Source organism: Hippichthys cyanospilos, chromosome 9, assembly GCF_059441005.1.
Source record: "Hippichthys cyanospilos isolate Australia breed blue-spotted pipefish chromosome 9, RoL_Hcya_1.0, whole genome shotgun sequence".
NCBI classification, from domain to species: domain Eukaryota; kingdom Metazoa; phylum Chordata; class Actinopteri; order Syngnathiformes; family Syngnathidae; genus Hippichthys; species Hippichthys cyanospilos.
In genome coordinates this window covers 5,964,632-6,252,989 of record NC_142377.1, presented here as the reverse complement: position 1 = coordinate 6,252,989, position 288,358 = coordinate 5,964,632, and the positions used below count along the sequence as shown (strand labels likewise).

At 39.6% G+C, this 288,358-nt stretch overlaps 11 protein-coding genes, 1 long non-coding RNA gene and 1 pseudogene across 33 annotated transcripts in view; 7 read left to right on the top strand and 6 right to left on the bottom strand.

Annotated features, from left to right (window-relative positions):
• Positions 1–16,532, bottom strand: part of rap1gapb (RAP1 GTPase activating protein b) — a 108,919-nt gene extending 92,387 nt beyond the window's left edge. For 8 of the 9 annotated variants that reach the window (XM_088423227.1, XM_088423228.1, XM_088423230.1 and 5 more), the window contains exon 1: positions 6,718–6,877. In XM_088423227.1, coding sequence (XP_088279353.1) covers positions 6,718–6,761 — 44 coding nt within the window. In that variant the 5' untranslated portion in view covers positions 6,762–6,877. Of the gene's footprint in view, positions 1–6,717; positions 6,878–16,468 lie in introns of those variants that run through there. The other variant, XM_088423244.1, reaches the window with a different exon arrangement.
• An 18,894-nt stretch (positions 16,533–35,426) lies between these two features.
• LOC148418636 (5S ribosomal RNA) lies at positions 35,427–35,545 on the top strand (annotated as a pseudogene).
• A 31,647-nt stretch (positions 35,546–67,192) lies between these two features.
• Positions 67,193–92,892, bottom strand: slc2a1b (solute carrier family 2 member 1b). Its single transcript, XM_088422898.1, has 10 exons — positions 92,480–92,892; positions 81,154–81,249; positions 74,778–74,938; positions 72,630–72,870; positions 72,390–72,552; positions 72,090–72,277; positions 71,902–72,006; positions 70,986–71,087; positions 70,706–70,909; positions 67,193–70,453 (listed from the first exon to the last, which is right to left on the bottom strand). Exons 1-10 carry the CDS (start codon positions 92,492–92,494, stop codon positions 70,259–70,261), a joined length of 1,470 nt encoding a protein of 489 aa, XP_088279024.1. The 5' UTR covers positions 92,495–92,892; the 3' UTR covers positions 67,193–70,258.
• A 23,426-nt stretch (positions 92,893–116,318) lies between these two features.
• phc2b (polyhomeotic homolog 2b (Drosophila)) lies at positions 116,319–149,425 on the top strand. Of its 2 annotated transcripts, none has more exons than XM_088424617.1 (15): positions 116,319–116,462; positions 133,972–134,326; positions 135,315–135,476; positions 135,580–135,657; positions 136,477–136,638; positions 136,904–137,050; positions 140,029–140,323; positions 142,299–142,627; positions 143,037–143,250; positions 145,528–145,739; positions 146,813–146,942; positions 147,023–147,128; positions 147,300–147,414; positions 147,689–148,022; positions 148,247–149,425. In XM_088424617.1, exons 2-15 carry the CDS (start codon positions 134,030–134,032, stop codon positions 148,399–148,401), a joined length of 2,736 nt encoding a protein of 911 aa, XP_088280743.1. In that variant the 5' UTR covers positions 116,319–116,462; positions 133,972–134,029; the 3' UTR covers positions 148,402–149,425. The 2 variants fall into 2 exon arrangements, with proteins under 2 accessions (XP_088280743.1, XP_088280742.1); XM_088424616.1 differs by lacking the exon at positions 116,319–116,462 and adding an exon at positions 127,666–127,800.
• On the top strand, positions 138,167–138,835 carry LOC148418634 (uncharacterized). The gene has a single exon (XM_088422739.1). The coding sequence runs from the start codon at positions 138,167–138,169 to the stop codon at positions 138,833–138,835; it is 669 nt and encodes a 222-aa protein (XP_088278865.1).
• A 760-nt stretch (positions 149,426–150,185) lies between the features above and the next one.
• On the top strand, positions 150,186–163,686 carry LOC148418632 (uncharacterized). Its single transcript, XR_015866597.1, has 4 exons — positions 150,186–150,408; positions 154,864–154,974; positions 155,650–155,808; positions 163,583–163,686. It is a non-coding gene; the product is annotated as an uncharacterized LOC148418632 (long non-coding RNA).
• Positions 151,960–203,115, bottom strand: anks1ab (ankyrin repeat and sterile alpha motif domain containing 1Ab). Of its 6 annotated transcripts, none has more exons than XM_088423453.1 (14): positions 202,781–203,115; positions 196,623–196,689; positions 186,692–186,807; positions 172,793–172,891; positions 172,143–172,289; positions 166,749–166,856; positions 166,077–166,250; positions 164,525–164,662; positions 163,875–163,946; positions 163,719–163,802; positions 163,505–163,642; positions 160,832–161,008; positions 158,106–158,204; positions 151,960–156,472 (listed from the first exon to the last, which is right to left on the bottom strand). In XM_088423453.1, exons 1-14 carry the CDS (start codon positions 203,036–203,038, stop codon positions 156,353–156,355), a joined length of 1,797 nt encoding a protein of 598 aa, XP_088279579.1. In that variant the 5' UTR covers positions 203,039–203,115; the 3' UTR covers positions 151,960–156,352. The 6 variants fall into 6 exon arrangements, with proteins under 6 accessions (XP_088279579.1, XP_088279580.1, XP_088279581.1 ...); XM_088423452.1 differs by having other exon boundaries at positions 156,377–156,472; positions 157,923–158,204; XM_088423454.1 differs by lacking the exons at positions 196,623–196,689; positions 202,781–203,115 and adding an exon at positions 187,271–187,957 and having other exon boundaries at positions 186,692–186,967.
• Positions 203,116–216,639: 13,524 nt separating this feature from the next.
• snrpc (small nuclear ribonucleoprotein polypeptide C) lies at positions 216,640–219,401 on the bottom strand. The gene is made up of 6 exons (XM_088424299.1): positions 219,264–219,401; positions 218,509–218,551; positions 218,321–218,429; positions 218,175–218,234; positions 217,155–217,259; positions 216,640–217,069 (listed from the first exon to the last, which is right to left on the bottom strand). Exons 1-6 carry the CDS (start codon positions 219,269–219,271, stop codon positions 216,951–216,953), a joined length of 444 nt encoding a protein of 147 aa, XP_088280425.1. The 5' UTR covers positions 219,272–219,401; the 3' UTR covers positions 216,640–216,950.
• A 444-nt stretch (positions 219,402–219,845) lies between these two features.
• Positions 219,846–227,432, top strand: ilrun (inflammation and lipid regulator with UBA-like and NBR1-like domains). Its single transcript, XM_088424298.1, has 5 exons — positions 219,846–220,166; positions 222,372–222,526; positions 225,285–225,482; positions 225,778–226,031; positions 226,350–227,432. Exons 1-5 carry the CDS (start codon positions 220,009–220,011, stop codon positions 226,383–226,385), a joined length of 801 nt encoding a protein of 266 aa, XP_088280424.1. The 5' UTR covers positions 219,846–220,008; the 3' UTR covers positions 226,386–227,432.
• A 5,260-nt stretch (positions 227,433–232,692) lies between these two features.
• On the top strand, positions 232,693–247,719 carry spdef (SAM pointed domain containing ets transcription factor). Of its 3 annotated transcripts, XM_088423800.1 has the most exons (7): positions 232,693–232,956; positions 240,646–241,072; positions 242,907–243,104; positions 243,175–243,222; positions 244,747–244,881; positions 245,849–246,069; positions 246,417–247,719. In XM_088423800.1, exons 1-6 carry the CDS (start codon positions 232,945–232,947, stop codon positions 246,025–246,027), a joined length of 999 nt encoding a protein of 332 aa, XP_088279926.1. In that variant the 5' UTR covers positions 232,693–232,944; the 3' UTR covers positions 246,028–246,069; positions 246,417–247,719. The 3 variants fall into 3 exon arrangements, with proteins under 3 accessions (XP_088279926.1, XP_088279925.1, XP_088279927.1); XM_088423799.1 differs by having other exon boundaries at positions 245,849–247,719; XM_088423801.1 differs by lacking the exon at positions 232,693–232,956 and adding an exon at positions 239,156–239,266 and having other exon boundaries at positions 245,849–247,719.
• A 395-nt stretch (positions 247,720–248,114) lies between these two features.
• On the bottom strand, positions 248,115–269,138 carry pacsin1b (protein kinase C and casein kinase substrate in neurons 1b). 4 transcript variants are annotated; one of them, XM_088424283.1, is made up of 10 exons: positions 269,063–269,138; positions 258,108–258,217; positions 255,610–255,766; positions 255,295–255,530; positions 253,649–253,804; positions 253,245–253,420; positions 253,031–253,151; positions 252,831–252,955; positions 251,608–251,804; positions 248,115–251,427 (listed from the first exon to the last, which is right to left on the bottom strand). In XM_088424283.1, exons 2-10 carry the CDS (start codon positions 258,165–258,167, stop codon positions 251,318–251,320), a joined length of 1,338 nt encoding a protein of 445 aa, XP_088280409.1. In that variant the 5' UTR covers positions 258,168–258,217; positions 269,063–269,138; the 3' UTR covers positions 248,115–251,317. The 4 variants fall into 4 exon arrangements, with proteins under 4 accessions (XP_088280409.1, XP_088280411.1, XP_088280412.1 ...); XM_088424285.1 differs by lacking the exon at positions 269,063–269,138 and adding an exon at positions 264,572–264,588; XM_088424286.1 differs by lacking the exon at positions 269,063–269,138 and adding an exon at positions 261,500–261,846.
• Positions 269,139–269,842: 704 nt separating this feature from the next.
• rps10 (ribosomal protein S10) lies at positions 269,843–273,572 on the top strand. 3 transcript variants are annotated; one of them, XM_088423300.1, is made up of 6 exons: positions 269,843–269,935; positions 270,354–270,503; positions 270,575–270,749; positions 273,190–273,261; positions 273,355–273,410; positions 273,493–273,572. In XM_088423300.1, exons 1-6 carry the CDS (start codon positions 269,849–269,851, stop codon positions 273,532–273,534), a joined length of 582 nt encoding a protein of 193 aa, XP_088279426.1. In that variant the 5' UTR covers positions 269,843–269,848; the 3' UTR covers positions 273,535–273,572. The 3 variants fall into 3 exon arrangements, with proteins under 3 accessions (XP_088279426.1, XP_088279425.1, XP_088279427.1); XM_088423299.1 differs by having other exon boundaries at positions 273,184–273,261; XM_088423301.1 differs by having other exon boundaries at positions 269,915–270,011; positions 273,184–273,261.
• A 269-nt stretch (positions 273,573–273,841) lies between these two features.
• Positions 273,842–287,718, bottom strand: nudt3b (nudix (nucleoside diphosphate linked moiety X)-type motif 3b). The gene is made up of 5 exons (XM_088423303.1): positions 287,393–287,718; positions 286,225–286,335; positions 279,320–279,364; positions 279,139–279,223; positions 273,842–277,783 (listed from the first exon to the last, which is right to left on the bottom strand). The coding sequence occupies exons 1-5, from the start codon at positions 287,489–287,491 to the stop codon at positions 277,587–277,589; spliced, it is 537 nt and encodes a 178-aa protein (XP_088279429.1). The 5' UTR covers positions 287,492–287,718; the 3' UTR covers positions 273,842–277,586.
• Between the last annotated feature and the right edge of the window lie 640 nt (positions 287,719–288,358).

Below are 288,358 nucleotides of genomic sequence, written 5' to 3'. Positions count from 1 at the left end.
TTAAGTGTGCTCCTCACACATTTTGAAATCAGAGGCCACTAAAAACTGTTCAAAAATGTCATGTTCAGTTGAGATTTTGTCGTTATGGGTTTTGGGCTTTTGTTGCTGTGGGGTTTTGTTTACGTATCTAGTTCTTGTCATTTTCCCCCTCCCGTCTGCCTTTCCTGTCTGTGTCTTGTTAGTTTGATCTTGTCCACCTGCATGTTTACCTGCCCCCCGCGTGTCATCCAATCTGCTTTCCCTACCTCTTGTTCCCTTCCAGGTGTTGCGTGTTTCCCTGATTAGTCCTCTTATATTTAAGTCCCAGTTTTGGGTCAGTTATTTGTTGAGTCATTTCTATTTTCTTGCTGTTCTGCTGCCACCCTGCCATCCCCCTTGAGTTTATTTTGTTTTCTAGTTCTGTTGCTACATTGTCTGGTTTTGTTCCCTGTTTACTCCTGCCACATTTATTTATTATACCTTGTTCATTTGAGCCACGAAATTCTCCTCCTGCATTTTTTGGTCCACCTTTTCCAACACCCCTCACTATCATGCCACATAAATGTGACAAAAAAACGTGGTATTGAAAACAAACTTTAACAAAAAAAGTCGACAACTTGAAAATGTGGTATTTTAGCCTGAAGCTTTAAGTCATTATTAGCATTTAACAGGCCACATACAATGTGGCAGGCCCGATCTGGCCCCCGGGCATTGAGTTGGACACCTGTGGTCTTTGCCGATCCATCTGCTGAAGGCCAGATGCTACGCATAGTAGAGGAAAGACATGGAAAGGTCGCAAGGATAAAAATGATAGAAATAGAGATAGACAGATAGATATGAAGGAAAATACTGGTCCCAGCAATCCAATATTTGAATAACATATTCTTCACACAAACGAATTTCTACATTTTTTTTCTTTTTTGTGTGTTTCATTATGTTACTACCACAATGTTTACAGTGGGTTATAACACAATTAAGTATATTAATATGTAGGCACAAGTAATATTTTAAAATCAAATTTCCACAGATTATAGTCAGTTTCATGAAAAAAAATCAACGCCTTTCCGATTAAATTTGCTTGCACAAGCTCAAAATTACACAGAAAGTAACCCCCAAAAAAATCTAAAATTCGTATGTATCAATCAATATGACCTGATTAAATACTGAAATACAAAACATTATACATAAAGATACTAGAAAGTGAAGGGCAGAGACCAAAGGATATTGAAAAAGAGTACTTATTTACCTTAATGTTGCTGTATTATTATTATTATTATTATTATATTACCGTATTTTCCGCACTATAAGGCGCACCTGATTATAAAGCGCACCCTCAATTAATGACATATTCTAAAACTTTTTCCACATATAAAGCTCACTGGATTATAAGGCGCACCCTCAATGAATGACATATTTTAAAACTTTTTCAATCACAATATAGTAATACTCAAAGTAAAAACAATAATTACTCAAATAATAACTCTAAACTCTCAATAGCGTTATAACTCAATGTCAAAATGACTAACCTTGTTCAACTCACAAACAGGTAAAGCTTACTTTATCACTCCATTCCCCATCTACGAATCCCAATCTCAATTTTGATCCATATATAAGGCGCACCTGATTATAAGGCGCACCATCAGCTTTTTTTAAAAAAAAAACGGCTTTTGGGTGCGCCTTATAGTGCGGAAAATGCGGTACTCTGTCATCACCATAGTAGACAAATTATTAAATTTGCTTTGATGTGTGTAGTATAGTCGTTGGATTTGCATTATAGACAAATGTTTTGTTGTTTTTACTTTTATTGTTACTACTGTTCAGGATCCAGATCCACTATTCTGCATGACCAAGTGCAGAACAAAACAGGTGGTAAAAACATAATACTAATTATAAGAATAAACAAAATCTGCCTTGTTGCTAATACGTAACAGAGAAATTTCATCTGGGAAACAGTTTGTTTAGGCTCTCTATAATCCAATATCACCTCTCTGCCATGGGAAGTGCCAACTCCTCGCTTGAATGCTTAAATCCAGTGAACAATCACATGGCACAGGCAGTTGCACCCTCCACTGACACTGTCATACACAAATCACACGCTGTCTTTCCAGTGCTATAGTGTGTATCTATAACCTTGTATCTCTGTGCCTTTCTATGATTCAGTTGTCCGTATGTGTGGGATTACTTTTTGGCACCTTGTCATGCGTGTTTTCGAAAGCTTAGATGACACCGTACAAGACGGTGTAAGAAACTCCTGTTTATCTCTAACTTTGTGTGTTTGTGTGACATTTTGTGTACTGTAGGGGTTCTGCTTGTGTTTTTTGTTGATAGTGGAAACATCAGTTGGCCAATCGGTAACTACCCCGATGATGACATATGTGACACACAGTGTTTTGCTGCTAACACCACTGTAACAAGGAACTAGAGATGGCAAAAGCAGGTACATGTCGTTTAAAGTTGAACAGATAAAACTTTGCTTTTAATATGGTGTGCCTTATAATGTGGCCAGTCACTGGTATAAACCAGTTCTTCTAAAATAATGGGGTGTGATCCACGACACAGCACATATTAACCCAGAGAACTGGCTTTGCTTTTGCCATATGAAGTGTCAGTGCATATCACAATTGCAAAAATGTTTTTTAACTTTTTTCTTCAGTTTAAAAAGCGTAACATATTGGTGCTCCTGAATTTACGTAAACCATTATAAGGTAATTCTTTTTTTTTCAGCATCAAACTGTTCTGTTGGTCAAAAATGTTTCAACTTTAATCAGGAATTAAATTATTTTTTCTATTTCAGGCACTTTGATGCATTTGAAGTTTTTTAACTTGTAAGCTTTGTAAACCCTGTAAAAAGTAAAGTTAACATTTGTTTAAAGTTATTTTGTAATGTGGTTTTCTTTTAGGTATTTTTATACTTTTTTTTTGGATAATGACCTTATTGTTATGCACTGCGGTGAGTCGAGGTGCACACGTTCTCTTTCTTGGGGGGCTTTGAGAATAATTGAGAAGCACTGGCATATACATACATCTGCTTGATCTTATGGCCATGCAGCAAGAGTAAAACATGGTTGAAAATAACTTCCTTTAATATATATAGTTTGGCATCAGATTAGAAGTGTTACTGTACCTAATGATGTGGCCGCTCTTTCAACAAAGCATACAACGTTGGCATTGTCTCCTTGGAGAGAGGGCAGGTTTAAGTTGACATTACTTTGCATGAAATATTGTGTATTAATTCGTGATTTGACTGATCCATAGACAAAACATGCAGCAAGTGTAACTTTGCCTATAGTTTGTGTCATTTGTGATGTACCTAAAGATGTGACCTGTAATATGACAAAATGGCCAAGAAGCAATTTTGAATTAGACCTACAAGCTAATTTCTCATTATAAATGGCTATGCACAATCCCATTGACTTTACATAAACCCAAATCCCTACAGCTATTGGCGATGCTAAGATTTCTCTGCTCCTTAAGCCTGTTTGGTGTGTGTTTAATCACTCACAGCGAGAAAATAATCAAGATAACCTCAGCAGGCCACTGCGTGCTCTTCAATAGGTGTATGAAATTAGCTCAAAACATGCACTAAAGGACTTTATAATTAAGTCTTGAATGAACGAGTCAGAACCAAAAGTACTTCAATAATTATTACTGCACAATATAAAAATCTAAGTCCTAACTTAAGTGACTTAATTGTCGTGTTTTCGAAATTCCAGGGGGCCTTTTAGACTTGTTTCCAATTTAGATGAAGTGTACTCCAAGTACCGTATTTTCCGCACTATAAGGCACACCGGATTATAAAGCGCACCCTCAATTAATGGCATATTCTAAAACTTTTTCCATATATAAAGCTCACTGGATTATAAGGCGCACCCTCAATGAATGACATATTTTAAAACTTTTTCAATTACAATATAGTAATACTCAAAGTAATAACAATAATAGCTCAATAACTCTAAACTCTCAATAGCTTAATAACTCAATGTCAATATGACCAACCTTGTTCAACTGTAAACACACAAAAGAAACAGGTACTTTATCAGTTCATTCCCCATCTACGGATCCTAATCTCAATATTGATCCATATATAAGGCGCATCTGATTATAAGGCGCACCATCAGCTTTTTAAAAAAAGTAAGGCTTTTAGGTGCACCTTATAGTGCGGAAAATACGGTACTATAGCAACAGCAAGTTTTCCCGTGTTATATCTCCTAAAACATTCCATTTAGGTGACATATGGCAGGGGTCGGGGTCAGTATTTAACGTTTGGATTTGATGAGGCAATCACACCATCATTCAGGTAATCTTGCGTTTGCCAGTGTCTGTTTAAAATGACAACATGTGTACGTAAAGTGTTCCTTTAATTTGGAAATGCTACAAAGTATGTATACATTTCATGAACAAGTCCATTGAATTGAACCACTTGTCTGTAAATAGAAAAGAAAGAACCCATTATTAGTCATCAGAGAGGGCACTTAATTGACTGTCTACGTTGTTGTGCCTAGAGTGAAAGTTCACAGAGTTAACAAGCATATAAAACAAGCACCGGTAAGTGATACTTGGGGACCATTGCATTGAACCAGTAAATTGTTCATTAACTGCAACAAGTGACGAGGACACGGATAACTTCCTTTGTAAGTTGATGTCTTTAATTAAAAAATGGTAATGCTAACAAGTACAGCAAAGAGAGTCAATGACTTGCCACATTCACGAAACAAAGAGACAATCTCTCATAGCTCCTTGTTGAACAACAGGTGAATGGATGTTAATGAATATTCTCAGCATAATGTGGTGCTTCTCAATTATATTTTGCTAAGACCCCCTAAGGAAAGAGGAAAATTTTTGCACCCCCCCACTCAACGCGGTGAGTATAAATAAGATTTTTTTTGAATAAGTATACATACCCAAACCTGTATCCTTTTTAACATTAAAAAAAAGAGCAATATAAATCATCTTTCAACCTCTGTTATTTTTACAGAGTTTATATGGGTTACAGATTAGTTGAAAACAGAAAAAAGCAAGTGCATCAAAGTGCCTGAAACAAAAAAAAAATAGATGAAAATTCTCATTTTATTGCAATTACCCATCACGTGACAAAAACAAAGCCTTTTCCTAGGGTCCCCCCACACAATCACCTTGCGTCTCTCCCGGGGGCACCTGCCCCACTATTTGAGAAGCACTGGCATTATAGATAAACTAGAGATCGTAAAACATAAATTGGACCGATGCGGGCCGATTCTGAAGTATTTATGGGGAAAATGAGCAATATTGTAAATATCTGGTGTTTTCATTTTCGTGTATAGTCATTGGCCGAAACACTTCTTCCGGTTTACCCTTTACTGGGCACAGCGGCCGCTTTCAGTTGATAGTCCAAACAGGCAAAAGGGCCGAAAGCGTTTGTAACAGTCCTTGCTTTAATTCTAAGGTACCAATAAATTTCTCTAAAATCTTGAAAATTCTTGCCTTTCGGATTTGTACATCGAAAAATTGAAACTACTAAAGGCCGAAAGTGTCCGCTGTGCCCAGTAAAGGGTTAACTGACGCAAAACGGCATGTAGTTGTGATGCCCAGGCATTGACTGTGCTATCCTTTTTATCCATTAGTGGGTGTTGACTGATATGCCAGTTTGGATGGATGGATGTAAATGTGTCTTGTATTTTTTTTTTTTTCTTTTTTGCAAGGTTACCTTAATAAGCTGTCAAAGAAAACGTCTTTCCAGACAAAAAAAAGTCCACCGCTAGAAAGTATCTGTGTTATTTTCACCTACTTCCTCAGTCGGGATCCACCTGATTGACCGGTTTGGGGCATCCAAACTCGGATCTTTATTTATTCATATAAACAAAAGGGATGTAATCTGATCCACAGACTGGCTTCCTCCTTTATATAGCATGACTAATTAGTTATGAGGTTCTGTACACCGGCCTTGTCTAACACAGTCAGCAAAATGGACGCCCATCAGTGATGACTGAGAAACCATTTGTCAGTTTTAACGGAATGCCGAACTCCAGAAAATTGAATGACTGACTCAGATTTTTCATAATCTGACCAAGAAAATTCAGAATTTCAGAGATGACCCTGCCAAAATAGCATTCCACAGCGCTATGTTACAGATCCGCCTCCCGCAGGCAAGTCAGGAGGCTGCATGCAATATCCTCCTTGGCATCTCGACAAATAGGTTCACCGAGTAATCATAAGCTTGATTTAATACAATCAGCAAAAACAAAAAAGTTAGATGAATATGACTCCACTTCTGAACCAATAACCACGCAATGGCAAATATCATTCAGCCTGTATTTTCTTTAGTCAGTCACATTTCTCCTTAATTAACAATAAACCGCACTTCACTGTATTTTATAGCATTTAGTTTCTTTTTTTTCAGCTCAGCAAGTATGTTCTAGTGAGTCTTACAATTGAAGCTATTTTTATGTTCACAATGCTATAGTTACACATTCTCCCAAAATGAGTGCAGATAACTTATCTTCTTTATTTTCAGAAAAGTTGATCAGGAGTGAAATGCGCTAAACGGTAGGTTAAAGGCTGCATTATATCATGTTTCCCAAGCATTCATGAAATTCAAACAATTTGTCCACCCACTGTCCCTGTGTCATTTTGCCAGATAGAAAAAAAAAAAATAAGAAGAAGGCAAAATTTACTCCCGACCAATTTTTTTTTTTGCAACAGGTGAATGGATGCTAAAGCTAAACTTGAAAGCTAAGCCAAATTGGTGGATTTGTTCCTTACCCTCCGTAGGCTCCAAATGTGAAGCTTCTTCTCCTCTGAAACATCCTGCTGAGCAGCTAATTAAGTTCCTCAGGGCTGGTTTTCAAAATGTGTTTGCTGACTTTATGAATGCACGACAACAAATGACAGTCGTCATTTCCACCTTTGCTATCTTTGTAGCCCTCCTTTTGTTTCTTCACTTTCTTCTGTTCCCTCCTCCTTTATTGTCGCCCCCATTGGTTTTGTGTGTTTGTGTGTGTGTGTGTCCTCTGTAGTGACGTGGGAATACCTTATCCCTCCCACTGACTTCCTCATTGATAGGAGTTACGGATCACTGAAGGGCAGGACACATATTCATTGCTCTCCCTTGTGATTCTATTTGTGTGTGAACGTAGAGGTCATACAGCAAGCGCCAATGAATGGAGGGCCTATCGCAGCAGTTCTGACGTGCTGTCAGAGAGTAACCGGATATGCCATCATATCTTTCTGCATTGCTGCTGAAGACCACACCATTCCTCTCCAGAGCATTAGTTTTGTTGCTGTAGTTTTGGCGTTTTAAGCCTACTAAAACATAATTATTGGATAAAAATACAACAAAGTCAAACCATTACATTGGGCCGATTTCCTGTCCATACAATAAGAAGAAACTCGGGCGGACAGAACTGTGTTTGTAAGAAGTGGGCACCCTTGAGAGAGCAATGTTTTTCATCCCATAGCAAGGTGTGATCCCCACCGCACACGTTGAGCCGAGCACTGCAGAGGGGTGCTATCACAGATACTTTGAAGATGATAATCATCATCTGGGTAATGTATTGCTTTCTACAATGATTCACAGGGATCGTCCCACACTGCTGTCTTATATATGATTGAAACACAATGAGATGCATAACACACGTTCACAAAGTTTAGAATCTGTCTGCCCACAACTTGATCAAATCCATCAAAATGCATTGCAGTACCTTTGCCAAATCTAGTGCTAAAATCTACTTTCGGTCACCAAATTGCCAGATCCACTGGAAGCAATACACCTAGCAGCACAATGTGGCCTGCCAAATAGTGAGGCATGATAGCCTAGACTGCCCAAGCACAAAAATGAAGGGGTGATCATTTTAACATGGAGCACATGTATCTATCTTTGAAAATAGGGACCTAAATGTCTCTAAAAGTATGGTCAACATTGTTCTCACCAGTTGTCGGTTTTCTCTGGATACTCTGGTTTCCTCCCGTATTGTAGGTATGTTGGGCACTCTAAATGTTCTTTAAGTGTCTTTGTGAGTGTGGCTGGTTATATTTCTAAATGTAGTCTGAACACCAGTTCCGCATTTACCACACCTTCTCCTCGAAGACAGCTGGCATATGCTCCAGCACACCCGCAACACTCGTAAAAATAAGCGCAGAAGAAGACGGATGGATGGAACATCACTCTGCCTTTAATACTGAGTTGTTTATAGATGTCAGCATTGCCATAAGGCCATGCAGCATTTCGATATTTCCTTAACTGATATGCCTTTCTTTTTTAACCTGCTGATAAAGGTTTGCTGTGATTTGCATTAATATATTTAACAGTGTTTTAATTTTTTTTTCCATATTTCTTCACATTTGTTGATCCATCATGAGCTTAATATAATGCGATGAGAAGCTTGCCCATCAAAAAAATACTTGTAGGTAGTAAATAACTTAAATATGGACGCCCCATAGTCAGGTCACAGGAGTGTCACGTCAAAGTGTCATCTGCATAAACCAAAAAAAAAAAGTATTACTGTATATTAGCATACGGTGAAGTCTGGAACTCACTGACTTTGACAAGAAGACAAAAAACAGCACTCACTGGAACAGTTCCCTACATTTATGGGTTCTGTAGAATGACAGGTGTCCATCAACTAGATTCTCTCTTTCTCCCTTTTTGGGCTTTCCTTTTGTAGAAAACGCATCGGCAAGGCACAAGATCCCATTTTTTCCCCAATATTTTTCCATATTTATGCGGTGGATTGTAAAATGGCATCATTTACAAAAACCTTCTGTATCAACTTGTTTTCTTCCTCTTTGATCTGGTCTCCTGTTTCATTAGTTTCGTTAGTTTAGTTTTGTTAGTTTAATAAGTACCGTATTTTCCGCACTACAAGGCGCACCTAAAAGCCTTAATTTTTTTTTAAAAAGCTGACGGTGCGCCTTATATATGGATCAATATTGAGATTGGGATTCGTAGAGGGAAATGAAGTGATAAAGTAAGCTTTACCTGTTTCTTTTGTGTGTTTACAGTTGAACAATGTTGGTCATATTGACATTGACTTATTATGCTATTGAGAGTTTAGAGTTATTTTTTTGAGTTATTATTATTACTTTGAGTATTACTATATTGTGATTTAAAAAGTTTTAAAATATGTCATTAATTGAGGGTGCGCCTTATACTCTGGTGCGCCTTATATTTGGAAAAAGTTTTAGAATATGTCATTAATTGAGGGTGCGCCTTATAATTCAGTGCGCCTCATAGTGCGGAAAATATGGAACTCCAACTTTTTTCATGAGCTAACTCCAAACCAGTTATTGTCCCCTCTGGATCATTGATTCTTCTCAGTCCCACTTTGCATCAGCATCACCAACGGCTGGACGCCCCCATGACTCCCCAGTCAACCTTTTTTTTTTTTTTTTGTTATTCTATTAGCTACGACTGGACTCCGGCCCAACATGGGTTATAAATCAAATCACAAGCTTTAGAGGACAGGTTGCAGGAATGTGTCCCACAACACCAAGGTTCTCCCATTCCCTTACAAATTGATTTGGACATTGATTAAGTGTGACTGGATCATTTGTCTTTGACTTTCCAATCGTCAAGTCACCCTCTTTGTGAAAATTGGCCTCGATGTGCGTGATCTCCAAGGAACCTGCCTACAAGGCAAGAAGCTTATTCCGAATGCATCCCTTCTGTCGTCAAGGTTTGTTGTTGGTAACTCTGGTGGTTTTATTTGATGTTTTTTTTTTTTTTTTTTTTTTTAATGAGAACAGTGTGAATCCATAATGATGTCAAAAAGTACATATTTAGAGCTCAAAGTTTGGGGTCTCGTATTGACTGCATTTTTGCAGGTTTGTTGCAAGCCATTCTCTTGTAATTAATTGAAATGTGGAAAATTTGAAATAAACTTTAGTGGCAACGTACTAGTATTGTAATAAGCAAGTGCAACAAAGATGTAACACACAAGTTCAGAGAGTTTTAAGGTAATATAAGGGTTATATTTGTGCTCTTGTGTCAACCCATTACTATGTGTGCAAATGCTGTGGGGAGTCATCAGGCAATGATCAGTAGTGCAGTAAATACAACACAATGACAAGTGTGCCCATTTAATGTTGACCTATCGTGCAATAATTGCGATATAACTTTGAATATGCAATATGCAGAGTCCTTGAACACTTTTAAAGTTTCTGGTACTCTCGAATACTGATCAATGGCAGCTATTCAAATGAGAAGAGAGCTGAAGCAACAATGATCATTCCATTTATATTGTTACATGAGGAGATACAAAAGATAGCCACTATAACATTTTGAGTCAATTCTTTAGTGAAATCATGGCAAGAAGGTGGAAGCTATTGGAATATCTGCTGGTTTTAGTGTGCATACTTTGAAGGATGGGGAGGGTCCAAGAGATATTTGCCTGCCCTTGTCTTTGTTCTTCAAGTCTCGTAATGTGGGTAGCAGGGTGCCAATGATTTTGTTCAGCAGTTGGAATTATCTATGGCAACCCAACAACATATCATATATGTAGAGGGCAAGTTATACTGTTCTTTCATTGGAGGGTAAATATATGCAAATAAAGTCTTTAAATATTTTTATTTTTCATGGTTCAACATTTCAGTTACATTTGGTTAATGTATCAATGGCATTAGTGTGTTTTGGAAGGCCTTGGGTAATGTGACATGATGAAAACATACAGGTAAGATGAATAAAAATGTCCAAGGGATTTTTTTTTGCTTTGAAGGAGCACAGCCCTTCAAACAGTGAAAGATGTTGTGGATCTTTTCGTCATACCACACTCTCCATTAGCTTGGGTTAATATATGTCTTTAAAAAAAGTTGAATCTTATTTTCTGAGACTTTATGTGACTCCAAATCTGCTGTATGGTTTCATCTTGTGGATTAGTAGTCATATTATGTAAAAGATATGTGATGAAAATAAAGGTCTTGTAAATTAGATCCGAGGAGGAAAAAATCCCCTCCTGTCATTCATCCTGCCTTGAGGCACACTGCTGATAATGACACCAAAATGTCAGGTCTCTTCTGTTACCATGACTTCATTTCTTGTTGATGTATCAAATGTACCTTTCAGGCTATCTCTTTAAAAAAAAAGTGGGATAGTGGTGATTTACTTGAGCGAATGCAAAAGGGCACTGACGGTGTAATTAGTCTTCGTCTGCAGTGCTCCTGAGCCTTGACTTTGGAAAGCCTGGCCGGCGATGGAAGGAGGCGAAGGGTGACGGGAAATGGAGGGGTGCGCTAATGAGAGTCTGAGCACTGTGAAATGAGGTTCACTAACCCCCCCTGAAGCAGCGCCACATAACCACATTAGACTTTACACTAACAAGTTCCATCCACAGTGAGACAGGACTTGTTGACAGGAGGCTGCGCATGACCCAAATGCAGTACACCGCAGACCGCTTCAAACGCGTACATGCTTTTTGTGGACTGGCAAAATTCACAGAGAGAATTATCCCGACCAGGATCGTGACTTTACATGAGGGTTGCATGATTATGGCCAAAATAATAATTACGATTATTTTGGTCAATATTGAAATCACCTTTATTCATCACGATTATTCATCATGTTTGGTCACACATGTCTATTTATTACCCTTTTTGTTTAAACAAGCACTATATAAACTAGTTTTGATACTTTAAAATATTAATGATAAAAAAATAAAATAAATAAATACATAAGGTAAGTAATAAGACGAATTGACTCAGGACATGGCAAAAGCTTGACACACAGGGCAACAAAGCTAACTTACTTGAGTGCAAACCAATGAAAAAAATAAAGTCTACTTAGAACCAAGCACATTACTTTAAGGCTTAAAGTTAAAGTTTAAGCAAACTTTAATCAATAAGCAGTCAAAATGTCAATTCTAGTCATTTCAATCCTAATTTATTGTATTTTTATCGGATTTTTCAAAATGGGTCTCAACTGACAGCTTGATATACTGTACTAGGAATCAGGTGAGAAACTCAACACCATTTTACACTGGTAATTAGAATATTAAGGTGATTGAAAAACAGAGGCTTTTGTCATGCAAACAATTGGGTAACATTGCCATCTAAAGGCTTTTAAGATGGAATTGAAATGTGAAATCTTGGGGGTGTGCCGTGGGGCCACCTTCAGCGTCTTCCAAGCTTTTTTTTTTCGTTTGTTTTTTAAAGAAGACTCTTTATCTCTTCCCAGTATGCGCTATAGTTATTGACACTTAAATTGTATGTCTTTGTGGTTTATTTTTGCATGCTCTGTGATTGGCTGGCACTTGACCTCGAATACTGAGTTTTTTCATCCCCTCTTTATGACAATTTCCCGGATTTGCGACAAAAACAACTGTCATGACCCTAGAGGGTTGGCTGTATTTGTGTAGTTTTGCCTCTATCTGCTGGTGTTTTTGTGTAATTGCACTTATTTACTATTGCCGTCTAACTGCTTCCACGCAATGTGTGACTACAATGCTGGTCTGCTTTTGGTCGGCGTCTCCTCACAGAGATGGTGGTCTGCTATTGGTCGGCCTCACTTCTTTCAAAAATGGAGGAACGGTAAAGCTTAGTTAGATTGTGAGTGGTTACAAAACCGTACTTATAGTGCATTTTAATGCTTAATTCAAAGTTAAAAGGGTTAGCCATGGGTCCCAAGATTGCTAGTGATGTTAAAGAGAGAAGTAAGAAGATGAATTATATGGAAACGATGCTGGAGATAACCCTTATTAAGGAATATGGGCTTAACAAGCGGCACTCAAAGGTAAATAAATAATTTTAATATTTTTTTTATTTGTGATGTTTTCTGATTGTATACGTGTATATTATATATACGCAGCACTTACTAAACTATTTTGGTGCCAATTTTTAATATGTATGTACATTTTTCATGTTTTTACGTGGGGTTCTGAATGCATTAGCTATTTAACATAGGTTTGGTTTGCCCGTCATACGACGAATTTGCCTTACGACCCCAACTGCGGATTAATGTCGTAACCCCACTGTATATATGTGAGGTTTTATATATATATATATATATATATATATATATATATATATATATATATATATATATATATATATATATATATATATATATATAATAAATTTATTTATTTATTTATTTATTTATTTGGGTGTGAATCATAACCAGACTCTCGATAATGGACAAGCTCTGTGGGACCAATTAAAGAATGAAGTGGGCCGAATGTACTGTATGCATGTACCTGTAGGTCAAAGGGGTTATACTTTGCTCACCTCTATGCTACGTTCACTGCTATGTTTAAGCACCTGCTCTATGCGCAGCATATTTTCAGACGATGCAGTTTGCCTGCAGAGTAGCCATTCAGAGGGCTGGAGCAGCATGTTAATCTTCAAGCGCTGCAGCAGAACCTTCATCTGAAGTAACTTTAAATCGCCGCATGAGCCAATGGCATACTGTTACACTTCCTCCTTACTGGGAGCCGCCAAGTGGGACTTGTTAAATATGTAAGAGGCGTGCACACGGGCCCAAGTGCCAACGAGTTAGCAAGGACAACACTCTGGCGATCGGTGGTGTTTTCATTGCCATCTTTTTGAATCGTTCTGCTGGGTTTATTTCAAATTTGTATTAATTCATTTATTTATTTTTTGCCTCGCTTCAAAAGCCACCCGTGATCTTTTAATATGATCTCTTCTACAAGCCAATTTGTAAGGCTTCTCAACGTCATCTGTGGGAAGAAATTCAATTTACAGCTGTGGCTTTCATCAGTTGTGATTTAAATACTTTAGATGTGAAAGCAAATAAGGCTGCCAAGTCTTTTTTGATGAGACTTTATAATCAACTGTGACATCTATGAGAGCAGTCTACCCAGGTTTAATAACTATCTACTCTATTTGGCCTCTAGATTAGGCACACTAAGTTCAAAAATAAACATTAATATTAACAAAACTAGGCAGACATTTTGATACATCTCAGAAGTGCATTGATCTTAACAAAACGGCAAGGGAAAAATTCTTTCAGCAAGTTTGGCAAACATGTTTGCTTTCTAATCCTGCAAAGAAAGAAGGAGAATCGATTACAACCAAAATGAATAAAAAAAATCTATATTGATTTTTGGCCTCTGTCGAGCCTTGGCACTTATTGTGATTTTTTTTGTGTCCCTGCTGAAGCCTTTTACCAAGTTTCGTGAAAATGGATGCTATGCTATGCTATGCTATGCTATGCTAAATGGATGGGTCCAATTCTGTTAAGTCTGTTGAGACAAACAAAGGATTAATATCAATCAAATGCAGAACATTTCAAATTTAGGTGTTAAATATAACTTGAAAATGATTGGTGTCATGCTTGACTAAATTTAATAATGTAATCGTTGTGTATGAATAAACCTGTCCTAGAAATATTTCTGAAAATTGTCCTTTTAGATGTTGGAAACTCCTCCGGAAGGAATGACACACCTTCACCAGCTTACAAGCTATACAAATCCTCCTCTTCATTGACGTTATCACTGTGTAAGGATTCCAACCGAACAGGTAAAGGAACCTCTTTGGAAGTATTCCCATTATTTGAAAAAAAAACAAACAAACAACAAAGACAAACAAAAAAAAAAACCTGACAAACCCACGCCCTTGAGAAAACAGTCCACATGGCAGAGTCAATAAAAATTCATTACAGTGATGAGGCGGCTCATGGGAACAAGAACAAACTAATGGAGATGCTTTGAGGATCCGCGAGCCAGGAACTACTTACGATCCTCCCACGTTGCGGATTGACATGCACAAAGTCAGACGTCCAGCAGACAGACACTGCCAATGATGACTTCACAGCGGCGCGTGCGGGGGCGAGACGAGATGACGAGCACCAAGACTGTATCTCCGTTTTTATCGTCATGACTATGGACATTAGGCTGTCTCATGTTGTGCGCACGTTGCGCGCTCATAAAGGAAACCTGGATACACTGCCAACTTAGTACTCGTTCCAGTAGTACGTTCACAAGAAAATTATTTTCATTGCAATAGAATTGGATGTTTCTATGTGACATTAGAACAATATATGGAAAATGCTATGGATGTAAATCTCAGTGTAAATGAATGGTTACAATATCGTCAGTATTGTCGGCAGCAATGTATGTAATTTGATTTGATGTACAGTATGGAGTAATGAAGTAACAACTTCACAGGAATAAGCAACCTAGAGACAAATTACTAGATTACATATTGTTACAATTTGACACGATGAGGTGCGGAGATGAAATGTGTGGACCCAAACGGTCCAGGGGGGCAATAAAGTCATGGTTACGAGACACTGACCCGACAACTAATTGAAAACAAACTGGGAACTAAATGTACGCAACAGTAATGAAGTAGCATGAAGTAACATGCAAAAGCTGGACAGGGGGCAGGTAAACACAGACAGGTGGACACAATCACATTAACAAATACAGGCATAAGGGGAACAAAATTGGAACAAGACATGAACCAAAAAAAACTACAAAAAAACCCAAAACCAGATAAACATAAACCAACTCACAACAACTAACGACACAAACATGACACCTCTCTCATTTATACACAGTTGAAAATGACAATACTAGTCATCACCATTGCATTCCATTACATGCTAAAGATACAGGAATGAGCATGAACAGCAGCAAAAATAGTTGTTGAATATTGTATGTAAAAATGTTAATAAATGAAACAAATACCAGCCATACTATCATCAGTGGAAGGATAGCCAGTTCATGAGTAAGAACACAAATACAGGACAGTCTACATGCATATGCATGTGTTGCCTTTACATGGATTCAGATTATTGTTCATCAAAAATTATATGCAATTACACAGGTGTACAGTGATCCCTTGCTACTTCGCGCTTTGTTTTTCGTGCCCTTGGTCTTTCACATTTTTTTTTGGATAGAGACATGCTATGACGGTTTCTTGCATGCCAGACAGACGAGCTACTGTAATTATAAATGCATTTGCCACGGGCCCTCCTTGGATGTAGAACAACTGCAGTACACTTATTTACTCAAGTCTTGAGACTTCAAAGGAAAGGGGGAACTGTTCATTTACTGAACAATGTATAAGGTTTGATCATTTAAGATTTAAGTAAATATGCGTACTGCAGTAATATTTGTCTTAAATAATATGTATAGCATGAAGACTTTTCACATTAAAAAAGTAAATAAATGTTTTTTTCAAATTTGAAAAGTGGTGGTGCTACTTCGTGTGTTTTACTATTTGCGGGGGGATTCCAGTCCCCACTAACGGCAAAAAATGAGGGATCAATGGAATTGTTTTCTTTAACCACAAAGCATCAATTACTTATGAAAGGGGTATTAAGGATTTTAAATGTTAAATTTGCTATTTTCCACTTCAAGCAATACCTTGACGTGTACAAAGAGCCCTGACAGTCACAGCAACGATCACAATAAGACTACATGAGCTCTTACAGCTGTCAAATTTCCCGCTGATAGTTCCAAAGCCTTTATGTCATGCACACACCGGCCCTGCAGTTTAAGCTTCTGTGCACCCTGCACAAACATTATGCATAGAGCTTCACTGCATGTGCGCTAACCTGTAAGCAGGTAGTGAGAAGAGACTTGTTTCCAGCCCTGGAGAATCACCAACAGAGACTCCACCTAAATAGAAAAAAAACAAAGTTGTTATGAGCGCTGCTAAAATACCCCAAAACAAGGTAGGCCTGCTGAGGGCTAAGGCAAGAGTAAACATCGGAGAGGCATTTGATGAATGGAGAACTTCTCTCCACTACTGGAGTCACTTTATAAATATACGTGGAAAAATAAAATAATTCAGGTGTAATAAATAGCTATGACTGTAATATCCATGCATGATATGGGCACAATGTATTCTCTACAAGTTGTTTGTGACTTCCTCCAGTTTTGCTGGTTTCTTTAGTATTCAGCATTATCTTTATTACCTGGTATGGGTTCCAGGGACGCAAATACTGTTTTCCTTTGGTTTGTGCACATACATTTCTTTTACTCAAGTTACTCAAAACAATACCACCCAAACCAGTTTTACTGATGGATATGAAACTTGATATATGTGCAACACTTATTATTATGCAATTATCATGTTGACTGCTATTTTCAATTTGTCAACATGACTGGTATGATTTATAAAACAACATGAAAAGGGACCTAACACACTTTCCACAGTGGTATATTGAAACCGGTCGAGGACAAAAACAAAGTAGGTGACTATAGGTGTAAATGTGCCCTAAGTGGCTTTCATTTCTATTTTATCCGTTTTGCCACAGCCCACTTAAGAGTAGCGAGCTGCGGCTCACCAATACAGAAGAAGGGAGGCAACATAATAGGAGATTTTGTGACCAAGCCCTCGGAGCAATGCAGTGTGAGGACAGAGAGAGGGGAGAGAAAATACACACACAATCATTTAAAAGAAAAAAAAAAAGGCAAATAAAACAAGCCAGCGGGGCACACAAGTTCTCCTGAGGGGAAGGCAATCCGGAGTGAAGCCCATTAGGGGGAATAAAGGAAAGTCGTGGCAAAGGAGATGGAGAAGGCTTATTATTTCATGTAACCACTACTGAGTTGAAAAAGAAGAAGAGGAAGCGGAGCACCCCTCGGGGCCACATCCCGGGATTAATGACTCTGCAGACGGACTCGCTTTGATTTATCCGCATGAGAGCGATGCCAAGATGTCTAATGGTTATAATTGCTCCTGACCACCTGAAGACAAGGTCTGTCATATGTGAGCAAATCCCACCCTTAGTCAAAGCAAACACTTAAAAAATAATAATTATGGGAGAGGCGAACCTTTGTGCTCGACCCACAAGTTATTTTCCTAAAATCTCAATAATTCATAATTTGTGCGCTTTCTGATATACTGAGAGATGCAAATGAATGAAAATGCCATTAATCCTCCACCCAAATTTTTGAAATAGGAAGAAAGGAATAAAGGCAAGTGTATTATTCATTAAACAATTCAGTACTGAGGCAAGAAATGGGAAACGAAGAGGTAATCTGTCATTGCTGTATCTTTTTGCTTCTATTTAATGACCGATGTGTTGCAACAGTATGTATGCCATGGCCACCTTAGTCCAGTATAATACAGACGTACACAAAGGTTTCATAAGGGAATCAGTAAGCTGCAAAAAATAACTAATTTTTCATAAAAAAAAAAAACAAAACTATATGTCTGTGATTATCGTTATATTGTGAGCCACCATGAGCCTGTGGTCGAATAGACTCGATGCAATGTATTAGTCCATCAATGATGTTTTTACTGGCATTTTATTGTCTTATATAATATGAGTTTTATGGTACCAATATTTCTCACCAGGAAGTAAAACATCTTGTTTGGAGGCACGTTACCATGTGGCTGCCTCATCCCTTGTATAATGTCGTTCAATGCCACCCGGCTATCACACCAGAGCCACAATATGTTCAGTCTGTTAAATTTAAAACCGCATGGTGTAGAATTAAGAATGACCGTTTCCTAGCGTTACGAGAATAAAGCACACACAGTACGGTGTCTCAGAGAGACCATAGTCACACGAGGATTAACAACAGGCAACAACACGGTGCATGCAATGGGCAGTCTGCAATACAAGGAAGCCGTAGCTGCTCCTTAGGGTGTTCTTTCCAAGGTAAGTTCTTGTTGTATTGCAATGTCTTTGCACACATTTTGTTTTGTGTTTTGTCGGTGAACTCAAATGCAAGCTCAAACACTTATCATTCCTCATTCAACACATTTTTCTGTGCTCAAAATCTATTTTTGCCCGCTCAAAATTTTTTTCTGTGCCCAAAATCTATTTTTGCTTGCCCAAAATCTTTCTTTGTTTGCTCGCGATTGTGGCACAAATATAGTTCCATAAGTAAGAGGACTGGACAGACGCGGCTTTCAGCATTGGCCTCCATGTTGATCGAAAAGGATTTATTGTTGGAACTGAAATGCACAGATTAACAGTACAACTAAGTCATCTTGAGGAAAGAAAGAAGAATGGATTTTGTGTTGAAATGTCTTGGGGAACAGACATTTTGGCAAGCATTTTATTCTTTTTTTTTCATTTTTTATTTGTTTTGTAATTTGTAATGGTAAATAAAAAAAATGACAAAAATATTTTTTAAAAAAATGGAAAAAAATACATTCTCGCTCTTCTGCAATGTGTAAATAATGTGCATTGGCGCAGCTGTGTGATTGTACTCAAAGAGACTTGCCTGTACGCCTTTTACAAAATCTGGTTTTGTTGCTCAAAATCTTTCTTTGCTCACTCGCAATTGTGTCACAAATATAATTCCATAGTTTCTGGCGTATGTTTTAATTCGCTTTAAAAAAAAGGCTGAGAATGACGGCTTAACAGAAGCCGTGGAGACAGGGATTGTCACGGCCAAACGGCCAAGCTTGGTTGATGTGCAATGAGCTGCCTCCCATGCTGAGTATCCAATCCCAGAGTGCATACATGTCACGTTCAACGTGAGGCTGACCTTGAGCTGGCCTTGCTGTCTCTGATTCGTGATCTGATTAGCTATCACAACTATCTATCAACTGTATGTTCCTGTTCACTTTCATGCAGCCTGGCAACACAAGTTCAATTAATTCTAATTGGATATAACCTCTGACCTAAAATGACAACGCTGGAAGGAGCATAACCAAATGAACATAATATGACACAAAGAAATCAGAATATGGAAAATAATTTATATACAGGGGGCCCTCGACTTACGACGTGGGTCCATCCTTAAGACGCAGTGTAACACGGATTTTAGTGTAAGTCGGAACACCATACAAATAATAACTAAATAATAATAAATAATAAATACATTACTCTATACGTACTGTACTGTAAAGTATTGAACCATTGTTCTGCTACTTTTTGCCCCTGTTTCTTCAGATAAACTTAGTTCTTGCATTGCATTATATTTTATAGGGAACTCTTGTTTTGAAGGGCGGTGCAACCGGAAACAGCATGGCAGCCATTTTCGCCAGTGGTCATTCTGTTATGAGCTTTGCGGAGGTGCCTACGGTCAACAAGGATGGCAGCGGGGAGGCAGGGTCGATCTCAACCGTCACTTTTATTACATCAACAAAACCCCAAAACTCGAACGGTCTCTCTTGTTCTCTCAAGTTGTTGCGCAACTTGTTCGTTGGCGTTTCACCGTTTTTAGAGTGCTTAATAATATCTAGTTCCACTTCCATGGTGATGGCCAATTGTTTACTGTGTGCGTTTGTCACCTCGACACATCATAAGTCAAGAGAAAGAGAAACAAAAATCTGAATTGGGTCATTTCAGGCTGCATTTTGAACATTGCCTAATAAAACATTGCTGTTTACTTCCGGCTCATGGCATAAAGATGTAGTAAAGGTTGGCATTTATTTACTCCCGTATTGGCGGCGGAGGACCGGTGTAGGAGAGGTTTGAATTTCTTCCATTATCATCAAAGGTCTTCAATACATATTTGTCTGCTTGGGTCGGGCTTAGAAATAAATCAATTAAGGAAAATAACATGGCACCTTGAGGGTGTTTATATTGAGAAATCAACATTGCAACATGATTAAAAGCTTCAAAATTTGACTTTCCACGGTAGGGCCCCTTTAAGCTAAATTGATTCTCTGCAAGCTAAGCTAGGTTGTTGTTTGAAATACACACAAACACGTTTTCTTAAGAAATGGATAAAAAAAACAACTCTGACAAATATTATACAACTATTGATAACGCTCATGTAAAATGTGCTATATTTGATCAATACATGCTTGTTCTGGTTCATGCAGAAGTACTGATTGTCCATGGTGAACGAATTGCAGCAAAGTGTAAGCCATTCAATGCGCATCCTGCTGTGAAGGAGGCATGCTTCAAAGCCAACAGGCAGACGTGAGGGTGGCCGATGTGGGTCATCAGCTTCTGATAAACTGCCATTCAGCTCAGGAGAGCGCAAGGGGGTGGGGAGGCTGGGTTGTGTTTTTCTTGCAATGATGGATGGTGTAAACAAGCAAAACGTGAGGAGGGAAACGATGATATTTAATCTAAATTAAGAGCAAGAGGAAAACAGCTTTTATGGGATCAAAGGTGTGACTGCGTTCATTTATTCATCTTACCCTGCTGACTTAGCTTCTCATTTATTATGCTTTGTTGATTATTCTTCATTGTGTTGCCATCATCACAGATTTATGGAAAAAGGGCAAAAGCCAAAATGCTACATTCTTGGTGAGAAACTAACAGCATACTTTTTCAAACAAAATTCAGAGTTTTATAACAAAAAGTTAAGTTACAGTGTTGCAAAACAAAAGTCGCAATGTTAAATATCGTGAGGAAGAAAGCCATATTATTTCAAGGCAAACATCATTATGTTATTAAACTTAAGAGATACCGATATGAGAACAAAGTTGCAATGTTGAGAAGGTGATGGGGTCATGGAGAGATGGGTTTAATAAAAATTGAAAAAAACATTGTGAAAGCATAGAATAAAAATGGAAAGGTACACCAGAATAAAAAAAAAAGTAAACTGAAACTGGGACTTTTAGAAGTCACAACGAAGCTGCAGTTACTAGAAAACATTTGAAGAGTGACGTGACAGAAAAGAAAATGATGGTAATTTCCTGAATTGTCATAAAATAAGTGAGGAATGAGTGCAAGTTGTTTTCTCTTTTCTCTTAAAATGCCAAATGCTTATCGTGTTCACAAATGTGTAGTGTATTACTATTTTTCTATCATCTTGTCCGGTGCCAGACGTCCCGCACGCGCCTCAGCGTGAATGTTGGGGTAATCTTTAGAAAAGTGCACACACACTCATATGGCTGCAAATAGCAGCTCAGTGCACAAAAACACATCATGGGCAAGAAAAACGATAAGCACAGCGTGCTGAGCTCACCATGGGTATCTTGCGATGGCAATCATGGTAAGAAAAGGACATTTTTTTCAGTCAAACAGTGGAGATTCCCAGCGTTCTTAAAGGGCCCATATTTTAAACTTCGAAATATATGTATAGGAATTACATTTTGCACATTGCCGTTTTTAATTTTTATTAAATATGAGGTTTCTAGCCAGGAAGTGTAACGTCTTGTTACTTGAAGCCGCATCTATGACCATGTGGCTGCCTCGCCCCCATCATGACGTTGCTCAACGACGGCTGCCCACGAAATATCACCTTGATTGTTTACCCTCACAAGGGTTCCAGACGACCTCAGTGGAGTGAATGCACCCAAAACAGGCGTTTTACTGACATTAAAATATAAAACAGTGTCCAGAGGCTGCACTCATATGAGTTTCTCCTGTCAAATTGGTCGCGTGGAAAACTAGTATTCATAACAACAATTTCGCTTACAGGTGAATTATTGACTACTAATGTTGATTTTCCAGCTGTGTGCTCTGAAGCACACAATTTTACCAGTTTGGCAGTCACTACAGTAAAACGTTTTAAGCACTAAATGAAACTTTGCTGTTTACTTGGCCAACCGGATACGTGGATAAGGTTTGGTGTGTATTTACTCTTGCATGGGTGGCACGAGGGCTTGCCATTGTCAACAGGCCTCTCACATGTCATCTTAATCTGATCAGGTGGGGGCTGGCTACTGAGAATATAGATTAAGCAAGAATGCTTTGAAAGGCATCAACGAAAGGAAATAAGTCTTTGGAATTAACATTGGAACATGGTTCAAATCTCCAACAAGTTGAAATCTTAGAACTTAAAGAACTCCAGTCGAAAATGTTCTTGACATTATGTTCTATCAGCCCCAATAGTTTAAACATTGTATTCTGATTAATATTGCCTGTTTATAAATGATATCATAGTTGCTGAGGGATCAGGTAATGAACAATCACTGGCAACTCTGTTTCCAAATGTCACATGAACACATTCAGAAAACAGTTGAGCCATGATTGGTCGTAAGCTCATATGTAAATGACCACCTTCAGAAAATAGGTGGTCATCAGCTGAGCCCTGAGCAACTGCGATGCCATTTTCATTTGACATCAAGTAGGAAAATGACCTCCTAAGATAGATAACAAATGGTTTGATTTTGCATTTTATACAAGTTGTCACATTACAACTACCCGATTAGGTGGGCCGCTGCCCAGCTGCATAACCTGATCCCCCACTTAGCTATGTTCACATGGACGTCATGGCGATATAGCATTATAATCTTCGAAGTTTACTACAAAGTATAAATGAAGAAGCCTGGAACATGTTTCCTTTTGCATTCAAAATTAGACGGAACTGTCACGTTTTACAATAACATCTCCAAATAGCTGGAGGCATATGACTCAACAAAACACATTTGTCTGAGCCTCATTTTTAGAATCTCATTTCTTCCTACCTGTCATTGTCTTACATTCACACACGCACAGACATGATGATAAGTTGCAGTCTGACTATTATCATGATAACTGCAGTACCTCCGTGAGGTATTGTCAAATAAACATGACAGATTTCAAAGTGGGAGTCAGTCGGGAAAAAAATCACTTTCAGATTAATCTTTTCTTAGTCCATGCGACAAAGTCAGGGGTCATAAATGTCTCCAGTGTAATTTCCTCTCACTGCTCTTTTTAAAAATGAACTTAATAATGAATTCTTGCCCTCCTCTGAAGCTTTTTATTACATAGTAAAGTGACAAATTAGTTGCCATTGTTGTGCTTTTAAGCAAATGATTCACAAAATCCTAATTTTAATGCTCAAATAATCGTTCTGTGTAGAAAAATAAACTGACGAGGGATTCCAATTTTTGTGAGTGAGAGTTTTTCTTCCAAAGATAAATGTTGAATTATTAAAATTCCCAAGGGTTGCAGAAAGCATCGGCCATTGACTGCAATCTGTTCAAGCAAAAGCAATTAAAGTGTTACTTTGACATCATCTGGTGGAATCCTGGACTCAGTCCCTGTTCCAAAAAAAAGTGGACTGTCACTTTAAACGCACAAATAAGTCAATAAAAGGGAGGCTTGGCCACAAAATATTGTCTCACAATATTGCCTAGCAACAACTGACAAGGGAATGAACAAAAGTGGTGACATCTCCAGTATGTCTTGGAATTATGCACAAAAACATTTCTATTGAGTGAGTCCTTGAAGCTTGGAAGGTGCCCCTGAGCATCTGAAATAATCGATTGGATTAAAAGCCATTTTACACAGACAATAAAAAGAATTCCTGACTACCATGAAATTAAAGGGGGCGGGGCAAGCAAGGTGACCTAACGAACGACCACAGACATCCTTGCCCCAATGTCATCAGCATGAAGTGTTCCCCCTAGATAAGCTGACACAAACATGGATGTGGGACTGAAAAGAATTTATTGTGTTATCTGACTGATGTTCTCAGAGGACACAGTTACCCCTAAAATATTGATTTGTCCTCTTTGGAAGCGCTAATCAGTCACTTAAATTGTATATCAACCCCCCCAACCAAAAAAAAAAAAAAATACAAAATAACAACATGACTGAAAGGACGTGAAAGTAACAGGAACTAATGGGAGGTGTTTTATGGGAGTCGGTTAGGGTTCTTTCATACAAGTGAATGTTACCATGAATATGTTTTCCTTCAAGAGTGTAAAGGGGTGAGATTTACGTAATCAAGTGATTACACCCGCTGATAAATTTAAATAGTGTATCTAATAGCGTGGCGGCGACTATTTGTGCAAATGCATCAACTAATCCTTGTATAGGCACGTTGTCATTATTTCCACAATTTCAGCAAGTATAGGGCCTAATAATGTAAATGCTTTGCCTCTTTCCTCACTCTCTATGTCCACAATGAAAGTGGCTTCAACTCTGCTCCACAATGTTTAAGAGTCACATGAAACTCTGGCAGCAAAGCTTTCATTTAAAAAAAAAAAAAAAAAGCTGATGTTCAGCCACTCACAGCAATGCACTGAATAAATCTCCGTCAAGGTTATTTCACCAGCAAAAAACATTTTAGTGTATAAGCAGACGCTTAGCAATAATCTCACACAGCAGGTTAAGGCAGCTACTGTATCTCAAACGCCACAGGAAGTGACCCTCACCTAGCAATAAACAGAAAAGCACGCATATAGAACAACAATACATTAGCAATTGCTGCTTGGCTTTATCACTGCCCTAAGGGATGAGATGTGATAAGTTAACCCTCCACCCTTCCAAAAAAAAAAAAAAAAAAAAGCAAGGAAAACACAGATAAATGCCTAAACAAGTGGCCTCTAAGGCAACATTTGAAAACAACATGTTTTGACACAAATCTGTGAACTTCAATTAATGTTGGCTTAAATACGATGCAAATACAAAGAGCGGCTCACCACATCAGAGTCCACAAACACTGGATTTAAACGGCATGAGTGCACTTCGTGACTATCAATTATTGCTGAAGTGGAGCCACTAAAATGAGCTCCTATTGTGTTAGTTAATGGGAACACAGACAGGCGTCAGTCTGAAGCTTTTATGGTTCGAATCGGAGCTACCGCTTTTGTCCTCGTCAAAAATTGGAAAATGCATTAAAACAAATTAGAAGATAAGTGCATGTTGAAAAAACAAAAAAAGAATGAGTTAATTTGTGGAAATAAGGAAGAAAAATGAATACAAAATTTGTGGCTGATAAAGTACGCTAATAAAGTATGTATTTTACCCCCTGAAGTCATACACCTGCATCTCCATCAACAAAATCAAGGCAAATAATGCACTGGTAGCTCCATGAACCATGAATCTGAATCTGAATACATATGTGTGTGTGTGTGTGTGTTTATTTATGGAGATGCAGGTGTATAGCTTGTATAGCTATCTCAAGAATGCCTGGCACAACATACTCAAGGAGGAACTGTGGCACTGCATGAGGAGTTGAGGGTGACAGCAAAATCTCTTCTAATAGTACACAACATGTATGAGGCTTGCAGAACAGCAGTGAGGTGTGCTGTCAGTGTGATGGATGAGTTTAAGGTGTAGGTGGGACTGCGTCAGAGATCAGTTCTAAGCCCCTTCCTGTTTGCAGTAGAGATTGATTGGCAGTTAGATTTGGTTGGAATGGAATCCCCATGGAGCATGGAGTTTGAAGATGACATGCTCTGCAGTTTTGAAAGGATTTGAAGGGTAAGGTGGAGGCATGTAAGGAGAAGAATGATTATTAACAGTATGTGTGTGGAGCGAAGGAGGAAAAGTGAAGCTACAGAGAGCACAGAGGACTGCAAATAATTTGTGCAAACTGTCCAGAGCGAGCAATGGTTATTGTGGTAAGGTGGGGAAAGAAATGAATCCAAGCAAGGTGGAACAAGTGGAGGAAATTGTCAGGTTTGTTACATGATAGATGAGTGCGCTTGGATGGAGGCGAACGTTTCTTAAGACAGTGGTGAAGCCTGCCATTCTGTTTGGATTACAGACAGTGTCGATAAAGAGACAACTGAAAGCAGAGCTGGATGTTCAGGAATTAAGTTGTTTTCTTTGAGGGGTTAGATGTTTTGAGGATAACATTAGAAAGGGCAGTACAAAGCTTGACAGGGCAGAACAAAATGGTTTAGACACATGCAGAAGTGGGATAGGGAGTACATACGAGAAATGTGATGAGGATGGAGCTTCCACTCAAAAGTGCAACAGGACGTCTTGTTGCGTAGGCCGTTTGGAGTGAGTGATTCAAAAGTATAAAGTGTAAAGTAACTGGTTGAGGTGTCTGATTCTTCCCTTAGTTCTGACCACTCAGCAGCCAGCATCAGACTGCTATTGGCGATAAAGAACATCATTTCCCATTCATGACAAATTAGTGAGTGAAACCTGCTCAGAGCGAGTCAGTGAGTGAACATTCCGCTTTCTCAGAGATTCATTTGAGACTTACGAGCAAAGTGCTGCTAATACTGCTAATAACATAACATACATAACAATATAACATAACATACTAAAAGAAAGGTTGATAAATAGAACTGAAGAAAATAAAGCTTACTCTAAATTATATTAATTAGAATACAAAGTGTGACATTTTTGAAAAAGAATTGCAGGGGCTTAAGTGTTTAAAGATGTAAGGCGCCCAGATCTCTGTGTGCATTCCTACAATGGACATAAAAGAGAGCATGACTCATGTGTCCTGCAGGCTTGAAAGCGATGCACAGACGTCCACGTTGTCCAAAACTACGCTTGCTTTCGCTTATGACGTCAAACCGCATCACTCTGCTGTCTGATCTTGGCACGAAAGGATGTGGCCACTCTGACGTCCTCTGGCAGCTGAGATGAATACATGCATTTCAATTTGTGTTTTAATGCTCTTGAATGAGTTGGATAGTGGATAATTTTCTTTTTAATTTGTAATATACAAATATGGTAGTTCTCCATAAAAATTAGACCACTAAGTATTTTTTCTATCTACGATAGTTCTAAAGATGCGTAAAGAGACATTCAGCACTTCTGCCTCAAACAGGGGTCACAGTGAGTCTAATTTACTGTATATAGGAAATATGCATAATATTCCCACATGCCTTGAACTGCTCGGCTTGGTCAAGATCCACTTCCAAATTTAATGTGTGAACTACAACATGACCATACGTAAGGATTCTCATACAAAGACACTCCAAAATTTCTGAGGGTCTGAAACCCCCGCTCTCATGTGAAAACTAAAAGTTAGGTAGCGCTACATTGCATCTTCTTGGAGAACATTAGCATTAGCTAACAGCTAATATGAAAACTAGCTACACCACACGTCCTTGTCCATCAAGCAATGTAACAAGAATTGTCTGTAAAATCCTCTATTACTGATAAATTCATAGGAAAACCATTGCTGACTGAAGTACATAATGTATTTTACTACTACTACTACACATACCACATGTAGGTTCCATTCAATTATCAGAATGATCGATTTAGTTTCTGTACCTCAGTAATGTCAGTAGTTTTTGACTCATAGCCATCTCTAATGAAGTGTCCAGCCCAACTATAGACTACTATAAACCAACACAAAAATAATGATCTAGGTTGTCTCGCTTGTGGGTGTTAATAAAATGTCGGCGACTTTGTAGTTTTGTAGATTTGCCACCATGCCCAAGTATTAATCACTAGCTAGCTGCTTATCTACTTATCTATCTTATCTACTCAAATATTTATGTCGAGGAATTTGCTTGAATGATAAGCTGCTAGTCTTGTTGTTCAACAAAACATCTATTGTCTTAAGTAATATTTTGAAGAATGCCATCATTTTGCATCGGGGAAAACAAAACCAATGACACCAAGCTAAAATCATAAAAGCAGGTTCGAAATTAGCCGGTCATGGTTTCTATAACAACTAACTCTCATACTAGCTTAAACATTTTACAGTTTTTGCATGATTCGTCAAGGCAAACAAGATGTTTTATTACTGTATATAGGAAATATGCATAATATTCCCACATGCCTTGAACTGCTCGGCTTGGTCAAGATCCACTTCCAAATTATCAAAGACACACAACACATAGCAACACATTTGGAATTAGCTGTGTGGCACCAAACTTCACATTTGCGCTTTAGTAGCTTTGTAGTCAGGTGTGTAATATTTCAGACAAATCCTGAGAAATTACCCTGTCAAACAAGCCATATGTTTGCATCCAACCATGCATTAGTTTACAACGCTCCCAGCTGTCTTGCTGGGTTGCCAGTCAATTGCAGGGCACACAAAGACAAAGAAACATTCACTGTATTTTTGCAGCCAAAAAATGCAACATGTTTAAAGTTGCAGTCTCAGTGTAGTCACACATCAAAGGACGCAGGGGTGTCAAACTTATTTTTATCGTGGGCCACATTAAAGTTATACTTTCTGTCAGAGGTTTCGAATGACTGCAGTTCAAACCTGTTTGAAGTGTTTTCCTCACACACTTAGCTAGTTTTTGAAATCACAGACAGGGGAAAAACCGTTCATAAAAGAGATTGGGAAGAAAAAAATGTTGATTTTTCCCCCTAAATTTTGTGTAAAAAGAAACTTGAAGTCAAATCAGTATTCTGCGGGCCACATAAAATGAGGTGGTGGGCCGGATCTGGCCCCCGGGCTTTGAGTTTGACAACAGTGGTTTAGAACAAACTCATTTTTATCATTGTAGTTATAGTTCCTGTTGGAGGACCATTGTGACTGAGAGTCCAAATACATTTTACACATTTTGAAATCAGAGGCTGCTAAAAATGATGTCATGGTCTGGTTCTGGCCCCCGGGCCTTGAGTCTTACACCTGTGATTTAGAATGTCCAATATACCTACCACACATGTCTTTGGAATCTGGGAAGAAACCGGAGTGGTCAGACAAAGCGCATCCAGGAACGGGGAGAACAAGCAAACTCCACACAGGAAGGCCAGAGCGAACCTGTGACCTCTGCACTGCGAGGAAGACGTGCTATCTACTCTGTCTCAAATGATTATGAAAACAAGCCCAGCTGTACAATCAGTGATATGAGATGGCTCTGAGACAGAACTAAAATGTACGGGACATAAAACTGAGCCACATGTCACAATGTAACTCTGACGTGGACATTCATTCATTCACCCTAATAAGGGCAACAAACAAGCACCTGCACATTGTTAAAACAATTGGGAACAGTTTTAACTACAAAAAAAATGCAGCATATATATATATATATATATATATATATATATATATATATATATATATATATATATATATATATATATATATATATATATATATCACCTAAATTGTGTCTATTGTGCAGGTTTGAATTATTGGTATATCAATAAGAACAATTCCCACAGCAACAAATGCTAAAAATGTTGTCCGTTAAAATGTTTCAAAAGTAGAAAGCCATCCACGAGGTTGAAATGCTGTTGCTCATCAAACAGCCACTCAGAATTCTGTCCATTTTGTTTTGATTGTAGTGCAGATTTGTTCCTGCGGGGGAATGAAAAACGTCTGCACCCTTGATGAAAGTGTCCCGTTTCCAATTACATCTAAAGAAATGGATGGCTGATTGCCTCAATCCCTGCTTTTTGGTGCAGGTAAAAATGGAACTTGGTCGGCGTGACACAAGCTCCCAGGTTTCATAACCACCAGAGTGCACGTTGGCTTTCGTCAGTGTGGTCATTGATGTTGCCCCCCCTCCCACACACACATACACATGCACACCCACGCACACATTCCCCAAACTCTGGAGCACTCAGCTCTCTTGTGGTTTCCCAGGAAGCTTGATACAGGTGACAGTTTGCGTTTGTGTGACAAGTTGCTACACACAAGCTCACTTGATTGACACTGAAACGCTTGCAGCCTTGTGGGGATACATTTTGACTGTAGGAGATTTTATATCAAGTGCATTCCAGTACAACTTGAGTGGGTAATGATCCAACTAGTCTTGTATGCAAATTAACACTGAGTGGAATGTTCAAAAGCACACACATTGAGGGCATCCTTTTCACAGAGTATTAATTGAATTAAAAGGTAATTAATTAATTTTCCCCATGCCATTAAGAAAATCAATTAAACAAACGTGTGGGACCCTAAAGTCATCCTTTAGAGACCCCATATTTCATCATATTGCGTTCTGATATGCAATAATGCATTCCATATTTTCCAATATGAGATTAATAAAGTCTAACCATGCATCCATCTGTTAAATTAAAAAGTACAACAACTAAGTCAACCTTGGTGAATGCCACATTTATTTAATAGCTCTCTGATGAGCATTAATTATTTTTTTACATTCATTATTCTTACTTCTTGAATGATGTAATTAATCATTTAAAATGTTATGACCAAATCATAAACATATAGTCGCGTTGTGAGCATTTATACATTCACTAACTTTCCTTATTTTCCATCTGTTTCATCTAAATTAATAATTATGGGACCTAAAATTTAACTTTGGGGAACACCCCCTCGACCATTGCAGCTTTTTGAACAATTTTGTTTTCAATTTCGATGAATATAATTTCCAGACTGTATTACAATATTGGTAATCTACGTAGTAGCAAAAAAAAAAAAAAAAAAAAAAACCCTGCAAAATTACCAAATCATTCTTATATCCCTAAATTAGATCCAACACAAGGGGTCCTATTTTGGAAGAACAACTTTGGGGCTGTGTTGCTCCTGCCTTGGCCTCCTGGTGCAGCAGATTTCCCCGCCCTTGATGCAATAATAATTTTGTCCATGGAAGTAGAACAGGTATGTTTCTTTTTTCATTTTATTTTGCAAACATTCCCATTACGCTCGATCCTGTGTAAAGGCTGTGTCAAAAATATTGAACAAAAAGTGTGATAAGGATGATATCACTTCACCTAACCTGAAACAGAACACAACAAATACATAATGTTGTCATTTCTAATGATAATCATTTGAGAAACAAACAAAAAACCGCCTTGCACAAATAAAACAACAGAGGAAAAAAAACATACATTTGCATATTTTATATTATGTAAGTTAGTAATTACTGCTACAATAGCAGAGTATACAATCCCGTGGCCTTGTGCCACGCCAGACAACCTCAGGCTTGGAATATTAACATTTTCAAGTACACCCCCTCACCTCACCCGTGACTTTGTTTATTTACTTTTTAGAGGTCGTTATTCCTGGAAACATACAAGACAGGTGTTCATTTTTATTATTTTCTCTTGATTTTTACTTTTGTGTGGTCTCTTGGTCCCACCACAATGGGACCTATGGAAAGCGGTGTCAAGATGGGGGAGAATAATGAAGAGGGAATCATAGAAGGTATAGTAGTATGAGAATACAGTTTTGCTGAGTCATAAATTAAAGCGGTCTTTCTCAACCTTTTTTCATTGACGTACTCGTTGTGAAATATATATTTTTAGCCATGTACGCCTTAACCAGTATAAAGCATTTTTGAGTTAAGACAAAAACACTTAAAATCATGCCATCAGTGTCTGATTTATTAAACTTTAGAACCTTTCAAACTTCATTTGTATTGGTCCAAAAAGAAAAATCAATTTTAGTATTCTTTTGGATCATAAAAGAGGTATATTATCAAACAGAAATCACTTAATCGCTTAACACAAAAATAATCAACATAAAGTGTCAGGCCTGTCCTCAAAAATAAATAATTATAAATAAAAACAAAACAAAAAAAATTAAACTTTTGGGATCATAGTAGAGATCTGCTCGCAAAAATAAATCATTACGGATAACAGGTAATGAGAGGTGGCATGTGACATGTTGGGTCAAACCATTCTAATATGGGGGAGAGTCTGGGTTTTCAAAATAATGAAATTGAATAACCTACTGAACATAAAATGTGTTTTATGAACTTCTATTTTCCTGTAACATTAAATTACTTCAATAAAATTTTTAAAGGATTTTTGCATGTTGGTCTTATTTAAAATCTCAGGTATATCCCGGAGTTAACCCTATTTGAGAACCACTGAATTAGAACTTGCTCATCACCAAGAAAGTCAAGTTATAAGACAATATAGAGCCGAGGAGCATGAAGTATGGCTGTGAACTTGAGCCAAACCTCACCCTTCTACAAGTACAAACAGTTTGGGAACCACTGGTGGCATTCAAAGTGTGGAAAGGAACCTACGCAAGTTCATGAAGTATGTCAAAAGTCCATAGTACACACACAGTCACAAATCCACAATATTTCTAAAAACTTCCTCTATGGAACAAAAAATCTGCCAGAGAGATCGTAATAGGAATCCTCCAACTGGTTTAACAGCTACTGTAGATTTGCAGATGCAAATATTGCTGTTTTACATAATAAAATTTCGGTCTGCCATTACAGCCGAGATGCCGTTCCCAGTTAGAGTGTCTCAGAATTGAGAAATAGTCAGACCTGGACGGTAATGAATCAGTTGAGTCGTCTGAGTGGATATGACCAATTGATCTCACACAAGGAAAGATAGAGCAGATCCTACAGTTTGTTTAGACGTCAAGGAAACGAACAAGTCAGTACGACCTCACACTGAAGAAAGTTTTGAAGAGTTGAGAGGAGCCACTTTCCACATTTGAGTTACACCAAGACAGCCATACCTTAATCACATAAAGATTTGTTTTGGTCCAAAGGTGAGCCATTTGATGTGACATGATGATGGACTCCAGCATCGCTGTTGCAAATGCAACTTTTAGGCGTACCGATAGAACCAGCCTTTCTGGGACGAATTGTGTCAGAAAGAGGACTGCAGCCTAACATGTCCCTGGCATTTTGCGTAGCATGGGACTGATGCACCTTCACCGAATGACCTTCTTTAATCGAGGTCATTCCCAATAGCTCATAATAAATTGATATTGACTCCCTGGTTTTCTGAGTTTGGTCATGTGATGTTTGCAAGCAGAGCAAATATACCTGAGCTTTGAGCAACTAAGACGTTGACAGCAATTGTTTAAAAAGACGGATAAAAATGTGTGGGTTTTGATGCTCAACAGCAAGATTATTTTGAGTACAATTTTATTTCTTCATTTCGACTCCCATATTAGAGGACTCTACTCATGATCGCTTAACTCAAAACCAGACCAATTTTCTCCACACATCTGTGTTTGAACAACATTACCGTAATTTCCGAACTATAGAGCGCACCTGATTATAAGCCGCAACCCACTACATTTTAGAGGAAAAGCGATTTTGTACATACACAAGCCGCACCTGCATACAAGCCGCATGTGCCCACATTAAAACATGTAAACATATTTACAAAGAAAGACGGTACACAGAGAGAGTTTTCAAAGTTTTAATAATATAACTTAACAATAATAATATAACTTTCTTCCCAAACGGTGCCTGTGACAGGGCAGTAAAACGGTAGCAACATGGTAGCAACACGCTAGCAACATGGTAGCAACACGCTAGTAACACAGTATAACAGGTCTGGTAAAACAGGTCTGGTAAAAGAACATACTGGTAAAAATCACGGTAAGCCGTCTTCATCTTCCTCCTTTGAACTGAAGCCATCAAAGTCATCTTCCTCAGTGTCGGACTGAAACTGTTATATAGACGTCGTCACACACTCCCTCAGCCTCTCTCTCGCTGTCACTGTGCCCTCCTCTCCGTCACGCAGCAGACCGGCTTTTCGGAAGCCGTTGGTGATGGTGATTTTTTTGACGCTCCCCCACGCTGTCAGGATCCCCTTGTGAAAAAGTTGCCTTTCGCATGCGGCCAGTTTTAGTGAAAGATTTCTCGCCGCTAGTCATCCAATTCTCCCATTCAACACGGAGCGCCACTTTAAATGCACGATTCACACTAATGTCAAGCGGCTGCAAATACTTCGTTGTGCCCCCAGGAATCACAGCTGGAATGGAGTTTGTCCTGCGTCATATGCTTTTCTTTTTGCATCTTCCATGATGAGGGTATGTTCACGCTAATTTAATTTATGCACAAGACAGGAAGTTGCAGTCTTCCTCGACGCATATATTCCACCGGTCTTAATCTTACCTTTTCTACTCGAGCGCCCCTAGCGGCCGTTAGAAAAATTACATAAATTGGCCGCATCACTGAATAAGCCGCAGGGTTGAAAGTTTTGGAAAAAAGTAGCGGCTTATAGTCCGGAATTTACAGTAATTAGATTGCGAAATAAGTTGTGTGTGTAAAACGATTACATATTCTCAATTACCTCTAACGTCGCAAATATCCACAAGAGGATGCACGGAGGAGGGTTGGAGCTCCTGCATTCGCTTTCAATCAAGGACTGTTTTTTGCACGCTATACAAAGTAGAAATGACCCTTAAAAGTAATTTTGTCATTTCAATAAAACACACCATGATGTGTTTTAATTGGACAGTGATGATTTACATAACCACTAAGGTCAGGAAGTCAGGGATTGATTTATACTTGGGTTTCTCTAAAATTCACCAAAATTGCAGTAAAAACGGCGATTGACTTATACTCAAGATTGTCTTGTACTCGAAGCAATACACTTACTTTCCACACACAATAATAATCACATACAGTACTGTGTTTAGACAAGCTGGGGTCACGCAAAACATGTTACTGTCTTTTTTTTTTGACTGGACCTCCCCTTTAAGATAGCTAGGGGTTACCCTCACATATTCGATGTCTCAATCAAACATAAAAAAAAGAAAAGAAGCTCTTCGCACAGTGCCTCCTAATGACTGTACAGTATGTGTGATGCATTTATATAATGAAAGTAGTGCAGCAGATCATTAGTGCTTCACTAATCCACTGCACGCACGTTGAATTAAATTCTGCTGCAGGGCTTTGCTGGTCTCACAATTGGAAAGACACCTGCAATCTAAGTCACACTTGCAAGCATGTTCCTTTCCAACATGTGATAATGTTCTGTATAATATTGCTGCAGAATGGAATGAAAAAGGAGGAATTTCTAAGAAGGTGCTCTGTCAGTGTCGAGGTGACGACGCAAAGGATAATGGATTCCCGGGAATGAAACTGGTGGCGTGGCCAAAAAACAGCACGTTTGTGGTGAAGAAGAGCATGGAGCATTCATTAAAGAGCCTCAGCAGCACTATATGAGACATAATAAACCTGGCCTGAAGGCAAACTTGGAAACCTTTTTTTTTTTTTTTTTAACCAAAATCGATATTTGAAAAGGAGGCAAAATATGCTAAATGGTTTACTTTCCAAATAGGACCAAAGACAACTCTTAAAAACTGGTTCGTTGTAAAGTGGTTCACACCCCTATTTTGCCTCTTATAAAGCATGAAGTTTTGTTCTTGGTAACCGCTTACAGCCATACTACCCTGAAAACGCCTGATCTTGTCTGATCTTGGAAAGTTAGCAAGGTTGGGCCTGTTTAGTACTTGAATGGGAGACCGCCTGGAAATACTAGGTGCTGTAAGCTTTTACACATTTTCCAAATAGGACCAGAGACAACTCTTACAAATCGTTTCGTTGTAAAATGGTTCACATCCCTCCTTTGCCTCTTATTAAGCATGAAGTTTTACCTACACTACCCTGAGAATGCCCGATCTCATCTGATCTCTGAAACTAAGTAAGGTAGGGCCTGCTTAGTACTTGGATGGGAAATCGCCAGGGAATACCAGGTGCCTTCAGCTTTTACACCACTTCGAAAACACATTTTCCAAATAGTACCAGACACAACTATTGCAAATTGGTTTCTTGTAAAATGGTTCGCACCCCTCTTTTGCCTCTTATAAATTATGAATTTTTACTATAGAAATAGAAATAGTCGGGGAGAGGGAAGTCTGGGTTTCCTTACTGAAGCTCTTAGCGTCTTAACAAATAAATTCCACCAAGTTTATTTCAACCAGCGAAACTGAAAGTTTTTAGAATGCAGGTAAATACTGTATTTTCACACACCATACGTACATGAGCAGAGAAATCCACCAATTTTTATCCATCACAGCGGTTGGTCATTTTGCTATCAACTGAAAATGGCGTATCAGTTGCTCACGGCTGAGGTAAAGGCCAATCTATACCGAGCATGCCAACATCACAAAACTAATAGGTGAAATTTTGCATTGGCTTCCTCTTAAACATTGTTTGCCCTCGTTTTGTCTTTTTATTCTGATTAAAAACCTTGCTTTTTCAGGTTATTTTCAATGAGGTGCTTTTTTCTGTATCCTTTCTATTCAGCATTATTTATCAGCTCTTGGCCCAGTGCCATTCTCGTTTTACATTGTGCTTTAAATGGGTCTCCTCTAGCTTATTATTGCACTTTACCACAGCTCTGCAGCCAACATTAAATATTCATTCCATTCATATTCAGCCCCTCGTTTGCTCTCTTATTCCATCACAGAGCATTAGGCCATCACTTAGCAAACAACCCCGGAATTGACTGAAAAAAAAAAAAGTTAGGACGTCATGACACTAATAATCAGTGGGGGAGAGGGGCGAGGAGAAAACAATCAGAAAAGCAAACCTCAAATTTGCAAAGAGACAAAAGAGAAAATTGTACATGATGGTAGAAGGATGACAGGCTTAAAAAAGGGGGTGATTTGTGATGACAGTGAACCCCGCCACGTCTGGGGATGGAGCAGATGTGCACAACTAGTCGACAAACTGCAAGCCACAACCAGATGTGTCATTAGCATCAATTATGTGGTGGCGTGTGTCATTTAAGGGATGAGCAACTATCAATGTGATGCATGTAATTTTTGCTGTTGTGAGTCTTGTAAATCTTTCATTGCCTTCAGCTCTCTTAGAGAGTCTCAAAGCAGAGTATCAGAAAGAATCACTTAATTACAGTCAATATTAATTAACTTTAAAGTTTTAAATATTTGTTTTTATTCATTAAACATTTTTGTTTTCAAACATTCCCTCTTATCGTGTATATATATATATATATATATATATATATATATATATATATATATATATATATATATATATATATATATATATATATATATATATATATATATATATATATATATATATATATATATATATATAAATAATAATATACGAGTTTGAATACAATATACGTTTTAATAGACATATTGCCCCATCTTGTGGTCGGATCACACACACAATGCTTTAACTGATGTCACAGATATTATTGTGGAACCTTCAGAATGCACAATGAGCTTTATGTTGCTTTTCCTACACTCATTTCATGGATCACTGGGGTGGGAATGGGAATGTTTGCCCTATCTTTCTGATAGTGAGGCAAGTCATCAAAGTGAAACTCAATGTCATTTTAGGAAAGGCTTCTCTCCTCTGGATGTCACTTAATTCTTAATACCAGTCAGTGGCTCAATATTACAACAGGGTAATCTGTGTGCAGGACACTTGTACCACTATGGTGGTGTAACATCAGTTTTATGTCGTAAGAATTCAGCCAACATTCACTGTTGATAAGCAGATTACCCTATAAAACTTCAAAGATGAATTATTTGACAACATTCTATCATAAACATTGCGTCTGTGTGTATGTCTGTGCGCGTATATACACGCCTGCATGTGTGTGTTTGCATATGCATGCATATGTGTGTCGTGAGCATAGCAGAGGGTCATTTGCAGGTCACGATAACAGACTTCCATTGAGAGACATTCACATTACCCGACAGCACATGTCCAAACATTGTGTTAAGGCCCTCGTACACACATTAAAAAAAAAAATAAAATCCTTAGACACTGTCCTGCATATTGAGTCCATTATCACCCTCTCCAGCTCAGTTTTGGATCATTAAGCAGCAACTGATGTGTCTCGCGGCGCAAAGAAATGTCAAATCTGCTCCCCCTCAAACAAATGATGGACACTGAACAGCATCAAAATATTAAAATACATTTAAATTGGGGAATCAATTTTAAGTACAGTTAAGTTGCCCGAGACCAAAGTTACAGCAACTCAAGCAATAACGCGGATGGTCGTTACAGACCTGCGAATACAACATTTGGGTCACCTACCCACATAGCCAGCGTAGCGGTGAATCTCATTTTGAAAGCCAGCGGAAACGTATCAGTTTTTAAAGTTACAATTTTGATATTATTGCCCACCGTAGACAAAATATGACGTGAGATTGACGGGACATTACATTATGACGCAGCTCTCCATTAATTCCCGATAGAGCTTGTGCAAACAGCAGACCACTTTCATTGAAGCGAATCAAGCTGAAACATATTTCATTTGATGACCTATCTGTGCAAGCAGGGGATTGTGACATACAAAACAATGAAATTCTATTCCTTTATGATGGCAGATACCTGTTGCAATTCATGCAACAAAATCAGTTTGCGTTCAAATACACAGCCTCAGACTTCATATATGAGTTCAAAAACAAAAACAAAAAGATGAGGAAACGCTGTTGTAATATGATCCAGATTGCCACATTTTTATTTACAGAGATACCACTGCTCAGTTTGACTAACCCCAAGTTCAAGTCTACAGTAAACTGCAAGCGTGGTCGTGAACACATTATTGAAAGATCAATGTTTGGTCAGAGGTGTAGTTGACTTTACATGGTACGAGCAAAGCGAGCTGGAAGACAGCAGCTTTGACATTCAAGAAAGGTGATGGGGCCAGACTTCCTGGTGCGCCGCAAGGTCACATTAATTGCATGTGGCCTGCGGGGGGCCAGGCACACACACACACACACACGCACACACACGCACATACACGGTCAGGCCATGAAGACTGTGTCTCTGCTCATAGTGTCCCACACACCATATATATCTCACACATTATAATTAAAAAAGCATTTCAATAGAATCTGGGGATATAGAACTACGGACAAGTGGGGACTATCCCAGCTCCTGCTCCTCCCATGCACTGATCAAAGTGCCCTTTTGCAAGGCATTGAATATTGAGGGTGGAATAAAATCAATAGAAGTGCAAATTGAAAAGGGTAAACGTGTATTGGATTTCCACAGAGTGCCAGTCAAGCGGCCAATAATCGTCTGGATGAATAGATCATTTTTCGGTGGCACCAGCATAATGTACTCTGATTATTCACCCCAAAAGTTTATGGAAGAATGCTGCATATAGGAACTTCTATTAAGGCAATCATATATAGTTCCATACTTAACACATGGCGGGTTATATAGTACAGACGGAGTTCCTACACCATGCTTCTTTCTGTGGCTCAAAACCTATTATAGCTAAAAATGAAATAAAAAGACTGCTTGCTCACATTCTGCAGTTTTCAGTTCTGCAGTTTCAGTGTGAGCAGAGAAAGAGCATAGAAAGAACACAAAAGTTATGTTCCCTTACCTTGCAAAAAGAAGATGCTCAGCCCCGATGACCTGGAAGTGGTGAAACGAAAAGTACGACGGCGCTTTTAACAGTAGGGGGTAATGTGAATGTGTGGCGATGAGGAGAGGAGTGCGGGATAAGCACTAATGGGAACTGCAGCGTGGAAGAGAAAGGAGGAGGCGGAAGAGGGCGGATGCTCCTGCAGGTCGACTGCATGCCCAATTGCGATGCTCCAGTCTCTCCTCCCCCACTCCCTTTTTAAAAAACTGTCATGTGATCAGTGAACATGCAATGAGACCCACCTCTCTACATTTGTGCATTAATTACACAGCAAAATCCCGCGGGGAATTCTCGCTATGGATTACGGGCAGAATCGGGAAACGCGAAAACAGAATTTAGATTTAAAAGCCTGGCTTCTAGTCACTTCTTCATTTTTCAGTGTTTGTTTAGCATTAATGAATTATCCTCAAGAGGGGAATTGCCGCTGCTGTGTCTCATTTATTACCTCTGCTAAGCTTTACACATGATTTGTTTCGTCGGTCGGTCGCATTGAGGTCTTGCAGCTAGTTCATTCTTCAGTTTGACGTTAGTCGGTCAGTGTGCCTGCCTTTTGGACATCAAGTTGTCCATCACTTTGTCTGCCAATCAAAGCTGTTGGGCCATTCGTTTATTACCATTCATATGTAGTCTGCCATTACCAATCATTTAGTCAACAAGTGTGTCGGTTAAGTTGTTGGTCAATTGATGAGTCATTCAGCAGTCAGTCCTTCAGTGAGTAGATGCGTCACTTGGTTTTTCATTTGTTTTTACTTTTCTTTTGCTAATCGGTTGATTAATTGTTATAGATCAGCTTGCCAAGCGATTTGTCGATAGGACTCACGGTTAGTTCGTCAGCTGGTTAATCACTCAGTTAATTAGAGAGTTTATTTGTTACATAAGGAGTGCCACAGAAAACGATACTTGGCCCTCTTTTGTTTAGCATCTGCCTCCGTCTGCTTGGTGAAATTACTTGTATATGTACACACAGAGGTGGGCATTTTCCATTTTTCTGCTGGGCCATCATTTACAGTCCCGTCGGTACCTAGACCCCCTTTCATCATACTTGGCCCGTTGTTTTAGGAAACTTACCAAAACTGTAATTGTCGGTTTGTCAGCCAAATCTTACTGACACTTCTGTCATCCATGTCGCTGAAAATTTCGAAGCGTGAAATACAGAATAAAACTGAATATTACTGTGTGAAATTTTGTCATGAGTTTCAAAGTTTAAAAAAAAAACATAGAAATATAATGGAACGACATTTGTACCTTGGATTCTTAGCACGTTGTTTCTACATGTACAACAAACAAAAAAAAGCACCAAAAATGAAAATCAATATTTTCACCAAGTAGTCCAATTCTATTGGCGTCTATATGCATTTAGAAAGGTAACAAATCTACATAATTGCTGTAACCTGGAGGCGTGTCTCTCTGAGATTAAACAATGGACATCTTCCAACTGTCTGCCTTAAGCCTGATAAAATTCAATTGTTGACTGTTGGCCTCATTCATTTTTGACACCTGTTTCGAAACACCATACTGAGTCTTGAGAAATGTAGCCCGAGTGACTCAACAAAAGGTTTTCAATTTTTTATCTCCTTGTGGGTTAAGACCTTTTCCTTGCGTATAAAATCCATCGGCCAGCCAATACACGAAGCTAAGCAAATAATAGGCATGGGGTGTGAAGCATTGAGACCGATGTGAGCAGTCAGTTTTGAATATTGTGTTGACCAACATTTAACAAACACCTAAGAGTGAAACATCAGACCCTACCTCTAAATTGAGTCTTGGTGCAAGTTCATTGCTCAGTCAGTGAGATGGGGAGCTGCTTTGAAACCAAACTGGTCGTGTTTGGCAGTCGGCATCCACATGTTGTCTTGTACTGTCACCAGGTCAGAAATGAGATGTCAGTGTAGGAGAAGAAAGCTCAACTGTGTTGTGGCCCTGAGCAGTTCCGAAGGTTCAGCGCGTTGGACAAGGACACTGACACAGTGCGCCATCCGATCTGAAGTGCTACTCCCCCACTTTGTGCTTACTTTCCCTCGCAGTGCTTCTCCTCTATGTGACCTCTTTGTCTACCTCCCACAGACCATCCATTTTGTTTCTGTCATTCTGTGTCCATCAGCAATTTGACCAATATATCTCACCGGAATGTCTGCTGATGTGACATCTTCTCTATCCAGCTTATGGATGGAGAGAGTGAGAACATTTTCAGCCGCCTTTCACTCTGAGGGTAGGCTCCAATAATTCTGTGAACAGTATGACCATTATAGAAAATGGGTGGTTGTATGGATGATCCTGAACAGGTTGAGCTCTGTAGTATATGGATGCCTGAAGGGTTCTGCAAATAAAACAATATATCTCAGTCCTGTAATTGTCTGTGCACTTTTAAAGCTGAAGAAAAGAGAAATAACATTTATTACTCCCCCTAAGGGAAATCCGAATTTGCTGTATCTTTTGGTATGACATAAAGTTGGATTCAAACATCGGAATGCACATATCCCTTGAATAGTGGTAGTCGACATATTTCCGATACGAGTTTCCTCCTTTTTGCCTCTCAAACCTTTCAAGCTTCCGGTCTAAAAAGAAATCTATTGAGAATGAATATCCATTACCAAAAACCTTCATAACTTATAGTCACAATCCTCTCCAGAAAGCTTTTTAGCCTTTTAGACAGCAGGCAACTGGTCTTCACCTGGTTTCATCTTTAGGTGACATTATTTACAATGCCAAGCCTTTGGAATTGTGGAAATTTGGATCTGGATTCTTGAATACGTCTACCAACAATTCTTTTTCCAAGGGCTGACGGTTTTTGTGCGCGACAACATATAAGCAGGATATTATGGGATTGACAGCTATGCCTCTTACAGGCATATATAGGTGGAGATCACAAAGTTAAATCAATAGCCAGACAAAAGGTGAGTTGGCCCAGAAAAAAAATATATATATATTACTGCCCCCATTGAATCTGTCAAGCTCATCACAGATTTCAGTACTCATCACCTTCAGGCACTGCAGAGCCAATATAAAGAGGCTGTTATTTTGACATAGTGGTGTATAGTTTTTATATAGCCTTCTCTCTCTCTCTCTCTCTCTCTCTCTATATATATATATATATATATATATATATATATATATATATATATATATATATATATATATATATATATATATATATATATATATATATATATATATATATATGAAAGTGATGTTCTTTGGTGCATGTATAAAGCCTTGACTTCAAATGGCAGTTCGGTGGAACCTGTCCAAAGACACTTTTTAAATATGGTGTTCAGAAAGGCTGGACATATAGTCTTATGAAAAGACATGATTGAACAGTGATTTTCCAAACATAATGTATTGATGTCTTGAAAGCCAACCAAAACATCCAATGCACCAAACACCACCAGAAAAGGGTGAACATCTGCCTCCCTGCACGTCATCATCGTCTTTCATTTGCAATCAAAGTGGTCGAGGCTGCACACAAAAAATGAATAAATAAAAAAGGAGAGTAGAGATGGAAATCCTCTGTTGACTTACCTCCTCCGAAAAATGCATACTAAACAGCCTGCAGCTGCCGAACATCTCTTGTGTAATAGCAATTTTTAAATGCATTTTAATGAAGTGTGCAGTCAGTCTTTTTAACAAATAGCAGTGTTTGCACTCCAACCTCTGCTGTGGCCTTGCTTGGCTGTATTTGTTTTTGTTCCGTTCTGGGGTGTTTGTTATTTGTTCCGTTTTCTTCTGGGGTGGTATCGGCAGTTTTATTCCTCTCATGATCTGGGTTTCTTTTTATTTATTTTTTATTGTACTATTGTTTGTTGATTACGTATTCCAGTTTGTTGTTTATGTTTTATTGTTTATCTATGTATTTATTGCTCAAACATGGGATGTAGTCTGCTACTTGGGGAGTGAACGGAATAAGAATTTCATTGTGTAGTATACGACAATAAAAACTCTTGAATCTTTTGGCTTTTGTTTTTTCCTTTCATGTTCTGAGTTTGTTTCTTTTTTCTTGGTCTTTTTTAGTTTTTTTTTTCTTGTTTCTAGGTTTTGGTTGTCACTTTGTATACACCTTGTTTGTTTGTTTTTAAGAACACCTGCCTCCCTATATTTGGGTTCACAACCTCCACATCCATGCTTCAACCTGACAGATATATTGGGACTGTGATTCCTTAATGGAAAGTCAGTCGAGAAAATTCAGAAATGCTAAACCTTGTTTTGTAGTGTGAATTTATTTAGTTGCTGAGGCTTCCAAACTAGTATATGATCGGCGCCATTCTCAAGTTTGGTCAGTGGGTCACTGGTTGGTTGATTAATCATTTTGTCAGCATGTCAATAAATGCATTTGTTGAATCTTCAGTAATTCACTCATAGTTATTATGTGTTAGTTGTTTAGTACAGTCGGTCAATTTTTTGATTGTGCTAGCAGGTTGTTCGTAAATTGGTAAAGTAGTGGCAATGAGGAATTATTTCAGTTACTTTATCGGTTACTTGATTGGTTGCTTGATCAGTCAACCGGCATGTTAGTTCGTAAAATGGTTGAATGGTCATTCAGACGATTGTTGCGTTGGCTGGTCAATTCTTATGGTTAGTTGTTCTGTCATCGGTTGGTTAGCCAGCCAGTTACCTAGTGAAGACTGTTGAAGGTTATTTGGCTGGTAAGGCAATCCAAAAGTTAGCATTAAGCACCCTGTTAGTCAGGCAGTTGCTATGGCAATCAACTGTCAGTTTGCTTTTTCAGTCATTGTGTCAAACAGTGACCTCAATCTTACAGGTGGCCCTATTATTACTATAATCCCAACCTGACTTTGTGCATGAATGGCTTGAATTCAGTGCCAGCTCCCAATTATTCAAATAGGGCACTCATTTCAAACTCCAGTCCTCGAGGGCCGGCATCCTGCATGTTTCCGATTTTCAATGTTTCTCTCTCCAACACTCCTGAATCAAATGATTAGCTCACCGGCAAGCTTGAAGATTATCCTAATCATTTAAAATCAGGTGCGTTTGAGAGAAACATTCTAAAGACCTACATAATAACTATGAGCCACAATCACTTATTTCTCTGTCAATCAAATAGAGATTCCGGGTCTGGACAGATCATCTAATCATTATGCAGAAGCTAAAGTGTCCAGGCCAGCCCACAGCCCAATAGACCTCAGGGACACTAGCGTCAGAAGGCTTGGATGAAGCCCAGCATTTCTCCAATGATCATCTAGTTCCCCGCGATGGATAAACCTTCTCTACTATACACATCAAGTGCAGGAAACTCTCAGTGTCAATACACGAAGGAAGTCCTGTCAGTTCAGATTTAGTATATGATTCGGATCAAAAGAAGAGTGCATTCTGGCAAATGTTTGCTCAATGAAATATGTACAGCACTACATTTTTCACAATTTCGTTTTGGAGGGGATGCTGGGGGTTTCAGGGAAGCCGAGCTTCCTTTGCACTCAACACAGGGTCAGCAGAGGGAGTTCAAAAGGGGCAATGGCAACACAAAAATGCCTGTGCATATGCTTCAAATGAACATTGCTGTGTTACAGACTTGCAGATTAGATTACAGTCATCTACTTGACCATTACCTCACGGCATTAACCGTATTAGCTGTGTTTTTTTTCTTCAATTGACGTTCTTCTTTTACGCAAGACAAAAACAAAGATGACGGATTAAGTTGTCAAAATGTGGTCAGGTTTCCGATGGACACACATTTATTTGAAAGTATGCGTCCCCATAAAAAATTATGCATCAAGGATACAGGGATGCAGGCTAATGAGAGCACTCTACGTCTCCACTTAATTACCAATAAAATAGTACATGGAGGTGCATCAAAAGTGAGGAGTTAACAAAATGTACTGTATATATCGCTCAGTTTGACACAAATCTATCCACAATTTTAACCTTTTGCCTGCTGGGAAATAAAAACAGAGACCTTAAAGTGGGTATTTTTGGAGAAATCATAAAACTTTATTTTTTCCCACATGATCTATGGTTGTCATTTATGGGAACTTTACCCTCCAACATGTGGACCTTTTTGTCAGAGCAGGCTGGGTCACAAATATTTCAGAAGGGGTACATCTTGGAAAATAGGTTGAGAATCACTGATTAATTCATCAAGAACCAAGTTTCTTTGAGGCTTTTCCTTGCATAGATTGGCTCAAGAACCACACAATTTATACTATATTCCACGACCCAACCAGCCCTTCATGAATGTGCACTTGAACTATACTCAAGTAGTCATGCATATCCCAGTTGTGGGGGTGAGAGAGGTAACACAGAATAGCACTATGAAATTTTGATGGCAATGGGTTGAAGGAGCGAGGCTTTCAGCACATCATTGGAAATCTCCTGGCAACCAAGGACTATAGCTGCCTAAACCATGAATGATTCAGGAGAATTCCAGGCCTTTGCAAATTAAAAACTTCAAGCCACAACACATTCTGGGGTGAGGAACCTCAGTCAAGACATCTAGGGTTGGGCGATATTATCGATATATTGCAATACAAAGTGGCGCAATACGCATATTGCAATATGACATTCATTCTCCAATATATGGGTTTTGAAATGCCTTATTTTCGTAATACTTTATTTTTATATCAATCTGCTCCGCAGTGGCTTTTGTATCATGATTTGAGTCATGTTATGAATTGTTTTACATATAAATCATTCCAGGCGCTTCAAAAACACCACATTAAATGTTACAGTAGTGTTGCGTGTGACTGGAGAGCAAGATTGGTCGAGTGAGTGAGAGAGTGTGGAGGAAGTGCATGGATGGCAGGAAAGGAAGTTGTTGGGCCCGGTAGATTGCTGTGTTGTGTTTAGATGTAATGAAAGTGAAGGCTAATGTCGACCCTGTCTCCCCGCTGCCCATTTTGTCGGCTGCAGTCTCCAATCGGAGCCAACGTGTGAAGGCCGTCTGTCCTGGAGGGCAACTCCGGCCCTGGAAGAGGGACGGACAACAAAACATTACCTTTCCCTAAACCCTCGGCAGCGGAGGACGGCAAACAGCAGAAAAAGAAAACTTTCCTGTTCAAGTTGCCCTTAATAAGCTCTTGTATGTGTTCCTGAGAAGTGCAATAATATCTGAGCAGCCATATTAATGAACTGTAGAATCTATTGTTGCGTTTAATTCAAATGGGAATTTTGAGATTTCAAGTTTTATTTCGTTTTTTATTATTTTATATGCCAAGAGATTTTGGTGATGTATAGGGGGAAAAACATACAGAAGTGACCGTATACATCAGATTTCTCCTTGGTTTGTGTTGTATTTTTTTTCACCAACGCCAGTGACGTCGAAGATCTCTTTAGTTTACGGTTGAAGAGCACTGCCACCTGTTTATTCCTGCCACATGAGTTCCATCTGAAAGAGTTTTCCCAACTGCTGGAGACATATAAACAGAGTCAAGAACACTTTAAAAAAAAAAGTTTAATGTGTGCTCAGAGATGTCAATAATATTTGGCTTCTGATGCAAAAAAATAGAATTGTCTATCTGAATAATTTCCTTCTGCTTTAAATTATTATTTTTTATTATGTTTTAAATCATTTTAAAATATATGCCCAAGATTTTTGCAAAACATAACGCTGTATCGCAACATATTGCAATACACTTTTAATACCCAATTCCCAGCCCTAATACCATCTAATGGTATAATCATGAGGACCGTTGTTGAGATTTTGGCAGTCTGTGGATCCTTCCCTTTGAACAGATTTCCACATGGAAAAAACAATTACTTGCACTGTACCACCATGTTCTGAAGTTTGAGCTGGTCATCGGTAACACCCAAATCCTTTTTTGGCATTGGGTAAGTTTCCAACAAGGGATTTTACTGTTTGGATTTTGAACACAAAGTTATGCGTGTCAGAGTTTCTCTAGTACCCCTATGTTTTCAAGGATTATATATCTAGTTATATCACCATTATTCATCGTTTATTGTTTGGGATTTTTTCGATTACAGACTTTTACATACAATTGCAAGTAAAATAGAATTTTAAAAAGTTGACAATACACTGATTTGCACATTTTTTTTTTTGCTTGACATATGTATGCTCCATGTATTATATCCCTAAATACAACCCAAGAACGGATTACAAAATCTGTGTCGGCCTTAAAAGGATCATTCTAATGGTTTCGTTTGTCAGTTACCACAGAGGAATAACATGATTTTTAGCAGGGTTTAAAGACCGTTGAAGGCAGTGTCGACTTTTCTCAAAAAAATCAATTGTCATTTGCCTGCTCAGAGAGGACTGGAACTCTGGAAAACTCAATCTGGAAATCAAAGCCTGGCGTTGAGAGCCCCGGGAAGTATCAAATCATCTGGGTGCAAGCTGACTGTGGAGGATGACACTCCACTGCAACAATTTGACAGCTTTTGTACCTCCAAGACATTTATTTGTGGAGCAAGTAGTTGCTTTGTTATGCTGTATGGATTTTCAAGCATTGTAGCAAAGCTCTTCCACAATGCCACTCTTTAATGTCTTCTATAGTTATGGCTAATGGCCTTTTGTTTTCTAATGATCGCCATTTTTAGGCTTTGTCAACTATTTGTGCTGCGCGAAGCGACATGTCGCAGCTGCCTAATTGAATCCATTCATTATTCAGACTAAGCTCCACGTTGTGGAGAATATCAATGTCAGAAGCTGTGCTGTCACTTATGGATTCACAACTGTCACATGGAATGAATGTCAGCATACACAATGTAACATGGATCTCTATCCGATGGCAAATAAGTGAAACAATACATTATACAAATTCAGAAATAATGCAAACAAATTAAATGCACTGTCATTAGTCTTGGACAGATTTATCTTAGCAGAGCAGGAGTTTGTGCTGTTCTCTTGGCATAGACAAAGCCAAGAGTTATTGCCTTGTTTTTTGTTGTTGTTTTGTTTTGTTTTTACACTTTTGACAAAATTAAATCTCCACAATGCTACTTAGTTGTCATTTGTGCAAGATGAATGCGATCAAAAGTGCACTGTAGTGCTGGCTGATGCAATCACTAGGAATGGGAATAGACACAAATCTCACAAAATGTGATTTTTCACGAGATTGAGCCCACAAAAACGATTTTTTAAAAAAACGTGTAACATAAAATAATGCCTGATATAAATTTGACAGTTGTCAAACTGTTTCCCTTTTACTGAGCAGACCAACAAAATTAGCAATCTTGTGCAACCTATTTTGGAACCAAGAGCTACTTCTTTGGTACTGAATAATAAGAAGGACTACCAGTTAATGTAATGACACCGATCACGTTAATGATTTAGTGAATAACTGGAGTAAACATGAAAGCCAACAGTAATATGCAATGTTAATGTAATACATGTATAGTTTGTTGAATTCCTAGAAAATCACTCAATGTTCTACCACTTGTATGCAATTTGCAGAACAGGCCTGTTGGCTACTTGTGATCCTTGGGGGCTACCTGGTGCCCACACGTTGATCTAGTGTGCAAATGTAAATATAAAATAAGAGCCAGGCTTATTTTTCAGCAACAGCTGAGATCCGTTCTCATACGCAAACGTTTAACAAAATGTATACAGCTCTTGTTAGCTGTGGTGTAAAGTCATTTTTAAAAAATTGTATTTCTTGCAGTGTTGTCATGTATACCAGTAATCTGTCCCTCTGAATTTTGGTGGAGATGAAATGACATCAGAACCACGGAACACACATCTGAGTGTTGACCAGGTTTGATCAACTTTGGTCAAGAGTACAAACGGCTACAAACAGGCTATCAGCATTAAAGCATGCTGTCGACAGCCACCCATGTAGCGTACTTGAGCCCTGCAAGCTAATTCATGCTAGAAACTGCACTGGATGCTGTCAGCAGACACCATACATTTGCCAGCACAATTAAGTCTTGTTTTTTTTTTTTTTTTTTTCGTTTTTTTGGCACCCTAAATTGGCGATCTAATGTGAATTAAGGACAGGATTGTGCTGTTTGTATCAAGTTGCTACTTATGACTTTCCTGACAGATTTTGTGATAAAAGCCAGTGGGTGTTGGGATATTCATTCCTCAAAAAAAAAAAAAAAAAGGATCTTGTGTTGAGTGGCTCAGTGACGCAGCGGTTAGCACGTCCGCAAAGACACCAAGAAAGGCAATATCAGTGTGCAATACTACAGAATTACAGATTGTTATCGGCTGAACAGTACGTAGCCAATCATTTTTAATAGTACCGTCTGCAAACTTTTACAAGTGTTTTACTTATCCTCTGGCGATCTGTTGGTGCGATGCGAACTCATAGCGTCATTTAGCCAGTGAGACTAAATTAGGCAAATAATACAATAATATAATACAACCAACAAGGCTCTATCCGTAAGTCTTTCCTATTGAGCAGAGAATAACGCCGGTTTTTCCTAGTGAGTTGCTTATAAATAGACTGCCGCCATGAATCATTTCACTGTGTGACAGCGTGCCGAAAATATGGATGTAATTACTGCGATGCGCTTTTCAGCACGTGGAACGAAGCGCAGGATCATTAATTTTTGTGGCTTCAACAACCAAGGCACCTTTGAAGGTGACGTGCTGGAAATGACAAATTGGCCATTTTGTAGCAGCTATATCAAAAACATCTTTGATTTTTAACCTAATCTACTTCCCAAATCAAAGCTGATTATGCATTCTGTCTACGGTCTCATGAGATACTTTGTAAAAGATGTCAAATGCTGGCCCCGCGACCTGACCTCAGATAAGCGGAAGAAACTTGATCGATGGAAGACAATGTAAGGTCAAATTCTTACATTTTATTGACTCCATTAGATGTTTTAACAGAATGTTTTTTGTGTAGTAATGGAATTAATCATGTTTTTAGACGCTACTATCTCCTAAGTTCAACTTATTGGTCGATGTAAGGTTGAATCTCATGGAATAGCAAACAAAAACAATCAAAATTTTCTTGCTTTGTATTTTCACTTGTGACAGAAATTCACCCCCAAGCAGCAATAGCACTTTGTCCAAAATGTGGTACATGCATGTGTCCATCGTCAGACATAGACAATCCCCTGCATTTCTATTACTATAAATAGTTAACCGCACAGTTCTGCTAATCTTTCGGCTTGGACCGTACTGTATGGCTTTTTTGCATACACCGGTAGACACTCGAATATGCCAGTTTTTCATCTGACTAGCCAGCCTAGCTGTCAAGCCGTGGACTGAGAAAGTCAGTGTGAGGACAGCAGCAGTGGCGTCTTGAGGACTAAGCATTGTTTTTTCTGCCCAAATCACTAGTAACAATTAGAAAGCGCCTGTTTAACATGTCTCAAAATGGTATGCAACTCAATGGAAATGAATATGAAACATTTCATGCAAGGTGCATCATAAATGTAAGACCTGTATAACTTCAAACTTTCTTTAGGAAAAGTTATTTTTTGTTAATGATTTTGAAACATTATTTTTTGTTAATGATTTTGAAACAATATTGATTCAGTTGTATTGTGAAGCAAAGAGTTATTGCATCGTGAGCATGTGTCATTAGGGCGTATTCAAACCAGAAAAGTCATTCACTCCGCTTGTTTTGTCCGAATAAAACGCTTTTTTCTGGTTGTGTGGTGCACATTCACACTGCACAGTTAGCAAGCAAAATATATCTGGCGACCACAATGACGCGTTTGGCGACGGGTGCTCCCATTGGATATGAACGACGAGAGAGGCATCAAGAACACAAACTGGAACTGAAGAAAAACAAGAAATTGCAATGTGCTGAATTCTTATTGCTTTGCATTTTTGCTGTTACCATAGCTCAAAATAATTGTGAGCATCTCATTCAACATAAGTTTTCTGACGCACTGTTTTACTTTGGAACAATGTTGGGATATGTGTGCAGTAATCTGAAAAAGACAATGTGCTATGTGTTTCCCAACCCACAACGATTTTCCAGTGTGTTTTTGGTTTTACCTTTAAATCTTTGCTCTCTGGCAAAAATGGTCTTTGTGTAAGTGTGTTAGTGCGAGCATGTGCGCCCGTGTGTTAAGGGGGATTTATGTCTTTTTTTTACCGCAGGTGAAATAATGTTATCCTATGCTGGGATGTCAGAAAAATATAGATTTTACCATCAACAACACACGTGTTCAAAACACAAGGAGGCTCTGGATAAGAAAACGTCAATCTCTGCAAAGAAAAGTGAATTGAGCGTCACCTACAAAGCTGTTCCACAAAATATGTACAATCTCCAATATTTCACAGGATTTCTCCTGTCCACTTGATTGGCACCGTCTTTTTTTTTTTGTTGTCTTTCCACACGGCTGGATGATGCCTGTCTGTTGATCCATTGAGCCCCGGGATCGATACATCTCGGTTTAATCTGGGAATTGGGGTAATAAGCTGTTGTATTACTGCTGCACTATTGCCTGGAAGAAAAAGACACACAGACAAAACACACACACATACACAATCCATGATTGATCTGTTGACAAAAGGAACAGAAGAAAGATGAGTGTGTATTTTTGTAGACTGGCCAAAAGATGTGAACTGGTGATTACGGTCATGGATTTCGAAGCGATTATGGGGTCATCCTTCTAGTCTTGTGGTTATGCAAGGAAACTCCACTCAGACTGGATAAACATCGGTATGTAAACATGGCATCTGTGTGTAAGCATTTGGGCTAGCTCCCTCAAATGCCTTAATTGTGGACCGAGGTCACAAATTTAGTTGTCGGTGAGGAGCCATTCTTTAGTATTCAGACCATGCAACTAAACCCAATTAAAAAGCGGACAGAAAACCATAAGTGTGCACACACATATGCATGCGTATGTATGTTGGCTGCAATGTGTGAATGGACAAGATATTGTAGTCATAAATTTTGGTGACAGTAAGGATTCAGGTTTCTATTATTAAGGTGTTATTTTATGCAAGGTAATCTTGCAAATCAGTGGATTTAAAAGCTTTTGTGGAATATGACGAGGGTGTGCATCTGTGCATGACACAGCATAGAAATCCAGTGATTCTATTAAAAAAAAAAACTGAATGAATTGGTCTACAAATGGAATGTGTCTACTCGTATATGCAGTATAGTTCACATGAAAAAGTAATCGTCACAGGATGACATATTACTCATTGTCTAGATTCTTCATGGCAGAGGTGCTCGTGTGTGTGTGTGTGTGTGTGTGCATGTTTGTGTGTGTGAAAGCTAGCATTCATTATGTTTCTCCTCCTTTGCAGGATTGCGCTCTTCTTTCTGGTCACAGGCCGATCGCTAAGCCAGTCACTCAGTTGACTTCCTTCCAAGACTGCAGCCTCCTCATGGAATTGCAAAGATAATAATAAACAATTACAATAGGCCACCCAAGCAGATGTATGTTTGTTTGATTTCGGCCAATGTGCATGGATGAAAAACAGAATAAAGGTGAAGGTCCCGGAGGAGAGCCACACAGGAGACGGAGGATGATTCTATTCACCACACAGCAGCGGAAAATCAAAACAAAATGACCAGCAGTTTGATTTTAAAATAAAACAATGGAATACCTGTGATTGGTTGGCACAAATTCTGGATATTCTTTCGCTAAAGAATATGGATGGATGGATGGATGGATGGATGGATGGATGGATGGATGGATGGATGGATGGATGGATGGATGGATGGATGGAACACTATTAAGCGTAAGCTCATCACAGCAAGGTTTAAAATTTGTTTTTGAATTATTAATTACCTGAGAATCTTTCCATGTTACAACCCCGTAGAGTGCTGTATTTTTCTGTGTACAAGTCAACCTCATGTAGTCGACAAGTCAACCCCCCCCACCCATTTTTACTTCAATTTGGGTGAATTTTACAAAAACGTGACGATAGGTCGACCTCTGACTTTAGTGACACATAAAATGGCTGTTAAATTAAGGGTGGTGTGCCACGACAGTGGCGAGATCAGAGTGTGGATCAGTTGTTCTTCGCTGTGTTTCTCCCCCCGCCTGCTGACATCCACTCATGCGACTGTTCTTGCGTTTTTGTCTTGAACAAACAAGTCAAGTCATATTTTCCTTTTCATAATAGGTCAAAATCCTCTGGAAAAATTATTCATGCAGTCTCATTGTTGACAAGAAAGAGTCAATAAGACGGCGCTTGATGAAAGTGCATTTGAAAGTGCAAACATACTCAAACGGCTGCATACTATAACGAATTAGTGGTTTATATAATCATTTTAAGGATTGTAAAGGGCAATGCTTATTTTATATTCGAATTAACGCTATTAAAACACAGATATAGTACTTGGAGAAAATTGGTCGGGTTTTGACTTATGCAATTCTAAGTCGACCCCCAAATATGGGGGCTGAAAATAAGGGGGGGGGGGGGGGGGGGGGGGGACTCGACTTGTACACGGAGAAATATGGTACTTCACTTGTTTGGTCATTTTTCGCAGTAAAAATTTTGATTTTGTAGGTCTGACGAGGTTAACCTGTTCTTAATTAATCACAAAATAAGTGTCACAATCCTGTATTAACTCCCATTGATTACACAATTTTGATTGCACAATTCTTTAGCTTAGCCACGAATGGTTACAGTAAAGGTTGCTATCAAGCCAGTTAACAGGTCAATTCATAGGATTGCCTACACTGGGTCAAAGGTGCGCCCTGTGGTGAATTTTGCTTCAAGGATCATCCCGATGGTGCAGATAAAAACCAAGATAATTTTCACTTATTGTAACATCTTTTCATCAAAACATGACATGTTTAGCATACACCCCTAAGCTAAACAGGTGAGGCAGCTACCAGCAACAAGTGAACCGACAACAAATGTCAAAATAATGTAAAATAATGAATAAATAACAAGTGGTCTTCAAACATGTCGAGCAAACAATGTTAGTAAAAAGTAGTTAACTTCATCATCATGATTAATCAAAATTTTAAAAAGTAATCGTTTGAGAGCTCTGGAATTTAGTCTCTAATTAATTTGATAGCCCCATTACTTTTTATGTTAAATTAGTACATGTAAAAACACATTATGACACTTGCTTTTCCCTGCTCAGTGTCAGCAATTTTGAGAATGTACTTGACCAAAGCCAGAAAAGAGGTGAGGACATGGTCCTTATCGGAACCCTGAGCATGTGATATTATTTTCAGTCAACTCCAAAAAGTCCACTTTTAATAATATTGAAAGTACTTGAAAAATAATGGTGATCAAATTGATTATAGAAAAAATATTACTCATTTACTGCTTAGTGTCCCGCTCTGTTTAATTCTTGGCATTCCCTTTCATTACGTTGTCATTGCTGTATGTTTTTTATGAAGTACAATTTTACGGTGCCACTTTTCAAGGCAAAAACACATTCCAAAGATTTTTCAAATTTTATTTCTGAAATGTAAGGTTTTAAACATAGCTATAATTGTTCAAATTCAAGGTCAATGATAACATTCCAAAAGACATACAGAGAGCAAAGGGGCTCCATGAAGAGTACGGTACTTCCAAATAACTTTATAAAAGCACACCACAGCAGGGCGATCAAGACCTTGTAGACAGAAAGCCTCTTCATCAAAAAACAACGACAACAACAAACCTTCAGTCACAAAGCAGCTGTCATTTTGATCATCATCATTTTCCTGTCCACTGCATTACACCGCTTCACATTTGGATGGATTAGAGATGAGCAGAATAATGTATGTGAGGGATGTCTGCATCTGGGACAAATTGAGGTGACAGCTTTTTTGAAGAAATCATAGGATTTAAAAGAAAATTGAATTAAGGGAATTGGCAGGCACCACATGAATAACTGATACGTTCATGGCAGATGGGACAAAAAAAACATGAATGAAACTAAAGCTTGAAAACAACTGTCTTTCAATCAAGTGCATATCTTATTTTGGGGTGGGCAAGCAAATGGGCAAAAAAAAGTGTGTTTAAAAATGGGATTCTTAATATGTGGAAGAAAAATAAACATTACAATTGATGCTCAAGACACAATATCACTAAAAAGCATTTATTTTTTCAATGTGGAAAATGTGAGTGTTGAATTTGTTTAAATTTGGATTAAATCGCTGGATTAGAATGTGAACCAGGAATTTCCTTTCAGCAAAAGTGACCTGTTGCAAAGCCTGTTTCATCCTAACAACAAAGTATTTTCTTTCCATATAAAGATTTAATGTAGAAGAAAGATAAATGCAAAAGTCCAAATGACTTTTCAATACAAATGCCTCTTACTTTGTAACATAAACTTTTCTTTTTCAATACAGAGCAATCTTTAATTTGCAAAATAAGTGTTTCAAATCATATTTCACGTGTTCCAATTTGCTCATAATTTGAAGAGAATAATGTACATTACTTTCACCACATTAAATAAATAGATTTTTCTGATGCATAAATTAAACTAAAAATAAACTATAAACTAAAATGTGATGCACCCTCTGAAGTGCCTTCTCAAACCCAATTTGAGACCCACTAATACAAATAATTTGTGTCTAGCTCTTTTTGAGAGTCATCTCACATAACTGCCAGCAAGATTTGAAGACAATTTTTAATATTTTATTAAAATATATATATATATATATATATATATATATATATATATATATATATATATATATATATATATATTTATCAACATGCATTTGGTGTTTGTTAGTTTGTTTTATTTGGGCCTTTTTAATTTTTTTCCTCAAAACATCCATTGGTCTATGACGTTACATAAATGCCACTGGAGGATTAAAACCCTCAAGAGAAACAAAATAACAAGTTCCAGTGCTTTGACCCGATGCACACAAGGAGAAACTTTAGGAAGACCCCTGGGCGCACACAGCTTTTCCTTGTTCTATTTCTGAGAAATTAATTGTGACGTGACACATCAGCGGCGACAGCTGCAGACATTCAGGCCCGACCCCGTCTGGTCAACCCTGAGCTACAGAGTCAGAGCGAGTCCAATCTGTCACCTGTGAAAAAGTCTCCTGCTTGGCAAGAGGTGTGGCTGTCCACAAACCAGGCGCAGATGTCCCCCCATTACCCTCAAGGGGAGGCCTTCGCTAAATGCCGATGAGGAGCTAATTGTAATTAGTCTGCATGGGTGCTCACCTCGCTGGTGGACATGCAGATCTGGAATGTGTGTGCGTGTGGGGGGGAGTGGGGGGGCGTATGTGTGTGTGTTCCAGTTGCAAAGCAAACTTGACATTTGGAAGGAACAAGTGTTCCCTCAAGCGCCAGCTGATCCATTTTCTCCACACATGGTGTATGAGGTCAGTCAAATTTAGAGCCTTCTTTTTAGACCAAGGGCAGTGGGGTCGCTCTCTTATACTTGTATTCAGTAGAACCGCTCAATGAAATAAAAGTGGCTATTTGGCGTGCCAGCCATCTTTGGTTTTAAACAGTATGAGATTCCATTTAATGAAATGACCCACTGCAGTTTGACTCCTCTAGCAAAGTGGTTCGCCACAGTAACAGCCTCGTGTTGCTCATCATTCATCATCACTAACCCCCTCTGCCTGTCTGCAGAGGTATTGTGGAAAAGGGAAAAACGTCCAAAAAGGATGAGGCAGGGCAGGAGACTATATCAGTCAAAGTCCGGCCCTTGGGGCAAATGAGGCCCGCGTTCAAATTTTCACCACCCTGCAGCCGACCAGAACTATTGACTACAGTTTAAAATACATGTGTACAGAAAAGCTACCATATTTTCACTGCCATGAGGTGCATTTTTAAAGCTTTAAATCACAGGTGTCAAACTCAAGGCCCGGGGGCCAAATCCGGCCCGCCACGTCAATTAGTGTGGTAGGCGAAAGCAAATCATGTAAGTTTCCATGACCCTTGCTAAACTCTTTTCCAAAACTTTAGCTTGTCATGTATAATGAAAAATAAAGTTGAGATTTTTTGGTTTGTTCCGTTACAGTAATGTAATCAATAAATGAACAAACTAGACTGCTTTACTTCTGATTTCAAGACAACTAAGCCATCAATTTGTTGGGTACAGTAATAATACTATAAGACAATTTAAAATCGACTTGGTTTCCTCAACATATCGGCCCAATGAAGGAAGTTCTCTTTACAAAATGGCCCGCGACAAAAATGAGTTTGACACCTCTGCTTTAAATTATCACTGAAATTGATAGGGCATCTTATGATGACTACAGAGTTTATACATGTTTCACGTTAGTATAACACTGAAAAAAAAAACAACAACAAAGTACATCAAAGTGCCTGCAATTTAAATAAATAAAAAAAAGCCAATTCTTTATATAATTGTAATTACAAATCACATGATAAAAACAAAGCCTTTTCCCTGGGGTCATCCGTATTTGCAGTCCAGCTTCCTCCCACACTCCAAAAAACATGCATGGCAGGTGTACTGAATACTCAAAACTTTCCTTAGGTGTGAATGGTGCGTGAATAGTTGTTGGTCTCTATGTGCCGTGCAATTGGCTAGCAACCAGTCCAGGCGGTCCCCCGCCTACTGCCCGAAGTCAGCTGAAATAGGTACCAGCAAACCTGTGACCTTTGTGAGTATAAGCAGCTAAAGAAAATGGATGGATAGATGCATGTCAATCATTCATATATTTTCATATTAGGTTTATCAGACTAATTGTGATTACTTAATTACAGTCATAGTTAAAGTTCATCGCATTCAGCTCATTTTGAATTTCTGTATGCTGATTAGACCTACTTTCATACATTGGGCTTCTTCTGGTTGAACTGTTGGGTGTTGGAAAACAAGTAATCACAAGTAATCTTAATCTGTGAGGCTTCTGTTGGTGGTGGAACCACCAGCCACCAACCTTCTGTTGAAGGTGGAAGAGTAATTTTAGAAGATGGAAAACATGGAAATGGAAGAGATTGTGAGACTTGCTGGTTTGATGCGTGGTAAATTCAATTTTAGAAAAAGTCCGAATGGCACCTTTGACTTGAGTGATAAACATTCTTTTTTAGGGGTTTGTTTAGCACAAAAGCAGCTCAGGTTTAGCCTACCACATAAATGCAAAGCGCCCAGATGCGACCTAGCAAGCCATAGCAAAATTCTTTACCAAACTACACTTGAGAATACCCCACAAGTATGTGCAAGTCTGTGACAGGCAGGAGGGGAGATTATTCTAATGTTAGTGACTATTGAATTGGTAGTTGTTCCTGATGGTTAAAATTGAAGGTTGCAACCAGCATTTGGGATTTATCTCAAATACAGCATATGGTAATTTGTTCCAATTTGTTGAAGAAGATAAATGACTGAAGAATTTTTGTTGTTCCTGTATGTCACTTTTTTGTTATGCCACAATACAAGTGTATAATGGATCTGAAAGTAAAATAAACCTCTTGTTCATTGTTTTTCTCAGAATTGTTGGATGAGATTGAAAAGAGATTAATTGAAGTAATTAATTACAGATCTTCATTACGTCATATAAAAAAATATATATGATATGATATCCCAACATACAATATTGGATATGAAGGGCGAGAAAGTAAATGAAGTTGATGCGCATCAAAATGATTGTATTCAAAGCTATTTTTTTTTTTTTTTTTGCATAACAACCAGAGTATGCAACCTTGTGTACCTCAAGGTTGGATCCACACAACTATCGAATCAATGAAAAAGGACAACAAATGCAATGAAAACAGTAAAAGGGGAAATAGTTTGTCTGCCTTGAAGTAAAAGGACAAACGTAAACAAGTAAAAGGTAAGCAACCTCTTGTAAAAACAATAGCAAACTTAACCTAAGATTAAAAAAATAAAACAAGCAAGAAAGAACAAACACAGTCATAATGCTCATTCATGTGAGCTCATCTTTTACAGTATTGTCATGGTTACATCCGCTTCATTCATTGAAGGCCGACTTGGTTTGTGGAAATCCTCGGCGGTCCGGCTGCTGGATGCACTCCAGAGCATGGTGTGAACATGAATAATTAAATGACTCTGCCACAGGGCGGCCCCATTCCCATCCTCCAGCCTAGCAGCTGCCATCCCAGAAGAGTTGTAGAGACTGAAGACCAAAGATGGACCCTGAAACACTCATGAACACAGCTGAGCAGTGTGTCTTGTACATAACTTTTACTGTATTATCCTCCAATTTACATTTTACCCCCAAAACCTACGGTTTTCATTTAAGGCTCTCATTTAAAGCGGAAAAGTAACACATTTTTTCTTTATTGTTTAAATGTGTGTATTTATGCCGAAAGCTGTTGCGCATACTATGGTGGACGATTGGGTGGTGACGTCATTGTATGGGCGCGAGCCTCTGTCATTATCGCTACTGCTGAGGCTCTTCCTATTTTCTCAATGCAATAAAAAAAAAAAAACTATGTGCTCCCTACATTCCATTGGGGGAAAATGGACTAAAACCTGAAAATCCATATCAGCTATTGATACATCTGTGTAGGTACAGTATATTTATCATCTGCTATGTCAGAAATAAAACATGCTAGCTACTACAAAGCATGGGTGTCAGTGTTCAATAGTGTGATAGTTCATCTTTTTTGTTTGTTTGTTTGTTTAATGTGTTTGCATTTTTGTTTGCAGCTGTTTATTTTGTTTCACTTATTTTGTTGTAAAATTGCTTTCATTCATTTTTGTGATCACATTTGTTAATGGTTTGCATTTTCTTCTTCATATTTGCTATTTTTGCTTGCCTCATTCCCGTATTTGCAATGTTCTGCTGGTTGTAGCATTCTTGGCCCAATTCGCCACAGTAAAGAAACTATTATTACAGTTTTTAGACTTCTGCTGGTCACCCAAAATTAAAGTGCTTAAGGCTTAGCTCATCTGTTTACTAGGTTTGATTGGGTGTTTCCTGAGTCTTGAGTACATGTGATTTCGTTTTGATCGACAGTCAATGGCAAAATGTGCTTTAAAATGTAATACTAGTAATACTTACTGTTGAGGGCAGCTCGGTGGCGCAGTGAATAGCACGTCTGCCTCACAGTTCAAAGGTCCCGGTTCAAATACACCTGGCTCCGGCCTTCCTGTGTGGAGTTTGCATTTTCTCCCCGAGCCCGCGTGGGTTCTCTCCGGGCACTCCAGCTTCCTCGTACAATCCAAAAAACATGCATGGCAGGTGAATTGGACTTACTAAATTGTCCATGGGAGTGATTGGTGCGTGAATGGTTGTTCGTCTCTGTGTACCCTGGAATTGGCTGGCAACCAGTTCAGGGTGCCCCCCGCCTACTGCCCGAAGCCAGCTGAGATAGGCGCCAGCAAGCCTGCGACCCCTGTGGGGATAAGCGGCTATAGACGATGGATGGACTTGCTGTTGAAAGTAGCCAAATAAGTTTATGATTCATTTATGTTGGGTGGCAGACATAGAATTTAGTTGTGAGTCCGTTTTTTAATATTACTCCCACACTCAAAAAATGAAAGAAATAATAATCAGATTTACGTTACATTACACACTGCATTCATGATCAACGTTTTGAACTGTATTATTTCAAGTGACAAAAATCTTGCATTTGAGCATTGCGTCGGGTTTGTCTGTATACACAACGGGATATTTGAAAAAGAACGTAAAGGCATTTAGTGTGTGACACTGACCCTGAGGCCAGTACATCACATCACAGCGCTGACGTCGTTGTTTGTTTCTGCATTGGCCACAACTCCCCTTTCCCATTTTTCACGCTGTCCCTCAACCTGACAGGCCATGCCCTCCCGGGAGACTTTCTCCGGGCTTGTCACAGTCCTTGTGCCTGATGTTCACTCTCCTGTGAAAGCACAGTCTGCAGCTCCTGGTAGCAACTAAAAAGACAAAACCTCTCCCCCTCATTTACCCCCAAACCACCACCCGTTCTTGCTGGCAGCAAATTGGGGTCAAGCATTCTTGCTGGAAGGCAGAAAGTGCCTCTTGTCCAACCTGTGAGTGTGTGTGTGTGTTTGTCTACCACATTTTCAGCCTTGGTTTAAGTCCTGTCTCAATTTGTGGCACTTAAATGCAATACAATTAAGTTCAGTTTTCTCATACAGGTATTAAACATAGTTCAAGATTAATTCACATTTTAATCCAAAATCTATTGAAATACCTTTCTTAATTATGGATTAAAATAGTCTCAAATGGTCTTAGTCTTGAAAGAAACAATGTCCTGTTTTGAATAAAGATTAGAGCTAATTTGGATCTGTATAGTGACTGAATTTAGACCTGGATTGCAAGTTTAACTTCACAGAAAAGGTTGAGTGGTGCATGGAGAATATAGATTATCATCAATGATGCTGAAAAATCACCACCATGACCAGCACGGTGTATTTGAAAAGGAAGATAAAGTATATATATATATATATATATATATATATATATATATATATATATATATATATATATATATATATATATATATATATATATATATATATATATATACATATATATATATAAATTGTGTAAAATGTAAATAAAAACAAAATATGATTTGAAAATCCTTCTCAACCCATATTCAATTGAATACACTACAAAGACAATATATTTAGTGTTCAAACTGATAAACGTAATTGTTTTTTGCCAAATAATAATTAACTTAGAATTTCATGGCTGCAACACGTCCAGTATAAGTTGGGAAAAAGCATGTTTAACACTTTTTTTTCATCACTTTTCCTTTTAATAACACTCAATAAATGTTTTGGAAGAGAGGAGACTAATTCTCTTAGTTTCTCATGTGGAGTTCTTTCCCATTCTTGCTCCAGTCCGGATGGTCCACTTCCATTTTGGTCCTGAGGACACGGCGTCCAGTGTTTCTAAAAATAATTTGAAAAGTGGACTCATCAGACCACAAAACACTTTTCCATCGTGCATCAGTCCATTTTACATGAGCTACGGCCCAGAGAACCCGGCGGCGTTTCTGGATGTTGTTCATAAACGTTTTTTGCTTTGCATGGTAGAGTTTTAACCCTCACTGATGTAGTGACGAACTGACAGGCTTGGGGCTTCTTGTGCTTGAGTTGTTGGTGGTTGGAAAACAAGATCAATCACACACTGAAGTGGATCTGTTCAAGGAAATAAATGACTGAAACCACATTTTTGTTGTTGGACATCAATCTTTTCATCTGCATGTTATTGAGCTCTCACAACAGCTGCAGCTACAACTAAGCACTTTACAGAGCATACAACAGCACACAACATAAAAATGAATATGGTGAAACAGATATACGCAACTGTTTACAGTTGTGCAAAGGCAACAGCTACAACTTATCACCTTTTTAAATTGTAAATAATTGACTGTGATCTTACTAACTGAGTTGTCCCGAATGAAATGTGGAAGAAACAGATCTCAGAACGTCACATCCATGTAAAAGCGGCAAAAGTCATATGTCAACATTTTCCCTAAATGAGGCTCAATGGCCCTCCCTGGCCGCCATGTAGCTCAGAAATGTTACAGTTCATACAAAAAAAAAGTAACACACATGGTTGGCACTTACAAGTGATTTTCAAGAACTGCCAGCGTTTGTGGACTACGATGCCCATGATAAACAAAGCGACTACAATCATTTTGACAAGAATGGCACTTAGATGGTTCAATGGACCAAAGTTCATATCCAGAATGCTTGAGGTGGAAGGGAGACATTCTGAGCACTCGTGCACAGCGTTGCCTTATTGACATTCGCTTGCGCCGTTTAAAAAACAAACGTTTCCAGCATGGCGGGCTTATGTGAATAAAGCAGGCAATCAAACAGAGGTCACAGTGGTCACAACAATTACACTGCACATAATCCACGGCAATCCTGAGGAAATTGCAGAGGCTTCTTCTGAAGTAGCACGGTGGACAACTGGGGGGGTCGCCAATGCCATGCTGACAGTACCCCATCCCCTGCTGTCCCCTTAATAAAATAAAATATATTGAACAGCGGGGGGTGAAGGCGGTAAGCGTTTGAACTGGTGATCCTCTTTATCCATCTAGGAGCAGGAGAGGATTTGAAAGCACCCCCGAGGTCGAATTGCACATGCTGTACTGTATCTCATTAGTGCAAACGGGTCGTTCATGGCGACCTTGAGAACGCTTTTAAAATGGCAGGATCCCATTGAGCATTTTCTTTCTGAAGATTAAAGTTTGTCGAGTTTGAACTCAGTTTTGCATCAGCCGATAAAAATTGGAGCCGTTGTAATGAGTTCCCTGTCGTCAGCTCATAGGACGACACCAGAAAGAATCCAGATTGTTCTTTTGTTTTCGCTGTGGCAAATGTGGCAACATTTCCGTTAAGTCCTCTTCTATTCCAGGGAGGAGATGTGCTGTGTGGCTACACCTTGCTGTGCTGCTCCGTGCTCAGTGGATGGTACAATCCCTCACAAGCTACACGATGCTAGCAATCTTTTGTTAGCTCCTTGTATATTGCAGATAAAATGCTTTCACCGCTCTGGTGCACTCGTGTTATATGCTCTGTCTATCTGGAATCATAATGACTTATGAAATGTATTGCTTCAATGTGTTTTGGCTCGTAGTTTAATCATAAAACCTTAGTTAAAAAAAAAAGTCTCTGGTTGTGGTTAACAGTATACCAGACTCCTGGCAGAGGGCGCTTATGAGCCCAAATTTTTTGAACCACCACATTCACAAGAACCATCTTCTCCATTCTTTTTTTTATTTAAATTAACCATCCTCTTGAGCGAAAATTGAACATTACATTCACAGGCTGAGAAAATGAGCAAATCTGGACTTTCAATCAAAACGACCAACGCCGCAGCTGAGAGCTGATTAAAATTTTACGATGCATCAGTTGACATGAGCGACTTCAACTTTGCTTTTGTTGAGAAAAATGATAGGCTAGCTAACCATTTGAAGACATCCACTTTATTTTCTGGCTTGTCAAATGTTATACAGAACGGCTTAATTGAAGCTGTTGTGGACGTCATTATTTGTATGCTACATGTGAGATGCTCGGACAGTCAGCCCTACATTAGGGGGCAGTGTTTCATTGTTTTAATTTTTTTAATCCACCCGTTTTTTGACGCGTTTCAACTCATTCCCAGTTCATCCAATTCGCACCGTTCCAATTTCATATTATTCCAATTATTTATGCAACGACTGCTTATATTTTTCTCATTTCCATTATCCATAGTTTTCCCACAATTCCCTGTTTTCCACACCAAAAATCCCATTGACTTAACATTGGGTGATTTTACATTTCATTTTTTCATCTTTCACATTTCATATTTTCAATATTTAGCTCATTCATCTCACCTTAAGGATCATTTTCATCAGTCCAGTAATTCATACATTCCAACATTTTCCCATAATTCCATATTTTTCACACTTCATTTTCAATGGGAGGGTTCCCCATTCATTCCTAATGGGAGATTTAACATTTCAAATTTTGAGCTCTCCCATTTCACATTTATCATATTTAACTCTTTCATTTCACCTCATGGATCATTACCATCACTCCAACAATTCATACATTTTAATATTTCCCAAAATTCCATATTTTCACATCACTATTCCAATATTCATACCGATGGGAGATTTAACATTCCACATTCACAACATTTAACTCATTCATTTCACCCTAGGGAAAATTTCCATCGTTCCAATAATTCATACATATTCATATTTTCCCATAATTCCATATTTTTCACCTGTAATAATTCATAATTCATTCCCAATGGCATATTTAACATTTCACATTTGAAGCGTCCTCATTTCACATATATATCATTCGATTCATTCCTTTCACATTTTCATCATTACTATTATAATATTCACATATTCCACTAATTCATTACTACTGCATTTGTATGTTATTACCCATAATTCCTCATTCATTCCCACTGTTCTCACCAAAACTTTGTAACCTTCCTTCTTCGCCATTACTCATCCAATTTACACCATTCCAACTTTAATCAATTGCCCCTAATCCCGCCATTCCATTGTCTTCTTCCCACAATCCAAAATGTTCCCATAATTTCCCTTTTTTCAGTTTTTCCCTTGTAGTTTCTACCTTATTTTGCCTATTCAAACCATTGCAACTTTGTAATGATCAGAATGCTTTACAGATTCAAGCCACTCAAACATTCTACATCATTCCACCATTCATTGCCTCTCCCTTCAGCGTTTTTGCCTTCACACACATTTTTTTCAGGAATTGCACATTTCCTAGTTAAGTACATTTTTTCTTGGTACAGGAACAAATTAACAGCATCTAAAAAGAATAATTAATCTGAAGTTGCTGTTTTAAAGTTACAAAAATAGATACCATGATTTTATTGGTCAAACCTATTGTGAATAGATTTTCCTCTATATCAAGCTGAAAACAAGTTTTTCATCCCTTGCTTAAAGAATACATATATTAGACTTTTAACAAAGAGTTGACTGCTGCCAATGAAATGTGTGAAGACGCTGCTCTGGTGGGCTCACCAGTGACACTCCAGCCATGAACCTCGCGTCACTGGCTTAATGTTACCTTTTCTTTATTTTTTTTCTTTTGTAGTTTTTGTGAACTACCTTACCTACTGCACAGTAGGTACTCATCAGTTGCACCATTTGTTTGTACTCAGAGGGCTACTAAACCCTAAATATTTTGTTGTTGTTTGTTTTGCTGATAAACTATAAATGCTGATTATAAGTTCTGGTCATTAGTTTTGACATTTTAGTGCATCGTCACAGAGTAAATCGTAGAGAGTAAAAAAAAAAAGAGTAAAACCGTTTGAATAAGTAAATGTCACCATTTGCATCACAGTGTATTAAGGATTTTATGTCAGTTATCTTTGATATTCAAAGTCATTTAGGAATGCATGCCACAATTGTCTTCGAGCCTTTATCTTGTTTAGTATATAAATTGAATTCCTGTTGTTAAGCCTTTGTCAGAAGATAACGTGCAGTCTCCTGGATCGTGCTACTTAGTACGTTTCCGCTGAGTCCTGCTTTGTTTTGTAAATAGTAAAAACCAGTTACTTGATGAAGTTGCTCTTCACTGTTGGTGACACACAAGGTGTTGTCAGTGAAATCTGGCTCACAAGAAAGTTGGAATTTATGATAATCTGCCCAAAATTAGTTTGTTTGTTGAGCCACCAAAATGTGTCTGTGGTTAACATGTAAGCAATGTCAGTTCTTGTTATAAAGTTCTGCCTTGTATGCGTTTAGCTTGTTAGCATTTTCGTATGTGCCAGGTATTTCCCTTTTGTATATGATATGCAAATGTTTTGCATTGATAAGTACTCATTTACATTTAATTAACGTTTTATATTGAAACGAATAGAATTTGTGATTCAGTGACATGATTGAATCAATCAATGTCACTTGTGTACATTTAAAAATGTGAAGTCAACACATGTGAACCCTAAGTGAGCTAACGTTATTCCTTGTGTCAACACATCCATATTAATTTGCTGTACGAGCTGTCGGGGGAATTTCCAGCGAGTTTCATCAGCTGGTCTGCTGGCTTTGCATCAATGATCATTTTAAGTAAGCTTGTGTTTGATACAGCCTTTGGATGGCAGTGGTTCTCAAACGGTCTATCCTTAGGAAGAAGAAAAAAATCCCTACCAACTAGTCAACCCATTCAATGCGCAGTACACTTGTTTTGTTAATCAGTGTGTCTTTTGATTAAAATAATCCAGTTTTAAATTTCAGTTTTTTGCCCCCAGAAATATTTTTTTAAATCATAAATAAGCGCTAAATGTTTTTTTTTCCTCATGTTCTCATGATTTAATTGTGCCCCAGGTGTGGCTCAGTATGGTATTAGGTCTTGCTGGGTGTTCCCCAGTCACTTTTTAAACTGATTTGCCAAAGCAATAGGCCAACTCAACAGCTGGCCGCAATGGCCAGCTGTCCCGATTGTGGAGTTCACGTCATCTTGTAACCTCAGTAAATAATATGGACACTAGCGGCCCAGTATGCACGTGCGCGCGCACACACACACACACACACACACACACACACACACACACACACACACACACACACACACACACCTACACTTACACTTATACACTGTGTTGTCGTGTGCATCATTTCTTTTATTCAGCCAATTCTGACAATTGGGACAACATCAGTTTTAACATTTTCCTCAACACAAAAGAGGTTCACATTCCAAAACACACATTTTTTTTTCAATTATTAAAACACTACTAAAATGCTACAATATTTTTTGTGCCCAAAATGAGTACACCATTTTTTTCCACTCTTTCAACATGTAACATCTGATTATTGAATACAAGTGTGTGGAGGATAATATACATTTTAAAAAGGTACAGTCCTTTTTTGCAGCAACAATCTAATTATCCAATGTAATATAAATATTTTTAATCAATTTAACATTATTTGGAGTGACTTGTTTTATTTACAATGTGATATTTCAAAGGCTTGCATGTATCAGTATAACATAAACCCCAGTAGTTTTTTGTACACTTGTAGGTAAATTGAAAGGCACAGATTGAATGGCACGATTTTTTTTTTTTCTTAACAATGTTCGCTGTCCAATAAAAAACGTCGGTAACTCAACATTTAGTTTATGTACCCTGGTGACAATGTATGTAATTTAGGCGCTCAGAAAGTTAAATAAAAATACAGGTATTTCATTCATTTGTGACCCTGGGAAAAGTACCACCTGTCTCACCAACTAACATGAAACTTGATGGATGCTTGTCATGACATTGGGCATAAACGAATCAAGGGCCCCTTAAAGGAAACTGAACAGGAATTCAGCAATTTCGGATTACAGGAATACTTTTCCCACTCAGAAAAAAAAAAAAAAAATCCAAACACCAGTTTCCTGGTTCAAAAAAAAAAAAAAATGCAGAGGCCATTTTGGTTTGAAGCAGCCAATTCTCACTAAGTAGCACTCCTGGGAAGTAAAAAAAGTAAAGAAGGAAAGAAAGAACACTTTGTGCCTCACACAGCAATGATGAGAAGAAAAAAAAAAGAGAAGCTGTGAACACCTGACGCCCAAAAATAAAATGTTGGACATTTTTGTTTGAAAGAGAATAACGCTGTATTAAAAGGTCTCAAAGATCAATGACCTAAAATGAACAGGAAGCCAGCCCTTTTGGCTTGAATTAGCCATTTTGCACAAATTCCAGGGCTCGTATGCTTGACAAACTAGTGCTAGGAAGCAATCAGTCGCAGATTTTCTTGACAGATAGCCAATGCTAAATTGCGACTTTTTTTTTCCCTTCACCATATAATGTGGGCTGAGAACGAGAGCAATTTCTTCAAGGATTTTGCCGAAAATTGACAAATTTTGCAGCAGGTACCTGCTTTTTAGTAGACAGCGACATTGTGTTAATAACTTATGGAATGGTCACAATGTCAAATGATTTGGATTTAAGTCCTGATTTGATGATAAATCGTGCCAACAAGTAGCCTGATTTAAAATAGCTCTTCATTAAAAGAAATTCTTCATTAACAGAAAATGAACTATAAAACAAAAAGATATGCGGATATGACACAATCCCATCTCAACATCAATTCATTCATCAGCCACTCTCCTACGGAACAAAGATTTGAGTTGTTACCGAGACAAAAGAAAAAAATGAATAATAAAGTGCTGCTAAATGTATATATATTTTCATTTTACTGGTTTCCTCAAATAAAAGAGAAGAGAGCAGTGATACAGCAGAAGTAGACAGCGAGGCCGAGCAAGCCCAACAATACTGCGACACGTGGCAGCGCACAGCAATACTTCCACAATGGAACGCATAGCAAGGCGTGGACAGTTGATTTAAGAAAAAATAACAAAAGCTGACTTTCATTTTTGGTCCATTTTGTCTCACCCACTTCCATTCAAAAATGTTTTTTCCAAATGCCTGAGGCTCTGGCAGGAAAAAAAAAGCCTCACAGAAAAAAAGACAACTGAGAGTAACTAGGGCACAACTTTTTTTGTTTTTTAGTGTGATATTAAAATTTGCCTCAAGAAAAATTTTACTCTTTAAATCATGAACATACACAGCAGTATCCGGAAAGCCACACTGCAAAAAAAAAAAAAAAAAAAAAGTTCATTGCAACAAAAGTTATGAAATAAAGATGTGATTAAGTTTATCACTTAGATATCCAAAAGCGCCAATGTTTTTGTTTTCTTTTTAAAGTAACATTTTGGCTATATTTTGTGACGGGTATGATTGAAATCTAATAAATTAAGGAATTCTAGGCGTATTAATTTCAATTTTTTTTAAAATTAAAATTAGGACTAATGTAATAAAAAATTGGTCTACAAGGTTACAGTTTCTGAAGTTGCATATTCATAAAAACAATTATTTCATGTATCTTCCTAGTATTTTTTATTCAAAGTGGCCTTAAACTCATTTGCATGCACGTAATCAACTACATATAGACTATCCATCCATTTTCAATAGCCGCTTATCCTCACAAGGGTCGCAGCCTTGCTGGTGCCTATCCCGGCTGACTTCGGGCAGTAGCCAGGGGACAACCTGAACTGGTTGCCAGCCAATATCAGTACGTATAGACCTTTTCTAAAAAACTAAGAATATTTATAATGTCTGTAGCGTCAATATGTAATATACATCCTATTTAAAAGGAGCTGTCAGAAGATCAGTAACAAATTTCCTCAGTAACATATTGGGGTGAATATTTCATGGAAAAGTGCGCCATCTGGAGGAGGAAGCTGTGCAGCAGCTACAGTGCTAGAGTCTACAGTGTTACATACAGCATTTTACAGTATGATCGCTCAGTGGAAAAGTAGATCTAAGTAAAAATAATAATCATAAAAAGGCACATTTTCCTTCTTGAAATAAAAACCTTCTGAAGCGCCTCGTTCACATCTCCCGGGCCACACGCTGCCCGTCAAGTGTTTTGAGTGACACGAGAGGAGGGGAGTGTGTGTGCATGTGTGTGTGTCAGTGGGGGCTGGGGCAGCAGAAGACGTATAGGAGAATCACACGCGATGAAGACGACGAAATGTGCTTGACAGTGTGAAAATGATTCTACGCCGGGACCCGTCTAGCAAGTACGTAGACCCCACCACCCCTTTTCGCTCCCCACCTCTAGCAGGTCCCCTCCTCCCAGTGATCAAGAGTTTGTGCTATCACGGGGCGGGGTGGGTCACTTCAGAGCTGCGAGTCGGCCCCCAGGCTGTTGAGCTCCTCGTGCTTCTCTCCGCCAGTTACGGCGCTCTGGCGGAAGCCGGACGCGATCTCGTCGAAAGTCCGGCCTTTGGTTTCGGGGACTTTAAAGTAGGTGAAGACGAAGAAGAAGAGCAGCAGTACGATGAAAATGACGAAGACGTAGGCGCCGCATGCCGTCTGCACACGAGAAAAGAGGGAGAGCACACAGTATATTAGATGGCCTTACATGACTTTAGGATCCTTTCTAATTATAATGCATACAAACACGCTTTAAAATCCATGATAAGCGTTCATTGATTTATAGATATTACATTGTTTGTAACATGATTAAATTTGTAAAAATGGTGTCCAAAGTCTTTAAGCGCTAATATGAGGCTCATTTATTTTCATGTATCAATAATACTCATGATATGGCCATATTGTACTCACAGCTAAATACTGGAAGCCCATGCCCACTATGAAGTTGGCGGTCCAGTTAGAGAAACCGGCCACCGCCATGGCTGAGGGCCTCGGCCCTTGAGAGAATAATTCGGCCACAATGAACCAGGGGATGGGACCTGGTCCGATCTCAAAGAAAGCCACGAAGGCGAAGATGGCTACAATGCTCAGGTAGGACATCCATTTAATCTGCTCCTGCGAGAAAAGGGAAAGCAGTGCATTACATCCAGAATCAGAATTCGTGCAGATTTGACCCGAGGGGCTCACGTACTAGTAGAGCCATGGCGATGGTCATCAGTAGGGCAGAACCAGCCATTCCCAACAGCCCCAGCAAGTGGAGAGACCGGCGGCCGGCACGCTCCACCACAAACAGCTGTAAGCAAAGAAGTTACCAGCTGAGGCCATTGGCACTATGTCGTTAACGCAAAACAACATAAGTCTCAAAAGTAAGTGTAAAAGAGTTTTATGTGGTTTCATTTGGATTATGTGGGATTTTCATCAAATTAGCGTTCCAATTGGGTTTTGTGCAAGTCCATATAACCCATTGTAAATGTTGATAACTACGATAGAAGTATCTTTAACCATTTCAATAAAACAACAACAAACATAGCATGTAAGCAAAACAGCACTCTTAACTCTTGAGTGCTTTATTTTCATAGACATTCCACAGTGCATCTTGAATTTCCTGCAGATGCGAGCCACCTTTTGCATATTTGGCAGAGATACTAGAAATTTTTTTTTGAGTCATGGGTATTTCGCTTTTTTACATGCCCCTGCCGCACCTGACAATTTGGCGCCTAAAAGTATCCAATAGTCGTATTATGTATTTACATGTAGTGTAACACATTTTGGGTGGATTATTAGAGGTACAGGCCGATAGATTCTGAACTCTGCGGACATGTCACGGATGAACTCTGTGGACATGTCGTGGATGTCTTTGTATTACTTTTATAAATATGACAACAGCGTGTAACACAATATAATCATCCAAGGATGCTCAATTCGAGTGCGGAAGGTGATCTTCAATTGTCCACTTCACAGTGGCCAACTTGTTGACTCCTACTATGATGCAAACACCCTACATATGTGCAAATACAAAAAGCGCAGAAAGAAATAAAAAACTGGACTGCAACAAAGTAGATGGTTTCTTTAACCTTTGCACTTTTTTAGTGGATTGACCTACTCACCGACACTACAGTGAAAGCTGTGTTGACGACACCGGCGCCGATGGTAGCATAGACTGGCTGTGCCACTCCAGCCTTTTCAAAGATGCTTGTGGAGTAGTAGAACACCTGACAGGACAAATAATATACTAGTTTTAGGTTGCATTTAAAAAAATAAGTTAAAACAAAAAGAGGTGGTGTGGTAAACTCACAGCATTGATGCCTGACAGCTGCTGTGAAAGCTGCAGCACGACGGCAACGATGAGGGGCTGGCGGTAGAGAGGCGAGCGGAACAGCTCCAAGATGGTCACCTTCTTCTCCCGCATCATCTGCCGGCTCTCCTCCTTCATCTCTTGCATGTCAGCGCTCACGTCGCTGGTACCCCTCAGCTTCTTCAGCACTAATATAACAACACAAATTGTGATTTTGTCCTGTATAAATAAAATCCTCTAGCCAAAACATGAATCTGAACTTGTTGTGTTTGTACTATTTCTGTGCATATGAGAACCTACCAGTCTTGGCTTTGTTTTCTTCATTTTTGTTGATGAGCAGAAACCGCGGGCTTTCAGGGCAGAAAGGCAGCAGGATACACTGCATCACTGATGGAATGAAGATGAAGCCCAAAAGGAGTGGCCACAATTCTCTGTTACCCATAATGGCCTCCAATCCAAACACCTGAAATAAGCCAGCAGGCGCACATGAGTGATGACATTTATTAAGAAGGCGCTAACGTAAATAAAAATCAAAAGTACCTGTGCAATGAGGATGCCCACAACGATGCCGAGCTGGTGAAGGGTCCCCAAAGCCCCCCGAAGTGATGTGGGTGACACCTCACCCACATACATGGGCACAAAGCCAGTGGAGAGGCCTGAGTAGTAGCCCACCACAAAGCGACCGATGATGAGCATCTCAAAGGAGGATGCCGTCTTGGAAAAGCCCATCAGGGCCGATGAGATCAGAGCCAGAACATTAGCCATGAGCATGGCGTTTCTCCTGAGAACATCAAATGGACATATGAAAATTAGTGACAATTAAGGTGGACTTCTATTGCAAATCCAAGTGCCCAATTTCGATTACCAAAAAATGCCTGCTATATTGTATTTTTGACAATACAATATATATATATATATATATATATATATATATATATATATATATATATATATATATATATATATATATATATATATATATATATATATATATATATATATATATATATATATATATCTATCTATATATATATATATATATATATATATATATAATTTTTTTTTTTTTAAATTGTGTTGACTGGGTAACAGACTAAAGCAGGGTATGCTGGTTACCCTTGAAAACCAACACATGTTCAGGCAATGCTTAAAACATAAATGAATGAATGAACCTTGTAGAATGCCAAACGTAATCACAAAGCTTACAGACAACTTCTTGCCTTGCACTTTATTGAGGACACACACAAAAAGTCTTTCAAAAGACAGCCAACTTCATTTAACTGAACTCCATCTCTTATATAACTATCTGACAAGCATTTTCACCACACTACAGTACTGACCACTCCCTCACTCTCACCACTCTCAAAAATTGAACTGCACCTTAGAATCAGTTGTGCTTTATGTATTGAAGTCTAATGTAGTTTCAAGTCATTTGCCACACTGGTTTGTTTACATTATAAGCCAGTGCAGCTCATATATGTAAATTTCCAAAATGTACCTTTTCATTGAGATGGCACCTTATAATCCAGCACGCTAAAAAAATATTTTAATCTTTTAGTTCTATGAGCACTTCCTTTGAATCTGTCGACCTACCTACAATATCCACGGCCATTCTACCCGCCTTATACAAACGTGCAAAAGGAAAACGTTAAATAATTAAACAATTCGGTTACTTAGTTGATGGAGTAGAAGAGACTGCCAAGAGGCAATGCAGAGATCAATACAGCACTTGTTCAAATGCCTGTGTAAATGCCTGTGGCTTTTCCACTGGCACAAGAGCTTGCAGTCTTGTGGGATCAAATTTATACCGCTGAAAAACTTAAATGAAGAGCCGCTCAGTGTAGTCTGTGGGTAACTGACTAAATAAAGCTTGGTATGGTAACTACAACGAGGGGACACTGAAAAACATCTCCATGTTGCAGTCAAGTATTCGATGCAGCAGATTAAATTAATAGGTGAGGGAACGAGAAGGGAATAGGGATGTGACGTTCACAAACAGACCAAGTCTTTTGAAGGACTCTACTGTGAACGATGGGAACAGAGTCTTTATTAGGGCTGTCACGAATAGTCGGTTGTTGACAATGTCAATTATGTAACTTGTATAATCTCTTGCGCAAGCGGAATGGGGAGGTATAGGGGAGGTCCGTATTTATCCTGCAGTCATAAGCGTGCATTAATTAATTTTTATCTGTAAGGGCGGGGCCATTGCGAGAGTGCAAAATAAGCGAGTCAAGCTTTGAAATGCATAAATTCAGGAAAATAACACTTTGGGGGTGTTTTAAGGTCAGGAATCAACATTGGAATATGCTCCAAAAAGTTGACTTTTCATGTTATGGCCTCTTTGAAATGTGCGACTTCAACACAGTCAGAGGAACCTTCCACCTTTTGTGAACACATTGAATTAGTTGGCAAACAGATGAAAAACCCTCTATTTTAGTGTTTCTTGAATCAATAAAGATGTACAGGTTGAGAGCATGGTTCCACATGGCCGATTAAATTAAAAGTGTGGGAACTAAAGGTGAAACTTGAGGGATTACAAATTTCGTTTTATAGGTTTCTGGTTATCTCTACCTAACTGACTACTTATCTACCTATGAGGTTATGACTATCTGTGATTTGTTTCATCAAAAAAAGGAGGTAAAGCTGTAATTGATACCCACAATCGTGGGAAATGTCTTGTGCAGTTACCTTCCAAAGCGATTGACAAATACGCCAACTGAAAAGGAACCAAAGATGCCACCAACGGAGAAGATGGCCACAGCAATGGACCAGATAGCTTTGAGCGTGTTGTCCGTAATGGGCTCCTGGTATCGCTCAAGCCATGTATCGTTGATGAAATTCTCAATGATCTGCAAAGATGACAGGGTGAAGATGATTACCACAACCACATTTGTTGTCATTGCTAATCTTTACTGAGCTAAAAAACCCATGGCTTCTTATTTTATATGTCGTTTACAAAAACATTGGCTAGTAAAAATTATACAGTATATAAATTGTTGTTAAATAACTGAGATGGTAGGGCAGAGGACAGCAGTTTAAGACATAAGACTCAGCTCTTGCAGTTCAAAGCACCTTTGTAAATAATTTACTTGTACATGGGGTCCAAACCACATATTTTATTTACATTAGAAACAGCTCAGGGCACACCATCAAATAAAAGTGGTAAACAAATATATGAATATATAAATAATTTTATAAAAAAAAACAGTGAGATAACGGTTCTGCAGCGTGGCCATGTGATGGCAGCAAAGCCAACTCTTCCTGGCAAGGAGGAAGTTCTGCCTGCCAAATTTACTCCCTTCCCCCACCCAGACTGTGTTGACAAACACACCCAGGCTAGCAAGTGGCAGTGGTTAAATAACTCCGCCTGCTTGAGTGTGAGCGTGACTGTGCTTATGTCACAGGCTTGCAGCCACTGCTCACATGATTCCTAAAATGTCAACGCAAAACGTGTGACCGTCAGTATGCGCCTTGAAATCCACTGACACACTGCACAGGTTGGGTGTCGCATGGGCCTTGTGTTTGTTTTTGAAGGCTGACTGGTGCTGAATAGTGCAGGGCTCCACAAACCTCTTGGGTGTTGGAACCCCTGAGAGAGATTTTTTTCAAGGTTGTCTTACAATCCTAAAGCTATTTATCAATAACAACGCTACAAAAACTGTAACAGAACTGTATAGCTGTCAAAGTGAGGTAAACATTTTTGACTGGACAAAAATCTTCTGAACATATCATAGTACATTTGAACATATTTGCAAGACACACTCACAATTATGATCAAACATGCTCAAACAACATTCTTTTGAATGTTAAATGATGCCACAGGGTATTTGCAGTACTTGTGTACCTTTATGTGCATACCCCATGGCATTGTGGGAAAATGGGACATAAAATCATGAAAATTACTGCAGAATAAGGTTAAGTTAAATATCTTTAAAATATATAATGGGATCTTCCCAAATGCTTAAAAATTGTTTTACTTGTGCCTGCTCAAATCAGTGGCATTAAGGGGAAAAATGCTGTGTTTTTAGCATTTAGCCTACAAGTCATTTTGAAAGTATTTGCAAGAACAGTTGTACTATTTTCAAGTATATTTGAACATACTTGTAAATAGATTCAAATATACCTACAAGTATGTATGAACAAGTTTGCCAGTTAAAACTATTAACTCCACATTTACAGCTCCACGCTTCTGTAGAAGAGACCCATGGCACTGACGCGATCTTCAGAATTTTCAAACACAATTAACCACAATTAGAGTCAGGAGTTGCTGTCGACCACAACCCACACGTAAATTTGTCATAGGTTGAGCCTACTGGCTACTGGAAAAGTAGCCCATTGTACAAAAGATGGCACCGAAGAACTACTGTATTCTTGTTTTTTTTTCCCTCAACTTCAAAGAAGTCATTTGGTACTAATGCCTCATCCATTTTTTCTACCTTACACTACTCGACAAAAAACAAACTTTCCACCGAGAAATCTACTCAGCTCTACCCTACTCACTTTTTCTGGTACCTGTTGTTGTAGCCCAGCTAGAAAACGTGGCGTGAATACTTTGGAGATCATTGATTGGTCCAAAACAGATTTGAATATACGGCCCTAAAAACTAGAAGCATTTAACAGCCATCTTAAACGAAGAATGAAAACACAACCTTCTTCTAATCCTCTAATAACATATCTCCTGTATGGAAAAAAAAAAGTTTATTCATGCAGGGAAATCAAAGTTTGCAAAGCTTTGAATAGCCTCAGAGGTAAGGCAGGCTTTTCCGAATCTTAGTCTACCCTTATTTGATTTATTTTTGGCCACATGAAGGCATATGCATTTGAAATGATACATCATAGCAATGGGTGTCAGCATTATTCAGGTTGTAGTGTGGCTGCCTCCCAATCAGAGTGTGCGGTTTGATCCTTGTGACCTTCAACAGGACACTGAATTCCCAGTTGCTTCTGATGCATCATCAGAAGGCGAATGAAGAGTCATTGTTCAACATATTGCAAAAGAGCTACATAAGTGGAAACCCAAAGCCCATAATACCAGTATCACAAATGATTTAGCAGACCCCATTGCTGTGGCTTAGTGACACCAGAAGAAGACACACTGGATTTGTGTAAAGACAAGCAGGTGCGTCATATCCTTTCTCAGGGTAGACTGGCTGCTTAGCTCAGAACACGCTTATCTTGTTGCACTTTTTTTTAGAGATACTTGTTATCATGTAGTGTTCTTCTGCTCATGACCTTACAACTACTCTCGTCTAAGATGACATGTCAGTTTTTAAATACTGAATCACTCACTACCATTCAGAAACATTAATTTAGCACAAGTAAATATTGGCAAATGAGGAAGTGACATGGCGCATTAGCTAAGGTTAGAAGTTTTCCACAGGTCCTACGTGACCGAGTTTGAGTAGGGGTGGATTGTATATCAGAAGCTATCAGACTAGGAAGTGCAACGTAAATGCAACATGACACGCACCCAATGATGTCAGCTTAACCTGGTGCCCTATCTGTGAATTCCGTTAAAGGCTCTAGAGTCTAGTTTTCATTTGGCTGCAGTATTGTATTTTGTTGTCGGCATCAGCAGCATTGCCGCCTCCCCACACAAAGAAAGGTATGTATGTAGATTATGGCTCTCCTAAAAGCCACTAGTAGTCGCTCAATGACATCATTGCTTATTGCATAACTGGCAATTTGACTGTAATTGTAATGAACGCTGTGAGGAAGGGGACTAATGTAGTGAAAACACAAATCGCAAGTAAAAACTCCAGAACGTTTTTAAACTAAACTACAACTTTTTTTTTTTTGCCTTTAAAATAGGTCATCATTTCTCAAAATAACTTCACGACTTAGGCCTTGTCTAAGCATAACCAAGGCTGTTTAAACTCTGGTATTTCTCCTCTCTTCATTAAAAAAAAAAAAAATAATAATAATAAAAAATATATATATTATATATATTATACATATATATATATATATATATATATATATATATATATATATATATATATATATATATATATATATATATATATATATATATATATATATGTTTTCCCTTTGGGGCAGGGCTTTGCAAAAATAAATAAATAAATAAATAAAAGACACGTACTGCTTTAATGGCAGGGGTAAAAATAGCAGACAGTGTTCTCCCCTCCAGAGGTCTCTATTATAAAGTTTTTTCCCTGGATTAAGTTTGTCTACTCACTGTGACAAGTAAAAACAAGATTTTCTAATTCTCCTCCAGTTTCACTTGGCTGCGGCGCTCTGTTTTCTTGCTTCCCTCAGTCTCCTCTCAAGATAGAATTAGTCTCAGTATGAGGCATATGCTCATTTAACATTATTGTTGTTTACTGTTTGTTTGCTTGAGTTGTTTAAACAATTGTTTGATGTGGTGCAACTACTACAGCTTTACTGCTTAAAAACAAAAATCTGAGCTAAGCTGCAAACTCCAATAGAGCTTAGGTTGAGACATTATTAAATCCAGAAATAGTTAAGGGCTCAAAAGGGACATAGCACCACTCTTGGTAGTGGAGATGAACATTCCTCTCGTGTGTCCCCACCAAACTGCACGTAAGCGTCCTGACTGACCCCTGGCTTGTGTTACTTTCGAAGAGGGCTGTGCAGGCCCATCCAGCAGCTGGCAAAAGAGGAGCGCATGGCCTGAAAACAAACTGTGCATTCATGCTCACAGTCTGTCAGCAGAAGTCTTACGTGCTGGTGGGCAGGTTGTTAAGGTGAGCAGTGTATTAACCTACTCCAAGTAACTCAAGTGAATTGAAATATAGGGATTTATTCATGTATTTTGCAGGGATGGTCCGATCTGACTCGTAGCATCCATGTAAAAATTACTATCAGTATGTGATTGATTTTATTAGAACTGATCCGATCATATCCTCATCATTTTACATGCTGGCAAACTTCCTGTTCAACACGGGAATCATGGGAAAAGTAGTCCTACTAGTTTCCAATATGGCTGAGGGAAGACCAACGCAAGTTAAGCCTGAATGTTTACAATGTGAGATCTGTATTAGGTAAAGGATCACAGGCAGCTTCCAATAGACTGACCAACAATGTTTAATATTTACAGCTGTTTACAACTGTCAATCAGGATGAATTTAGCATTAGTCGTAGTCGGTCACCAGATTCAAAAGCATGTTAATTCAAAACTGTTTGTCTCTCATAGCATACGCTCCTCTTCTCCACTTGAAGCAACACTTTTGTAGTTGCATAGCAAACAAAAGCAAGCAAAATGACTACCTGGTGTTTCTTGTCTGGTGTTGTTCCAATGTACTTAAATATTCCTGTAAGTATTGTGAACAGGGTGCCAGCAACATTTCTTGATTGTTTCATTTTAATACAACAATGACATTAAACGATGTTGACGTTAACTCTGTTCATCAATACACCAAAACCTTCACCCTTCAATGGTCTTAATAGTCTTAAATGTTAATGCAATTAAATTGTTGTGGTGAAATTTGAAACAATATCCTCTTACTTGGTCATTAATACAAAAGGATTATTAGTGAATGTGCTGTGCAATTGTTTTGCAGCCTTCACGTGACCACACTTAAACCAACTAGTGTGTGTATAAACACACATTGACCAAATCCCTCTTCTCCCATGTGTTGGCCTCCCCGCTGTTCCCCACTCCCCATCTTAACTGTGCCTACAACTAACTTCTACAACGGGTGCGGATTAATGGACCTGGAACTGGCCCCTCATGCCATTTCACGAGAGAAGACATCCAAGGCAGGACGTTTTTTTTTTTTATTTATTTATTTTTAAAGCACTTAACTGAAATATGAATATCACCTGACACAATGCAAAATGAAAGACTAAGTCACACTTTGAAATGGGAAGTGTCTTTTAAAAATACCAATTGAGTACGTCCTTTTTCTCTGATGAAATCTGGTCAGTTTAAAGGGATAATAAAATTATTTGGCCATTTCCAGCAGAAATAACACATTTTATCTATGGTTAATTTGTTAATGAAATTGTTTTCAAGGGTAAGATGGTAAATCTTGCAAGTCTTAACCAAACCCAGAAAACAGGTGAGCAGTGAGCCTTGAGCACATGTGATGTCATTTCCAGTCAACAACAAGGGTAATCGATGTGTTTTTAAATATATTAATTGTCCAAAAGATAATTTAGCTATCAAAATCCTTTTTGACAACATACTAACTTTTTTGCTGCTGAAAATTTCTAAAAAATAAAATAAATTAAAAAAAAGTTTAGCATCCCTTGAATTTTTTTTCTCCAAAAATCAATAATGTTGGTATGGTCTTTAGCTTTATGTGTTATCTATTAGCCTATGAAGCAGTGTTGAAAATGAATGGGTAGCTGTATTGGGGGCAAACTAAGTTAGTATAGCGTCCACTGAATCATATGTGTGGCAACATAGCAAACAACAGTGGATCCTTTCAATACAAATGTAAATAGAGAGCTGTAAAGAGGCTAGGCCAGTCTGGCGACACACCTGATACCCTGTGTGCTTTGTGGCCGCAGGGTATGGACAGACCAACGCGGTCTAATAATCCAACACAAAATTGACTCTCACTATATATCCTCCTGGAAATTGGCTCTTTTATTAACCTTCCTGTTAATAAACTTTGAATTTACTCCAGTGGGGGCATGAGAATGTTTTCTTTCTACATGTGCCCTGGGAACAGGTGCTTTTTAATTTTCAGCAATAATCCTAGCCTGCCGTCAGTAAGTCAGTCAGTCCATTTTAGGGCTTTTACACAAGAATCACTCGGAGTCTGTTAATATAGATGTCCTTGACGCTGATTAAGCCCTAATGCAGCTATTATTATCCCTCTAAAATGTCCACCCTCTTTCCACACTCTGGCCCCCAGCTCAGCAAATAACAAGCATGGGACAAAACTACATAAAGAGGGCTTCTCCTATTTTATCATTCATCAATCCATCTTCTGTACTTTACCTAAAAGGGTGACGAGTAAATGAAGCATATACCAGATAACTTTTGAGAGATGGTGTACACGTGAACTGTTGCTAGCCAGTCACAGAGTATAGTTCATGGAGACCGATAACAACTTTATAAGATGCTCACCTTTTGAGGCGCATTGATGACGCCCGTGTTGTATCCGAACTGCAAGGAGCCAATCACGGCAGTCCCAACACACAGCATCAATGGAAAGGTGATTTGCTGCACAGGGACAGAAAAAGAAGTAATGTCAGTAGGTTAGAATTAGGAATCATTGAAGGAGGCACAAACCTCTGGCCAAAATGGAGATTTGCCCAAGCCTCCGGGTTTGCGGTTGTGTGTAACCAGGTTAAACAGAGGTTTGCGTCATCACGCTACTCTTTTTTCCCACCAAAGACGCATACTGGTGATGTCAGGGGCAAAGGTTCTTTCTGATTGGACATGTCAGAAGCTGAAGTTTTTTCTGAGTGGAAAGAATTTGCCGACACTCCTGCCGCCGAGCGACTTGGCATGCTTGTGTGTGAATTAAACCCCACTGTGCTGGATTCATAGATGCAAATTATTTAAATAAACAACACCAACGAGGAGGAGACTACGCAGATTTAAATAAGCCAGTTACATGTAGACAAGGCCTCAGATTCTTGATTGACACCCCGCCCAAAAAAAAAAAAAATCTAGATTAATAGTCACCAGAATAGAAAACAAGTTGGCAATGAGTAGCCTATCTCATCGCTGCATGCTTGTACTATCATGTGTGATACATGCGGATATTGCATATTTAATTATCTATCTGTCCATCTATTTCACATTCAATGTCTTTCTCATGAAAATGAGCAACAGCACATTCTGCCGCCATCAACTCTGGGGTCACTGTTGAGTGTTGCTTTCATGACGACATTCACACTAAAAATAAGAATCTATTGCTAAAGCATTGTATTTTCACTAGTGGGTAGCTGCTCACACTTGTCATTTACTACTAAAATGGATCAACCCTGCGTGTGTCGCATGCAACAAATACATTACCAAACATAACCACCAAGTATGAGTAGTTGCTAATATTTTCTGCTATTAAATGAGAGCATATAGAGCTAAATATATAATCTCCGTGTAACCCACCCATGTTGAACAGTGAGTAGTCTGGGATCAGAATCTTGTTGAATATACAAAAATATCTTGTTGAATCTTGTTTTTGTAATGGAAAAACATGTTTCCAGGGAAAGTGGTCAACTCCAAACATAAAGCATATTCTAGCATGTTCAGTATAGATTTGTCTGACACTGAGAGGTGGACCTCTCCACACAATGGATGTAAACTGAAAACAGCTCGAGGGGGAACCACCAGATGCCTATACTATATATGTTATTGGCCTCTCTGTCCCCCATGAAGCAAAGGGATGTACAATATATTGTCCGCATACCACAAACTGTATAAGCCAGAGAAGAGCCTGTTAATTTCCTTCATGTCGGACTGGCAAACAATAGCTTCGGGCACAACTTGTCACAGTCATTTATTTGACCGATGGGATTCTACGCAGTTCTTGCAATTTCTAGGTAAAAGGTTGCAAGAAGATTTTTCTCTTGCATATCCTGTTCAGACTCACGAGGTGATGTGAGGTGACCGTTGGGCAAATCAATCACTGAGCAGGAATCGATCTATCACTAAATCTGTGTTACTCCCTTTGGGTTTCAAATCAAGGCTCAACTGTGTTTTACAGACGTTTAAAGTCATTTTACACGCCTTCATGTGTAAACAAAGCCAACAACGCCGTCGGAACTACAAAGAAAATGCAAACGTAATGAACACACACAAAGCTTCATCTGAAACAATAAATACAATAGCACATTCTTCACCTTATTGGCCACTGTCACTCGAATAAAATAAAGTTTTCTTGGGAAACTTGTCTTCTACAACAGGCTATTGACATTTCAAATGCACTAATGCAGTGCCTCATGTCTCTCTTAATACCTGTCAATCAGCTGTGACTCTGTGTATGTGTGCAACAAAATAAGTTCCCTCTCTTCAACTGAAGTTGTAAACCAAAAAATAACAAGACAAAAATAAATGTGCAAAATGAAATAATCTCCTTACCTCATTTTCTTTTATGAAAACTAGAACTAAGAGGAAAAAATGAAGAAGATAAACACCGGTGAGTTGCTTCAAATAGCAGCTACACTCTCACCAAATCACTTGTGATTTCTTTTGAACTATTGAATTAAGCTAGGTTCTTGTAATAAGGTGACTGTCTTATGGATTGGTCTGTCCAAGTATACTTGTTTATTAAGTCTCCTCTCATGTTCATCTAATGTTGAGCCACTAATAAGAAGCCGAACCTTACGCACACATCCATCTTCACTTGGATACACTGTGGTGACTTTGGCAAGTTTCCAATCATTTCTGGGTGCAGTGTCATTGATTTATGCCATTTTTGCCGTTGTTGTAGAATTAATATGTATTGCTTTCTCCATCTTTGCCAAAACTCATTGGCTAGATATTGCAGGAAATCTTTTTTTGCTCCTACAAAGTTGGTGCCTTGGTCTGACTCAAGTTGACGCATGGAATGGCAATGAAAAGCCTTACATCAATGAAAAAAAGATAGTTCGTGTGCATGCCTTAGCCGCATATTCAAACATTTCCAGTAAACCAGAAAAAGTGTTTTTGTCAAGTGTTTCAATCGGGATGAGAATCTACAAACTGTAAACACAAAGGAAATCACAGTTTGTGCAAGAACATTGCTATTTATGATTACTTCTTATAATAATAATAATAATAATAATAATAATAATAATAATAAATATAATATAAAGATATTAAATAAAAGGACACTATATCAAGTATATCATCTTTAGTTCTAAGACAAATTTAACTGCAGAGGTTGTTTCAAAGAGACTAATAATACAACATAATGTCAAAAATGACCTTGACAAATAGGTCATGATTTATGTAGCCTGCAACCGATGTCTATGTATTTGAATGGGACAGTCATGCCTGCAATTTTCTGAGCGATAGGTGCCAACCATTTGTCTACCATACAAAGACAAGATACCCAGGTCGATTCCAGCTTGGACTCTGAGGAGCCCAAACAGTGGGGCCTTTGTGTGACTGATTAAGTATGTCATACTTTCTTACTTACTTCCTTGTTGTGTCACACATTATCATTGTGGTAATTAAGTGCGAGTTTGGAAATTTACCCTAATGTCTGCACTCTGAGAATGGTGTTTTCAGAGAAGAACTGTTTCCATTGGGATTGCAGACTGACTGGTGCATCATTTCCCCAATTGCACACTAACACTCTGTTTTCAGTGCCATTTGAACAACAAAATGGCACATTTGAACAGTAAATAAATGCTTAAAGTGTTAAGAGTGCTGTGTTTGGAGAGGAAACAGCTTGTGCCACTCAGGGCATCTTTGAACGCCTAACGTCAACGATTCTAGGTGAATACTGTCACAAAATTTAACTGATGTAGTTAGCAAGGTGCGCTACAGTATGGGAAGTTGCAAAAAATAGGACCAGGATTAAAAAAAAAAAAGCTTTGAAATGTGTGCCTTATGAAGTCATCTGCGCTCAAAAGCATTTTTATGCAACCTTGACCAATCAAAACATTTTAAATTCCTGGAAAAATTGTAACCAATCCAAGGGAAATTGAGCTATCTTAAGTATCAAACTAACTTTTAAGAAGAAATTTTTGTGACAGTGGCACTCCTCATGAAATTTTATTAGGGCCACAGAGAGAGGAAGGAAAATGATCAAGCATCTAAAGCATGCACTGTGACGTGTGCCATAAAACAATTAGACACTCCAAGCCGGCCTACAAGGAAGTTCATCATAGTCACGTTGAGTAAACAGACATTCAAACCATGAAGAGTTTTTGTGTCTTAAAAGGATACTGTGTAAGATTTAGACCGTTTTTCATTTAAATATAATTGTAGGTCAAGTTATCATTAAATTATATTACATGGGGATGACTTCTCCGGAGGCGGCCATGTTTGTTATAGCTACGGACAATGGTAAATGCAGCATCTCCTGCTGTCCGTAAATAAAAACTGTCTAATCTTACAAACCATGAAACGTTGATGATCGACCGATCGACAAAAGAGTTTCAGTGAGGTGTTTGTTCACTGTAAACAAAGAAATCTTGCTTCCGTGGGAGAAGTAATCGCTGGCTACTTGACAGCTGGCTCACCCTGGGGAAAGGCTAGAAATATGTGAAAATACTTCCGTCACAACTTGAATACAGCAAGTGAGAGAATGACAGAGTGAGGGTTGGAAAAAAAAAATAACGACCTGTTATACTTTTTACCTACATATCAAGAATTTGGGCTGAGCAAATCTGGTTTGCGATAAATATTGCTCCCGTCCGATGCTATTTTATGGAAAGGAAATGTATTTGTTTTGTTTTGGCAATGTAAGGGAACAGGTGCATACATTTCCCTGTGGATTAAGGTAAGACTAGCAATATAGCATGTGCTTAACTGTGGCCACGTCAAAATTTGCTGTGTCTGCTTTATATGTCACACACGAGGCAACAAGTGGAAGAACCCTACTCCTCTGGAAACCGGTCACTGGAGTATCGCTTGCATTTAATTGTTCAGGAAAAAAAATGAAGTCACACCCAACATGCACTTTTATCATCCTTGTTGCCAAAAAGGAAGCCGGCTTGTGTCGTCACCACACCAAACTGCCATGACTTGCTTCAAATATAATGACATTTACTTTTAATGAAATGGAAAAACATAACCATCATGGAATGGTAACTTCCTATTTTTAAAATCTGTGCTTTATACTTTATGCTTTACTACAATTGGATTCCATTACAAATCAACAAGCATGGTGACCTTTTGATTATATGTAAAAATGTGTTGTTTGTATTATGGAGGACAATTGATAGACTGAACATACATAGAAAAACACATCAACTTAAGCGAATAATCAAGTCAAGAATACAGCATCTTATAATTAAAGGCAAGTGGAAGCCGATCTCTTAACTATTTTTATGCCTCAATCTGACAAATTTACCATGCAAATGTGAAGTCCCTGTTTGTTGAAAGTTAACCACATGATGCACTAATTTTGGAGGGGAATGAGAAATTACTGCCAAATACAAACTGAGGCTGTGATGCACAGTTTTGCTGTTTTGTGTTGTTGTGTTGTATGGCCCGCAAATTAACACCACTAACCAAGATTACATAAGGTTTAAAATAGTGAATTTTCTTTCATGTTGGAATGTCGAAAAGTGAATCATTAAATGGGTCTGAAGAAACCCTCAGAACTAACACTGAACCACAGATTCTATCAATGTTTTTTGATGAAATTACCCTGAAAGAAAAAGGACTCCCACTGTTTTATTAGAATGTCTCCATAATAAGTGAGAGTTTGATAAAATGTATCTGTATCTATCTTGCAGCTAAGAAATCATACATCAGTTCCGCTCTCATAGCATGATATGGCACAAGTCGTTGCTAAAGTGAGAACGAGATGTATGGTGCATTCAAATGCATTCAGGCATTTCCAACTTAGAGAAAAATGGCCATCATGTAGTCAACATTAATAGCTGTAATAGCATTAATATAATGGCATAATATTGTTTAGTAAAAAAATAAATAAATAAAAGCCTCCATAAAATTAGAGAATGGCCCCTCAAACTAAATCAATGATTCTCAAAACTGCTCAGCAAAAAAATAATTATAATTATAAGGCTGCTTCAAGTTGCCAAAATAGCATGCTTAACACATTATTTCAAGACAATACGAGGCTCGGACAAAAGTAATGAAAGCAGCTTTGAGTGCACCTGAGCTCAGCTGGTAACCCCCATAAACCATGCCTACAAGAACTCTTATCATTTCCCTTGACAGGCTGCCACCTCCGTGGTCTCAGATTACGCATCTGTGGGGAATCCAACATGTGATCTCCTGCAACTTTACCAATTTCAACACTCATCCACCTGACCCGCACTTCCAAAATCACGTTTGGTTTGGCCTGCGACTCGGGCTTTCATCAGCTTGCTGATTTATGTCCAATTTGAACTACACTTAAACACACGATTGACACGTGGAATTAAGGGCATAGCAAAACATCCAATACTAATGAGCTAACTAATAAACTACACAAGTGGGTAAAATTATATCACGAATGCAGGAATAAAAATAACCAAATTAAATGATAGCAGTTGGTAAGCACAAACCTTTTAATCCGCTACAAGACAGCAAAGAAATGTAAGAAGTCTACTAGACAAACCTTAATTGGGGTAAATCAGAGGTACTATAAATGGTGGCAAGTGTGTGCTGAATTCCATTTACAACAACACGAGTGTGCATGTAATTTCTTAATTAAGAGCATCCACACCTACTGTTATGATGGCGTAAGCACTTGTGCAAAAACATTAACTTTTTTTTCAATTGATGTGTACAGGTTATAGTTCAGTTTTATGGTGGAAAATGTGTCTGTCTAACACTTCAGATTTAGGGCACTATACTAAGTGCACATTATTACTTCCTTACTCCTCTTCTTGAAAACAGAGGCTCAAAAATACCGTAGAATGTAATTAGTATGCACCCGTGTGCCAAACATTTCTTGGTAATCCAAGTTATTCTTGAGCTTTCTTCAAACATTATGAAACAATAACCTTGTCTGAACTCCAAATATTGTGTTAGTGAGATGATGCATTTATCCAACTTAGTTTGCCGATGTATATTCAAAAGCTGATTTAATCCTCCAACATGCCAGTTGGGTCACATGGAGGACCAAATAAAAAAGGCTTCTCTCTTTGCTCTGTGTTGCGAAAGCAAACACTATGACCTTGGTGACAGGGTTCATCTTAAAATAAATCTTGTGTTCGTGACAACTTGTCAGGTGGGTCTTTCGTGTACTCCCATGATTGACTGACTTTAGGGACATTTCAACCCGATGAATACAGCAGAAGTACAAGTTGTAACAAGTGCAAAGATGATCGCAAATGAAGGCAGTACATCAAATAGAAGATGGACGATTTGGAAGCTGTGCAAATATTTGTAGAGTTTCCAGAAAACGTGAGCCACCAAGCTCGATCTCTCACATGAGCTATGAGTCCAAATAAGCAGGTCAACGGTTTATTTAACCCCAATTAGCGTTTTATTCATTGCAAAAGGAGACACACAAACAAAGCGTTGTTCAGAGTTAAGCTGAAGTAGTGGCAACGTGCTGCTCATTAGTAGTTACCATGTCAGGTGTAGGTGCGCTACGTGCTGTATGACAGTCGTCCCCAACCCCCGGTCCGCGGACTGCTACCGGTCTGGTACCGGGCCGCGTGGGCTGCACACGAAGTAACGAGGCGAACAAGCGGAGCGTTTTGTATTGTAGTCAATGGAGTTCGCGGGACTGGGTGCGAATGCACGTCGGGCGACGCGATGGAAGCGAATGGAGTGACGCAAATGGCCGCGCGCGATCACGAGAAGCGCCTTTCGAGTGAAGTTATTTTTTATTTATTTTTTCCGCGTTTTGAGTCGCCACAACCAATCAACTTCGGGAACATTCAACGGCTCACGCAGGGATCAGGAATGAATCATGGCGGCCGCTTTGCGGTCACCGGGAGCGATCCAACACGGCCAGCTGAGCTTTCAATACGAAACAGAGCCAAGCAAGAGCCCTCACCTGGCTTGTCGAAAGGCGGAAGCGAGAACTTGGGACAACTGGTATGTGCAGCGTTTGCTTCAATTAACAACTGTTTAACCGTAGTTACTGTGCTAAGCGAACGATAGCGCAGCATTGTCAGCACAATATTTAGCACGGTCTCGGCCACTCGATTGCGACATTGAAACTTTTATTTTTTGGCAGGCGAGAATTGCCGCAAAGAATAAAGGTGCTGTCCGGGCCGCGGTGATCAAACGGTTGGGGACCACTGCTGTATGATACTGACAGAAAACACCTCAGGAAAAAAAACAACAACCATCAAGTCGGGTTGTCACAACACTTGCCAAAACCAGCCTGCAATCAATGTACAAATGTACACTTTCAACTCTGAGACTGGGATTGGAGATTCGCATCACATCCCTAACCCTACGGGGACAAGGGTGGGAGTACAAGGCACTCATAGGGGAAAGTGCAAATGGCTAAAGCAGCAACAGCTAAGGAAATGTGCAGAAACTTTTCTCTATTTGGGCTGCAGTGCTTTGGAATGCCCTTCTCGCAGAAATGAGCGCAACTACCTCAGGAGAAATGTTTACATCTTGAATTAAGACTTGTTTTTATACTCTTGCATTTAGGTAAACTAACAAACATGTCGGCCTGTTTACTGCTGCTTCTTCTCTCTATTCTTGCGCCCTTCTCCATCGCTAGGAGAGGGTTAGATGACTACAACAGAATGATTGTCTAGAACACGATCTGAGGTGAGTGTTGCTATGGATTGACCGATTGCATTTTAAAACGATCCCACTTATTCAAGGTTTTCCTCCAGTGCTTCATTTAGTAAATGGACTCACATACTGTTGTTGTACAGCACCACATGATGTGATCAATTTTGTCAACTTTCTAATGATGGTGGACTGTGGTTGGTCTCTTCAAGGTTTTATCTTTTTTCCTTGCCTTCTTGGCGTTTTGGACCTAGTGATGTTATTAATATCAGCTTGTAAAGCCCTTTGAGACTCTTATCTGATTCAGGGCTTCATGAGTAAATTCGACTTGACTTGACATGGGACGGCGCCGCTACACCACGAAACTGTTCCTTGGTTTCTCGTCACATTTCCTGTCTGAGAATGCGAGGATGGCGACGACAAGCTACACTATTTAGTCGCAGACAGTATTATCAGACACCAGATAAAGACCTGTTTAATTTCACAACAATGGGAAAAACACAAATCTAGTGCATATGATTAAGCATTCATACCTTTCCCTTCAACAGTTTGAAATAAGTCAAAAAGCTTTCAATTGACAACCAAGTATTTCAGCATTCAGTTTGTTTTCATAGCTGCTTGGTTTTTGGCGAGATGGACAAACATCCACATAGCATATTTCAGCGACAGTCAGGCTACAATGTGAACTGTTTGTCAGTCAATCGCAGGGCGCACGCATTCTAAAGTCACCTTGTTGGTGAGTGGTAACAGAACCCATGCTGCCTGTCAGGTCACTTAATGGCTACACCATCAATAAACCAAATGGCAATTTGTTTTGAGGTTGTTTTTTTTTTTTAATATATTTTCTCAGCAAACAAACTTAACTAACAAAATTCCAAATGAAGTGTATTCTAGTTTATATGGATTTTTAAAATTAAAACTTCAAGTACTTCAAGTACTTTGTACACTGTTTGTTACACTGTTTGTTACAGCAAACAACTTTTTTTGCCATTGATTTACATGCTCATACCAATCCATCTGCTCCCCAAGTGTTCTGCAAAAATAAAGTAAGTTGAAGCACCAATAACACTCCCTCAGGCAATGTACAGTTCCTTTTGAATAATCTAGAGGTCTAAAAAAATTTTTTGCAACCATACACGGTATGCAGAATCTGCATGTGCAATAGACAAACATGAAAAAAAGGTAACAGAACAGTCATTGGTTGAAATAAACAAAAATAAATAAAATGTGTTTCAAATAATTAATGTATAATTAATGTAGAAATACAAACATCACCCGTGATGACTATAATGCCGCTTCTGAGGCCCCTCGAATGGAAATCGAATGACTGGATTGATTGAACACTTATTAAGTGCTACCATCTTTTCTGTTTACTTGATTTAATTGTGAAAACAGTCATATTTTTCTATTTTCAATTGGAAGCTTAGTAAGTACTACGATCTTTGAGTAAATCCATTGTTGAACATAGCAAACCTTTTTGCGCAAGGCAGGGCTACATTTGAATTTCAAAACAGCCAGGTCAATTGTAGATAAGGTAAAAAAAAAAAAAAAGAGAATGTGATTATCCTAAATTGTTGTTTTGTATGTAGTACTGTAAAATACTATATTCCCTGTTTTAGTTACTGTATATTATTGCTAATTGGTTTAATTATAATAAATCAACCAAGTATTTAGAATAAATTAGTTAAATTTGGATATTTTTACTACATCACTCACAAAAAAATATAAATTTCTTCAGAAATAAACTGAAACATGAAACATTTTAATGAACCAATTTCAAAGATTTAAGAAATAAACTTGGGAAGGATATTATTGAATTTAAGTATTACTTTTTCCTCTTTTCTGGGCCAATGTTTCAATGCGTGTTAATATTTCACCTAATACTTTTTTAAGTTAGTTTCTTGTACTGAATGTTCAACGGTATCACTGAACTGCTAAAATAAATTTAAAAAAATTAAAAATTGAGTGAGTCTTTAAAACTGTAAAAAAAAAAAAAAAAAATCACCATTCTATTATTATTACTGCACTTCAGGCCATTTTAAATCGCGTGTCAATCCTCTGCATCACCTGCTCAGCTGTCACTATCATAATTAGTACACTTTATTTTGCTTGACAACACTCTCCATCATTTGTACACGTGTCATTGCTTTCTACTACACACTAATGGTACGCTCACCTGTCTTTCGGTGCCTGTATATTGTTTTGTTGTTGTTTGTCTAAAGTTATCTTTTTGCTGCGGTTGTTTTCACTTCAATATTATGGTTTCGCAAATTACAAAAGAAAAATGTCTTACATTCTTGACCAATAAAGATGATCTGACTTAAATGCTAAATTGAAAGATTAAAGAATGGAACATAAACAAAACAAATTCCAATTCAATTAAGAGCTGCTGTCTGCCAAAGGTCACGCCGTGTCACTCTGCACACTCACACACTTTCCTGATTGCAATCAACTGCTTACTGTATGTCCATCCTACTCTTTCTCATTCCACGTGTTACTGTTCTCTAACATCATCAAAGACAACACACGCGCAGGTACTAACGCGCGCGCGCACGCACGCACGCACGCACACACACACACACACACACACACACACACACACACACACACACACACACACACACACACACCAGCTCAAATACGAACTAAAGAGCAACTATTAAAAATGGGAGCTGAAAAACATGCGGGGAAGTGTTCTTTTCCCATGTTTTTTGTAAAGTCATTAGTTATATATTGCCCTTCTTTGTTAAGTCAGTTCAATTTAAAACAAAATAAGCAGGTCATACTCAATGAGTCACACGTTTCATTTTGTCGAATCTGTTATGAATTACGCATCTAAATTATTACATAAGAGTAATAAACACGCATAAATTAAAAAGTTGGGGACATTAACTAGCATAATTTGAACCGAATATCCACTATGGTCAAGGGGATTACAATACAATTTTAAAAAGATGTTCGAAAGTGCAGTGCCATAACGATACCACATTCGCGTAGCATCACTAAGGAAGCAACTGATATCTCAGCAAGCGACATCATGGGTAATAAATGTAGTGTACTCAATGAACTCGCTCAGAAAACGCACCTTTGACGCAACAATTCACAAAAGAACAGGTTTGACAAAAGTTACCTTTCCAGAATCCATGACAGCGGCGGCGAGGCTACGTTGTCGTGTGTTGTTTCGTCGTCTTCTTAAATGAAACGTTGGAAGGAATAATGGAAAAAACTTCTTCGTCGTCTGACAATCTTAAAGTTGCTGCTGTTTATCATCAGAAAGTGGAAAAGCCCTTCTTATGTCTAACGTTGACTCGCTTTCTCTTAAAAAGTCCCGTTTCTCGTCTTTTTAAAATACTTAAAAAACAACCCGTATGCGTTGTCTTCCAGCTCTCCTTTCCCTCGAGTTTTTTTTTGTAGTGGAGAGGCGTAGCTTCCGGTTTAGAAGAAAAAGTTTCTAACTGTATTTTGGTAGTTTTCCTGCTTCTTTTCCTTGTTGCCCAGCCATACACAACGCCACTAGTTTGAGACGAGTCAACTCAGGGCCCGGCTCATATTCATATATGTCGTGAGGCTGACGCAACGTGTGAAAGGGTGGCGCCTCTTTGGAAATGGAGGCCCAGCCTCCATCTCAGCCAATAGCATTCAGGCCCGTTCTAGAAGTACCAAAGGGGAATAAAAGACTTCTCGTACTCCACCTCCCTCTCCAAAAAAAGCATCTGCACAACTAAAATATTCATGCCCTCATGCCAAACGATTCACTTGCAAGTCATGCAATGTAAGAGTAACCTTGTGGCAACTTTTGTGATCTCACATTTAAAGGAAATTCTAACGTTTACTGTTATCTATCTATCTATCTATCTATCTATCTATCTATCTATCTATCTATCTATCTATCTATCTATCTATCTATCTATCTATCTATCTGTCTGTCTGTCTGTCTGTCTGTCTGTCTGTCTGTCTGTCTGTCTGTCTGTCTGTCTGTCCATCCGTCCATCTTTTTCTTAAGTACATTCGCACATATTTCAAAATCTGTATAACAATATTGTCAAAACAATACTGATATGTTACAAAGACAGACAAAAAATGAATACTTTTGTACAAAAGTGAAGTTTTTATCTAATTTTGACCAATCAATCTTATGTGCACATTGCCCAATAGCAGAAAATGGCATGATACAAATGTCCACACATGATCTCGCCCAATGCAAGGGGGAATTTCTACTATGTTAACAAAACTGCACTTTCCAAGTTTTTATATATAAAAAAAATGTCTTTTAAAAGGAGCTATTCAGGCAAAAATATTAAGAAATGAAAGTTTGTCCACATTTCACTCTTCAATATTGTGCATGCCTCATACATACATAAAAAAAAATATTTCACATCAATTTCCAACCAGTGGTCTCCACCCATCTGTGACCTTCCGGTGTCCTAACAATGGCTTATTGATGGTGTCCACACGTGTGATCGAATGATCTTTCACCAAGTCGGTCAGATGCCCTGCACTCAGCCTCGTTTCGCCTCTGATCTGCCATGTTTGTTACCAAAAGGCCTGAAACAACAAATTTGAGAGACCGAAACTATACACTACCTTTTGTTTTTGACAGACAAAAGAGGTCTGGCTGGTTTGAATGCCCCCCCCCCCCCCCCCCCAACACACACACACACACACACACAAAACAAATTAAAAAAAAAATAAGTAAGAGAGTTAGAAAGGTTATGGGCGTGAATCCTTGAAATCCCGTCATCTCCTGCCTTTGAAACGTTGCACAAACAATGTCAGAGGAAACCATAGTATTTGGACACCTGGCCATGACAAATAAAGGAAGTGAAAAGTTAGATTTGGAGGTCTACTGTTCTAGGAAGATTTTCTGTAAGATGTTGGGAGTGTTGGTGGAAATCCATTCATCACCAACGTTCCTCGCACAAAATTTCATCTCCTGTATGCTGTCACTGTCACGTGTGTTCATCTTATTTTGGCATATTTTAAAAGAATATGTAGTATCAACTCCAAATTGTACCACTTATGGGAAATATTAAAATGTATTTACATATTTTAAAATAAGTTTTTTGCCATTAAAATAAAGAGACAGAGTTCAAGAAAAAAAAATTGCCCAAGCAACAGATCATTTCCCAAACTCATTTGTTCAGGTTAGGTATCTGTTGCACATTGAGAAAAACTGTGTTGCTGCTTCATCTCACGTCATTTGTTAGGCTAGATGAAACAAAACCCTCTTTTTTAAGTACACATGCCAAATGGGCAAGAAAAATAATCTCCATGAACAATGTTGAATTGTTACAGTTCTGAAATAAATGGTTGAAATTCCAAGACGTAAACACAAATACATGAAATTGAAAGAAAATAATCATGATGGCAAAAGAGGAAGAGCACCTGTGTTTCTCTGTCTGTGTGTTTTTTTTTAATAGAAACAATAGCAAACATTTTTCTGGAACAAAGTCCTGATTTGACTGAAACAGACAATCAGGATGCTACTCAAAGGAGGCCCACTTTTGTCTTATTTGAGAAAATGCTTCAGCATGAAGACGTTATCGTCACCGGAACCCCAAAACCGTGACACTGATTGACTCTGAAGTTGTTCCTTTATCAAAACATTATTCCAGACTCAAATTGTCTTATTGCTTGTTTTTAAGAGACACATTTGAATTACCATTTGCTATTCAAGTTCAAGGAGACAACCGATACACTAAAGAATTAAATAGTTGTAAAATAAAGTAAAACTTTCATTGTTTTAATTTGCATATATTTGTTGATATTTTCAAATATATGTTTTCAGCTTTTACACATGCCATTTATTGTCAGGTTATAATATGGTCAAGTTATAATTTGCCCATTTTGAATTGAGCAGAAAGAGTCTTTGGCATGGCTCTGAATGTCCCAATTAAAAAAAAAAAAAAAAAAAAAATTAACATGGAGCAATACTTTGGCCAATGTTCAGCATAGTCAACAGGCTGCTGAGACTCACCCGCTTTCAAAAGGCACTGAGATCCATGCATCCTTTCACATAATTTCACAGCTCTGATTGTGATTCTCGCCTGTCAGTGTCCACCATTAGCCTTTGTTTTGTTAATTCTACTCTTCTGAGGGCTCATTTCACAATGCTGCGGGAGCTCAACAAAACTTTTTTTTTTTTTTTTTCTGGCGGATTAGACATGGTGTCTCAGTCCTTCCTGGTTCAATGACTGGTGCATCAGCCTGATGATTAATGCCTGAACATTTCAAATTTTCAGAATTAGGGCTAATATGAAACCTTTGTAAAATGCAATGACATTTTCTGATAATAAATGCTTTTTTTATAGTTTGAGTCACTGTGACATCAACAGAAGCATCCAGATCACCTCCCGTCTTTTTGTCATCCGCAAAAATAAATAAATAAAAAAGGAACATAGCCATAGCTGAAATAACACATTTAATGGGTAGTGTTACAGGTCTTTGGTTTACCTCGTAGTTCTGCGTCTATGGCGGTGATGTAAGCAGAATTTGTTGGAATGCAGCAAACTACATCACTAAATAGGGTTGCAGCTACTGATTAATTTGGAATTCAAATATCCAGCTAAAAATTTGATTCTGGCCACATATACCGACCTATTTACGCACATGTACACTGTCACAAAGAAGTCAGGCCAAACACAGAAACATTGGTTCGACACATAACTGGTAGAGCACTCCAGAAAGACAGAAACAATTGATAGAATCAATTTACTTAACAAGTCCTTTGACTATGCAATGCAAAGCAATAAGATCTGTTTCATAGAATAATATCCATACTGATCAATTGAAGATTATCGGGACCATTAAAGATGTGTCAATTTGAGACTTAGTCTCCGTTACATTTTGTTACTGACAAAACATTGGATTCTCGCTAATCCCTCAAAGGTGAATAAGCGGTTTGCACACAGCGACCCAAATTATCCTATTGTAGCTAGGTCATGATGCGCTTTAAAAGGTGTTTGCTCCCTATCTGCGACCCACTCAAAACGGTTCTAGAAGTTGGGTATTGACAATTGCTGTTGTCGAGGACTGCTGGCCATGGCTCTCCATATCTTGCTATATGTTACCAGTGTACTGTCTAGTTCTGTCTGTAAACTTGAATGTTCTTATGCTCATCCTTTACGTTTGCTGTTTATCTTCAAAGATGATGACTTGTATGGGAGGAAATGCGACAATAGGAAGCGCTTGCACGCCATCCACCTGGTGACTTGGCTCCTTGTCTGCCCCCCCCCCCCCCCCAAAAAAAAGAAAAACGGCATACCTAACCTGCACACTCCCAAGATTCCGGGCTTGGGTTGATCCAAGAATAACAAGTTTGTTTCCTCTTTCTGCACAGCTTGGGTCGCCGTCCCACCAAACACAACTGCCTCAAAGGTATCCTTTCATCACGGGGTCATTACAGTACATCGCAAACACCGAGTACATTTGGGATGGTCTTTATGGCAGCATGAATAGAAATAAACATATGGAATTGGATGCCCTCTATTTGGAATGAGGCATTTGTCAAAGTTGTATAAAAATGTAGAATGTATGAGGAGTGCAAGTGCTTAAATGCAATGGATAGACTCTGTATATGATCTGAAATGAGCAAATGAGCAGTGTTAAATCCAGCCAAGGTCTCACAAAATCTAGTCATTACAAATGATCTGATCAATCGATGCGTGCAATCCATGATATGTATTTAACACAGATTTTAACCATGCTCATTAGCGAGAGACTCCCTAAAAGAGATTATTGTGAAAACAACAGGCGCTTTGTGAGGAAGTGCACTAGACCTCATCCGATGTCTCCATCAAAGAGTTATGGACTCTGCCCCTTTGTTACGACCGTTCCATTGGCTCACAGCTTGCATGTCTGGTCGGGCAAGGTCGCAGGGTGTCCTGTCATTCATCTTCCCAAACATTTGGACTGTAATCGACTGGCAGGACCTCGTGCCAAGCCATGCCCACCACTGGCTGTTAATGCACTGACTGATGTCCACACTCTGAATAGGAGTGGGCAAGATAACTGGGGACTGGCTAAGGGGTGCGATTTCTAACAAAACCATGGATACGGAACATATGAGGAAACGTACTCTGCGACATTGGCAAGCAGCCAAAAAAAGAGGACAGTCATTGGAATTGTTTTTTTAACCTTTAAAGGCCACTTAAGCTCTTCATGTTGGTCATTCCATGCATTTTGCTAGAAAGAATGAAATCACTACAAAATGAAATCCGCCAGATGTCTTTTGGAGTATACTGGTTTTTCATGCAGCATCATTATCATGTACAATAACTTACTATGAATGTCCATCAGTATCATTTTTTCGCCTTCACACTAAAATCCCTCACGTGTGCAATTCCAAATATGGCATTTACTTTATTTGTCGTGCCTTTAATACGAAACCCAGCAAAGCAGCATCGTCTCTTAACAACGATGAAAAACTTTTAACTATGGAAATGCTGAATGCTACACAAAAGGCATCTCACCTCTTACAGTCTATATTATCTCTAAGCTGGCAAGGTCAACCGTTCCACTGTTTTGCATAGGTGGTGTTTAATACAGAAGAAAAATCTTTTGGCTTCTGCTAATCTAATGACCAACTACTGTATCATGCTAGCATACTTGATGTTCACCTTGCTTGTCAACTGAAATTTGTCTCTATTTGGACTCGTTGTCCTGAAAGTTGCGAGACCAACAGCCATTATGCTGCAGCATCAATACTTTAAATGCAAATGAATGCCTGGTGCAGATGCGACACCATTGGTGCTAAGTTGCCAACGGCGCGCTACATTTTGCCATCGGCGCCTCTTGTGCAGGGGCAATATTTGAGCTCATATGGCATAACCCCATGGTTGTCGAGTATCAAATTGGTTTGATCATTTCAGCATTCAGGCGCCAACTGCGCTTTGTGTGCGTGCGGGGATGGCAGCCAATGGCACACAGCTAATGTCCGGAGCGCATGTCTTCTTACCCAAATTAGACAGAGTATATTTCTGAGGCTCTCCTGGAATATAAATGAGATGATCTTTGGCAAGATTACATCTGCTTTTAACCATGTGAGGTAGTCAGAATAAAATGACAAGCGCAAATTGAACAAGGCGATCGAAGAGATTGCCTTTAGCCTTAATCAAATAGAAGGATGGCATCTTGATTGGTCACAAGATCTCAAATGGCGCAACGCCGATGGTGTCTCATGACTTAATTGTAAGGATTCACAATTGTTAGTTACATCGTGATGTTGTCAGGGCTTTCAAGTTTTTTTATTTGTTTTTTTTTCGTGGCGTTTGTGGCTTTTAGTGTGTACTTTTTTTTATTCATGGTATTTATCAATGGCATGTTTAGTGTTTGGTGCCAGTTAGCATGTACAGATAGATAAACCAGTGTCTGTGTTGCCTCTCCTGGGTCATTGAGTTCACACCCCTTGGGCCCTAAAAATCCTTGTCATACCTCCACCTGAGAGCGGAGCACCAACTAGCTGTCTAAAATTGTTTGGCTAACCGCTGCCGGGCTGTTTCTATCAGCAGACACTGATAGCTTCAACCATATATGTCGATACACTTTGCTCATTTCCACTTGAGTGTCTATATTGGTTGCTGGTAAAATGATAAACCTGCATCTTGCAGCTAGGAAAGTGTTTTTTGGGGGGGTGGGGATCTCTAGTCAAGAACGGCCAGGGGCAACGTCAACAAGTAGACAGCTGACCCGGTTATGAAGTTTTCTCAGCCCCACTGAAAACGCTTCTCAGATGTTTTCAACCCAGTTGCGGATTACTTGCTGTTTTAACTCGCTTTTCCCATATGAACTTTGGAACTGAAAGTCTCTATATAATTTGGACATGGCTAACACAAGCACTGAAGTCAAAATTTGGGGGGAAATTGGTTTTTGTTCAGATTCTACATTTAGTCATGCTTTCTTGTTCTTGTGTCAGTGTCTTATTTAGTTTGTGTCCACCTGTGCTAGTCAGCCTGTTTCCTTGTTTATCATTCCGCTTCCTTAACCATTTGTCTCTTGTCCCGGGGTTCTTTGTCGTCTCTTCAGTTTGACTTGTATTTAGTTCCCTGCTTTCGATGAGTTTATGTCTGATCGTTGTTTTGATCACCCACCTCATTTATTTGCGGTCCTAGTTTTCCTCAGTCCAGTCTGTTTTCATTATGTGGTAATTTATTCCCAGGTTTTGTTTGTTTGGACAGTATTAATCTTGTATTTTTGCTTGCCTTTTTTCATTAAGTGGCCTTTTGCAAGTAAAGTACTCCCTGCCTCCCAATTTCCCAGAATTTGGGTACACCGACTCCACTCCCCCGCTCCCACTCATGACAGGAAAATAATGTCCTTGTGATTCAACAAACAAGCAATTAATTAAGCTTTATTACAACAAATACGGCAAATATAAAGTTATTATTAGGGACGGCAGTATTTTTTTTTTTTTTTTTTTTTTTTTACAATGAGGAATAAACTTGTTAAATACTTATTGAATGTGGTGAATGACTTCACCATGATAATGGAATACTGCCACACAAGTACTGTAGGCTATAGTGATATGTTAAATGTGAACTGCACTTAATCATTTAACGTACAGTATTATATCGACAAATAAATATATAAATAAAACTTTGTACATGCATAGAATTAAAAGCTTTACCTTTAACAGTGAAGATAGGACTCTATCCTTCACATATTAAATATTTGCAAACGGTTCAAACTAATGTGTCAAACTGTTGTCCGGCTGGACATATGTAAACACTGAGGCATCTCAGCTGTGAAAGTCAGGGGCGTGCCTAATTATTTTTGACAATCTGTTCAAAAGCAGGGTTCTGGTAACCCCTCACCCACTGACCTCTGAACTGATGATGTTTGCGCACGTTCACGTAGCCCTTGTAACGACAAAGAACAGGGGAAAGCTCTCTCCCTATGAGTACTTTTCACTTCTCGCAGCCACACAATTGCACTTCTGTTGTGACCTTCTAAAGCTGCCCAAATCTGAGTCCCTCTTAGCTGCTTATGAATTTGGTCCTCTTCCAGGAAACCTTTCTAGGCCACTTTAAGTCTGATGCAGGTAAGTTGATTGCTGTGGTGTTTTTTCCTTCAATAAATTGACAATGAAACAATGTGATAACCAGCGTGTTATGCTTCTGGTATCTAGTATTTATTTTTTTTTTTGCGCTAGCGAGCTGTTGTTGATTATTAAAGACATGTTTATATGTTTCAATTACGTATGTGAATTATAGGATTAGCTGTGAAAGTGTTGCATAACAAGGTGGAATTCTGAATCCCTGGTGAACAGTTTATGTGAGTATGATATAGTATGAACATTGAGTTGTTTCATTATACTGAATTTACTTTCATTTGGATTGTTGGCATCCTTGCACTTGACCTTATTATAAAGACCTAAATAGTTTCTGCTAATGCCTCCTTCAAATAATGCCCTCAACTAGGTGCCGAGGCTCACACGGTCACTGTCTGATAAAGCCATTTAAAATGAATAAATGGCTCATCATTAAATCGATGCCTCTTTGTTCACATTAAGAAAACAAGAGTAAACAATAAAAATACAGTAGATGCAGGGTTTCAGTTAGTCACTGTATGGGTTAACCACTCAAGAGCATTTAGTCTCCTTTTCCCATTAGGAAAAAAGGGTTCTTACTGAAGGGCTAAGTTCATTAATGCAGTTGTTATGACACAAATATTTAACAGTTCCTTGCTCAGTTCCCGTGACAACCTGAACAGTAGCACCACTGAACACACATACACAAATCTCCAGTAATAAATTGAATGTGGAGACTTTTTCCAGTGATTATAGACAATCTCACATTATGTAGAAATCAAGGCTTTAACCAACAATTTCAGCAGATGAGTTGTGCTCATACCTGCCTGCTTTTATGTCAGAAGTCTACTGTACACACTTCATAGGCTCCAGTGCAGGCTGACTCTCAAATAGTCATTTTTAGTTCATTTTTAAACTATGTTCAGTATGATTCACTGTATAAAATGGTCACAACTGCTGTCTGTTCAAGGGCAATGTTGGATCAGACTGGTGGGAACACGTGCATTGTTTCGGATTTTGTTTACTCCACATTCGCTAAGCTCTCCTTTCAGCTCCACAAAGAAGGTTGTTGTGCTCAAGCGATAAGTTTTTGAAAAACTCTGTAAGATCTCCACTGTCCGACAGCTTGTTATGGATCCAAAACGATTAAAAAAAAACAAACATCAACTGACAAATCATGCACGAGTTAATTGTAGGCCTTAGTTTGCAGTCTCAGAAAATGATTTTCAAGAGGAGACTTTCATTTCGCACCCATGCATACGTCACTTTGAACAGTAGTACAATACAGTTTATGATATTTAGTTTAAAATCTTGCACCAATCCTCTAAGTCTACTTTCACTTCATATGCTTCAAGTGACGATTTCGATATTGTTTTGCTTTCAACAGATACAATAAGGATTTACTACATGGTAGTGTAAATATAAATAAATAACTAAAAAAGACAAACAAAAAACACTACAGGAAATTGGATATTTTCAGATCAGAATCAGGCCTCTTCTAAATATTTATAAGGATCCAATATGTATCAGCTGTCTTCCACTGCAGACATTTTGCCACCTGCTGATCAATAAAAGTGACACGGCAAAATGGATAAACGCAGGGTTGCCGTTCTAATTCATATTCCACAAAGGCATTAATTCAAATGGAAGGCATTTATTCGAATGGAAGTCCTGAATACCAATTCTGGACTGTGTATAGGACATTATTGTGAAGAACATTTTTTTAGTTCACTTCCTCTTTTAAAAGCGAAATCGTATGCTCTGTTTCAAGCAGTTTAAACATGCCTTGAAACAGGTTTCATGAACTCGGGGAGATGTGGTTCACTTGGTGTGTTGTGACTCACAATCGCCACGGCAACGGCCACCAGAGAGTGTCTCAAGGAGGCCCTTTTTAGAGAGCTGGCAGGTTCAGCTGGCACACGGACACTTTCTCAAGCCCATTCTTCTTCTGTTTCTTCTTCGACCTGCTTGTGAAATGTTGAGATTAAGCACGGTGTCCAACAAAAGGTCATGTGTGACTAAAAGTTGAAACCTGCTTGCCACTGGCCTTTCTCAATCATGCCGTTATGGTTTTGTTCTTGTATCAGTTCTTTAGAGCAGCAATAGTTGGTGAGCCATTTCGCACCAGGCCCTGCAAAGAGACTGAAAATATTTTATTGATCATCAGATTAAAAAAAGTTTTATATTTAAAATTAGATGCCTCTGTTGTTGCCTCTGTTGTTGCCTCTGTACATACTGTATGTACAATGTAAACTCATTGGTCTTGGTCACGAGATTTGGTAGTAACCTACAAGCTAGTAAAAAATGACTTTTTTGGAGAGCTTTTTCAGAAAGGGGAAAAATGTCAAGTGATCAAATTAAATATGCCTGTATTAAAAGCCTAGAGTAAAAATTAAAGCAGGAGAAAGTAAGAGCATGCCTACTCAAAATACATGTGAAAAATTGACAGGAATTTTTCACATACCAAACCCGTTCTTCATATTTGCTGAAAGACTAAATAATGAGACAAAGAATCCTACAAAACTGAAAAAAGGGGAAAAGCACAGACTACCCTATTTCCATTTCCAGCATTTTTCATGTGAAGCGAAATTTTCCACTCTCCTGGCGTCATTGTTTCATGCACCAAATTGGAGGTGACATTGAGGATATTCAAGTGCAGGGCTGTCACTCATTATAAAAAAAAAAAAAAACACATTCAACACAATGAGGTAGTTTCATTTGTTTTTTTATTTGTTTATCTGGTTGCAACAGTAGTTAGCATGTCCGCCTCACAGTTCAGGGACCCGAGTTCAAATCCACCTCACTCCGGTCTTCCTGTGTGCCGTTTGCATGTTCTCCCCAAGCCTGCATGGGTTCACTATGGGAACTCAGGCCCACACTCCAAAAACATGCATTGCAGGTGTACTGTACATTGTCCTTGGGTGTGATTGGGTGTGTGAATTGTTTTTCATTTCTGTGTACCCTGCAATTGGTTGGCAACCACTTGAGAGTATCTCCCACCTACTGCGCAAAGTCAGCTAGGATAGGCACCAGCAAGCCTATGACCCCTTGTGAGGTTAAGTGGCTCTAGAAAATGGGTGGATGGATGGATTTGTTTCTGTGCCTGTCTGTCAAAAACAGTATTTCATGTGATGGGAAAAAAAGGCTGGGGGTCCTGCTGTACAGAACTGCAGCATACCTTGTCAAGCCTGATAGTCTGAAATGGTCCTCCAGAAGCAGCTTTTGAGGACACAGAGGATTGTCATCTCCCTGGTGTGTAGTGCTTTGATGGTTGCCTAAACCAAAGCAACTCTCAAGCAATGAAGAAATGAAAGCAGAAGAGGGAAATCTTCGTCACATGAAAACAGATTACTATCACATATGTATCATAACGACAAGAAGTTGTTTTTCTTGCTCTTGTCTACCTGCACTGTGCCCTTGAATTAGTCAGCCAGTGCAAGAGATGTTGGTCATCCTTTTTGTCACAACAAACATACTACAAGAAAGAGTCCATAGTATGAGCAATTCATGGAATTCAAATTGTTAGTTATGTATGTGTATATTGGAATTATCTCATACATTCTAATGAGTGAGTTTTAGGAGGACATGTTTAGGAGCTCTAAAATGCATTTCCATGAGGATGTATATTCTTGTATACTGTTTAGGTTTAAGACACCCAAAATGAGCAATTCATTCTTCTGAAGGAAAACACACATGATTTCGAAGTAGAATTCCCTAATTAAAATAATTTCTTTTCAATAACATGTTGTATGCACCCAATTGGTCAAAACGGAATTTTCTGATTCATATTGTGTTTGTGAGCTATGACTTATCCATTGTTAATACATCTCATATGTATACACACACACACACACACACACATATATATATATATATATATATATATATATATATATATATATATATATATATATATATATATATATATATATATATATATATATATATACACACACACACACATAGGGCCCAGGTAACAGTCATGACTAACCTCAGAAAACAGAGATGTCGTTACCGAGTGGCAAGATGGCCGCCCCCTGAAATAGATATAAATGGGTGGATTTTGCTGATTGATTGATGCAATTGATTAAGTAATTATTTAATTCATAATTCAATGTTGATAAAAAAAAAAAAAAGAAGCTGTGTTTAGACTAGTTGATATGCAATCTCCACTTTTAATTCTTCTTATAAATATCTGGAATGACATTTACTTATTAATTTATTAATTTATTTCATCAATTTTCTCAGCCACTTATCTTCATGAGGGATATGAGCGTGCTGGCGCCTATCCCAGCTGTCTTTGGGCAGTGGACTAAGACACACTCTGGACTGGTTGCTAACCAATAACAGGGCACACAAAGATGAAGAACGATTCATTCTCACAAACATACCTAGGGACAATTTAGAATGCTCAATATACCTACCATGCATGATTTTGGAATGTGAAGCAAAGCCATGATCTCAGTCACTGAGCTGCCTATTTATTATTTATGTATTTATTATTTTAGAAATAATTTGAAGCTAAAGCACTGACCATTACATAATATTGATGCAGCTAATCATTGTCAACATTTTGAAGTTTCCCTTGACTCAATATTGGGAGATTAATGGCTTCCAGTATTTTGGCTCTTGAGGACAAACCAAAAACCAAACCAGAACCAGCTGGTTGGTTCAGGAACCGGCAGAATCACACAATGGGGAGCTTAATGCCTATTCTTCTTGTCTCACCAAACCCAACAAGGTCTCAATTCACTGAAAGCACCTCCCGTCGCCCGACTCAGCTGAGCGGGCAGCAGGCGAGACGCCAAAATGTGGCCGTAACTCCGCTGGCTAAATCGCTGACACGCTCCCTTCTTTTCTTCATACGGCCCTCTGTCGAGCATTAAGCCTCGGCAAAAGTCAACCCTTCCCCCCGCATTCAGCTAGTGATGTGCCCCTCTAGAGAAGATGAAAGTCACAAAAGGAGAGGGAAAAAAAATACATGTTAACGTAAACTTCGCCTTTCCCATGACCCTCATGCCATTGTTACAGCATACGCCAACCAAAGGTATTTCCTGGCACATTTTGGTTCGTAGTTGTCAAGTCAGCCAAGAACGTAGAGGCAAGGATTCTCCAGCATACCTCCCTCCAGGAGTTGGGTGTTTTCATCAGTGGTGGTAGCAGTACGCCTTCCACTGTGTGGTTTGTCAAAAACACATCTTGTTTTGAGAAAATGACCGTGGGTCCTAGTGTTATTTGTACCAAGCATTGGAGCAGTGTGACACTCATAAAGCTTAACAAAATAGTGCGAAAATTGAGATGAAGCAAATTTGCAGATTCACCAATGGCATTTGGTGTGTCGTGAGCAAAGAAATTACAATATTACAAAAATTGCTAATCCAAAGATGTTATATGCCGATAGAGCCATCATGTCTGCTTGAATGACATGGTAACTGAAAGCAAATAAAAGATGGGATGCAAAGAATGACTTTTATGTTCCTCTATTATTGAAGAAGAAGTTAGAAGCGGAGTTAGAACTTTTGTTGTAAAACTAATAATAATCGTAAAATAGAAACACATTTTCTCAATGTTTGTTTTGTTTTTTTCCTCCAAGTCAGCACAAGCGAAAGGATGAGGAAAGACTTAACAACTTGCACACATTGTTCATGACAAAGCCGATCATCTCATCTCCCACCGCCACACTCGGTCCCTCCTCATCATTATGTCCATTTGGAAACATGTCACTCCCGCCTGCTACCTCGGCAAAAAACAGACTGTCACACGGCATTAGCTGTTTGGCCAAGCTCACCGGACCGAAATGAGTGAGGTAAGCTTGGAATGAAGTGACCGGGGGAGGACATGCAAACCTGCTGTCCTCTCATTAAACTCTCTGTTAACCAATTAGGACTCTCACTGAACCCTGAGTCATGAATCTCATGATGAGTTTATCATCAACACTAATTTAATGCTGAGAAAGTTTTTTGTTTTCAATCAGTTACTTCACATTTGCAAACATGATATATCCACTTAGAAGGGAATGAAAAACAAGGTGTCAAACACTTTCTGTTGATATTTTAAATATTCATTCTAAAACATATGTTTAAATTAATCCCTGCATTGCTTATGTTTGCCACGATCTTTAGATCTTGGAATTCACTAAAATGTTTTACATTGTCACCTCCAGAAATATTGAAACATTTGCCAGCGAAACAACTTCCTTTGTATTTATTGATAATGGCGACTCAAACAAAGCTAGGTGAATTCTGATTGGTTTCAGGCAATATTCACTACATACTGTATATTCATCCAAATGCTTCAAAACTTACTGAATGGCACTTCACAATGTAAATAGACCCGAAGTATACTGCGAGGGAGACAGATTTTAGGACAAATGACTCAGACCTTATTCAGTGGCCTAGTCAATAACGTAACTTTAATTTATTGTACATCCTTTTTAATTGCTAAAGGCAAAACTTGAGGGAAATTGCTCCAAGACAAAGCAGGAATTGAAATCTATCATCTGGTGGTGCCTTCCGACGTCAAGCTGGAGAGTAATTCACTGCAACCGGCTGCCAGTCAAGTATTAAAAAGTGAAAGAGGATTTTTAATTACCGTAGTTTGTCCCATTAATAGCGATCATGTGAAAATAGGAGAAAGGATCAAAATGATACAAATTGTGCCCGTGCAACAATATTTATCGATCTGATTGTACATATTGTATTAAGTTCCCCGAAGCTTTAATTATCCTTGTTTAAAAAAAAAAAAAAAAAAAAAACACTGAAATTTACATTTTCTTGTTAGGAAACATATGCATCCTTTTAATGACAACTGTAAATTGTCATTATTAACAAACATATTCATTGAAGTACAGAGGCAGGAAAATATGTGACAAATTTAAAAAATAGCTTCAGTTATTATTTTGTTTTTGCACCAAGTATAATTTCCCCTTTCTTAAACTTTGTTGATTCCACTAAAAAAAGTCATCAGTTGGGAGGGGATTTACACAAGCAGAGGCTTGGAAGTTCACTTCCTTGTTAGTTGTGTTGTTGCTTTGCTCTTCTTTTTTCACTTGTGGGCGTCCATTGTGGACGTGCTTAGTGTCTGATGGCAGCACACCGTCATCCCTGTGAGTCAGTGACAAACCCAATACCAGACTCGCAAACACTTGTGCCTTTGCCTTTGAGTGGAGCTGCCAAGCGTGGAGAAAACATTTTTAACTGGTGAACTCATTTGGACATACTTACAAATTCGTTCAACTTCAAATGTATTTGCATGTTCATTTGAATGTATGAAAATATGTTAAAATGTATCAGCAAGTATTGGTAGGTAAGTACTTGCAGGCTGAATGCTAAAAACCAAGCATTTTTTTCCTATAAAGCCACGGGGTATTGACTGGTGTATGCGCATACCCCATGGCATTATTTGAAAAATTAGAGATAATGATGAAAATGACCGCTAAATAATATTTACTTACTTAATTTTTATTCACTCGACATTGACCGCTCCATGCTTCTGTAGAGGGGCGGCCACAGCACTGGTGAGATTTTCAAACAAACACAGTTAGCAGACTCGGGAGCTGCTGTTGACCACGACTCACATGTAAACTTGCCATAACTTCAGCCAACTGCCGACTGGAAAAGTAATACATAGTAAAGAAGATGACAGCAATGAACTACTGTAATTGTTTCCACTCTTCAACTGCGATGTGTTTCTCTGGCAATATGACGCAACAAAGTAGGCACCAAAACAAAACTTTTGTTTTTTTGACAGAGCATAAAGACACAATAGGCTGCTTTAATGTACAGTATGGCGTGGGATAGTTCCCCCTAACAAGTTCGCTGGGCTAGTTTTCTATAGTCTGTACAAAATGCAGCAGTGAGACTATTGACGAGGACGAGAAAGTTCGGTCATATTACACTGATACTAGCTGACCTGCATTGGCTTCCAATACACCGAGATGTGGTTTTAAGGTGTTGTTAATTACTTATAAAATGTTACACAGTTTAGCTCCTTCCCATCTCGTCGACCTAGCACCACCATATGTTCCGTCCCGACAACTTGTTGTTATCGACCCCTCGGGCTAAAAAGAAGTCCGCGGGATCAAGGACTTTTTCCATTCACGCAGCAGAACTCTGTAATGCCCTACCTATGGAAGTTCACACAGCCACCTCAGTAGAAATCTTTAAATCCCAACTAAAAACACATTAGTTTTTAGTTAATGGATCGTCTGCAACCGTCTTCTTCTTTTTCCAGCCCCCCTTCTCCCGGCTCGGAGAGGGGGCTAGCTAGATGATGAAAGATGATTTGAACGCCCCCATTTGACCCCATTTGATCGACCATCGCGGGTTATGAGATCGACCGACTCCGGGGAAACACTCATTGATTTTTATATAGGCTGCACAATTGAGGATAAAATTCACATTCAAATCATATTTTCTCATTTATTTCTAGATTTGAGATTGCAAAATCAGTTGTTTGAAGTGGTATTCACATGTTTCGGGATCAGAATTTGGGGTGTATAATAAGGTTTGTGAGTTCTATTTTAAGCAACTTGCAGCATTTCTACAATGAGCAATTTTTTCCAGCAAGAGCTCACTGCATAACACAAACCACTTCTTCAGATCAACCTGTCCTGTAACTGTTTCAGGGAAGAAAACATTTAAAGCATTTCAGTGCTTGCTCTTCAGACTGATCGCCTTGGCTAAACTCCAACCAAACACACATGAGGGAGGAGGAAGCGGTATGGCAATAAAACTGAATAGCGCTGAAAATGAGAATAATGAATTGCGACATAGGCTGTCCTTGAATTTGTTCCCCTCTTGAATTTCTGATTTGTGTAAATTTTAGGACTGACAATTTCTTTCTTCTCTTATCCCATGCTTCATTTCTTATTTTGGATTCATGGCATTTTATGTCCAGATTTTAATATTTGAAGGAATGGAAAATTCCACCCACAAGTGACAGCACTTCATTTTTTTTCTAGGTGAACAGGTTTAGCAAAAACAAACAAACCATTGAAAGCCGTTTCAAATTACTCATGCGTCTTGTTTGTGCAATGAAGAAGTGCTATACGGGAAATGAATGGTATTCTTATTAGCAAGTGTCATTAGCTGAGGAAATACTAAAAGCTATAGCTAGTTTTAAAGGGAAGGTATATGTTGAATTTGTAAACCTTTGAAGAGCTCTATGTGTGTGTGTGTGTGTGTGGGTGGGTGGGGGGGGGGGGGATTTGCGCATTTTCTTTCTGATTAAAGAGAAAATTGTGTACTGTGCAAAAAAATCAAACAGGTGTCCCTCTTTCCATTATCTTGAGCACTTGTCCTCATGAAGGTCACGAGCCAATCACAGCTTTCTTCAGGGAGTAGGCGAGGTTACACTGAATTGGTTGCCAGCCAATGGCAGGGCAATCTCCAAACAGGTTTATTTGTTGGAAATTCATCGCTAACCTTGAAAAAAAACGATCACAAAATTTACACACAGTATAATTGTAAAGTAACTCATGATTCTTTTATTACTGAGTGTTAGAAATATAGAAAATGTATTCTACCAGGCAGAATCATAACGTCGTTTCTATGGCTGTGCTTCATAGGTTTACGTACAGTGTATGTAAACAACTATAAACACAAAATATTTAGTTTTGGAAATTTGAGCAAAAGAAACTTGATTATGCATGTGAATTTGTAAGATGTGCTACAAAATGTGCAAATTACATAATCCAGTTCAACTGCGAGATAAAAAAGAAGGTCCCGTGTCCTCCATTAAATAGGTTCATCAAACTAAAATGATGTGTTTCTGAAAGTGACAAAAACAATGTTCAGTGAAGACAAAGTTAAATAGTTAATTGCTATATTTTTCAACATCAACTGGGACTTTTTCTTGCTGACGAGTGAGGAAACTGATGAGAGCCAAGCCAAAGGTCCAAACAGGCACCGGGCTTTGACTGTAAGCAAACACTTTGGTGGGCCTTTTATTGTCAATTGGTCCATTCCCCCCGAAAAAAACACTGCAGCTTTGTTCCTCTGCACACTACAGGGCACGTTGTAACTTCTGTGGCAAGAATCCTATTATTTTGATCGGCTGTGAGGGAATTGAAGTAATGAGGGCGTGAAGGCCCGCGTGTGAGAGGACGCTCTGAGCCGAACAGTTTCATCCCCCTTTAATTACCCCTTTCTCCAATGAAAATCACAAAAGTGTAAATTAATGTTGGAGTGCAAGCATTACATGTTTCAACATCACAGTCTTGCAATCAAGTGTAAAAACTGTAGAATGAACAGAATGTGAAGCCATCATTATATTTCTGTAGTGTTTTATTGAATTATGCTACAACGCAGAAAGAAAATGCCTCCATCTTGTTTCATGAATAACAGAGGGGTATTTGTATTGAGATGGGTTGACACTTCTATTAAAGCCATTGTCACTTAAACTGGATGATAATTAATGCAACTACACCTTCACCCAGAAATTGAATGACTGTTTGCCTCCTGCTATTTCCTGCTGTACTATTTCATAATGGAGCACTTGAAAATTTGGCATTAAAACCAAAAAAGGAAAATTAGCCTGAATTTCATTCGCAACTCTACCTGTCAAAATTGGCAAAGGTTCAATTGGAGATCTCAAAAAGATTTGTACTGAGCATTTATCCTGTGGGGTGAGTTAATTTTTCCTCCTTGATCTGCTCCCACAACTGATCCTAAGAAAGAGAAGTTGCTCAAATATTTTCCGATGCTTGGTATGCCTTTGCTTGGAATTGGGACTGAGCCATGCCGCAAACAGCACAATAGAGAGATTTGGTGCCATATGTAAAAAGTCTGGCCAACTAACTTGACAAGTTGCACACTATGCAACACAGTACATGCCTGCCGTATTAGTTTCTTTTCCTCACCCCAAATAATCAGAATTTCATCCTGAAAATTCCTGTACATATTGAACAGAAGGCAATCTTGCCTCTGGTTTACAAATTTTTCCTATTGGTTTAAATCTTTTGAAGCAATAAAGAGGTGGTTTATTTTCTCTTGTTTTTAACATTTCTCATTTCAAATTTTCACTGCACCTTTGTGACTTTACCATTTTATCCAGAGATCTTTTATCCAGAGAATTTAGCTTTCTGTTTTAACTGCAGCTTGTGATTTTGTCTTCATTTTTGCACATATGTACAGGAACGAATTTTCTCCAAAGTTTGTCTTGTACATCATGACACTGAGAAAACCTTATGTCACTGCAAAGCATCATTTGAGTGGACTATGTCGTGCCTGATGGACAATCCAACAAAAATGTCTCAGCTGAACAAACTCTTATTGTATGTCTTATCTATTGAATTTCCTGCATTGTTTCTTACTGACAAAGATAATATGGGACCATAAACTTACCTGACAAAGATTTATCATTCGGTGTCCAACCATCCTGGTGACACACTTCATGAAAGTCATGTGACCATTTTGAACCAATCAGCATCCATACATGCGAGAAGCAGCTAAAGCTTTACCCACACATGTGGCAAAGACACTTCAACGACAACCTAAACTAGGGGACTCCAAACTCGGTCCGCTGTCCTGCACGTTTTCCAGGTTTCTTCTCCGACACACCTGATTCAAATGATCACTTGCTGATGACCTTGCTGAAGTGATTCAAATGATCACTTGCTGATGACCTGATCATTTGAATCAGATGTGTCAGGGAAGAAACCTGGAAAACATGCAGGATATCGACCCTCGAGGACCGAGTTTGGAGACGCCTGACCTAAACTAATCTTAGCTCATCCCTAACATATAAAGTGTGTCTCGGTTGAAAGGTCAACAACTCAACATACTTTACACAAATTAGTTTACTGCTTTCCCATTTTAGCAAGGGATCTTATGAAGTTTTGGGCATTTAAAGAGCATTAAAATGCAAATAGGTGAGTTTTTCAACAAATAGGGAGACTTGGGTCTTGCAGAAAATAAACACAAATATTTGAGTTTGTGAACAGTGAACTACATATGCAAGTATGTTTAGTAGTTGATTTGCTCAAACTTTGATTGAAATCCCAACAGAATCTTTTTATCGTGGTTTATCTGAGGTTGTGCTTGGGAGGGGCTCAATCAGACTAAATATCCTTCTTCACAATAGTCATCGACGCTGCACAAACACGATGAGGGGGAAAACACGCAAGCCATTCCTGTGAACTAATAAGCAAACTTTGATGAGACAGTTCAAACAGGGATCAAGGTGGCGTGCCTGTCTCTGTTTACAATATCGTAGACGAGGACAAAACGCAAATACAAAAGAGGAAGCCGACCGAAGCAGGGTAGCCTTTGACAGCAGGAATTTTCATTGTCTCGGGAACACAATCGTGGTCATTCCTGGTTGCTATTTTAAACATTTTTCACCAACCCTGGGAGATGACATTGGAAGGGCATTTTAAATACACCAGAGAAAACAGAGACCTGCCATTATTTCAATACGTTATTATTGTATTATTGTCAATACAACATTAAAAAAATCACTTTTTAAAGCTAAAAATCTTTTTTTCTTTTGTTTTTTGGTGCACACCATTTCTCAACATGTTTATACTGCTGTGGTTGGGTCGAACGTCATCAGACTCCTAAACTGGTTAGACAATGTCGCCTTCTTGTGGTGCTAAAATATAACAGCATCACTGCCAAATTACGGTGGGAAATGCCTAAAATGTGGATTTATTTATTTATGCATGTTAGATTTTATATTATAGCTTTTTTAATATCATTATTATTTCGGTTTGAATAATGCAGCATAATTTCATTATCATTTATACCATGTTGTCTTATTCATGACCATTTCAAGGAGCAATTTATCTTTTAACTTTCAAAACGCTATTTAGAATTTGTATCTCAAACAGTGGAGTTTTGTGGGAATTATGAATTGCTTACCATGTAGTTTGTATTTCATTTAAATTATACAGTACATTGTTAGGTACTTCGGTTCAGAGGGGAATATACTGTGTACATATATATATATATATATATATATATATATATATATATATATATATATATATATATATATATATACACAAATACTCATACATACATACATTAGTGGTGAGCCATCAGGGCCTGCAAGGCCTTTTCTGCTAGCCTAAAATAACCTGATATTATCACAACTATAATAAACTATAATAATTATAATGACTATAATAAAAGTCAGTTCTTTTTACATTTATTTTTACTAAATATATATATTTTATTTATAAAAGTATTCTCCATATTCTTTTCTTTTCGTGTCATTTTATATCCATTTGGTTGTGCTCCTTGCAGTGCTGTTGTTTCATGTGAGAGGTTTTAGCCAATTAGAATTCAGCTAACTTGTGTGCTATGCTGTGTGCAATCTGCCTTCGCCAGAAGCCAGGGCATTCAATGATTTATTTTCACCAGGGGAAGCAATATAACAGCTCAAGATTCACAAATATACATTTCTGACATTCAAAAACAAAAACGAATCAGTGACCAATACGGCAATGGATTCTGTCAGTTTTGATCTGTTTACTTTCAAAATTGCGTGCAGCAGCAACTATAGCCTCCCAGACACTGCTCAGAGAGGTGTACTGTTTTTCCTTCTTGTAATCAGATCAGGTGAACAAGAGGGCCATATCCTTAGTTTGTCTTGTTTTAGACTCTGTCTTGCAAGCCACGCTGTGGAGTACTTGGATGCGTGTGATGGAGCATTGTCCTGCATGAAAATCATGTTGTTTTTGCATGCGTACTTCTTCTTGTACCACTGCTTGAAGAAGGAGTCTTCCAGAAACTGGCAGTAGGACTAGTAGTTGAACTTGACTCCATTCTGAACCGAAAATGCCCCAAAAGCTCATCTTTGATGATACCAGCCCATAGCAGTACCCCACCTCCAGCTTGCTGGCGTCGGAGTTGGACTAGCAGCCAAGTGCCCATCCATCCGGCCCATCAAGACTCACTCTCATTCCATCAGTCCATAAATCCTTAGAAAAATCAGTCTTGAGATATTTCTTATCCCAGTGTTGACATTTCAACACTGGGTCTTCTTCAGTGGGGGTTGTTTTTCAGCCTCTCTTACCTTGGTCACTCCAGTGATGTTGCAACTCTGAAATATGGAAAAACTGGTGGCAAATGGCATTTGGCAACTGCATGCTTGACTATTCTCAGTTCATGCACAGTTATTTTGTGCCTTGGTTTTTCCAAACTCTTTTTTGTGACCCTGATGACTATTTTGAATGAAACACTTGATTGTTCGATGATCACGCTTCAGAAGCTTGGCAGTTTTAAGAGTGCTGCATCCCTTTGGAAGATATCTCACTATATCTGACTTTTCGGAGCCTTTCAAATCCCTCTTCTGACCTATTTTGCCAAAGGAAAGGAAGTTGCCTAATAATTATGCACACCTGAAATAGGGTGTTTATGTCATTAGACCACACCCCGTCTCATTACAGAGATGTACATCACCTGATATGTTTCATTGGTAGTAGGCTTTCGAGCCTATACAGCTTTGAGTAAGACAACATGAAGCTGCATGTATAAAATGTGTTCAAAATACTAATTTGCCTAATAATTCTGCACTCCCTACAGGTACATGGTAAATTGAATTATTATTAATGAAATACTTTTGAGTTTATATATTTTTCAATGGCAGTATGAATATATACTGTATGCAGCATATAATTTATAATATATATAGTGTAATGTGGAATTCATTATTTGTTTTTAGTACAATTTTGATGTAGACTAGTACTATCCCTTTTGTTTTTATTACCTGAATGTCCATTAATATATTTCATTACGTTTTGACAGTTAAATCTTGAATTTTCCAGTTATGATAATCTGGGTTCGAATGTAAGAATAAAAAAAGGTTTAGATTCAAACAAAATTATGTACGATAATAGCACAGTGAATAAGGATTGTGAAGCTCCCAGTGATCAAGTGCAGAAACACACAGTGTCCCTAAAGTCCCCTCACAATTTAACACATTTTATTTGGAAAATAAATGAAAAGACAAACCTGTGGAAATTATTAATGTTTTGTTGTTGTTGTTGTTATTATGGATGTTCTTTTGCCTTAAGAATGTGCATGCTGTAGACCTCCTTACTAGGGGGGCAGCGGAGTACAGTTTAGACGTTGTATCAAGGGAACAATGAGTAAGCACATAATGAAGTCACAGCCCAACCAAATAAATCATAATCTGATGAATTATTCAGGTTTTGTAAGGAGATGAACGCGACCCCCAGCCTCCCTGTACTCATCCCCTTCCTCATATTACAAGGCGGCAGCAAGGCGACGTCATAAACTAATATATATATATATATATATATATATATATATATATATATATATATATATATATATATATATATGTATGTATAAAACATCGCATCTTTATTATCTCATGGATTTATATTTAATACATAATTGCAACAGTGTTTTACTTGCTTGTATATAATTGCTGAAAGGTAAAAGGTTTAAACAATCGGAAAACATTGGGCATTTGGCCAATGTTGAAAATGTCTTAATTGGCCAATTTAGTCAGGCCTGACTCGTTTGTTTATTTTAATTCCTTCCTGTTTTGAACAAAGCAATGTCCAAATATTTATTACAGTAGTTTTTTTTTTTTTTTTTCTGTAAATCCGTATGTCAAAGTGATATGCTCTCGCTGGTTCATGTTACAACACAGGGTTAATTTTATTCATTTTTTTAATCTTGGAGCAAATTATATTTAAATTCATTCCTATAATAAAAGTGAATTCGTGTTCAAGCAGCACTTAAAAAGTCGATTTCCCATAATATGGCTGGCTCCTTTTTGTCCTCTTCAAAGGGTGTTAGGGGGTTAATGGCTCTGGGTTGCCATAGAGACCGAAACGGCGCTAGTTGACTGGAGTTTTGTCGCCTTGTAACAGGAGATGAGCGTCTAGCAAGAAGGGGCGGGACCCTACTGCCCCGTGCTCTGCACCTATTGGTCGTTTATGTGACACGTGACGAGTGTGGAATGCTAACGCAAAAAAGTTCCCCCTGCCATTGCTGTGCTTCTGCTTACGTTTAACGGTGCTTCAGCGGCCCAGAAATGGACTAGTAGTCTAAGCAAGAGGACACGGCACTTCGGAGGACGGCGACACGTTGAGCCTACAGCAACGGTGAGCGAGGGGCTTGTTTTAAAAATTCCTTTTCATCCCAGCTCCTAGCTTGCTCGGTGGCTTGTGTGCTGGAACGCGAGAGGCTGGCACGCTAGCTACCATGCGCCCCCCAAACATCGGTGTTTTAGTGTCGTTTGTTCATGAAATTCCGCTTCATAGGTGTTCGTGTTTGTTAACGCCCAGTTTCGCAATTCACCACGTTCGCCTAGAATCAAAACAAACGCGTGAGGAGAAATACTTAAAAGGGGCAGGCATGTTCAGTTGCACCAACAAGCCCCATGATTGACTTGACGCTTGGCGTAACAGACGGACGATCCTGACACGAGCTATTCTGACACGCGTCTGTCATAGCAGCCCTCCACTAAACTCACGTTGAACTCCCACCTCGGTTTAGATTTGCAAGACGCATGTAGATCAAGCACGTGATTGCAGTGTGAAGTTTTTCAAAGTGGCGGCTCTCACAAGGTCGCAACGTTAGCTATATCCACGTTCAATTCAACTCATCTGTAGGGACTCAAGCTTTGTAGCCACAAGGTTTCGGTTCAATAAAACTTGAGGAGTCAAACCGTAACTAGTTGTTGGAAGCATCCTAGTCTCTCTCTGGATTACGGTCAGGCTGTCCTTGAGCTAGGCACTGACCCCTCTGACAATCACAATTTGTGTTGCATCACATATTGTACCCCCCCCCCCCCCCCCACACACACACACACACACACACACACACAACAAATAGGTTTTTGGACAAGCCTGTGAGTAGGGCCATTAAAAGATTTCTGAAACTCGGGACTCGTCCTTTAACTTGACCAAAATCAGCAATCTTGAGGTTTCCCTACTAACTAGCAGCCATCAACAGCTACTAAGGTAAACTAGTTTTGGGCCATATTGTTTTTTCATTTATATGTGCAAATGTCAAATTTCTCAAACCCCTTTCCACCAACATTATCAACTCTACTTAACAAAAACCCAGTTTCCACCAAGAAATCTACCTGGATCTACTCTTTTGTACTGACTTTTTCTAGTACCTACTGCTTTGTTGTTTCAAAGAAAAAGTGGCCTGGTTCTAAAACTGTACGTGAATACGTCCATTAAAGGCCATTATTGGTCCGAGACAGAGTCAAAAGTGCGGCAGCGCAGACCTTCTTGGGTAAATAGGTCATTCGAGTGACACTATGCTTTTGGACAAGAGAAGAAAATAACATTTTTTTTGTGAAAAGATATGTTGTCTGCACAACAGTGAAGTTGGCACAAATATATTTTCATATGAGCATCTGTAACACCTCAACAGTTCTTCCCTTTGACAAAACATGAACAAAAACAGTGAAAATGTGTTTTCATTTCAACAGTGCTCGATCGGCATAATATTAAGGGGAGCGCTGGCTAGGAGTGTCATTTACCCATTTATTAAAAACAAATAAAACATAGTTGATGAGAATTCTTGTCACTGGAACACAACCTAAGTATTTTACATGACAAAAATTCTCATCCATGGCACTGAAAGAGTCAATGACAAATGACAAAAAACAGGGAAAAGTGAAAAAGCTTTGACTTCACCTACTGTACCTTCCTTTGAAGACTTACAGTAGAGTACAATAACCCTTCCGCACTCTGTTGTTTTTGTTATGTACTTCGCTATTAATGTAATGTCACTGGCAAGGTGAGGATTATCTTCTATGTCATAACATTCAAAAACAAGTTTTTCTTTCATTTTTGACTAGCATTTAACTTACATAACTCCTTAGAATTAAAGTGCAAAATGTCTGCCTTGCAAGAAATACTTTTGTAAACAAATGTAGCTTATTAGTAGCACATTGTATGAGTGATTAAGTGCATTTTTTAACTTAGAGATTAACATTGCAACTTGTATTACTTAGGATACATACACAACTATTTTGATAAGGTGCTACCCATTTTGTCATATACCATACAGTGACAATCAAGGCATTCCAGTTTATTTTATACATGACATGAAGTTTGTGCGAGTTGCCCCTCACCCCCCCCCCCCCCCCTTTTTTTTTTTTTTTTAAATACATGGTTGTCAAGAAAGACCAGCCTCTGGCAAGACGTTTGTTCGTTGATGCGGTCTTGTTCCCCTTGCAAAACTTTAATATTTAAATACTCGTGTGTGCCTCTGTTTTTTGTTGCTGAAATAAGTTTGTTGCGCTGCTCCCTTTTGTTGCAATGGCTTTAAACAAATTACAGCGTTGTGTTCTTTTTCCATGTCTCTTGCCGCATAGCCAAACCACTCACAATACAACTCCTGTTTGAACAAATGGTTTGCTTTCTTTGGGCATAGTCATTCAAGATTCAAGCGTTTTATTGTCATGTGTGATGTATTATTATATCACACAATGAAATTCTTATTCTGTTCACTTCCTGAGCAGCAAACTACATTACATAATCGAGCAAATAAATGAATAGCAATTAAAAAAAAAAAATAGCAATAAAACAACAAACGGAAAGAATCGTGCTAATGATATAGTGAAAAATATTAGTGCAAAATATTATTTATGCGTGCAGTAAGTGGCAGATTAGCACGTGAGGGATTTGTTGAGAATCGGGATGGCTTGTGGGTAGAAACTGTTTGCCAGCCTGGCAATCCTGTCCCTCAGGCTCCTCCTCAACCGTCTGCCTGATAGCAGCACTTCGAACAGATCGTTTTGTGGGTGTGTCGTGTCCTTGCGTCATGACAAGGCCATGTTAGCCTTGTTTACTGTTTGACATGAGTGTGAAAGAAACAAGTCAGAAGCTCAAAGGGCAACATGTGCCGTAGCAAAAAGGGCAGGAGATATCAATTTTTTAAATATCAGATTAAAAAAAAAAATCCAGGCCTAGTAGATACAGTCGGTGAATTTTTTTTTTTTTTTTTTTTTTTTTAGGCTTTTAGACAACGTGTTGTGCCTGCTCTGTTGCGGGTTGACCTTGGATGGTGGAGATGGTGGCTTGCATTAGGGCGCCTTAACATCAGTCAGACCAGCAGGACTTTAACCGTGAATCCTTCGGTTCCACTCTTGTCCTGATAATGAGTTTTTGAAACCTCAAGGTTTGATTGTTGATGTTTTTTTTTTCCACAGTGTAATTTGGTTAAACTACAAAATTGTTTGGATTTTGCAGTCTATTTTATCTGTAAAATATTAGGTGAACTGAAATTGGCACCTCATATGTGACCCATTTATTCTTCATCAACATGACACCGATGAGATTAAGTCATCAGAGACTTTATTTCAGTGTGCCCCTAATTGGTGCGCTTTGACAGAAAATTTTCACTGCATTGTACCCAGAGGTTATAAGGCATATTTTTTCCGTTTTCAGACTGCTATTGCTCCCTCAACATCTGTGTTTTGAGGAGCTTTTTTAACAGCCCGCGTTATAAGTGTGTTTAATTGTGGTACCAATGCAGGCAGTAGAAATTAAGACTTACTAGGAAGTGATGGGTTGACTTTTCCATTTTGGAGACACTTGTACTGGAAGCTGCCATGCTGTTTTGTGCTGTTCTCTGTGTGTAGGGAGCGCTATTGCATTCTGATGTCTCAATTACAGGAGCTTGTTTCGTCTTTTTTGTGGTCTATTTAGAAAAAGATTACAGTCAAATCGGACAAGTGCTTACCTGGACTCACTCACCTTGATACACCACCATGAGGCCTCAGTCCCATAGTTGAGAAGCTGCCTTCAAATCTGCATCAGAAATGGGTTTCTGTAGGTTTAAGATAGAAAGTGTACCGTAAAGTCTGCTTTTCCTCATTCGCCTTCTTTGTTGACTTGTCTGCTATGATGCAAATGCCAGGTTTTTCCAACTTTTATTGCTAAAGGTTAAGTAAGTAAAAATGTTAATATATAAATATATTATTCTCGGTGGAGCAATTTTTAGCACATTCGCTCAGGGTCCCGAGTTCAAATCCACCACACTCCGGCCTTCCTGTGTGGAGTTTGCATGTTGTCCCCGAGTCTGCATGGGTTCTCTCTGTGCACTCCGGCTTCCTCCCACACTCCAAAAACAGTCAGGGCAGGTGTATTGGATGTACTAAATTGTCCTTAGGTGTGATGGAGTGCCTGAATGGTTGTTTATAGCTGTGTCCCCTGCAGTTGGCTGGCAACCACTTCAGGGTGTCCACCGCCTACTGCCCAAAGTCAGCTGGGATAAGCACCAGCAAGCCTGCGACCCTTGTGAGGGTAAGTGGCGCTAGAAAATGGATGGATGGATGGATATAAATAAAATAAACCAGGTTGTTTGTAGTGTGTGATTTCAGTGTTTCAATAGATAACTAAAACGTTAGCTTCACAAGAAATATAACAGCCTCACATGCTTCTTTTTTTGTCAGATCTTTGGTAATACTAGTATTTTAAACTAGTATTTTAAAAATTAATCAGTTATAATAATTTGTTGATTTTAAATTTGACATTTATAAGAATGCAAAAAAGAATAGATGAATTAAGATTCAGCCGCTGGTTTGGTCCGTCATAAAGTCTGCAAAAATGTTGTTTTCGAAAGCAAATGTTTTATTTTCATGGAAGACAGCAAAAATCAGAAAATCTGAGCTATTGAGAAGATAGCTTTTCAGGTATTTGTGCACTTAAACCAAAAAAAAAAATGTTTAAATGAAAAATCGATTAAAAACAATAGTTAGGGATGTATAGAAATGAAAATGTTTGGCTGAAATAAGCAGTGTCCTGCACAACTAGGCAAATGATTATTGAAAATAAAATAATTTGCATATTACACCTGTTTAAAGGGGGCTAATTTCAATGTGTGGCATTTTTTGTGGTAAATGTTAGTAGTTACGTATAGAGGCAAGTTTAGTCTTTATTTTGATTTTCATTGGCATACCGACCACAAGAATGTATGAAAGAAACCTAGTTATTGTATTGTATTGTACACATAAGTGACAGGATGGACCATTTGTTATTTATTAAATATCAACATAATTTTACTCCCATCATTTTTTTGAAATATATTTCAGGTTTTATATTTTGATAGGCAGTCCACATAATTTAGACATTTGTTCTTATTAAGTTACAGTTTTTTTCCTCTGAGTTTGGAATGTCCAACTGTATTTGAATGCAAGCGTAACACTGTAGTTAGCGGCTAGCACCAATGCTGGAAACTTGTTCCATATTATACAATGACAGCATAATTGATTAGTGGCTCTGTAGTGTCCTTAAACAGCAATTGAATAGATACTTATCAGTAGGTATTTTTCACAACTTTATTTAAAAAAAATGCTTCATACATTAACTGTTACCATCACATTTTGCAATAAATATGCAAAAACTACGACACAAGTCAAGGCATAACAAGAAATGAGACGGGGAGAAAAAAAAGAAGATAAAGGAAGCCGTAGCACACTACTCTTTGCATCAGACACAGGGCAGGTAAGCAGCACACAGTAAACAAAGGTGACAACTGCTTGTCTGAGGTATTTGTGTAAGTAATGATAACATAAAACTCAATTTATGACTGTTCTATGCAAACGCAGAAAACTGAGAATTCGGCAAATCTCGACTTTGGCTGGAGTTTTTAGAGACCTTAGTTTAAGGGGAAAAAAAATTGAGCACATGTCGCATACAAGGCAAAATGCAGTCATTTACTGCCTGTGCAATTATTTTGGGTACATGTACGCTATTCCTTAGACCAGGGGTGGGCAACTCCAGGCCTCGGGGGCCGGTCGGTGTCCTGCATGTTTTCCTGTTTTCTCTCTCAAACACACCTGAATCAAATGATTAGGATTATTCTCAAGCTCCAGCAGAGCTTGTTGATGAGCTAATGGTTTAAATCAGGTGTGTTAGGGAGAGAAAACTGGAAAACATGCAGGACACCGGCCCTCGAGGGCTAGAGTTGCCCACCCCTGCCTTAGACAGATGCTTGATTGCAGCAGTTTTTGCATCATCACATCATTTTTCGGATGTATTGTTTAATCTTAATTTTTTTTCGTCCAAAAACCCAGAGTGTTTTTTTTTTTTTTTTTGCCCTCAAGATGCCCTTCAAGATTGCTTCTCAGATGAAAGAATTTGGTTGATCGATAATTCGGTGCATCCCTAATAATTATTGATTTATTTGATTAGGTGTTTGACTGTTCCACTTTTGATCAGGTCGCTTCTCCCTCTTGATTTTAAGTACAGTATTTTAAGTACAGCTTTGCACTATGTCCAAACCAGTGGGAAAAGGCACAGGGCTATTACTTGTTCAGTAGCTTGACAACTGGTGCCAAATATGAACACCTTCGAACCAGGCTGCCGCTGTGTTTGTGCCGTTTTGTAGAACAAACATCCTGGGTTGAACACTGTGGAAAAAAAATATGCTGGGGTAGGCATTAGACGAAACTAGATTCTGACAGTATGATAACCTTGACCAGAAATATTGTGGTATTGAAACACAGTGTTGAAATTACACTCTAAAATATAGAATTTTAGAATCTTTTTTTCTAAATAGCCATTTTTGTACATTCTAAATAGTTTTATTCTGAAACAAAATGCATAATACAGCATTTGTTACAATAACCAACATTCATAATGTTCAATCAAAACAAAATATGTCAATAAAATCAAAACAAATCTTCAGTGAGTTTTGCTCACCAGTATATGTTTATATCAATTATTTGTGATTGAACACATCCCATTTAAACTGAAAAATGCAAATATTAATATAATCACAACCATGTTTATATAATTATCAATTTGAGTTAAACTACCCACCCCCTGCCCCACCCCTCTCGACAGATTTGGAAAGTTTTAAATAACCGTGACTTTTAAAATCGAGATATATTGCGGTTATCGGCCCATGCATAACTGTGGGTGAAATAAAGCAAGAAGTTGAGAATTTTGGTTTGAAGCAGCCATTTTATGTGAAATCCATTGCTCTTACTTTGACAAATTGCTGCTTAGTAATTAGCCTAAATTAACCCCAAAAGGAAACAGGAATTCTAGTGGGATTGCTAACTCCAAATTGCCAAGGTTATGTGCACCTAAGGCATCAAATGTGAATAAAGCATGGCATCTGAATTTAAGTTGTTGCAAAAGGTAATGAAAGAGAGAGTACTACAGTCCAGCAATTGTATTTTGGTGCACAGTGTTTTTGATGTGCAAACCTGTGTGTGTGTGTGTGTGTGTGTGTGTGTGTGTGTGTGTGTGTGTGCGTGTGCGCAAATATAAATAAACATATACAGTGGGCCCCCGTGTTTCGAACTTAATCCGTTCAGCGGCTACGCTCGTAACTGGAACTGCTCGTATGATGGGCAATCCAAACCTATGTTAATTAGTGAATGCGTGCAATGTGTGCAAAAATCTTAGGTAAAAACACCACGACTTTATACACATATTAAAAATGAGTAACATAATCTACTGTACAGTTAAATTAAATAACATATACATAGGAAAATTGACATTTACCTTTGGGGCGATGTGACTTGAGCTGGGTGGAGGCGGAGGGGAGCAGAGACCAACCTGCAGAATTTATTTATTTATTTATTTTCTTAAACGGGAACTTTTCTCAAAACTAGAACATATCACCGGCGATTTCCTTCTCTTTAATCCATAATAGAAGAAGCCTCTCCATTTTGTTGTCGAGCGAGGTCTATGCATGCGCCTCCTTCGTATTTTTTTATTATCTCCTGCTTGGTTTCTATTGTCATCATCATCTTACTTCTTCCTTTACCGCCACTTGCAATTTTAGAAGCCATGTCTAACAGATAAAGTTTCCAAAGTCGTCACAACATTCCTTCCTTCCGTTTTTCACTCATTTTCTCTCCTTCCTTCCGTCCCGACCAGCTGTGCCATCAAGCTAGATAAAGGTGTTCGGCCAATAGCATATCGGCCTTTCTGTGATTGACGTGACGCCGGCCAATAGCATCTCCGTGAGTGAGACCGTGACTGACACCGTGACTGGAACAGTGACTGTGACATTGTAAGAGCAATATCGTTTTACGTTACCATGACAAGCTTTAACTACTGATTTTGATGACGTGGCAAAGCGAAAATACATGAACAAATACAATGGCCGGCATGTTAGATTGCTCGTAAGGCGAATGGTCTGTGCGCAAGTGGGGGACAAAATACACCGCGGACCACGCTCGTAAGTCAAAATGTTCGTAAAATAGGGTGTTCGTAAACCGGGGGCCGACTGTATATATTTATTATATATATATATATGTATATATATATATATATATATATATATATATATATATAATATATATAATATGTATATATATATATATATGTATGTGTATGTGTAATATATATATATATATATATTTATATATATATATATATATATATATATATATATATATATATATATATATATATATACACACATGTATATATGTGTGTATACATATATATATATATATATGTGTGTGTATGTGTATATATATGTGTATGTGTATATATATATGTGTATGTGTGTGTGTGTGTATATATATATATATATATATATATATATATATATATATATATATATATAATGTGTGTATGTATGTATGTATATGACCCTTTTTTCTGTACCTTCATGGAAAAGCGGGCATTTGGCTGCATTGTTGTTGTAATTAATTATGAGCTTTGTTTTCCTTTCAACCAGAAGATGTGGTTTGTTTGCTTTTCAAAACCCTTCGCTTGCTTTGTTAAAAAAGCACTCTGTTTAATCTGGTGTCTCATGACACTTTTAGGGGTGCCAGCTTTCATACCCTGAGGTTCATAATCAGGCAGCCATCCTATCATTGTCCCTTTCTTCTTTTTTGTTGACCTCCCACCCCCCTCAGCCTCACAAGTGCTGGAGACTGGAGGCCCACATCCGTGGCCGCACCTCCAGCTAATCTATATGCTAATGAGAAGTTGATAATCAATGAGCTTCATGCATGGTCGGCCACAATCAATACAACATTTCTGTGGAATGGCTACATTTCACTGAGCCAGACGTGCGGGTGCCATCTTAATGTGACGGGGCAGACCATAAGCACGCCATTATCCTCTGATTCCATCTACCCGTAGTGCACATGAATGAATAGTATTCCCGTCTGGGGCAGCTTTGGATTCCCAAAGTCAGTTCATTTTATTACTGATTATTATTTTCTTTTAATGTCATTTTAAGAGGCAGTTTGCGGTCATTATCAGTACTCAAGCGGGTCCTCTCTACATGCTAGCAGTTTCGTTCTAGCTGCAATGATCAAATCAAAATCAATAATCAACCCGTTTCCAACTTTCTACGCAAGTTGGAAACGGGTCTTATGCTTAAAATTCTGATAGCTCAATCGTAAAGTGATAATTCTGATATTTGTATAAAAGTACATCTTGGCCATGCAAGAGTAAAATGATTGTAATAGGATGATGTTTGAATTTCAGTCAAGTCAAAAAGTCAGTTTAGAAATATAAAAGATTTATTTTTTTTAAGTCTGTTTAATTATGCTTCCGTTTGTCCTTTGTTAGGCTAATCTAAGCACACTGGAAGTATTCAGGGAGTTCTTGGTTACCAACTCTGTTGTTCTCAGTTTCATTAACATCCATCCAGCCATCCTCCCATTTTATAAAGCCACTTATTCTCACTAGGGCTGCAGGCTTGCTGGTGTCTATCCCAGCTGCCTTTGGGCAGTAGGTGGGGAACACCCTGGGCTGGTGGCCAGCCAATTGCAGAGCATACAGGGACAAACTACAATTCACGCACCCAATCACACCCAAGGACAATTTAGAGCCTCCAGTGGACCTACCTTGCATGTTTTAGGAATGTGGGAAGAGTGCCCAGAGAGAACCCACACGGGCACAGAGAGATCATACAAACTCCACATAGGAAGCCAGGAGCGAGCTGGAATTGCACTTGGGACTGAACTGTGCGGTGAACGTGCTAACCGCTTTTTTCACTGTGCCACCCAGGAGTGCATCAGTATGTCAAAAATCACTACTTGGTACATACTTCAAAGGCTATAATTTCTAGCTTACTGTATAAAGTTATAGTTTGGTTTGCATTGAGTACAGCAAGGGATCAAAATGGGCATTTTTTTTTTTTTGTCTATAGGAACAAAGTAACGTTTAAAAATGCAATTTGCTAGCAGGATATACTCCAATTAATGAACTTTTGTTCAACATAATGTGTGCAACAAAAAATGTTGCGACAGATATGTCTAACGGTAACTGTTTGACCTAAAATATGCTTTCAATTTGGCAATGGTATATATTTATTGCCTATGAAAAGGTTTTTAAATGCTCAGCAATGAGTCTTTAGTTTTTTTCCTCTATATACTTGTTTGTCTGATGACGCATTAAGAATTTTTGACATCCTGCCAAAATCATATTGCTAGCGATTGTGTACTGTAGACTTGTCAGAGTTTGAGCTTTTCTTTTTTGTCTGTGGAGGAGACCATGGTTTACCCTTCTGTCCTTTATCTAATACTGTATATGCATTGTGTCACATACATAATGTTCGTGCCAAAAAATCTCAATACACTCTTACCTAGTGGACAACTATTTTTATTAGTAATGACCCAACTGCAATGCATTGATAGATACCAAGAATAAAGGACATGGATGGTAAAGTGTTACTTTTCTGTCCACTAATCAACGGACAGCAAAGTGCCAAGCTTCAAGTGGACACCTGGTAATGCCTGCAGTTGAGTAAATAAACACTCAGAGCCCAACACACCTCTCTAGAACAAAATAGCCTCCTTTCAGTTGCCCTAAGTGCCAAATGGATGTGAATTACTGTCTTGTTAGTGAGATCGGGTACGATGTCCTTAGCTGGCTGACTGGCACTAAATTGGCTTTCATATAGATGCTTATTTGTTCAATAAATGTGTTTGGTTGCAACAACGGGATGGTAGTTTTTCTTAGTCGTTTATATTAAAATGAATGGAAATATGCAGTCAGAGATGCCGTAGAAGCAATAAAAGTAATGTTCGTCATGTCAAAGCAAATAAGCATGCAAAAATTGGGGTAACATAGGGGGAGGGGGCTGCCCATCATTACCATCATCTTCATTAGAGAGAATCCTGCTAACCAATCACCACAACGCACTGCTCGGGGATTCCGCTGTTGCCCCGTTGGCTGTCGCTAGGATACCACATAATCATGAGGCAGGCTGCGGCCTGGTTGGCGGAGTGGGGTGTCGATGCCGGGACGACGAGCTTGCCGTGCGTTAGGGGGTAGGTGGAGGTGTTGGAGGATGGGGGGCGGGGTTGGGCTGATATAGCGTGCACGCACAAACGCTTTCAGTCAGTCAGTCAGTCGCTCAGTCAATCAGTCAGCCAAGCAAGCGCTAGAGGGGAGGCAGACAAAGAAGAGCATCATCCTGAAGTAGGACAGCACGCTCCCGGGGGATGGGGCACCATACCCCTGCATCGCGTTGGGGGGGCTACAGAAGGTAGGAGACCCGGGGTTGCGGGGCTTTGTCTCAGCAGCTGAGCACCCCTCCTCACACGCGCAAACATTTGCAGTAGCCACCATTACATATTTAATTTGTGGGGTTTGGACATTGGCGGTTAATGAGGGCTCGTTGCTATCCGTGTTGCGTTGGAGCCAGCTAGTCTGTTGATCTGTCAGACAGCCTTTTAATGGCTCTTCCATTCCTCTTGACTTCACAAATCCTCTAGATGTAAGGCCATGTGAAAACATTACATTCACTCAAGGGGTGTGGAGAGCTGCAGTCGACTTGTTGTAGTTGTTGTTTGTACGCTTTGGTTGCATTCACCCACAACTTTCAAGTGACAATTCTGAAAAACAGAGAATCGGATATATCCTGTCAACTTGAGCCCATCAATAGTGTATCCACATGTGTGCCTACCCCAAAAATGACCCCCGCGGTGAATTGTAACTATAGTGGAAGTGTAGACCATTAAATAGGAATACAGAATTCTTTAAGTGCCTTCATTACACATATGAGCAGTTCAGAGCATCTAATATATTAGTAATATTTGCCGATAAGTTAATGTTTAAGAAGTGGTTTGGGCTTGTACCTCCAGCTTCTTTAAATTGTCAGTTTTTAGCACCATAGTCACATTTTTTTCTTTGGTCACATTTTTCAGTCAGTCAGAGACTTTTATTTTTAGATTTTTCCATTGCTCATATTGTTTACATTACCCCAAAACATGTTTAATATATAATTTAATTGGTTGAAAGGAAATTTATGAAAAGTCTCTTAACTCTTGATTTAATACTGACACAAATGGCTCCTGCTAGCAGTGTTCATTAAAGCTCACTAAAGCCGTGAGGTTTTATTAGTCAGCCAAAGTACAATTAGATTCAGTAGATTTTTTCTGAACTTTATTTTAAAGGTGTCAGCATGAGAAAAAGTTATAAGCTTACTGGGGTGTCTAATGGATGGACATCTGCCTGCAAGCTTCATACTTAACGTAGCTCACTAGTTTTCCTTAACACTGAAACATCACAGTTTTTATTAGAACAGCTCTACTCACGTCTCTTCTCAATGTCAATACCTATCAAGGATATTCTTTCTTGTTGCAACTTTTAATTTTGAGGAGACGTCTTGTAGTTTTAGAGGTGGAGTTCTGAAACTTCTCACACTGTTGAAGTGATACTTTGTGCAGTAAGTAAACGACGGGTCCACATCTGGACTATCTAGTTTTTATTTGTGAAGAAAAATATCAACTTGATCAAATTTGAACACAGGCTGTTTCTAGACAAAGCCAATGAAATGTAAACAGTGATCTGTTTTAAATATATCAATATACACATATAATAAAATGGGGTTGGAAATGGCATTTTCCATCACCATCACTGATGAATGGGTGAGTTTCCCCTCATGGAGAGACTGCGGGGGCCAAAAGCATCATTCCCTCTACCCCCTGTGAATGTGGTGCTATTGCGGCTGGTGCCTTGTGTACAAACGTAAGCTTATGTCTGATTGGATTTCAGTACTGTCACTCACACCAAAAATTTGGACGCTGAGCAGTTAATGTGATGGAATAATCATGCTCTTTCTTTATCATTCTTATTTTTGCTTGACTGTAAACTCAGCTCTGCACCTCACACTGCAGTTTATGGAAAAGCACATGGTTTCAAATGGTTTTCATTTAGTTGGGAGGTCTGCTAAAATAAGCAGGTTGTACATCTGGGCACGGGCCCCTAATCCTCTCTAAATAGTAATGAGGAGGAGGAGGCAGTAATGACTTTAGAATGGCAGTGTGTCTGCAGTGTAGGTCCTGATTTAATTACTTCCATCAAACCCTCCTCACGCTGTTTAAAATCCTCAAGCCGCTTTCTCAACCTTCACCCCTCATTTTGCTGTTTAATTACATGCACACACCTCTAACCTCGAGGCTAGAAATTCTATCCTTCTCTCTTCAAGCATTTTTCACCCCAGTCAGCTGTTGACCCCTCTTCCTCTGTAGCATCTTGACTTCCTCTTCTTTAGTCCTGGAGTCTGCATTTACTTAATTCTGTTCCCCCCTCTCAAGTTGCACTTTTAGGATCTATCGTCTGCTGGCGTTTTATTTAAAAAAAAAAAAAAAAAAAGTGTGAAATGGGATGTCTGTAAAGGAGCTTGGAAAGAAAAATATATATGTCTCATCAGGGAAAAATGGCATCCAATTGTATTTTGGTTACACTAGCTTTATTAGAGCAAGCCTATAAGAGCCTGTGGTAACATCTGTCAGAGACGCCATGGCGGCAACCATATTTGCTTCTCCTTGGCTCCCGGAGGCCAATCTTTTACATAGTTGATATGCATGTCTGGATACTATTTGCTGTCAGGCATCACCAGCTGACACAAGATTCCAGTCTCTGAATGCTATGAAAACGCAAAATAAAATGTATGGGTGCCCCAACAATAAGAGGAAAAAAAAACATTAACATTATTTTTGTGTGCCTAAACACATTAATTCTGAATGTAAATTCCTCACAGAAAGATGGCAGCATAGCATGGGTATAGAGCAGTTGGTTAAAAGTCACGCTGCGTAAAATGACCCAGGCAGGTTAGACACATTTACCAGAAAATAACTAATACCACAGAGATGGGGCAAGAACTTTTTTTTTTTTCCTCTCCTTCAAGCTTGTTGAGCCATAAGTGCAATTAAACACATCCCCATTTGGAATCCCCTACACTACCTGTCAATTTACTCCATTATAGTAAAACATCACAACATCGTGGGAAGGCCAGTCAATGCTTCATAATAAACTCTATCACAAGTAACATGAATGGGCTGGGTTCGCTTTTGTTTTGAAGTTCTTCCCAGGAACATGGTCATGACTGGGGGCTGAGTCAAATGACGCCGATAACACTCCATAATATGCACATTAAATGAATAGAGTGATAATATTCAAGGCACCATCAAGATATTTTTTTCGGGAAATGGCAAAAGTAGTCTGTGAAGGAAATCATATTAGGTTGTTATCATTATGTGTTTATTTCATGTCTACAATAGTGTGCATTGCTATCCATGTGTGCAGTCCGAGTTCATCTCACCCCAGTCCTTAGATAAAACTGGGACCTTGGCCCAACTGTTGGTGGCGCCCGACTGGCTCTTTTTGTTATGTCTTGTAATGTGCAATGCTTTGCGGAATTAATAAAAACCAGGCAGGGGCGCTTGGGCAGTTGAATTCGCGTTGGAGAACGTACAAGTTCATTTGCCCAAGCTTTTTCCATATCCATGGCATAGAAAAGTCAATCTTGGCTGGTCTGAGTTACTCTTTTTGCTGCTTAGCAGCTAGGCCTGTCCTAGTCTTCTTTTAGAGATTTCTCTGACATAGGCCAAATTTTTCTTCAAAGAAATAAAAATCAGCAATTTTCTATCAGTCAAGTAAAATATTTCTAAAGCATGATTGAGAAATAAATTGGTCGTAATTCAGTAATATCTAGGGGAGATAGAACTAACTTCAGGTGGGTAAATAGTGGAGGGTAAATAGAGTACTCACAGTCCATATAACCAGGGGTGCACATATTCTTTTTTTGGTTTACTCAGATGTATATCATCTTCCTCATTGTCATTCTCGGTTTCGCTCCCACATGAGCAGCGCACCATCTGTGTAAGCATACAGGCAGCCTGAATCCTCAAAGTTTCACTATTGTGTAAAATATTATTCAGTATGTGCTGTGTTTTCATTTATTTGCATTTGTTTTCTGTTTGGAATGGTTGTTCTACTAGCTGCCGCATTTGGTGGATGTGTGTGCAGGAGCGTGCAAGTGGTGGTGTGAAGGCAAAATAAATAGAAAAGACTTGACTGCACACCTTACCTGTCGCATTTGTTCTATTCAGCAGGAAGACTGCAGAATTATATCTTCACAACCTCAAAGTGAATGGGACTCGTGATGGTCGCCTTAGGAGACCCAAGAACCCCTTTATTAGGCTTACAACTCTTGTCAGTTATGGTTTGCGCAGTTCTTTGGCGACCTAGTTTAATTAGTCCAAGGAAGTCATCTGTAAATTCTTCATCAACTGTAAAATGACAACGTAAACCATCTCCTTCGCAAGACTAATATGCAGCCTCAGCAGCCAGTCAAACCTGCTTCAGTAAACAAACAAATAAATATCCTCAAAATAGGAAGACATGGGATGCATGTTCTTAGCTTTTGAAAGGCGAGGAGAAAACTATCATATAGACCTTGTGTGGATTAGCTTGTTTGTATGTTGCACTACATTCATGTGCTTTTTTCATACTTCTCAAATGAAGGATGTCTTTCAACCCTGTATCAAACGCACTAGTTTTGTATGCTAGCTGGGGACATTAGCGGTAAATCTTGTAGCATATTTAAATCTTGCTTCAAGCCATGGCACATCTTGGAGCCACTTTTCAAGGGGAAACAAATGTTCAGCTCAGTGTTTTATATGGGTAGTTAGGGTAGTTAGGGTATGCAAATGCGCAAAGTGAAGCATGTGATTTTACACATCAGGTATTTCTGTCGTGAATGTACCTGTATACCAGTTATGTACTTACCTGCATATAACCTATCTGACAGAATAGACTTTGGACTTCGCCTACCATACATGATCTGGTGCTTCAGTTCCCCCAGTAGACCCGGTGTTGGGGCCTTGACAATTCCATACAGATCATGTCTTGTATTTGTGCCATGCATGGGATGTAATGCAAAAAACTCAATTTTCACACTGGCTGGAGTCCAATCCCTAGATGAAAATTGATAACAAGGTAATGTCAAAAATGTTGTGCTAATTTTCGGTACCAAATTAGCAGTTGAGCCGTGGGATGTGTCTCGACTTGTCCGCCAGAACGCACAGTGATGCGTAACTGGTCAACCAAATTCACGGACACACAATAACCAGCTACAGAAAGTGGAAGGATTGGATGTATGGACAATAACTAGACTTGCTGTTATATAAAAATAAAGATGCATTTTTTTATGACATGAGTTATTTGTGTCTTCTGTGTAATGTGGTTGAGGGCAGCTGTTAATTCTTGTCATCCAGCTTCCCTTTCTATACAGAATTTTCAGAATCTCATTAGTGGAACCACATTTTTTTTTCTTGCTTTGTTCTATTGTGTCTCTCACACAAAATTGTGGCGCCAAGTACAGTGTTGTCTTTAATCAATCGGCTGTAGCAGGTTGTTTTATTTACATGGTTAAATGTACCCATTTCATTTGTTCTCGGCTTACACTTCAACAGTATTGATTCTTCTGCTGACACGGATGGCATCAGAAAGCTGGCATTGCCCCTTGTGATAAATGTCTAAACAGTAGTTTTCTTTTTCTTCTTCTTTTGGTTAAATTATCGTTATGTTTGACACCTCTGAAACTGAACAGAGTCCATTTTGGAAGTATGTTAAATTGATAGTACAAATGGGGACATTTGAGTACTAGCCAGGTATGTAACCGCTTTGGTATTTGAATTATTTGTAATGACATGGAATTAACTTGAACAAGATCAATGCGTTGATGTTGGAATGATGTAAATCATTCCAATGATTTAAGTCAATATATGTAAAAACTGTAGGTAAATACTTTTTTTCTTTTTTAGTCTTTTTTTTTTTTTCTTTTTTAGGAAATGTGTTAATCTGAATAGTAAATATAGGTAGCTTGAATGATCTGAACAAGGTGAGAGAGAAGTGAATAATATAGAACATGTATATAATGTACATGGAAGGGTTTTTGTATTACAAAAGAGGATGTTTTGATCGGGGCAAAGATTTTTGGCATGTTCAATCATTCCCCTTGGTGAATTAAATTTGCTGTTATAACGGTTTCATTGCAAATTAAGCGAATGGTGAACTTTTTTGGGGGATAATTAGGCCTCATTGAGAATGAATGGAGTATTTGGGCTAAAAATGTTCTTTTGGGAAAACTGTAAATATTTCAAATAAAAGTATGTAACCCCTCCAAGCCATGAAGTATGCGACATGGCCGACCACAACTGAATTGGACAATTGCGCAGAAATTGCAGTCTGCGTCATCAGCGAGTCACCCCCACACACCTGGCAATTGACCCTTGCACATTACCTACTCTTTTGCTTTTTTTAAAAAAAAAAAAGGCTACCCCCGGTGTTTTTTTCTTCAACTATGTTTTGTGTTGTCCCGAGATTGTTTCTCCATCTCTCATTCACCATTTTCTCTGCGGTGTTTCAGGCACAGGCGTGCCATTCAGAAAAGCCGGGGGTCAAAGGTGAGAAGAGCAGAGGGCACCATGAGCGAGCCGGGGCCCCCCACCACCACCGCTGCCACCACGACAACCACTTCCACGGGCGGCAGCTCTGCAACCATCACCACCACCACCACCACGTCCTCCAGCTCCACCACAACTGTCAGCAGTAACATAACAACACAGTCTACTACCACTGCTGCTTCTGCCAGCTGTTCTAATACCAGCAGCAGCAGTACTAGTAGTACTAGTAGCAGCACGAGTAGTAGTACTTCTGCGGCAAGACAAGCAGTCCCTCAGATTTCTGTTTACGGCGGAATACCAGACAGGCAAACAGTCCAGGTGATTACTTCCATAGTTTTACTAATGTGACTGAAATGAGAGATGTTTGTGTTCACTCAGGTCTTTCAAAACAATTGAAGGGAAGAATGCTCTTTGCACTTAAGTACTCTTGACATCCTGACCCCAAGAATTAGATTCCACACAAGCTGAATAAGGTCCCACTTTTAATGGCGGGCTTCTCCTCCATTCAGACCAACAGCATTGTTACCAAGCAGTATAAGGGAGAATTGGTCATTTAGTACCATAGAGGATCAGCCTTAGCTTCCACTTATTTTAAAATGGCTGGTTTTGTTGGCCCCTTCCTCACTATGGCAACTACGTCTATGCTCACACTGCAGCTCAATTCAGTTTTTTTAATACCCATATTTGGCAATGTATTTTTATTTTTTTTTCTCATGTAGTGTGAGCATTAGAAGGCATCTTTTTTCCCCCCCCAAATTCAGACCCGGGTCTCTTTTATATGCAGTTATTAATCAGATATGTATGCGTTCCATACTCATTAAAAGTTGCATTTATTTTTAGAACTGAAAACGTCCCGAAGCTTTGTACCCCACTTTACTCAACAAAATCAGTTTTTCCTTTGAAATTTACCTGCTCTACACTCCTCAATTTTTCTGGTACCCGCTGCCTTGTGGTTCCAAAAAAAGCCCGTTTATAAAACTTGACGTGTATACTTTGGAGGCCATTGATTAGTCCGAGACAGATTCCAATGTGCGGCATGGAAAACTAGATGGGGGAAAATAGACACCATTAATGACGAGGAGAGGAAAGCGAATTAAAAAGCTTCCATTGATGGACTTGAAATCAATATCATCTTTTGGTTGATGTAGTATTCCAAAACAGCCACAATCCGAGTACCAACTACAAAATCCTTCCGCACACCCCGCTGTTTTTTATTATTTGAGTGTGGGCTCACTTGCTACCATTGTTTCCTAATTTCCTCTTTGCACATCTTCATCAAGCTTTTGTCATCTGCTTTGCCGTTCAGGTGATCCAGCAAGCACTTCACAGGCAGCCCAACACGGCGGCACAGTATTTACAGCAGATGTACGCGGCGCAGCAGCAGCATCTTATGTTACAGACCGCAGCGCTCCAGCAGCAGCATAGCCTGAGCACCGCTCAGCTGCAGAGCCTTGCTGCCGTGCAGCAGGTAATAATGCGCCTCCCAAGCCCATAGATTTTTTTTTTGTTTGTCTTTGCATATTATATTCTGGGTTAAATCTATCTCCACCCTTTTCCCTGCCTTGCCTCAGGCCAGTATAGCAGCGGGTCGGCAGAACTCCTCCCAGAGCGCCACAACATCTCAGCAGACAGGATCGACACAAACCACAGTAAGAAAGATCTATCAAGTAGTAGGAATGACACTTCTATGAAAGCAGACCTCAACGTAGGCTGTTTGGGTTTAGGTTACATTTTACAAATTAGACACCCACATCTTGTACATGCCTGTATTAAGTATTTTCACACAGAACAAATACTTAGATGGACATCATTTCATGTCGAAGAGCGAAGTAAACTAAACCCTGGATTGTTAGTGAGAGGCATTTTTTTTAAAAAGGGGAAGTCAACCTAGAAAAAACCTCTTTACATTATGTTCAATGTGCCTACTAAATATACATTCTGATGAAAATTGCATTTGTGGAAAATTAATTCAGCAAAATCAACCTGTTTTTAATGTACATCTCAGAGGGCGGCCAGTTTGCCACTGGCTCAGGTAACGCCTGTTTCATATACAGTATTAGTTGCCTTCATGTAAGCCTCAAAATGCCTGATATTGCTCCGTTTTTTTTCAATGTTTGTATTTTAACTTTCTGTTCATTGGTCAGTAAAATGCCCTGCAAAATTTGAACAAACTCGTCCCTGACAATTCTTCTACCAATCGATGAGAAATTGGGTAGCTGTGGCCAAATAACAGGATGCGCCAACATTGTCACCAACCCGTGTTCTAAGAAGAAAGTTAGCCATTTTAGTTGTAAGCAGCCATTTTCAGTTTAATTCCGGCACTTCTACTTTGTTGAACCTCTTCTTGGAGAATTTAAATTTAAATTTCAAATAGCTGGGTGATTCTGTATTATAAATTTGACTTTTTTTTTTTTTTTTAAGTTTTCATTTTTCAAAAGACATTCTGACAGTAATGTTCACCCTTTCAGATCAATCTGACCGCCTCGCCGGCAGCCGCACAGCTTATCAGCCGCGCTCAGAGTATCACCTCCACTCCCACCAGTATTTCCCAACAAGCTGTTCTTCTGGGTAGCTCATCGAGCCCCACCCTCACTGCCAGCCAGGCGCAGATGTACCTGCGTGCACAGATGGTGAGAATTTACCTCATGAAGAAAAATTAAGCATTTTTTTGTCATTTCTAGCTAGCACCTTTGTTCGTGTGAATCCTGCATGGTATGCTGCAATCAGTGTAATGAGTTGCTAATGAAATTAGAAACGCTTTTCTATCTGTTGTTCAGCTTTGTTGAAATCTGGCACTGAAACTTTGCTTTACCTCGACATTTTCTTGAGCTATTTATTATTTGCTATTCTGCAGCTACTTCGTTGACTGTAGTGTATGTGTATGGTATGTTCTAGGCCCAGCAAAGCAACGTCTTTCAGGCACAGCAGAGCAACTTGGTGCAAGTGGCTAGGAGTTTGGGACGAGCAGTCCCCCTGTCGCCGCAGCTGATTTTCACGCCGACAGCCACCGTGACGGCAATGCAATCAGACAGCTCTGCGCAGGTACGCTTCATGTTTTCATTTTTTTGCTTTATGCAAATGTAAAAACCCAAGAATGGCCCTCAAAATGACAGGTCTTTATAGCCAAAACATCAGTTGTATCCATTTTCTGTAGCTCTTGTCATATTTAGGGTCATGTCATAATGTCATAATGATTTAAGGGTATTTTTGAGGTTGATCAATATTTGTGAATTATTACCGTTGCACACCTTTTATATCTAGAGTTTACATTGTGTAATCACTACTGGTGATCGTCCCTAACCCTCTCAGCACACAAGAAATGTGTACTGCACATCAAAAGAATTCAATTGAGTTTTTTTATACTTCTATAGTCGCCTCATGCAAAAAATGTTTAAGTTGATTTGGCATGTTGTTGATGGAGCGGGAAAATAAATGTGTCAAAAAAGATAGAATATTTTGAGTGTGGCGAATTTCAGACTATTCAGAATATTGCACCAGCCATTCATGTAAACATTGTCACATAGACTACAATACGCTATCCACTGAAGATGCCCACTAGGTTAATTTGATCATGTCTCTGTTCCTATACACAGCTGCTTTACAGTGATATTGATACATATATATGTATATGTATGTATGTGAGCATATGTCAAATTTCATGGATGAAATTGCTCAGACAGGTTGAAAAGTGCAATGTGCTTACCCACATATGGTCATGGTACGGCCATGTCGTTTTAGTCACCAGTTTTTGCAGCGCCGAGCTGCTTCCCATCATCAGTGCATGAGTCTCAAATGAACACACTTAATTGCTCAGTCCTGGGCCATAGCGAGTCATTGAATGTCAAAAGCATTTTATTTTATTTATTTATTTATTTATTTATTTATTTATTTATTTTCATATTTACTGAGTTAGATAAAGTCAGATAAAGCTCTCCGTAGGGGGCCGACCCAGAGGCAGATTGGGGGCAGAGTGAGAGCGGCTTTCACTGCAACAACAACTCAAACACACGCTGCGTTCTCACGCCGAATTTCAGTAGAAACAGGACGAAATCGTCACGTTTTAGTGCATAGAAGCTTGCAAGAGTTTCTAGAGGGATTCGGTCAAGGATTCAAGGTAATTATTATCTAAAATAGGACTTTGAAAACATTGTGCAAAAAATGGCAAAGCCGGACCTATCAATGGACGAGTTGTGCCTGGCTGCAATCAGCAACCACGCCAGCTCCCTGGCCAGGAAGGTCCAGGCCAACTCCTCTGTGGCTAAGTGCTACAAGCAGGAGCTTATCGAGCAAGAGAAGATGGAGATTGTTGTGGAGCTCAAGAGGGGCGACCCACCTTCTGTGATGTTCGACGCCCTGGTCGAGCTGGTTGACAGGGGAGAATTGGAGATGGGCCGGGCGGTCCTGAAGTGGTCTTCTCTTCCCATGGCCCGCATGGCATCCTTGAGGATGTCGTTGTGGGACTCCCTGATATACAGGGAGGACAAGAAGGAGTGCAGGGTGCGTTTCCTCTCCCTTGCCATGTGCCACAGGGACAGGTTCAGGCACCTGCTGGAGTTCCTGGGGACCTCAGACCCGACCTTGCAGGGATACAGGTGCCAGGAGAGGCACAGGCAGACCAACAACATCTTGCCGCAAATCAGCAGGTCCTTCTTTAACTCTTCTGGTGCTAACTTCTCCAAGGAGGTGACTTTGGAAGCAATGAAGAACAAGGCCTTGGAGCAGCCGACCAGCAGGAAGAAGAGCAGGGTCAAGGAGGGCAGGAAGGAGACGGCGAGGGACAGGAACTTTTACAAGTCCAGGAAGCTGGCCGGGGCCCACAAGTCATAGGCCAACAGGCTAAAGTGATTGTTGAAGGAAGAGGGCCAGACAAGCAAGACGTGCTGTGCCAATAGTGACATTGGAATTCAACCTAAATAAGTTATATACCTAAATAAGACTATATATAGAAAAATGCAAATTCTGATTTTGTTGAGTACAGTTAAGATACTTCTTCATGCTTTCCTCAAATACAAAGTTTCTGGTATGAAAATTGAGTGATTCATTTGCTGTTTCAAACTTAGGTTGAAATTACACTAAATTAACAAAATTGATTGTTTATATATGTTTTTGTTAGTTTTCATTGATTGTGTTAAAAGGATGTGTTACTGAATTGTAATCTTATGTATTATGTGATAAAAATATCATGTGAATAAAAAAACCCTAACTAAATAAATAAGATTAAAAGGTAGGTGTTTAACGCTAGATAACCAAATCCAGAAACCGAGTTGGACGTCGTTCATCTGACAGATTACAGGAAACAATATAGGTGTTATATGCTCTCATTAAAAAATAAATACCATTAGACTAAAAGTAAAAAAAAAAACAACAAAAAACACAATGTTTAGTAAATATGCATAATTTAAATAAGGCACGGCGTTTTTACATGTTGGGTTGACTTCTTTAAAGTGTAACTCGGGTGTCCCACTTTCAGGTGTTGATGGAGTTAAGAAGTGCATTGTTGGAAAGTTTTGTTAACAATTGTTATTCCCATTTTTTTGTGGACTTTATCTAATAAATCTCCCAGGTAATATTTAATACCACGCATAATGTTAGTGGATATGACGTCAAGTAGTCTTTTGGCCGTCAAATAGTCTTTTGGGCCATCCCTTGCCCAAACCTGGGTGACCCTAAAAAAAAAAAAAAAGAGGCCAAGATCACGGTTTACTCTGCGTGTAACATCTCTGCCCCCCCGCAGGCATGTTTGGCTGCGTGCATTTTTTTTTCCTCTCAATATGTTTCCGAAGCTAGTAAGCTTGCTTTCTGGGATAGGCTCCAGCGTGCCCGCAACCTTTGTTGGGGATAAGTGGTTCCGGGAATGGACGGGTGTTTTTTGCGGTATAGTGCACTTGACTTTTTTTCCATTAAGTGTTTTATTTATTCATGCAATGGAATGGGATATGCTGTAGCAGACATGATGACAAGCATTATATAAAATTGATTAATAAATAACTCATTGAAAGTTTGCTCTTTTTTGTCTTAAGAATCAGGTCCAAAATTTAGCCATACGCGGCCAACATGGAACAACCACATCCTCCTCCCAGACTCAGACACTTCAGGCTCTCAGTCTGAAGCAGAGCCCTGTGCCTATCCAGCCTGCCTCGCTGGTCAAGAACCCTGCCCAGGGGGTGCAAGTGTCTGCAGGAGTCAAGTCTGGCTCGTCCGAGAGCCCCTCCGAGGCAGGGAAGAAGGGAGATGCCGTGGTGGTCACAGAGGCCCGGGCAATTAACATGAGCCGCAACGTCACGACAGTCAGTGCGCAGCCTCTCATCGCTCCGGGTGAGTCATAACCAAAAAACTTCATTGTGATGTGTGCTTTCTGATTTCTTTTAAGGTGTTGCCAGTTTTCACATCACCACAACTTTGAAACCAGATTATGACTGAATGCCCCTAAACACCACCAATGATAATAGATACATGAATGATCGAGTGTTTATCACAAAGATGTTAAAGTGAACTGCGGCATCACCTCAGTTAACTTTTATGTCCTATGCTATTGAATCACTTTGTTGGATTGATGGATGAAAGTATGATTTTTTTTTTTTTTGTCATATAATAGTAAACGAGCAGTTAGCAAAATACCCTATTACCTCAATAATACCTCAAATATAAGGCACACTTTTTCCCCCAAAAAATGAAGGCCAAAAGTATAGGTCCATCCTATAAACAATAGAATTTTTTTTTCAATTCTACACTTTTCGTGGTAGATTGATGTCAGCCAAATAAGCCGAGTTTTGACGCACAGATGTGCATTTTTATATCAGCCATAGTTTTACGTTACAATAATTACTGTAATAGGACGAGCTAGAGAGCGGACGTCAGTTAGCAGCAAGTGCCTGTTGCAACTAACAGCAGCTCGTGTTAGCTAAGGTTATTCGAGCATTATTTTCAATAAAAGAAGTGAGCAGACTGAACAAATGTTCAAGCCCGTCCTTATTCACACACACAGGAATATTACTAAAACTGAGAGGATCATATAAAAGTTATGTCTCCAGCTGATTTAATTAAGAGTGGCAAGGTATGGATTTGTCTGCATTGATTAGAGAACACAAAAAGGTATTCGATTTGACTTGTTTTTAATTGAGGTCTTTTGGCATTTACACACAATTGTAAACTCAGTGTAACACGGATGGTGCACATCTTCAAGTATTTATGGCAAAATGAACTCGACCTGCTTTGCGAGGAAAAAAATGAATAACTGCTTTAAGCGCATTCATCTGTACGTTCGTGCTGTGTTCACTGACAGCTCACAATGTGAGACATCTGAAACACACTTAACCCGCAACAAATATGTAACTTATGGATATATGAACACAAAAAAATATGAAGGGTTTAGGAAAATGAATTTTGTTTTGCTATAGTTTTTACATTGTTGCCAAAGTGTTATCGCGTCTTATACACGGTAACATAATAAATAAAAGAATATGACCCTAAAATTAAGGGCATGTCCTATACACAGGTCCATCTTATATTCAGGGAATTAGGGTAGATGAAGAAGATGTTTGTGAGACCAGCTCACCTTCGGGGCTGAATTCACAAAGAACAAACGACAGCACACAAAACTTTTAATTTCAATTATTTGCACCGTCAGATCGCTCTGTCTTGGCCTGTTCACAACAAACATGGTGCTGGCATACTAGCATAAAATACCCATCAAATTGGCTTAAGTCCAGCACCTTTTTTTTTCATTCTTATCGCCACATAAGGCTGAGGAAAATGCTTGTTTTGTGCCAAGAACGCTGTGCTTTAACCATGGCACTCAGGAAGAGACTTTCTGTTTATGTGTTCACCACCTAAAACTGCCTGCTCAATAATTTCCTCTGTCTTTTTTTCTGTTTTTATTGTGGTCTTATTTACTTTACTGTGCAATCTTCTTGAGCGCCAACAAAGACAGCTTGAAAAAAAATGCATTGGTTCATTTAAATCAGTGGAGAGAAATCAGCCCAGTCTAACCAAACACTGTGATTTGTGATTTAAATCTGTGCTGAGTTATTCACGTGCAACCTGCGAACAATTCAAGTGCTATTTGGCTGCACCTGTGGGTCGAGACAAAAATGAAACAGCAGCAGAGGAAACGTTTGGACAAGCAGCCACTGATTCTTTACATGGCTACTATACCTCCTAAAATCAAAATAACATATGCACACACAGTTATATTTCTCTGTCCTCTGTGATTTAAGGGTCAGTATGGCCACGCATAGTGCTCTCAATTCTTAAAATTGAAGGGAAAAAAAAACATCTATTTTGCTTGCAGCTTACACACAGGTTCAGCCCCACTCACTGGTCCAACAACACAAGCAGCAGCAGTTTGTGGTCCATCACAGCCAAAGTTCCCAGAGGACCCCTGGTCAGCTGCTGCAGACAGCGTCCATTCAACCTTCGCCGCACCCTGTCCCAGTGCTACCCAAGCCAGCGCCACACCAGACCCCAGCTCCAGGCCAGCACGCCACCATCTTCCACTCCACCATCAGCCCCCACACACTCCAGCCCGCCTCCTCATCAACCTCTTCCTCCACGCTGACAAGTCAGGCCAAAGCTCAGCCTGTGCAGCTAACAGCCATCAACCTGCAAATTCATCCCACGGTACGAGCTGCATGTTGCTCAACAATCTGTTAAATTGCCATGCCCACGGGTGCGCCTGTTCTTTATGTATTCCAAAAATGTTTTTTTACACAGAAACCACATAAAATAACCAGCTTTACACTGCCTTTTTGATTTAAACCTACCAGCTACCAACCTACAATTCTGTGTAACTAGTTGTCAATGCATCACGTAAACAGCACCTTGTGTGACATGTAGAATACTCGTTGAACAGTGACTTTGCAATTAACACAATATTGGCAGGAGATAAAGTCTTGGCAAATTTTCAGCTTTAGAGGTACTGCCTGTATGCTTGCCAGCTACCAGGTGGTGTTATAAACCCTTATGGCCCTTTAATTAACAAGGAAAAATGATCTTCCCTCTGGAACGGCATTTCCATTTGCAACTGCAGGCCTCTCGAACACTGGTTCAGGAGTGTAAAGATAAGCCAACATCACTCGTGGTGAGAGAGACGAACGCAGCCGCCACCTCACAGCAGCAGCAACAAAAGCCACCTCTGCCAGAACCAACGCCACAACCACCACAGCAGCAAAGTACGCCATTGCAACCCAGGAAGACTTTAGAGCAACCTAAAGCAGACTCAGTGCCACAAAGTCAAGCACAAGGTAAAGAACAATTGAATCCATTTTCAAGTTGGAAGCTTTCCGTGCTAATTAACTAAGAGTTGATCATAATAGAATGGTATCATACACAAGGGTGGCACAGTGGTTTAGCACGTCCTCTTCACATGCAGAGGTCGTGGGCTCACTTAGGGCTCTGGCCTTCCTGTGTGGACTTTTATTGTTTTCTCACTGCCCACGTTTTGTATTCTCCAAGCACTCTGGTTTCTTAGCACTTCCCTAAAACAAGCATGGTTTCCTCCCACATTCTCTCGGGGGGTAGGTTCCTTGGACACTCTAAATTAGTGGTTCTTAACTTGGGTTCAATCGAACCCTAGGGGATCTGTGATTTGGTCTAAAGGATTCGGTGGCGACTCGGCTGTGGAGGTCAACGCACACCCGACTTGTGGTGTCAATGACTGCAGATGATGTTACATTGCTTGGTCAATCAATGCTGTGGGAAATTTAGTGCCCTCTGTAGAAAAGTTGTGACTTACGTGGTAGTGTTCCTGTTATTTCTTTGTGAATATTTTAACCCATACTATTTCCAGCTAAAAAAAGAAAGTGACTGGCTCTAAAATTTTTAATACCATTTTCTACAACATATCTTCACAAGCAAGTCTTGTCGAGGATTCTGGACATAAAAATGAAGGAAAGAAACAGACTTTGCTGTGAAAATGCGCAACCGGAAAGGCACGGCAGCGCAGAGATGGATAACCATTCGTATTTACAATCACACTAAGGACTGAGTGTTTGGAAAATGCTTTCAAAAGATGTAGGAATTTTGACACTTAAAAATAAAACACTTAAAATGAGGCGGTGGGTGAGTTGTTAGCACGTCGGCCTCACAGTTAAGGGACCCGAGGTTCTATCGAAGCTGGCTCCAGCCTTCCTGTGTGGCTTTTGTATGTTCTCCCCGAGCCCGCATGGGTTCTCTCCTGGCACTCTGGATTCTTCCCACTCTCCAAAAAACATACGTGGCATCACTAAAATTATTTATTGGGTGCATGAATGAGTTTGTCCCAGTGTGCCCTGCGATTGGCTGCCAAGCAGTCCAGGGTGTACCCCGCCTACTGCCACTGCCGAAGCCAGCTAGGATAGGCACCAGCAAGCCCGCGACCCTAATGAGGATAAGCAGCTCTACAAAATGGATTGATAAGCAGCTCTAGCAGATGGATGGATGGATGGATGGATGGATGGATGGATGGATGGATGGATGGATGGAGGAATGTATGGATGGAGAAATGGATGGATGAAGGAATGGATGGATGGATGGGTTGCTTAAAAGGAATCTTTCCTTTTATATTATATAAACTTTTATGTTATATCATCCAATCTTAATGTAGAAAGGAACACAAACAAGTGAAGTGATATGTGTGTTTTTGTTAAGTTTACTTTTTTTCTGCAAACAATAATTTGATCACATTTCCTGTAGAAGACTTTAATGGACAGTATATAAATATATAAAAAAAATCATGGCAGCAATGTCATGTTTTCTCAGAAAATTCTGACTATTCTCAGAATTTAGATTTTTATTCATGAAATTCTCGGTTACAAGTAATTGTTTTTGACTTTATTCTTGGATTTCTTGCTTCTTATTCATGAAACGTGTCAGTCAGTATTCTGACTCTATTCTCATGATTCTCTTTTTAGTCAGAATTCTTCCTTTATTGTCATATCTGACTACTCTCAAAATTCCACCTCAAGTCAGAATTGTAACCATATTCTCAGAATTTCAAAGTGAGAACTCGGAGCATGAAGTCAGAGTTCTGGGGTCGGCATGTCTCATTGGTCGAGACAAAGCGACTATCGGTGTTTGAAATCAGACTTTTGTTACCATGTCGAAGTGTCCTTGAACAGGCCACTGAGCAGTTACTCCTGACACTGCATCATCTGTAGGCAAATGCTGTCAGTGTAAATTCCTTCCAATACCTAAAGTAGAAAAGTGCTATACAGAAAGTGAAAGACCAACTACCGAATCATCATCATAAGAGTCAAGAATTTGTTACGCGGTGTACCTATTTTGAAGGCAAGAGAGGACCCATTCAAACAACTTTAATTGAACTGAACATTGATAACATCTGGCATGTAATTTCCAACGTTTTTCATGCAAACATTGCTTTATACAAGAATTCTGTAAAGTTGATGCAATAACTTCGTATTTTCATCAACTACTTTGTGTCCAGGTTTTAACCAGGCCTTGTAATGTGTGGAGTCTTCAGATGCAGCCCAACAAGTTTTATCCTTTTTAACAAAGCTTTTGTTGCATCATTTCCCATTCAGGAGGGGGGGCAACCAAGAGGCCAGCGCCTGCACCTGGGAGCTCGCCTCCGCCCATGACCTCGACAAACGACAGCCAGGCGCCCGGCGTGACGGCTGTCGCTTCGCACAATGGTGAAAGCAAGCTTCCGCAGGCCATCGTCAAGCCGCAGGTCCTCACGCACGTCATCGAGGGCTTTGTCATCCAGGAGGGCGCTGAGCCCTTCCCAGTGTGTGTAAGTGGCACCCTCTCGGCGGCAGCCACATTCGATTAGACAAGCCCCGAGCTGTCATGCTCTCTGTCGCCTGCGAGGAGGCTGTCAGCTGGCAAACACGAATCCTCTTTATTGCTCCGTGACAGCTCGCAGCTTTTCTGCAACTCTGGCTTTAATTATCTAAAAAGAATACATGATGTGATGAGCATCTTTCCTTCATCAAACTTAAGTTTCTTGGAATCTTTTAAAAGTTGAACTGCCCCTTAAGTTAAACAAAACGTTTAATGCATGCTCATGGATCTAATGAAGTGCTTCAATGGCAAGAATTTGGTTTCCTCCGCAGCTAAAAAATGTGTATTGCATTATTATTCTTTGCGCCAAACACATACCATTTGGGCTAACGATATCCAAAAAGTGACAACAGTAGTTACACAGTCAACCCTCGTTTATTTACCTTCCAAAAGTAACTTGTGGCTGAAGTCGGGGCGACGCAGAGGGTCGAAGCTGCCCCTGGGATTACGGTCCTAGCCCGTAGCTGAACAAGCTTGACAACGGGGTAGCAGGATTTACACTCAGCATTCCAATTTAGTACAACAGCACTCCTTGTAACATCTGCCCAACGCTCTTTTCGCCTCCTGCCCGGCGCGTCTTGTGCACACCTCTTTCACTCATTGGTCGATGTCACGCCAGGAGCCAATCACGCTCCTTGTAGGAGCCCCCTTGGCATGTGCTGTGAGTCAATTCGTCTCTGGTATGCAGGGAAGCCACAGAATTCTTTAGGACTGCAAAATAGCTTTTATTTTCTGTGTGTTACTTTTGAATGCGAAGCACTGTGGGCACGAAAGATGAACATCAAGTGGTGAGGGTTCACTGTACCTCACTTATATTACACATTGATCAGCAATATAAGAAAACAAACTCTATATGAGCAATCAATTGGTGACAGAGGCAAGGACAACTCTGTCAATTTTAGATCATGCAAATTTCCTGTGTGTGACCACTTATCAGACATCCACGCACAGTGTGTTCATCAAAAATGAAGTTGTCTACTTTTCATTTTGTTATAGCTTTTTTTTTTACATCCGTGTCAACAGGTGGAGCGTCTCCCCATCCTTATCAACAGCCCCAAAAAATTGGACAGTCAACTGTCCTCCGACCCGGACAAAACTCCCGTCAGCAATGCGGCAAACTCCGACTCCGAGCCCGAGGACTTGAATCTAACTGGTGAGGCACAAAACACTGAGATTTAACCAATTGTTTGTTATAAAATAATAATGATAAAATAAACTTTTCTGTTTCAACAGAAAAGGATCAAGAGCCCAAGCTGACGTGTGAATATTGTGGCTGGGTGGACTTTGCCTACACGTTCAAGGGTTCGAAGCGTTTCTGTTCCATGGTTTGTGCCAAGAGGCAAGTCAAATTTAACTATTTGAACTCTATGTTAAACAGCGTAATTTTTCGACGCATTATGTTTTATGTTTGAGACATTCTCTCCATTGATCAAATATGATTTATTTTTCAAAACGATGCACAAATCTGCGCTGTTTACTAATACAAATGATCTGAAATATGTCTGCGTAGGTACAATGTGGGCTGCTCAAAGCGCATGGGACTGTTCCGTGTGGAGAAAACGAAACCAGCAAACCGCTGGCGTAGAAGAAGTCAGGGCCGCTCAAGTATCGAAGCAAAGAAGCGGGTATGCGCAACTCACTTAAGCTACTGTTGCTTTTTGAATGTAATGCACTGTATCGTGCCCGCAAAGTGTCCTCATAAAAGGTCTCGGACACAATTGTAACCAATTGACGTTTGAACACAAATAGTAAGACATTTCGACAAGCGATATAACAACACAACAGAAATGACTGTATTTTCCTGAGTCAGTTAGTTGTGAAAGTACTGTTTTTTTTTTTTTTTGTCTGTACTATACTGCCCCTGGAACGGAATAACGGTATTTCCATTCATTCATATAGAAAATATCCCCGTCGCCACAGCAGCCTCAGGGCGGCTCGTTGTCGTCGCCGCATCCCTCCCAGCCAAGCCAGGAGGAGTCCAGCCCATGTTCGGAGATGTCCAGCTATGAGGAGCCGCCTTCGCCGCTGTCGGCAGCCAGCTCGGGACCTCCGGCACCCCCCGTCCCGCCGCCGGCCCCGGTCCCCGTCCAGCGGCAGCCAAGCAGGGGGTCGTCGGAGCCCGAGGCACTCTCCGGCAGAGACGCCTCGGCAGCTTTATGTCAGCCTTTCTTACCCAACGACCCCACCAAGTGGAATGTGGAGGAAGTGTATCAGTTCATCTGTTCGTTACCAGGTCAGAAAAAAAACAAGTTGATATCGTGTGTATATATTGTGAATATATGACCCCAGCCGCATTTGAGTTTGTGATTTAAGAGCGGCTCCAACACTTGTCACTCTTGTAATTGATCTCGTGAGATTATTAAGGGCGTATGTTAGGAAGTGTTATACTATTTGATCTGTACGCATGTTTAAGCAGTGGAACGTTGCAAGACAAACAATGTTTTGTCATCCACACAGGCTGTCAGGAGATAGCAGATGAGTTCCGCTCCCAAGAGATCGACGGCCAAGCTTTGCTCCTGTTGAAGGAGGATCACCTGATGAGCACTATGAACATCAAACTGGGTCCGGCGCTCAAGATCTTTGCACGCATCAACATGCTCAAAGACTCGTAGCGACAGTTGCGTATGTCTGTGACTTGACTATGACCTCACCATCTCTTCTTCACTAACTCCTGCACTTGATGGCGGAATCCCCAGTTGACCCAATAACAGTGTTTCCCAGCGGCAAACTCGTTCGTCGTATCGTTGTCCACAAGGAGAACCGACTGAGATTAGAAGTCTTTTCAAGTTCATCAATAGTTTTTTCTTGTGGATTCATGTGTAGTTCATCTCCATAAACTTGAATATTGGAAGTTTGTTAGTATGACTAGTTCAATAAAAATGTAATAGACATTTAGAAACATTTTGATTGGGTGTAATCCTGAAACGATTAATTTTTTTGGCTGTAATCAAAATGTCAAAAAAAGAAATCATGAAATGTTTCACTCAAGTGAAACTATTTTACATCAAGTTCTCACTCACTTTGAACTACAAAAAAGCTGTCCACGATATTCCAATTTATTGAGATGCACCTAGACGTGGTTTACTGAAGAATCATGAAGGGCTGGGAGTCAATGTAGCACTGCCATGAAGATTTTGTGTATTTTTTTTTTTTTAAATAAAATTTTATATGGCACGATCTTGAAGTTTTATCAGCCTAGGAAATGGCAAAACAAGCAAATTTGTGTCTGGGAACAGAAGATTGTATTAATGATCATCAGGAATGTTGCTGCCAAGTGTTTCTGTACAGTTATGACTCTTTATTTGACTAACATGGCACTTAACGTCTTCGTGTTGCCTTCACCTTAAACTGGAGTTGTCACATTTTGTGTAAATGGCATCTAGATCGACTGACAGTTAACGTAAGCTTGTTCTTTAAATACAGATTTTATGTTAATATTTTTTGAAATATGCAAATGTATATAAAAAAAAACACACACACATTGGACTTTTTTCCATTTGTCTTTTTAAATTATGCCATTTGTGTGTGTTTAGTGGCCGTAGAGGACTGTTCTTGGCCAAGCTTTTGTTAAATGTTTGTGTTTAATGGCACTGTTTGGTACGCAACTTTTTGCAGTTCTAAAAGATTTCCCCTGAACTTTTGTCGTTTTTAATTGGTGCGATGTACATGTGGTGTTTTCTTCGGAGAAGCCCTGAGGTGAAATGATGTTCGGTCTTGGATGTTATGTATGGACGCTGTTGCAGAAAGAAACTTTTGTCTTCCAAAGGGGGGCGCTACTTTTTCGAGTGACCTGGCCTGTGGTTAGGAAAGGAAGTTAGAAAGAGAAAAATCATGTTCCTCGGCATAATGCTAATTGTTGTTTCCCTAACAATTATCCACTACAGATGTATATGTAGAGGGGAAATTCCACAGGAAATGGTGAGCTGAACCTTGAAAATGAACTTTTATTGATGAGCGAGCTCTTAAATTATGCCTAATCCGTGTATTGGTTGGGTATTTTTCCACATAGAAACGAATCAAAGCTTTTAGTAATTTTTCTGTGTCAAGCAAAAAGGAAAGCAAATAATTATCCACCTGTAATAATAGACTTTATTATTTGCACACTGTAAAAAAAAAAAAGACTGGGACATGTGACGATGACCAAGTAAAGGGGTGTTACGATTTAAAAACACTGCATAAGATTTTGGGCCACTAACTACGATGATGTGCTGAGGTTTTAATCTGTTGTGGTAGGCAAGAAATTAAGGTAAAGTGCATGTTATCGGATGTGAGTGTTATATTTATAGACAAGACAAGAGAAAACGTGATCCAAGGAGTGAGAAATGTGTTTTTATTGGTTATGACAGAGGTATAGTCCAGAAAAAATTGATCGGTCAAATGTATTCCCAAAAGTGGTGTTAAGCAGCAAACTCATATCAATGTTGCAATCAATGATGAGGATGAAGATTTGAGGGTGGAGCACAGATAGCCAATCAGAAGTGGCTGAAGCTAAACGTAGGCCAAGAAGGTACCCTGACAGAGTAAGGAGAAGGCTACTCTACCGTTGTGAACATGTTTCATTGGATTCATCTGATGAAGAAACAGATCAACTCCAAATGAACATAGATTACTGCAGCAGAGTAAGATGTAACATTTCTAACTTTCACTGAAGCCTTAAGATCAGAAAATTCTAAAGAATGGGTCAGTGCTATAGATGAAGAAATGCAATCGCTAAAAGAAAATAACACATTTACCTTAACCGACTTAACAGAGTGAAAGAAAGCAGTGGGGTCTAGATGGCTTTATGCGCGAAAGAAAAACAGTGATGACAAACCCTGTTAGTGAATTGAAGTTAATGAAGTTTGCTGGATTTTTTTCGTTTTGGAGGGTGATGTTTGGTAAAGAAAAAAGTAACGGGAAAAAAAGTAACCTTGACACGGAGAGGGCACCCAACCCTTACGAGATTCATCCGTTCAGTGGTTGGGATCGTAACGCAAATTCGCCGTATGTCGGGCAATCCAAACCTATGATTATTAGCTAATGTGTGTAAAACCCCTGGTAAAATTGTATATACATATTCAAATTTTGTATCTAAATAGTATAGTAAGTGCTACTTATATATTATATACATGCATACATTTAAATAACATCATAGATAAAAAAAATATATACAAAGCATTTATTTACATTTGAGTGACGCTTGTTATGGCCATATTCCCTAGTAAGAGTAGCCTAGACTAGGCTAGCTTAGCTTTCTTTGTATTTCTTGATTATCTCCAGCTTCGTTTCCATCAAAAATTTAGATGGAAATTTAGAATTTAGATTCTAAATTATCTTCTTACTTCTGTCTTTAACATCACGAGCAATCTTGGGACTCACGGATAACCAATTCAAGTTTGAATTAAGCTCTGAAATGCATAATAAATACAATATTGAAAGCACTCACAAGATCACAAGATCTTTAGGCAGCCATCTTTGTGACTCTGCGGCGGCCAATAGCAGACCAGCATCTTTGTGACCCCATCACGCTGACCAAAAGTACACCAGTATATTAGGGAGTCGAGACACCGACCAATGGCAGAGCAGCATTGTGACGCGATGTAGCGGAGGCAGTTTGACACCAACAGAAAATAAGAACAATTATCTAAAAATGCCTCTAGAACCCAACCCACAACCAAACCCACAGGTCATAACAGTTGTTGACGTTAATAGTAAAGTGGGATAAATACCTCAAAGAGAGGACGAAAAAACTCAGTATTCCACATCGTAACGTGGAAAAAAACGCCTTAACCCGGGAGTCCACTGTATGATCAAGGCTGTCCAGTGAATGCCGCTGTTAACAAAGCGTTCAACCCGTATAAAATACGTGAAAATAATGTATAATGAATAATTAACTCAAATATCAATATCTAAAGAGGTGCTTACTTGTTTGGACTTTGCAATGCACATACTGTATATACAGACATGAGGAGCATGAACCCTCATGTTGAGCTCAGATAAGCAGGGCCTCTAATTGCTAAGAGGCTTAGCCTCAATGCTAATGTGTGTTATTTTTTTTTTCTCTTTCAAAAATACATTTTGATAACGACATTGGTTTTTCCAAAAAGTTGCCTGACGCAGACCAAGGATGCATGCATCAACATCATCGAGGCATAAATGGACAAAATAATGCTGACACGAGACTTGTGGAATGCTTTTGTCATTGTATCATTTAATATCATGAATATAATATTGCTTTTTGAAATTTTGGAAACAGTATCACATTTTCATTGACAAACCCAAACTCTGACCATAAACATGGGCAAAGCTTTGATTGCTGGTCCATTTTTTTTTTTTCCTTCAATGTTTTGGTTTCTTGACATTTTCTATGCGTCTCTGACAGGCCTGGATCAATCGACATGCTCGTCTTATACAGCGCCAAACCCATCGCGGTACCTACATTAAACAAGGGCAGTCGCAAACAGGCCAAGAAGTAGACGTGACCTTTCTAGCTGACCTTTTTGTCAAGACGGGAGCGGTGCTCAAAGTCCTGTTTAGCTGGCCATGTTGGACAGGTTTACCTTTTGCGTGTATAGGTAGCGTGAGGGAGGGGGTGCGGCGGGCGTACGCGGCGAGATCTAAATGTCAAGAGTGGATTTGTTTCATCTACCTCTTCCCCGCTTTAACTCGCACTGGCCCGCTCGCTCGCTCGCCAACTCACAGCTTGGTGTCCGGGAACTTGAACGGTGGGGCAAGCTACACAAGGAGAACACCAAATGTTAACAGATCCAAAAAGACCACGTGCCGTGTGTCACCTGCGTCACGCCTGCACAACTTGCTGCGTATAGCCGCCGCTGTTGGAGTCATGCTCGACTGGCGATATCGACATGAAAAATTGAACTCAAAATAAGAGCGATGAATTTGCAAAAATAAATACATGGGCATGCATTGCTTGCACGCTGATGTTCAGACCGATGATTTCCGACAAAAATGATCCACTTAAAGACCTTGTTAGGCGATTTCAAACGTGTTTTCTAAACGCATGTTTGGAGTTGCTGAAAACCTGCAAAGACAGAACTATGTCATCTGCAATTGAGGAAATAAAGCACCAAACCTTTTTTCACCATTTCAGCTTTTCGAATTTGAATTGTGGGAAGGCCAGGCTACAACTGCCCCTTACCTACTATATAAGAATTTGAAAGCCTTTTTGCAATAGAGGTAATGACAATAGCAGGTTACATGGTTATTATTACAAGGCCCAAGGCCAAGTCAGTTAGCTTACAAGCCAGCTGGTTGTGAGCGCCTCTCGTCACCGAGTGGAAAGCCCGGCAACGACAGGGTGGAATATTGATCGGTGTTACAGTCAGAAGTTTGGAAACTTGTGATCATGGCTTGTGAGTATGCATATCACCAAAATGTGCAATAAGTTAATACTTTCGTGTGGAATTGAATGATCAGCCAGATGCAATCGTAAATGCACATTCAATTAAAATTATGTCGATTTATAATACAACATAAACAGTATTCAACACGAACGACACATTTTTTTAATGTGAAAAACAATGCTTTAAAGTTGAGATTAATGAGTTTTAGCCCAGGTAGTAGCAACGGCTTCAGTTCAGGCCCAGCTGTAGTGCTGCCTAAACAAGCCATTTGGTAGAAACCAAATCAAAGTAGGGAACCATTTAGAGCATTTTAATCTTTCTTTGTTTATTCTGGTATCTTTCAGTTGTGATGTCACATAACCAAAAGCCAAAGAAAAAGCAAAGATCATGTGTTCAAACCTTAGATACTCACTGAGCTGAGGTTCCACATCAAGGAATAACTTTTGCATAACAATTTTGGTCGATCTACGAGGATACGCTGTAGAGACATTTTTTCAATACTCCACAGCCACCAACAGAGGGCACAGTTAATCCGGGCCCAACTAAATTTGCTGCTTTAACAGGCTAAGGTTGTGTAGAGCTCAAAACCCAAAGTGAGAAAGAAAAGGTTTGTAAAAGACCATATTGAAGAACCAAGTATTGAATCATAGTTCAGCCTAAGCCAGCAATTTAGAGAGTGAATTGAAGGAGGAACCTTTTCGATCAGTGGTTCTCAAAGTTGGGTCGTGGCCTGACTGCAGGGGCTCTTGTGAAAGAATTTGCGTTATTAACTCATTCACTGCGAGCCCAGTGAAAATGGATCTTTTACGTCGTAGCCATCATTGGCATTGAAAGGGTTAAATACCTAAACCAGTTGATTACCTTAGTACATAACTCATTCGATCCCAAAGACATATTTTTTACATTGTTCAAGTCCTGACATTCACTCCCAGGTACTTATTTTTTTTCCAGATTTATGGCTAAAAAAAGCATCTAAAAACAGCTGGTATGAAATTAATACAGCCATCAATTACTCAAGTTAATTACTAACTTTAGCACCTGAGGTTGAACTTTATTCATTTAGTACCAGCTCTTTTTAGGCCCCCCTCCTACCCAACAAGAAAAAAAAAAAGTCTGGATCCTTTAAAAAAAGAAAAGAACGTAAAAATACGTCTTTGGCATTGAATGAGTGAATAAAAAAATATATATATTTTTTAAATTTTATATTAAATTTGGAAAGTATTCATGACTTCAGTAAAGCAATCAATTCAACCAGTTTAATGTTTAATCATTTTAAAATTGATCAAATAGACCAATGTAATCTACGTCATCACCAAAAAGCTTGATTATTTAGTCACTAAATAAGATGATGATTCTTTTTGTTTTGTTTTGTATTTCCTCAAACATTTGCTATAGGCTCCTTGGGAAAATGGGCTTTGTAAAAAGGGTACCTGACTCCAAAAGGTTTGAGAACCCCTGTTTTAGACCATCTTCGATGTGGTGACATCAAAAAAGAAAATGAAGAAAACAAAGCGAGTGAATCCAATACATGCTCACAAGCAAAAATTTTGGACATAAGTATCTTGAATTTTCTTTGCTCTTTGACTTTCAAAGTTCCGCTGTGGAGGTATAATGAATGTGTGTACCCTGGGAGCCGTATTTGGGTTCAGGTTAGGTTTGAATACAAAGAGGGCTAGCTCTAAGCTTCAGGGTTAAATAAACAGCTTGACTTTACCCATTCTTTCTTTGCAGGCAAACAAGCAGGTTGCCGTGGTGACACACGAGACGGGAGTAGATGCGTGGCGTCATGATAGCTGGATGAAGGTGGGATGTTGACAACTGACTGGTGACGTTCAAACCGAGGTGATGAATGTACGGATGGGACGGGAGACGCTACACACGCACGCACACACATAGACTGGCCCGGTCTTGGCAAATGTGCCAAAACGCATGACGAAGCACTGCTATCATGCATCACCATTGGAAGCTAACAGTCAGAACACGTTGGTCAGAATGCTGCCGTTACCTCGATGCCACACAAAACGATGCACGGGTCACATCTTTAACAGTCTGCCAACACACACGCGGACGGTGCTGACGCCACAACAACAACCTCGAGACAAACAAAATGTATGCACGTGTCATGCTTTCATAACAAATCATTTGTTTATCACCACAAAACTAGAACAAAAATTACATTTGGTTTCTTTTTAAACCCAACGTGACACACTTGCCGTGCGAGACGTTTAAGCGTGATAATGAGATGCTAAGTTGGGGGAAAACACATGCTCGGGCACTCTTCTTCTTTTTTTTTTTTTTTTTTTTTAAAGCAGTCAAATGTAATTGGGGCATGTTTGGATTTCATTTACAAAAATTGTCTCCGATGATGTCATAGCCGGCCTCGGCCTATCAAAAAAGTATCACAAAAAGACGCGCCGGCTGACATATTCAAAGGGATAGTGCCATGTGTCAACACAGTGGTTTTTTTTTGTTTGTTTGTTTTATCTATCGGTGCTACCGTGACGCTGAGAGGCACAGGGCAGTTACAAGGCCAGAGCAGAGACCCTCAACAACTCCCCCCACCTCCTCAGTCTCTCAGTCAAGTGTGTTGGAGAAGCAGCGTGCAGTCATTGCGTGGTGTTCACAGAGGGCCATGACATGACATCGGGCTGCCGACCTCCTCAAAGTGCAGCAAAGGTGTGTTAGTGACCCATCCAGCGTGGTTTTTTTTCTTTCTTTTTTTTTGGTACAAATGCATAGAAACCAACAACAAAAACAAAACTTCTCATTGGTTTGGCATCCTGTCCCTCCTCACAGTCTCACAGTGGTAGATGCCTGGTAAGACAAGAGAGGCTACACACGCACAAAGAAAAAAAAAAAAAAAAAGTCCAAAATTGAAAAAGAAAAATTCCTTTTTGGATCTAATGTACAAATAAACAACCTCTGGGAGCTACTGAGGGGTTGAAAATGCAAGGGAAAAAAAAAAAAAAACGAGCCCGGTCCAGAGGAAGAATCCTCAGCTGCAATCGGAGCGAGGGCAGGGATCCTTGAAGGAAGTTGCTGGGCAAAAAGCAAAAAGGTGGAGGTGCAGGAGGAGGCAGCCCTGAGGGGTGGCTACACCGTCACAGTGAGAAGGCACGGGGCTCGAACTGTGCGTGGATTGCGAACCGGATGCAAGGGGGGGAGATAGGGAGGGCCGGGGATGTGGGAGCGGGATTTGGAGGAGGAAAGAGGAGGGGCCTCAGAATATGGTGGTCTCATACTTGGTGCTGACGGGCCGCCTGTTGGAGTCGCGCTGGTCCAAGAGCCAAGAAGTGCTGCCCAGGGAGTGCATGTCAGCGTCCATCTCCAGGGGGTCGATCTGCCGGGTGGAGGGGGAGGAGGAGGGAGAAGGTTTTGGGAAGGGGAGGGAAGTGGGAAGGGGTGAGAGGGATTGCGTGAGACGGGCGTCAGCGGAGGAGGCTCCCCCCACGGCCCGGCGATCGATCGGCGACCGATCGGTGGGCTCAATCCACCACAGAGATGATTGACGGGCCTCGCGGGCCGCCGCCGTGAGCCGGCACTCCCGAAACAATGATGCCGCGACTCAAGCAGGACGCAGACGGCAATTGTTCAGTGAGCGGTTAGCACTTCTGCCTCACACCTCTGAGCTTCTGGGCTTTGAATCTGCTGTGGGGGGGTTTGCATGTTCCCTTTGTTTGTCTCTCACGTTTTTATTGAACTGTGTGGACTAGCAAATTTTTACAACAGTTAAGTCCATCTGTCAGCCAGCATATATGAAGCCTTTTTGAACACAGCAGCATTTTGAAACAGTAATTCATACCTTCATCACATACTAGATAGATTACGCAAAAAAAAAATCAGCTGGCCCTCCCTGAAACGTGACGCAAAATGCTGTCACTCAACTCTTAACGGGAGTTTGTAAGTGGGAGCACATAATTTCTGCTCTGGCCTCCAATTATTGGTTACCTGAGCACAGGGCTCAGGCGGTAGAGCAGCTCTTCTGGTTGGGTGTTTGAATCTCACTGTAAGTTGTGTCCTTGGGCAAGAACCTTCACCGTATAGGCATAAAATAGCAGCCATGCTTCAGAAAAGTGCTATATATTGATGCATTGTCATTACTCCAGAGTTCTCTTAAAGATTCTGCCAGTTGTTTTCACATATTTGGAGGGAATGCTCTCACTCTACCTGAACTCTCTGAGCTGCCGCATCCCAACATGACTGTTGACTGATGGTAAGCACTAGAGAAAATGGGTGGATGATTATGAGCAATTCTTACAATAAGGTATTTGCTCTGTGGGCAACATACAGCCTGCGGGCCATCCACGGCCCACCAGAGAATTAATTCCAGCCCACCAAAAACAAATAAAGCCTCAGAAAAAAAAAAAAAAAAAACGATTAGCACACAAATTACTACTTTGTTTGCATGAATTTAGTGTGGTCGTTGATTTACTGAAAAATACCTTTAGATTGAACTTGTTCCGTCTCAGGGAGAACTGTAACCCTAGTACTTGACAAATGTACAAAATTGTCACCACAACAACAGTAACAACAAAATGGATTGATAGCTAATATCTTCCTTGAGAGAAGCTTTTTATTTATTTAATTTTTTTTGGTGGGGGGGGACGTATTGTTTTGGCAGAACTCTTCTTGATTTCAGGGAATCCTGCAATGAGCACAAACCCGACCCACAATGCGATTTATGGCCAAAAAAGACGCTGACCACACATCCCAATAGTTACACTCATTCACCTTCAGTTAAACATGAAAGAAACCATCCACCCCCCAAAAAAGGGAGCGTTTTCATTCACCTAAACTGCGACACTTGCGCTCATAGCGTCCACGTGGAAAGATGAGGATGGCGGGTGCGAGAGGGAGATGGAATCTGCGGTGATGGGAAGGGAAGAAGGTGAAGGTGGCGGCGGGAAAAAGGCGGCATGTGCGGGTGTGCGATAGCAGGCGTTGGGTGAGTAGATGCAAGGAAAGAGAAGGACCTGGACTCCGGGGCTAACGGAGTGCAACGGGAGGAAGGTAGGACGGTGGGTGGTGCACGTGTGACAGTGACAGCAGCGGCATTCGAGCGCGGGGGCACCCTGGGGGCAGCGGCAGCACCAAGAAGACAAGAAGACAAGGACATGTTAAAAGACAGACAGGAGCATTGTGACCGTGTGACATGCTTCCCGAACTGTGTGAGGACTAGTGGATCAGAAAGTTCAAGTTAAGTAGAATAAGGAACAGATTCAGGGAATGTTGTGGTAGTCGCCAGGCGGCGTAAAGCAGAGTACACACATTTTCGGACTATTTGCAAAAACGTGGGACACGAGCGCTAAATGGTGAAAGGTGACAAAGCTGGCTTTAATTGCAAGCGGAACGTTGGAGGATTTTGTAAATATTCAGAACAAAATGAGGCCTCGAGCTGTTTGTTCCCAGCTGAAGGTTGCTGTCAACATAAAACAAAGACAATTACACATTTTGTATTTGAAAGAACTACATAGTATCTGCTAGCAGAAAATGGGAAACACCATTAGCAAGCAAGAAAATTAGCAGCATAAATGAGACTGTTAGGCTATTATCCTTTATGCAACTGATATCTAAACCTAAACGGCGCAGCTGGTCACACATACGGACAATACGATACAATAGTCACTTCACGGGCATATATTTTTCATCCTCAGTGGATAAATACTAATATTACTGCCACACTTGTACTGCCTCCAGGGTTGCACACCTCAAGGGTGAATATTTTGTTTTGAAGTATTTTACGTTTTTTTTAGTCATTTTAATTACCTAAAGTTTTTATAAAGCACAACGTTAAAGAGCTCTATGTTTCTCATAACAAAGAGTTTGGGAGGGGTGAGGCTGAAATGAATACATACAACATTTTCATTCATTTCATAAAGTCGGGAAAAAGAAACGAGGCAGACTTAGTTCTGATAAGATTTTTTTGAGGTGGCACATTTTTCTCCTTGACATTTTTATTGTGGTGGCCTTTTTTTTTTTACTACTGATTTATGAGAGCCGTAAGTCAAATAATCAGCACAACAAACAGCTCCTTGATATTTGTCCTGCAACAACATGATCTTCCTGATGACTCTCAATTCTCTTTATGGTCACAATCATAGAGTCTGTATATCAACATTTCTTGGCCGTTGTGGATGTTTAACAGGTTTAAACCCTTGTGCAGTCTTTTGGCCAATCTGTTGATCTTTAAATCAAAGGCATTTTACATCAAAGTGAAAGCATGGAAAGAAGAAACTAGGGAGCTGAAATTTCACCCAAATGGTGACTTTATGTCAAAGCTTGAAATGGCATGACCAATTTAGTTATCACACTTCCAGGAAAGTGCTATGCCTTAGCTAAAATACTGTGAGTGGAATGTGGAAGGATTTGTCCCAAAAAATGGACACAATACTGCACAAGGGTTAGTGATTACAAGCTACAAAATATGTTTTTTCAAAGACATTTGATATATCTGATCACAACAGAAGTAAAATCTGTATGTGTGTTGTGTGTACCCCGCTTTACTTCAGAGTTTTTATAATGGAATGCGTTACAAACATGGGGCCTTGCGTCCCTTGGCGGCCTCTGTACATGACTTCGTGTGTGGTCATGCAGAACCGAACCAAAACAGATCCAAAATGCTTGTAATTCACCTTTTTTTTTTTGTCAAGGAGACACATTATGTGTTAGGTTTACAATTCAACATCATTCCTATGTGTATAAATGAGACATGTCTGATTTTAGAGCCCTCTGAAATCAGTCTCCTTTTTTTTTGGTGTCTGTTTAATTTCGTCCCATCTGAGCGCAGTTTGCGGGTTAAAATAAGGCAAGTTTCCTCTTTTTGGGGAAGTCACGACCCGGTGTGAAAAGGAAAAAGCTAATGTCCACTAAAAACTGTAAAAGCATGGATTGTATTTTCATTATTAGAGGCAACTCTTCATCATCAACCCGATGAATTACATAACCTAGCCAATGAGTGTGTGGATTCAAGCTTACGCAGCGTGTATCACCAAAACAAAATATGCTGCATTATGTAGTTTACAAATGTGTATCACGGAGACAGACAAAACATGGATTGGCTTCTCACTCCTTGAGGCAGCACTCCATCTCTGAGCCACCAAATTATTTTTGAGAATCTGAGTATGACACAAATAAGCGCCCCTCTGCAACAAATCAAGCACGTCCCCTAATGGTTAACACTTATCTGTGCATTCCACACCAGTGCAGCTCCTCTTATCTTTTGGCTTTGACATGTCGGTATAGTCAGATTTCAGATCATTTTGATTCATTTTCAGAACTAGGCAGCTAATGACAAGTTTGCTTTTTTGTAATTTCACACTTGAAGGGTGGGCAAACACTCTGGAGTCCCTACCATTTGTACACAAGCTATTACAAAGTCTATTTTCCATAATATGTCCCCTTTGGAACAATAAAAATGAGTTTAGGGAGGGGCAGCTCTTGGCGGGCCAAATTGCGGTGTCAACAGCGTGGGCAACAATTTGACAAACTCGACTATGACGCACGAGAACTCCGACAAACTCGGGCCTTCGTACCTCAGCCGTTAGGTAAACACAATATAAGAGCTTGAGAAACAAATGTTTGTGACTTTATGAATGGATGGATGCTAAGTCAATTAGTTAGCCGTAATCCTGTATGAGCTCCTATGTTCCTCCATTGAGTTACACTAGTGTTTCTACTCTATTGGTGGGCTGCTACTCACTGCTGATCTCCTCATGCTGCTCCACGCCTGCGACACGGGCCGACTGCTCTTGGTCTCGATGATCTCTGAGCCCAGGGACGAATGTGGGATGAAGTGTCTCTGCCTGGACTGCACGGTCATCTGGTAGGCCACCTCAAAGGCCTGGCCCAGAGTTAGGATGATCTCGTACGTCTGTGTCTGTGAGGAGACATGGGGGTTGAGGTTGCTTCGATCCTTTGTTGTGATTATTCATCCATTATCTTAACCCCCGCGAGCTATCCCTAGGCCAGCCGTCATTTTTGTGATTATTATAGGGCTAATAAGTCACCTTTTTGAGAAAAATCCCAAATTGCTTTTTCACACTAGAATAAAATGTAATAGCACATTTACTACAGCATGTGGCAGTGGCGCTCTCATTGTGAAAGCGCAAGAAGTATTAGCTTCCCTGTAGAGATATACTTACAGAAATCCAGCGGTGGATCCGTCAGGGCCAGCAAAGCCTTCTCTGCTAGCCTAACATAACCTGACATCATTATCATAACTATAACAAACAATTATAACAACTAACTATAATAAAAATCATCTTTATTTATTTTATTTTTAATAAAAATATATCATTTATATATAAAATTACTTTACATATTCCGTTCTTTTTGTGTCGTATTATATCCATTTGGGTACACTCCTTCCATTGTTGTTGTTTTAGGTTAGAGGTTTTACCCAATTAGAATTCAGCTAACATGTCGCTAGTCTGTATGAAATCTGCCTGCGGCTGGGCCATCACAATCATCAGTTGTGGGCTTCTGTGCAGTGTGTAAAAGACATATGTGAACGGGCCCATATAGTTAACAGAAGTTGCAATAGCAAATGGGGTCATAAGGTGACCATCTAGAAGCCTCACATAGAACGTGACGTGATTGGATGCTCACTGCAGGGAGGCGGTGCTATGTTGATCAATCGTGTTTAAAGTTAAACATTTGAAGTTGTTAAAATAAAGTTATTAAAAAAAAAACATGTTGCTTGACCAAGCTACACCATGTTGCTTGGCTGATTGGCATTAAAGGCGTAGCATACAGCGCAGACAGACCTGCAGGCATCTAGCAGAAAAATCAAAACTACTCGCTCTTTTTTTTAAACCCAAAATGGCTGAAGAAGAGCAATATGTAGATTGGACAGATGCGGCTTTCAGCATTGGCGTCCATGTCAATAGAAAAGTAATATTGGAAATAAAACGCACAAACTCTACAAGCAAGTCATTGAAGTCTTTCTGAGGAAAGAAAGAAGAATGGATTTTGTTTTGAAATAAGTGGGGGTGTCGAGCATTTGATTTATTCATTTTTAATGTTTCCGTAATTTAATTTTGTTCATATTCAAATAAAATGATGTTATTTTAAACTGTATTTTGTAATTTAGTGTTCAATCTTGTTAAGGCTTGCCTACTCTTGGTGGACTTCATAAAACTTTGTGGACATACTATTTGAAATTATTATTAATTATTCTAAGTTTTGGACACATCATGTATAATGATGAGTTTTAATTGCTGATGCAGGTTTATTGACGTTTAAGTTCTCTGCAAAATGGCCTGTGTAGTCCAGTAATGCGTATGTGTGCTTCTGAGGGGTATTTGTTCAAGTCGAATCACTGAAGAAATTGCAGAAATGCCAAAGACAAATGATACTTTCTCCTTCTGCGGGAGCCTAACAAAAATGACTCGAGGCATTACTGTAAAGAAAAAGAAAGTCTGCAATTTTAGCTGAAAGCATCCATATGAGAGGTTTTTATTGGCCGTTTTCACAGTTCTACGTGAACTCATCCTACTAGAAAATAGTATTTCAAATGATTGTACAGTGCACTGGATCCATGGGCATCAGTAAATTAAAAGAATGTTTTCTTGTTATTGCTGGTAGGATCATCACGGGAACGAAGTCTGGTAACTGACCAACACCAACCTTTTGTAATGCCACTCCAAATTTTCTCAGGGGCCCATTTCAAATTGGAACATGAATTTTGGTAGAAAATTTTATCATGAGAAGACCCACGAAATGTCTTAAGAGCCCATGCCTGACAAAACACAGCTCTGCCATTTTGATTTGGGTCATTTACAGAGGTCCTTCAAATGTAAATAACCATACATAATAGAAACACGTGTGACGCAAGATCGCCCCACAAAAATTAATTGAATGAAAACATTAACGGAGGTGATGCTACTGTATGCGGGTGGCAGCAAAGTTTGATGACTCATGATCAAACACTGCACTCTAAATAGCTCAAGCATGAGGTGAAATTAATTTGAGATTTGAAACTAATCAAGATGTTTCCACAGTTGAGCTTGTAAATGTCAAGCTTGTCGGGGAAATTGCTTCAATCAAGCTGTTCAACAGGACAATCAAAGGAAGGAAGGAAACTACCAGCTTCTTTCACAGTGGGCCCTCAAAAATAGTATTAATTAAAGTCACAAGATATAACCCTAACCCTAAGATATGCTTTTCTGTCCAGTATACGCGGTGGCAGTTTGACAAAATCTTTGTAAATTGCAGCTTTCAATCACCTCAATATTTTGAGAATGATAAATTGGCAGATTTTGGGGCGGTTTTTGGTCTACACATGATGGTCTTGTCTAGCAAATTTCCTGTTCCTTAGCGATATTATCTTAGAGGCTGAATTTTCCAAGGTTTCAAGTTTGCTAACACTTACCACCTCCACTGTGCTAAAGACATGACAAAAATGGTGGCCGCTCGTCAGGTCCTTGGTGATGTATGCAAACGTACACAGGTCATCTGGGTCCTGGGCAGCACAGGAGATGTTCCGGATCTCGTGCTCTGCGACAATGGTCTTACGGAAGAGACGGGAAGGAATCAATAAACTGAGGAGATGAGTGATTGGCTCTGTCACATTTTTTTCACGTTACCTTTGTGGCTGCGTCAATAAATTTGACCCCCTTGTAGGTAATGGAGAGAATAACAACAGGACCCTTTCTGGAATCCTTTGATTTCTGCAATGAAAATAAGATCTTGTCAGTAATGCTAATTGAAAATATACAGTCAATGTTTTGAGGAATACTTGCCCTAATTTTAGCGCAGGCATCTTGTGTGGACTCAATCCCCCGTAGATCCCTGATTATCATTGAACCTAAGTACTGTCATTAAAACATATCAAGTCAGACACTGCCGTCGTAAGTACAATAAAATACACTGAGTAATTAGATAGTGTTCAATCTTTCACTGATAAATCCTATTTTCAAGATCCTGTTGGATTTTGTGAATTTTTACAAAGTAAGAAAGAAAGCTGAAATATGTGAAATTTTATGTATTATTGTATGTTCTCCATTGTATAAATATCTGTTGTAAAACAATAAGTGGAACTTTGAAATGAAATTAGAAATGATTTTCAAATGTGCTAGCTATACTACATGACTACTACTGTACTGTACTGCATTATATAACATTATGCTATATTTTTCAACACATTTAGATTTTTTTCTTAGACTTTATACAGCTTTGAGAAAATTACAATTTCATAAACAACGAACAGGGCGAAAAATATTCCCCAATTAGATGATTTAATATAAATCCATTGTCCCGGTAGCAAACAATATTTATAATTGATCGTGGAGGCAGTGCTTTACTGGGCTTCATGTCCAGGTGTACCTATTGCAGTTTCCATTGAGAGTTCATTGATCAGATTGTTTAAAAGACTTTGGCAAAGGCAACTTACAGTTGCCTCATACCCGCAGGCGTCCAGGATGAGTTTCTCAGGCTGGTGGTGCCAAGCGGACACTGTGGCGTAGGTAGCAGAGTGGCTCGGCGGCCGCAGATTCATGCGAGATTCTTTGTGTCGTTCACTGTGTCGGTCCTACGGTGACACAGACCTTCATGAATAAAAGCTGGATGTTCATTGGCCAGAATGGTGTTGAAGTGGTTGGTACTCTTGCATCCTAAGGTTAAGGGGTCAAGTCTTTGGTTTGGCCCATCTGAGTCTCACGGTCAGCTGGAATATGCTCCGGCCCACGCTTATAAGAACAAGTGCCATAGAGAAAAGATGCTTGATATCAGTGATCATAGCGCAAGTAGTCTAAGACTTCCTGTGGGGTCACGCATGCGTGACTGTTTGAATTTGTGCGGCGGTTTTTGACCTTTAGTCAACGCTAACATTTGACAGTGGCGGTGGAGTTATTCTTAGTGCTTTCACCTGAGGACCGAGCCAGCCGTCACGTAAGAGCAGCGAGAGTTCATGACAGCGGGACCCAGATGTTGGCCGAGTTCACGTGTTTAGTCAACTCGCGAGTGAGGACTTTGCTGACACATCTATGAGGACGGACGCATTCACAGCAACGTTATGTAGCTTAGCCAGCTTCGTCTTGCGTCATTAAAACCTCAAAAGAACTCATCGTAGCAAAATGAGATCAATTTTAATCTATCCTAGCAATAATATTGATACTAACATCATAAAAATACTTTATTTTATGTATTTTATTCTTAATATCACTATTTTGTTGGTTAATTTCTGTTCTTAAATTTTAAGTTAGAAACCGAGATGGGAAAATCAGGTCCGGAAAGTAAAAACCCTGCCGCAATTTGGCTTTAGCCACAGGTGCTTTCACTTAACAGGTAAGTTAATGAGCTCAATTGACTGCAAGTTCATTGCAAGCACCTGTGGCTAAAGTCAAACTGTGGCAGGGTTTTTGATTTCTGGACCTGGATTTTCTATACCACTGCTTATAAACTAAAAATATGTTGAATAAATAAGCTATACAAAAAAATAAAGTTTAAAAGTTTTTAAAAATATAATACTGTAATAAATACTATAAGTAAAACATTCAGTATACTTAGAGTATGCATGATTTTACAAACTGTATGTTGAACCAAAAGAAACGACAGCACATTGGCCAATAATGAAATGATATAGTTTTATGAGATCATAAAAACAAACGACAAAATCAGAAATTAAAAAAAGCGTCTTTTTTGGAGTTAAGGCTCTTTAAATGTTGGCAGGCGTGTACTGACTCCCATTTAACATGAATTTATTTCATTCCAAACACAGCCACATCCACCTTTATAAGAGGGTGTTTTTTATTGTTACTTCACCTCCCAAAAAGATATTTAAAAATTAAATTGAGTCATGTTGGTTATAGGACACACTGATATTAAGATTACATGTTTTGAAAGGGCATTTAAGAGGGGTGGATTCACATTTTAAAGTTCAACTCTAAGTGATTGCTATGTTCTAAGAAGAAATGATAAAAAATGTAAACGAAAAAGGAACTCACGACAGAGCGCGGCCGCTCACAGTAGGAACGCAGAGAGACGTTACAATCCTGATCCAGACCTCCTCGTCGCCGCCGGTCAGCCTCGGCCAGGGGCAGCAGCATGTCCATGGAGCGACTGGTGTAGGGGTCCATCTGGCCCAGGGGGCAAGTGGTCTGGGACAGGAGGTCGTGGAACTGAGAGGCATAAAAAGGCACGCAAACAAAATACATGGCGTGATGATCCAATGTTTAGACAGCCATGTCGCCTTCAGCTTTCCTGATCCCGATCCAACATTCATCCTCCACAATGCAACAGAGATTCCTTTATGAGGGTTACAACGTGAGCTTTCTATTTGCTCTTTACTTGGTCTGAAATAGTAGTCCTATTTCCGCAAAACGGTAACCATTTTATTTCCGCTGTTCAAAATTGGCTTTGAAAATGAAAGGTATCATGGTAACACTTTGGAAATTAGAAACTGAAATTGTCGCAAGAATCTGTTCTTGGCATTCCAAGTGGCAAACGCTAACAAAAGGAGCACTAATGTACGATATTGCATTACGTCATTACTAAAGATCTTATTGTTAGTGAAATATTTTTTTATTTAGAAATATCCTTTGACCAGCAAAAAAAAAAAAAATTCCGACTTGTGGCTCGGTCGGCCTGTTTGCGCTATCAAAGATCGTGGTCCTCACCATGATAGGAGAGAGGCGTCTGGACTTGGAGGGGGCTTCCTCGTAGGGTCTCTCAGCCAGAGAAGCAATGATCCGCTTCCTGTGGCCCAGCGGACCCACCCTGATGACCTACGGCGGCAAAGAGCATCCAACAAGGGAGAGAAGCTATTTGCAAGCAAAGCTAATAAGATTGGCCTCTAAAATCCACTGCGTTGGCGGCACACGCCCCCTTGACTGCCCATTAATTATTCAGCCTCAATCTGTTTTACCATCAGTTTAGAGTACGCTACGGTCTCTTTCCTGGGAACGCTCCATAATTCAAGAGGCATCTTTGTGCATCCTCCTTAAATAACACAGTGAGACCGTTCCGCTCGCAAAATCAGAAACGTACTATTGCCGCGAATGAGGTCATAGCCCAAACAGATGTTAATTGCCTGATTGACTAATCCACCAGTGGAATCACTGACTGAAAACTAATAAAATAACTTATCTACTAGGCTGACATGCAATTGACAAATCAGTTAACTGACTTTACTCTCACTGATTGGCTGACAGAACACTGACTGATAGTTGACTGATTCTGCAGGATCACTACCGGGCACATTAATTGACTGAGTGAAAGATAAAGAAAACGTACTCACTGACCAGCCTGAGTAACCATAGTAACTGACTGACAGGAAGCTAACTTATCCACTCATCCAGTAGCTAGCCAACTTACAAAGGTGCCTATTATTTTATGCGAGGAGAGGCGCAACGCTGTGCCCATTTTCCCATCAAAGTAAATGTGTACCTTATGCAATTGTATCAAAAGTACACACTCTGGCTATGGTGATTTTGAATGTTCTCCCTAATACAGTTACTTCCATAGATTTAGGCATCTTCTTTGTGTCCCAACTTCACATGCTGTACTGCAGTCTAGCACCTGTGGAAGGGGAATCCTTGTCCACCTGTCCATCCATCCATCCATCCATCCATCCATCTTAGCACTTATCCTCACTAGGGTTGCTGGCATGGTGGTGCCTATCCCAGCTAGAGGTAAGATCAGGCCTAAAAAATCCTGCCCGACCCGACCCAGGCCCGCGGTATTCAAGCCCAACCAATTAACTTGATTTGCACGCCCAAGCCTGAAGCAAACCCGAAATTTCATATTTTATTTGTGAGGACTCGAAGGAGGAGGTGATTTATGCTAACAAATTAAAGCCTTTTGTCACGAAATCTCAGTTTAACAAGACTGTACAAACATTTATATCTTTTATATTTCTGTTTCTGCAGAGGTTACATTAACCGCCAATTTTCCATCATTGATGGATTATTTTTAAGAGTTGACGGGGAAAATTTTAACGCCATCCGTCATTGGTGTGCACTTGCTTAATTACGCGGCAAAATACTGCAGCCCACTAGGCTTTAAATAGAATAATGCAAATCAAATAAATGGGAAAAGATATATTAAGATTATTAAGAGGGCAGCGTTCACGTGCGCAGAGCACGCTCTGGCTCTGCGGCTGGTATAGTAGTTAAATAGCAATTAACTTACAGCGCCTTCTGTTTTATCCAAATGATTTCTTTTATAACAAGTATTAGTATCCACATTCCACACATCGTTTTAGTATACATTTATATAAACATGTTTCTTTTAAAAAAGTCAGCGAGATAGAAGCGTGGCCGGACTCGACCCGAACGTAATGATTGACATTTTGGGCCCGACCCGGCCCGAAATTCGTGTCGGGTGGGGTCAGTCTTGGGTTTGGGCTTAAAATCTTACATCTAATCCCAGCTGTTTTTAGGCAGTAGGCAGAACTGCTTGCTAGCCAATTGCAGGGCGCACAAAGAAGAACAATTCATACTCACAATCATACATAACGACAATTCAGAGTGCCCAATTTACCTACAATGTATATGTTTTGTGAATGCGAGAGTTAATCGGAGTGCCTGGGGAAAACCCACACAGGCACGGGAGAACATCCACACTCCACACAGGAAGGGCAGAGCTGGAAGCAAAAACACACAACCTCCGCAAGTGAGATGGACATGCCAACCATTCTGCCGCCGTGCCGACGGGAAAACATCATACTACACATTTTGAGTCATTTCACAGCAGCTCATGGCGGGTGATGACCTTGTCCGTATACATTCACGGTCTGACCAGTGCCATCTATGTGTTCCTAACGCGTTACAATGACAGACGAGCAACATTATATAAACGGATGCGTTTATGAAGGCTGAAGGTCTCTCGCTCTTGGGTGAGGAGGTCAAGCGATCAAGTAAGTCATTTGTTCTGAGAAGATTTCAGGAATTAGCAGTGAAACGCTTCCTTGTGTAACGCGGGTAAGAAAATATGTCAATATTTTTTTCAATGTTATATTCCAATGTTTATGTTCATTTGATGCACCATGACATAACAACAGTATAGCAAAACACGGCACCAATACATTAGTGGGCTAACGTCAAAATATACATACCAAATAATGCATAGATATCAATCATGTAGTCAAACTTTTATTTGAAGTTTTTCCTCGCAGTGTTTCCTTTCCTATTACCTTGACTCGTCCTCACGACCCTTTTATTCCAAATTATTGCCATCACATTACATAACTAAACATCAACACACTGGCACTAACTGCCAATGTGAAGATGTGACATGTGTGCATTCAAATGCAGTCAGACATTTCAAATGCAGACAGAAAAGAGGCTATCGATGCATTAAATTTTAATGACTGTAGCATCAATAACAATCATATTACTTAATTATTATATATTTGTTAATAATGTCATATTATTTTTGTTAAATAAAAACCATCACTTCAGGTAACTGGTATTAAGCTGCACAAAATAGCTCCACAAAATTCGAAAATTTGTTTCAAATTAACTCAATCATTCAAAACCAATTGTCAAAAAAAAGAGCATTGTTTTACTTTTAAATGTGACAGATCTTTCAAATGGATCACTATGGATTGCCAGGTCTCAGGAAATCTCTACAATCCAGAAAATAAGTATTACTAAAGATTCACTAAAATGATGCCCATTCTCTAGCTGCACAAATGTGCACACATTACCGGGTTATACATGGGTGTGCCAGATGGCTGGACGGAAAAATCACCACACCTTGAAAGTGTGCAAGGAAGTCACATAAAAAAATTGACATTGGCGTGAATTGTTGACTATTCTGCTGATTAAACATTGTAAGTAAGTGACTGACTCCTTGCTAACTCACAAGCAAACTAATTGACTGATTGACAGAGAGACAGACTAACTTATTTACTGACTGACCAAAGCAACCAAGTGACCAACTACCTACTAACATTAACCCCCATCAAAATAACTGACCGACACTCTGTTTGAATAACTATCAGTCTAAAATAGTAGCCACATAACAAAGGTACCACAAATGTGGCTACTTTTTACAAAGAGATATTGCAAAATAACTGATTATTTGACATCAAATAACCTGTGACACTGACACAGAACTTTAAACACCAGATTTGCATTGTGATATGAATAATCGCTTCGCCAGTCAACTGTTGATTGTATAAACCCACCCTGTATGAAAGTCGAATCCTCTTATAGGGTATTTTAGACCCACACAATCTCAAGGCATGTTCTTCCCTATTAAACTGTGATTGTACTCGTCAGAGGTTGTTAGTTTTATGTAGTTAAAACTCTTTTCTATCGTATAAATTTGCATAATTGCCTATTAGCACACACGTGTCTGGTATTAACGTTTCGCATGCAATTGGCTTTGCCGCTACTAGATCCTCCGCAACAGACGTCGTCGTCATATGTGTTTCTTTTTGTCTGAAGTGTTCAATTATTCATTCCGTCTCAGGGAAGAACTGGTCTGGAAGTCTCGCATCCCCATGGCGGTTAGAGGTTGTGTAAATCCTAATAATAAAGCACTTAAGATGGCGTGTGGGAATGTAAAGCGGTTTGTAGGTCACGGCGACGCTCGATTTGCCGTGAGATGCTGCAGAGCATGGCGGCGATGTAAGAAGAAAAAGGAAAAAAAAAAGATGGGACGTTTAGAGAAATCTGCGGAACGTCACCATGGCAACACGCTGGTGTTCTCAACATCTTCTCAGCTGTAGCCAAGCTAACTAAAGAAAATACAAATAGAGCCAAACTTCCTGAATGTGGTATTTTTACCACAAATAATGATTGTGACTTCCTCGACAAATTATGCTAGATAGAGTCACTTATTTATGATAGCCTGCGCTGAAGTGAGTCACAAAGCAAAACATCTTTGGAGGGCTTTGAAAAAGGGCAAAGACCTGATTGCAAGAGTGCAGAATACAGGGTGTCCTCAGTTTACCTTTGTTAACCTTTGTGCAATATTGTGTTCATTTTCAATTTTTTTCCACATTCTACTTGCAGTATTTAGCTAACTTTCCTGGAAGTCTTATAACTGAGTTGGTCATGCCATCTAAATTTTGGCATAATGTCACCATCTGGGTGAAATTTCAGTTCCCTAGTATCGAGTACCGTTCAAACTGCAATCAGTCTGATATCAATGTGACAGTAGTCACTTTACAGTAGAACCAGTGGAGAAATATGTTTAGTTGCGCGAATAAACTTGGTTTAGTCAATTCACTACTTGTTATTCACAGCTGTAACACGGCTGACTTTATCAGAGATGTATTTATAGTTTGCTCCTCAGCTTAGTCCTGGTTTCATTTCTTGCTGATAAGAGCATTCTGGGATGCATTTCAATTGACCAATGAATGTAGGTCAAGGCCAAATTTGCATCCTTTCTCTGATAGGCTCCTGGTCAGGAAATGCAAGATAGAAGTTTTTTAATGCCCTAATTAAAGATGTGTTTTTAGTCAATTCAACCTCAGCAATTCTTTGTTTCACTATAGTGTATTTGACAGATGAAATTTAGACAAATTTAGACAAATGTTAATGAAACTGCCTTCTATAGATGTTGGGCAGATAATTAGAAATGAGAACCAACATTTACCACTTCAGAGTCGTGTAAAGCAGTGGACATAATTATGAATTGCACACTCGTCCCCTGCACTAAACCGGATGATGTAAATATCATAGCCTAGGGTTAAACCCCATAGCAGGCTTTGTTTTTGTGTTACACTTATATTACCGTGTTGTGTTTCAATTGCAGTGTAACTGTAGAACCACAGACATGGTTTTAACTTCATGTGTAAGTAATAAAACAGAAAATAGATAGTGTTAAATCTAGGGGCTAGGTGATGTGAAATGAACGTTTCCGTTTCAAAGTTATTGCTTTGCACCCAGGTTTGCTGTATAGTTTTTGAGTTGATTATACCCCTAACTACTCTAAGTCACTCAACACAAGTCAAAATAACTCCCCTCATAGTAGCTACATCTTGTAAATAGCTTCAGCTTTTGTCCAAAATTGGCAGTTTCGAAACAATAAAGTGTCATTCACCGGTGCCTGCTTACATTGATGATCTCCAGCTCCCACAGGTTCTTGACACACTCTAGGGTGCGGTAGCCACTGGACAGGAAGTTAGGCAGATACTCATGCAGGCCCAGGCCGTCTAGCCATGAGGCCAGAGATGTGCTGCCGTCGCAGCCCAGAGCTTTGACCTGAAGCAGGAACGTCACAGGTGAGTGTCCTCTGGCCTCCGCTAGCCACACTTAAGTGGGGTATACACACATAATGATAAGTCAGCAAACATTATGGGGTGTCACTGAAATGATCAAAAGTGATGGGTGGCACTCTTTCAGATGTGATTCTGTTTTGGAAGTATTAATGTATCTGGCAGCCACTCCCTACCTGTCACTTTGCCAGCAGCTCAGAAAAATCACACTGAGCACACCCCTTACCACAAGCTTCGGATAATCTTTTACAGATATCCATTAAATGGGCCTTTGCTGACTTTGATCGCAAGGGAGCGAAAGTGCAAAATTTGTCCAGATCATTTGGATGTGTTTAGAAGTTTATAATGCACAATACTATAGTGTCAAATGACTGGCTCCACGTGCATCCTGTGGGCACCATAATTCTCGTAATAATACATCCACGCATCTAATACGGAGAACATTAATTCTCAAAAACAACATTTGTTGATTAGGTGGCATTTGAGTACCTTGGGTAAACCACGTGCCGCGTGCAGGATTTTCTTCCTGTGTCCTGGGTCAGTGATCCCAATATCTCTGAGATCCTGGTCCTCCATCACGTTACTTCCCTGAATGTACACAAAAAGCAGGAGGTACATAATAAACCAGTAATATGCAAGCACACACAAAGAAACAAATGATGAAAACACAAAAGCTAACTATGGTTAACAAGTGATACGTTACATGAAACATGACACATGGGAAGTCAGGTCTTTAGCACAACAAGCAGTACACTAACTTACTGCTGCCAAACTGTTCAATTTCAAGCCATAGTGACAAAGTACCAAAAGGGTGGGTTACCAAAGGGGCAAAGTTAATTGCTATTTGTCGACAGAGAATCAATCAACCAATTAATCTATCAAAGAATCCATCCGTCCATTTTTTTTAACCCCAAAATATTTTGCACTGGTTAAGGAGTACTTGGCTGAAAACATTTTACAGGAGGTACTTCACTAAAAAAATAAAGGTTGAGAACCCGTGACCAAGAGCACACCCTTGGGTGATTGCCAGGCAAAAGCAGGCTGTGAAAACCGCTTGACAGATGCTGACCGCTCACCAAATGTACCAAACTGACCAACCAGAATACAAATAAATATTGTACTATTACTCCATTGTGAAATGGCTTCAAGTGTACCACTGGGTGCCAACATGGCTCGAGATGCGACACCAGAGTGTTTAGCGCATGCCTGACACGGGGCGAGTGGGAGGACAATGAAGTCAAATAAATTGTGCATGGCGCGGCGAGATCAATGTGATGCGGTGCGACGCGTCGGGAACAAAGAAAGCCTCAGTGGATGCATCCGCACAAGCTGCTTTCACTGAAACGAGGAAAGAAACAAGGAACATTTAGTGGTTCCTAAAGCACATCCTTCTCTCTGGATATATATACCTGTAGATGTTTTGATATATACCCTGTAGTTTTGTATGAATTCCACAGAAAAACTTGGAGTAATCAGAGAGTAGGAAGAGCGACACTTTCCGAATGTTGTGTTTAATGTGTTTCCCAGTTTTGCTACTAAAAGTAAAAAAAAAGGAAAATTTGATCTTTTTTTTTTCCGTATCATACAAAGCATCATGAGCATACAGTACTGCTTGTCTTGTGACCATTGGTTGCTCATCACGTTTAAAGATTTATTGTAGACATTGTGAATCGGGCATAAATTATTCCCTCAATGTAACAGCACAACAAAATGCAAAAACTCACAATGTAATGCGTTAAACAGCTGTGAGATAAAAGAGTACAGTACTAAGACAAGGACAAGCAGCAGTTAAGAAAGTTATAAAAAAACAGGCTAGAGAAATTGTTGCCACTAAACATTAAACAAAAAGAGGATGACACAGTGTGTATTAAAAATAGCCATAAAGCCTTGCTGAAGAAATTCCACTAACCTTAATACTAACCAACAATGCAAAACGCCATAGACAGGAAAAAGAAAAGCATTGATGTTGTGGTGTCACACCCTTTAAAATTTACCTCCACTGCCAGACTCTGAGGCATTGATGGGGTTAGCAAACAATATGTGACGTTTGATCAGTATCTGATGCTCCCACCTCAGTCTAATCTTCCATTCCTCCATCCATCCGTGAGCTATCGCTCAATACGAGGTTGGGCCGCGGGATCGGCAGCTTGAGCAGGGAAGCCCAGACTCCTCTGGAAGGATCCCCAGACGTTCCCAGGCCAGCCGAGAGACATAGTCCCTCCAGCGAGTCCTGGGTCGTCCCTGGGTCCTCCTTCCACACCTCCGTAGGGAAACGTCTGGGAGACATCCTAACCAGATGTTCAAGCCATCTCAACTGGCTCCTCTCAATGCAGAGCAGCAGCGGCTCGACACCATCCCTCCCAGATGACCAGGTTTCTCACCCTATCTCTAAGCGAGAGCCCGGAAACCCTGCGGAGGAAACTCATTTTGGGCTCTTGTATCTGGGATCCTTTCTGATCAGCTCTCTATTCATCATGACAGACCGGTACAGCATCCGCATCACAGCAGACGCTGCACCCATCTGCCTGTTGATCTCCCATTCCATCCCGCCCTCGCTTGTGAACAAGACCACAAGATACTCGAACTCCTCCACTTGGGGCAGGAGCTCATCCCCGACCCACAGACGGCACACCTTCCAAGGATTCAAATAAGCTCCACACTCAGCTGCTAACCGCTCCAGTGACAGTGTGAGGTCACGGCTTGAGGAAGCCAACAGCACCATATCATCTGCAAATAGCAGTAATGAAATGCCGAGCCTCCCAAATCGGATCCCCTCAACGCTTCAGCTGCGCCTAGAAATTCTGTCCATAAAAATAACGAACAGCATCTGTAACAAAGGGCACCTTTAACGGAGTCCAACCCTCAGTGGAAATGGATTTGACTTACTTCCAGCGATGCAGACCAAACTCCGACATTGGCAGTACAGGTATCGGACAGCCTAGATCAGGGCGTCCGGTATGCCATACTCCCGAAGCACCCCTCACAGAGCTTCCCAAGGTACACGATTGAACGCCTTCTCCAAGTCCACAAACACATGTTTACTGGTTGGTCGAACTCCCATGCACCTCAAGGACCCTGCCCAGGTTGTAGAGCTGATCCACTGTTCCACGGCCAGGATGAAAATCACACTACTCCCTCACACCCTTCATTTCAGCTTCTTAAAAAGGGGAACTACCACCCCAGTCTGTCAATCCAGGGGCGTTGTCCCCGATGTCCACGTGATGTTGCAGAGGCATGATAGGTGAGATAGAAAAGCCCACCTCAGAGCTTCCAGACTCTGCTTCTCCAGAGGAAGAAGTGTTGGTGGAATTGAGGAGGTCATTGAAGTTTTCTGCCCACCGGCTCACAACGTCCCAAGTAGAGGTCAGCAGCGCCCCATCTCCACTATACACAAGAGTTAATGATGCTCTGCTTCCTCCTCCTGAGGTGCCAGATGGTGGACCAGAATTTCCTCGAAGCCGTCCGGAAGTCGCTTTCCATGGCCTCAACAAACTCCTCCTACACCCGAAGTTTTGCCTCGGTGACCACTGAAGCCACATTCCGCTTTGCCAGTAGGTTCCTGCCAGCTGCCTCCGGAGTCCCACAGGCCAAAAGGGACTCCTTCTTCATCTTGACAGCATCCCTTACTGTTGGTGTCCACCAACAGGCTCTGGGATTGCTGCAACGGCAGGCACCAACCACCTTGCGGCCACAACTCCGGTCAGTCAACAACAACGGAGGCGCAGAACATGGTCCACTTTTGTCTCAATGTCCCCCACCTCCCCCGGGACTTGGGAGAAATTCTGCCCGAGGTGGAAGTTGAAACTCCTTCTGACAGGGGACTCTGCCAGACATTCCTTGCAGACTCTCACAATACGTTTGGGTCTGCCAGGTCTGACCGGCATCCTCCCCCACCATCGAAGACAACACACCACCAGTTGGCGATCAGTTGAGCGCTCTGCCCCTCTCTTCACCCGAGTGCGGCCACAGATCTGATGACATGACCACAAAGTCGATCATCAAACTAGTGTGTCCTGGTGCCAAGTGCACATATACACACCCCCATATGTGAACTTGGTGTTTGTTATCAGCAATCCATGCCGAGAACAAAAGTCCAATAACAAAGCACTGCTCGGGTTCTGATCGGTGGGGGCCGTTCCTCCCAAGCACACCCCTCCAGGTCTCACTGCCGTTGCCCACATGAGCATTAAAATCCTCCACTAGAACGAGGGGATCCCCGAAGGGAGCGCTCTCCGCACACCCTCCAAGGACTACAAATAAGGTGGGTACTCTGAACTGCTCTTTGGTGCACAAGCACAAAGCACAGTCATGACAAATCCCCCCACTCGAAGACGGGGGGAGGCTACCCTCTCGTCCACTGGGGTAAACCCCGACGTACAGGTGCTGAGACGGGGGGCAATAAGTATGCCCACACCTGCTTTGCGCCACTCCAGTGTGGAAGAGAGTCCAACCCCTCTCGAGAGGACTGGTACCAGAACCCAAGCAGCTGTGTGGAGAAGAGACCGACTATATCTAGTCAGAACGTCTAGGCCTCACACACAAGGCTCAGGTTCTTTCCCTGATTCCATGTCCCAAGAGCTAGCTTCTGCAGCCGGGGATCAGAGTGCCAAGGTCCTCACCTTTGGCCGCTGCCTAGCTCACACTGCACCCAAGCCCTATGGCCCCTCCCACAGGTGGTGTGCCCATGGGAAGGGGGACCCACGTTGCCGCTTCTGGCTGAGCCCGGCCGAGCACCATGGGTATGACTGCCTGCACAAAATATTTTCCACAGCTTTTGTTAGCTTGCTTTAACACAAGCTGATACAGCTTTCCCTGATAAACCATACACATTTTCCCTTTCAAACGCTCTAGATACAAATGGTGGAGCAGCACATTTAGACGGATAATATAATAGTACTCACCAGCATATATTTGTTATCCTCTTTGGAGGGAAACTATTACTGCAGTTTACTGCAGAACCCTGAAAGTCTCCATAAACGACATATATGTATGCCTGTGTGATACAGGTATCCAAGTGCCAAGACGCACACACCAGAAGGAGCAGAGCAATAGCCATTGAATTGTATTTAAAAAGTGTTGAGAATGTCACTGCTGTACAGTTTGTAAGTAGAATATTCTTAAGTAAATCAAACGTCAGACACTGCAAGACTTCTACTCAAGAAATTTTCTACAAGGTATCTTTCTTCCGTCAATTTTATTTTGTAAAGATATTCGTACTTATATCCAATGATCACTTTCAGATACTTTATCCTGTACCAGACAACTACTGTATACAGTGAATACAAAGTGATTTTGAACGTAGCTGTAAGAGCGAGCTCGGAAACTGTGCATCTAAGCGTTTTTCCCCTCCCCGGTGCGTACTGCTGCATATTGATTGTTCCCGGCCAAGAATGTTAAAATGTTCTGTCTTTGCTCCACGCCGCTGGCTCAGTCTGAAAGCCCCACTGCAGCCCGATTAATAAAAGGTCGTCAGCCATAAATCCAGAATAGGGGCCTGAAATAGATTCTCCCCGGTTCCACGGCGCCTCAGGAGGCTCTCGCTTGTCGTTTTTGACGTCACGTGACGGGAAAATGTACGCTTGAGTACTTGCATAGCTAATGAGCCGCACACCACTTTTGACGTGATCCACGGTGACTCGACGATGATGATGATGAAGCTGTGGTGAAGCTTCTCCATATCGCTGCTTGCGCTTGCTAAATTAGTATCGCTCTCTTGACCCGAACGCCAAATTGTTTTTATTTCTTCTTTTTTTTCTTTTGAGCGCTCCGCAGGCACACTGACGCTCAGACATGTGTTACGCTTTGTGCTTGGGGCCCCTGGCCTCTCAAGAGCACTCAAAGAATTTTTTATTTTTATTTTTTTTAATAAATGAAAGAGGTGTCATGAACATCAAAATGCAATACGGTGTTGCCTGCATATTTGTATTTAGTTGGAAAACTGCAGTTTGCTTTTATGAGGAAGCCTGTCAAAAATAAAAGTAATGCTTTGGCGCTGTTTTGTGAAATAGTGGTGCCAGTTGTGTGTAAATGAAGGAGAGCGATATAATCGGCCAATGATTATTTTATTTGAATTCGTAATTCATTCATGTGTGCATCTCATTAAATTTGAATGAAATTGTTGAAATTTATACCCTACTCTCTTTATACTTGTTTGTATGTAAAAACGGTACTGCTGTGTCTACATTTCATTGACTTAATATGCATTAGACATTTTTTTGTTCAGAATCAACTACTGTACTTATAACAGATAACTGACAACTTTCCTATTCATTCGCATGCTACCAGGCACATTACATTGAGAGTCTACTAGTTGGTTGGCGAAGAGTAAAGTGGGTTGTTCCATTGTATGAAACAGGATGGTCATTGGATGAAGTGATAAACGCTTGCTTTATTCCACCCATTGGACGACGTGTGTCTCTGGGTGTCAAGAGGTCAGTGGGCTGGCCTGGATGCCCGGCCTCTGCACTATATATCATCTGTCTAAATGAGTCCCTCTATGATTGACAGTGAAAAAAGCTAATCCGTTATCTCGAAAGACGCCGGAAATCATCTTGCATTTTGAAGGTTTTTCATTCTGTTCCATTCTGTTTGTTCTTCTGTACTGATCTTGAGACTTTACCACTCGCCGGTGACTTTGGATTTGCTAAAAACAAGCAGGGATTTTCTTGGGCGACTCTCTTCTGGTATGCTGCTATTACTTTCCCCAACAGACACGGAGGAGCTTCTCATACTCAAAACGTTCACACTCACAGGCGGTCACGCAGTAACTAGTTAGTTTGGCTTAGCCATTTTATAGTCTTCCTTTTGATGAGGAAGTTAAACAACAGGGAAGATCAACTTCTAATATTGATTTAGTGCAAAAGAGTTCAAATGAGTAACATGTCTCGTCAGCTGTCTTGGTTGGTTGCTTGCTTGGTAGTTAGGTATGTGTATACTGAATATATATCCTTTTGTCCTCACAAGGGTTGAGGGCTTGCCAGTGGGCAGTAAACAGTGTACACACCGATCTGGTTACCAGCCATTCGCAAGGCACATCGAGACCAACGACAATTCACACTCACAATCACGCCTAAGGGTAGTTTGGAGTGTCCAATATACCAAATTTGCATGTTTGTGGAATGTGGGAGGAGACTGGAGTGCAGAATGGGGAAGACCTACGCGAGCATGGGGAGAACATGCAAAATCCACACAGGAAGGGCTGGAGCAAGCTGGAATTAAACCGGGGACCTCTGAACGCTGGCAGATGTGCTAACCAGTCTGCCACTGTGACACACCGCTAACAGGGTTGCAGATCTGCGCTAATGGTAGCTTTTTCTCAGGAGGAGAAACTATTTGCTTAGGCTGCTATTACTGCTGATCAAGAGGCCACACTTATGTAAATAGGAAAGAAAAAAAAATCATTGTCATTTTCTGAGTATGTGTGTAACAGGGTTGCGCAACGTAGCGTGAGTATGGCTAGCTATGTTGTAAAAATATGATAAATAGGCGGGATTGTGAGTGTGAATGGTTGTTTGTGTGCCCTGTGATTGGCTGGCAACCAGTCCAGGGTCTTCCCATCTACTGTCCGAAGATGCCTGGGATCGGCACCAGCGAGGTGAGGGTCATCTCAGGAAACTACAACCTCTGGGCAAGCTAACGAGCCCTACATAGAAATAAACATATACAGTACGTGGTTTGCCCTCAAAATGACGAGAAGTTGAACCAGGGGATTTGTTTTTCCAACTCACAATGGCAGAAGGAGGAGAAGAGGTGGATATACTTTGGCACACCATTTTCATGACAGACTTTCCAAGGAAAACTGGATATTGCGAGCAGAGGTCATCCGACCCCCATGCTAGCTAGTCCTGCGAGCTAAATTGGGTTTTCCAACTTGAGTTGTTTCATGGAAAAAAGCAACGAGACCTCAAATCGGATGAGCACTTAAAAGCTATGGAACTTATAAAAGCATTTGGGGACACCTGTTGAACATTGAAAAACCAAATAAAATTTTGCTTGGGACCCCTAAAAGGCTTGAGCATCTTCATGTCCACATGGAGCTTTCTGTTGAAAGCAGCATGGTTGCATGCAATATTTATGTGCTGAAAAGACACGAGACGAATGTACCACGTCGACTATTCTCTGTGGAGGATTTGCCACGTTAGCCCGGACATCAAGGCATCAAAATGTTAGCACGCTAACAAACACAATTTAAAAACAAAACAAACAAAAAAAAAGACCCAGAGAAGGGACTGATGACTTGCGACTCATTTCCAGTGGAAAATGCTAATCGTCGTGTAAAAATGATGAGAATGGGCACACAGCTGTTCATAATTTATGATCCCTCAAAAGCTACCTCTCGGCACAGTCGTCACGGGCGGCCTCACCGCTCATGTGCTCACTCTGCTCCGCGGGCCTAGCCACTGGGGGAAACTTCTCATGCGGAGCCAGGCGTCTCGGCCATGACTCTTCACCCGCCACAAACCCTCAAAATGAGCCTCGGAATTTCTCTGCCTTCGAGCTTAATCGTCAATCTGCAAACCCAAGCGGTTGAATTTGAATCTGTTGTTTTCTTTTGTGGCTCAAAGTGAGCCATAAAAAAAAAAAAAAGGTGGGGTGGGGTTATTTAAAAATGTTGAAAATAGTAACTATAATAGAATAGGAAACAATACAGTATACTGTATTTCATAAAAATAAAATGCCAGTTTGACATTTTTTTTAATTATTAAATGTCACATAAAACACAGATTTTATATCTGGATTTTTCCAGTGTTCACATGATGACGGCAGCAGATCCCATTGAAACGAAAAACAAATGTCAAAGTTTTGAAGAAGTTCAGAAATGCGCTGCCCCCTATTGGAGGACTTTTTCTTTACGACTTTGAACAAAATTTGGAAATGTGCTAAAGAACACGCGAGGAAACATCCGACCCGTCCACCCAACTTGTTTGACCTTTGCCGTTTTTTTACAAGCGTGGCATCGGCGTTCTTTTTGCGCGCCTCGTTTGCCTCGCTGAGCCCCTCATTTATCTCGCCGATGCGTCAGGTCCAGCAGACACATGAGGCGGTACACACAAATGAACATCAGAATGCTTAATGACCCGTAGTCTGCATCTCATTATGTTCAGGAAATCTTTCATCCTTCATGGATTTAGCCAATCTAACACCAGAGCACTTTTATCAAATTTGTAGTTGTCAACATTTAAATTGAATTTAGATTATTTAAAAAAGCAAATCTGTTTTTTGATTCACATAACATGCACGGGAGGGATTAATGGGCTTTTTGTAAACTTTTTTTTTTTGGATTGATGTCAATTAATGCATACTGTAAAGGAACAATGATATGTATTATATTATTAAAATTGATTATGCTACTTATTTGTTTTCTAATCTATTCTATTTTCTATTTCCCTGTCCTTTCTCTGCTCTGTGAGACAGCTTGGCAATTTTGTAGCGAATTCATGGAAACGATGTAGCACAATTTGGTGAATGTCAATGTCTTGTTTTATATGGTTTTCAGGGAGTTAAAATTGTGTGTTCTTGAATTCTAACAAGTATCAAGAGGCCATGCATGCCTAAATTCCATTGATAAATATTTGAAGACAAATGGTAGATTTTGTACTGTGAAGTTTTATAATGGGAAATGTTTACCATCAAATCCAGCAGTTGGCAAGTATTTTTTCAGTGTATGCACACAGATCAAGTAACGTATTTTCCACACTATATGGCGCACCTAAAAGCCTTATTTTTTTTTTTTTAAAAAAGCTGATGGTGCGCCTTATAATCAGGTGTGTATAATCAGGTGCGCCTTAGATGGGGTATGAACTGATAAAGTAAGCTTTATCTGTTTACAGTTGAACAAGGTTGGTCATATTGACATTGAGTTATCAAGCTATTGAGAGTTTAGAGGTATTATTTGAGTTATTATTACTTTGAGTATTACTATATTGTGATTGAAAAAGTTTTAAAATATGTCATTCATTGAGGGTGCACCTTATTATCCGGTGCGCATTACATATGGAAAAAGTTTTAAAATATGTCACTAATTGTGGGTGCGCTTTCTTATCCGGTGCACCTTATAGTGCGGAAAATACGGTACTTGAAAAAGGATTTAAATGGATATTACATATTATTCTGATTTCATATGTGCATATGTTGTTTTTTAATTGATTTATTATTAGTTAGCTGTCTTTATGTCACCTGAGAAGTGGGTGGCAGCTTGGGTTGGCTGGTTCCATGCGTGCACATGTTTTATGAGTGTATAAGCACCAAACATTTCACCGATATGTATGAGAGCATTTCAGTTCTAAGTGTAAGTGGCAATCCTGAATTATCGTCCCTCATGGTGCCTCATAGGCTGGCAAGAGTGCATACATGGATCAAAGCACTTCTTATGATCTGCTTTGTTACATGCAAGCTATCTTAAAATCTCCGATTGTTGTTAGGTTTTAAAATTGGGCTAGTGAGACAGTGCCCCAAACAAACCCATTTGATGGCTTTGTAGTAGAGCAGCATTTGCAAAATAAAGATGGATTTGCTATGTTCTCGTAACCTCTCCTTGTTCTTGTAATTCTGTGTGATGCAGTTTGGCTGTATGGTACAGCTAACTGGAAACAGCAGATTCAGCATGACTGGTCTGGTTGTATGTCGTTGTTTATTTAATTTATTTTTGGGGGATTGCGGTTGTTCCTCTTGAAATCTACCTAGATAAGTGGTCAACACAAAAGAGCAATATTGTAGGTTTTGAGTTGTTCTTTTTTTTTGTATCCATCCAGTTTCTTTGATAAAACAGCGTTGTGCCGGTTAATGCTACAGTCGCTATGGCTTGTATGTTAAAGAGGTCACAGAGCAGCTCCCCTCCATGCCCGCGCTTAGCAGAGCTCCGGCGTGACAAGGTGACGTAACCCAACAGCAGCTCAAACGCTCGCTCCGAGGCCCTCGGGGCGCCGTTATTTACGGCGTGGCGGCCATCGTTTGACCCGGAGAGCGAACTACGTCAAAGGCACGTTTTCCTGCAATTTAGCAAAAAAATCCAATAAAACACGATAATGCTTTTAGGCATGCTGTGGCCAGTGAGCTGCAGTCAAATCTACTGATTAATATGTAATTAAGGTGGAGGCGCAGAGAATGGCCTTAGTTTACAGATGCACCAATTTGTGTGCTCATAATTTTCAGGGGGAGCAATATTGAAGTCCATCCATCATTTTTCCTACTTTTACATAACAGTTTAGCCTTGATCTACAAGTTTAATTCCTTTCATGACTAATCAGAATTTAAAACACTTGTCTTTCGTCTTTCCCCTTTTACATGATTGATTGGAAATGTTACTTTACTACTGCCACCCACCCCTAAAAAAACAAATACTACAACAAAAACTTGGTTAAAATAATCAGTTGAAAAATATGCAGTAAATTCCAAATTCATTTGAATGTAAAGAATGGCCCAGGCAATGTGGTGGGCATTGTGTTGCTCATTCTAATGTGTGTGTCTTGGCGACAAAGGGGGAATATAATACAAAGAACTACAATACTAAATTTTATCATAAAACACACAATAAGATTTTCTGAACCAAGATACAATAATAATTATTCGCAAAGGGTAAAGAATATTCAAACACCAATACTACAGACGCTACTTTCATTAGTCCTATACGTCATTTCGCATCGTGTCTTGATCTAAATGAATTTCATGAAAAGAAAATATGCTTTGGTTGTATCTTGAAGCAAGCACTTGGCCTCATTGTTTGAAGGATTGTTCAGATCTGCCAAATTGCTGATACTATAGCGAGCACTCATAATGAAATGTTTTGCTTTTAACTTAAGCTCAAATTTGATTTCAGAATAAGTCTCTTTGAATGAACTATTCTGCACTTTTGCTCTCCTGATACATAACAGTCCTTTACATTCTGCACAGTACCTGTCAAAAGTTTTGAAACTCTCCAACTGTAATGGTCTTAAAACACATTAAGAAGTCAATAAGCTCAAACTACAACCTCTTGATAATAACTAGGGCAGCTCATACTGGACATATTAACTTGTCCCAAGGTGTGATTGGGTGCGTGAATGATTGTTCGTTTCAGTGTGCTCTGCGATTGGCTGGCAACCAGTTCAGGGTGTCCCCTGCCTACTGCCCGAAGCCAGCTGGGATAGGCGCCAGCAAGCCTGCAGCCCTTGTGAGGATAAGCGAGTCTAGAAAATGGATGGATGGTTGAATTGAAAGTCATTTCCTCTCATGAAGCATTATCCACATAATAAAGGCGAATATACACAGATGTGCAAAGCTGCTATCTGGGCAAATTGAGTATTTATTAGCATGAGCTAACCACTAGCTTCTGATATCAGATTACGGGGTAATGTTGGATGTAATGTTAAATTATGGGCGCTTGCACTGTTGGGAAGTAAGCGGCCCGCTGTTGCACATACACTTGCCAGCAAGGTGAGGACCGACATGCGCCTGACATGACTGACATGCGCAAAAGCCGGACTCACAAATGGCCCAGCAGTAAATGAAACGAAACATGCCCCTAAAAACATGTCAAATGTGCGGTGATTCTGAGTCTTGAAAAACCATGTCATCGAGCTGGATACTGTTTTGAACTGTGAGAAGAAATTCACAGTATGTTTTCTTTCACAATGTAAAACAGTTCGCCGGGTGGTTTTCACACCAGTCATAATGGGAGCACGCAGAGTGTATCTGGAAGAAGCTGCACTGCATTAAAGCTTCACTTTAGCTGTGAGCATGCTGGAATGAGATCATCTAATTGCTAATGGCAAAGAACAAGTTAATGGTATTTGATGGCCATTTGTCTTGCCAATGATGGCGGCCTATGGGCCTGTTTGGGAAGAGGAGGATGGGGAGGTGTTGAGGGGGGCGGGGGGCATCATCAATCATGGCTGGGTCATGCATTGCACAGAAGTGAAGAGTAAGCAGGAGGGGGTCAGTCACTGGTGGGAAAACTGGGGCCTGCGTGCCACACGTGGCCCACTCTATTCCTCTATTGGGCCTGGCCGACCAGGCCAGCCTGAAAATACCGGTTTTTAATATTTGCATACATTTGATGCCCACCGAAATGCATTTGGAATAACTTGAAAAAAACAAACATCGTCGAGTATGTGAATGTGCAGGTGTTGAACCACAAGTATATGAGATGTATTTCTTAAAAGATATGTACTAAATGTGTCAATCTGGTTAACTTACATATTGTAAATAAGATTTTAAGAAACGTAGCCGCAATTGTAAAATGTAGTGTACGGGTGTCAAACTCATGGGCAGGGGGCCAGATCCGGAGCCACCACATCATTTTATGTGACTCAGGTTTATGGTTAAAATACAAAACTTTTCAAAAAAATTTGGGTGGGGGGTTTGCTGGCCTCTGATTTAAAACTGGGTAAGTGTGTTACAAACACATTTATTTATTTATTTATTTATTTATTTATTTATTTTACTTCACAGTGATACCAGCCCTCTGACAGAAACTATAACTACAATGTGGCTCATGATAAAAATTAGTTTGACACCCCTGTAATATAGTCAAACTCTACAAACGACTTTACATAGAAATATTTTTTTTAATTTATTTCTGCTACATAACTGCTTAATTTATTTGTCATAAATGGTCATTTGAAAATGAAAAACACGATTATATTGTTTTAAAAAGTTAGTACATTAATAAAATACAATTTATGAAATATTATTTCTTGTTAAATAATTTTACTTCTTATTTAATGTACTGTAGGCAGTAAAAGCAACCTTTTGTGAAATTAACAATTTTACGCACACTAAAACTGCTTTCTAATTTAATTAAATAGTGTTTAGTTGATGTAAATAACTTCATAATTTAGTTGTTTTATTCATGTATTTCATAATATAATTTGTTTGTTGATTTATTGGGGATGCAACAATAACAAATTGTAAAATAAATAATTCTCTAAACAGACTAAAGTTTCACTACTATGAAACATAACATAAATATATTGAATGTAAAATCATTTACTTCATTATGTAGTTTGAGCTTTTGAAAGTAACCAACCATGTTACGTATACTATTTAATGTATGTATACTATTTAATGCTTGTTACTTTTTAATCACTTAAATGTCAGATTTATTGTAAATAAGAGAATTTTAAATATGTTTTACAATGTTTTAAACAGCTGCTTCATTCATTCTAATTAAATGATTTTTCCAAATAAGGTAGTACTAATATGTAATGCAAATTTTGATGATGATTAGACTATTTTGCAGCACACTTTAACCCTTTTTTTTTTAAATCTCATCTACAAGTGGCTGGGCTATCTGTCCATCAAAGAATGAAACGCTTCCCCCCCAAAGGCAAAACTTTGCCCACCCTCAACGTAGATGATGGGCGGTGGTAGAGGGTGACAAGAGGCCGCGGGTCGGCCAAGGTGACTCACCATGAAGCGCAGGTCATCGAAGCCATTGAGCAGGAACTTGCCCTCATACTGCGGCAGCCCGGCTCGCTCCAGCCACTCGCCCACCGGCTGGTCCAGGGCTTTGCCGCACGCCCCATCTGCCGAGAGAGGGAAGCGCTTGAGCAGCGAGAAGCCGTTGAGCCGGTAGCAGCGGCACTCGGAGGACGACACATGGCACTGCCACATCATCCTCGGCCAGCGCGGGCAGAGCCGAGTGCAGCAGCACCAGGCCGGGCTTGAGGGAGGCAGGGTCCGGGGCTGGAAAAAAGAAACGGGGTGTTCGGGGGAAAGGTCGACGGGGCTCCCACCCCGTGCGCTACAACGCGGGAGGAGGGAAAGGGGCGCCGGGTAGGCTAACAGGTTACGGTCAGGTGAGAGTGAAGGGAGAACGGGGAACCCGTCTGACAAATTTGGGCTGAACTGGGCCCGCTAAGCAGACGAGTGGGTGTAAACATGGGAGAGGCTAACCGCTCCAAAGACATCACAAAAACATCGGTATGCACACAGCAACACACTCTATCCCTAAAGTCGAAGTTGGGGGGGTGGGTGGTCACCACATACTTGTAAAGCTCTGGCTGAGTCCCATGGCTTCATTGGTCAAGCGCTTTGAGAGCTAGGGCACGGCTCGTACGAGCAAGGTAGCAGCGTTCTTAAAGTACACTTGAGGTTCTGACGTGATCATTTTTCGGGAGGGCTGTGGGGGCGCCACAGAGGTTAAGTAGGTAGTTGGGTGTATTTGTAAAATCCTGCAGGAAGGGACGCTTCCTCAACTCCTCAATTCATAATCCCGAGGGGGAGGTCGGGAGTCCTGGGAGGCATTCAAACGACGCCGCTGGTCCCCCGGAGCATTCGCCACGTTGACGGGCAAGAGAAGAAGAAGAAGAAGAAGAAGAGCGCCGCAGCCCACCTGGCTCCTTCACCGCTTTGCTGCATGCCCACCCCTGCTCGAATGGCGGTTGAGGGGGGCACACCGAGCGCCTCACTGTTCACAGGGCATGCCGTCCCGCCCGGTCGCTTTCCCGACCTGCCTCAGTCTCCCGCCGCCGCCACAGCCGCTGCTTTCCTCCCCCACGGCTGGAAGCAAAGATCATGCCCCCCTCCTTCCCCTCGCTCTGTCTCTATACCTTGGGTCTCATCCTTGCTTTTGAACACCCTCCCAGTCCTCGTCTCGATCGCTCTCTGCGCAGCCGATCTCCAAGCCCCCTTTTTTCCAGATCGCACTGCAGGGCTGCCGTATGGGGTGCTGCTCCACGTAATCACCCCTCCTCGCCTTACCCTTTCCTCACTCGCTCGCTTTCTCTCTCACATGAACGCACACTCCTGTCCCTCTCTCACTCTAACTGATTAGAGATGCTCATGCAGAGGTGCTCTGATCTTGCATGTGCAAAAAGGACATTTTACAGGTAGAGCGAAAAATGAAAGAAAAAAAAACACTGCATTGACTGCCATGTTCTAAGGTGATGCAATGGGGTTAACTGCAACAAAGGCATTCATCCTCAAACGGCACAAATGTGTAGAGTGTCGAAATGGGGACTGCAAGAATACACCTTAAAAGCAGGGAAAAAGTAATGACATGACTACCTATAAAAGTGAAAATTTACGTCTTCTTAATTTGACACGCCACAGAGTGTCGTTAACAAGCCTGCCAAGTTTGAATGATTGCCAAAAATCGCCAAGTATGCAAAATGAGGCTTCAAAATCGGGAAAAATGACTGTAGGCTCATTCCCTGAAAGAGCTGAACCAACAAGCCACTTATCTGTCCAGTATCAGTCAAATACCACCATTCTCATGCCATCACTTGCATACATGTTGAGCTGTAAGAATGTATTAACTTGAATTGTGGTAGATGGAAAGTATTCCACTGAGTTATTGACGAGAGGCGCTGGCTACCAGTTGGCTCTTGAGCTAACTGGATTCCAGATGCTCGCTCACCCCTGGTGTCATCTGTTGGCTTGATGTTGTTGGTGTGGTCCACAAAGCAAATATTTCAAGAAATATCAACCATTAAATGCTGCAATACGTTTTTCAGTCTGGCACAGTCTGGTTTTTATTTTCTTGGCAATGTGGGTGGCAAGCAAATATGACATCTCAGAATGCGTTACACACACAAAAACATGGCAGCTGTCATTTTTCTAAAACAAACATTTTTTTAAGCCAGACTTTTAACAGGAATTTATTATATTAATTTTAAGTACCGTATTTTCCGCACTATAAGGTGCAGTGTGGGACATGGGAAAGGTGGAACCAAAAGGATGCAGGACAGACTGGGATGAGGCTCAAAAGAGGATATTTAATAACAAAGGAAAGCAGGGTTGCAATGGACCAAAAAATACAAAGTACAACCAAAAAAGCTAAACTCAACTTACTGGGGCAACAAGGAACGGGGAGGCAGCACGGGAAGGATGGACACAAGGGAACGCGAGGCAAGACAGCGGGGGGGGAGACGTACGTCAAGGACCAGGAAATAAACAATGACCCGACAAGAAGCGAATGCAAACTGGGAACTTAAATAGACTACACACTTAACAAGAAGACACGACACAGCTGGGGGAGAGATGAAAGGCAGGGGAAGCTGATTGGATGAGAAGGAGGGCAGGTAAACAGGCAGGTGGACGAGATCAAACTAATGAGACACCGACAGCAAAAGGAGATGCAGGGGGAAACAAAACTTGAAACTAGAACTTAGGAACATGAACAAAACCCAAAGAAAACAACAAACCCCAACCACACATGACATGACCATGACATGTTCAACTGTAAACACACAAAAGAAACAGGTAAAGCTTATTTTATCAGTTCATTCCCTATCTACGAATCCCAATCTCAATATTGATCTATATATAAGGCGCACCTGATTATAAGGTGCACCATCAGCTTTTTTAAAAAATTAAGGCTTTTAGGTGCGCCTTGTCGTGCGTAAAATATGATATGTGTTTCAGTAGTATAGGTTAGTGGTTGCATTTCTAAACCCATTTATCCTCATTATTAGGATTCACTTAAAAAAAAAATGTCTAACTAGTGTATTCATACTACATACATAATTACACACAATGGTGGAGCGATTTGTAACTATTTGGCTAGATTGTGTATTTTTTCACTGCAGGAGTGGGTTGCATGACAGGCAGGAGTCAAACTCCTGTCGTGTCGGTCCACACTGTCACGCTATTCGCTTGAGAACACGCTTGCAGGTTGGATCTTATGTAAAAAAAAAAAAAAAAGAAAAGAAAAAAAAAGAAAATAAGACGCGCACAATCTGGAGAGACTTTGATCTTAATAGCATTAAGTATTACTTCGGCTACTCCAAACCTAAAAATAAACACGTTATGATATACTACACGTGCTATACGGTAGAAGAAGCTCGTTGATTTTATAGTGGGTTTACTGGGTTATGCAGGCTGGCAGATCAAAACACATTTTGCTTGTATGGTTCAGGCAGAAAATGAGAAAACACAACAGGGGTCAGCAAAAAAACGAGCCAACACTTAAATAATTCATCATCAAGACTGAGGGACATGGACCAAAAATGAGTACATGGAGATGCAACCCGATAGAGACTAAATATTTTTCTCAAGTCAAAAGCAATATTCAGCAAATATTGGACTCCAAACAATTTCGAATCCCTGATGACACATAAGTAACGAAAATCACTTCATTGCTGAAAAGATGTTCTCTCTGTTCTATTGTTATGAGATTTAGCATCCCCACAAGACAGAAAATCATATGTGCATCATAAATATGTCAAGCGAAATACTTACATAACACTAATATAATCATCTTAGTTAAATTCCACAATGACGAGGTTGGGGAAATTTTGCCTGTAACAATAATTGATCTGATCACATATTAACCAAAACACCACACATCGCACAGAATAGTATACCTTCCAAAAAATTAAAAAGTTTCCACCCTCAAATCAAATGGCTGGCTGCCATACATTGGACACATCAAGGATCGTCAACCTTTTGGTATTGAGTCATATAAAAAGCTACCAGTTTACGTGAAGGCACCACTCATGTTAATGATTTCTCACAATAATTAAGGAACAATAGTAAATATTATGGAGAAATCAAGTGTTATACCTAATATGAATCATGGTTTTTAATCACAGTGTTCTACCACCTGTAAGCTATTTGCAGAACAGACCTGCGGGCTACTCATGTGATCCTTGGGGGCTACCTGGTGCCCGCAAGTACCACATTGGTGACCCCTGATCTAGATCTTTGGCTGCCTCCAAAATAGACAAAAGAGAAAAAGAAGGTGACTATTTATTAAAAAATGGCTAATTTGTCTTTATCACTGACCCAGAATTTACAATAAAACTGAAGAATTCAAGTTGCCCTATACATTTCCAAAACCACTTCCGTAAAGATCACTGCTAACAAAATTCTTTGAGGTTATCAAAGGAAAAAAAAAAAAAAAAACATTGGCGGCATCTATATGAACAGCTTAGGTTTTTTGAGGTCATGTTTGGGTCTATGACAAATTCATAGCTTTCAGTGTTTATGAAAATTAGCAAACTAGCGTTAAACCCCTTAGCCGACTTTGTTTTCGTGTTACACTTATATTACTGTGTTATATTTTAATTGCAGTGGAACAGTAGAACTACAGACATTGTGTTAACTTTAATAGTAAGCATAAAAACAGAAAAAATCATTTGTATGAGTGCAGTCTGACTTACGTGGTTGGGGGTTGGTACGAGGTTGCGGGGGGGGGGGGGGGGGGGGGTTATTGGGGTGGCAGAAGTTGCTGACACACTGGCCGTTGTCTGACGGACCAACGGACCAACAATTACAATTTTCAGTGAGAAGAAAAAGGGGGACTGACGATGATGTGAGGGGGGCGGGGTACTGACGACTGAATGTCGGACCAGCAAAAATGTTTTCCACCTCTGCATAAGTTTTAAAATATGATAAACCTTTACAAAGACACGTGTTTGGCTCTCTGAAGACAACTGTGTCTTTGTTGTTTACCAGAATGTATAAGGTAGCTTATCCTGAATCCAGTGGACTCTCTTTCAGCTGTATTTGATGTTTAAAAACTCATGTTGAGTTTGTTAAAGAATAGCTTGTCTTTGATGTTGGCTCCAAACATAAATTAGATTCAAAGAAAGCTTGTCGTTAAGCTGTTTACCCAAAAAAACAAAACAAATGTAACTGCCTTTGCTGTTCATAAAAACATGTCTTTTTATATTTGGGCAAGGGCTCATACGTTTGTTTTACTAAAGGCCAGCGAATGGTTCTTCAAAAACGTACATGTAGGCTTTTTGAAGACTCTTGTCTTTGATGCAAAGGTGTACAAAAATGTTCAGCGCCGTAAATTTGAAGTGCACGTTGTGTAAGTGTGCATGCATACGTGTGTGTCTGTGTGTAGGTTTAGTGATTGACAGGTAATCGGTCCGGGGTGTCCGCTGGGAGATGCTCCAGCTGTACCTTGCAAATACAGTAAATGGATGGATGGGGATTTTTAATGAATTTGCTATTAAATCCAGTTAGAGCTTCTTGGCGCATAGGTGCCGAGACAGCGGATAGGATATCCCAGCATGCATCGCTTCTCACTGCGGCAGCCATGGTGGTTGGCGTTATCTGAAGCAGGATTATGAAGGCTTTTGAGCCGCCCGCAATCGCCGTCCTGCATGGTGTCTGAGGAAGGCCAAACGAGCGGCTATTGAGTTGACTTTTATTTGGATTAACAGGCCGTACTTCTCTGCCACGTGTTTGTGATCAGGCATAAGAGGCCAGGGCAGGACGGAAAGGAGTGGGCAGGTTTGGACCTATCGATGCTCATCCGTGGCTGAGGAAGATGAGGCCGTGTATGGGCGAGTTAAGATGCTAATAGCAAATAAGACGGATCTCATTCTAATTCAGCGTGAGACCCCCACAGTCTGACTAAAGGGAGCTTTTTACGCCAGCGCATCCAGACAAAGCCTGTTAAAAATACCAACCGCCCCTTCCAGTGACTTTCACTGAATTAGGATAACAAGAAGGACATAATTATGCTCCTTGAGGAAGAAAAGGTGGGCTGAAATCATGATATATTGCATCCTTATGCCTTACCGGCATCTCTTTAATACTGAAGTATGCATCGACCTTTTTTTTTTTTTTTTTTTTTTACTGTGCTATAACTGAGAAAGACATGCAAAGGCAAATTAAATGATGAAGGGAGCCACAGTTTTTCATTAGCGCTACTGGGGTGCCACATTTCCTGATTAGATAAATGACATTTTTAAATAAGTACAAAACATAAAAGTTCTACTCCTGAATTTTAACGGCTTTGAATCAAGTAATACATGAACGCCCACTGTGCACATTTTCACAAAAATCACCTCACTCCAATGCAGTGGTACATCTACTTACAAAATTGATTAGTTACGGAAGTCATTTTGATACCCGAATCTTTCATAATTAGAGCTACTTTTTACATGTAAATAACCTAATCCGTTCCAAGCCCCCCCCCCCCAAATGCTCCTAAATCCTTAAAATGAACATTATTATATTATAAAAATGCATCAAAAACAAATACATATTATAATTACAATAGTGCATAATAATCAAAATACATCATGTAAAGAATAATTTAAAAACACTCTTTAAATTAATCTTATTGTAGCAGTTGACAATGTGAATGCAGTTCATTTGTTTGCCTTGAGATGGTACTTGTGTGTTGGTTATGAGTACAGGGAAAGACACCTTTTTAAGATGTTTCATTTGTATGTTTTTATTGGACATTTACAGTGATCCAGGAATCATTTACAAGTCCGCAGTAGCAATAATATTTGTATTTTTATTTTAAGCACGTAAGTCTACTTAAGTTTAGTTTAGGGTCGTTTGAAGGGCTTCCTGTGTGATGTCATTGCTAAAGCGCTAACAATGTGCTAACAACATTAACGTCAGACGTGACAGCCGAAAGTGGTATTTTATGTTTGTTAGCTCTGCGGTGTAAATTGTTGGTGGGAAGAGTGGATGAAACGAGTAAAAGATGAAAAGTAAACATCAATGCCAAAAAATATTGTCTCGTTTGTGGGCAAGCCGGCATATTAATAAATTATAAACATGAATCACAAACTGTAACAAATACGACATCACGGGTTGTGATAAAGTATAACATTACAGTCGTGTTGGCACGAGCGCTGGTGTCTCATGTCTCATGTTATATGCCAACAATATCGCCTTTCATATCTTGAATTTTCTCTTGTGACTATACAGACAATATTTTTCCGCAGAGGCATTACGTAAGCTGAATTTTCGTAACAAGAGGTACAACTGTATTTGATAACTATTCCATATTTTTTCTCCAGGTCATTAAAAATCCTCAAGGGCAGATTCACACACCTGTGTGAACACAAGGTAGAAATAAGGCAGTAAAGTTTGTCCTTGCATCATCATGACAGCAGCCTCTCCAAGCCACCAATGTTTATATCACTATTGAGCATTGATATTATCCATGTTTTTGAACACCACAAATGGTGCTTCTCTTAATGCACTTCACATTAACTATCAATGGTTATTGGGGTGGAGGATGGGGAGTCTTGCTGTTGTTTGTGTAAATTAGCGATACATATAGTAGGGCAAATTAGGTTGAATTCTTTCATGGCTGCTCATGCCTCCAGTTAAGTTTGGGTATCGTTTGAATTTTTAACTATTCTAGTTCAGATTTTGGTTCCTGGAGAGGCAGGGTTACAAAGGTTTGCTATTTATAGGGATCAAATTTAACAGTTTTATTGAGTGAAACATTAGTCCCTGTTTAAATGGATTCTCAAGACTCAGTGCTGTTATATTGAATTTGAATAATAGATCTTGGATTTGGTCAACCACTGACTTTTGGTATTATTATTCTCTGTTGCTTTTTGAAATGTTATTCTTCCTTTCATGTAGACTGAAGACGGAGGGGAGATCACAATCTTATATCAGAAGAAAGCAAAGGCAAAATGCATCAAAAAACAATGAAAAAATGTGAATTGTATTCTCCAGTTAAATATTCTTCATTCAATATATGGACAATAGCTGTCCATCCTCAAATTATGGTATCCAGGTGATTCTCAACCTAATGTCTCTCATCCTATATTTCAGTGGTCCCCAACCTTTTGATCACCACGGACCGGTCAACGCCTTAGATTTATATTGCGGACTATGTATGTAATATCAACAGCGGCCAGAGGCGGCGCCAAAAAAAACAAAGCTCAAGCACAAACGTATGAACTGGAATTAAACTAAATCATCTCCAAAACATTATTTCGGGTGCAGCCCACGCTGCCCGGTACCAGTTGATCCACGGACCGGTACCGGTCCGCGGACCTGGGGTTGGGGGCCGCTGCTATATTTGACACTTGAAGCTACGCTGGAGTATGCTAGCTTAGTTGCTCACCACTTAAGAGGAGACAACGTGGCTAAAACCCGGGTCTGTTTTTATCGAAAGAAGCAGGCTCCTTCTAAACATGTGGGAAAATGAGCGGCAAAGCTGAATTAATTCAGGGAAACTGAGGACAGGATTTTATTTATTAGATTTTTTTTTTGTAAACATCAGAGTGTGTGTTGTGTGTTTACACAAACTGTGCACTGTTGATGCTCACAGTCTTGCACTTACTCGCCTTTAAGCTCATTTACACGCAACAACATTGGCCAAGCTGTCCTTGGAACACCCCGGTGATTTTTATCCCCCCCGTGACGCATATGATCGGCAATTGATATCCACACATTGTGTCATTTCTCGCAATCCCACACGCCGTATTTTACATAAGTCTTCCTGAAACGTCTGCTCTTTAGCGCGTGACACACATTTGAATAATGGCAGAGCATACGCGTTTCGATAACCTCCGAAGCAGCAAACGTGACTCAGCTGAATGTGGGGCACTTGCCTATAAATAGTGCACATACATCTATGTTATATGTCGTGTGTGTGTGTGTGTGTGTGTGCGTGTTAGGGTGCGTGTGTGCGTGTGCGTGTGTGTGTGTGGTGGGGCGGAAAAGCTAAACAAACATATTGCATATTCCCGTTTATGTAATGTGGAATAACCTTGGGCGCTCCGGTAGTTATTAGAAACAAGAATACGCAGGAAATAGAGCATTTTGAAAAAGAGTGATGAAAACCACAGCATAAGACGCTTATTGTACTTAGCGGGGAAAATTTGTACGGCTGTTTTTTGATGGGAGAATTTACTTGTGCTTTTTATGAGCAATTCCAAAGAACGCTCGTGTCACACATGTGTCAAGCTCCGGTCCTCGAGCGCGGAAGTCCTTTATGTTTTCCTCAGAAAACCTACAAAATTATCCTAATCATTTGAACCTGGTGTGTTACGGGGGGAAGGATTGAAAACGTGGGGCATACCAGCCCTTGAGGACTGGACTTTGGGATCTATGGTGCTGCATCAAGTGGAGTAGATAGAGCCCGAAAGAAAAATCAGGGTTCACTATCAATTTCTCATCTTGAATGCATTTTCATACACTTTCTTTCACTTTTCAGCGAAATTTGTGTGAATATCAACTGAGGGTGACCGTCTGTGAGGGCAAACATTAGACGCAGCTCCAAATGAGGGCGGCGTGTCCTCGAGGTCTGCATTCCCCTAAATGTCGTTCTAGCCTAGCCTTAGTGCTTCCAGGTATACCTGATTATTTTACAGCTGGTATTAAAAAGTGCTAATAACACGAGGCAATGTAATCAGTCACAAGGTCGCCGCGTTCCATGCCCGGCGCATAAACCCGACCAGGCTATCATCAATGCGGCGCTGAGCAATAACAAGCTCTATAAAGGCTTCCTGACTAAGTCTCACTTAATCCCTGAGCCCCCACTTGTCATTTCCTATTAGCACACCAATAAATTATGTTCATTTCTCTTGGGGGGTGTCGTAAGGCAGAGAAATAAAAATCACTGTGCCGCTTGACAGAAATTGGACCCTTACGGGGAGAACAAAAATGTTACCTGAGCTCGCCTGCTTCTTGTCGGATGTCTCGATGCCTGCGCCAATCAGGTCCATGATCTTTTCAATCTGTTGGGAAATAAAATAAAGTGTCATATTTCATTTTCATTGAAATGTCAGCAACGTCCAAATCATTTTTTAAACATGGCACACAATTCGGCAATGCTCAAGAGGCTGTTTCCCTGGCAACCTGGGGCAAAGGGCTCTTCTGCCCCACCCGGCACAACAAGCAAAAGTAATTACCCCAATGACAGCACTCGTAATGTGCTACTAGCGTTAAATATGACCCACAAGTCAGTCTTAACGATCTTTAAAAGTGCAGATCAGAGAGTTTGGCATTTTTGGAAACAGCTTGAAAGAACAAAAGTTGTTTGACATCCAAAAGGAAAAAAAAATCTGTCTTCTGTATTGTTCTGATGAAACTGCTCCTTCATTAACATTGATGCTAATGTATTTGATATGTAATCCATGTGGGAACGAGGCAATGGAAACTGGAAATCAGTAGACACGTTTGAATAACGCCTAAGGGAAGAAAGTTTTATTTCACATCCACAAGAAAGAAAAATCCTTTGATACATTTTTTCTACTGTTAGCTTCAATGCTAATCTATGCAGTGGAGCTTGAAAAGGAACTTGTGTTTGGCATCATCAAGGAAGAAAAGCCTTCATTGCTGTTCGGAATAAAACTGCTGCAATGTTAGCATTGATGCTAATCGGTTAGATATGCCATCCATGTGTGAGCGAACGAATAGAAACTGTATGGAAAACAGGACACTTTCGAATACAGGCTGTTTGACAAAATGTTTCATATCCGCGAGGAAGAAAAAAAAAATCAGTTATTTGACTGTAACACCTTTTGAGAAATATGACAGAGGAGAATGGCTTGTATTTTGTGAAGTTGTGATTGTCGCCAATTTCAATTTCCACAATTACTTTTTTCAGCATTTCTAGATCAATTTGCTTCCTTCTATCATCTTGGCCTTGTTCTATGTTTGAAAATTAATTGCAATAGCGCTAGCTTTCAGAGAGCCACATAGCGTGTACCATATGATGATTGGCACCTTTGCTACGTATGTTCGAACCCCTGGAGCAAATGTTGTATATGTCACATGTTATGCTCGCAGTGCGCTTTCATATTTCCCAGCAGGGTTCTTCGAGTCATTACTCATGCAAGCTTTCGATGTATATAGTAAATGTGTGCGTCTCTTTCCATACTAATTTTAGAAACTTTACATAAGAAGGAGATGGAAGGTTTAAATATACTGTACATTGGTAGAGTCGCTGAGAATGACTGGTCATTTTTGTGTGTGTGCATGTGTGTTTGTGTGTGTGTATTGCACGCTCAAAAATGTATTATGCTTTTATCAGCTTTTCTAATATTAATCTTTACACCAGGTACTGGTGCTGGCCCTGAGCTTTTCATGGCAAATCATCAAACCAAATTACTGTTTGTTTAACAGTGATCAGAAAGAATACCAGGACCAAATCCCAGCGTGATGATCTATTATTATAATGTCAAGCATACTGTTAAATAAATACCTCTTGGACAGGGTGAAAATGTTATAACTCATTTGACAGCCCACGAGATGACAATATATCGAACGACATTTTGTATGTTGCCAAAAAACTAATTCCAGTTTCAATAAATCAATGATTTATAAGAAAAACAGACACGTAAATAAAACCACAAGTCACTTACATGACAAATATTCAAATTGATCATCAAATTGTAACATCAATCCATTTTCTCTAGCCGCTTACCATCACAAGGGCCGCATGCTTGCAGATTCAAACTGTACTATGGCTCATAATATCGGGCTTAAGCAATAAGGATTCACAATTCACCATCACCCATCTGTCTCGAATATCCAATTGGGGTTCATTTGGGCGAATTCCCTAGCAGGTGTTTGGAAAAGTATGTGCCCTGAAATTCATCCCAAAAGGCTGCTTGCTTCCAACATGGCTGACTTTTTCTACTCTAAAATGACTGCTAGTCTGAAATGAGTGCTTCAAACCAAAACCAAAACAAACCAATTTCCTGTTCAGTTTTGACCATGGCTTGTTTTCTGTGCATTGTGTTATGATAGCCATGCCCTCAAATTTCAAGCAGTGCAGTTCCTTCGTGACATCACAGCCCAACTGGGCCAGTGTTCTAAAGGGTGACTAACTAAAAACGGGAATTTTAGAATTGCATTTTGCTAGACGTGAGCAGGCGCCTCTGTGCTGCAGTCAATAGCTCGTCTGCCTCACCATTAAAGGGACCCGAGTTCAAATCCATCTCACTCCGGCCTTCCTGTGTGGAATTTGCAACGGGCAACAGCGTGCAATTAGCCACTAAAGTGTTTTATGAAAACGATGATAGTTTGACAGCTGCACAGAGGGAGTTCTGAGTTTTACAACTTAGGATGTAGTGGTGCTGTTCCATCAAAACATGCAATAAAAAAATAAAATACAAAATGCAATAGCATTTTGTATTAATAAGTTTGAAGAGACTGGATCTCCCCTAAAGAAGAAACCAACAGGATGACCAAGAAGTGCTCGTACTCCACAGAACATTGATGTTGTATGCGAGTCTGTCTTACGGGGCCCACGGTGTTCGAGAGATTAAATTTTTTGAATTTTAACATTTTTAGAAGAATTTAATTTTTTTGAAAGTATAATTTTCTACAGTAGATTTCAAGAATGCATGTGTATAACAAGACGCCATCTACAGGACGTAATTTAAAAAAAATGTAATGTTAGCCATTTATTCTTAAATGGCATATTTTAAGATTTCAATTACAATGAATAAAATACTTTTCTTCCATCACTCTTGGTTTTATTGTATTGTTTAAAAGTTCCTATTTTTAAGTTTAGAAGACCGGCTCATTTCAAACTGCACAGCCCTGAAAAAGTGGAATGGAATAGCGACTACAAGGTGCTGCCTGTCGCTTTCAGGATAGAACCGGTAAAGGTACAATGGAAACAATTTTTGGCATGCCACGCCCCCCAAAAAGTCATTTCATTCATCAGAATTATAATGAAAAAAAAAAACAAAACAGGAACTCACTCAGGCACTTACTTTTGGAAATATGCAAATGATGTAAAATATTTACTACTGTATGTGCACCACGTAATGACATAGTCGAGGATTTAAATAAATCATCCCACCCTCCCACTGAAGTGACTTGTTGATGACAGACTCCAATAAAGGTGCACTTTGGCTGCATGTGATGTCATTTATTCATATATATATATATATATATATATATATATATATATATATATATATATATATATATATATATATATATATATATATATATATATATATATATATATATTCTGTGTGTGTGTGCTGTAGAATGTAAGTGGGTTAATTCAAAGAGTGAATATGAGGTTTGCGTCGCTTCGGGCGTACTATGCCACGCGTCGCACATGCCGGTCTGCCTGCCTGCCCGCCTGCCTTCCAAATGAATCAAGGCTCATCTTGCACAGTGTTGATGCCACCAGCCAGCCAGTGCAGGGGGCTCTTTCAAACACTAAATATTACATCAAATGAGCCTGCTGCAAGTGTGGTGCTAGTGCACGGCTTTTTAGGCTGCCCATCTGCTCCGATGACTGTGAGTATGAGGCGACCGCATTTTATTACTTGTCTCATTAACGTTGCACAAAACAATACACTCGTTTGTCACTTGGTCTAAAAATAGAACAGTCCAATTAGATCTTTTTAGGAGAAGTGATACAAAGAGAGACAATTCCTGTAGTTAACCTTTAAGTCCCATATATATATATATATATTACAATTAAACTGCTAATTGTGCACCTTAGTTACATTTAGTTATTTTTCGCTAAGTGAGAATGCAGTTAAATTAGAGGAAAAAAAATCCTACTTTTTTCGAAGAGTAAACTGTAATCTGAGAAGAATAAAATTTTAGATTACTACCATATATATATATATATATATATATATATATATATATATATATATATATATATATATATATATATATATATATTTATACTGTATATATATATATATATATATATATATATATATATATATATATATATATATATATATATATATATATATATATATATATATATATATATATATATATATATATATATATATATATATATATATATATGCGCCATCAGGGCCAGCAAGGCCTTTTTTGCTGTCCTAACATAACCTGACATCATTATCATAACTATAATACTATAATAATTATAATAACTATAATGACAGTCAAATTCATTTTAAATTCATTTTTATTAAATACATATATTTTTTTTCATTTATAAAATTATTCTCCATATTCAGTCAATTTCGTGTCATATTATATTCATTTGATTACACTCCTTCCAGTGTTGTAGTTTTAAGTTTGCGTTTTGAGCCAATTAGAGTTCAGCTAACTTGTGTAGCCAGGCTGTATTTAATCTTACTGCTCCCGGAGGTGCTAGGGCATTCACTTTAACAGTTGCGGGCTTCTGCGCAAGCACAGACGGATATGTGACTGGCCCATATACTAATAAGATCGCCATCTAGGGGCCTGGAGGCTCACTGCAGGAAGGCGAGTTTATGGTGCACATGCGTAACCTTGAAACATCGTAAGTCAATGTATATATATATATATATATATATATATATATATATATATATATATATATATATATATATATATATATATATATATATATATATATATATATATATATATATATATATATTGGCTATATTGGCTGGCGACCACTTCAGGCAGTGTCCCCCCTGCTGACTGCCTGAAGACACCTGGGATAGGCACCAGCAAGCCAGTGACCCTAGTGAGGATGTTGCTCTAGAAAATGGATGGCTGGATGCATGGATGAATGCATGTTCACACTCATCACAGGCCAGCTCCTACCGCATCTCACCAAAGACACACCTCCTCCTCTGCAAAACATGCAAACTTTACACAGGAAGGCCAGAGCAAGTCAACTCTGAACTGTGAGGCGGACATGCTAACAACCACTCTTTCACCGTGCCTCCCAGAACAAATAAGCTTGCATCTCAATTCAAATGCATTGTTGTTTGACCCATCCCTACCATGTTCCCAGCATGTTATTACATACGTATTATGTGTGTACTGAGAGATTCCCAAGATATTACACAAGAAATATTTCACTTTGTGCATGAATAGCCCAAACTTTGGGCACACGATCACACAGTTGGGGAGCAGCTGCAACAACAGGATGCCCTTGAGAACAGGACACCCCACCCAGCACAGCCTGAATAAACATTTGTGTCAAGAAGGGGGGGTATGTGATGACACAACGACTTGGACACAAGCGAAAACTTCAACATGTCCGCCAAATATCAAGTGGATGATCAAAAGGGACCTTTTATGATCTATAATATTTAATGCGATTTCATGAAAGACTGAATTAGAATCCCTGAAGATTCATCATATTATCAGATGATTCCTAAATATGTTATGGGTTAGCTTGGACCGATACTTATAATTAACAGCTTAGCTGTTCCTGTGTGGAGTTTGCATCTTCTCCTCGTGTTTGCGTGGGTTTTCTTCAGGGTACTCCAGTTTACCTCCCAATTCCCAAAATATCCACGGTAGGTAGCTTGGACACTTTAAATGATTTTATTTCATATTTTTGACATATTTATTCACAAATAACAGTATTAATAAAATAACAATGACTATGTTGATTCATCATCAGTTTTTTTATACTTTTTTACCCAAATATTTATTGAGTATTATTTTACACTAATGATAATAAAAACAACAATTATTTTGATTGAATTGCATGCCCAAATATTCCAACATCTTACCGAATGGGAATGGGATTTTCCTGGCTGCAGTTTTGCTCGAAGGCTTGAACTGCGCTAATGCTCACCGCTGCCCCAATGGGTAAGAAAGAGTACTGTGGATAGCACACTGAGTGGATGTGTCATGACAGCAGAGGCCCAATTAGCCCTGGATGCAACACGGAGGATGCTGCCAGTCACCGAGACGCTTGCACGCCCGACCAACGGCCCGCTGGCGTTACCATGACAACCTCTGCAGGACTTCCTTCCTCCCCTTTCTGAAATGCACCGCCTCACCCTCTTTCTGCACTAATCCTGAGTTGCCCCTTTTATCAGGCTCTCGTCCTAATTTCAAAGCCAGCTAGTGTATTACCTCAGCCCACTCGGAGGCGAAGGAAGGCATTCGCTCCTTGGAGGGCTGGCCCTGCTTACACTTGGACACGGAGCCACTCCGAGCGGCGTGACCTCCGACGTCTTCTCCAAGCGGTGGCGCCAGCAAGTCCGAGTCCGACTTGGACAAACTTCGGGTCAGCCTCAGGTTGACGGCGGTCGTCGTCAATCCGTCTGAAACCTTGCCGGGTTCCTTCCCTTCAGCTTTGAAAGGATCCGTGTCCAGCGTGCATCTCGCCATTGTTTTATGCCAGGGTGGTTCCTTCTCCAGCTCAATAGGAAGATCCAGGATCTGTCATTGAGTGTTGAGTCTGGAAGACAAAGATGTAGTCAAGTGGAGCAAAGTGGAGGGAAAGGGAGTGGAAGTGCGAGTCAACAAGGTCCACCCACTGATCGTATCCTGTTGCCCTCCCCTGCAATCCTTTAGGCAGGCACACTTTTGTCTTACAGTCACATTGCTCCACGTGTCTGAGGCACATTCCCAGAAAGGAAATTGAACAGAAGATTCACAGGAAATCATGTATAACAGAGGATTCCCAAACTGTGATGAGAAGGCCTTAATACATCCAAGTCTACACAAACCTAACCCCAATCCCTGACACTAACCCTGTTGTTAACCCACTCAACCAACCAATATTCATAAATTTTAACCATACCTCTAACCCTACCATTAACTGAAAGCTAAATCCTTTCCAACCCTAGCCCAAACTCCTTTCGAAAATCAAAAATTACTCTTTCTTACAGCTTGTTCAGAATGAACTCGATAGGCATCTCTAAATCATACAGACAATATTCATATCACTCCAAATTTAGCATTTCTAAAATTGCCTATAGTTTTTGATTTGATATTGAGAATTTCATGATTGTCATGTACTTTTAAAGCATGAAGAACCCTGGCTCCAAGTTTTATACCTGAACATTTAACCCCATTTGAGCCGGTCCACAAAGTCATAGCCTCAGGTGACGGACTTCAGATTGTTCCATATGAGGCTTAAAACTAAGTGAGACCTCATTATCATCCCCATCACACCAGGGTGAGACAATTTTGGAACAACCTGGCCAAGGAGCTGAGACACATGTGATTGGTGACATTTTGCAAATCACTTCTTACACCTCATTGTTACAGAGTGGCTTCCATGTGATGCTGTCTTCTTCCCTACTTGTATTTATTTTAACCAACCCAAACCATAACATTCCCCTATCCAAAGCCCAATCAATTACGATTACAACCTTAACCCTTAACAACTATAAACAGCCCAAATTGTTTGCCCAAACCCTCCCTAAACCCAAGTTAAAGAATGAATTCAAACAACCCTATAACTTATTATGATCAATTCTAGCGCTGGCCGATGCTAATCCCAACCATAACCAAATTTTCAAACCAGCAGCAGTGGTGGACAATTAGTCAGTACTGACTGACTTTCCGTCGATATGTGGTTCTAATGCCACCTGGTGACTCTCTTTGGAGTCTGGTGTGAAATACCCCACCCCCATTCTATAAAAGAACTTGAGTGCCTTTGTTTGCATTCGTGTTTATTCGGAGACATTCACGTTTTTTACTTTCAGTTTCATTCTTGGGTTCTGGAGGAGAGATTTTGCACCAGGTCAAGTCAAGTAAATGGCAAGGTGTTGGGTTTTTGTTGGGGACTGATTTGATTGAGTAAAATGCTTGTTTTTGGCTCCTTCATTCTCTCCGCTGAGATAGGCTCCAGTGAGGACAAGCGGTCATGGATTGATAGATGTGTCATGGCCGGATGGTTTTCGAACAAAGTCATGAATGGGGCGTGGCAATCACATGGTGATAGACATGGCTTCGATCAACGGGATGTTTCACATATTGGTTAGAGACGTCGGTACTAAAACACTCACATTTCATAAGAAATGCAATCAATAATGTGCCAAAGGTAAGATATCACCAAATATATGCACATACGGTATATAACTGCGGAAATATGAAAATATTATGATATGGGCCTCCCTTTCTTCGCAAAGATAGAAATAACTATTTTGCCTTTATTGACAATGTGAGGGGTGCATCAAATTTGTTATGACATCAAAAAGGGGCGCACTTTCAAAAATTTTCAGAAGGTGACAGTAAATCAAGTCTTAATTAGTGCTTTTTTATTTTTTTTTTACCTCATTAGGTCTTCATGCTTCAACAGTCGACATCCTTTTACCAAGAATGTTCCAGGATTTCTGTTGCGGAATGAGAATCCCAGAAGCATCCCAAAAAGCCGGGTCCTTATCCGATGTGACAGCCGGGTAATCAGGTTACTGGTGCACATTGAAGACTGGATGCCTACTTTGCCTTCTATGAATGCCTCGTCCAAAGAAGCTTGAAATGGAGGTCGCACTCAAGCGCCTTTATTTTCAGAGGCCAGACATGATGTCACATTTGTTACTATGAGTCTGTTTGGTACATGGGCCAAGGAAGAAGGTGAGCTTGTGGATCAAGGTCAGATACATAAATTTCAATTTTACATCTGTTACACTGTGGGCTTGGCGGAGGTCTACACTCGATTCAGTAACATCTCAACAAGTCTGTAAAGAATTTTGTTGTCGTTGAATGAGTTATACATGTTTTAATAAAGATAATTGCTGGGAATTTGTATAGATCGCAAGCTATGTTGTACTGAATTCTAGAGCAAGTGTTTAACAGTTTTTTCACCATTAAGTTTTTCTGTGTGTCTTTTTTTGCTTTTTTTTTTTGTTTCCGATGCCAGACACACTTTGGAGTCTGGTGTGAAAAGCCCCGTAAGAACTTGAGTGCCTTGGTTCGCACCCGTGGTTATCCAGTGAAAGTTCAATTTGCCATTAGATAGCTACCTATACTTGCTTAAGCCCCAAATATGAAAATTTATTTTAGCTTTCCGTCTGGCCTGGCTGATGTTGCATGTCTTTTTGTCAGTCATGATTGCAATTATGATTTTGTTCCTGTTTTTTTAATTTTAACTTTTATTTCCCCCTTTGTTGTTTTACTTCAAGCTAGCTAAATAAGAGTAACCCATCTACCATAACAATGAGGTGTTGATCTTGTAGCAGCGTCTCCATGACTACCTCCTCCTCTTCTTCATTTGGCAATTCTGCTCTTTGTGACGGAACGCCATCTCCATGCACAGTACGCCTGGGCGCCCGTGCCCTCAATCAGCCAAGTTCCTCCGCATTGCTCACCTCGCGTCTCTCATGGCCGTGACAGAGAAGATGACCCCTTTCGCTCCCTTGGGATGAGCGGGGGCGAAGCTGAGGAGGATTCAGGCCGCTGCAAATGGTGCTGAGCCAGCAAAATACAAACGCCACATCTAATGAAACCAAGTGAAGAGGAGCACGTCTGATGATCTCTGTGACTGAGATGAGGATTAAAAAAAATGGAAGGGATAAAATGGCCACTTTGAATTCTCTGACAATGATTTATTAAAAACACGCCATAACCAATCTATTAAACAATTATAGATTGTTCATACTGTGAATTATAGGTATTTTTAAAACTCTGTGACATGGCACTTTTATGCTAAAGATAACAAGACAGATACTATAGTTAATAGTGCTGCCCCTGTGCTGAGCACAAATTACACAAATCTGTGGCAAGTAGACAATTATTAAAGTGAGCTACTTGCTGTTCATTTACATGATATGGTCATGAATCACACTATCATTGACATGGAGCGAAATTGGAGAAAATGTCAATTTTGTTACAATTTGTTTCAAAAATAGATTGTCCTTGTATTTATAGATTACACAATATTCTATTAGACCTAGGAAATTAATAGATTTTAATCAGTTTTATTGAATTTTGAGGTGTTGATTTTTTTATTTATATATTGTTTTGCAAACAACAAAAAAAATTTTTTTAAATTCTTTTTTTTTGGGAATTGCTGAAATGCACATTTACATTGTGAGAAGATTAATTTAGCACGACAGCATGGTCACCCTAACCAAACCAAAGCAAGTAAATGGAAGCAAAAAAACAGCCAATGTGCAGGTTGACAAGAAGGCCTGGTAGGCTTTTCATGCTCTACCCATTTTTTTCTTATGTAGTTGTTGTGAGCCCTCTCAAAAATGATTTTGGGGCTTTTGGTTTCTCGGCATCACGTCTTCATGGCCTGTTAAGGGCGACATACTGTAAATTCAAACATGAAGGAGCCAGCTGATGATCCTCGAGGGGAAAGACAGCCGTGACTCATGAACATTCTCCACGCACGCCACGGAGAGGCCGTCGCCGCTGCCACATATAGGAAGTGCAACGAACAATAACAATGCACATGGGGGGGTGCTCGTGCTCCGTGATGTATGAACACATCTTTAGTAATTCGGGTACTATCCTCCATACCCCTGCTGGCTTGTCTTTGCTGCTGCGTGGCTGACATTGTGAAGAACAACTTCCTCACTCGCACAGAAGATTCGCTGACATTCTTGTCCCTGTGGAACCTGAGTGCAGGCCTCGCCTGCTCGGCCAACAAGTACATACAGTTCAGTATGTGTTTCAAAAGTCAAACAACCATTCGTCATATGCGAAATTAGATGCAGGTATATATATATATATATATATATATATATATATATATATATATATATATATATATATATATATATATATATATATATATATATAGATATATATATAGATATATATATAGATATATATATATATACACACACACACACAGTGATCCCCCCTACTTCGCGGTTAATGGGGGCTGTCAACCCCCCGTGAAGACTGAAACCCGCGAAGTAGGGTATCAGTTCCTAGATTTCTATGTAAGCCCCAATATAGCCACAGTAACCATAAACAATCCTTTTTTTGTGTGTATTTTTTGCCTATTTTATTTCCTTTCTCCTATTATTTAACATTACATTATGCTTATTAACATTATTGTATATTCATTAAATAACTAATATTATTTAGTTTGTTGAGAATATGTTCTCAGGACTGGTTATCTGCACCAAGACTCCAGTGAAAGAGTACGCAAGTCATCACGTTTAAGTTCACATTTATTTTGGCTCATGTAGCCTATAGTGTATCATGTAGTATCTGTTGAATAATAAATCAACAACAACCTTAAAGTCAGTAAACTAACATATAAACACTTAATCTATGAATTTACTATATTTTTAGCCGGCATTAGCGGGTTAGCAACAACTAACAACTACTAACTATAAAGTGCAATCTCTACACAAACGAACACATAAACAGAATAAACACTCATCGCTTACTAAACATAGGCAGTAGCGTGCGTTATCAACATAAATGATAATAAACTATAAATATGAGCTTACGTTGTCATTCACTACGTCACCATAACGAGCCGAATGACGCACGGAGAACATAAAACAGGAAACAGAAATGCAACGTAAGCCGATATATATATATATATATATATATATATATATATATATATATATATATATATATATATATATATATATATATATATATATATATATATATATATATATATATATATATATATATATATATATATATATATATATATATATACAGTAAACTCTTTGATTTTTACTGACGGCAGAAGGGTAGCATCAATGGCAAGGACAAAAAGTGTGATGTCAGCAGTTAATCGAAGAAGGTTTATGACCAACTAGAAATGAAAATAATCCTTTTCCAGTGAGCAGCTACGTAAATTGAGAGTATGGGCAAAGCATGAAATGTGTGTCAGGTTGTTAATCTGTGAACCTGCGAGCATACGGCAGCATTATCAGTCACGATCACCAGATCAGTATCGGTCAAACTCCATTTGTTAGCAGCAGAGTGAAACGTTGAATTCACAATGACTCCGTGTAGCCCTGTGTACATCATTTGTGATGTACCATCTGGAGACTTCATCTTGCCTTAGTCTTCATGGGAAGACAATAAGGGCAAGCACACACGTTTTTACTTTTTATTGTTTATCACATTTTTTGTTTGTGGGGAAGTGTACCTAACAAATTGTCTACCTATGCGCATGGCATAGTGCTTTAATTTGACTGGAACTTGTCCCCCTCAGAGAGTTCGAATGCTCCTCAATGACCTCAAGGGAGCGGCTGTCCTGTTACGCCACAAAACAACATTCCCAGACCCCTCGGACAGGAAGCTGCTCCCTTGTGCTTAAGGGTGGAAAATGAGCATCTATAAATAATCGTGTAATTTATACGACAAGTCAACACGCACCGCACAACATCGACACGTTAGCGTGAAGATTGTGAGAAGATTAATTTAGCACGCTGCAGGGAATCAGCGGATAAACAGTGTACGTGTGTGCATGTATGTGCAGTATATGTGGTAATGTGTGCGTGTTTGTTGGGTAAGTAAGTGCCCGTGTCAGTGAAAGGACTGGGCACTGCTCCATGTTTCCCATTGTGCCATCAGCAAAAGAGGATGACAGCAACATCCTCTGACAGATTTCAATGCCTCCAGCCCAGAATTGACCCCCTCCAATGTAAATAATGATAATAAAAATAATAAAAGCTGTATTTCTACCAAATTAAAGATTTTTAGGGAGAAAAATCCATCGGTCCCTCTTTTTTCTATAGCCGCATATCCTTAGCAGGGTCGCTGGCTTTTTGGTGCCTATCGCAGTTGTCTACGGGCAGAAGGCAGGGGACACCCTGAAGTGGTTGCCACCCAATTACAGAAAGAAGGAAAATATTACATTAAGTATAAAACCATCACTTAACCTCCAGTACCCAATTCATGTTTCTGATTTCTTTCTATCATTTTTTTTCTTAGTCCTCTGTGAAAGTCTTTGTCCATATTTTATTATATGAATGCTCCTCTTAAATTTTATGAACTTGAGGGTGCGCTTGCATGCAGGTGTTTTTTTGGGGGGGTGCTAGCTGCAGTGGAACAATGCCGCAGGAGGTGCTACGCACCACTCGTGTGGTCTTATAGCCGTGCTTTTGCACGGCTAACTCAGACTCGAAATTTAACACTGATATTATAATATGTGGTCAACAACAAATTTGGATAAACGTCGTGATTGTGGCAAAAATTAAGTCAACTGGAGCAGGTTTCTCAGATAAAATAAAACGGACCAAACGTAAAGATATTTTTCTCTTTTGCAAACAAGCTCTATTTCTCAGATGTCTTGAAAAGATCTGTGATTGACCTGTGATGTGGAGTGGCCTTTGCTGAGTTCTGAATACATCCTAGTAAAAGGCTCAAATTTGGTCCAAAGGTTGACATGAGTGTAACCTACCCATTAACTTTGGTTGTTAACAACACACCTGAGTTGACGTCCTCACTGTAATTTGGTACTGACATTTTGAATAACAACTCTTGTAATACCTCTCTGAGCTACAGATGCTATCGCTAGTGTTTGGGGCAGCATAAGTTGTTGGTTCTGGGGTAAAGTCTTGTGTCTCAGGTAGGACATCAGGCTTTGCTGTTTTAAAAATAGGTCTAGGTCTGCATCCACCTGGCACTCAAGGCTTGAGGCTTTTAGCTCTTCTATCTTTATCTCATAGAATATTTTGGACTAAAAGAACTCATAAAAATGGACTTTCGCCTTCACTTTGTGGGAAAACTTTTTGAGAACTGTTTTGACTTGTTGTGAAGTTCAACAGCCACGAAGAGCTTGAGTATTCACTGTGTTTGTTACCATGACTGCAAAGAATTTTACAGGACAACTATATTAACATTTGTGATGGGTCCAGTAACAATGATTCATTGGGGCATGTATAATGCTCAGAGAGCGAAACCCCGTGTCGTAAAGCATATGTATTGATTTAAGAAAAGTCTTGGGACCCTAAAGCCACTCGTATTCGCTCATGTGACAGATCTAGCCGCTGTATTGCTCAATCAGTAGGCTACCTTTAACTGAGGTACTGAACTTTAGAAGGAAGACCACATGTCAGCAAATTCTGTCTTTGCTTATTGAATCCCAATTTTTTCCATTTTTCCCATGAAATCAGTGTGTTAGGGATCCTGAAAGAAAAAGAAAGGCTTCAGCTTGTGCGACCATTTTAAGATCATATCATCAACTAAGACATTCTTAATTGTCAGCAACAGTGGATGTCACAGTATCATTACCGTGGATTCGATTCCCAGGTGAGGACTGGTTTGTCAACGAGTGTAATCTATTTTTTTTCTAACATTTTTCTTCAAACATCACTTCCATGCATTGGATGAGGCCAGTGTAAAATATTACAAGCCGTCATGCGTTTTGCAACATATGAAATATCAAAAGTAAAAAGGCCCAACTTCAACCTTATTAAAGAATTATTAACCAGAGTTACAATAATATTTTAAGTAATATAAGTTGTCACACGGGCAAGAAAGCGGACCCAGAAGCACACGCAAACAGGTGTTTAACCGAGTCATTTTATTTAATCAAATGCTTGTAGGCTGAATGGAGTAAAGTAGCTGTGGTGGGTAGTCAAGGGCAGGCAGGGTCGATACACGGGCAGGCAAGAGTAGGCAGGTTGGCAGATCTTTGGATACAGGCTGGTAGGTACATGGATAGGCAAGAGTAGTTGGCGGGCTGGTGGATGGTCATCTATAGGATGAGTCGGAACATGGGCGGGCAGGCCGAGTAGGTTGCTGGAAAGCTTGGCATATGACATCAAGACAATCGGGCAAATACTAGGAGGGAAAGACCGGCTTTTATGCTGTGCATGACAAATTGTAGCAGCTGTTGATAATTTGATCTGATTGACTGGAAAGTGGTTGAACTGGTCAATGGAAGAATGAAGTGGCTGGGCTCGCAGGCTGTGACAATAAGTTATCAAATAAAAGTAAAAAAGCACGTTTTCAACATTATTGTCATAGGACTGTGACTTCGCACATGATTGTGTTTGTTCAAAAAGGACAATCTGATTTTTCTAAGACTAATATTTTTTTCTCTTAAAATTGTGAATTTATTCTTGCAAGATTTTGAAAATAAATTGGTCTTGTGAAATTACTACGGGATTCCCTTCAAATGATTTCTGTAGGGAGAAAATATGACTATTCTTGATAAATACTTTCATAAATAAATTCTTCTTCAAAAAAGAAACATGAAGTCATGAATACCTATGGGATTATGACTTTATTCACAAATTATGACAGTAAAATTGCATTTTTTTTCCTTATGAATGATAACTACAAAAGCCAATTTTTCTAAGGAAAATTGAGTTTAAGTTTTAAAAAGGAAATTTGAAATCCTGTAAAATTATTGCTACACTTTTGAAATAATAAATGAAAATGAAAATGAGCCATGAAGTTGTTTTTTTTTACACGGTACTTTTAAGATTTGTCTCTGATAATGAATTTGTGTGTAAGATGTCCTATTGCATATTTAAAATACTGCTTATTCTGTGACTAGCATTGGCTTATTTTATAATTTCTGGCAGAGCAACTCTCTTTGAAACCACTTAATTTTTTTTCATGTGTACTTGAAGAGAACACAGCTGAGTCATGTCGCCGTTAATGGTGCTGCTTTATGCCTTTTTGTTCAATACTCTCACACATGAACTTGAATAAAAAAACATAAAACACACACACATGTTACAAAAGAAAGAAAGCGTGTTGACTTTGAAGAAAAGACAGCAGTGCTAAGCAGATTGGCACACAGTACGATAACGGCCGGCGCGCTTCCATTAAATGCTAAATGAGTTTTTCACTTGTTGACTGACAGGAGGGACAAAAAGAAAATGTCTGCACAGGAGATAAGGGAAAACGTGAACAATAATTGAGGCCTCTGAGCTCGGGGGAAAAACATTTCCCACTTTAGCTTCTTTTTGCTGTTATCATCATCAATTAAACTGCTAATTGTGCACCTTGGTTACATTTAGTTATTTTTCGCTAAGTGAGAATGCAGTTAAATTAGGGGAAAAAAAATCCTACTTTTTTCGAAAAGTAAACTGTAATCTGAGAAGAATAAAATTTTAGATTACTACTATATATATATATATATATATATATATATATATATATATATATATATATATATATATATATATATATATATATATATATATATATATATATATATATATATATATATATATATATATATATATATATACTGTGAGGCGGACGTGTGAACCACTGCACCACCGAGCCACCTATATACATACAACAAAATTCTCTTTAGAGTGAACATGTGGCCTGTGTGGGAAGGAACACTTTGCATGAGTAGTGACACAAACTTGCAAGTGCTTTTCCTCGGTGCACGGGACCAGATGCAGCATATGTCCGAGGTGAAGATAAAACATTCAAGTGCTCTTCATCAAAGTTGAGGCCACATGAAAAATGGAAAAGCTTTTTCCACTTTTAGTTCCATGTCGACAAACAAAAATATCTCAAAATCGGTGTCACTGAAATTTGAAATTTAGCCAAATGTAACCAAGGCCCTCCCAGATGCCCAAGCTTTGCATCTACCTGTAAGAGAGAGCCCAGACGCTCTGCGGAGAAAACTAATCAAAGCCACTTTGTGAGCTTGTTCTTTCAGTCATTATAATGGGTGAGGGTAGGAGCGTGGATTTGTGATCCACACCGTTTGGCTCAACACTTCCTTCCTCAAGACAGACTCCGTATGACTGCAAGATGCTGCTCGGATCTGCCTGTCATTCACCCGCTTCATTCTTCCCTCAGAAAGACCCCAAGAAATTAAAATTTTTCCCATTTGGGGAAAGATCATTCATCCCCTGCTCGAGGAAGGATCGCGGGCACTCCATTTCCTGAGAAGACCATAGTCACATATTTGCTATTGCTGATTCTCATCCCAACCACTTCAAACTAACTTACTAACTGCTTCAATGGGTTTTGAAGAGTGCTATACCGAAGTAACGGCACTGCTAAAATACTTGAAGAAAATGTTTAGTTTTTCAAAGAAAAGATGAGTAAAGCCTTTCTGATGGCACAATTAATGTGAACTGTAGTTACATCCCAATTGTCACGCACTGGTTTCTAAAATTCAAAGTTTTTTTTATTGGGTTCTTTGACCGCCAAAAATGTATTATTTGATATCATTTGTCATTAGAGTGATATCAGAGTATTTAATGAATTGAATGAACCAGTTCAGAATTGACCCCACCTATTTCCCAGAGTCGCTTGAGATTAATGCCAGTACACCTGGCATTGGTGAGGATAAGCGGTGCAGAAGATTTCAATGTTATATGTTCATTGTTGAGAGGCTATAGAACAACATATTCCAAAAAATGGCCATAAATAATCATACAACCATTTTGCAAGAACAAACTTACAATATTAAAAGCCAGTTTGAAAAAGTATATCCCTGTAAATTCTTTTTGAAAATGTACATAAAATACTCTATTCTTGTGATTTTTTTTTTAATCGACCTTGTAAATAATCCATTAGGCCTTGTAAGATTATGACATATCTAAAAGATGATCATCTCAAGAATTACAATACAGCTTTTTTCTAAAAATGTTAATGTTGAAAGGAATGCAATCATTGTAAAACGTTTAATTTTCCAGTGTTATTTAAAAAAGAGAGGACCTAAAAGTCAGCCCTGGGGGACACCATATTTACAATCATTTTCTGGCAAGCATTCACTCGTGCCTTAAATTCTGTCTTGAGATTAACAAAGTATGCTTGTCTATCTAAAGCATGTGAGGAATGAGGAAGAGCTTTAGTCTTGTAAAATTACATTAAAAAAAACAATTCTTGAAGGATTGCAACATTATTTTTGTTAAATTACAACCAAAAAATTTTCTTCATAGGTCAGAAGTGTAAAATTATGACTTGATCTGACAAGTGTAATTCCTCCATTCTGCATGAACACCTAAACGTGACTTGAGCTCAATTTCCCCCATCTTCTGCTTCAATAAGTGCAGCCTGCCTTCCTCTCAGCCACCACAAACCACCCTTGTGCCCCCCTGGTGGGCCACCCATCAGCACGGGGCACTGTGTGGACACTGGATGAGATTCTCTTCCCTCACCTGCTGCTGCACGGACATGTTTTATAAATAGACGTGTTAAATATTCATATGTCAGCAGCTGTATCCAAAAGCAGACTGCTGTCTTTTCCCAAAGTCACAAGAACCAGTCCAAAATTATGCAATAATTTTAAATTTATGAAAATCATATGTATAATTTCTTTTGGTTGTAGTTTGGACGTGTGCATGTTATATTTAAAAAGCTTTCTCATCAAGTGAAATTTATTTATATAGTGGGCCACCGTGTTATTAATCCGTTCCACGGTTGGGCTTGTAAGGCGAATTCACCATATGACAGGCAATCCAAACCTATGTTAAATAGCTCATGCGTTTCGAACCCCAGGTAAAAACATTAAAATTGTACATACACATTCAAAATCGATACCAAAATAGTATAGTAAGTGCTACGTATATATAATATACATGTATACAATCAGAAAACATCATAAATAAAAAATATAGAAAGAGATTTATTTACCTTTGGGTGCCGCTTGTTATGCCCATATTCCCTAGTAAGGGTAGCCTAGGCAAGGCTAGCTTATGACCCCAACCGCTGAATGGATTAATCTCGTAACACGGGGGCCCACTGTATTCCACATCGCAACATAAAAAAAACATAAGCCAGGGACGCTGTAACACGGGGGTCCACTGTATAGCCCTTAATCAAAAAGGAGTTTCGAAGGAGTCCGTGACGACTGATCTTAACTCCCAGGAGTGCAAAAAAAAACAAACAAACAATGCAAAACAAAATATTACAATTAAGCGTGCAGTATTCATTAAAAGTTTGCTCACAACCTTTTTTCTTTTTTTAATCCGTTTGCCTTGGGGGACACCGTATTAAAATTTACACAATATTTAATTTTTAATAACCTTTCAAGTTTCCCTTAATTTACCTTACACGATTAATAGTCCATGTTGATCAATCTATCTATCTATACTTTAACCTAGTTGTATCAGTTTGGCCCTTTTTCGAATTCCCATTTCTGGGTTCTATGGTTATCAGCACACTTCCTTTCTGCAAACAGTCTGTCACCCCTTTATAGGAAGAAAGGCTCCACATTGAATATTCATTAAGTCAGTTTTTCCCATGTCACGTGATAGACACTTTGCATAAAATGTGCATGAACGTGAGAATGTGTGGGTGGTGCTCAGTGACCATCATGTGACAAAATCCATGTGCGCAGTCTCCAAAGAACTGTACAGTCAGTGACAGATGTGGCGCACGGTTTCCTAAGCTCCGGAACATGAAGACACAATCCATTAGCAAAATACTTCCGCTTTTTTTATTGAATTGTTTAATAATTAGGCTGCAGCTTTTTTCATTCAAATGTTTACTGTAATTATGACTTCACTGTCGCGTACTAATAGAGGGTTGCATTAATGGGCACATGTAATTAGGTCTGTCGTTTATGACTCTATGGCGCCATCTATCGGTGAATAATGTCATTACTAATCGATTACTGTAGCTACATAATACGCGACAGTATTGAAGGAATAAAATATTAACTTTTTGATGCATCCTTCCTTAAAAAATAAGGAATATGGGCCAAACACGAAGAGAGCCACTTCTTGTTGTGTCAGAAGCTAAGAAGGACCTTCCTGTTTCTTTAGCCAATCTCCAGCAAAAGTGAAAATTGTAATAATGTTGAGTTACTGTGAATATGTTTTGTTCCCAAAACCATGTTTGAATCATTTCAAGTCACCTGTTTCAAAACTAGTTATCAGTTCGTTGTGCTATTTTGTGACATGGTGAGACACGGTTGTATGCTCAGTCTGCCTGTATCCATAACGGTACTGCGCGCCACAACAAACTGCAACCGCAAACAATACAAACAGATCATTATCTTTGTAAGAAGACAGTATATTACTGTATACTTGTTTTGTGATAGCTTGCATCAAAAGTAATAATGCAAGTTTCCATTATGTGCATTTTTGGTCAGAGAACATGAAAAGACTGACAGGGCATGACTTTTTAATAGCTGCTTTATTGTTCAAAGCAGTAAAATATGAAGAAAAAAAAATATTTAAAAAATGCAATAAAAAAACAAAAGGTCATGTTTTAATAGGTGTGTCTGTAGAATGAGGAAACCACAAGCTGAAGGATGTCTTTTATCAAAGTTGAAAGTCTGGTATTATGTAGGAATAAATACGCGACAGACAATGTGTGTAAAGTTGAAATTTTGCATCGAAAATGAAGGTTGTGGTGTCTTCACTCAACAGTGACTCCTTGTGGCAACAATGCCTAACAATAGCAGCAAATACCACTGATGCTAGTCTTATCTGTCCGGTCTCATCATGCCCGGCCTGACCGGCATCATCATGGGTCGAGGGGGTCGCATCATGTGAGGCGGTCCTGGCATCATTTGCATGGGCGCTCCCATCGGTGGCCGCATTCCTGCCAGGGGGCATGCGGTAGATATGCAAGTTAAATCTTCAAATTTAAACACTGGTTTAGTTTAACCACACTTCAAAGGTCATACCAGGTCCGCCAGGCATCATTCCATGAGGTGGGGGTCCCATCATTGGCATCATGGGTGGACCAGTCATAGGTGGTGTGGGCAGCATGCCTGGACGTGGAGGACCACCTGCATCGAACCAAGACATTGTAATTTGAATTTCTGGACACCATCCTCGCAGCCCATAATGTAGTATGTTTGACGGTGAATATGTGTCAATATCTGAGCGTGGTTTTGGCTTGCGCATTGTGAGTGTCTGGGTGTCAGTTATGGGCATGGTAAAATGCGTACAAATGTTTGCATTGATTTATATATTTTTGCATTGTTTAAATCCTAATTCTTTCAATGCCATGGATGACAATTCTCATCTTTTAAAATATAAATATTGATCAATAAAATTGGTGTCAAAATACGTTGTTTTATGGAGGGTAGCTCACGCCCTTGATTAATGATTACCTAATATAATCCGATTGAGCTCTGTAGTGATAATTGTGACCATCGAAAGGCATTATTTCCACACGTACAACACAGTTGTTACCTACATGCAATTCAAAGTAAGGAATGGAAATCAAGCTTTCATTTGATACCACCCATATTTACATAAACATAGCATACAATATTCTGTCGGCCTTGAAAAATGAGTGAAGATGCTAAATAAACTGGCTCTAGAGATCTCCTTTTCTGATAACGCTTGGCACTGAAAGAGTTCAAACGAATGACCAAAAAACTTGAACAAAGAAACGGAAACAAAGAAATGTTCCCATGTTGGACTTATTTGGAACATGTCTGCTTTGCAACAGCAGCAGCGGTGGTGTGAAAAAGAGTCTCCCATGCTGTCACCAGAGCACAGCTATAAACAACCAATAAAAAATATGTTTTGTGACATTGTGTTGTTCAACTGGCTAACGCAGATATCTACAAAAGTCTGTCTTTCTTCCACACTTTGTTTTTAAGAAGATAAGCTGCATGCAGTTCGAATAGTATGTAGTTCGAATAAAACAAGTGCAGTGTGTGTGTTACAAGGTTCAATCCATGCTGACTTACCAGGAGGAGGGGCACCCGCAAATGGCGTGGGGGGAATCTTTCCTTGTTGAAAAGCAGCCGCTGTAAACAAAATAAAATACATTATTGTGTATTTATTCCAAATAGCCTTCTGATCCCAGACAGTCTCAAAATCTTGATGTGCTTACTGGTTTTATCGATCAGGCTCTGGGCCTGCTCCTCCATCCATTTCTGGTAGTAGTCCTTAACATTTTCTTTGTGTTTTCTCCCACTACAGTGGGTCTTTCTTACCGATGGCTGAAGAATCATACCAGAGAAGAAGGTTTCAATAGAAGCATGTCTTAATTTGTGTGGAAAATCGTGATGTTGCGCTTACCGAATCGTGTGTAAGGTAGGTGTCACAGTAGTCACAGTAAAACCTATGAAATTGCAAAAATGTTACCCTTTCAAAAACCACTATGAACAGCAAATTAGCCGGTGTAGTATTATTACATTATACTCTATTTGTATCGTTCAAACCATGTATTCTAAATCCACATTTAGGGACAACACCGCAACGGAAAAGCATTTCACAAACAGATTACGTATAAGTCAACTATTTTAGTTTTCATGACTTTATCATAATGGTGCTGAAAATGCATCAAATATTGTGCTAGTGAAACCAGCTACATTTTGGTTAATTTTAAAATAAAGAAACGTTAAGTGAGCAAGTTCGGAATGGATGCCTCAGGTTCGAGATTCTCTCTAGTCGAAAGCGTTTGTACTAGCAATGGAAGTTAGCCTGCGTGTGTTCCCGCTAATTGTAGCTCAAACGACGAAATTTACTCAGCTGGTCCCACTTGCTTTTAAATCTACGTCACCAGATCACACTTCTGTTGTATTAAAGGGACAATATTAGTAATGGAAGGCAGAGTAGAAAACAGCTCAAATAGTGGAGAAAAAAACCCCAAGTGAACTAGGTTTCGCTCCAGAACGTAGACGGCGACGGAAGAAGCTTGCGTTGCCTCGAAACACAACCGGTCGATTCGTTTACTCGTTTTCTAAACTAAATCGTACTAGGCGTCAATACTGGAGTCACATTTTATACGACTTTAGCAAGAATATAATTACAACAAAAATAGAACGACTTACTTCGGCATGTTTCAAGAAGGACTCGGCATACAAAAGCGCCACTCGGATGTTTCCAACAGAGGTTCCGACTAGAAACTTGTGCTGCATTTAGGTTCCTACTAGAACCTAACGCGATGCTTAACGCAAAACGATTCGGTCTACGGATTTATTTATTATATAGTATATTTAAAATATAAAATACACATGCGATAGTTGTATGGTGCAACACAAGGTCAGTATTTTGCTGAGATCATTTTTTTCTTCTTAAAAACAAGATCACGGTGCAATAGTTGTCCGCGTGGATGTAACTGAGCAGAAATGAAAAATTATGGGAATCGGGCGTGGTTACAGTGGAAAGTCCCGATCACTGCTTAATTCCTTCACACACTAAACAAAAACATTTTGGAAGGGGAGACGGTTGTTATGTTCCACTATTAGCATACACCGCGAGATTCAGTTTTCACTAAACAGAAGTTCCTCGGAAAAAAAAAGGTAATTTAAGAAGTTGAATGATGGGCCAATCGGAGGAAGGTTGCAAATAGCAACAGATGACGCCATCGCCCACTCTCGGATTGGCGCGCGTGACGCACTGGGCTGTTGCAACGTCAAACTTCGTCCCCCTGGTCTTGCCATGCGCATTGAGGCTTGTTGTGGCGGCGGAGCAGCTTGTTATGGCTAGACTAGGCCTCGGACCCGACTGAGAGAGGCTGCCCCCCACCCTCCCACCCCATACCCCGCCCTCCTCCCTGCTTCTTCCGTCACCCTCATGGAGGGCACGGACATGGACGTGGACGCGGAGCTCATGCAGAAGTTCAGCTGCATGGGCACCACGGACAAGGACGTCCTCATCACGGAGTTCCAGAGGCTGCTGGGGTTCCAACTCAACCCCGCCGGCTGCGCCTTCTTCCTGGACATGACCAACTGGTGAGTGCGGGAATGAGGCAAAGGAGGATGGCCCCGCGGGTGCGCGAGTGTTGTTATTTCACTGGACTGTGAGTTAGCAGCATAAATTAGCTTGTTAGCTTACGTTGACGTGCTAATAAAATGGAGACGAGACACTCAGCCCGAAGTTAGTTTCGGTTTATTTCAACTCGTACAACGGGGACATTAAACGGAAAAGTTTGACACTCAAACACACGCAAGTTTCCCGCCGATGGGGGTTTAATTAAATGCGCGTGAGCCGCCCGCTTGAGTTAGCCCGCGCTCAGGCTACCACTCGCTCGGCGTTACGTCAGCCCACGCTCGCTACGTATGGTGACGTCATCAGTCGTGATGTGTGGCGGTAAGCAAGTCGCTCTTTAAAAAATTAAAATAGACCACCACTTTGGAGATACTAATGACTTACAATTACATTTAATTGCTCTACTTTGAAAAATTATTCATACATTTGGAGGAGAAGCTTTCACAAAACGAGAATAGTCGCCAGGGTTGTGTTTTCACAGGCTCAGGTCGTTAAATTCTAAACCACATTTAGTGTGTGAAGTCAGTGTTAGCATTTTCAAAGCAGAACTTCAACACATTCTAAGAATTTCAAGGTAGCAATGGTGTTTCAAGCTTAATTTTTGAGTTAGGGTTTCAAATGATTTCAAGCAGCGATTAGCTTTTTTTTTGGTTTCTTCCAAGTACGTTTGGGTTGACAATTTTTCCAGCATCACAAAGGGCTTGAAACAAAGATTACAGTATTTTTTGCACCATAAGGCGCACCTAAAAGCCTTAAAATTTCACAACAGCTGACAGTGCGCCTTATCCGGTGCGCCTAATATATTGATCATATCAAATGATATAACTGTACTGTTATTACAACGTGTTGAATACAAGTACGTGAGTGCTGGTCAACAGAAAGTCCAATGCGATGTCTCTCACAAGGCAGGAAGCCGAGCGTATTGCAGTATCTCAATTTTGTGGAGTGAACTTCATGAGCATGCAGAGTCATACTAAAAATAAAATTTAAATAAGCATTAGCCATTACGAAACAAACAATGGACCACAGATAACCCGTGTTTATGTTATTTAAGTCACGGAAGTCCTTTTCAGCCAAATCATAAACGTCTTTGTACCGGCGAACTTCCATAAGCAATTGTTCATCGGTGGTATCAGGCCTTGAAGCCTTGTTTACATATTGCTTGTTAAAAAGGGCAATAAATTGACGTTTGACCAAACATTGCGAATAATCGTGATTAATAATCGTGATTTCAATATTGACCAACGTAATAGTGATGATTATTTTGGACACAATTGTGCAGCCCGAGTATAAAATAAGATGAACAACAACAACAAAAAAAGGTAGAACAAGATACATTGTCATTTCCAGGGAATTGCAGGACCAACACATTATGTGAGGAACTGTGGCCCAAATGCGAAATCCTAACATTTTTCAGTACATTTATGACAAACAAGGTATGAAAATAAACTTTGTCAAGTGAACATCTACTGTAAACGGAGAGCATGGGCAAAAGATGAACCATGTGCCATTTTGTTTGTGTGAGCGCATTTAATTCATGTGCGTGCGTGGGATACATAAAAGTGCGTTCGAACAAGTAGATTGTCGCCTGTGAGGCGACTGAAAATAAAAACATGACTGTTATTTATTCCTATCGTTGTTAATCTGTTTAGTAGGAAGACGGCAAAAATATGTATCACTGCTTCAACGTGTTTGTGACCTGCAACAAGGAAAAGACTAACGCATAAACAATCACGAGATTAGTGATGGTCAAACTTTATTTGTTGACGGCGGTGTGAAACGTTGCACTCACATTTGTGGCCGGGGGCGTTTGAATTTCCTCCATTGTTTGTTTTCATGCTCGCCGGCTTGAGTTTCCAGAATGGGCTGGGTGATGATGTTATGGCACAGCGCGCCTCTGATATAGTATGGAAGCGACAGAGAGCGGATCAATTTCATTTTATTTATTTTTTGCGCCACACCCCTAGTTCCAAAATAGGGGTTAAAGATTCAAATTCAAACTTTAAACTTTTGTTTCATGTTTTGTTGTACATTTTTTAAGTCAAGTTTCATGCTTGAAATTATGGTTTCAAAGGTGGGCTATGTTTCAAGTTTGACAGTGAAGCAAAAAATTTCCCGCTGGAATTAATGGCATCGTCACCCTTGACATCTGTTCCCACTGCCACTAGGAACCTCCAGGCTGCCATCGGGGCTTATTATGACTTTGAGAGTCCCAGCATCAACACGCCGTCCATGTCGTTTGTCGAAGACGTGACGATCGGAGAAGGGGAGTCTGTTCCCCCGGACACGCCCTTCACAAAAACATGGAGGATACAGAACTCAGGTATTGAAAGCTGTAGGCATTCTAATGTGGTAACTTTTTTTTTTTTTATGGATGCGCATGAATAAGAGGGTCATGGCTGCTTAGTTGGCACCAATAATTTTTTTTGTCTCTTTCTTTCTTTTAAACATGAATTCAAAATATACAGTGTTGACTATTACTTTCAGCTAAATCAAAAATATGTTTTTGTGACTAATACTACAGTATATCGCCTGCCAACTTGTGATGCTACAGTGTACTCAACCATCTGTTGCTTAAAGTGGGCAGTGAAATCAGTTACGTTCACTAACCCATTTATGGCGTTTTGCATTTAATGTTAACGTTACACAAGACCTTGTAAGATATTACAGAGGTGTTGTTTTTAACACAGGTTTAGGGTTATAGTATAATTGTTTTGTTTTGTTTTTTTCAGTTTAGTTTCAGTATTGAAACGAAACCGAAACTTAAAACATCAGACAAAAGGAGTGAAATTGTACCTCACAACTAATCTTCATTTTATTTCCATTATCAAAAAAAAATTAAAAATACAAATTAGAATTTTTTTTAACAAAATAATGAATACATTTTGAACATTTTCAAATATCGTTGAACGATTGCATGCATAACATTTAACATTCTGACCATGGATTCACCGACATGAAAATGTTTGACCAAACCCTCGAGAATTTTGGATTTTGGACACCCCTGACACACACACACAGATTTTATATATATATATATATATATATATATATATATATATATATATATATATATATATATATATATATATATATATATATATACATATATACACACACACATACACATACACACACACACATACACATACACACACACACACACATACACATACACATACACACACACACACACATATGAGCGGCAAGCACTAATGCTGGAGACTTGTGCTGTATCATTCAATGATATGGTCAGTTATTAGCGGTTTCTTAGCAACCTTAATGCAGTTGAATGTTTTGTTTTTAATGGCAGTGTTGATGTTGGTAGCGCTTTGATGTCATGGCAAAAAATACAGGAGTCATGCCATCCACTCCTTTAGTACAGCCATGGAAGGCAACGTTAAACAAAAAGTCTACATCTATTGAATTGCCGTCCATGTATGTTTGATGGAATTATTTTGAAGTTGGTCTCCGCAATACGTTGCTGGTATGTGGCGTGATGTTGTTTGTATTTTTGTCTTGCCGGTACCAAGAAAGAATAGGAAAGCAGGCAGTGCTCTTTTGTTTACCTTTTTATACACAGTATTTCTCGTGCTGTACACCAGTATTACAGCACCAAAAATTGATTGGTTATCATTAAAGCCTTTAAGAGCAGTGTAAAATCTCTTTGAATATTCAATGTACCGCACAAGTATTAGTTTTGGGAAAAGTTGCAGATTGCAAGATGTAATGGAAGCCCAGTGAGTTTATGATTTATTGTAATAATAAATGACCAGATGGAAGTAAAACAACAATTACAAATGTAACAGCGCTTCCATAAGTGCCCGATGGCCACCAGAGGCGGTGCTTAGAGCACGGAGTAAGCCTCTGCGCAGGATGACGGCACAAAAGGTTGTGTCACATAAAAGTTTGTCTCACGGAACCTTCTTGCGCGTTGGTTTGCAAGCCATCGGTGTTTCGCTCTTAATGTGGTCAGTGCTTATTCCATTTTTTGTGGGGGGGGTTTCTTTTTCTTTTTTTTGACGCTGGTGGTCCGGGTGATGGTCAGGGCTGCGGCTTTGTCCGCCCTCCTGTGGCAGCGATGCGTTTGTTGATGTTTCGGCTTCGTGTTGCGTTGCTAGTGTGAACTTTGCGGTGGCAGCTACGCTTCTCTGAGTGATATCTATCTTTTGTATATCTGTTGTACCTATTCTGATGCTTTTTAAGTGGTTTGTTGTCTTGTTTTAATTTCTCTGTGTTATTGGTTTGGAGGAGGTAGTAGGAGAAGAAACAAAGGTTGACTGACGTTTAACAATTGCCCGTCTAACAGGCAGGGGTGCTTGCCACATCAACGGGAGGCCAACAGAATCTTTGCAGCCACGGGAGGAAGGAGAATACTGTAACATCAACCACAGCTTTCATAGATTGTTAGAAAGAGCCCATTGTTTGGATAATTGTAGTTATTCACGATTAAGACGTTGATGGAGGGTTTTTTTTTTTTTTTTTTTTTTTTTCCCAGAGTTTGAAAATGTTCTACTTTGTAAGTGGTCTTTTAATGCACCTTGTTTCTCATGCAGATCGTGAGTTACATCAATGTTTACTCAAACTTCCATTTTATCAAGCGACCAAAAAGGTAGACAAATATTCAAGAAAGCATCTGCCTGTGATGTGGCACAAGTAAATCAAGAGTGTGTGCAAGTCACTCTTGATTCACTTGTGCCACGTCATAGACAATAAATATATTTACAGGTTTTTAGCTTGCGTTTGCTTAATAGTTGGAGACTAAGGCCAGCCTTATACAATATTGTGATTTATAACAGTTAGTAGTACCTAATAGTAGTTACACAACACTCGTCTTGAGACAGTGTTAGGATTTCTAGTTGCGGTTTCCAATTTATCTCTTATGTGTTTGAGTTTCCAACAAGAATAAGGGTTTATTTTCAGGATACAAAGTCGTTACCAACCCGTTTAATTGTAAGGTCGTTAAACTCAAAGTGGGGCAGAGGGTCATCTGGCAACCCCAAAACAAGTCACTCATATGCTGAGGTAGCCCAGCCCCTTTTGTCTGCAAACTCATGCGAAGGTCTCCCTCACCGCCATAGGTGCAGAGTCATGGCCGCCGGGCGTGTGCCTCAAGTACATTGGAGGTGACCAGTTCGGCCACGTCAACACGGTGATGGTGAAGTCTCTGGAGCCTCGGGAAGTGACCGAAGTCAGCGTGCAGATGAGGAGTCCCGCCTCGCCTGGCATGTACCAGGGCCAGTGGAGGATGTGCACCGCCACCGGCTTGTTCTATGGAGGTAACTGTGCAATTAGTTTTCCAAACTTGTCTCAGCTATCATTTTTTTCTACCTCGATGTCTTTTTATTAAGAGTGTTTCTGGCATAACTGGAATTTTCTAAATTGTTTTATACAGACCTGTAACTCAGTGTGGGATCTGTCTGATTTACCAGTCATCTTGACTGAAGCCTTTAGAACTTACTTTCTATATTCTAAGTTGTAAAATCGCTTCTACTGCTATGTGTGCAGTATGTCTTCTGCCAGATATGTATCATGTCAAGTGAAACACATTTGGTGTGTCTCCTTTGTGTTCAGATGTGATCTGGGTGATCCTGAGCGTGGAAGTGGGTGGCCTGTTGGGCGTCACGCAGCAGCTGTCGTCTTTTGAGACGGAGTTCAACACGCAGCCTCAACGCGACGTGCAGGACGACTTTAACCCCTTCGCCTCGCCGCAGAAGAACAAGCGAGACGACGGCGAAGGCCGCGACGAGAGCACGGTGCCTCATAATGCCGCTAACAGGACATTCAATGGCCTGCAGGCCAATCTGACGCCAGTCACGCGTGGGCAGGTATGCTCGAAGCTGCGTCTTTGATATCTATGCATTCGTTCTACATATAGGGTATAATGTCCTTTACTTTCAATGCTTTTCCACAAAAATTTTTGTTCTTGACAATAAATTATTTTCTGGGAAAAAAAAGTGTTTATCTGATCACCAAGCACACCATATTATTAGGTTCAATATTAAACTGGTCTTTTGAGAAACATTCATATATATATATATATATATATATATATATATATATATGGCACATTGTTGTGAAACATTGTATATTGAATATTTCAACTGCCCTGTATATTTAACTGTTCTTTTTTTTTTTTTTTGTAGGACGTTCACGGACCTTATCCGTTTGGACAGAGCTAGAGTAGCCCTCATTTCTGGGAGTTCAGAAAGGGGAGCGCAGAGGAACTGTTGTTTTCTAACGACTCTCCACAAATGCCCCCCTGGCACGAGGATCGTGTGCGCACGAACGTCCCGCCGACGGAGCTTCTTTCAGATTTTTTTTTCCCCCCTTTCATCCCAGAGCATCCAGGTCATACGCTCACCGCACACTCTGGCCATTGCTCAGACATGTCAACAAGATGTCGGCCTTAAAATGTATGCACATTCACCCTGGGTCACCCTCATGCTCATGTATCCAATTACTTCAAGGCTTCCCTGACTTCATCTTTTTTGGGTGTCAACCGTATCTTAAATCCCCGCATGGACAAGCTCTCCCAAAGACAAAAGTGCACCCAGCCACACGGGGAGGCCGCGCTGTGACGTCATGGGACAATATGTGAGTGTGCGTGTTTGTTTTTAGGGTGGGCTTTTGAAAGTGTGTGGAAGTCTTGACAAAGGGTTGAAAAAGTGATGGGGTGGGAAAAGTCTATTTTGCTTGGTGAGTGGTTGTATTTTTCCACATCTGTGTTTTTGCTCTGTGTGTGAATGCGTGTGTGTTGCGTTCAAGTTACACAAAAACGGGTGTGAGTGTGCTTGTGTAATATTTGATGAATGCTTCAAACCCGTTCATGAATCATTCACCGTTATTTATTTGTACTGGTCAGCAGGTGGTGCTAGAAATCGAACTTAAATCTCAAGCGTGTTCCAATGAATTTGAGGAGAAAGTGATGCTGATTTCGCTTTGAGGGAGATTCAGCGCTGATTTTCTTTTACTGCTGTTTGCACAAACATGATTTCCAATGGCTAATGGTGATTTTATTTTTTAGGCTTTTTTTTTTTTTGAGTGGGGGCTTGTTGTGGAACTGACACATTCATCATCTTCCGTCCCCCCAAAGGTTTATGTTGTTCACAGCTTTAAAGAGTTTTAACACGCACCAAATGGTCCTCATGGAAGTGAGTTTTATCATCCTGTCAGTCAGAGGCTTTGACAGTGTGTTTTTGAATGGAGAATAAAATGGGAAAAGTTGCCATGCTGTAGTCATGATGTCAGCCCCTTAAATGTCTCTGTCATTTTATTTTTAAATTGCTTTAATTTTACATTAAAAACTTTTTAGGAAAACTATGATATGCTTTGGTGTCTCGTTGCCGCTTTCCTGAAAGTTAAAAAAGTTTGCAAACCCAGTATGGGTTCAAACACTAAAGCAAACAGGCATTCCCAGCAACATAATTTGCAGCATTTTCCAGAAGCTGTTAGCAAAGGTTAACATTAATTCTTACTTCTGCGAAAACGACAGAAAACCTTTTCCCTGCTAGGACACAGTAGCTAACGGGTTGACTGACCTCTGCTCACACAGTCCATTTTTTTTCTTGGAAGGGCTCATGAAAATTGTGTGCCAAGTATATCTGCAACCAGATCCACCACTTCTCCTCTTGCTTCTCATCCTCTTGCTTCTCCTGCATCTCCTGGTTCGAACTTACAGCATTTTGCGACAAAATGAGAGTCGGACTCCAGGGAGAGGCAAGTGAGTAATTTGACCATCATTTCTGTGCATATTTTCCAATTTCAAGCTGTATAAACTTGAAGGCTTATTGGATACAAGCATATCAGGTGATGTGTGTGGGGTTTTTTTTTTCCTCGTATGAAGGAGCATATGGACGAAGTAGATCAATGCTAATTATTAATGTGTGCATAGTTATAAGGGATCTTATTGTCCTCAGGCAAAATAGGGCAAAAGAGATTTAAATGATTAGGGAAGTCAAAAATTGTTTAAAAAAAAAAATCAGGGATGTATTACTTTTGAAATTGGGGCATGATCACAGAACCCTCAAGCGATTGAAGAATTGGTAACGCCCCGTTTATGAACATGGATGGATTCAGACGTTGATTCGAACTGCTAGCTTCTTTAAATCAAAATAATGTGGTATAACCTTGGTTTACAAAAGATGCTGTTTATATATAATTTTTTTTTTGTCTGGAGCAAATAAACATCAAACCCACATCACCAATTAAAATGTAATACGTGATACTGCCATAACTTAAAATAATTAACAATTTAAAATTATTTGTCCACAACGTTTCATGAAGTCCACTAAGTGTCATATCGACGCAGCATGATGGTGACAGGGATCGGAAGCTGGATTCAATATGCAGAGAGGCAGGATATGAGATGCGCTCAACAAAAATATTTCTTACTTGCAGAAGCTGGGCGAAACACGAAAAAACGCCGGATCAAAAGTAACAATAGAAATAAATACCAAAACCAAACTCACGGGGTGAACAAGGAAAGTAAAGACAGGGAATTTGCGGAACTGGCACGAGTGCTGCGGTCGTCAAAAACAGCGGCGTTTTAGACAACTAAATAACTAAACTGGCAATTTAAAGGACAAAACTTACACAAACATGAAACAACTGGATGGAACGAGAGGGAACAAGGAGACCCCAGAGCTGAAACACGCTCATGACAGGTGGCACAAAATACACTAACAACAGATGCCAGTGGAAAAACAACATGAACTGATAGGCCAAATACCCAAAACTCCACTATATACACACACACACACATATATATATATATATATATATATTTTAACGATTGTTTTAAACGTATGACATTCTCTCGACTGCGAAAGTTCAAACCATATAAAGCATAATCCAACAATATGACATGACAATATGATTATGATTAGCACATTTATGACTGTCAATTAAAATGATCTTTGTAAATGAGTGAACGTGGCACTTTTAATGTCATGTACCGGTGTACCAAATGTGTTACAAAATGAGTGTATATAGTAGATGGAATTGGTGGAAAACAATCCATTCGTAGTGTTAAACCCTAAAGTCGTGCCTGTGCATGTACAAATATTGACATTTCTTTTTTTAAAATCCAGATGATTCCATGGTATTCTATCTGCTGCACACCTTTCATTGGCCTTCAGTCAAATAAGCTTGTTTAGTTAGACAACCGCTGTCAAGTCAAACAGAGCAGATGCCACAAAGCACATCACACACAATAGATAAATAACAATCATATCCATGTGGAGACAAAAGTGGTGGCAGTGGAAGCAGGGGTGCGATAGTATCATGAAAAACAGGTTTCTCTTGGAAAAAGCTGGGGGGTACACTTGCAATCAACGGAACTGTGATATTTAAAAGGAACTGATCTTAATCTCGACTTGCATGACACATATAAACACACTGACTGATGACCTTATCTACTATCATAAAAGTTGCCAAATTGAAAAAGGGGGGATTTTACAAGATCTTCATTACCAATGAAGTACTTGTATTGGATTTCATTTGTGTCAGGGTGTTTTTTTTTCTGTCAATTGAAAGAAAAGGTTGTACGTTGTCACTCATTTGTTGGAGTGCGCGCAGGGGTCAAGGTGACAGGAAGGAAGCGACATCTGCTCGACGGAGGAGCTCCTCTCAGCAACACATCAATATGGTTGTGGCTTTTATGAATGGGGGAGAGGAGAACACACCATAAACGGCAAGCAATTCACGCATGTAGCCAAAAGACCTTTGAAGTGATGTCAGAAAATAGTTTTTTGTATGAAGAGATTTGTCACTCGTTCAGTTTATTAAAAATAGAAAAAATATATATTTTTTGTCTTTCAAATTTTAGTTTATTTTGCATTGTTCAGACTACCAGCCAAAATCTGATTTTTTGCTAATGCAGCTCCAAAGAGGATGGCTCATTTTGTAATCTGAACAGTCACAAATCACATGAAACTTAATTTTTGCAGCACAGACTGAGAACACATCCATAAGAAGGTAATTTCATTTTAAAACTTGACAAGGATCTCTAAACAGCTCAGTTCCAATGGACCGTCTGTCGCACTAGTCTAAATAGGCAGCAAGCATACATACACCCAGGAATAGCTAGCTAAGACCAGAGCATTGATATGCAGCAACGACTATTATGAGTAATTCACTTATTAAACTGAGTAAGGGTTTCTCCTCAGTGATGGTGGCCAGCATGGCAGGGGAAGTTATTGTTTGCACTGCATTTCAGAGTCATGGGTTCATGAACTGAACTGCATACTGCACACAATCTTGCTCAACACATTCATTGTACAATCCTAAAGTTTTTACTAATTGGTTGATAGCCAATTGCAGGGCACAGCGGGACAGCAAGCATTCATACACCCAGTCACACCTAAGAGCAATTTAGTATGTGCAATACACCTGCCTTTTATAATGTGAGCCGCTAAAATATGTTAATCTGTTTAAATAAAATAGAAGAGTTTATAATTCGTAGTTAAATCTGTACTACTGTTATCGCAACGTGTTGGATACACGTGGTATGTGAAAGTTGTTCAACAGCAAGCCTAACTCGGCAGTCTCATGAGCCAGGTAGCTGAGTGTCTTGCTCCTTTTATTCCAATTAGGTTTTCTGAGCTTCGTGAACATTCAGAGTGAAACTGAAAACAAAACGAAATTACCATTAGCCCTTGCTAAACAAATAAACGCGTCAGTAACTGACCTCTGTAGAAAAAATTGCATAGATGCTAACGTTAGCTAGCGATTAGCGATGCTAAACGACGACGTTCGCGATCGTTTAATATAATAATTAGGCCGTTGAAATGCATATACAGGAAAAAAACGATATGTAGAACACTAGAAAACACAATACTTACAGCCATTGCATTCGGAGGGGCAAGTAAGTAATGAGACAAACTCGATATCCGGCCGGCGATAGGTTAAGCTGCAGCACGTTCTGTTCATAAGCACGACCAATATGCTACAGTCTCACATACAGCGACGTTATTGTTTGCGCCTTCAAAAAAAAGTAATAGAACGGAAGCTGACTACACAGAACAAACGTATGTATTTGGAGGTTCAACAATGCCATAACTATCTTGTAAACAGAACAAATAAACTACAACACTTAAAAAACATTCCTTAACAAATATTACTGTGGACAGAACATCATGAGTTTTATTAAGACAAGATTTCATTAAGATTATTCATGGACGTGATGTTCACTTACAATTTTGGGGTTGATTGAGCCTAATTTTTTGAAATTATTACTTAAGTGTGTTAATAGATTTTGAATGTCCGGCTCCTTCCAACAACACAGGTGGATGGAGGGCATTTTTTGGAAGTTTTTAGTTCTTTACAGATTTCTCCGAAACAAACTGAGAACATTGAAAATTCATGTGATAAACAGATGTTGTGATTGGAAAATGAAAATTGTGTGGAAAGCTGCATCACCTTTGACCTCTAGCCAAGGGGTGTTTGTCGACTTCTCTGAGGCGACCCGGGCAGGCGGGGTCGCGTCACCTTGTTGACACAGGGTACACCTGCACATGCTCATGACTCATGCACGTCTGTTAGCTTCTATTAGCTCGCCGGCTCTCGAGCGTGACAAAGATGTGTGTCGTCCAAAGAAAAGTTCACATGCCACTCTAAGAAACTGCCATGCAAATGAATAAAGCCAAAAACTAACGTGCTATCTTGCCAATCCTCTGGGCCATTTTGCAAAGTATGATATCCACTATATTCTGACACGTGCTGACTTTATGGAAATATATTTTGGCAAGTGTGTACTGTAACACCTATTATAATATTTTTGTTTGTTGCTTCTTGGAATTCCCATTTCTTCCTGTGCAGCAACCTGTTGGTCGGAAGAATTTGAAAAATGATTTGAGCCTAAATCCAATTCGCAAAAATTGGCATGGAATATGTAACAAGGTGAAATAGTTTCTTAACAAATTCCATTTTTTTAATACACCGTGGCATTTCCCTCCCATTGTTAATAAGAAAGAAATAATACTGTTGCATTACAATTTTGCTGCTGTTAGATCAAGATGTTTTTTCATGCATTCTTAAACGCTAAACATCATTAGTCATTTCTTAAACTTACAGTTGATAAGTCAATAATATATTTTTTCAATTTTTCCAAAATCCTCAAAGTGACACTATTACATGTTGACTAAGAGTAGTTTTAGTTCAGTTTTGTTTATTTATTTATTGCTGAGAACTAAAACTACTCTTCGTCAACATGTAATAGTGTCACTTTGAGGAGCAATAAATAAATAAACAAAATTGAAATATATATATATATATATATATATATATATATATATATATATATATAAAATACGCACACACACACATGGGGTCAGCTAGCTTTTTGATGGGGGCCTTATCTGATGTACACGCACACACACGCACACACACGCACAAGCCAGCTTGTGTGCATAGGTAAACAAGGCAACCCTATAAATTCAAATGGCTGTTAATGGAGGTGGAATTCCTTCGCTGTGTTATTGCCGGCCATCCCAGCAGGTGCTCTAACTTCAAGCCAGTGCGCAGCTGGCCATACTCTCAACCCAACCCACATTATTAATGCTCTAATCATTTTAATATCTTAAAACCTTCGCCATTGCCTCCCCCACCCCCTTTTTCCCCAATGCATTCCCGTCCTAAAGTCATGGCCGGCCGTTCCTTCAGGTGGTTGCACTTCATCCCGTCTTAGAGCAATCAAGAGCATTATTTCATCTTCCGCCAATCAGCAGCATCAGCTGGAGAATGCCAATCCAGGTAAGTGTTTGCCCGCTCATGTTGGCTGTAAACTATCTTGTCTTTCACAAAAGTAGGCCAATATTTGGTTTAATTAATTTGCGCAGTATGGTAATCTGTGCACTTTGTCCATCACCTTTCATTATGCAATTAGATTATTTTATTTCATATCGCAAAATAATAAATGTATTATGAATTACCTTCATCTTTAATCATGCACAACTATTTGGACAAAGTGAAAGAATGTATTTCACTTGTTCTTGTTCCAGTGTTTTGTTTGTTTTTGTTTTTTGTGTTTTTTTTTTTACTACAAAAGCATGGCATTTTTAAGCAAAAAAAAAAATATATATATATTGCAAATTATTGAAAAATATGGCATTTTCTTAAGATCAATACTTAGGGGTTCAAATGTAGATGGATAAACTGAGATTATTCAATTTATTTAAATAATCTTTTTATTCTTGTCATTTTAAGACAATACACACAAATTTGTAAATCCTAGTATGGTGAAACAGTTCCAAAAATTGGTGGATGATTGGCAATTTGCCGATCTTTGGATTTTATCCTATGTTAAAGAATAATATGACAGTTCATAAGATCAATGTGAATTTTAAGGGATTCAACACCGGTTAGATGCTGATATTTGTTTAATTTATTCCAATTTTATTTATCAAAGTGTTGTTTATTAGTAGTATAGTATGAAGAGATTTTCTAAAATTTGCAGACATAACATTTTCCAACTATAAATGTTTTATTAAGCGTTTAGGTTATTCATTTTGTATTCAACTTGTATTACATTTGTGCTTTTTATTTTAAATATTCCCTTAAAATTGTAACTGATCCACATGCCGATGAAGTAAATGAATCAATGCATACATACACACAAAGAATATGTATGTATGATGCATACATATTCTTTATTGCATCTAAAATCCACGGTCGAATGAATAAAAAAAAAGACAATTTTGCCATTTCCATTTAATTATGTCATATGATGTTCCTGTTTAGAAAGTTGGTCATTTTAACTAACCTTGAATTTTGCTTGGTTCAAATCTGCTAGGGAAGCCGGTGGTCAAATCATTCAGATATTGAAACAATTTTCAAATATCAAGATAAACCATCAATTAGATCATGGTTTTCAGAATTCCTTGGAATGTGAAGGTATTAAGCTCAAATGGAGTGTGATTCCACAATGCAATTGCACTATCCCCAAGTCAATGACTTTCCAGGCCAAGAAAAAAAGTCACACTCATTGCAAACACTCATGTCTCACCGTCCGCACACACTTGCACGCTATTTGTTTGGCCTTTCGGGTCACTTTGGGGAAGATGCGTCTTTTTCTTCTTTTGGCTATATCCTACTCATTAACTCACATCTAAACCCAGCGCAAACAAGCAACAAATAGTGAGATGAGACACCACACATGGCCAACAAATCAGCCAAACCCCCTGGTGAACATACAAAAGTGACAAACATGCAAACCCAAGAAATAAACCAAACACCCCAACTTACTTAACAGACATTTGATCCGGAAAATCATTTTGATCTGGACTGTTACTACTATAAAAATGTATTTTATTTTGGCTGCAAGTATGACACAAATGATCAATTTAATGATAAAATAAGCATGGATAAAGTACTCTCAATCATACTTTTTAACAGCAGTAGTCTCTACAAAACTATAGTCAATGTTAAAGAATACTTAAGTAAGATGAATACATTTCAAATAATATCAATATCAGGAACTTGGCTAGATAATGATAAGATAAGAGAAGTGGAAATGGAAGGCTACAAATTGTTTACAATGAAGAGGATGAACAAGACAGGAGGAGGAGTTGCGCTACATATGAATAACTCACTGAGATGTAACGAGATTGTTGGGTTGATCTACGGTCCGACACTATAGAAACATAATAGAATGTCTAACAGTAGAAATACACATTGTAAAAGCTCCAAATGTAATCATAAACTGTGTAAATTGAAGTCCAGGAGCTTGTCAGGAACTTAGCTAGATATGGTATACTAGATATGGCGTACAACTGGATAAAGAGCTACCTAGATGAAGGAATCAGTATGTACTGTTCAACAATGGAAAATCAGCTCTCCTGATAATAACTCATGGAGTACCACAATGGTCTGTACTTGGTCCGAAATTATTTAGGCCGTATATCAATGATATCTGTTGTGCTTGTAAAGTACAGCATTTAAAAATGGGAAACATTTCGAACAGCTCCTGAATACTGTGGAAAAAGAATTAAATACATTAAAGAACTGGCTTGACACAAACAAATGATCCTCGTATTGAACTAAAACAAAATTCATAAGTTTTAGTATCAGACAACATAGACATCAAGTCAAAATTATGTTACAATCAACGGCTATGTAAAGAGTAAACAAGATCACATTTCTTGGTGTTATACTTGAGTCAAAACTATGCTGGAATGCACATATAGAGAATGTTAAAAGAAAGATGTCTAAAACTATATGTATTCTCTTTAAATACTGAGAGTTTTTCAACAAAAAGTCATTATAAACATTATGTTGCTCGTTGATACTACCAGACTTGACTTATTGCATGCAGATATGGGGAAATACATGTAACACTCAGCCTGTCTACAAGCTCCAGAAAAGAACAAGACGGTGATATAAAAAAAAAAACAAAAAAAACTGTAAATAAGAACAAATATCAAGCAAATGTGTTCATCTGTTAAAGGTGTCAATTTAAGGAACGGTTATGACATAGAATTTAAAAGATGTACATCTACGGCTGTGTTCAAAAGAGTTTTAATAATATAGGATTTGAAAAATACAAGAGATTATGTATAAACTGAGTCAGATCTTGTATAAAATCATATAGCAACAACTGAAAAATACATCTTTACCTGTACTGTGCTTTTTCAGTTTAAACTTTTGTTAAAGACAGAATTGATGGTTTTTAAACTGGCATGTACAGATGCATGACAATTGTAGAATTCTCTTATACAAGACCATAAATGTGAGTATTGAATTAATCAACACAGTTGACTTTAACCATATAGTGTTCAAAGTTCTAAAGTTTTCAGAACCTGCCAAGAATGGACCATTGCAGACAAAAAGAAAAAAAAAAATCAGTTCTTGAGTCGACATAAAACTTATTTTACATATCTATTATCAAGTATAAAAAGCCATAAAAGTTTTGCATCAGAAGCTTTGCTATTCCACCCGCAGGTATAATAAAATTATAATAAATAATTAATTTATTATTATAAATAATAATGCAAAATTATAATAAAACACAATCTATGTTTCCTGAATATACTTTATTTGTCCATCTTGTCAACCAGCTAAATCTCGCTTGCTCAAAGTCCGGAAATGCATTTTTTGTGTACGTGAAAATCAATGCGCATTTTGTTTAGATGGTGTTTGTGCAACATGGTAAAACGGGGACGAACATTTGGAATCCCCAAAAACCGATGGCAACTTTTGAAAACTTGTTGCCAAATCCCTCACACTTTTCGTTTTCACTATAACACTCGGTGTGTGGCAGGCTTTACTGTACAGTAACTACGAACAAGCCTGCCGAAAAAGGGCTCTATTAGGTAGATTCCCATATGGAGCCCCCGTCATTGCATTGACCATGGTCTCGGTTTTGTCTTGGGACCATTTCATCGGTTTTCTGCTCCGTGACAGCCGGCGATTCTCCAGGGTAATTTTTCTGAAAGTTCACTTTAAATCAAGCAGGTAAATGCTGTCACAAAAAAATCTAATCTTGCACAGCAACCAAAATCTGGCCTCACGCCATAGCTGTCTTCCTACTCAATGGGAGCATATATGCGGAAGTGATGCGGTTCCCACGGCGGGGAGTCTGTCTTTGCTGAGCAAATGGCGTCTAAAGCTCCTGAAATGAATATCAGCTTCTTGACCAAACTCTTTTAGAGATCAGTCAGGGACTTAAGACCCCCTGCCCCACTGCCACCTTTACCCGGTGCCCCCTCTTCCATTTGGAAGAAGTTAATATGGCTAAATTTGCTTTGCTAATGGGCTTAGCGCAAGCTGTCGCAGAGCAGAGTTGACACGCAGCAGCGGGCTCCGGAGAGAGACCAAAATGTGGCTCAGCGGCAACACAAAAGGAGATAAAAGGAAGATGAGGAGGCGACTTTACAGTGGGGGGCTCTGACTCATTGAATCACACACAGCATGGGGCAAGCTTCTTTTTTGTTACAAGCGCTAGAAGCGATAACTTAATTCAGGTTTGGGGAGACAAGCGCAGAAAAATAAAACATCACTTATTCTGGATCTGAAAAAAAGATGAACAAAGTCAATGACTGACTGGCTAACAAACTAGCTAACTGCCCGAACGTTAGTTGTTTGACTGACTGGCTAACTGATAACTAATTCTACTGCTGAGCTTACTAACTTACTAACAAAATGATTGACTAAGTGACTGACCAATTGACAGCAACCTAACTGACCAAATGATCGACTAACCTAGAGTGACTAACCAAAGTAACTACAGTAGCTGGAACATTATTTAGTATACATGGTGTTTACATTTATTAACATTTGTTTTCGGATCTAAATGAATATGTTAGTAGTTGGCGCATTTGAGTGACACGCATGTGAGAGAGACACAGACGCAGACCATGTGCCGTCCTGTCGGTTTTTGCTGTTTTAGCAGGAAGACCTACAGCGGCTTCACCGTGAATGGCACTTATGTGACAGTCACCATCGGACACCCGAGAATCCCTTTTTAAGGCTTACATAACTGACTGGCATCCAACTACTTGACAAACTAATTACCTGACGTGACTAACTGATTGAGCAACGACTAGCTAAATAATGGAAAGATAACTAACTAACTTAATTACCAGACTAAGTGACATGCTAACCAGCTAACTGACTGATCGGCTTACCAATTGGCAAATGATCGATGAAGTGATTGTTGGGCCACAGAATAACAAAATGAATGACGATTAAATACCGGACAAATTGATGTGACTTGACTGACTGACTGACTGACTGGCTAACCAAACAATCTGCCAACTAACTTACCTAAAGACTTACAGACTGACTGAAAACTAACAAACTGACTGATTTGCTGGCTAACTAAAGAAATAACTAACCCCCTTATTGTTGGATTAACCAACTCATTTATCTTGCGACCCTTGTGAGGATAAGCGGCTATAGAAAATAGATGGATGGATCGACTAACCGGTCAACCAACTGACTTGTCTAGTGACTAATGAGCTGATGGAAAATTACTGATGGACTGCCAAAGTAACAAACCACTGCTCCTGACTGACGACTAACTGAATGAAAAACAATTGATCTGCCTGGTCGACTGACTAAATGAAAATGAAGAACTGACTGACTAGCTGATTAACTGACTGCCTAACGAACCATTTTTATAGGAGTTTGAAGTTCAGAGCTACAATGCATTTCTGACTTCCTTTACCTGTAGGACTGGCAGATATCAATTACTTGATTGGTCCATACGACTGTAAGGATTGCGTTCCCCGAATTCTACCTAGCAACAAGCAGTCATTCACAATGTGTAGTTAATGGCTATATACTGATATGGGTTGTATGGATAACATAAATTGACTGTGGGGTTGAGTACATGTAAACCTACAGCTGGTAAACACTTCCTGAGGTATTCTGGAGCCAGATGGGTGGGCTTAATAAATCCAAAGTATTTAATTGTGACTTTTAATTCCTTGAGGACATGGACAAACAGAACACATGTGCTCTGCGAACCATCTCCTTATTGCTGATAAGCTGCCGGCAGAGCGCCTTCTCATATGCCACCTGTGTCGGGTACACATGGCGACGGCCATCGCCCTGAGATTACAACACTTGCACTACAGCTGAGGTCCATAAAAGAGCACTTAGGATGGCTGTGCAGCTATCGTAAAAGAAGAAGAAGAAAAAAAAACTGGTTCCAGCGCATTACGTGAGCCGAGTTTGATTAAAAAAACTCCAGCTGACAGAAGACTCACAAGGCTGCGGTGCTGAGGGCACCTTGAAAGTGAAGGGGCTCAATCAGGTCCGCTACCCCCAACACATCGACCATTGGCTACCACTGACCCACAAATTTACCCCAATCCAGTTTGCACCACGCCTGCCTCTCGCGCTGTGTGGCCCCTCTTTAAACCCTCTGCAGGTTCAGCCCCCAACCACCCACCCAACAACACTTGGTCTCCATCAGTGTTTTTAAGGCAGCTCATCATTTTGGCTCTTGCCTGATATTGCATTGGAGCTCCTCATTGGATGACATGCTTGGATAATTTTGCTGCTGGATTGCGGTATTGCCACAGCAAACCATAATGGATCTTAAATAGGAACTTACAAGGTAACAGGTTATTTCAAGCTTTAAATGGACTGCAAAGACACTTGACTATCTTATTAATTCTTCTGGATCTAAATGAGCCTGGAAAGCTGCCAATAATTTCTAGTGCTGCTTATTGAGTATGGAACAAGGCCTATAACAAATAGTGCAAATACTGGGAGACCTGTACTGAACGTTTGGTGGGAAAACATCAATTTGATCTACAAAATGCAGTGCCAAAACCTTTACAAAAGTCTCACATTCACCAATTCATGCATACTTAAACACCAATGGGAGGGTCCTGCCCTCTGGTTGGGAGACCATTCTGCCGCTGAGCCATGTTGCCTTAATAATAAATGATAAGTCATTATACACTAAAGAAGTAATGGATTGATATGCAATTAGCTATAAAATAACATAACTTATGATAAATATGTGTATTTAGAGAAGCAGCAGAGCAAATAAATACAAATTAATACTAAATACTAATTTAGTAGTAAAGTACAAAGATAAGTCGATTGGATAATATAAAGTAGATTCTTGATTATTATACATTTACATAAATAATGTAAACAATATAACTTAAATAGAAATAAACATTTAACTCACAATTTCCTATAAATTTAAGTCCGCAAAATGTTGTTTGGTAAAATCATAAAATAATTGGGCAAATATTTTGGCCAACATTATCTTCATCTGCAAATGCAGATCTTATTGCAGTTCTTTATAAACATCATTTGCATTCATCGATGCTCCTCATGAATTTAAGTTTGTTTGTTTATTTTCTGCTTCGGCCATATCAAAGACTTTGTGCGTCTCTCCAACTCTGAATTTAAAATGAATGCACGATGGTAGAGTGTTTTACACGCCTGCCTCACAATTCAGAAGTCTCGCGTTCAATTCCCGCTTCAGCCTTCTTTTGTGGAGTTTGCATGTTCTCCCTGTTCCGACATTGGTTTTCTCCGAGTATTCCGGTTTCCTTCTACAAGCCCCAAAACATGCATGTAATGTGACTAAAACACTCTTAATTGTCTTTAGGTGTGATTGGTTGTGTGATTGGTTGTTTGCCTCTGTGTGCTCTGCGATTGGCTGGCAACCAGTCCAAGAATTCCCCTGCTTACTGCCTGAAGACAGCTGGGATAGGCACCAGCACGCCAGTGACCCTATTGAGGATATGTCGCTATAGAAAACAAGGAAGTAAGTCAGATGTGCTTAGAGTTACACACACAATGGCAGACAAGTTATCTTTGATCTATTTTCTCATCTATAAAAGTACTAAAATGAAGAAAACACCACCCATGCGCACAGTTAAGACTGCACTTTGCACAAGACTTGCGCTCCGTTTGAAACTGGGACCCAATTAATATCATTGCTTCACCGTTGTTTGCTTGTTCCATTTACAGGTGTCCGTTATGTCAAATTCCTTTGGAAATTTAGCGGAAATCACAGTTTATGGATCCCGGATCGGAATGCCGGACGACTCCCTAACAATCTTGGAGCGAACCAGGGATTCTGGGGAAGAGTGGGACCTGGTGGAGGCCAAGAAGAGCAGCACGCCGAGCCTCTACCTGCCTTGCTTTGACATGCTGCCCACGGAAGACGCCGCTTGGCTGGTCAAGGTGTCCGAGGCCTCTCTGAACGTGACTCGCATGGAGGCAGAGCGAGAGGAGCCGGAGCAGTGCCCTGTCATCGACAGCCAGGGGCAGGGACTCTCCCCGGGGTTGGACGGCCCAGAAGAGGAGCGCTCTCTTGAGCAAGTGCAGAACATGGTCGTGGGCGAGGTGCTCAAGGACATTGAGACGGCCTGCAAACTGCTCAACATCACACCAGGTAGGGCCCATCGAAGGATCAGCATAAGCTTGCTATGGATCATCCTCATTCGGGTGCACCCATACCCACTGTAACATTTCCCCCGCTGGAGGTGCATTCAGCGCTTTGTCAGATCCCCCACATACGATTGCCCCACTTGAGGAACAACCTTCACCAGTTGAGGGGAAGCACACCTCCCCTCCCTTAACGGGCATGGTAACTTAACAAAGAATTTTCCTTAGCAGAGTTTTAGCTGTTCTTTGACTTAAAGGGCATATTTATTTGGTGATATTTAAGCTACTGGAACTTAGTCCCAAAACCAACACAGTTCATCCAGCATGACAGATCTCCTCCATCATATCCTGAGTGGCGTAAAGTTGTGTTTACCTTCACCAGGATGTGTTTAATCCTGACCTTTGCATCGTTTCTGTCAGGTCGTGACGGCCGCGCTAAACGTGTACACAGTGTCAGTGTGGGCGAGGCCTCCTCAAACAACAGCGAGCGCACTTGGCCGCTTGTGTACGCGATCATAAAAAGCGTCGCCATAAAAAGTGTGTTGACTTTACAGCTATCGTGTGCAGAAAGAGGAAAAGGGAATTGTCAAAAAAGATGGAGTTTTAGTCACCTGACGTGGTTATTTCAGCAGTTGCTCTCGTTGTCTCCGTATTGGCGAGCTGTTGTTTTGTCTTGTGTTGAGTAAGTAGGTTCAGTAGTTAGCGATCATATTCCCCAGGAATTGTACATTTTAATATTAAAACGAGAAGAAGAAACAAGTATTTATGCGCAAATAGATAGATAATGTGGATATGTCAGACTGAATGACTGACTGACTGGCTGACTGACTGACTGACTGACTGACTGACTGACTCACTCACTCACTCACTCACTCACTCACTCACTCACTCACTCACTCACAGACTAACTAACAAACTAACTGACTCACTCACTCACTCACTCACTCACTCACTCACTCACTCACTCACTCACTCACTCACAGACTGACTAACTAACTAACTAACTAACTAACTGACTGACTGACTGACTCACTCACTCACTCACTCACTCACTCACTCACTCACAGACTAACTAACAAACTAACTGACTGACTCACTCACTCACTCACTCACAGACTGACTAACTAACTAACTAACTAACTGACTGACTGACTGACTGACTAACTAGTTTGTTCACTCACTGAGTAACCGATCAACCACTGAGCAAACCAACTAGCAAAGTGAGGAGCCAACTACAGATCAACCAAACGAGTAATCATGTAAAACATGAGTATCAAATTTCATTTTATTATGGGCCACATTGTAGTTAAAGTTTCTGTCGGAGGGTCATTGTGACTGTGAAGCCAAATAAATTTCACAATTTCAAATCAGAGGCCGCTAAAAACTGTTTAAAAGGGGTATTGGTAACAAAAAAAAAGTGTAAAAGTTGAAGAAAACATGCAAATATGGTATATTAGCCAGAAATTTGAATCCATAATTAGCTCATTTGTAGGCCACATAAAATGATGTGGCGGGCCGGATCAGGCTCTCGGCCTTGAGTTTAACACCCATGATCTACTAAATAACTAATTGGTTGACTCACTCATCACATAACCAACTAGTTGACGTTGATTCAATATACCATTATTTGATCCATTGACAGGTTAACTGACAAAGACATAAAACTGACCGACTGTATTACTTGAAGTGTATCTTTAAAAACATTTAACAAAAACAAACAAAAATGGCCCTCTATATCAGTCACAAACCAGACAGTTGTCCACTGCTGCTCTGTGTCCTTGTGCTATTTTTATTCATCCATTACCCACATTGTAATGTAATTGTTGATTTTGTTGGGTTAGACCCAATGGAGTGGAATGTGGGCAACGTTCAGAAGTGGCTGCTGTGGACAGAGCACCTGTACCGACTTCCTCACGCGGGGAGGACCTTCCAAGAGCTGACAGGAAAAGACCTGTGCGCCATGAGCGAGGAAGACTTCCGCCAGCGCTCGCCACAGTGCGGAGACATGCTACACGCACACTTGGACATATGGAAGTCGAGTGAGTCGCTGAGCCGACACAGCAGCACTGTCAGAATTATAGCATCTAAACTACTGTATTCTTTGTACAGCCGCCTGGATGAAAGAAAGGTGCACAGTTGGAGACAGTAAAAGTCCAGGTAGGTGGCTGTTTAGATTACACATACATTTGACCTGTGCATCTTTATTCAAACACTATGGGCCCTATTTTGGCTAATGCAGTTTGCGTAAAACGTGCACGTTTTCATGCAAGCAACTAACCTAATAGTCAGCGCGACAAACTGACCAAGAAACGGACTGGCTGGATGACCTGACGGGCGGACTGACTGATTGAGTATCTAGCTAATCAATAACAACTAGGCGCATTACCCCATTAAATTATGGATTAACTAATTGAGTCGCAAACTAAATGTTTGACTGACAGCCGGCTCACTACAACTAACTAATCGGCAGTCTGGATGGCTGTCTCTGTCCAATCGACTAACTAACTAACTAACTAACTAACTAACTAACTAACTAACTAACTAACTAACTAACTAACTAACTAACTAACTAACTAACTGGTTGCTTTACTAATAAAAAAACACTAATAAATCCCAGGCTCTAAACAGCCAACCATCTCACAGAACAACATAGTGACAGACCAATCGGAGGAATAACAAACTAAACGAGTAACTACTGTAAATGTTGAACTGACTGACTGAGAAAGTACCGTATTTTTCAGTCTATAAGTTGTGAGATTTTCCTCATGTTTTGAGCCCTGCGGTTTATAATCCAGTGCAGTTTATCTGTGTTTTTTTTTTTTTTGCTATCCACCAGCAAGCAAATGTGTGTATCTGTTCGAGGTGTCACTTTATGGAACAACTATCAAATAGAACTGAAAGGAAGTGAATCAATGGCTGTGATCAAAAAGAGTTTAAACAATATAATATTAAAAAAAAATGTCTAAATTTAATCAGAGAATGTATACAATTTTGGGTAAATTTGTGATGTGTACATTTTATATACAGTACACAGTATATGTGATTTTATTTATGTAATTATGATTGTATATGAATAATGTAGAATGTGTTATTATGTTCACCAAAATAAACTATCAAACAAAGGGAGACAAAAAAGATGCTATTGAAGTATTGATTTCAATTTTGAACTAACAGATATCCCTCCATCCATCCATCCATCCATCCATCCATCCATCCATCCATCCATCCATCCATCCATCCATCCATTTTCTATAAATATGTTGGGACTAAACATGCAGGCATGTTCAGCCTGTTAAAGAAAGGATATTGCAGCTGGCAGACAATTACAAAAAAATTAAATAACTAAAAAAAAAAAAAAATTATAAACTTCATATACCATCTTTTTGCATAAAGGTTTGATGTTATTACCGGCGGGTTATAGTCCAGTGCGGCTTATCCTTGACAAAAAGCATTTTTTTGGTCATATTTTCTGCTGCGGCTTATATACCAGTGCACCTTATAGTCCAAAACTCATTGACTGACTGAATGACAGAGTAACGAACCAACTGACCAAATATCCCAATGAGCAACTAACCAACTCACCAAGGGACTTAAAAAACCAAAAACGTTTGAATTTTTTCATCAATAAATGAATATATATTCATCGTTTTCAATGAATTATTCATATTTGTACACGGGCAGGCACTGAGGAGCTCTGGTCCGAGGCTGACTCATCTTGTTCAGGTCAACCAATTCACTTGTGGCAATTCCTTCGAGAACTTCTTCTCAAACCTCACAACTATGGACGCTGCATCCGCTGGCTCAACAAAGACAAAGGTACAGCACTCGCACATTATAATAATATATATATATTTTTACACATACACAAGGCAAATTTTTGTAGCAACATGAGAACATAAACAGAAAAACTGGTCTTTTGTGCAAGTCCAAAGAATAAAATAAGTGTACAGTATTTTTTTAATGTTGGTTTCTCAAATATATTATTCATATTGATATTGAATATTTGAAATACATCTGTTAAAAAGTTATCCCATATAACAATGAACACAATACATTCAGTAGAGTGATGAGTTTTCAAGTAAACAAAAAGCAATACATACATGAATAATGTCTAAATATATATATAACATGAATTGTAATATCTGTATGAATAAACCAAAACACATTAGACATGAAATAAGTGCTCAGAGTATCATAATGTTGAATGTTTAAAAACTTTTATAAGGTCTTGGTTTTACGCGTTTTCAAAATTAGTATTGAATCGATAAACTTTACAGTTTTAACATAACTAAATAATATTTAAATTCACAAATGTTCACACACTCAAACACATAAAAACAAATACCAAATGGAACTTTTGAATATTTAAAGTTTTAAAATCAAACAAATCATTCAATACATTTGACATTTTTTGAAAGATATATGTAATAATGTGATACTTTTATTGTTTACTGAGAATCTTAAAATCCAAACAAAATCCAATATCTTACACTTAAACCTAACAAAAATTTAATTCACAGAATTGTGATGGTATTGTATTTATATTACCCGTTTAGACATTTTTTTTATTTCAACATGAACATTACCTTGTAGTATTTTTTTTTAGAATGTTGTTACATTTTACAACAATATTGCATGTCATGTTACGCAGAATTAATAAGTGAATAAAATATGGCAACCACACATTCTCTGGTGTCGAATATAGACGACATAGGTCTACTGAGGTGCGCATTGTTTTTAATTTGTAGTGATAGCTTGTATTCCTTTGTCTTTGTGGCTCAAGGTATCTTTAAAATTGAGGATTCGGCTCATGTGGCGCGACTTTGGGGCTTGAGGAAGAACCGTCCGGCCATGAATTACGACAAGCTGAGCCGCTCCATCCGGCAGTACTACAAGAAGGGCATCATTCGCAAGCCGGATGTCTCTCAGAGGCTGGTGTACCAATTTGTTCACCCCGTGTGATGCATGAAACACAAAACGCTCCATCCACCCTTTGACGTCTAGGTACATGCTCATGGTCTTCCTGTCTGGTAAGACAGCATGGACAAAACAATAAGGACTATCTAATTCAGTAAAACAATCAGGGAGTCAATATTAGAAACGGAATGTCAACCCAAAACTTTTCTTTACGGTAATATGTTCTACGTGCCCCCACCAGTCCAAACAGGACATCCTGATTAATATTATGTGTGTAAATATGAATTAAACAGAAAACTCCACTGTTTATATACATCCCTCATCCCGTTTTGTAACTGGCTGTCACCGGAAAATAACATCACAATTGCTCAGGGCTCTTAGGATAGCAACCAATCACTGCTTGTTTTCTGAGATATGTCATGTGACCTTTACAGGCTGAGCCTTGATTGGTTGTTACTGTGATGTCATCAAAACCAGAGGCAAATGGACAACAGGAAGGGATCCAAAGTAACAAAAAAAAACTTGAAACCAAAACTAAACTCATTGGAAAACTGCGACAGGAAGGCGAAGGGAATCTCGAGATTGGAACAAGCAACTTTTGTAGACGGCAAAACGACATAAGACAATGACCCAACAACCAACTGGAACTAAACTTGGACTTAAATAAACATATATGCAAACACGAAACAGCTGGACGGAAGAAGAGGCGGGGAAAGCTGATTTGAGGAGACATGGGGACGAAACATGCTGATGACAGGTGACACAAAAACATTACACTAACGACAGACGTGAGGGAAACAACCTGAACCCAAAACCGAAATGATCCACTACTTAGGGGTTTTTCATTTATCACGGGGGGATTCCGGTCTACATTAACCATGAAAAACAGGGGATTACTGTAATCAGAACGTTGTGTTTAGTGAAGTGGGTCTGTACAGAATCATTTTGACTTCCCTTTTAAGCACAAACTGCCTGTTTATTATTGTCTTTTTTATTGTGATTGAGACTGAGAGCACACTGGTTAGTTATTTGCACCTCTGCCGCACAGTTATGAGTTTCTGGATTTAACTTAAGGTCTTACTGTGTGGAGTTAGCATGTTCTATCTTTGTTTGTGTGGCTTTTCTTTACATATTCCCCTCCAAAAAAAACACAAATTCCAGATGCTCCGATGTCTGAAAACTGTCCAAATGTGTCAATGTTAATTGCTGTTATCTATATCCTATTGTATATGCCCTGAAATTGGCTGGCAAGTTGCAATCAGCCCGGGGTTGAGTGTCTGCCTTGAGGCCAGAAGACACGATAGCTGCTTGTTTACAGTTTAATCACAGAATCCTAAACAATTCGAATGGGTTACTTTTTTTACTTTTGCTGAAAAACGCATATTAGTAAAATATAACAATAATAAATCCTAGTTCATCATAGTGGTAAATAATACATTGAGTGCACTTATATGGCGTTTTATCTACACCACATGTTGTCCAAAGCTCTTTCGCAAGTGCCTCATATGTACTTTTATGAAAACATATATGTGTGTACCAAAAGTAGCGAGATATACCCATGAAAAGCTTTTGTTTTTTAAGTTAAAGTAACTTTCAGTGTCCTTCAGCAGGTTGTGGGCGCTTAAGCTTAGAGTAGTACAACTCCCGTGTAAACGGGAGTTGAAGTACTCAGAGAAATTAATCTTCAAATCGTAAATCCTGTGAATTCTTAATGAAACCCAAAATGTGGGGTAACCTCAAAGGAAAAAAAAATCATTTTGTTTTAAAGTGTAGCGATTGTATAAATATTGTGCTAAAAGCTCCATGCAATGTCATTCCTGAACTAATATGATTGTCTTTACTAATAAAGTGAAGAAAACATCTATTTACTCTTTCGTATACACAACACACATAAGGGGAGGAAAGAGAGAGAGTGAGAGCGAGAGAGTGAGTGAGGGAGAGAGAGAGAGAGAGAGAGAGAGAGAGAGAGAGAGAGAGAGAGAGAGAGAGAGAGAGAGAGAGAGAGAGAGAGAGAGAGAGAAAGCCCACCAGAAAACTTCGTGGGAATTTTTTGTGCGGGTCCATGTTGTTAAGAAGTGACCTCTAGAGGCCAAATGCAATATCGAATGATATTCTTCTCGAATGAGAATAGATGTTTCTCTCTGACATTTTTTTATTAGAGACATGGTTTCATTCTAATATGATAATAGACCTTTCATGGTGGACACAGCCACTCAGACATTGGACAAAAACTTATATTTTGAGGTTTAAGTAAACAGCGTAGCAAAGTCACAGCAAGCTTTTGGGGTGTTTGGAGTGATGATTTCCACCCGCAAGCAGTCTTCACGGAAAAAAAGGCAACAAGCTCGTTTCTTGTGAAAGAAAAGCTCATCAATATTTCAATAATTCAGTGCTTCTTCTGCAGCTTTCTCTGTCGCTTTCAAAGTAAGACAACACCATGCGCGGTGTAGTGTTCACGGTTGACACCTGTAGACCTCAGGAGGCTCGTGATGTGCACACACACACACACATTCATACACACACACGCACGCACATGCACAAAAAGAATGTCTGCTGCAACATGGTCAACATGAGGCTAAGCCAGCTCGGCCTACTCCCCAAGTGATAGCCAAAACTGGAGACAACCAAGCTGAGGCAATGCAGTGCATCACGTTCTGTGATTGAAGTTCTTGTTAAAAGAAAAAGAAAAAAGATCAGGCTCATCGATCTAACCTAGATAAAAAGGCGAGCTCAAGAAGTAGAGGCAGCTCTGTGGTCTGTATGATGGATGTTAAAAGATGGACATAGGGTCAAATGAGGGTTTCCCAAACAAAATCCAAATTTACAGCTTCCATAAACTTGACATAAAATCATGAAAATAAAAGAAAACCGAAGAAGTGAAATAATATCATGAAATATAAACACCATCAATTGTACAATTATACAAACAAAATCGAAATATTCAAAAGAAATCAAAAGATGATAAAAAAAGCGGAGAAATTTAAAAAATAAAACAGCGTATAAGAACATCAGAAAATAACATAAAAAATAACAAAATTAAAACAAAAATGCAATTATAAACAGATATAATACAAACCCAATCAAATAAAAAAAACGAAAGGAAAACAGAAATAAATAAGCAGACTAAAACAAATAAAATCAAAGGAAAATATAAATAATAGTAAAACTTAAATAAAACTTGCAAAAAAGCTCATAAAATGTATAATGCAATAATCAAACAATAAAAAGTTAAAACATAAACATCCTTCCGGCATACCATAACATCTTCTTGCCATTATTTGTAATACAAATAGAGTATACTGTACACCAACGCATGTTCTGCAGAGAATGCAAAATGCCCAAAAAGCCCTTTTTGGAAAAAACAAACACACACACACATACACACACACACAAATCTGCTGCTGTAAGCACAACAGTTTACAGAGTTTTATTCAAACCCCAGTCTTCAAATTTAAGCCATTTTGGGACCCCGCCCAACCCTACAGTTTGGGAAACCCTGGTTTGAATGAAGGATGAATATGTTATTTAGTAAGTCATCCATGTAACTCTTTGCTCAATTTCATTTCAACAAAAAGCTCAAACAAATCATCTCTTTTTCCTCCTGAATGCGCACGGAAAGATTCAGGATAAAAATGCCAGCAAAAGCAATAAAGGAATAGTCGAGGATTTGTGAGAAGTTTACACCCTTAGCCAATATGCTCTTTAACCTTTTCACCACATTTAAATTTAACTGTCAAGCCAGCAAGATTTCCCGCTTGTTTGTCGTTCCTATATCTGTACCCTTCCATCTGAATGCTAGAGGGGTGTACGTTAGCATTGCAGACTTCACAAAATCTTGGTGTTGTTAATATTTCTCATGACTCATAATTCACAGCTTTAAGGGCAGTATGGATATATCTTGCGTACTTACCATTAAACCGTCACTGTGGTGCAAAGGCGAACACTTTTGTATGTGACTACATGTTAGCGCTATGAAAACTGTTTAAGAAACATTTTCAACGCTACCCGTTAAATACATCTGGTTAGTTGCTGGAAATGTACAAACCCGGTTATGTACCTTTGTGCCGCCACTGTTACAATATTTGACCGGACTGAGCGGCCAGGTTAAGTTATGCTGGTTAGGTTAGGTATGCTCGTTTTCTTAGCGTAGCGCCAAGATAGAAAACATAGGTTGCTAGCAACTATTGCTTCCATTTGTTCTTGTCGGTCAACCATTGTTGTAGGAGAGAACAAGAAGTCCTTTGCATTTACCAACATCTTACGCTCTGACGACGCTCAACACCTCTGGCATTTGATATAGGAATGAGTGAAAACCGAATACGTGTGTAGACTTGTGCTGTGATGAAAATCTTCTACTGAATAGCTTAGCTTAGCACAAAGTTGGAAACGGTGTGCCACAGAACACTTCTCAGGTTAAATGTTGGGATGGGTACAACCCAATACAGTACATTTGCATGCTGCCTCCATAATCACAAATCTATTCTGGACAAATCCCTTATGTGGTTATCTTAGGTTAAGAGTATTATGGCAACAAGAAAAAGAGCGACAATTTTCTCGCATCTAAACACTCTTTAGTTATGTGTTGGAAATATGGTCAAAGGGTATTTTACAACCATAGTCTGCTGAAGTTCACGTTTGCCATTAGATGTTAAAATAAGAAAAAATAAAACCCAAAAATTCATCAATTAACTGTTGAGAAAACAAAAGTCTTCTCCTACCTTGTGAATCTGCTAGCAGTTCCCTCCGTATGTACACGGAAGTGTAAAACTCTGCAAAAAATAGCGTTTTCATTTTTGCTGGTTGGTTGTTGGCAGATTACCAGCAAGGTGCCATAGTGGTGAACAGGTCTGACTCACTCTTATGGTTAAGAATTTCAAACTCGGCCCTGGTTTCTTCCTACCTTCTAAAAGCATGCATGCTAGGATCACTGAAGACTCTAAATCGTAGCAAGGTGTGAAAGTGAGGGTGTATGCTGACCTAGCCTGTCTGTAGAAAGATCTCTCAAACTGGACCATTCCTTTAAGGCTAAATATGTCAAAAACTCATAATGACAGAAAACACATGAGGCATGAACACTGTGCAAGCATCCAAATGGTAAAAAAAACAAACAAAAAAAATAATGATGTCAATATACACATGGAACGCACAATGCATAGCTCACTCTTGCGAATACAGGCACCGCTTTGAAGATGTTATCCTAAAAATGCAAAACTGGGAGTTGCACGGTTCTGAACAGGGGAAACCAAGTTCGGGCGCTCAAAAAAGGCGGAGGTGGTCAATGTGCATCCCCGCATGGATGATTGAGTCCATTTAAGAGTCCATTGCAGTTACAGTGTTAGATGGGTTCCACGTAGTTGGCCGGGTAGAGACCCAGCTGACCGCTGTCCAGACGACCTTTGCACCAGCCCTGCTCATCCTCCTCTTCCAGCTTTGTCAGCTCGTCACCTTTGTACAGAATGTAAAACGGTTTTACGAGGACGTAAAAAAAAAAATAAAATAAATAAATCAATGAATAGTCAGTTTAGTACAGGGGGTCCTTGGTTCTTATGGCATGTTCCATCAATGCAGTAACGACGGAGCTCTGTTGTCAACCAAGGACACCTTGGGTTATAACATGACATGTACCTGCTCGAAAGCTGAGCTCGTCCTGCTCCTGGCCCTCGTAGTCGTACAGCGCCCGCACTCTAACACCACCGGAGGAGTCCTCGTCAAATGGGTTTGCGCCACCATTGGTGTCGCTTGCCGAATTGGGCGCAGTCTGTTCCTCGTCTGACCACTCGTTGGAGGCCCGGTGCCCCTGGTTCTTCTCATAGCTGCTCACACTTAAAAAACAAACAAATAAGACAAAAGAAGAAGAGATCTAAGAATATGATACAGGTGCCGTGTTTTGAATAAACTGTTTTCACTCTGAGACTGTGAATGGTGATCTGAGTTGTGCTTGCAGTGGTAACTATATCTATCAATTCTCTGTCCAATCACTGAAACTTAAAGCACCGAACCATAGCCAACTGTGGGTTTGTACGGTTTCACAAAGACCATTGCTGTTGTATTGGCACACATCAGTGGCTCAACTGTCAGTGTGAAGGCGAGCTGTGAGTGACTCCTGTTGGAAATCGTACTCAGGAACAGATTTCACATCTTGTACAAGCCCTTCGGCAGAGCGACTGCCTACCCAGATGGGGACAACCTAGATTGTAACTATCTGTGCAACAGATCTGCAATCACATCCATTTACTGCACATTTTCATTGACAAAGCACACCAATGATCAGACATTTGTAGGGAATCGTCGGTTGCCGACATTACTTATGCTTCAAGATTGCGTACGGCGCAAAATGAACGCATTTGAAAGCGATACAAGAATATAATCTCATGTGTTACGAGTAGGCAGAAGGCTTATGTTTTTCATTGTATTGTTTTATATTTATATTTTTTAGTTTATAGCCAAGAAATGTTTTTTTTCACACAAATATTTTCTGTAACTATGGGTTAGTGGTAAGTAATGGCACATTCCAACTGTAAGTCTTTCAAAATCATACTACATTGAGAGGTGTGCTTGCCCTCAAGGATTTGGGGAAACCCTAACCCTTGAAAAAATCTGAATATGCTACCGCAGGAAGCCTGCAAAGATTGACTGAAGGTAGTGCGACATTACTTGCTTGTTTTCGAGTAAAGACCTGAAAAATACATGCTTGTGTTTAAGTGTCAAGGCAGGTTAGAACACTGTCACGTGGAAGGAAAGAGTGGAGAAAGGAGGGAGAGGAGGAGCTGCTGGAGAATTCGCAACCGAGTAGAAGTTTAGCTTTGGGCTAGCATAAACAGAGGACCCACAGAACAAGACTTCCACACCTGCCCTGGTCTCCAGCTTGAGCCCGGTCAACCGTTGCCGTGACATTGGTCAGCATGATGGAATCGCTGCCTTTCTTTGACTTTTCCTTCTTAGTGATGCTGTGGCTAAGCTCTGGGTTGTACTCCTGCAAAACAAACAGGGGTGAATAATTGGATCTCCACTGTCGGGTGGTGCACCGATGCCGAAACAACGGCGGTACCTCAAACTGCGGCCAATTCATGTGCATGCCGGGGCCATGGTTGTTGTTGAACCATTGCAGATCTTCCTGAGCACTGGCCGATGTGATGGCGCGTTCAAGTTCCTGGTAAACTGATGCGTAACTGTGCAAGGGCAGCCAGGATTCAGAGTGTTAGCTCTAAACATTCAGTAAAGTAGGTTGTCACAGCTGACTCAAGTCATCAAATAAATCAAACCTTTGGTTCTCTGTGAGGTTGAGATGGCGTTTAACGTCCAGCAGCACCTCCCTCAGGAAGCTCAACCTCTTCTCTTCAAACTGCTGACTCTGATCAAACACTTGCTCCATTTGCTCCATGTACTGAGGTGTGCACTTGTTTAGCTCGTCCAGAGCTTTTTCATACTTATCCTTGGCCTGAAGATAAAAAACACAAATAAGAAATCACTGCTCGATGGTGTAAAGGTCGAAGGATAGCAGAGATCTGCTGAAGTTGGATTCCTGACATGGAGAGTGAGAGAGGGGGCGTGGGTGTGGTATTGAGTCACATATTAACAATGATGATAACAACTATGCAGCCTCTGCTCTCAAGAAAATGTGTTTGTTGTCTTTCAATGAATCACAGTAGTTTCTGAACATTTTCACCTTGTGCGAATCTACTTTGCACTTGTCCACTTTCTCATGGAGTTTCTTCAGCTGGTCGGCAGTCACTGAGGCGTCGCTCTTGCCGTTGGACTCCCTGGTAGATGCTAGTTTCTCCTCTTTGCAGGCCATATGGTATGACTTTTTGGCGGCCTCAAGCTGATGGAAAGATGACAAAAGGAATGTCAACCAGGTAATGGTAACTCCCAGTCAAATGCGAAGGAATAAAAGTGCATCTGGAAAATACTTTGCTGATCCACCTTTGGTGCAATTGCGGCCTCAATTTTTTTTTTTTTTTCGGTAATATGATGCCACAAGCGATTTACTCCTTCGCAGTAAATTTCAAGCTCTATCAGGTTTCATGGAAGACATCTGTGCACAGCCATTTTCAGGGCTGTCCAGATTCAAGTCTGGGCTCTTGCGGCGCCACTCCATGACAATCACAGAGTGTTTCTGAAGCCAACCCTGTGAGAGCTTAGCTATGTGCTTTGGGTCATTGTCCTCCTGAAAAATGAAGCTTCACCCCAGTCTGAGGTCAAGAGTACTCTGGAGCAGGTTTTCATCCAGCATATCTCTATATATTGCAGCATTTATTGTTACTTCTGTCCTGACCAGTCTGCCAGATCCTGCTGCTGAAAAACATCACCATAGCATGATGCCGCCACCACCATACTTCACTGGTATTGGCCTAATAATGAGTGGTGCCTGGTTTCTTCCAAACACGAAGCCTGGCATTCACACAAAAGAGTTCAATCTTTGTCTGATCGGACCAGAGAATTTTGTTTCTCAAAGTCTTTGCATTTTGGCAAATCCCAGACTATTCGCATGTTTCTTTTACTTGGAAGTAGTTTTTGTTTGGCCACTCTACCATACAGGCCTCATTGATGGATTAATGCAGAGATGGTTGTCCTTCTAGAAGGCTCTCCTCTCTCCACAGAGGAACGCTGAAGCGCTGACAGTGGTCACTTCCCTAACTAAGGGCCTTCTCCCCCGATCACTCAGATTAGATAGCTGACTAGCTCTTGAAGTCCTGGTGGTTTCAAACATCTTCCATTTACGAATAATGGAGGCCACTGTGCTCATTGGAACCTTCAAAGCAGATGATTTTTTTTTCTGTATCCTTCCATAGAGCTATGCCTAAAGACAATCCTGTCTTGCAGTCTACAGACAATTTCTTTGACTTCATGCTTGGTGTTTGTGCTCCGACATGCATGATCAAGTCTGGGGCTCAATTTAGTTTGTGTCTTTCCAAATCATACCCAATCAAATGAATTATTTGCAGGTGCACTCTAAGCTGTACAAACATGTCAAGAATGATGAGTGGAAAAAGGATGCACCTGAGCTAAATTTTTAGCTTCATGACAAAGGCTGTGAATACTTATGTAAATCTGATTAGTTATTAAAAAAAATGTATTGTCGTAATGAGGTATTGCATGTATAATTTTGCATAGGACTTTAATTTAAAACAATTTACAATGAGGCAAAAAAATGAAAAAAGTGAAGTGCTGTAAATACTTTCTGGATGCACTATAGATTTCCCGGTTGTAGAAAAAAAGATCTCAACAATTGATAATCTTCTACAACTAATGAAAATCCAGTTGCCTTTTTCCCCACAACATATTCTTGATACTGAAACATTCCCTCCTTACCTCCTTCAACTTTTTAGCCCAGGGCTTCTGGGCCTTCTTGAATCCTTCTTCGGCCTCTTTGGTTTCCTTAAAACCTCCCATCATCTGTTTGTGGTATGAGTCTTTCTGCCAGTTCTTCACCTTCTCAAAGTCCTCGCTCATCAGGTTGTTCTTCACTTCATGATGAAGATCACTCACCTTCTCCGCTTCGGTCATCAGTGACATCCAAGCACGTTCTACTGAGCCATACTGAGGACCTGATGTAAGGGGATGGTAAGTGTTAGCATCTTTGGCGAGCTACATTTCTAAGACCTGTGAGTTTGAAACACCTCTGACCTTTGTCCACCAGCTGTCTCCATCTCTTGGACCACTCAGTCAGCTGCTGGGAGTAGGCTTTCTCAATCTTAGCTCGCTCCTGGATGCAATTCATGAGGTCATTGCAAAGCCTATGACCGTCGTCGATTCGTTTCACCGTACGCTTGTAGTTCCCCACCTTTGCAATAGAAAAGAACATTCTAACTCAGATGTGACAATGTGGACATCAATATCATAAAAATTATTGTAATATGCTGCAACAAACAAGAAGAGAAAACAGATGACCATTTGGGGATGATCCCAGTTTTGAACAGATGAAAGTCTTATGAAAAGTGTGCTTCCTAACTATACATTCCACGCGTTCCGGCTGGGACCCAACGTATTTGTTCATTTATGTGTGAGCATGTGTAGGTGGAAGATTAGTACATGTATGGCACAACATTTTATAGAGCAAGATATTATGCAAGATATTTTTGATCACAAGTGGAGTTACTTTGGTCTGCGGCTAGAGCTTGGCCTTCTCACCTCAAAGCATTTCTTCAGTGCAAGCAGTTATAAAGGAAAGTGACTGAAAGAAAAAAGAACTTAAACCATCACAACATGTTAAGCATAGAGACGAAAGAACCTCCTAGTTCAAAGGACATGGCACAAACATCCCTAAACACAGTGACAATACGAAAGATTTGCTAAGGTGTGACTGGTGAGTAACTGCTTTACTTCTGGGAGACTGCTAGTTTAATCTTTGTGCAGCCTAGTGTACTTGTGCTCATGAAATGTTGACATCTCTGGGTGTTTGAAGAGTGATGTTGAGCGACACCACGCCCCTGCATGAAATGAAATCAACTAAGCGCTTGCATTACACCCGCAGATGTATCGTCTGCATGGCAGAGCGGCTGAGTCAGCAGCACTGCAGCACCGCGATGCAGTGCTCCATAGTGATGTAGTGACGGCAGGCTGGAAGACGACACCTTTGCAGCTGTAGCGAAAACGCACGACTGAATGATGTGTTGATGACAGAACACTGCGGAGAGGGAGCGCACGTGGGCAGAGATTCCGTAAATTAGAACACTGGTGTCAAACTACAGGCCTGCGGGCTGGAACTGGCCCTACCTTGCCTCTCTTGGACAATCTCAGAGGGAGCCAGAGCAATTTCAAATGAATTTTTTCTGGTGTGTTCATATAGTATAAAATAAGCATTTGGATGCATTTGGTTTCTTGACTAAAGAAAGTGAACGGAATTGCATTTTTTTTTTTTTTTTTGGGCACTTTGATATACTTGGGTGTTTTTCTGCTTAGACAAACCTTTAACTTGTATAAATGCTATAAAAAAGTAGTAAACACTAATTTTTTTATACTGCTTTTTCCTGGTGTCAATGTTAAAAAGACTACAGTTTTAGATATAATTATACAACTTTTATAGATACTAATCTGACTGATGGTCAGAGTAGCAAGTGGGGGGCTGTTTGAATGTTTACTTTTTCCTAAGGGGGCTTTGCAAAATATAATTGAGAAGCACTGACATATACCAATGATTGGGCTGAATTTGAGCATTATATTTCTCTTCTTCCAATTAAAGTCAGCAAACATTATCGGATGTCTCTCAAAGATTATCCTGGGCATTTAACCTGTGGCATGTTAAGAGTGATTTTCCTTCCGGATCTGCGTCTTGTCTAAGATGGGAAATTTCTGTCGTCCCAGTTTGCTGGTATGCAGCAAAATCACTTAACTGTTGTATTGCCTCCTTGTTGCTCAACAGTGTTCATCAGCTCTCATATATAATGGATGACTGCTGGGAACTCTAGTTACTCGTGAGTTGCGTGTGCTCTGAAACCCAAGTTGTTGATGTCGTGACATCATGGACACACACAATGTTTTTACCTTTTGGGGTGTGCTGGTTTGATGCTAAAGGTGGTCTCACTTTTTTAAGTGTGACAGATTTCACACATGAGGAAATCTTTGTCTGTGTATCCCCCTTTACCCTGGGGTCCAATAATTAGTCTTGTGGTGTCCATCAGAGGCAGGACTGCGGTTGAGCTGTCAGCGTCTCTACTTCACAATGATGAAGTTTGGGTCTCAAATCTCAGGTCTACCCTTGTGTGGGGCTTTCATAGGGTTTCTTCAGGTATTCCAGCTTCCTCCCACGGGAATAAAAAAAGCATGCATTGGGTTGATTGAAGATTTTAAAGCATCCATTGGAGGGAGTCTGGGTGTGAATGGTCATTTGTTCATATGCTTCCTGTGATTGGCTGGCAATCAGTCCAAAGGGTATAACGCCTGGTCTTTATAGACACACATTGAGTCCTAAAGTATATTATAGCTAAAGAATTTTCAGACAAGAGAGTAAGAGACAAACGGACTAGCAATTTGAGAGATGCTGTAGTCAGAATGAAAAATAAATTAATCCACCTCCACTCAGCTCCCAGCTGAGGCCGGTTCACCGAGAGTTCATTCGACACACGGCGGCGCCTCATCTCTTGGACGTCTAATCACCAAAGGCTCTCATTTTCCATCGTTCTCACCTCCCAGAAACTGTCGGTGTTCTCCTCCAGGCTGGCAGACTCGTCAAAGGCGCCAGACATGGTGGCGGTCGGGGCGGGGTGATGGAGTCTTCGTTAGTTCCTTTCACGCACTGTGAGGGCGACGACAAGCGAATGCATATGAAAAATTCTGCATCATAAGAAGATTCTCCTTAATGCCACATTGCATATTTTAATCCCTAGGATTGTGTACTTAATATAATAAATAATATATATAGTAATATAAAATACTTATGTAACTGTGCACATATTTTCTATACAGGTAAAGCTGCTTTTAAATTTATTTTTTATTTAGTCTGCAGGGGTTAGTTTCGTCTAACCTTGAAACTATGCACAATCAATCACCCACACGCTGATAGCAGTACAAAGTCTCAATCTAAAGGCAAAACACTATCAAGGAAACAAGCAGATTCTGATTCTTCGAGTGCTTTCCTTAGGTTTCTACTCCCCTCGGCTGAGATCAATATATGGAAAGACCGGCTATTAATCTTCACAGAAATCGACCCGGTGACATTTCCTGGGGGACAAGAGGAACCCAAACTTGCAAGTCACGGTACCGTCCACAAAATGCAAGCCTTTTGGTGAAAATTAATTAGGAGGGGACTTAAATGAATCCAGTCAAACGTCCAGACAAATTAGCTCACGCAGCTGTGTGTGCTTATTTTCATCAGTCTCTAAGTATAAACAAAGCAGAAATGACCATACATCTTACTATAGTATGCACATAGAGGTGCCATTAGCTTAACATAAAAACACAAACAACATTCCGTAAATGCACAAAATGTTTTTGATGGAAAAAGCCAACAGTGTTGAGTTCTCCGAGATGATGAGTGGCATTGTTCTGATTACAGTTAATGGCTAGATTAGTAGTTAGTTGGAAGTACAATGCAAAAACTCAATTTTGTCCATAAAAAAATAATTAATTTTCCTAATTTAGGTCTCTGTTCAAAAGCCTTTCTACCCCTGTCTACCCGATAATGTAAATGTAGTCCTATGGGCTGAATTGATCTGTTAGTTCCTACTACAGCAACTTCAAGTTCCTTTCACAGTGGCTGACAAGTAATCACATCCGAATCACAGTTCAAAGATTGTGGGTTTGCCTCCAAGTTCCAGCCTTACTGTGCGTTTGTGATATTTTTTTTTTTTCAGACTTGTTTTCATTTTCTCCAGGTCCTCCATTCCAAAAACAAACTGGTTAAATTAAATTCTGGCCTCAGCCCTCGGGGGTCAAGTCACGACTTGAATGAAAGGCGGAGTGTAACTCTTTCAGTGCCAGGGACAAGAATTATCATCTTTTAAAATAGTAATAAAAATAATAAATAATAAAATTCTCACCATATACATTTTTTTATGGACGGTAGCTGATAACCTTGACTAATGCTTACTCAATATAAGCCAATTGAGCACTGTAGTGTTAACTGTGACCATTGGATGACAGTGTTTCCACACATATAACAAAGCTATTACATGCAATTTTAAGTAAGGAATGGAAATTATTCTTTCATATGATAACACCCATAACACATCGACATACCACACAATATTCTTTTGGCCTTGAAAGATGAGTGAAAATACTAAATATACTGGCCTTCTAAAGGTTTCCTTTTCCGATAAAACTTGGCACTGAAAGAGTTAAATATTTGTTTGAAAATCATGGTAATTCAGGCACCGATTCTTTAGAAAAGACATAAAGTCAAAGTTCAGACTTTGTCTTCACATTAAAATCAAGTCTGACATCATTTAGAGAGCCCTTCATTCAGCGATCCAATTCAAAGCCTAAAAGCAGTCTTTGATGAACTACAATTGAAGTTTTGTGAAGGCTGATGTCCTTGAGAGGCAAGACTCAAGTCACGTGAAGGCAAATATAAAAAATGCAGGTAGGTATTTACAGTTTACAATTACAATGTCTGCCGCAAATCTGTCACTTGTTTTGAATTATTTGAGGAATGGTCCAATTAAATGGTCTGGGTTATCCAACTTTCAAAGGGTCGACCATGGACCATAATCACTTCAAATAAATCATTTGGTTTTGTCTAGTGCATGTAAGCATACTGAGGATTGAGTTTCAAGGTTAAGGGACCTAACAGGACTGATTGTTTTTTTTTTTTTTTTTTTTTTTTTTTTATAAAAAGGTTAATCATCATTTCTGGAGTCTTTGAGGGACCTAGTGAAGTTGAGTATCCAGTTAGTCTCCGTAATGCCAAAGACCAATTTGGTCTGTCAGTTGGTCTTTAGGCCTTTTCTCTGAATTCACAGGTTTGATTGTGAGCACCAATATCAGGCATTTTGACACTTATTGACATTTACCTTTTTTTGCTGAGTGATAACAGATCATTTTAAATTATTTAGGGATTAAGAATTATTTATTTATATACATTTTAACTGAACTTTTGAAGGTATGATGCTGAACTTGCGAACTGCCATCACTTTTTGTTTTCCTTGAACCGAAGTGTAGTAAAACACTAACATTTTCAGTTATTCTAAAAACTTGGGACACTATTTACTTTAGAAATCTTTACAGAGCTATATATTTTTTTAAAAAAATGTATTGAACTTTCCAAGAAATACTGCCCTGAACCTGATAGATCCCTGTACTTTTTTGTTATTATCAAAACAAAAATGTTTATTGTCCAAGATAAAATGGGGGGAAAAAAAAAACAAAAAACCTAGGTCTGCTGAAAATAGGAAAAGTCAATAATAAACACTCTTAAATCAACTTAATTAACTGTTGTCATTTTTTTAATTAAAAATGTACAATACAAATATTTTCCTTTTCACTGCAATTGAATGTCGGCTTCAAATTTGCCTGCTCGACAACCAATAACCACAAACGGTATGCAAACATTGCTGATGAGGAAATTTCAAGGAACGTGTGACAGATGCAAACTAAAAGAAAGAGAATTACCGGTATGTGTTGTGATAGGAGATGAGTGGGTGGGGACAGGGGGTGGGGCAATTCCAGTGTGGGTATTTGGGTCAACCACCTCGACACTTCTGACAATGAAAGGGGCACAAGAGAGATGTCACCAGACTGAGCGAGACAACAGAGAGAGAGAGAGGATTTCTCCAAAATTTAAAATCCATCCCACTGAGAATTTGTGGTTCACTTGATAATGGCATTGGATGACGACAGTTTTTTATCATGCTTGTTTAATTAGTCTCAAACGGAGAAGCTTTTGTTTGGCGCAGCTCTATCAGCTTTAAAACCAACATTACAAAGGTGAAAACACACAAAAACTAAGGCCATGCTGGTCGTCCCTTGGCCCGGGACGCCGAGTTCAGCAAAAGAACCCCAACTGCTGATATGCTGAACAAGAGGCATCAACTCAACAAGACAAAGAGCAGCACAGCCCTCTGCCTGAACAAAAGCTTACCACTAGTCCTCCATTAGCGGCGGCCCGAGCTGCAGCCGGGAGAGAAAGAAGACACGTGGTTCAGGACAAGAACCACCACCCCTTCGCAGCAACAAGAGCATCCACAGAGTCAGCCGGGAAAGCAACCAAAAGCAACCAGGAGTGCTAACGTGTGTTTGTGTATCTCAGCGAGAGAGCGATAATCCCGCGTTGTTTAGCTCGGGTGGATCTGACAGAGCGCTAAGCCGTGGGGACCAGGGAGGAGAAATGAGGCGATCGGGGGGGATAGGGGGTGGTAGTTGGTGGGTGTGTTGCTGCTTGGGTGAGGGCGAGTTACACCTCTCAGCTCCTCAGATTGTGTTTTGCTTTGAAGGGACAATGTGTAAGCTTTAAACCAATTTACTTTAAAAAGGAATACATTCAATGATTACTAATGTCAAAAACTTGCAAATAAATGTGTTCTGAACGACCAACGGTATGTTTATATATAATCGTAGGTCTACTTTTTAAATTACAGTCGGCCCCCGGTTTACGAACACCCTCTTTTATGAACATTTCGACTTACGAGCGTGGTCCGCGAAGTTTTTTGTCCCCACTTACGCACAGACCATTCACCTTACGAGCAATCTGACATGCCGGCCATTGTATTTGTTCATATATTCTCGCCTTGCCACGTTGCTTGTAACAATAACGTTGAATGCTATTGCTCTTACAATGTCACAGTCACTGTCTCAGTCACGGTGTCAGTCACGGTCTCACTCACGGAGATGCTATTGGCCGGCGTCATGTCAATCACAGAAATGCCGATATGCTATTGGCCGAACGCCTTTATCTAGCTTGATGGCACAGCTGGTCGGGACGAAAGGAAGGAGAGAAAATGAGTCAAAAACGGAAGGAAGGAATGTTGTTAAGACTTTGCAAACTTTATCTGTTAGACACGGCTTCTAAAATTGCTAGTGGCGGTAAAGGAAGAAGTAAGAGGATGATGACAATAGAAACCAAGCAGGAGATAATAATAAAAAAAAAAAAATACGAAGGAGGTGCACGCATGGCTCGTGAGTATGGCCGTAACCGCTCGGCAATCTTCTAAGGGCAAGACTTTCCTTGTCGGGGGACGGACCTCGATCGACAACAAAATTGAGAGGCTTCTTCTATTATGGATTAAAGAGAAGGAAATCGCCGGTGATATGTTCTAGTTTTGAGAAAAGTTCCCGTTTAAGAAAATAAATCAATAAATTCTGCGGGTTGGTCTCTGCTCCCCTCCGCCTCCACCCAGCTCAAGTCACGTCGCCCCAAAGGTAAATGTCATTTTTCCTTTGTATATTTATGTTATTTAACTGTACAGTAGGTTATGTTACTCATTTTTAATATGTGTATAAAGTCGTGATGTTTTTACCTAAGGTTTTTGCACGCATTCACGAATTAACATAGGTTTGGATTGCCCGTCATACGAGCAGTTCGAGTTACGAGCGTAGCCGCTGAACGGATTTAGTTCGTAACACGGGGGCACACTGTATATTAAATGGGGGCGTGGCACTGCTCCGGAGGTTGCCATGTCTGTAATAGTTACGGACAATGGAAAATGCAGCTCCTCCTGCTGTCCGTAATGAAAAACGGTCTAAATCTTACACGTTGTCCCTTTAAAGACTTGCTTCCTTAATAATGAGTTTCCACAAGACAGTTTGAGAGCAACCCTTTTTCCCGTTTTCCCATTTTCATGTTACTCAATACCCAGATGGACTGGCACAAAAGTAAATAAAAACAATCATTAAAAACACACCTTATAATCACACTTAATGTAACTGTAATTAGTCCATGGTTTCCTTTTAGTTCCATCTTGAGATAATTGGATACACTCTTGATACCAGAAGTCCAAGATCTATGTCCAGTACTCTGTAATTTTGTTTTAGTTGTTGAAAATTCTGAAGACGGGATATTGAAGATGGAAGAATAGTATTCAGTGCTTTGGACCAGTTTTGCAAAGTTCATTGCCTGCTGATATTGTCTCTTAACTGCTTATTTCGTTCTCTTAAACGTCTTTTTCCTGATTTCTAAAGAGCCTTTCTTAAGATATTTATATTCTTGATCATTTTTGCTAGCTTGTGGGATTGAATTTTTTTTTTACTACCGCATCGCATGATCAAGACACGTGGGTTGACATGTACAGGGAGGGGCACAAGCAGATGTACCGAGCATTAACTCAAAATTGGACTCTCAGAGCTGCAGTGTAACTCTTATACTGGAATTGATACCTAACAGAAATATAAAGAACCTAAAAGAACTGTCTTTGGAACATACCAAAATTTAAAAAACCTTGGCTGAGGTCCTTTAAACCTTGAGGCAGGATTTGAGAAGCTGATTACACAGAAAGCGGAGGCAATCTTTGCAGATAAAAGACATGCAGTTTCAGTGGTTATAAACGGCAGAGGAGAGAGATAAGCTGTCAAACTAATGATATTTTGGGGAAAAAAAATGATTGTGTGCCTACTACTACTATTTTACAAGTGTTTCAAAATTGGAGTAAAAGATTCTTGCTGAAAGGTGAAATTAGAATGTTGCACCATTATAGGATTGCTATGTATGTATGTTGCCACATATTAACAAGTGTACGAGTTTTACTACTACTACTTACTACTTACGATTTATAATTACCGTTTCGTGCCGTTGGACTAATATGTTGGCGGAAAATATTTCATTAAAACCGAGCACAGACAGAGCAAAAGCTATATCACTGTGATTTACTATTTAAAAAAGCCTCTACAAATAATCTATCAATTTTTGCGAGCATGTGTACTGAAGTAGGTATATTTGGAATCTCCAAATTGAGGCTCCCAAACCACCAACCAACCAAACAAACAAACACTCTCAGTAGTGTCTGCTTGACAAGTTGGAGAAAAAAGACAAAACAGTCCGAACACAAGTTTCACCCAACAACATGAATTTGTGCAGACATGCATCAAAGGTTATTCGACCCAAGATTAGAACACACAACCTCACAACTATGAGGCACAGTAACCACCAGTTCACATTGCAGCAAGTATAATAAAAAAGGAACAACAAAAAAAAGTTATTGGATGACAAGAGATATAGAACCTGAATGAGAACGTTGCTGCTGCTCACCTCCACTGTGCTGCTATGTAGCACGCCTTCGCCACACACACACACTCTGCAAAAGTGAACTTTGCTATTTCCTTGCGAAGACACATCAGGCCATCAATAATTAGCAAGGGAGGGCCACAGGGGATGGGAGGAAGAACACGGAGAAGAAATGAGGAATGACAAGGGTGACGCTATACTGAGTCATACATATATATACTGTATATATATATATATATATATATATATATATATATATATATATATATATATATATATATATATATATATATATATATATATATATATATATATATATATATGTATATATATATATGTATATATATATATATATATATGTATGTTTTACGCTAACAGGAAGTGTGCAGGAGAGACTGGTTTTCCTGGAACGCACTATATAGGTGACATTTGTTATTATTATTATGATTAAGATTCAGCAGGTTAGGTTTATTAAAGGCTCTTAAATGCCCATCGGTGTGGCTGTAAGTGGGAGTCCTCATTTGTGCCATGTGACTGGCTGGTGACTAGTTCGGGTGATCCCCACATCTCACCAAAAGTCAGCTGTATTAGGAACCAGTTCACCTTAAAACCTAACGAAATACAAATATAGATATGAGTAAATTGGGAATGAAATGACTAACAGCAAAACGTCCCTGAAGCCATGCTGAGTATTCCAACTTTGTCAAAGTACACAAGGCTCGAAATGAGAAGTTTGCATAGACATTTGCAAGTCTACATTTGTATTTTGCATGAAATAATGACAATGGATAGCAAAACTGAGAATCTCAGATTTTTCAAGTTTTTCTAGTCAAGTTCCCAAAGTGCGTGTTATAATGCATGTACATCATCTGCGTGGGCAATTCGCAAAGTGAGGCGAGATGATGCCACTTACGCCCTGGCAGCTTGCTGGTAACCAGCTTTGGATGGCTACTATGGGGGTTACGATGATTAATTATTAATCAGAAAGGGGAAATCCAGGTGCAGAGAGTAAAAACTCTGCAACAGTTTGTCTTTAGCCACAGGTGCTTCTCCTTGGTAAGGTCTGTTTAACTGAGCTCATTTATTTGTCTAATTCTTTTATAGAATAACTGAACATACTTATACTGCGGTATATCCTCTATTGTGATATATAACGATCTATATGGTGATCGAAGATTTGTTCCATGTCGCTTATCCCTGGATGAACGTTAACATTCTACTGGGAATCATTTTTGCTGTTCTAATGAATAACTTCTTCAACACCAAAGGGTTTTATGGACAGAAAAGAGCCCTCCTTAAACTGTTCCCACGAAGCTCGATACCTACAAACATCCTAACCTAACCCCTAATGGATCCATTCATTGATTGGGAGTGTCTAAGTGTAATGCGTCACAGAGATAGCGCACACTCACAGACAAGACATTCTGGCCATCTGTGTGTCATCTAATCAGATTTCCTCCTCGGGGTGGGTGGGCTTGCTCCATCTGACCTCTGTATTCAATCCCGCCATTGTGCAAGATAATTTATGACGTCACAAATTAGAACAGAGAATGGTTTCAAGTTGAAGGTTATCTATGGGTTATTGATAGGCACTTTAAAAATGGACCCTGGCATTCATTTGTCATGATTGAATGATATGATGGCTCGGATTCGCCCATCGGTTGAATTTGGGCGATTACGGTTCTTCCATCCAATTCTGGTTCCAAACGATCAATTTCCATTCTATAAAATAAAATAAAATAAAATAAAAAAGAGCTAACTCGGGCTCTTGTGGGACAAATCATAAATCTCTGTTATTTTTCTGTTTGTAAATTTTACAATGAGTTGCCTATAAATGACTATTTTCAACCAGTAACTGTATCATTATCAAGAATTATAAATAAGTGACGATAGGTTATACTTAGACCGTTATTCATCTTTAAAACCCACTTTAAATTTAAATATGGTCTAAATAAGTGTTCTTTCCAACCTACATATATTTTTATATCTATTCGTAGGTCTAGTAATCGCTATTTATATTACATGGGGAGTGTCACCCAGATGGGGCAGTCCTGTTCCTTTTAGCTACAGAAAGCGAAGGCGGAAAACCTTTGCCAACAACAAGCAAACATTTGATGGCATTGACACCAACAAGATTGCATTACACACGCAAACACACATGCATTTCCACCATGGCATCACCAGCTTGCTTTCTCACGTTTTTTTTCTCTAATTTGAAACCAAACAAGTTTCTCAGCAAGAATGACAATTAGGTTTATAAAGAAGCAGTCATCTTGGCCATGATTACAGCGAAGGAACACTTCAGCCCAAAGAGCAACTGGCATAAAATCAATTGCGCTTATGAATCATTTAATATAAGTTATATTGTAAGTGTACATAACGATGGCTAAAGCCTTTCAGTGTAATATAGTCTATGTATTGTAAAGCCTTGAAGCACATCCACTTAAGCGCAATGATGACAAGAGCTGTTAATGGCCTCCACCACGGCCATATTGTATTAATAATAAATCCATCCATGCTATCATGTCAAAGCCAAAAAGTAAGGTGAGATGTGTTGTTTAGTTGGTTTTTTTTTGATGTCCCAATTAGGATTAGGTTCTGATAAGGTGCACATACATGATCGATAGACGATATTGGGGATGTCGTGCGGGCGGGAGATTACCAGTATTTCTGGTGATGTCATGCTGGTTGTGTTTGGTAAAGTACTTTTTTTTCCTGTGGTACTCGGTGTAAAAAAATTGAGTACCACTTTACCACAATGTTTATTCACTCAGACAATGTCATTAAGATTCACACTTAAGTGACTGAAAAGTTTTAAAAAATAAAACATGAAAATGGCATGACTCCTAAATCTGCACCCCAAGGAAATATACCAAATGAGTTGACGAGACTTGATATTCACGGCATTTTCCATTTGTGTCAAACCTTGCTTCTCAAGCATACTGTTACATTCACAACCAATGTTAAAGAGATATCGAAATTGACAAGAGTCTGTAGGTCATTAAACAAGAAGGGCAGGTGGAGGAGTGCGTAGCAGATGTTGACATGCTGACCTCTGGAGACTCAGAATGAGAAGATTGAGTCCCTCGAGAATAACGAGGTCAAACAAGACAATTTAGGGATTGAGTCTTATTAATTACGTTAGCCGGTGTCTGTTCATGCAACTGAAGTCAAGTCATCCAATGAGATACTTCTTTTTAAATAAGACTGCACAAATACATTAACATGCATTGTAGTATTATATATACATTCAGACAACATATTACAAATATAACCATCTTCTTATTCATTTGGAACAAAACATAATTGACTAGTCACAATGAAAAGCAACCATCACAATGAAATGGTATAACCACGTATGCAACCAACCAACCACAAAGACATGTACAACGGATGGAGGTAATCAATATCTGCATTGACTGAAAATGTTACACAATATAATGGAAGCAAAAAGACGAACGGACAATATACGCTGAATAGTTTTTTTTTTATTTTTATTGTAAAACTGTCAAGATATAATAGGATAAAATAGAACCTAATAGTGTATGAATGTCTGTATAATCTATAGATACTGAATGTAATAAATCAGAAAAAAATTAACATACAAATACAAATGTCTGATCATTTTCATTTTACGCCATTTGAAATAAGTGGCATTTGAAAATTACATCCAGAGTAAATTATTTGAAGAAAATATATGAATAAATATCGAATAATAATGTTATGTTATTGTTATATTATACCTATTTTTTTAAATAACAAAAAAACATTTTTTATTTGCATGCGAGAGTTGGTCATCAACCAAGGTATACTGTTTATTCTTGTCGATGTTGTCGGCATTGATGTACAATTCATCGCACAGAATTTGCAGAAACATGAAAAGTGAGCTGCATCATTTTTTTTCTTGTTTTTTGCCTACTTTATTATTTGTTCGATTATGGAATGTAGTCGGCTCGGGGAAGCGAACAGAATATGAAATTCATTGTGTGGTGTTACTATGCATATGACAATAGAACTCTTGAATCTTTATCGACTAAAGTGCGTGCAGTAGGCCTGTGCTGAAACACTTCAGTACCGCGGACAGAGCCCACCCCGGAGGCACAACATGGAAGGAGGTCAGATGCAAGTGCACACTTGTATGCATTCTTGACCATTCATTGTCGACTTACATGAATCTGCAATAAATTCGTTCAAACAAACGAAACCAGTAACACGTGCAACAGATGCAGTAGCAGAATATCGGCGGCTAAAATCTTACCTCCAGCTACAAATCCAAATTTAGTTCATAATGACTACAAAACTGTTATATGATCACTCCCCATTTTGTCATGCTCGAACTACACCCTTGGGCTACCTTTCTCACTGACTCGGTTGCAGCGACAATAATCCCAATTAAGTCGCTTTTTAATTGCTGTTACAGCGCTCGTATGATGGTAGTGGGCTAGCAGCTAGTGAATAATAATCATAAATTATATGAAGATGACATACCGACGAAAATGCTCGCTTCAGTCCTGCAAGGCGGGCAGCAGCATCGTCGGTTGCTAGAGTGCTGTCGAGACCGGAGGGATGACGAAAAGCCAAAGAGGATGAAGCGCACTTCCCGGAAGCTGTATGTATGCTTCCAAAATAAAGGCGAGCGCAAGTGCTGAACAGCCCTTTCGACAGAAAGTTCATTGCCCTAAATACCAAAGACGCCAAGAAAATAGAGTTAATCGCATCTTTGCACCATCTTTTTCCTATAATCATTTTCTTAAATCGTTATTTTTTTATGATGTCGACAACACATCATTTTATTTAAATAAAAACGAGTCCTGTATAAATAAATTGGCTTTCATATTAAAATATACTTTTGCAAACCAGATTCAATTAGCAAAATGTTCTCGACTTATTTCGTAAATTATCACTGAACATTAAAATCGCATTGTTATTTGTTGCTTTGTTTAGTTCATGATTGAAAAACAGTAGATAGGAGTTTACTCCTTTACATTTACTTTTGGAATTTATATCAATAAATAATATGGAACAAATCAAGTACATTATTGTATAGTGAAAAGAAAAACGACTAAAAATCAAATTAAAAAATGAATATAGTAGTCCCAAAAACAGAAAAGGGAATGAAAGCAATGTATAAAGTGTTGGTCTTCAATAATGGACTGTAAAGAGAAAATGATTAGTTGGCTACGACAAGGTTTTTTTGGCAACATGATACACAGTAATCGTACTAAAGCGACAAATTTGACTGCAGTCCTCCTCCACCGCGTAAGATGGCGCAGTATGAAAAGCGCCTCTGAGCGAGAGAGGAAACCTTCCCCAACAACGGAGCCCGTTCCTTCCGGCTCCGGTCTACTATCAAGTGGAAAGGTAAAGAAGTTGCCGGTGTCCAAATCCAAACATATCTTGATCATCGGTAGTATAAATAAAAATCGACTGCCAACATTTAAGTCATGTATTCATTAGTGTAGAGGAAATTGATGTATTTTGAGCATAACTGTTTTGAATCAGCAAATATTAAGACGCGAAGATTGTGATTAGAAATGGTCTTCCTTGTTCCCCGATGGCTGCCATTTTCTTAGCTGAAGTGTGCCGCTTCCCGTTAATGTCAGTGTCTTGCGCATGCAACACGTGGTAAACAAATAACGGTCTCTGTTCTTACGGAAGGGCCGCTCCAATATTTTTTTGGGGCTGCCGCGCAGTACACACTGACGTTTTACACGACATAACCGGGCGGGCTAGCAAGTTAGCTAGCATGCTAATGGCGCTTTTCCTCTCACATGAGCAGATGCTGATGCCCAAGAAGAATCGCATTGCTATCTACGAACTCCTTTTCAAGGAGGGAGTCATGGTGGCCAAAAAGGACGTCCATCTGCCCAAGCATCCCGAGCTTGCAGACAAAAACGTGCCCAATCTTCATGTGATGAAAGCGATGCAGGTGAGCGCGGAATACGATCTAACGTTGTAATTTTTCCATGTAGTTAACATGTATGCTTCGTGCCCACGCAGTCGTTGAAGTCGTGCGGCTACGTCAAGGAGCAATTTGCCTGGCGCCACTTTTACTGGTACCTCACCAACGAGGGCATTCAGTACCTACGGGACTTCCTTCACCTGCCCTCCGAGATTGTGCCCTCTACACTTCGTCGCCAGACCCGCCCCGAGACCGCAAGGCCAAGGCCCAAAGGTGAGACATAATCAATTCAATTTTATGAAATTCAGAGAGGACAGCATTTTTTCCCCAGACTGAGGCAGGTATTCCACATGAATTCCTGCTACTGATAACAAATAACCAATACTTCTTTCAGTACGACATTTAATCTATACATAATAATAAATCAATGATGCATGAGGTCAAAAGGTAGCACATACTTTACGCAATACAGACTTTGATTCCCAAGCAAACTAATTGAAACAAATTCATACAGAATTATCATTAAAAAATAAACTGACAGCTGCTCGAGTTTTAGTCCATATTCCAAATAAATTGAAGTGCAAAATAAAATGGGTACAAATGTCTAGCATGACACTGATATGATAGAGCAGCATGTTGCAGGTTTTATATGCTTATGCAATTATTTTGCCAGGTCCTATTCAGTATATTTTTGTAACATGACTAGCAATTCATTTGTATTACAACAAACATTTTCAAATATAGTAAAGAACATCATAATAGTTAAATGAAGCAATGATTTAAATGAATGATAAAATATTTCTACCCGTACAGTTCACTGATTAAATACCTTGACAATTAGTCCTAAGTCAAGTAATTATTCACCATGACAACTGCCACCCAAGTTTGGTATATACATTTGTAAATTGGTAAGAAGTCAAACTAAAGCACAAATGATAACAATGCAAACAAATTGTGGCTTTTAGCACTTTAACTTTTCATGTTGTATAAAATATATCATTGATTAGTCAACTTAATCCAACAAACATTGCCTACAGTATGTAAAAAAAATAAAAAATACAACTTGGTGATCTCCAACCTATATGTTATACATGCTAAAGTGTGGGGAAACCTTATTAGAAATGGTGAAACCTCATTACAGGATTGGAACGCTACACAATTTCTTGTCCCAGCATGGCGGGAACAATTTTCTTTTGGCTGTTTTTAGTTGGTTGAGCCAGAAATGCAATGCAGTACACAACATGATAGGGCTGTGAAACATCCTTGAACAATAGGTGGGCATCTGGGGCAACAAAACAATGTCTAGTTTTTTTGTTTTGTTTTTTAATGTAGTTAATCAAAAGTCTTCATATGGAGGAAAAATTAAGCATCTAGCCTAAATTAGCCACTAGCAAGTAAGTACCCCATTGTCAGGTTCATACATGTATTAGTTTTTCACCCACATGCTAACACGTAGAAGGACAAGTACACTCGGTTGCGGCCATAGTCTTTTCCACTGATGCACTTTTGCCCCTTTGAGGGCTGGAACCTTCATGTAGTTAGAGACCTCTATCAAATAAAGAGAGGGGATTCGGAGAGGCTGGCAGAGCGCAGTAGAATTGACCTTGGCCAGTTCCTCTTCGCTCCCCTCATGCACCAGCTTGAAAAAGTTTGTTTTATGTTTATGTTTATGTTTATGGATGGCCAATACAGCTCAGCACCAATATATTAATGAATAGCTCCCCTTTTGCAATTATATCGGTAAACGATGAGGACAAATGACCCAGGCAGCATGGACACGTTTACCGGGCAGTAACTAATAGGGATAGGATGAGCTTTTTTAATTAAATTTTTTCCTTCCCTCTTTAGCCTTTCAGGGTAGGGCACTAAAAATTCATGGGAAAACTTTGCTGCCGGTCAGTCGACTTCTATTAATAAAACAGCCAAGCGTTGTGAGGCCAGTCAATGTTTCAAAAGAAAACTACCATAACAAGTAATGTATGAGACAAATGGCCTTGGACATGGTAGGACATGGTTGTGACAGACACCGGATCTTCCCAGGCGGACTCCCATCAAAGTACTAACCAGGTCTGACTCTGCTTAGCTTCTGAAATTAGGGCCATTTCAGGGTAGTATCGCTGTCAGTTTTTTTTTTGTTTGTTTGTTTCCATTTTGGATAAATGTGTCCAGCCTTCGTGTGTGATGACACTTAAAAATAAGGCTGTTATTGACCCATACTGATACCTGGTGTTGGTACGCCTCCAAGTTTAACTTGATTTTTTTTTTTTTTAAATCTGTGTGTTAGGGTTGTATTGCCTATAGAAAATCTGGTAAAAAACAAAACAAAACAAAAAACCCTTTCAAATTAGTTTAAACTTGAACAGTTATTATTTGTCAACGCTCTGCTTACTTTTTCCATTTCACCCTCTCCTCTGTTTGGCTGACAGTTTTCAGTTATATAACAATTTATATTTATCTGGCAGGCTAAAATGAGACGCAAAAAGCATTGTGGGCAACAGGAAAAAAGTTATGTATGAAAGCAATCTTTTTGGGATGTTGAATTATTCGTCATGGTATATTATGGAAACACTTGAATTCCTCGTTCCGTTATTCTTGAAAAGAAACTGACAAAGGTCGCGGTCACTTGTCTCATTGCGGCTTGATTGAATGACTGGGACTGCGCTTCATCTTTTTTTATGGAGTAGATGAACAATGTAAATTGTTGCAGGAACAGAAGGAGACAGGCCTGCCCGCCTTAACCGCGGAGAGTCTGACAGAGATGCGTACAGGCGGTCTGCGGCGCCACGTATGTATTGTATATTTTATGCACTCATCTCAATGGCTTTCCAGTTGCAATACCAAATGAAAAAGGTGGTTTACGAAATGTATGTCCTTTCAGCCGGTGCTGACAAGAAAGCAGAGGCTGGTGCCGGAGCTGCCACAGAGTTCCATTTTGTAAGTACTGCCGCCAGTTTGACTAACAATACTGTTGTGATCTATACTTTGTTTAAAACGCGTTGATCCTTCCTCTTTTCAGAGGGGCGGCTTCGGGCGTGGCAGAGGACAGCAGCCTCAGTAAATTTTTACTTTCCGCACAATAAAGAAAACACAAGTCAAGTGCGCAGTGTTGTCTTTGGAAGCAGGATCGTACGATCGATAGTGTGTCAAACTCGTTTCGGTTCAGGGGCTTCAAATGTTACTTTTTTAGATGCAAGCAAAGACGGTGTGAAAAAGCTTCCGAAATTGGAATTATTTTTTTCATTTACCCAAGCGAAACACGGTGATGTGTTCCTTTAAGTTGCAAAAATAGTTCCCTTCAACGCCTTCCTTGATTGACACAAAGATGAAACGGGTTGACCAGGAGCAGATAGAAATCAGGCTGAAAGTGAAATACTGGTGTTTTATTGTTGGCACATTTAAATTACAATCTTCAGTCTTCTTGCACTGGTTTTATTCTACAGTCCCAAACGAGGAAAAAGAAAAAAACAGTCCAGTGACACAAACACAAAAGTACAAGGATGCAACTTCTGAGGCTGTTGGTTGTCAGCTGAAAGTAAGGAAGTGCCTTTATTGGCTTACTTGAGAGTAGGGAACCAATCAGTTTTAAGCATATCACAAATGAGAAGGAAAACGACAATTCTATTGTGCAGGGCTCCAGACAAGTTTTTGTTTTGAACTGGGAGCACAGTGGCCCCTAACCTCAAATTTTCGAGTATGGGCCGAAGGGTACCACAGGAGTGATTAAAACAAATAAATACTGGTCGCATATGTGATGACAAAAATTTGACTTGTCAGTCCCAAATTTGAGGAGCAAAACGCCACCATTTCAGGGCAATCTGGAGCCAGATTCTCATGTGGCGTTTAATCAATGTGGCCACAAGGGGGAGCCAATTACTATGCAACAATGCAGTGTTACTTTGGTAAATCTGACACCTTGCTAAATACATTTCAGATGTCATCCTTGGAATAGAAAGACCACTTGGTGCCACCTGTTAATTTTCACTAAAGGAGGAACTTTTTATTAACAAGGCAAATCCTTGATCAAGTATGTTAGCATTGTACAAAACATCAGAGTGAGGACACCAGGATTGATTGCGAAACAACGTACGGATTAGTGGATATGAATGATCAAGTAGCCTTACGACAGTCAGCATAAAACCTCAAAAAGACTTAACTCATTCTTGCCAGCAGGGCGCGCTTGAGGTCCTTGCCCTCAAGCGACTTAATTGCACATTCAGATGAAGCGCCGAAACCTTCTGACGGGCCGGAGCGGGGCGTTGTAAACTTAAGACTTTGGCCGCCGCACCTTTCCGATTGGGCGGCAATAAACGAGACTCCTCTTGCGACTTGTACAGGTGGAGGAAGTCTTATTAAATTCAGTCATTACCGTCGCGGAAGTCTCGTTTCGGCTGGTCTATGTGGTTTCACGTGATGGGCTTCCATTAACGGCCTTTCAAATAGCTTTCACACCCCTGCTCTCGGTTTTCCGATATTCCCTTTCACGCAGCCACCCTTCTGCCTCTGACACTACTTCAGAAGCCGGAAAATTGTCGGGTCACTTTTAGCAGCTTGTTCCTTGTCAGCGCCGTTTACAAGAAAAGAAAAATTGCAATCTCTGCTAACACACCTGACATGATGCCTCTTGGCTTGGCACCTTGAGCAACTTTTAGCACATGGGAGAGCTAAGTGCACATTCCCATTCCCTCCGATAATGCTGTCGGAACAAATCCGAGTTGAGAGTTCCTTGCGGCTCGATTAAGTCTACAGTAAAGCACGTCGCAGAATCCATTTGCTGTCAACTATTTTGATAACCGAATAATCACCCGAGACATGAAAAAGTTAAAAAAATTTCAAATAGTCTCATTTTTGTAGTCCTTCGTGAAAGCAGGCCGGTTAACTAGATGATTTCAAATACAATACTCGCTTTGACATAAGGATTTTATTCCCACCCGTTTGGTGAGGTTGGTAAGTACAACATTGCCTGTCTCGTGCGCTAGTTTGTTTAATCAGATCCTCTGTGTACGGTCTGAAACGAGCCTAATAGGACTTAAGGTGCTCGAGAATTTGCAAGAGGACTTCGCACCACGTTCGAGATCGGCACCTTTCGCGCATAACCGCCGCAGGTCGTCGTGCTATCCCTTTTTCTCACGGTTGCGATTCTAAATTAGAACATTTGCGGGGCGACTTCTACAACCCATCTCCGCCAGAAAGACAAAGATCAGTTTGACTTCAATGCCAGTACCGCATTGGCACCTTTCACACGGCTGCGTTAGCTTCAACTCATCCACCATCACGCTTCCTCTGGTCCTGTCAGCACATTTTTTCACACAGCTTCTCTGCCCTCCACTTCAAGACAAACCGCCGTGGCGATACTACCTCACGCCCCCTCAAAAAAAATAAAAATCAAAAGATCAGTAGATCATCTTGCACATTCAAATCCGTGCCTGCACTTTTCACAATCTTTCTGCGCCCCTGTTGCCGTGTGCTTGCTACTACTTCCAGTAATAAACTGCTAAAAGTTAGCGTCCAGTGACAGTGATGACAGCTTGTCAAGAAGCAATCAAATCCAAACAGGGCGGAGGACAAGTCACAGAAACCCTCTCATGGGAAACCACAGTGGACTTTGGGGTTGTCACAATACGTATGACTTTTCTACCACTTGGCCAGTTGAGTCACTGGTCAGAATTAAGAAGGTGGCAGTATTCCATCATCTATCATCACTTGTTCAATGTCGCGCGAACGGCTGATTGGCACTTCATCGATCCCCATTCTTAGTTGAAATGACACCTTAGTATGCTGAAGAAATAAACAACCAAATAAACAACATACAGAAATAAACAACTTACAATAAAAACGTATTCCGTGCGTATCTACAACAGCGCCTCCAGTTTCACAGTATGGAGCGGGCGGCTTTCATGACGCGACTCGAGACCCTTTGCCAGATATTTTTTTTTTTGAGAGAGAGAGAAACAAAGTAACCAAAAAGCTTTTTTTTCATGTTAAACACAAAATTGCACACTGTACAAGGCTTGTTTGCGCTGCATTCTGCCAAACGCAGCATTGCTGACTCTGACTTCCGACGTCAAATTGCGGGGTGCGGATCAAAATACATAAACCCTCCTCATTTTTCCACAGTCTCCCAGGTAGGCAGAAAACTGCAGCACTCCCAGCGCTACAAACACCAAAGTGATTTCTCCGCTACGATCTGCGTGCATCATATGTCCAGTGTAATGGAGCACACAAAAATGCAAGCGAGATTATACAGGGCACATTATGTTAGGAAAAGATACAAAAAAAAAAAAAAAAAAAAAAAACATCAATGGGAGCAGTGCTGAATTTCGCCAATTGGGTTTCTGCAGAAATGCAACAAGAGGAAAGTTCATTAAAAAACTGAAAACAGAAAGGTGCCCACAATAGCGGCCTGTAATGTAAACAAATGAAGCAAAACGAACACGGTGAGGGGGCGATATGTGCGGCGTGGTTTTTGAAATGTTTGTACTTGCACCCTCGGCGTGCGGCGGAAGACATTTCAGTCAATCACAGCAGAGTGTAAGTTCAAAAAAAAATACAAAGACGCTCGAGGTGAAGCTTTGTTGACATTCTTTCACTCTGTTTTTGGAGCGAACGTGCAAGAATGAGACGAGTCCGGGATAAACTCAAATTACGGTCTGACGAGCACGCTAAAAAAACAGGCTGAAATTAAAAAGGCAAAGGGACGAGGGGCCACGGAAAAACAAGAAGGTGCGGAAATGGTTGAAAAAAAGGAGCACGGAAAGCCTTTCTGTTTTAAGCACGAGAGAGAGACACACTTTTACACGACGACAGTAAAAAGTAGTTCTTTTTCCATTCAGTTCACACGCTGAGGGTGCATCGCAAAGGTGAGCCGTTTTGATTCCATGCAACGAGGTTGAGTAAAAAGAAAAACAGAGAGGTCAAAACTGTACAAAGTGTTTCCTCCAACACTCGTCATCCAGTCTGCGCCGCGGCGGCAGCGGCGGCGCCAAGGAGTTGGCAAGGCAAAGCAGATAGAGTAGAAGAAGAGTAAGCGCGCGAGCGGTGGCCAAAAACTCCTGACGTGGAGGGTGCAGGGTGGTCGGTGTTCGGGGGTGGTGTTCGCTTTCGGGTTATTAGTTATCTGATATCCGAGACGGAGCTCTGGTTGATGCTGTAGGCGGGGGAGAGTTCCCCGCCTATCGTGGCCACCGAGGGGGTTCCGTTGCTGGTCGGGCAGCTCTCCCGGAGAGCCTCGAAGTAGGTGGCCTGCACGGGCTTGTGACAGCGCAACAACTGGATGGCATCGTCTATTTTAAACCATTCTCTTTTCCTCCCTGTTGGCGACACAGACACAGCGGTGGAGAGGCAAGTCATCAACGCAAATGCTAGGAGGCAACTCCGCGGTGGGACGCGCGGTACATGGTGGAAATCGTCTAAGCAATCTTCTACCCTTGTCATCAAAATCTGCATAGACTCCAGTGTTCGGGAGTCAATTTCAAAATGATCCTGGACCTTTATCCTGTGTTAGCGTTCTTCCTAATGTCCGGGGAGACGTACAATTGTTAAATAGTTTCGATCGCACAGGTGGTCAAGAAACCAGTGGTTCTCAAATGGGCGCACTTGAAGGAACTATATGGGGTACTCGAGAGGTTGAATAAAACTGACAACAATCTTTTAAAATAGTGATTAATTGTTTCAGGGAAATATAAGTTCATAAAGTGAATTTTATGTTCAGTAGGTTGTTCAATTTCATCATTGTAAAAACTCAGATTCTCCCTCTTTCCGGAATGGTTCGACCCGACTTGTCATGTGCCACCTCTCGTTACCTGTCAAGTTAATTATTTTTTTTGTGAACGCGTCTCTACTGTGATCCCAAAAGGACACTTTAAGTTGAATATTTTTCTGTGGACAAATAGTTGTTTTTAATGATTTCTTTTTGAGAACAGGCTGGACACTTTATTCTGTTTTTTTGTTTTGTTTTTTTCATGAGTTAATTACGTTAATGATTTATTTTTGTGAAAAGATCTCTAAGTATCCCTTAACTGTTAAGGGACACTTGGCTGAAAAGATATTTCACACGGGATACGTCACTGAAAAAGGTTGAGAACCACTGCACTAAACCTCTAAACCTGTTGGCGAACATTTGGCCTCGAACGAACCGTGTCAAGCTCAAGAGAGCCGCTGCCTCATCGCCGTTTGCCCCTCAGCGGGGCAGGGGCATAAAATGTTAACATCTTAGCGTACGTTGACCAAGCACAAGGATTACCAACGTGACGGACACCAAAAGCCACAAAGAGCCAGCAGCCCTGTAAAAATAGCTCTCCAGATATCGGACTTTGTGATTTCCTAGGAACGTTCATTCTAAAATGTAAACATTTTCAAAGTTTTAAACGTTATAGGGTGTAGCATGAGGATTATTTCATAATGTTTTTCCCATCTTTGTTGAAAATTGTTCATGTGATCAGTTGTCTTCATTCATGTAGATGAATATCATGAACTGTAGTTAATATAAGAACATTTGGTCAATACAGAGGTGTTAATGAAACTAGTAGCCCTTAGTCTTTTTATTTATGGGTACCTCAGATTGTACTCGTCATGTGTTCTTGCATTAAAAAAAGAAAAATGTTGAAAGTTGGCCTGCCAATGGCTTATAGGGTGCCTGTGAGTTGTAAACAAGAGTTCCGTTTACCAATGTTGACCGAGTCCTCCCAGTCCTCCAGAACCTCGGTCACAATCAGAACGTAGACGAACGTTCGATGTTTCCTCTCCTGGTTCTGTGTGTCGAGGATGGCGGAAAGAGGGAGCAAACAGGTCACACGACAACAGTGTTAAGAAGTCAAAAATCAAAGGCGAAAAAAAAGGCGACTCACCTCAAATACGCCGACTAAGCGACCCAACGTCCCCTTCACGCCAGCCTGCCAAATAGAAACATAAAAACAAGTGAGACCTCTCAGGTATGATTAGAACAAAACTGATGATTCTAACTGCTGCCTTAAGACATTCAGACTCCGATAACGTGATGCGGGCTACATCCCGTGTGTACGGTCAGATGGCTATTTCATAATTCATACATTAAAGAAAAGCGTTCTCACCATCTCCCGCAGCAGCGTTGTTATACGTGCAAACGACAATTGTAAAAGTAATTAATTTGTCGAGCACAACAAAGAGTGCTTTTTCTTTAGCTAAGGGAGCGCATCATGGAAATAAACATTTTGGAGATTTTAACAATGTTCCAATTTTAATCTCTCACGCTAAATCTTCCCAAAGTATTTTTTCCTTTGTTGATGCATTTTGAAGAATTCCTTTCTATTCTGAGCTCTCAGCACTGGCCACAAGTAGGCACATAAGGGTCCAGTATACTAAGTCAGCCACAGGCTTTAATTGCCTGTGCAACACAGTTAATACATGCCCACAGCCACGTAAGCAGCAAGATTTTATTTATTAGCTACAAAGTTTTACTTGAGAAAACGCAAGTGGGAAAAAAGTGTGTTTGTGGATCACACGGCCGAGAAATCAGCTTTGTAGTACATATTTCATCCACAACTGTTGCTAAGAGTAGCGTTTTCCAGAGGGGACCGATATGATAGGAGAAACCGGTAATACTTTGTGTGGTCTTGACGCATCTTTTGCTTTGTTGACAACTCCAGTTCATTTCAACGTCGGTAAATGCTTGTTTTTGGTTTCTTCATTCACAAAATCTCTGAATCGCATTACTGCTCGCGAAAACATTCATCGTTTTTGTTCTTCTGTCATGGCGGGAGGCTTTAAAACGACGTCGTAAAGGGGGGCACAGCATCCACAATGCGACAAGAGAGCTTTCAGTGAACAAGTAGTTTCACTTCTGGTCTAGAAATGCCAGTACCAAAAATCCTCACGTCATAAGAAACTCTTTTAATGCCAATGATGAGAATTCTCGCCAACTCTTTTTTTGGATGAATGAATGGATGCCACTCGTGACCTGCGTTCCTCTCAATATTAAGACAATTGAGCACTGTAGTGATGAACTATGACCTTTTCTTAGAAGTACTGAGGCATGATTTCAGTGAACAAGCAGTTTCACTTGTTAGAAATGTCAGAAATAAAAATCCTCATATGTCAAAAAAACCTCTTTCAGTGCCATGGGTGGGAATTCTTATGTAAAATACTAATAATACTAATACTAAGTGGACGGATGCATGCGTCTACAGCTTTGAAGCTGTGCCAGTGCCAGTGTTTGCGCTGTAGTTTTAAAGATTTAACATAATTGACATAGAATTTGATGGCGAATTCAGCCGAGCCGGGTTCATTATGATACGGAGCCACTGATATCAACAGAAATCCATCCCCCCAAATACTTGTGCATACAGTCTTTTCATATCAAGCCAAACACAAACTGATTTTTCTTAAGACCACCGAAGATGGGTGTACACGTTTTGCAACGTTTCCTTGCACCTGGGAGAATGTGGTACGCATTATCACACAAAAATCAAGTACTGGCTTTAAGAAAAACACACACACACACACACAAGCATGAGCATATACCTTATAATTAGCCAAAAATGTGTAAATATCTTGTTAAATGTGAAAATGTTACTGCTTGCGTACTTTAACAATTATGTATCGAAATTGTTATTTTGTCAACAAAAACACATTTTTATTGTTTTTGTTCTCGTTTTATTGAAGGAAACGACTGTTGAGATATTTCAGATGCCACTAAAACAAAAGCATGAGTGTCAAAGTCACAAAAATCAAATTTTCTACTTATTTTGTCCAAAATAGCTTGATGTCGTTCAAATTACTTAATTTTGATTGAGTTATTACTAAAGAACTGACTAAGAATCATACTGTCTAATTATCTTTTGTCATTAGAAAATGGAATTTAATCTTTGACATGGTGCCACTCACGTGTACATAGACATAACACACAATATTTAGTCAGCCTTGAAAGATGAGTGAAAATGCTGGAAATTGGCGAGCACTATTGAGGTTGCCTTTTCGGATAATGCTTGGCAATGAAAGACTTTATATGTATATATTTAACTGGAAAGCCTACAATTCAATGATATAGGCCCTTGTACAGTCAATCCACTCAGAGCATCAAAAAGTAACAGAACCTGGAGTTCAATTGCCTGTTTTTAAAATGAGAGCAACTTGCAAGTCAAACCGCATTTTGAAACAAATTGTGTTGAACTTTAGTCATGTATTGCACGTCTAATAGAAAAAAAATGCAACTCATCCTGTATTCATGTTGACTCATTTATGGTCTATCAAAACACAAGTGAAAAAAAAAAAATAATTAAAGAAAAAAAATGGTAAAAACTATGAAAACGTCACCGAAAGAAGTGACAACCTTTCTTTCTCAAAACTCAAACATTAAAGCAAGACAGACAGGAGGTGAACAGTAGGTCAGTCTTTTTGCTGCTTCTTCATCTTCCAGTAAGTCTATAAATAACTGTTGACTTGCACTTGTGGTGTCAGTGTTGCACCCTTTAGGTTTCAAGAAAGATTATGTGGTGGGGGGTGGGCAGCCTCTGGGTGGGATAAAGTTAGGCACAAGGATAAATACTACTTGGCTTCCTCTACATCATAAGGCGTGTGGCATAGAAGCAACATTGCAAATTATATAACGGAAGTCCCGTGTATGCTTAGATGGGGTCAGGGTGTGCTACGGTTGAACATAAACAGAGATTACGGATGAGCAGAATGATAAGAAGCCACCTTTATGTTTTTGCACTTCAGATGTAGCAAATTAACATCATTAAAAAGTTATTTTAATATGATGATTGAGGTGGGGGCGAAATGTGTTTAAAAGTGGACAAACACTGGATTTAAGATGCCGGTTTGAAATGCGATGGCACACTGGCGGCATCCTACTACGAAACAAAGACGCCATAGACACACATGAGGAGTCAGGATGAGAGATGATATCAGCAGCCGTCATTGTGTTGGACCTGGCACGGAGAATGGCCTTTATACAGTGCCAAATGACAGGCAGACAGGCAAGAGGATTCGGTGTCTTCGCTCCGATCAAAATGCCAACAGCATGAACAGCGTGTCCCCTCCAGAAATACTCCATTTAAGTGACAGATGAAAGGGGGTCCCAAAGGCAGAATATCGATTTCAAGGGAAGACTTCCAACTGTTTCTTAATTGCAGCCCTTCTCTGGGCACGGTGAAGGACAAAAGGGCCAAGACGGCGAACCCTTTGATGTCAAATGCCCAGTCGCATGATTCAAGCCGCATCCAAGGAGTGCGTTTAGCTCTTTTCTCAGGATTCTCTTCCACTAAGTCAGACTCAAAAAAGGTAAAGAAAATTGTGACAAGTAGAATGACATAAAGGGAAAGAAAGGGAAAGAAAGAAAGTCTTACGACTCCAGGGGGTTTTAATGACGCATGGGCAAAGCAGCTGAAATCTGGATATGGATTTGCTTTAATGTTGGAGCTAGGCCTTGAACAGTTATAATTTTTTGGGATTAATTAGAATTTTCTTTTTTTTTAATGAATGATTTAAAAATCAATAATAATAAAACCAATATTTTCCTCATATGTATGGGCAAGTTTAACCATAACCCCTCATAAGATTCCATAGCTTCCGCAGTCCTCTTATTTACTTCACACTCATGGCAAACAAAAAGCTATCTTAGCTTGGCCCTGGCTAAAGACAGCGCACCTTTTGTTTGTAAAAGACAGAAATTGCATTGTCAGTGGTATGGATGTCGTTTCAGTTTACGCCAGACAAATGAGCAAGTACCGCTGCAACGTTTGTTTGAAGCCCATTGCAAGAAAAGGCAGCAGTTCAACAAACCTATTTTATATTATAACTTAAAGGCATCTACCAGAGTATGTAAAATGTTAAAACGTTGCGAGGGGAAGACTGAGACAACAAAGTGCCCCTAGAAGAGCTTATTGTGTTGGAGTCATTTACAGTTGGAAGCATGTATGACAAGATCGGGGCACAATGAAGAGTGATCATGGAAACTGTCGTGATGCACATGGCTAAAGTTCAAGCAACCTATAAGGTGGAAAAGACTGGGGGGGAATTGTTACATACAGCAGGATCATAGCTCAAGCCACAGGGAGAGGAGGGGCCGCTCTTGCTTGACAAAAATATATTAAAAAATGGGGGGGGGGCAACAAGCATATATACCTATTGTCATTGTATAGCTTGAATACAAACCAAATTTAGCAAAACTTTATTCAAATACAGTACAGTAGTTGTGTTTATATCCTAAGTGATACAAGTTGCAATGTTATCTTTAACAAAGTTGAGAAAACGTTATAGGTTTGCACTTTATGAATCTCATACAATCGTTCCACTACGGTGCATTTTTTTTAAAATAAGTTTTTTAATTCAAGGAAGATGTTATCCATTATGATTCTAAGGAAAGTATGTATGTTAAATGCTAAAATAAGCATATGCTGAAATAAGAGCAAAACTGGGGAATTGAGTAGTTAATTCAAGATCTCCTCATTGAGTAATAGGATAAAAAATTATTTGAAAGTATGAATAATTAAACAATAAGCATGTGAGGTGCAGGTATTGTTTTTCTTTACTTGGGGTCACAAACCTCATGTTCAAATATCGTACCTGTATGTGTGACATTGGCTGTGTCTGGCTTTAAAATACAAGGCGAGTAACACGGGCGTAGAAAAATGAGAGTGGAGAGTTGGCTGACTGTTGATTGACTTGGCGTGAGTTGTGGCCATTGGCAGTTTGTGTTTGAATCTGCTTATTGCGTGTTTGTTTACTTGCCGTTTGTCCAATTAGGCGATTGAAGGAGCAACATCGGCTGTGCCTATGCCTGGCCATCTGCGGGGACATTACTATATGTTCTAACTAGCAATGGGAAACTATAGTGAATTAGTTTTGGCAATCTTGACGTGCCGTTGTGATAAACATCACTCGTGATCTCATTTTCTTCTTTTATGATTTACAATTTTAGATGACGATATTTTAGTCTGCGACTGGGCAATAAATCGAACTGTGTGTTCATTTTAAAAAATAGCTGCGCAATTGGCTGGCAACCAGTTCAGAGTGTCCCCCGCTTACTGCCCGAAGTCAGCTGGGAAAGGCACCAGGATAAGCGGCTCTTGAAAACGGATGGATGGATGAAAAAATTAAAAGATTTGAAAACAAGCTAGAGCATGAAATCAATGGTTTACGATAGTGGCAGAATGCTGGATGAGTGATTTACGAGACATGTTTACAGTAGTGACCAACTACTGAAATTACTTAACTCATTCATAACAATTACAAATAACAAAGAAGTGAAACAGTAGGACTGAATGTCTGGACTCATAAAAGTGTGAAATGTGTAAAAATCCATTTTAGCGATAGAATGAGCTGTGACATCTAAGCAAGTTACACACAAGCTATAAATTTTAATGTTGCAATTAAACAGATTTAAAATCTGAATATATAATCTATATATAATATCTGAATATTTTATTTCATTAAAAAAGCTTCAAATAGATGTATGTTGAGTTTATTATGTACTTTAAAATTGATTAAATCATAATTGTCCAGACTGGCTGGTGAAAACCAAGACATTATCTTTCGGCCATATCACCCAGCTCCATTTTAGTCATATGACCCATTCCTCCTGGGTTGCTGCCATCATGTCAACTTATTTCTATACAAAGTGATGTATACAACTGCAGCAACATCAGTCTATATGAAAAAAAAAAAAATCTTGAATACTAAGTGGCACAGTTTTTAATTTAATATTTGAAATTTTAAAGAGTCATTTCCATCTATCCGATTTCCACTGCACTTGTCCTAATTGGAGTCATGGATGAGATGCAACTGATGCCATCTGATATTTGGCCATAGGTGAACAAATCTCGCCTAATGCAAAAATATCAGCATGTCACAATTTTAGCATTTTTAAAGAAAACTTGATTTCTGTTTAGATGTTTATATCAGTAGTTAAAATGTAATTGATATATATTCCCAGATGTCAGGTTTTCACTGCAAAACAAGTTTCATGGCGACAGACTGTTAAATTGAAGCATACCTTGTATTAAATCCTTTTAGAAAATGACTTAAAAGACTCACTTAAAATACACAGCGGTCTTAAAACTTAAGACTTGCTCACCACTTCAAAACATTTGTAAACGGTGGGTTGAGCTGAATGCCGTTGACCTTGTTTGACACCCAAACACTGCTGTGTAACATGATGACAGCGATGGCACTAGCATGGCACATGTTGCTAGGCTCTGCCTGAGCAAGCAAACACAGCAGTTGAAACAGGGTTTAACGGGAAGGAATTTTGGCCCGGCGTGAAAGCCATTGAAAGTGCAACCTCCAAAGTCTAACACTGTAAAGCTTTGTCAACCTTTTCTGTTCATGTAAAGTAAGCATCATTTAAATCAGCATGCAAGTACTAGTACAGATGTGGGCTTGATAAGAACCCCCCCCCCCCCCCCCCCCCCCAGCTGAACAAAAGACACTGACTGGGATCTTGGGATCACATAGGGAAGAAACGGGCTGCCATATTAGCGTTTCATGCTTGTTGCAGATTGGCCATCTGCCATATGCTGCACAATTCTGCTTTTATGATGGCAGCAGTATGGAGTCTGGAATGCATTCATCTAAATATAGGTGATCTCAATTGGAAATTGAAATCTAACAATGATTCCTGCCATAAAGTAATCCATCCACAAAAAAAGCAAAAAACATACATGATCAACATGATCACCAAATTCAATTTTTGATCAGAGTTAAGTTCACCCGTGCATCTTTGCCAATCTACAGTAGAAAATGCATTTATGTGATGTCCAAACTAAAAACCCACCTCCTCACACACTTCACGAGTGGCTGCAACGTTGGGCTCCTCCTCTGGTTCCATGCCCCCTCCGGGAACGATCCACTTATCAGGATGTCTACTACTGCTCACCAGCAGCACCTGCAAAAGCACCGCAAATGGACAATGAAGTGCTTAATGGGCTTGAGAAATGCATGGGTGCTTGGATGAAGAGATACTGCATCTTCCCACGATGCCATTATTGCTGTCCAAGAATATTTTTGAAATTTGAAAGTTTGGGAAATAATGTACACAAATCCATCCGTGTTAAGATGCTTTATTACAAATCACAAGCGTGTGCGTAGTTTATGAAGGTACCAGTTAAGCTTGTCTAAGAAATAACTTCAGCTCAAGTTCCAAGCCGTGCTGTTCACGTACTGTTTTTTAAATGAACGTTTTTTTCTTTTTTAATGAATATTGAAGTTCAATCAGCACTCACACCGGTTGCTGCGCCGCCCCCGCCGCCTCTGATCTCCGGTCGTTCACGGCTTTCGTAAACGTGTTGCGACGATGATACATACGGTAGTGAATTATATGGCCAAACGGCATTAAAATATGTAGGGCCGTGGGGTTATGTCACATGAAAGGCGATTAATCATGTATTCTTTTGTACTATGTTAAATTTATGAAAACCAGAGTGCATCATTACATCTTGTGCTCTCTGCCGGCTAAGGCTAGCACAAGTTATACTTGGGTCCCAGTCGCGTTGGCTGCACTAGCGGTTACTTTTGTTTAATCGAGGGGGGGATGCTGTTTTACTATATAATTTACGATGCTAATTTAATCTCGAAGACTGGTTGAGTGGCAGCGACTTCCAGCTCTCTACAAACCGGATTGCTGGATTCGGTTGCAGGCGAGAGCCGGCCGGCCGGCGGAAGTACATTAGCATCAACTAGCAGGTGGCTAATAATTGAGGTTTAAAAAGCTGATATTGAGGAAGCTTACATAACACTCAAGGGGGAAATAATACCTGCATTTTTTTTGTTTTGAATAAAAATGACATAACGACAAAGAAACCAACTAACACCCGGGTGATTAGCGGGTACCACCTATAAAAATAGCACTGCTCTGTTGACAAATGTATTCATTTACAGTTGTTGCTTAGGCTAAGGCTGCTAATGCTAGCGCGGCCCAAAACTCGCCACATCCTCGGACTCACTTCTTCCTCCGATTCGCTCCTGAAGCACAAGCAGGCGGCGCGCTTCTTGTAGCCGTCCCCGTCGTACGTCCGGGTCTGGTTTGACTTGAGCTTCATCATCGCGGAGAGGGTGCACAGGCGTTCAAAAAGCTCGGCTGAGTCGACCACGTTCGAAGGCGACGCTTGCAGACGCAAAGTCCTCCTCGGAGGGAACCTCGGCGTTTTCACTTTAATACTAATAACTTCTTCTCCGCTTCATTTTTACACAGCTCGGCGCATCTATGACCCGGTCGCCATTACAAGGAGCCGCTACGCCCACGACGTAATTGAACCTTTAATAGCTCCGCGAGCGTACGGAAGTCGCGGAGATGGCGTTCGGGAATAGTGCCTGCGGATAGCGGGGGAAACGCAACACCGCAGACCAGAGTCAGCCGGTGAAGGAAACGGACACTATTGGTTACAACTCCTTCGCAATGACAACTTGTTTACTTCTGGCTTGAACTTAAACCCGAGTTTCAACACAATAACGGCCATGTTATCAATTTGTTATTTCAAAATGAAGGTAGAGTGGGGCGTCGTTTTCATTCGACAGTTTCAGCACCGCAGGTAATGGACAGCGCCACTTTAAAAGTCCTCAAAAGATGGGTCACGGGTGTCATGATTAATAACGTGATCTTAAAACCATTCAACCGTAATAGTGCTACAAATGCATTATAACTGTCATTTCAAAGTACAGTAATTAGTTACATTACAATATTACTGTATTTGAAATGTAATGCATTACACTACTATTGCATTACCTTTATATTACTCTCACCACCATAATTATCATGGCACCGCTCTAAATGGTTTGTCAAATTACTGGTCCTATTTGGCGAAGCGGACAGCTCTTTCTGTGCCGCGCTCAAAGTTCACTTGACAATTATATTCGTCTTGTCTAAATCGCTGACGAACTGAAAGTAATGGCCGAATGTCCATCTTGTGTAT

Bases quoted from the DNA above. Each gene is read 5' to 3' on its own strand.
- slc2a1b (XM_088422898.1), bottom strand. The intron at 72,278-72,389 runs GTAGGTTCTCAT...TTGTTATATTAG, and splicing joins AGAAAACAAAGCCAAGACTG to TGCTGAAGAAGCTGAGGGGT. The intron at 70,910-70,985 runs GTACGTGAGCCC...CTTTTCTCGCAG, and splicing joins CCATCGCCATGGCTCTACTA to GAGCAGATTAAATGGATGTC.
- phc2b (XM_088424616.1), top strand. From the start codon at position 127,757: ATGGGGCACCATACCCCTGCATCGCGTTGGGGGGGCTACAGAAG. The intron at 134,327-135,314 runs GTGATTACTTCC...TTTGCCGTTCAG, and splicing joins CAGACAGGCAAACAGTCCAG to GTGATCCAGCAAGCACTTCA. The intron at 148,023-148,246 runs GTCAGAAAAAAA...TCATCCACACAG, and splicing joins GTTCATCTGTTCGTTACCAG to GCTGTCAGGAGATAGCAGAT.
- LOC148418634 (XM_088422739.1), top strand. From the start codon at position 138,167: ATGGCAAAGCCGGACCTATCAATGGACGAGTTGTGCCTGGCTGCAATC.
- anks1ab (XM_088423452.1), bottom strand. From the start codon at position 203,038: ATGGCGAGATGCACGCTGGACACGGATCCTTTCAAAGCTGAAGGGAAG. The intron at 163,947-164,524 runs GTAAGTTGCCTT...TTTTAATGACAG, and splicing joins CCTGCGGGTATGAGGCAACT to TACTTAGGTTCAATGATAAT. The intron at 161,009-163,504 runs GTAAGTGTTAGC...GTCTCCTCACAG, and splicing joins TCTTTAGCACAGTGGAGGTG to ACACAGACGTACGAGATCAT.
- snrpc (XM_088424299.1), bottom strand. The intron at 218,430-218,508 runs GTAAGCGCAACA...ATGATTCTTCAG, and splicing joins CCTACCTTACACACGATTCG to CCATCGGTAAGAAAGACCCA. The intron at 217,260-218,174 runs GTAAGTCAGCAT...GGTTCGATGCAG, and splicing joins TGCGGGTGCCCCTCCTCCTG to GTGGTCCTCCACGTCCAGGC.
- ilrun (XM_088424298.1), top strand. From the start codon at position 220,009: ATGGAGGGCACGGACATGGACGTGGACGCGGAGCTCATGCAGAAGTTC. The intron at 220,167-222,371 runs GTGAGTGCGGGA...CACTGCCACTAG, and splicing joins TTCCTGGACATGACCAACTG to GAACCTCCAGGCTGCCATCG. The intron at 222,527-225,284 runs GTATTGAAAGCT...TCACCGCCATAG, and splicing joins ATGGAGGATACAGAACTCAG to GTGCAGAGTCATGGCCGCCG.
- spdef (XM_088423800.1), top strand. The intron at 243,105-243,174 runs GTGAGTCGCTGA...TTCTTTGTACAG, and splicing joins CTTGGACATATGGAAGTCGA to CCGCCTGGATGAAAGAAAGG. The intron at 243,223-244,746 runs GTAGGTGGCTGT...GTACACGGGCAG, and splicing joins TGGAGACAGTAAAAGTCCAG to GCACTGAGGAGCTCTGGTCC.
- pacsin1b (XM_088424283.1), bottom strand. From the start codon at position 258,167: ATGTCTGGCGCCTTTGACGAGTCTGCCAGCCTGGAGGAGAACACCGAC. The intron at 255,767-258,107 runs GTGAGAACGATG...TCTATTGCAAAG, and splicing joins ACACCGACAGTTTCTGGGAG to GTGGGGAACTACAAGCGTAC. The intron at 253,152-253,244 runs GTTTGATTTATT...GCCCTTGCACAG, and splicing joins AACCTCACAGAGAACCAAAG to TTACGCATCAGTTTACCAGG.
- rps10 (XM_088423299.1), top strand. From the start codon at position 269,849: ATGAAAAGCGCCTCTGAGCGAGAGAGGAAACCTTCCCCAACAACGGAG. The intron at 269,936-270,353 runs GTAAAGAAGTTG...TCACATGAGCAG, and splicing joins GTCTACTATCAAGTGGAAAG to ATGCTGATGCCCAAGAAGAA. The intron at 270,504-270,574 runs GTGAGCGCGGAA...GTGCCCACGCAG, and splicing joins ATGTGATGAAAGCGATGCAG to TCGTTGAAGTCGTGCGGCTA.
- nudt3b (XM_088423303.1), bottom strand. From the start codon at position 287,491: ATGATGAAGCTCAAGTCAAACCAGACCCGGACGTACGACGGGGACGGC. The intron at 286,336-287,392 runs GTGAGTCCGAGG...GTGCTTTTGCAG, and splicing joins GGAGCGAATCGGAGGAAGAA to GTGCTGCTGGTGAGCAGTAG. The intron at 279,224-279,319 runs GTGAGTCGCCTT...CTCGACACACAG, and splicing joins GCTTAGTCGGCGTATTTGAG to AACCAGGAGAGGAAACATCG.